At 45.8% G+C, this 283,503-nt stretch overlaps 10 protein-coding genes, 2 long non-coding RNA genes and 1 other non-coding gene across 46 annotated transcripts; 9 read left to right on the top strand and 4 right to left on the bottom strand.

Moving 5' to 3' along the window:
• Nucleotides 1-7,830: 7,830 nt before the first annotated feature.
• SIGLEC10 (sialic acid binding Ig like lectin 10) lies at nucleotides 7,831-16,749 on the top strand. Of its 5 annotated transcripts, none has more exons than XM_064294104.1 (12): nucleotides 7,831-7,932; nucleotides 8,081-8,201; nucleotides 8,284-8,667; nucleotides 8,759-9,040; nucleotides 9,333-9,380; nucleotides 9,528-9,791; nucleotides 9,943-10,089; nucleotides 10,210-10,467; nucleotides 10,624-10,836; nucleotides 11,111-11,201; nucleotides 11,295-11,406; nucleotides 16,029-16,749. In XM_064294104.1, the coding sequence occupies exons 2-12, from the start codon at nucleotides 8,168-8,170 to the stop codon at nucleotides 16,284-16,286; spliced, it is 2,091 nt and encodes a 696-aa protein (XP_064150174.1). In that variant the 5' UTR covers nucleotides 7,831-7,932; nucleotides 8,081-8,167; the 3' UTR covers nucleotides 16,287-16,749. The 5 variants fall into 5 exon arrangements, with proteins under 5 accessions (XP_064150174.1, XP_064150176.1, XP_023399102.2 ...); XM_023543334.2 differs by having other exon boundaries at nucleotides 7,833-7,932; nucleotides 10,552-10,836; XM_064294105.1 differs by having other exon boundaries at nucleotides 7,836-7,932; nucleotides 10,042-10,089; nucleotides 10,552-10,836.
• A 9,149-nt stretch (nucleotides 16,750-25,898) lies between these two features.
• C11H19orf84 (chromosome 11 C19orf84 homolog) lies at nucleotides 25,899-31,361 on the top strand. Its single transcript, XM_003406848.3, has 2 exons — nucleotides 25,899-29,163; nucleotides 30,785-31,361. Exons 1-2 carry the CDS (start codon nucleotides 29,129-29,131, stop codon nucleotides 31,314-31,316), a joined length of 567 nt encoding a protein of 188 aa, XP_003406896.2. The 5' UTR covers nucleotides 25,899-29,128; the 3' UTR covers nucleotides 31,317-31,361.
• A 1,517-nt stretch (nucleotides 31,362-32,878) lies between these two features.
• On the top strand, nucleotides 32,879-37,640 carry LIM2 (lens intrinsic membrane protein 2). Its single transcript, XM_003406847.4, has 4 exons — nucleotides 32,879-33,053; nucleotides 36,448-36,597; nucleotides 37,215-37,349; nucleotides 37,579-37,640. The coding sequence occupies exons 1-4, from the start codon at nucleotides 32,879-32,881 to the stop codon at nucleotides 37,638-37,640; spliced, it is 522 nt and encodes a 173-aa protein (XP_003406895.2).
• A 5,540-nt stretch (nucleotides 37,641-43,180) lies between these two features.
• NKG7 (natural killer cell granule protein 7) lies at nucleotides 43,181-45,363 on the top strand. Of its 2 annotated transcripts, none has more exons than XM_023543333.2 (4): nucleotides 43,181-43,582; nucleotides 44,410-44,559; nucleotides 44,645-44,779; nucleotides 44,896-45,363. In XM_023543333.2, exons 1-4 carry the CDS (start codon nucleotides 43,432-43,434, stop codon nucleotides 44,952-44,954), a joined length of 495 nt encoding a protein of 164 aa, XP_023399101.1. In that variant the 5' UTR covers nucleotides 43,181-43,431; the 3' UTR covers nucleotides 44,955-45,363. The 2 variants fall into 2 exon arrangements, with proteins under 2 accessions (XP_023399101.1, XP_023399100.1); XM_023543332.2 differs by having other exon boundaries at nucleotides 44,407-44,559.
• On the top strand, nucleotides 45,089-50,315 carry CLDND2 (claudin domain containing 2). Of its 5 annotated transcripts, none has more exons than XM_064294125.1 (4): nucleotides 45,089-45,202; nucleotides 48,145-48,326; nucleotides 48,757-48,897; nucleotides 49,269-50,315. In XM_064294125.1, the coding sequence occupies exons 2-4, from the start codon at nucleotides 48,158-48,160 to the stop codon at nucleotides 49,826-49,828; spliced, it is 870 nt and encodes a 289-aa protein (XP_064150195.1). In that variant the 5' UTR covers nucleotides 45,089-45,202; nucleotides 48,145-48,157; the 3' UTR covers nucleotides 49,829-50,315. The 5 variants fall into 5 exon arrangements, with proteins under 5 accessions (XP_064150195.1, XP_064150196.1, XP_064150198.1 ...); XM_064294128.1 differs by lacking the exon at nucleotides 45,089-45,202 and having other exon boundaries at nucleotides 47,104-48,326; nucleotides 49,269-49,388; nucleotides 49,627-50,315; XM_064294126.1 differs by lacking the exon at nucleotides 48,145-48,326 and having other exon boundaries at nucleotides 45,095-45,202.
• A 106-nt stretch (nucleotides 50,316-50,421) lies between these two features.
• ETFB (electron transfer flavoprotein subunit beta) lies at nucleotides 50,422-70,088 on the top strand. The gene is made up of 6 exons (XM_003406845.4): nucleotides 50,422-50,552; nucleotides 60,158-60,316; nucleotides 60,592-60,750; nucleotides 63,264-63,326; nucleotides 68,711-68,869; nucleotides 69,876-70,088. Exons 1-6 carry the CDS (start codon nucleotides 50,496-50,498, stop codon nucleotides 70,044-70,046), a joined length of 768 nt encoding a protein of 255 aa, XP_003406893.1. The 5' UTR covers nucleotides 50,422-50,495; the 3' UTR covers nucleotides 70,047-70,088.
• A 2,781-nt stretch (nucleotides 70,089-72,869) lies between these two features.
• VSIG10L (V-set and immunoglobulin domain containing 10 like) lies at nucleotides 72,870-89,994 on the top strand. The gene is made up of 10 exons (XM_064293168.1): nucleotides 72,870-72,934; nucleotides 76,040-76,929; nucleotides 77,433-77,726; nucleotides 77,826-78,110; nucleotides 79,588-79,842; nucleotides 83,588-83,866; nucleotides 84,240-84,536; nucleotides 87,136-87,249; nucleotides 87,508-87,659; nucleotides 88,285-89,994. Exons 1-10 carry the CDS (start codon nucleotides 72,870-72,872, stop codon nucleotides 88,354-88,356), a joined length of 2,703 nt encoding a protein of 900 aa, XP_064149238.1. The 3' UTR covers nucleotides 88,357-89,994.
• Nucleotides 89,995-91,451: 1,457 nt separating this feature from the next.
• Nucleotides 91,452-100,751, bottom strand: IGLON5 (IgLON family member 5). Its single transcript, XM_023543330.2, has 7 exons — nucleotides 99,703-100,751; nucleotides 98,675-98,907; nucleotides 98,280-98,399; nucleotides 96,466-96,600; nucleotides 96,203-96,323; nucleotides 95,237-95,391; nucleotides 91,452-92,938 (listed from the first exon to the last, which is right to left on the bottom strand). The coding sequence occupies exons 1-7, from the start codon at nucleotides 99,837-99,839 to the stop codon at nucleotides 92,850-92,852; spliced, it is 990 nt and encodes a 329-aa protein (XP_023399098.2). The 5' UTR covers nucleotides 99,840-100,751; the 3' UTR covers nucleotides 91,452-92,849.
• Nucleotides 100,752-107,203: 6,452 nt separating this feature from the next.
• TRNAG-CCC (transfer RNA glycine (anticodon CCC)) lies at nucleotides 107,204-107,274 on the bottom strand. The gene has a single exon. It is a non-coding gene; the product is annotated as a tRNA-Gly (tRNA).
• Nucleotides 107,275-141,811: 34,537 nt separating this feature from the next.
• SIGLECL1 (SIGLEC family like 1) lies at nucleotides 141,812-147,807 on the bottom strand. Of its 2 annotated transcripts, XM_023543328.2 has the most exons (6): nucleotides 147,703-147,807; nucleotides 146,674-146,766; nucleotides 144,890-145,171; nucleotides 144,640-144,745; nucleotides 143,260-143,417; nucleotides 141,812-142,174 (listed from the first exon to the last, which is right to left on the bottom strand). In XM_023543328.2, exons 2-5 carry the CDS (start codon nucleotides 146,696-146,698, stop codon nucleotides 143,273-143,275), a joined length of 558 nt encoding a protein of 185 aa, XP_023399096.1. In that variant the 5' UTR covers nucleotides 146,699-146,766; nucleotides 147,703-147,807; the 3' UTR covers nucleotides 141,812-142,174; nucleotides 143,260-143,272. The 2 variants fall into 2 exon arrangements, with proteins under 2 accessions (XP_023399096.1, XP_023399097.1); XM_023543329.2 differs by lacking the exons at nucleotides 143,260-143,417; nucleotides 147,703-147,807 and having other exon boundaries at nucleotides 146,674-146,774.
• Nucleotides 147,671-256,947, bottom strand: LOC100661519 (myeloid cell surface antigen CD33-like). Of its 15 annotated transcripts, none has more exons than XR_010323377.1 (10): nucleotides 256,768-256,944; nucleotides 255,528-255,700; nucleotides 239,566-239,632; nucleotides 212,788-213,171; nucleotides 212,296-212,574; nucleotides 177,203-177,586; nucleotides 176,711-176,989; nucleotides 170,897-170,993; nucleotides 160,557-160,681; nucleotides 147,760-147,864 (listed from the first exon to the last, which is right to left on the bottom strand). XR_010323377.1 is itself a non-coding variant. In XM_064294108.1 (10 exons), exons 2-10 carry the CDS (start codon nucleotides 255,618-255,620, stop codon nucleotides 167,780-167,782), a joined length of 1,857 nt encoding a protein of 618 aa, XP_064150178.1. In that variant the 5' UTR covers nucleotides 255,621-255,700; nucleotides 256,768-256,942; the 3' UTR covers nucleotides 164,839-167,779. The 15 variants fall into 15 exon arrangements, 12 of the variants coding, with proteins under 12 accessions (XP_064150182.1, XP_064150183.1, XP_064150189.1 ...); XR_010323378.1 differs by having other exon boundaries at nucleotides 147,768-147,879; XR_010323379.1 differs by lacking the exon at nucleotides 147,760-147,864 and adding an exon at nucleotides 155,259-155,367.
• On the top strand, nucleotides 254,927-262,966 carry LOC135227240 (uncharacterized). 3 transcript variants are annotated; one of them, XR_010323384.1, is made up of 4 exons: nucleotides 254,927-255,892; nucleotides 256,068-256,831; nucleotides 257,437-257,484; nucleotides 261,589-262,966. It is a non-coding gene; the product is annotated as an uncharacterized LOC135227240 (long non-coding RNA). The 3 variants fall into 3 exon arrangements; XR_010323383.1 differs by having other exon boundaries at nucleotides 255,480-256,274; nucleotides 256,561-256,831; nucleotides 261,589-262,963; XR_010323382.1 differs by having other exon boundaries at nucleotides 255,486-255,892; nucleotides 256,561-256,831; nucleotides 261,589-262,962.
• Nucleotides 262,967-265,833: 2,867 nt separating this feature from the next.
• On the top strand, nucleotides 265,834-275,033 carry LOC100661236 (uncharacterized). 8 transcript variants are annotated; one of them, XR_010323374.1, is made up of 4 exons: nucleotides 265,834-266,336; nucleotides 267,959-268,054; nucleotides 268,841-271,114; nucleotides 273,258-275,031. It is a non-coding gene; the product is annotated as an uncharacterized LOC100661236 (long non-coding RNA). The 8 variants fall into 8 exon arrangements; XR_010323375.1 differs by having other exon boundaries at nucleotides 265,834-268,975; nucleotides 269,979-271,114; nucleotides 273,258-275,033; XR_010323376.1 differs by having other exon boundaries at nucleotides 265,834-270,110; nucleotides 270,737-271,114; nucleotides 273,258-275,033.
• The last annotated feature ends 8,470 nt before the right edge of the window (nucleotides 275,034-283,503 follow it).

The following is a 283,503-nucleotide window of genomic DNA, read 5'->3' as shown; positions in this document are numbered from 1 at the left end:
GATTTTTTTTTTTCCTGTAAGCCCTGAGGGGTTACCTTTGTTCTTGTTTTCTACCCCAGAGGATTTGTTACTTTTGTCCAGATTGCCTGACATTTTCTGGGTAAGCTGTAAACAACTTAAGGTTTGATATTTTTTTGTCCGGTCTCGGGCTACAGCCTTCCCTGTGATTGATATGCACCTTGCAAGGATTGTTCAATAGACTATGCAAATGAAGTATCTATAACCTACTATGCAAATAAAGTGTCTGTGGCCTACCAAGAGGGAATTGGTCAGTTTTTGGCTCCCCTGCTTGGAGGGCCCATGCCTTGAAATTGACCAAGAGCCAGCCCCACAGAGGTTTTTCAGACAGAAAGAAAAGCAGCAGGAAGGAGCAGAAGGAAGAAAGAAGAGAGAAGGAGCAGAGAGAGAGAGGCAGGAAGGAACCTCCTAAAAGAGCTGTAACACAGGTCAAGGGCTGTAATACCAAAGACGGTGACAGGCCAGGAAGAGAGCTGGAGATGACAGAGCACAGGGCCAAGAGGAGCCTGTCCTCAGGGGGGCTGAGAGGGAGCATACATTGCAGAGAGAAGGGCCTGCTTGCTTGCACCAAAAGGAGCTAAAAGAGCTGTCCTGCACTCAAGAAGGGAGGCTTTGCCTACATGCTTCCTGATCCTAATCCTGAGTTGTAGCCTGTTGATCCTGATCCCAAGTTGTATCCTGGTACTTCCTTAATAAGCCACTTAACTCTTAAGTATGGTCTGTGAGTTCTATGTGGCCATTGCAATGGATTATCAGAATTAGTAAAAAGGTTGGAGAGTGGAGGTGTGTCTCACCTCCACCTTACAGGGATCAGCCTTGGGCTTATCTTGATTCCATTTCCCCTTTGAAGTCAAACAGGTTCTGATGCTACTACTACTCCCATCATTTCACGCTACATAATGCTTAGATTTAGATAACCTGAAGAGAAGGTTTGGAGTAAGAAATAGAGTTGTGCATAAAGCACGTTGAGTTTGAGATGTGCATTATATAATCCTGAGTAGATGTCGAATGGATGGAATGGTCAGCGTTGAAATATAATTTTATGAGTCATGGGCATGATTTTTGTTATAGTTTTGTGATAATTTATTTTTGCTTATTTTTAACTTCTTGTTCTGAAATACTTATAGATTTATAGGAGATAGCAAAGAAATATACAGGGAAGTCTCATGCGCACCCTTGCCTTAGGCTCCCCCAATATTAACATCTTACACAACCATAGCACAATATGAAAATCAAGGAATTGACTTTGGTAGCATGTGCTTTTAAAGACATAGGGACGAAATAAAACATCTAGGGAGAGTGATCATGAAGCATTCAACATTTAGGAGTCAGGGACAGAAGGAGGGGCTATCCAAAAAGAAAAGGAAGTATCTAGAAGGGTAGAAGAGAAAGCAAGGAAGAGGGGTGTCTTCTGTACATTACATACAGCTGAGCTCCAGCGAGAGCCTTCAATATGGTTTGTGCAATATGGCAGCTCTAGGTGACACAGAAGTCAAACTGTGAAGTGCTCGTAGAAGGCATGGGTAATTGAGCATGTCACATGCTGCTGCAAGGGAGGCATAAAAGAGAACAGAAACCGTCTGTTGGTTTTCACAATTTGAAATCTTTGGTGGTCTAGACAAGAGCAAGCTGAGTAATATAATGGGGAAAAAAGTATGATTGGACCAGGATGCGCAGTAAACCAATAAGGGCAGGTCTTTGGAGAAAGGTTCCTGTGAAGAGAAGCACAGAGAAGTCTCAAGGTTATAAGGAAAGAGGAGGAGGGGGCTGATGGTCTCAGAACCACCTCCAGGAACTTCTTGAGAGCTGCTTCTAGAAGGAAAAAGGTCAATCCGCAGGCAGGGTCCCAGAAGGGTCTATTTTCCCACTCCTTTATATCAAGCCCAGCTCTGCTTCAGTTTGGCTGTGGACACAACAGCTGTCAGACCCCAAGCTGTCCTTACCTGGTCCTAGAGTCCATAGCCTCCTCACTCATATGTCTCTGGAATCAGGCCTGAGGTTCAGTGGGAGACCTAGCCCTCATGGTAGCCCACAATCTCAGGTGGGGGTTGAGAGGCCTCCAGCCTGGAGTACCCAGAGTAGTCACAGATTGGCATCGTCTTCCCCAAGACTCTCTCCGTAAGCCATTCCTGGATGTCCATCTGCTGAGGTAAGGATCTCCCAGGCCACCCAAAAACCCAGTGCCTTCAAGTCACACAGCAGGTGTCAAAGACTCCTCTCTTCCTTCTCTGGCTGTCTAGGCAGCATAGAGTAGTGTGGAGAAACCCACAGAAGGACTGAGGCAATCTGTCCTTTTGGGTCCTACCCCAGTTCATCCTATGTTGTTGTTGTTAGTTGCTCCAACATGACCTTATATACGACAGAATGAAATGTTGCCCAATCCCGCACCATCTTCCTGATCATTGGTATGTTTGAGTCCATTGTTAACAGCTCTTGTGTCAATCCATATAATTTAGGGTTTCCCTCAGTTTTCCTGACCCTCTACCAAACATAATGTCCTTTTCTAGTGACTGGTCTTTCTGAATGACATGTCTAAAGTAAGCAAGACCAAGTCTAACCATCCTTGTTTTTGAGGAGCATTCTGGCTGTATTTCTTCTGAGACTGGTTGATTGATTCTTCTGGCAGTCCACGGTATGTTCAATATGCTTCACCAACACCACAACACCGCAATTCAAATGCAAGAAATCAAATAACTGATTGCACTGGAAAATTTGCTGTAAAAGATCTCCTTAAAGTTTTAAAAAGAAGAGATGTCACTTTGATGACTAAGATGCATTTGACCCAAGTCACAGTCTTTTCAATCGCCTCATATTTGTCCCACAGAAATATGAAAATGCTCAAAGGCAGAGGTGGGTGGGGCTGAGGGTGAAGCTTCTGGGCCTCATTTCTTAGCTCACTCAGGACAAGCCCCCACCAGCACCCAGGTGTCTTTTCTTTGACTCTGGTTCCCCCTAGGAGAGATACTTCCTCTGTGAGCTCTGGAGAGTGGGGTGACCTGTCTCAGCTTGAGGGCTCCTGGGAGAAGGAAGCCTGGCTCTCCTAAGAGAAATCCTAAACTAGGCCTTGAGGACTCAGGGCTCAGACTGAAGGGAAGGTGGTGTGAGAGCAAGGATGGGGCTAGGGCAGGGACACCAGAAGGCCACCTCTTCCAGGAGCACTTTCTGACTACCCTGTACCATGAGGAGCTGGGCCCTCATTCCCGGGGCCCCATCACGAAGGTTTGTCCCAGGATCGAGGCATTTATGAGCACATTAGAGCTTTTCTGTTTCCAAGAACCTTCTAGGTCAGACACTGGGTTTGGTTTTTCTCCATGTCCCAAGCATGTGGCCCAGGGCCTGGCACACACGAGGTCCCAGTGCAGGTAGGTGGAGTAAGTAAGCACAGTGTCTTCACTTGACCAAAGTAGAGAGTCATCCCCACAAGGACTGAGAGAGTTTGTCCCACTCACCCATATCCGCCTGTGCCCTAATGCTGCCTAAAATTCCCCCATATGCATTACCTTTGGGAGCTGGTGTTCACATCACAACAGGTGCTGTGCAGACATACATGTGCTATGAGTAAGCGTTGCCCAAATGTATGGCAGGAGCGAAAAGGAATATCAGGAAGGGGGCCAAGACCAGGGGTCTGTGTGCCCACTAGGGAGGGCTAGGATTAAGACCAACGTGGAGTTGCCATATACATTGAATAAAAATATGAGACTTCCAGTTACACTGGCATTTGATAAACAAATAACCTTTTTCAGTACCTTATTCACTTTTAGTTCTTTTTTTTTAATTTTATGGTGTTCAAATTAAAAAAAAAATTGCCATTTTGTCTGTTTTTAATTATATAATTCAGTGACATAAATTACATTCACCATGTTATACGGTCATCACCACTGCCTATTTCCAAAAGTTTTTCATCACCCAAAACACAAACTCAGTCCCCCTAAAGCAATAATTCCCCACTGTCCCCTCCCCCCAGCCCCTGGTACCTGATAATAAACCTTTGTCTCTGTGGATTTATCTGTTCTAGATATTACACATAATTGGGATCATACAATGTTTGTCCTTTTGTGTCTGGCTTGTTCCACTCAGCATAACGTTTTCAAAGTTCATCCATGTAGTAGCATGTGTCAGGACTTCACTTTTCTTTCAACAAATCTTTTCTTTTTTGAATCTCAATAGCATAATTTTTTTTTTTTTGTAATTTAAAAATGATGGTTTACAGAGCAAACTATTTTCTTATTAAATAATTAATATAAATATTGTTTTGTGACACTGGTTGCCAACTCCATGACAAGTCAACATTCCCCTTCCAGGCTTTGGGTTCCCCATTACCAGCTTTCTTGTCGCCTTCTGCAGTCTTGAACTTGCCCCTGGGCTAGTGTGCTCATTTAGTCTTATTTTGTTTTATTGGCCTGTCTAATCTTTGGCTGAAGGGTGAACCTCAGGGGTGACTTCATTACTGAGCTATAGGGGTGTCTGGGGGCCATACTCTCAGGGTTTCTCCAGTCTCTGTTAGACCAGTAAGCCTAGTCTTTTTTGTGTGGGTGTGAGTTAGGGTTTTGTTCTACATTTCTCTCCAGCTCTGTCCAGGGCCCTCTAGTGCGATCCCTGTCAGAGCAGTCAGTGACGATAGCCGGGCACCAACCAATTGTGCTGGACTCAGTCTGGTGGAGGCTGTGGTAGTTGTAGTCCATAGTCCTTTGGACTAATCTTTCCCTTGTGTCTTTGGTTTTCTTCATTCTCCTTTGCTCCTGATGGGGTGAGGCCAGTAGAGTATCTTAGATGGCTGCTCACAAGTTTTTAAGATCCTAGACGCAACTCACCAAAGTAGAATGTAGAACATTTTCTTTATAAACCACGTTAGGTCAGTTGAGCTAGATGTTCCCAGAGACCTTGGTCCCCACAGCCGTCAGCCCAGTAGTTCGGTCCCTCAGAGAGTCTCGATGTGTCTATGGAGCTTCCTTGACCTTGCCTTGGACAAGTTGTGCTGGATTCCCCAGTATTGTGTACTGTCTTACCCTTCACCAAACTTACCACTTACCTATTGTCTATTTGGAAACCCTGGTGGCATAGTGGTTAAGTGCTACGGCTGCTAACCAAAGGGTCAGCAGTTCGAATCCACCAGGCGGTTCTTGGAAACTCTATGGGGCAGTTCTACTCTGTCTTGTAGGGTCATTATGAGTCGGAATTGACTCAATGGCACTGGGTTTGGTTTTTTTTTGGTTTATTGTCTATTTACTGTTTTTGCCTTCTACCCCTCTCCCCCCTCGTAACCATCGAAGATTGTTTCTTTTTGTGTGTAAACCTTTCGTGAGTTTTTATAGTAGTGGTCTCATACAATATTTGTCCTTATTGTGATTGACTTGTTTCGTTCAGCATAATGCCCTCCAGATTCATCTATGTTGTGAGATGCGTCACAGATTCATCATTGTTTTTTATTGTTGCATGGTATTCCATTTTGTGTATGTACCAGTTTGCTTATCCATTCATTTGTTTATGGGCACCTAGGTTGTTTCTATCTTTTTGCTATTGTGAGCAATGCTGCAATGGGTGTGCATATGTCTATTGGTGTGATGGCTCTTATTTCTCTAGGATATATTCCTAGGAGTGGGATTGCTAGATCATGTAGTATTTCTATATTGTTTTCCAAAATGGTTGTACGATTTTGCATTCCCACCAGCAGCGCATAAGAGTTCCAATCTCTCGGAGCCTCTCCAACATTTGTAATTTCCTGTTTTTTTTTTTTTTTTTGATTCGTACCGGTAATATCAGGGTGAAATGGTATCTCACTGCGGTTTTGATTTGCATTTCTCTAATGACTAGTGATCTCAAGCATTTCCTCATGTATCTCTTAGCCGCTTGACTATCTACTTTGGCGAAGAGACCGTTCATATCCTTTGCCCATTTTTTAATTGGATTATTTGTCTTTTTGTTGTACAGGTGTTGGATTTTCCTGTAGATTTTAGAGATTAGAACTTCGTCAGACTTGTCATAGCCAATTTTTTTTCCTAGTGTGTAGGTTCTCTTTTTACTCTTTTGGTGAAGTCTTTTGACGAACACAAGTGTTTAATTTGCAGAAGATCCCAGTTATCTAACTTATCTTCTGGAGTTCTTGTGTTGTTAGTTATGTTTGTATCTTGTTAATGCCACATATTTGGGCCTCTAGCATTCATCCTATTTTTAATTCTATGATCTCCATAGTTTTTGGTTTTATATTTAGGCCTTTGATCCATTTTGAGGTATGACATCCAGTTTTGCCAGCACCATTTGTTAAAAAGGCTGTCTTTTCCCCCCATTTGATGGACTTTGGGCCTTTGTCGAAGATTAGGCAACTATAGGTGGATGGATTTATATGTGGGTTCTCAATTCTGTTCCATTGGTCAATACGTCTGTCATTGTACCAGTACCAGGCTGTTTTGACTACCATAGCTGTATAGTAGGTCCTGAGGCCAGGTAGTGCGAGTCCTTGTACTTTGTTTTTCTTCTTCAGTAGTGCTTTAGTTGCCTGAGGCCTCTCATATAAAGTTAATGATTCATTTTTCCATCTTTTAAAGAATGCTGTTGGTATTTGGATCAGGATTGCATTGTATTTGTAGATTGTTTTTTTTTTTTATGTAGAATTGACATTTTCACAATCTTAAGTCTACCTATCTATGAGCGTGGTATGTTTTTCCATTTATGTAGGTCTCTTTTTGCTTCTTGCAGTAGTATTTTGTAGTTTTCTTTATATAGGTCTTTTACATCCAAAAAAATTTTTTTAGGGGCTATCATAAATGGTATTGTTTTCCTGATTTCCTTTTCATAGTTCTATTTATTGGTGTAGAGGAATCCAACTGATTTCTGTATGCTTATCTTGTATCCTGCTACTTCGTTGAATCTATTCGTTCCAGTAGTTTTCTTCTGAGTCTTTTGGGTTATCTATGTATAGTATCATATCATCATCAAATAGGGACAATTTTACTTCTTCCTTACCAATTTGAATGCCCTTTATTTATTTATTTATTTTCTTGTCTTAGTGCTCTAGCTAGGACTTCCAGCACAATATTAAGTAGGAATGGTGATAAAAGGCATCCTTTCCTTGTGCCTGTTCTCAAGGGGAATGTTTTCAGCCTCTCTCCATCAAGAATGATGTTGGCTGTTGGTTTTGTATAGATGCCCTTTAACAACAAAGAATTCTTTAATATAAGTATGCCAGTTTGCTGTACTGTGGTGGATTGCGTGTTACTGTGATGCTGGCAGCTATGCCACTGGTATTTCAAATAGCAGCAGGGTCACCCATAGTGGACATTTTTCAGTGGAGCTTCCAGACTAAGATAGACTAGGAAGAAAGACCCAGTGGTCTACTTCTGAAAAAAATTAGCCAGTGAAAACCTTAAGAATAGCAGCGAAACGCTGTCTAAAATCGTGCCGGAAGATGAGCCCCTCAGGTTGGAAGGCACTGAAAATACTACTGTGAGTACGGTCTGTGAGTTCTGTGTGGCCATTGCAATGAATTACAGGACCCAGCAGAGAAGCAGAGAGTGCAGGGACAGCTGGTGTCAGAACTGGTAGAAAGGTTGGAGAGCAGAGGTATGCCTGACCTCTACGTTACAGGAATCAGCTTTGGGCTGATGGTGATTCTCTCTCCTCCTGAAGTTAGATGACTTCAAGCACTACTACTCGAACATTACAAGTTTTACTAAAAAGTTATTGTTTCTCTGAAAGTCAACTTCTACTGTATGCCCTGATTTTATTTGGCAACACCAGTCCCTCCAGGAACCCTCCCTCCTGCCTCCTACCCCCACCACCAAGGCCTAGGAAAGGGGAGCTCGCTGAGGACTTTCACTTCTGCTTCTTCAACAACCCAGGGCCCAGTGGGAGAGCCCCCACCTTCACCCCAGCCAGGCCCCATGGCTGACACCTGTCCTCCCCAGCCCTCCCTCAAAGGTGACTTGGGAAGGACCAGCTCAGCAAGCCCAAACCCAGGCTCCCCAGAAAGACTGAGAGCACCAGTGGGCAAGTAGGGTGGGGCATGGGGAAGATATAGAACGTGGGTCCCATGGTCTCAGGACCAGAAGCTCATTTCATGCATCAGTCCCCAGGCGCAGCTTCCGCCTTCGGCTTCCCCTTCTGCCCCAGCCCAGAGCCAGTCCCGGCGCCAGGGAAATGAGCCGGCACCAAGATGCTGCTGCTGCTGCTGCCCATGCTGTTGGGGGGTGAGTGGGCTGAGGACCAGAGAGGTCTGGGGGAGAGGGTGCTAGGGGTGGGGTTGCAGGTCGAGCCTCTGTCTCTCTTCAGGGTCCCTGGCTCTGGGTGTGAGATTCCACCTGGAAGTGCAGAGTTCAGTGACGGTTCAGGAGGGTCTATGCGTCCTTGTGCCCTGCACTGTTCACTACCCCAAGATTGGCTGGACTGACTCTGAACCAGCTCATGGCTACTGGTTCCGGGAAGGGACCAACACTGACACTGGGGCTCTAGTGGCCACAAACAACCCAGATCAAGAGGTCCACAGGGGGACCCAGGGCCGATTTCAGCTCCTCGGGGACCCCCGGACTGGGAGCTGCTCGCTGGTGATCAGAGACGCACAGAGGGAGGACATGGCCACATACTACTTTCGGATGGAGAGAGGAAGTTATGTGAGATATAATTTCAAGGAACACATGCTGTTCCTGGAAGTGACAGGTATGGAACTGGCTGGAGCCAGGCTGGGCTGGGGAGTCACTGTAGAGGAAGGCTGTGGTCTGGGGCTAGGATCCCCCTCTGTCTGTCCCAGGCCTGACACAGAAGCCTGATGTCTACGTCCCTGAGACCCTGGAGCCTGGGCACCTGGTGACACTCCTCTGTGTGTTTCCTGTGAACTCTGAGGGCTGTCCAGCCCCCACTTTCTCCTGGTCAGGGCCGGCCGTCTCCCCCCAAGGAGCTGGACCACGAGCCTCCCTCTTCTCAGCATTCACCCTCACACCAAGACCCCAGGACCACAACACCGAGCTCACCTGCCGAGTGGATTTTGGGAATGGCATGAGCACCATGAAGACCGTCAGACTTAGTGTGGCCCGTGAGTTTGCAGGCAGGACTCTAGGGTGTGGGGACAGGCTAGGCGTAAACGGAGGTGAGAAATCGCTGTGGCAACTAGCCAACCAGAGCTTGGGAGTGTCTGGGGAGGAAAGGTGTCCAGGGAGGCTGTCTTAGCCCTCGGAGGTGACTGGGATGGCTCTGGCCCTCAGGCCACAAATGTGTCTTCTGAACAGGCTGTCCCTAGTCTTCCTGGGGTTCACACTGTCCTTCCCAGGATGCTCTGACTGTGGGGAAAACATTCCCCCCAAAACCAGCTCACAATCTTGTTGCAGACGCCCCGAAGGACCTTGTCATCAGCATTTCCAGGGCTAAAGCGTCAGGTACTGCTGCATGTGTGTGTGGGGAGGGGGGTGGTGGTGGTGGTGATCTGAGTGGGGTTGAGCCAGTCTGTTTTGGGGAACAATAAGGTTTTGGGGGGCCTAGGGAGCTGGTACCCCTTCCTGCAACTCTCCCCCCTCTCTCTCCAGCCCTGGAGCCCCAGGGAAATGTCTCACCTCTGGAAGTCCAGAAAGGCCAGTTGCTGCGGCTGCTCTGTGCTGCTGATGGCCAGCCTCCAGCCGTACTGAGCTGGGTCCTGAATGACAGGGTGCTCTCCTGGTCCCCCCTCTCAGGGTCCAGAGCCCTTGAGTTGGAGCTGCCTCGGGTGGGGCCGGGGGATGCAGGGCGCTACACCTGCCGAGCAGAGAACAGGCTGGGCTCCCAGCAGCGTTCGCTGGACCTCTCTGTGCAGTGTGAGTGTGGGTGGAGCGGGTTTCCAGGAGGGGTAACAGTTTGGGGGTGGGGGCTCTGGGGTCAGGGTTCCATAGGTGGGAGGGGGGCTGTCCCCAGGGTGCTGGCAGCAGGCTTCCTACCTGTCTGAATCCTTGTGTGGTTTGTATCTAGGGCTCAGCCATTCCCTCCCGTCCCCAGCCCTGCAAGGGCCCCCTTTGCCCACAGGGAAGCCTCTGCCCGCCTTGAGCCGGGCCCCTGTCTCCCTTTCAGACCCTCCAGAGAACCTGAGAGTGATGGTGTCCCAAGCAAACAGGACAGGTATGAAGGAGGAACAGAGAACCACACCGTGGGCCTGGGTGTCTGGAACACTGGTGTGAAAGAGGGTCCCTGTACCATCAGCTCTGAGTCTATCCTGCCTCTTTCCTCCCCTCCCCCCAGTTCTGGAAAGCTTCAGGAATGGCATGTCCCTCCCAGTCCTGGAGGGCCAGTCCCTGCGCCTCGCCTGTGTCGCCGACAGCAGCCCCCCAGCTACACTGAGCTGGTTCAGGGGGAGCCACCCCGTGAGCCCCTCACAGCCCTCCGACTCCGGGGTCCTGGAGCTGCCTCGGGTTCAGAAGGAGGACGAAGGGGAAGTCACCTGCCGAGCTCAGAATCGGCTAGGCTCCCCGCGCCTCTCTCTGCACCTCTCGGTGCTCTGTGAGTGTGAGGGCCCCTGGAGGCAGGGATCCCAGGTCCTGGGTGGGATTGGCCGCCGCTGAGCCCTCCCCTCCCTCCGCACAGACGCCCCCCAGGTGCTCCGCCCTTCCTGCTCCTGGGAGGCCGAAGGTCTGCAATGTAACTGCTTCGCCATAGCCCGGCCGGCTCCCTCCCTGCGCTGGTGGATTGGGGACGTGCTGGTGGAGGGGAACAGCAGCAATGCCTCCGTCACGGTCACCTCCAGCTCCGCTGGGCCCTGGGCCAACAGCTCCCTGAGCCTCCGCGGGGGGCTCAGCCCAGGCCTCGGACTCCATTGCGAGGCCCGGAATGACCATGGCGCCTACAGCGTCAGTGTCCTGCAGTTCTCAGGTCTGGGTCGGCTGGGTGTCCAGATTCTGTTGTGTCAGAGGGTGCGGGGTGGGGCTGAAATCAGAGTGATGTGGCTGGAGGATCTGGGCCATGGACCTGTGGATGCAGAAGGAAGAACAAATTGGAAGCCTGACACCTGGGGCGCAGCAGGGTTTCTGAGCAGCAAGATGTTGGGGTTGCAGGCATGGGAGCCAGAAGCCTGAATGCCTAAAGGTGCAAGGGCACGAGGGTCCACAAGGCTGGGAACAGCTAATCTGACCCTTTTGTTGAACAGATAAGGGACCCATTTCAACAGCCTTCTCCAAGGGCGCATTTCTGGGAACTGGCATCACAACCCTCCTTTTCCTCGGCCTCATACTGATTGTGTGAGTTAGGGGGAACAGTGATGGGGTGTGGGATCTGGGGTTGGGGAAAGGGAGGGTGCAAGGGTGCATACCAAGGTGGGTTCATTTCCTTAGCGCGAAGACGTTAAGGAAGAAGTGGACCCAGGCAGGGGCTCTTCTGGCCCGGGCCTCGAGGGGCAGCTCGGTCATGGATTACATCAACGTGAACCCCAAAGCGCCTCCCTTGGTGAGTAGCTGGGCTCTCTGCCACTCCTCTCTCTTCTCTGACTGTGGTATATGCCCTCCCCTGTCCTGCACCCTCCATTGGCTTAGAGACATCAAGGCATCATTTGAACCCTGGCTCTGGCACCTACTGTCTGTGAGACCTTGGACATGTCACTCACCCTCTCTGAGCCTCCACTTCTCCTTCCATCACCTGTGAGAGCTGGTCAGAGGATTAGAATACACAGGTATTTCTCAATATGTAGCAGCTATTCCATTATTCAAGGAACCCTGGTGGCACAGTAGTTAAGTTCTTGGTTGCTAACCCAAAAGTTGGCAGTTTGGACCCACTAGCCATTCCAGGGGAGAAAGATGTAGCAGTGTGCTTCTATAAAGATTACCCATTGACTGGAGAAACCTTGAGAGTATGGCCCCTGGACACCCTACAGCTCAGTAATGAGGTCACTCCTGAGGTTCACCCTTCAGCAAAAGATTGAACAGGCCCATGGAACAAAACGAGACTAAAGGGGCATACCAGCTCTGGGGCTAGGCCTGGAAGGCAGGTAGGAACGGGAAAGCTGGTGATAGGGAACCCAGGGTTGAGACGAGAGTGTTGACAGGTCGCAGAGTTGTTAACCAGTGTCATACAACAACGTGTGTACTATTTGATGAGAAACTGGTTTGTTCTGTAAACGTTCATCTAAAGTACAAAAAAAATTACACATTGCTGTGGAGTCAGTTCCAACTCATAGCAACCCTGTAGGACAGAGTAGAACTGCCCCATAGGGATTCCAAGCCTGTAATCTTTACGGGAGCAGGCTGCCACATCTTTCTCCCTCAGAGTGGCTGGGGACATTCAAACCACTGATTTTTTGGTTAGCAGGGACTCCCAACGCCCCATAAAACAAACAAAGAGACAAAACAAACCCATTGTAGCCGAGTGGATTATGACTCATAGTGACCCTATAGGACAGAGTAGAAATGCCCCGAAGTTGTAATCTTTAGGGAAGCAGACTGCCACATCTTTCTCCCACAGAGCGGCTGATGAGTTCCACCTTTGGTTAGCATCTGAGTGCTTAACTACGGCCTTGAAAGCCCTATGGGGCAGTTCTACTCTGTCCTGTAGGGTCACTATGAGTCAGAATTGACACGATGGCAACGGATTCGGGTTTTGGTCTTCTATTATTCACAGTCACCAATGCTATTACCAAGAATAATCAATTATCTAATAATTATTAACATTATTGGGAGGCAGTCAGTCACAGTATTTAAGGGCTGAGACTCTGAAGTCAGCCTGCCTGGGTTCAAAGCCTGCTTTCATTGCTGTGTGTTCTTGAACAAGTCACTTAACTTCTCTGTGCCTTAATTTCTTTAGCTGTAAAGTGGGAATCAGAGCAGTGCCTACCTCCTAGGATTGTACTAGGCATGAAGTGTGCTCATATTGTATCTGTAAAGCATTTAGAATAGTACCTGGCACCTAGTAAGTGTTCAGGAAGCACTGGCTATATGTTAAAAAAAAAAGAGACAATAAGTATACGTTGACATCTCCAGTATTTACAACTCCCGGCCTCTCAGACTCATATCCAACTGTCTGTGCAGCATTTCTGTGTGGACATCTAATAAACTTGTTGCCATCAAGCCAATTTTGACTCATAGCAACTCCATGCGACAGAGTACAACTGCCCCATAGGGTTTCCAAGGCTGGAATCTTCATGGAAGCAGATCGCCAGGTCTTTTCTCCCGTGGAGTGGCTGGTGGGTTCAAAGGCTGACCTCTCAGTTAGCAGCTGAGCACTTAACCACTGTGGCACCACAGCTCCTTTGGATGTCTAACAGGCATCTCAAACTTCCACTGTCCAAAGCCAAGCTTAAGACTAACTCCAACCCCTTATACTGTCCCCTCCATCTTCCCATCTTAGCAAATACCACCACCACCACCATCTGTCCAGCTGCTCAAGCTAAAGCCTCAGAGTCATCTTTCATTCCTTTCTATCACTCCCCAACCAATCCACCAGCAAATTCCATTCGCTATACCTTCAAGTATAGCCAACGTCAAACTACCTCTCCCCTGTCGCTTCTGCCTCCCTCATCCACGGACCAATATCTTTCACCTGGACACACGACAGTAACCCTCTACGTGGCTTCTCTGCTTCCACTCTTGCTCCTTAAGCCTATTGCCTGTACCTAATACCATTTTAAAACACAAACAGGTACATCCACACCATGGAGTATCACACAGCAATAAAACGAACAAGCTGTTGATACACGCACAAATTGGGCAGACCTCGAGGACAAAAAAAAAAAGTATAAAAAGTCAATTTCGAAAGGTCACCCACTGCATAAGTCCATTTATATAGCATTCTTGAAATGACAAAATTACAGAGATGGGGAACAGGTTAGTGATTGCAAGGGGTTAGGGACGGAGGGGTGATGAGTGGAACTATGAGGGAAACTATGAGTGGGCTGGGACATCACCAGGTGGGTGCAGGGGGTGTGGACCACACTGGCTGACCCTGTCAGACGGATGACACCAAAATGACTGTCTAAAATTGTTGTGCAGTGTTTCCGCAGAAATTTATTATTCTTTATAAAAATATCCCTGTAGTTAGTTATAACAACAAGAACATTTTTTGTAAGCCAGCTTAAACCTGAGCAAACCAAACCCGTTGCTGTGGAGTCGATTCTGACTAATAGGGACCCCAGAGGACAGGGTAGAACTGCCCCATAGGGTTTCCAAGGAGCGGCTGGTGGATTCAAACTGCTGACCTTTTGCCCAGCTCTTAACCACTGCGCCTCTAGGGCTCCAAGCCCAGTTTACATGTATCGATATACCTACAAGGCTAAAACTCTATGCTGTTTGATTTTTGAACCAAAACCCTGGTGGCATAGGGGTTAAGAGCTATGGCTGCTCTTAACCAAAAGATTGGCGGTTTGAATCCACCAGGTGCTCACTGGAAACTCTATGGGGCAGTTCTACTCTGTCCTATAGGGTCACTATGAGTCAGAATTGACTCAACAGTGACAGGTTTGGTTTTTGGTTTAATGCACTCCAGTCAGAGCTGTCATTATTACCCGATTACAATGATGCTTTGAATCAATGTGGTTTCATCTGCACTCGCTAGTTGCCGCCAGTGTTTTTATGGTCTGGTAAGGGAGGAGGTCCATGGGGGGTGGGTAATACCATGAGTTACCACACCAGGGGACACCAACCCTAGTGACACCACTGTGGGTGGGACAGGAGTCCTTGGGTGGTGCAGACGGCTAAGTGCTTGTAAAGATGGCCCAGTAGTAGTGTCAGAACCTGTCTTACTTCAAGGGGGATAATGACCAGGATCAGCCCAAAGCTGATGCCCATGAGGCACAGGTCAGACATGCCTCCACTCTCCAGCCATTTTTACTAATTCTGACACCAGTGCTTCACAACTAGCTGAAAGGTTGGCAGTTCAAACCCACCCAGAGGTGCCTTGGGAGACAGACCTGGCAATCTGCTTCCGAAACATCACAGCCTTGAAAACCCTATGGAGCAGTTCTACTCTAATACACATGGGGGTGCCATGAGTTGGAATCAACTCAATGGCAACTAACAACAACAGCATGGTGGGACAGTTCTGCATCTTGATTGTGCTGGGGTTACGGGCATCCACATGTGTGAGAAAACTGAATATAACTACACACACACATTGTACAAATGTCAACATCCTGTTTTTGATAACGTCCTATAGTTATATAAGATGTTACTACCGGGGGAAGGGCACATGGAACCTCTACTATTTTTGCAACTTCTTGTGAATCTATAATTACTTCAAAATACAAATTAAAAAAAAAAATCAAGGCATGTCACATCCCTGTTCAAAACATCCAGTGTGTGTCCATTGTACTTAGGATAAATCCAAAGCTCTGACGAGGGGCTACGAGGCCTTATGTGATCTGATCCCCGATGACCTCTCTGACCTCATTTTCGACCATTCTTCCCCCATTCCATTAGCCATTGACTGTCTTGCTCTTCCTTGGACACAGGATCACGCTTCTGCTTCATGGTATTTGCATGTTGTTCCCTTCCCCGGGGTTAATCCTCTCTCAAATATGGCATGGCGCCCTCCCTCATTTAATCCATTCTCTCTGCTTAAGCAGCCCCTGGGTGGTGCAAACGGCTAAGCTCTTGACTACCAGCTGTAAGGTTGGTAGTTCAAACCCACTCAGAGGTGCCTCAGAAGAAAGGGCCTGGCAATCTGCTTCTGAAAGTTCACAGCATTGAAAACCCTATGGACCAGTTCTACTCTGCATACATGGGGTCACCATGAGTTGGAATCAACTCAACAACAATTGACAATAATTCTGCTTAAATAGCATCTCCTCAGAGAGATCCTCCCTGATTGCCCTGTTTAAAAATAGTCATCCCACCTGTCCCCTCACTGCCTTCTTAGCCTACTTGGTTTTCTTCACGGCATTTGCCACTACCTGATACTATATTTTGACTTGCTAGTTATCTGTGCTTGCTTGCCACAAGATTGAATGTCAGCTCAGTGGAGGCAGGGACTTTGTTTTTATTCCCCCCTGCATCCTCAGCTCCTAAAACAGAGTCTGGTACATGGTAGGTGCTCAAATATTTGTTGAATGAATGAATGATGGACAATTGTTATCCCTTTAGGCTCGGAATTGGAAGGCCACACCAAACATTCCTTCCCAGCTCCCTCCTTCGGGGGCTAGCGCCCCAGAATCAAAGAACCTCGGTTGCCCGGGATCTAAACCAAGCATTCAAGGCCCAGTATCCGAGAATAACCCAGAGGACTTCCACTATGCTAATCTCAACTTCCAGGGCCTCAGACCATGGGAAACCCAGAAGCCCAAGGACACCCACACTGAGTATGCAGAGATCAGGTTCCACCGAGGGTCTACTGGGCTTTAGGACTGGGAGCTAGGTCACAGAGGAAAGGAGAGAAACAAAAAGGACAAGAAAAATGGATTGCAAAGTCTCTTGTTTTTAATCCCCCAAGGGTGAATCATCTCATCCCAGATTCTAGCATTTGGAATATATCCATCTGGAGTAGCCTTGCTCTGAAAAGCAAGGAAAAGATTTTCCTCGGAAATACCCAGTCATCATCCTAGCTGCTCACTCGCAATCTCATAGATTCTCAAAGGTGGGAGGACCTTTAAAGATGATTAAACCAGGACCCAGCAAACTAGGCCCACAGGCCCAATCTGGCCCACTGCCTGTTTGCCCATCTTTGTACACCCTCAAACTAAGAATGTTTTTTACATTCGAGATGGTTGGGGGGAAAAAAAATCAAAAGAAGAATGTTTCATGACACGTGATTATTTTGTGAAATTTGAATTCCCATGCCTGTAAATAAAGTTTTATTGGAACACAACCATGTTCATTCATTTATATATTGCCTATAGCTCCTTTGGGTCCCTAGGTGATGCAAATGGTGGTTTGCTCTCAAATACTAACCAAAAGATTGGAGGTTCGAACCCACCCAGTGGCATCATGGAATAAAGGCCTGACGATTTGCTTCTGTAAAGATGACAGCCAAGAAAACCCTATGGAGCTCAGATCTACTGTTACACACGTGGTTGTCATGAGTCAGAATTAACTCAATGGCAATGGTTTTTGGCGTTTTTTTTAGTATGGCTGTTTTCATGCTATAATGGCAGAGTTGAGTCATTGGCCTACAAACCCTAAAATATTTACTACCTGGTCCTTTATAGAAAAAGTTTGCTGAGCCTTGAAGGAAACTAAATGAAACTACTTATTTTTACAAAAGAGGAAACAGAAGCAGAGGTCCAGAAACAGCTCAGGAGTCCCCGAATCAAAAACAACTAGATGTGTGACGGACAAGAAGGAAAGTTCCAGGGTAAGGCCTTGCAGAGGCAGAAGACCACATGGGGGTCAGGTGCTAATACATTTGCAGACCCATGAGGCTAAGCCGGGGTCATACGAGTATAAAACCAAAAACAAAGCCCATTGCTCTTGAGCCAATTCTGACTCATAATAAGTCTATGATCCTATAGGAGAGGGAAGAACTGCCCTGCAGGGTTTCCTAGGCTATAATCTTTACAAAAGCAGACCACTGCATCTTTCTCTTGTGGAGACCCTGGTGGGTTCAAATTGCCAACCTTTTGGTTAGCAGCCGAGCGCTTAACCACTACACCACCAGGGCCCCTTCATGGGTATGGGGAAAAGCAAAACAAATGAGGGGGTAGAAGTGGTTTCAAAATCCAAGAACCAACTTACAATGTGCTATGAATAAACTAACTGGTGCAGCCAGAGAGGAAGAGGAACCCATCTCTCAGGGCGGCCCATGTCCCTTCTCTACCTTCCTGCTGACCCCTTCCCCAGAACTTGGGGCCCTAACTGGTCCAAAAAAAGCCCTGCTGGGGGATGATTACCACTTGTCAGGCAGAAAATGGAGAAGCACAGAACAAAAGGAGCTGACCTTTGCATTAAAAAAAAAAAAGGCAATAAATTACACAATTATAAAAAAAAATAGAAGATGGAAAATGTTGAAAACATACAGATAAGGCAGAAAGGTGCCTAGGGTTTTCTCGATTCACGACTATACCTAAGTAACAATAAGGAGAAAGGAGGGGAAGAAAGGGAGTTAATATTTTGTGAACACATACTATAAAGGCAAAACAATACAAAACAAAACCACCAAACCCATTGCTCTCAAGTCAATTCCAACTCATGGCAACTCCATGTATTACAGAGGGTGTTTTTGGCTGTGCTCTTTTACATGGCAGATCACCAGGCCTTTCTTCCACACTGCCACAAGGTAAATTCCAGCTGTCAACCTTTAGGACAATACTCAAGTGCAAATCATTTTCACCACCCAGGGACCTTACTTAATAAAAAAAAAAAAACTCATTGCCGTCAAGTTGATTCCAACTCATAGCAACCCTACTGGACAGAGTAAAACTGCCCCATAGAGTTTCCAAGGAGTGCCTGGCAGACTTGAACTGCCAACCTCTTGGTTAGCAGCCATAGCACTTAACCACTATGCCACCAGGGTTTCCAGGACCTTACTTACCACATACTATATTGTGAGTTTGCCGTGCGACTGATTACTTTCGGGTAATCTAGCCCTGGTCTTATAACTCCCACCCAGGTGATTGGGCAGGACTGTGTGAAAGGGTAATTGTGGCCCACCAAAGGGATTGGTCAGTTTTGCCTTAAAAGAGAGCCAATTCCAGACCAGAGAGGAGAATCCTACCACCACCAAGGAAAAACAGCCACGAGCAGAGAATGCGTCCTTTGGACCCAGGATCCCTGTGCTGAGAAGCTCTTGGAAGCAGGAGACTGAGAAAGACAGCAAGCTGTAACCCTGAAGATAGTAAGAAGCGGTGGCAGGAGAGACCCGGCAGCAGGAGACAGCATGGTGGGTTTCCCAGCCCATGCAGAGAGAAAGCTGAGTGCCTTTGAAGAGAGGCCTAGGGCCAACGAGAGGCGTTTTTGTGAGTACGGTTGGGAAGAGGCTGTCCTGATGGAAAAACTGTACCCTGAGTGTTCCTGATCCTGAATTGTAGTTGTTAGTTCTCTAATAAACCCCCTAATCGGTAGTATGGTCTGTACGTTCTGTGTGGCCACTGCAATGAATCATTGAACCTAGCAGACAAGTAGAAGAGTGCTGTGGGAGGGATGGCTGGTATCAGAATTAGTAAAGATGGCAGAGAGGAGGCTTGTCTGGCCTCCACCTCATGGGAGTCAGCCTTGCACCGTTGATCTTGGTTCTTCTTCTTCCTTGTGGGGTTGGAGGAGGTCACACTGCCCCCAAGGTGTTTTTACAAGAGTTAATTATTTATAGTTATCTTCTTCAATTTGTCCCCAATAATAAGGTAGAGAGTATCTTCATTGTGAAAACATAGGAGACTCAGAGAAGGAATTGCCTTCTTCTAAGGCCACAGGAGCCCTGGTGGCACAGTGGTTAAGTGGTCAGCTGCTAACTGAAAAATATTGGCAGTTCGAATCCACCAGCTGCTCTGCAGGAGAAAGATGTGGCAGTCTGCTTCCGTAAAGACTTCCAGCCTTGGAAATCCTATGTGGAGTTCTACTGTCCTGCAGGGCCACTGTGAGTTGGAATCCACTCAAGGCAGTGGAATTTTTTTTTTTAAGGCCACACAGGGACCAAACAGCGGAGCCAGGGCCCCACCTGTGCCTGTCTGACTCTAAAATCACACCTCCCCCCTACTTCATGATCCCTCCTGCAGGTGCGCTCAGGCGCCTCATCACCACGTTATATTACCCTCCTAAGGCGAAACCCTGGTGGTGTAGTGGTTAAGTGCCACAGCTGCTAACCAAAGGGTCGGCAGCTTGAATCTGCCAGGGGCTCCTTGGAAACTCTATGGGGCAGTTCTACTCTGTCCTATAGGGTCGCTATGAATCGGAATCGACTTGACGGCACTGGGTTTGGTTTTTGGTTAAGGCTTGTTCAGAGGCTGCCACATAAAGAGGTGTGGCAGTTGCAGTGAACGGACAGAGGAAAGGACTTGCATTTGTATCCAGTCTGTCACTTACTACCAGCAGGTTGTTCCTGTTGTTAGTTGCCATCCAGTTGATTCCATTCATGGCCACCCCGTGTGTGCAGAGTAGAACTGCTCTATAGGGTTTTCAAGGCTGTTACTTTTTGGGAGGAGATCACCAGGTCTGTCTCCCAAGGGGCCTCTGAGTGGATTTGAACCGCCAATCTTTCTTCTTGTAGTCAAGCACTTAACTGGTTACACCACCCAGGGCCTCCTTCTGAGCCTCAGTTTCTCCATGTACTAAAAAGATAATATTCTTACCTCAAAGACATGTTGCAATGTTTGAATAAGACAGCATAGATGAAGGCACTTCATAAACTATAAACTGTTGTTGTTCAATAACAGAAATAAATTGTATTAAAAAAAGACTATTAACTGACAAAGCCACGCTTCCAAAGCCTCTTCTTTTGTCTCATTTAAATTTAAACTCGGAGACTATAGCATGAGAAAGTGATATTAATTTGCTTTCAGTAATATGCATTTTGACTGCTGTTAACTCCAATTAAAACAAATATAGAAATGAATTCTGAAAGCAAAAAAAAGAAAAAAAATGTTGTTAAAAAAACTCATTGCCATCGAGTGTGTACGCTGTTTGATGAGAAACTGGTTTGTTCTGTAAACGTTCATCTAAAGTACAAAAAAATTACCCATTGCCGTGGATGGAGTCAACTGCAACTCACAGCAACCCTAAAGGACAGAGTGGAACTGATCAACAGAGTTTCCGAGGAGCGCCTGGTGGATTCAGACTGCTGACATTTTGTCTAGTAGCCGAGCTCTTAACCGCTACACTGCCAGGGTTTCCGTGTTGTTCTTAGGTGCCATCAAGTCGGTTCTGACTCATAATGATTTTGCCCTGTCCTGCACCATCCTCACACTTGGTGTGTTTGAGCCCATTGTTGCAGCCACCCTGTCAATCCATCTCATGGAGGGTTTCCCTCTTTTTCACTGACCCTCTACTACCCAAATAATTAAGCATTATTGTTACAGGGCAGGGCTTCCCAGCTTGGGACTAAGCCCTGCTTAGGTTCTTACCTTCTTCTGACCAAAAATGACCAGGAGAGGCTCAGAGGTTCCACACGAACAAAGATTTACTAGGGAAAGGCTCACGAAGGAGAGATGGAGAGGAGTTTTCACCTACGCTAGCCTCCAGTCTCTCCCTGAACGAAGGATTTCTTAGGGCTTATAAAAAGGCATTATCTTTATTCATTAGATGGGTGGAGATTTTCAGGAGAAAGGGAGGGATTATGAAAATCAAATGCACTTGCAGTTGGAATTCAAGATGGATTTCCTCGCAGCGGTTGCTGGAACTGAGATGGAGTCTATCACAAAGGCTGCTGGGATGTCGAACAGGACTTATTCTGGGATGTTGTGAATGCGTGATGTCTCTGGGTCTTGGTTCCAGTCCCAGCAAGGGATCTTTGTTCATGATTATCTCATGTGGAAGGTCATTCATAGGTTAGCTTGATTTTTACTGCGCATGCTCTGCACCTGGTAAGGGACTTGAAAAACAACTCAGGAGGGTTATCAGTAATTTATAGCTGGTCAAGTATGTAGGGACAGGAAATATGGCCACTTATTTTGTCTAAGCACCTAGTTTGTTAGTCACAAGTAGTCCTTGAGTGCCAGCAGTAAAAGTTATATGGTGGTCTGCACTTAGATTTAGATTCCAAGAATACTGAATCAGAGGTTATTTAATTATAGCTGGTCAAGCACACAGGGCCTTGGAATGTAGCCCCTTATCTCATCTGAGCACCTAGTTTGTTAATCACAAGTAGTTCTCGGGTGCTAGCAGTAAAAGTTATATGGTGGTCTGCACTTAGGTTTAGATACCAAGAATACTCAGTCAGAGGTTATTTAATTATAGCCAGTCCGATCTCTTGCCTGTCTCATTATTATCAGAAGTTGGCAAGTACCCTTCTTTGATTCAGAAGTATAGAGAATGTTATCAAGATCCAAATCTTACGTATTTGATGGCAACTGTAATATTCTAAATTTTCTCTGCTTGTAAATGGTATTAACTGACTAATCCAGTTTAAGTAATCACGGGGCTCCAATATGGAGGGAAAATGCAAACAGCTTTGGAGAATAAGATGGAGAGCAAAGGAGAGGGCTGTGCTAGCAGCTTCCTCTGCCCTTCATCCATAGTCACCCAAGGGGATTGGTTTCGTAGTTACTCAGCCATTTATGACATGGTAGGGAGGTCCTCCCGATACATTTTGCTTCCCAGGTGTGGCAGAGCCTCAAAGTGCTGAAAAAAATAACAAACCAAATGAGATGCAAAAACTGAGGTTGGCCACCATTAAGAAGCCAGTATATGGAGTAATAGAATTACAGAGTCTTGGAGTGGGACCAACCGATCCTACTGTGACCCCAATACTCCCCAGCATGTTTTCTCCTTTGTCAAAATGGGTGACTGAGAGCTCGACATAACTAACAGCCAGGATAAACCTCTAAGTTTTTCCTCCTTCCTCTGCCTGCCTCCTCCTTCATATACCTCTGTTAATGACTTTGTTTTGACCGAATGTTAATGACTTAGTTCTTTGTTTTAAACTGATGCAAATAACCTTTCGTTCTGTCGGGCCACCTGCCACTTACAACGCCCACAGGAAAATCAGAGCCCAGGTATCTGATATGTATATCTTTAGTCTGATAAAGAGTCTTTTGTCACCATCCTGTAATGCATAACTCCTCCTGGCCAGGCCATCTGTGGACTACAAAGACACTTCTAATGCTTGTAAGATTCTATATAAGCTGTAATGTAAAATTGCTCTTTGGGACTCCACAGAGACAGCCTGTGTTGCTGCTGGGTTCCTGGTGATGTATACATCCCCTTACTAAACTTTCTCACTCAGAGTATGTTTCATTGGCTCGACTGCTCCAGGGCACGGACCCTGATCAGGTAACAAACACTACCACCTCATTTTATAGATGGGGCTCAGAGAGGGATAGAGTCTTGCCTAAGGCCCCAAATTGGGTTCAAACTTACACAGACTCCACAACGGATGAGCACTGTGGATTGTTCCATTTCCTTTCACTAGAGTGGGATGGATGCTAGAAGCAACCTGGAGTAAAAGGGGAACTCTACAAGCTACACAAAAGTTGAGTGATTCTGTTCCCTTCCCCCTACCCCAAATCCTGCCATGAGAGGAGTCCTTGAAAGCTTGGTGACTTGGGAAATCACAAGATTGTGTTGCTGGGGCAACAGGTTTGACCAAGGGTCAATAACTTGAAAATATGTGTTAAAGTCCTGACTTCTGCAATAATGACTGGAGACTCTGTGCAGGGGTGGGGTGGTGGGGTAGAGGATGTTGCTCTCTAGTATTCTCTGGAAAAGGCAATGTTGGGTAAATGGAAAAGAGAAAACAAAACAAAAAAACAGAAGTCAGAAGACCCAGTGTCCACTTTCTGTATTGCCAGAAACTGTCTGTAACCAGGTAGTCAGGGACTATTAACTCTGTGAGGAGTCCTGGTGGTACAGTGGTTAAAGTGCTCAGCTGCTAACCAGAGGTTGGCAATTCAAACCCACCAGCCACTCCACTGGGAGAAAGATGTGGCAGTCAGCTTCCATAAAGATTACAGGCTTGGAAACCCTTTGGGGCAGTTCTACTCTGCCCTATAGGGTCGCTATGAGTTGGAATTGACTCGATGGCAAGAGGTTTGGTTTCTTTTTTGCTGTTGTTGTTATTAACTCTGGGAGATATAAAACAGTTTTATTTTTCTAATCACTGCCTTCAATTGTGCTGTTAAAATAGTTCCTCATCCCTTAACATTTGTTTCAGACATTCCATAACTCTCCAGTCAGTTCTGATTATTCAGACTCATCCTGGTCTTAAATCTTAAGCTCAAGCTTAGTTCAGATCCCATCGCCTCCCCTCCCCAACCAGCACAGGTTTGAGCTGAAACTGGCTCCTTGGAGAACAGAGGGGGAGCAGTCGGCCCTGAGACACCTCCTCTCCCTTCTCACTTCAAAGCCTAGTTTCCCAAAGTACAGGGGCGGAGAGGAGGGACAGACACAAAGACAAGTTACTCTTGACACAAGTGGTCCCAGCGCTGTTGTCCGTTGGCTAAAGCTGCCTCTTTGGGTAACACTGGCTGATGCTGTGTAGCAGGTATCCAAACACTGACTCCCTCATGGAGCACAAGTGTGAGGATTTGCCTGGCTAGTGAGACTTTCTCCATGTCTCAGTTTCTTGACAGAAGAGCTCCGGGTTCCCCTCTCCCATACTTCCTCCGACACCACTCTGGCAGACCCCCACGGCCTCCTTTTTTTTAATGCTTTATTTGTATAATTCAGTGACGTTGATTATATTCTTCAAGTTGTACAACCGTTCTCACCCTCCTTTTCTGAGTTGTTCCTTCCCCGTTAGCTCACTGCCCTCTAAATTTCCTACCTAATCTTTTGAGTTGTTGTCAGTTTGATCCCATATAGATAGATCTTAAAAGAGCACAATGCTCAAGGCAGACATTCTTTACCAGCGAAGCTAAACTATTGTTTGGTTTTAAGAAGGCTTCAGGGGATATTTTTGGTTTCAGGGGTTCATCCAGCCTCCATGGCTCCAGAAAATCTGGATCCCATGAGAATTTGAAATTCTGTTCTCTATTTCCCCCTTTTGATCAGGATTTTGCTATAGAATCTTTGATAAAATGTTCAGTAATGGTAACTGGGTACAATCCAGTTCTTCTGGTCTCATGGCAAAGGAGGCAGTTGTTCATGGAGGCAATTAAGCACACATTCCATTTCCCCCTCTTACTCCTGACTCTTCCTCTGTTGCTCTAGGCATGCACCAGGTTTTGATTGTTGGCTTGTGTCTCCCCAACCAGAACTGGAGCTTCCATCCTCATTCCCTGTTCAGACCTGACACCTGGGGGACTCAGCAAACACTTCATGGAGAAAAGCCTTTCTTCTCATCCACCTCAGTCCCATTTGTACTTCTAGACTCGGCTTAAATGGGAACAACCAGAATGCAGTCAAAGAAAATGTTGACATTTATGAAAAATGTAATTAATGTCACTGAACAATTTGTGTAGAAATTGTCAAATGGGAACCTATTTTGCCGTGGAAACTTTCACCAAAAACACAGTAAGATAAAATAATAATAAAAAAAAGACTCAGTTTAGGTGTTGTTCCCTGGGAAATCTTTTTGACCCCGTAGGCCAAGCCAGATGTCCCATCTAGGTTCCCAAGTGCCCAGTGCTGCTTCCACGACAATACCTATCACCCTGCAATATGGCCACTTTTGCCATGTCTGTCTTCATTTTCAATATGGAAGTTTCTCAAGGGTGGAGACTGGATGTTACTCACCTTGGGTCCCCTGTGTCACCCAGACAGGGCCTGGCACACAGGAGACTTTAGTAAATATCTGTCGACTGAATCAAAGAACGGGCCTCCAGGGAATGAGTTGACAGAGACAGATGTCAAAAGAGTCATAGTTTTATTGCAGTTTCAGGGAGGGGTGCTCAAATGGTAGCCTGTCACCATTCTGTTCTGGTCTCATAGTAAAGGGGGCAGTTGTTCATGGAGGCAATTAGCCTCACATTCCATTTCCTCCTTCTATCCCTGACTCTCCTTCTTTCTCTGTTGTTCCGGTTGAATAAAGACCAATTGCTGTACCATTGCTGCCCTTTTGGATGAGGTACACTCTAGATAGCTGATACCCGTCTACCCACACATGCCGGCCATGCCAGACTGTGGCATGCAACCTGCACCTCACTGCCCCCTGCTTTTCCTCTTGAATGTTTCTCTCCCCTGGGCAGGCAGAGGCAGGGCAGAGCAACATGGCTGCTGTCCAAGCAGACAACCAATGGAAAGATGATATGCTAGTTTCTCCCCTTCTTTCAGAAACCCCCAGCCTTTACTAGAAATTTCCTTGGTGCACCCTCCTCCCACACAAAGCGAAAGTCAGGGAAGATAAACCTGGGGAAGATGAATTGTCTCATCAAGGATTCCATGTCAGGCTATTCCACATTGCACACCACTGGGGTGAGAAGAGAGCGTCAGCCTTGTGGGCTTTTAGATTCTGGAATGAGAGCTCCAAATCCAAGGAGAAAAAGTAGAGGCAGGAAGAGAAGACAAATGGTCAGAAAAGAAATTGCAAAGAAGCAACTTAGAGCCACCATTTTACCTTAAATAACAGCTTGTTCCATCTTATTTGAGACAGCTCTCAATACTTTGTGCCCCTGAGAATATCACCAGACAGTCCAACTAGTTCTTCACAGAAATCCCTTCACCTTCCTCAAGGCTCCAAAAGGATATAAAACCAGAGAAAGAATGTAGCCAGAGCAGCTGTGGTGAAACGAGCTCCTTTCCTGTCCTCAGAGGGCCAGGATACTTTGATACTGATGAGGAGTTTGCTTATATATGTAGCCAACCCCACAGAGATTGGCAGACAGAAACAGAAAGAAGGAAGCAGAAAGGAGAAAAGGTAAGAGAGACAAGAAGAGAGAAGCAGAGAGAGAGGAGCCAAGGAACCTCCTAAAAGAATTGTAACACAGGTCAAGGGCTGTAATACCAAAGAAGTACAGCCAGGGTGCTCCTTGGAAGTGAGGATGGCGAGACTACGTCTCACATACTTTGGACATGTTATCAGGAGAGACCAATCCCTGGAGAAGGGCAGCATGCTTGCTAAGGTAGAGGGTCTGCAAAAAAGAGGAAGACCCTCAATATTGTTACTATTACTTCCCTAATGAGCCCCATAACTTTGAGTTTTGTCTGTGAGCTCTGCATCGCCATTGCAATAAGTTACCGAACCCAGCCTAGAAGTAGAGAGTGCTGTGGAAGGGACAGTTGGTGTTAGAATTGGTAGACAGTGGAGAGAGGAGGCATGTCTGACTTCTGCCTCATAGGAATCAGCCTTGGGCTACTGATCTTGATTCTCCTTCCCCTCTGTGAAGTTAGAGGAGGTCAGACAGCTGCCACACAATTTTTACAGCTTCTTTCCTAAAGATTGCTATCGTTGTTGCTAAAAAAAAAAAAAAAAAAAAAGTTGCGGTCGAGTTCGACTCATAGTGACCCTACAGGACAGAGTAGAACTGCCCTATAGTGCTTCCAAGGAGCACCTGGTGGATTCCAACTACCGACCTTTTGGTTTTGCAGCCCTATCTCTTAACCACTACGCCACCAGGTACGGTAAAAACGGCGTGAGGGGATACAAGGGTAGGAGTGTCAGTGAGAAGAGCGCTCCACCCCGTGTATGTAGAAGGGACCTCAGGGTGGAGGGATTGAAAATGTGGGGAAAGCTCAAGGGAGAAAGCTGAGGGCCAGGGCATCCCAAGGGTCTCCTGGAGGGGGAGAGAAATGGGAGTGCTGGAGAACAGCTGTGGGCTGGGGAGGCCCTGAAGGCTGAATTTTGGAACTTCGATGGTCCAAGGTCTGTGGGGGGCAGCGAAAGGGACAGGTAGGTCCTAATGGGGAGGGGATGTGGCAATGGGGCTCCCAGGGACCAAGGAGACCCCCGAACGGATGCCCGCTCAGCCCTGTCCTCTTTCTCCTCTGCAAGCTCCACAGGGCATGTCCAGGTGCGGGCTGGGTCTCCCCAAAGACACCGTTGCCACCCCGAAGGAGCGCAGAACCGCTACACCGCCAGAGGCCGCCGCAAAACGACTGTTAAAGCCCCCAAGAACTCGCCAATCCGGGCGCGGAAAGGAGCTAGCCAATCAGAGAACGAGGGTGAGGCGCAAGCTCAGTCAAAGAGCGAGGGTGCTGGCTTGGGGCCCCGCCTTCCCAGGGCGGGGACTTGGCGTCTCGAACGAATCATCGCCTGAGTTCCCGGGCGAATTGGAAGCCTAGCTGCTAAAGGACATTTCCTTAGCGACACAAGATCCCGCCTCCTGTATCCTAGCATCGGGGAAGGGCCAAGTACGTGGTAAGTGAAGCGTTCCGATACCTGGTTTCCAAGTGGAGTCTGACACTGATTGCCCAGATAGGAAAAGCAATAACAAAACAAAACTAGAACCTATCTCTCACGCCGGAATTGAGCGCTGAGAGCTATCTGGGACATAAATGAAGACTCAGCAGCTTGGTCAAGGTCACACGCTTAAAACAGTAAAGATTGCTGTCGTTGTTAGAAGTCCAGTCAATTAGGACTCATGGCGACCACAGGTGTGCAGCGTTGAACTGCTCCATAGGGTTTTCAAGGCTATGACCTTTCGGAAGCGAATTGCCATGTCTGTCTCCCGAGGTGCCCCTAAATGGATTCAAATACCAACCTTTGAGTTAGTAGTCCAGGTTTTAACCGTTTAGGCCACCCAGGGACTGACTCCCTGTAAAGATCACAGCCAAGAAAACCCTGTAGCAGCTCTGTCTATAATACCTGGGTCACCATGAGTCCGAATCGACGACAGCAACGGGGTTTTGTTTGTTTGTTTTATTCTTATAGGAAATGTGTTATTTATGTACTGCCTGGTTCCCTCACAAGCATGAAAGTTTTATGAGTATAAGGGCTGCATCTACTGAGAACTACGACTGGATCCCCAGTGCCCAGCCAGGCCATAGCAGGCACTGAGTAAATATTACTTAAATAAATGGATGTAAGAATGACTATTACGAGGCTCACAACAAGAAGAATGACAATTGCTGTCAATAAAATACTACCACAACTACCAAGAAAAATAAATAGCTCTCGTTTTATTGAGATTACCTGTAGTCCAGATTTTTGTGCCTTCACACATGCCATATCGTTTAAACCTCACAAGATTCTGGAAGGTAATATTAGCCCAATTTCTCAGATAGGGAAACTGAGGCACAAGACTAGAAGGATCTAAGACCACAAAGAAAGAGTCTAGAATGAAATCCAGACTCTAAAACTCCCAGTCCAGCCACTACCCCTCTGTCCTGGGAGTGTCCAAATGTCCAAGTTTCTTTGCCTAAATGTCCTTGTAACCCTAAAGAAAGATGCTCTGGAGATAAACACGATGAGCCCCCACTGAGGGCACACCAGGAATACAAAGCAAGAGGAAGAAGGGTTTGGCGCCCGGACTCCTGGGTCTGAGGAGGAGGGGCTTTTTCCCCAGAAAAGTGAGTGTGAGGATTTAGATCCCAGGACTCAGGACCGAGGCTGAGATCCCCGCCCCTCCACGTATTTAGGCTCTGCGCACTCCGCAAGCCACGCCCCATTTATAACTCGCGCCAAAGCCCCGCCCACTTTCTTCCCAGACCCCTCCGTCGCCTTCCTGCGCACTTCAGGGTTCTAGGCGAAGGTACTAGAAGAGACTTCGGAGAACCCTGAGAAGATGGAACAGCAAAAGCAAGGGGCTGGGCCCCAGGGGTGAGAGAGAGAAAGACTTCCCGAGAGAGGGGGGAGAGACCCAGAGAGAGGAGGGAACAGAGAAAATCAGGCAGAGGGGAACAGACCCAGAGAAAGGGGTGCAGAGATGGGGTGGGAAGAAGGAAAGACAGAGACCCAGAGAGAGGGAAACAGAGACTCGGGGAGGAGGGGCTGGGAAGACAAAGACCTAGAGAGAGAGAGAGGGACAGAGACCCAGAGACAGCAGGGCAGAAACCCAGGGAGAGAGGGGGCAGAGTCCCAGAGAGGGGGTTGAACAGAGAGAGAGAGAAATTGAGGGAAAAAAATTGCTCAGGTGTCTTCATATGGAAACAAATTCTTAGAGGATCTTAGTGAAATAAGGAGCTGGAACTAGAAACAGATATTTCTCCACCACTGAGAAAGTTCAACAATGAACCAGGAGAACTGAAGATGTCAGGGACGATTCTAGCTCATGGCGATGCGATGTGTGTCAGAGTAGAGCTGTGCTCCGTAGGGTTTTTAGTGGCTGATTTTTTCAGAAGTAAATCACCGGGCCTTTCTTTCGAGGCACCTTTGGGTAGACTTGAACCTCCAACCTTTTCGTTAGTAGCTGAGTGTGTTAACTATTTGCACCACCCAGGGATTCCCAGGAACAGCCATAGGGCTGGAGAAATAATAACAATTGTCCACATTTAAGTGCTTATCAGACTGTGGCCTTTAATATGGATGTGTTTTTGATACTACCCAAAGTCACTTATTTACATAAAAAATTAAGGTTCAGGATATGAGAATGATTTGTCCAAAATCACACTGTAAGTGAGGCAGCCTGGAATTTGAACTGAATTCCTTCTGATGCTGAAATTGTGGCAAAGGTGTTTGCTTCTCTATAAAGAGAGACAGAGGGTAGAAATAGAAGGAGGAAATGCAATGTGAACAACTGCCTCCTTTGCCATGAGACCAGAAGAACTGGATGGTGCCTGGCTACCATTACTGAACATTTTTATCAAAGATTCTATAGCAGAAGCCTGATCAAAAGGGGGGAAATGCAGAACAGAATTCCAAATTCTCATGGGATCCAGATTTTCTGGAGCCACGGAGGCTGGATGAACCACTGAAACTATTGCCCTGAGATAATTTTTAAGCCTTAAACCAAAAATATCCCCTGAAGCCTTCTTAAAACCAAACAATAATTAGCTTAACTAGTAAAGAATGTCTGCCTTAAGCATTGTGCGCTTTTAACATCTCTATCTCTATGGGATCAAATTGGCAACAACAACTCAAAAAATTAGATAGGAAACTTAGGAGGCAGTGAGTTAATGGGGGAGCAACAACTCAGAAAAGAAGAGTGAGAATGGTTGCAGAACTCGAACGTAATCAGTGTCACTGAATTGTACATGTAGAAATTGTTGAATTGGTGTATGCTCTGCTGTGTATATTCTCAGCAACAACAATAAAATTACATAAAGAGAGAGAGAAACAAATAGAAACCTAGAGAGATACAGGGGTCGGGGAGTAAAAGGTGAACACAGAACTAATGTTGGAGAAAGATGGGCTCTTGGGAGATACAGAAGCATCAAGGCAGCATAAGGAAAAAAGTATGGAGATGGTGAGACCCACCCCCCAACCTGTCCTCTTATTCTAGGAACGACCTGTCCCCGCCATCACCTGGGACTGAATCGGTGTCCCCTGCACCCTTTCCAACACTGCCACCCTCACTCCTGGGCGCCCCAGACCCAACCCACCTGGGGCTCCCCGAGAGCCTGGCCTCTGTCACTGTTCCCATCCGGCTGGATGCTCTCTCCTACCTCCTGCACAGTGCCTTGCTGGGGGCCTACACCTTTCAACAGTCCCTGCCCTCCTGCCCCTGCTCCTCTGAGGCCTGCTGCACCCAGCCGGGCCCAGCCAAGAGGACAGCCAGGGGGCGTGGGGGTTGGGAAGTCCAGCGAAGGCCAGGCCGGGGTCAGAGCCAGCAGCAATGGGGACGTGGGAGAGCTGAGCAGCCCAAGAGGAGCTGGGCGCGGGGCTCTGAGGCTGGCCCTAAGACCCCGCTGATGATGCCACCACCACCGCTGCCACCACCACCACCTGCCCAGGATGGGAAGAAGGAAGCCCAAGGTCCAGAGCCACCCCTGGACATGCGACCTGCTGCTGAGGACTGGGAGTCTGAATACTAGGACTTGGAAGGTCCAACACCCCGACCCCTGAGACAGCCTCTCCTGGCCAACCAGCCCTACCAGACATACCCCCAGAAACAGTCTACTCCCACCCACCCACCCCCCATAAAAAACTGTGGCCTCAGGATTGGGTTTTGAGAGTCACCTGGTGACACCTCGACCTGAATTAATATCCCAAGCCAGGAAAAATCCCTGAACCTAGTACTCAAACCCATGCTGTCCTCTTCACTGCCTCAACACCATCCCCTTTCCCAGCTATAACTATGGCTCCAATCTTATCCTCAACCCCAAGGTCACCTGCAACCTCATCCCCAACCGCATCCCCAACTCCATTCCTAACCCCAAAGCCACGCCCACCTACATCTCCAACCCCACTCCCATCCCCAACTGTAACTACAGCTCCAATCTTATCCTCAACCCCAAGGCCAACTCCAACCTCATCCCCACCCGCATCCACAACTCCATTCCTAAACCAGAGGCCATGCCAACCTATCTCTCCACCCCAATCCCATCCCCAGTCTTCATCCCATATCCCCAATCCCACCCATTCCCAGGCCTATCTCTATCTCCAACCTAATTCCTATACCTTAACCCATTCTCATTCCCAACTTTGTTATTCTTGTTCCCTACCTCAGCCCAACTCAATCCTCATCTGTAACTTCATCCTAAACTCTAACCCCCAACTCAGTCCCATCCTGAACCCCAGCCAGCCACAGCCCTCTCTCCATCTTCAACCTCGTTCTTATCCCAGCCCCACCTGTGACATTCCCCAGGACCCCACTCCACAAAGAACCCTGTTGTCCCAATACATATGGTCACTTGCATCCCCCCACTCCATTTCCTGCCCTTTGGGGTGGGGAGCTCTGGGTGAACAATAAATGGATGACTGTCCCCATATCTTGGTGAGTGTGTGTGTTTACACAGCTCAGGCTAACCTGGTGGATGCTATGAGCAAAGCTTGTGAAGGGGTGGTAGGGTGGTGGGAGGGTCACAGAGAGATTCCAGTGGGGCCAGGGGCTGGATCCCTGCTTCAGCGAATTCCATTTGGAGTCTCTGCCACCACTGCACTTCTGCCTGCTGGAAGCTTCTGTGCCACGGGACCATTGTCTGGGGAGGCTTAAGGGATTTGAGGGACCCAGTGGGAACAGAGAGACCAGCAAAGAGAGACCTGGCTCAACTCAGTCTGCAAAGAAGGGCTGTGGCAGACAGAAGGCTCAGGGCAGGCCCTGCCACTCAGGTAGGGACCAGGCATGGGACCTGCAGCCCCCTGACCCCGCAGGCCCAGGAATCCAGACCCCCAGGCCCAACCTTACCCAGGATCCAGGAATCCAGGCCCCTAGGCCCATACTCCCCCAGGACCCAGGAATCCAGGCCCCCAGCTTCTTCCTCTCCCAGGGCCTGGTGCCCCAGCCCCCAGCCTCCTCCTCCCCCAGGGCACAGGAATCCAGACCCCAGTCCCCAGTCCACTCCTCCCCAAGGACACAGGCGTCCAGGCCCCCAGCCCCTTCTTCTACCAGGACCCAGGAGTCCAGCCCCAGCCTCATCTCTCCCCATAGGTTACCATGTACAGCTTCATGGGTGGTGGCCTTTTCTGCGCCTGGGTGGGGACCATCCTTCTGGTGGTGGCCACAGCAACAGACCACTGGATGCAGTACCGGCTGTCGGGGGCCTTCGCACACCAGGGCCTGTGGCGGTATTGCCTGGGCACCAAGTGCTACCTGCAGACAGAAAGCATCGGTGAGGCTCTGGGGCAGGGTCTCCAGGTATACCCCATGCAAGTCAGAGCCTGCTGCTTAGAAGGCCACCTGCTTTCCAGGTGGAGAACCTTGTGGCTCAGAGGGGGAAAGGGTTGCTTTGCAATCCTGGAAGGGGCAGAACGGGGATTTCAGTGCTATTTTCTAGTCCATCACAGGGTGCACTTGTTTAGGGGTGGTTTAGGGGTTAAGTAGAGAGAAGTGGCATTTCTTGGGCACCTAATACGTGTCAAGGGTTGTCCTGAGTGACACAAATGGTTAAGCCCTGGGCTACTAACTAAAAGGTTGGCTGGCAGTTTGAATCCACCGAGAGGCTCCTTGGAAAACAGGCCTAGTGATCTACTTCCAAAAAATCACAGCCTTGAAAACCGTATGGAGCACAGTTCTACTCTGACACACATGGGGTCGTGGTGAGTCCGAATCGACTTGACAGCAACTGGTTTATATTTTTCTTCTCTTAATAGGTGCCAAGTACAGCAGCAGTTGGGCCTGGGGTTGTAGAAATAGCATATTCTAAGTATTTACTATGTATCAAAACTATGTTAGGTACGGGGGTGGGGGAAACAGAAGCAGTATGGACCCTAAATTTGCTAAATTCTTCCACATTTGTCAAAACGACTGGCTTAATGTGTTCACCAGTTATAATTTGCTCACCACAGTTAGAGCAGGGTCCTGAGCTTACTTCCCAAGAGCCAAATATTCAGCAGCAGATGTGTTTTATTGGGTCTTCAAAGTGTTTTTAAAGTTTCTGAATTTGTTGCCAGTGTTTACAAATCTGGAGATTTTACATAAAAACGTGGACTTCCAGCTCTTTTTGAAAAAAATCCAAATCCTGCCCTTCTCCCTTCACCTGTCTTAGTTTTCTAGGACTGCCATAACAAAATACAAAAACGGGGGTGGCTTTAAACAACAGGAATTTATTATCTCACAGTCTGGATGCTGAAAGTCCAAATTCAGGGCGTTGAGAGGACCGTGCTTTCTCCCCATTCGCCCTAGGGGAAGCCTCCTCCAGCTTTGGTATCCCCAGGGGTTCCTCGTTCCTAGGAGTTCCTTGACTTGTAAATGTATCTTCACATGGTGTCTCTCCACTGTGTGTGACTGTCTCCATGTCTATTCTTTGCTTTTATAAGATACCACTCAGAAGGGATTAGGGTGCACCTTACTCTGGTATGACCTTGCTAACTGATAACATCGTCAAGGAAAACTTGATGATGATTACGACTCATAGCGACCCAATAGGACAGAGCAGAACTCATAGCGACCCTATAGGACAGAGTAGAACTGCCCCATAGGGTTTCCAAGGCTGTAATCTTTATGGAAGCAGACTGCCACATCTTTCTTCCGTGGCTTGGCTGGTGGGTTCAAACCACTGACCTTTCGGTTAGCAGCCGAGCACTTTAACCAAGAAAAATCCGATTTTCCCAAATGAGATCACATTCACAGGTACACATTAGGATCTTAACATGTCTTTTGGGGGAGGACACAATTCAACCCACAACACTCCCCATGACCACCTTCCCTCCTGAGAACTGTTAGCTGGATATGCGCAGTGGTTGCCCCCTTCAAATAGGGTGTATCGGTTATTAAGGAGACAGAAACTACATAGTTATTTGAACAGGTAAGGTATTCTATAAAGATGGAGCTAAAACGCAATAATACATTGATAGTTGGCGTGTGGGACATACGTGTCCAGTTTCCTGTAGCCCCCACCTCAGCCTGCTGTCTCCTTCCTCCTCCCACCCATCTCCTTCCCTTAATTGCAGCTGTAACTAGGCCTCATAGGCATTTGAGGTTTCCACTCTTGCGTTAGCATAACCGTAGGAATGAAATAGGCTATTGCATGCCCCATAAGTTCTCCAGACTTTCAAACGCCAAGAGACATCCATGGAGAAATAGCCAGGAAATTTCACTCACTTAGACTCAACGTGAGTCAAAAGATGGCATTTTGCAAACATCCAAAACTTTTTATTGTTCTGGGGCAAGGTCGGAGGTCTGTGCCAAGTATACAGTCGTCCTGGGTGCACCAAGAGATAGGGTAGCCAAGTGGTTAAGAGCAAGGGCTTTTGAACTTAGGTTTCAACCTTTCAGTCCTACTTCTTATTATGGGACCATGGGCAAGTCATTTCACCTCTTTGAGCCTCAGTTTCCTCACCTGAAAAATGGGCATAAAAATAGTGCTTACATTGTAGTGCCCTTGGAAGGAATAAATAGGATCATACATGGTACATAGATTAAAGAAAAGAAACTCAATGCTGTCAAGTTGCTTCTGGCTCATAGCGACCCTATAGGACAGCGTAGAACTGCCCCATAGGGTTTCCAAGGAGCAGCTGGTGGATTTGAACTGCCAACCTTTTGGCTAGCAGCCAAGCTCTTAACCACTGCACCCTCAGGGCTCCAGGGCAGGTAGTTAAAAAAAAAAAAAAAAGGTAGTTGGTAGCCCCTAAATGGAAGATAAGGTGAAGGCTTTTGTTTCCAGGACACCTCCTGAGGGGCCAGCTCAGCGCTAAGCACAAGAGAAGATAGATCCCCTGTGCTCAACAGTCACTCATTCAACATTTGCTTATTGAGCACCTATTATGTGCCAGGCAATAGATGCTGGGGGTTCAGCGGTGAACAACACAGACAAGGCTCTTGTCCTCACAGAGCTGAGAATCTAGTGGGGAAAGACAGGCATTATAAGCAAGTTAAAACTGAATAAACAGGACATTTTCAACTCTGGGTAAACGGTACGAAGGAAATGAAAGTGGGCAGTGTGAGAGAGGATAGTGATTGGCAAGGGGGATGTGGAGAATCTATACTGATTAATTGATTCATTTAACAATAAACATTTCTCGTGGTCTGTGTGTAAACCAGACTTGTGCTAGGAATGTTAGTAACACAGAATTAACCTAGTACCTGCCTTCAGGTTGAAGAGTGGTTGTTGTTAGGCACTGTCCAATCGGTTTTCAATTCATAGCAACTCCATGTGACAGTGTATAACTGTCCCATAGGGGTTTCTAGGCTATAATCTTTATGGGAGCAGATCGCCAGGTCTTTCTCCCGTGGAGCTTCTAGGTGAGTTTGAACTGTCAATCTTTTGGTTAGCAGCCAAGCCACCAGGTTGGAGGGGGAGACAGACAAAGAGAGCCACATCTCAGAGGAAGGGGTGAGGATGATGCCTGAGGGGTGACGGAATGCTTCCTAGCAGAGGGGACTTGGAAGTGGGCCTTGGAGGGTGCGTAGGAGTTTGCCAGGTGAGGTAGAGGGCATTTGCAAGGAGGTGAGGGAGAACCTAGGTCAGGGGTGTGGAGGGGGGTATGCATTTTCACCCCAGAGGTAGCAGCATTCATCACTGAGAGCAGGGTAGGCATGAGGGTGACCATGGTGTGTTCCTGCAGCGTACTGGAATGCCACCCGGGCCTTCATGATCCTGTCTGCCCTGTGTGCCACCTCCGGCATAATCTTGGGCATCCTGGCCTTCGCTCAGCAGCCTACCTTCACCCGCCTTTCCCGGCCCTTCTCCGCTGGCATCATGTTTTTCGCCTCCAGTGAGTGGGTCCACTCTACCCCCACCTCCAAATCCCTGCCCATCTCCAACCCCACTCTCACCTTCTGCTCCTCCTCACTCCCACTTTCAACTCACTCCCACCCTAACCCACCCCCAACTATAACTTCTTATCTATTTCTAACTCCAATCCTACCCCATTCCCACACCAACTCTATTATCTACTCATCGTTACTCCCGCTTTCAGCTTTATCCCATCCTCACCTCTAGCCTTACCCCCAAGACCCTCCCCCTCTCTTCTCTCAATCTCACCCCACCCCCATCTCCAACTCTCCTGACCACCAATCCCAACCCTATCCCCACCCTCCACCCTTCTCTCACCCCCTACTCATCCTCACTCCCAACTTTACCCCCATGCCAATCCCAACCCACCCCTAACTCCATGCCTATTTCTAACTCCAACCCTACTCCATCCCCACCCCAACCCTACTCCCCACTCATTACTTCCACTTTCAACTCCACCCTCATCCTCACCTCTAACCCTGCCCCTACCCCTTTCCACAGCCTCATCCCATCTGTGTTCTCATTTCCAACTCTCTACCCACTTCCAACCCCACCCCACCCCTATTTGCATCCACACTTCCTCCCCTCTTTCCCCAGCCCTTTTTATCCTCTTGGCCTTGGCCATTTACACTGGAGTCACCGTCAGCTTCCTTGGCCGCCGCTTCGGAGACTGGCGCTTTTCCTGGTCTTACATCCTGGGCTGGGTGGCCCTGCTCATGACCTTCTTTGCAGGTACTGGGGCTGGCGGGAGTGGGAAGATCAGTGTCTGGGGAAGGCTGGGAAGCACTTCAGAGGGCAAGATGACAGGGTCTCCCACAAAGCACTGAGCCCAAAGGCAGACTCCAGGACAGAGGAGTCTGTGGAGACTTGGGACACCAAGAGAGAAAGGGGGTGGTGGAATCAGGGTCTCTTGGGGTGGGAGTAGGGGTCAAGGGGTCATTTGGGATCTCTTCTCACACAGGGATTTTCTATATGTGTGCCTACCGGATGCACGAATGCCAGCGCCTGTCCACTCCCCGCTGAACCCAAATGTATCCCCCAACTTAATCTGCAAGTTAAGAGGAGGCCACTGAAGAGGAGGGGGAGGGTCAAGAAGCCTGGATTCCTGGTTCCTAGTTCCTGGGGGGATGATGGGGCTCTGTCCTGTTCTCTGGGTGAGGGCTCCTGACTCCTGGGTCCTAAAGTGAGAGGAGGAAGAATGAGGCCTTGTAGGAGAGAGTTAAGAAGACTCAAGCCCCACCCACCAGGGGGTTGTTAGAGAAATGGAATATCCAATAGAGCAATTTGGGGGGGGGTCTAATAAAAGTGATGCGAAACTACTGAAGTGTGAATCTCTGAGGGATTGAGAGAGGAGAAACAGTGTGAGTGCGGTGGGTGGGTTGAGGTGAGGTACTTATTGCTGCGGCTCCACCTTCTCAGTTCCTGTAGAGATGGGGACGGAGATAAATCACACAGTCCCCGCCCAGGGGTTGCTCAGAGCCTGGTGAAACTTCTGAGAAACTGATGTACACCAAAAACCCATTGCCATCGAGTCGATTCTGCCTCATAGCGACCCTATAGGACAGAGTAGAACTGCCCTACAGGTTTTCCAAGGAGCAGCTGGTGGATTTGAGCTGCCAACCTTTTGGTAAACAGCAAAACTCTTAACCACTGCTCCACCAGGGCTCATTATAGAGGCCTTCTTCCTAGAAATAATATTTACTGGTGCCCCCCCCCAAATTTTTTTTTCTTCTTTAAATAATATATTTATAGCAGCTTACTCTAGTAATAAAATAGCTGTGTGATTTACTCTAATAATGGAAACCCTGGTGGCGCAGTCCTTAAGGGGTACAGCTGCTAGCCAAAAGGCTGGCAGTTCAAACCCACCAGGTGCTCCTTGGAAACTCAATGGGGCAGTTCTACCCTGTTTTATAGGGTCACTATGAGTCAGAATTGACTCAACGGCAAAAGGTTTTTTTGTTTGTTTGTTTTTACTCTAATAATAATGGTTATTGGGGCCTTCTCTGACAATAAATTAGTGAGCCCTGGCAGCGCAGTGGTTAAGAGCTTGGCTGCTAACCCAAAGGTTTGTCAGTTCGAATCCACCAGCTGTTTTTTGGAAACCCTACAGGACAGTTCTACTCTGTCCTATAGGGTCACTATGAGTAGGAATCAACTTGATGGCAACAATTTTTTTTCTTTTAATTTAAATAGAAATATTTAGAGGCTTGTTCATCATATTTTAGGGGCTTACTCTAGCAATGGTAATGATTGCTGCTATAATTATAACCACAGACTCAAATGTTTAACTGCCTGCTCAACACTTCCATTTGAAAAGAATGGGCATCTCAAATTTCTCCTGTCTAAAATCAGCCTCTTGCTCTAGCTCACTCTCCGTATCTGCTCTTCCCACAATCTCCCCCATCTCAGTACTTATTTTACCTTTCTATGCACATGAAACACTTAAGAAACACTTCCAAACCAGGCAATGCTTTCTCGAGCATCACAAAGTAGTGCATGCATCCGTTATTACGAACTATTGTATTTAACTCAAATTTTTAATATAATAGGCTTTATGGCAGTCCATTCTTAAAAGTACAAATTGTCTGTAGATCAGACCTTGTAACCCGTGGGCTGCCTGTAAGTGATGACGCCGTTGTTTTTCCAGCTGCTCCCGCCAAAAACTTTGGGATCATCCTTAGCTCTAGCTCCGTGGGTTGGCAAACCCGGCTCCACCAAGTGCTTGGAGGCACCGTGCTCCTCCAGCAAGCCTCCTGCTCAAAAGCACTCAGCTTTGGCTCCCAGAGCTACAGCTGAGTGCCTTTCGGCAGAGGCTTACAGGCTGACGGAGTGGAGTGCCTTTTTTAAAAGAGCTCTGCTGGAGCAGGGCAGAGGCCCAGGGCCAGAGAGGTGTGCCTGCAGGCATGGCTGAAAAGACGCCGTCCTGATGGAAGGACTGTTTTCTGAGTGTTCCAGAACCTGAATTGTAGCCTGTTACTTCCACAATAAACCCCATATTTGTGAGTATTGTCTGTGAATTCTGTGTGGCCATTTCAGCTGCTAACTGAATGGTTGACAGTTCAAACCCACCTACTGCTCCAAAGGAGAAAGACCTAGTGATCTGCTTCCATAAAGATTGCAGCCTTGAAAACCCTATGAGGCAATTCTACTCTGTCATGTGGGGTTGCCATGAATTGAAAAGCTACTTGATGGCATCTAGCAACAACAAAAACATGGATTGAATTGTGTCCTGCAAAAAAAAAAAATGTTGGAGTCCTGAACCCCCTGGTGGCATAGTGGTTAAGAGCTGTGGCTGCTAACCAAAAGGTCAGTGGTTCAAATCCACCAGGTGTACTTGATGGCAATGGGTTTTTTTTTTTTGTTTTTTTTTTTGTTTTTGACCCCTATACCTGAGGATGTAATCCTATTGAGAGGCAGGATTTTGTTATGTTAATGAGGCTGTATATTTTTTTTTTATAGGTGTAGAATTGTTGCAGGGCAAGGCTTCCCAGCTTGGATCTAAACCCTGCCTAGGTTCTTGCCTTCTACTGACCAAGAATGACCAGGAGAGGCTCAGAGTTTCCACAAGAACAAAGGTTTATTAGCGAAAGAAAGAAAGTGAGAGCTAGCCTCCGGCCTCTCCCCGAACAAAGGATTTCCTAGGGTTTATAAAAGTTTTTAGGTGGGAAAAAGCCATTATATTTATTCATTAGATGGGTGGAGATTTCCAGGAGAGGGGGAGGGATTATGAATATCAAATGTGCACCCAGTTAGAATTCAAGATGGATTTCCTCACAGAGATTGCTGGAACTAAGATGGAGTCTGTCACAAAGGCTGCCAGGATGTCGAACAGGACTTATTCCGGGATGTTGTGCATGTGTGATGCCTCTGGACCTTGGTTCAAGTCCCGGTGAGGGGTCCCTGCTTAGGTTTGTCTCATATGGAAGGTCATTCATAGGCCATGTTGATCTTTACTGCACATGCTCTGTACCTGGTGGGGCCTTGAAAAACAACTCAGGAGGATTATCAGTAATTTGTAACTGGGCAAGCACACAGGACCTTGAAATGTATTCCGTTATCTTGTCCAAGCATCTGGTTTGTTAATCACAAGTAGTTCTCGGGTGCCAGCAGCAAAAGTTATATGGTGGTCTGCACTTAGGTTTAGATTCTAAGAATACTGAGTCAGAGGCTGTTTAATTCAGCCTGCCTGGTCTCTTGCCTGTCTCAGAATGTGTCCTAAATCTAATCACTTCTGAGTGATATAAAGAGTAACTAGCATAGACACAGAGGCAAGCAAGCAGACACAGGGGGAAGATAGCCACTACTGGAAGACAATGGAAGGATTTGTAGCTACAAGGCCCAGAACTCCAAGAATTGCTGGTTACTACAAGTTGAAGTAGACAATAAAGGACCTCTCCTAGAGCCACATGCTAAATCTGGACTTCTAGCCGTCTGAACTGTGAGAAAATAAATTTCTGTCCTTTAAAGCCACCCGTTTGTGGTATTTCTGTTATAGCACCCCCACCCCACAGTCTATGCTCTACACGGCATCCAGATGAAGTCTTGTTAAAACACAGTTCAATACATGTCACTCCTATGCTCTAAGGCCTCCAGTGGTGCCCATTTCAGAGGAAAAGCTAAAGTCCAATGGCCTGCAAGATGTTACATGTTCTGGCCCCCATTTCTTCTCCAATTTTATCCATCCTCACTCACTGCAGTTCAGGGCTCCCCAAGACCACCCTCAGGCTCAAAGATTCACTAGAAAGACTCATAGAGCTCAGAAAAGCTGTTATGCTCCTCGTTATGGTTTATTACGGTGAAAGGCCACATTAAAATCAGCAAAGGGAACAGGCGCACAGGGTGGGAGTTCCCTGGGGTGATGATGCCAGAGGTGTTCTGTGGCAGTTGGGGCTGCTGAGAAGTTCCTGAGCCTGGAAGAGGCTGGGGAGGGCTAGAGAAAGCTGAAAGAGATTTGGGGTGGTTCGGAAAAACTGATAGTGCTTGGACAAGGCTGATAGAGATCTAGGTAAACCAACTACAAAGACGGTATAGGATACTAGGAAAAGCTTTAGAAGGAAACCTGGGGTTTCCATCTGGCAACCACAAGCCAAATCTCATCCAGAAAGTGGTTGGAGATAATGCAGATTTAACTCCACCTTCAAGGCTGTGTTCAGCTGCTTCTGCTTTGGGCTCTTCTTGGGGTCCTTCATCTGTCCATACTTGCTTGAGGTATGTGTGCCAAGGGGCACCAAGAACCTGGGCCTACGGCCAGCCTGTGATGCCTACGTGTACAGAGACCTGCTGGAGCCAGGTACAGGTAATGTGTGTGCATGTGCGTGCACATGTGTGGTGGTGGTGGGCCTTGGGGAGATTAGAAACAGGGTTAGGCTTGGACCTGGAAGTGGAATGAAGGTGAAAATGGAGGGGGTCATTTTGAAGCAGGAGTTATAGGGACTTCGGAGAAGCATGAAGAAGGAGCTGGGTACAGGACTGCAGGTGGAGTTGGGGTTGGAAATGTGGTCGAGAGTGAGGATGGTAACGAGGATGGGGTTTTAAGTTTTGGGACGAGGATGGGCTTGTGTTTGAAGTGGGAGCTGCGATTAAGGATGGGCCTTGTGTCCTGAATGTCCTCCCACCATGCACTCATGGCCCAGACTTCCTGAAGCCTGTCTGGATGCTCCTCATGGGAGCCATGGCTGTTATGGCACTGGTGCTTCTACTGCTCATGATCTCCAGCCACCTCTGAGAGGCTGTTCTCGCATGTTCTCAGAAGTGGCCAGTTAGCTCATTGGTGAGGACCTGGGTGAGGGATGGGGCCTTCAAATTGGAGTCTCTAGTAAAGGAGGGGACGAGGTCTTTTGGGTCAATCTTGGTTCTTCCTCTTGCCAGCTGTTTTAGAACTGCTGACCCAGATCATCTTCATGGCAGAGGTCCTCTCCTGGGCCGTTCCCCACTTCATAGAGGTCAAGTTTGCCTGGGTCTTCTACTTGGGCGGTGACACCTTCACTTTAAACCTGCTCACAGGTGAGGAGTTGACCAAAACCTGATGCCAGTGCGGGAGGGGGAGGCTAGTACTTGGAGGGCCTGGTACCCTGATCCTGGTGATAGTGCCTATGATCATGCTGGAGGCCACACTACAAGCACAGCTTCCTCTGGATTCACTTATCAGATAAGATGTGAGTGTGTCTTCACCTCCATGAATCTTTCAGAACTGTGATTCTCAATCATTTGCCCGCCCTGGGCTTAAGCCCAAACTAGGGAACCAGAACTCTGAGTCTCCAGCCCCCTCTTCCCTCAGACCCAGGAGTTCTGGCCCTGGTTTCCTCCTTTTATGGGGACCCTAGTGTAGGGGCCCCACTCTTCCAGAGTGGAAAGTTGCAGAACACACAGGAAAGCATGACGCAGCCCCAACTGTCCCCTCTGGGCACATCACCCGCCCACTTTACTCATGTCCTGGCCTCATTTACCACCTCTGGGCCCCTAAACCTCTCTCTTATCTCTTCCCGGAAGCCCCCTCTGGTGTTGAGGGCTCCAAGGGGTGGATGGGTGAGTATAGAACCTGAGACAGACAGACAAGTTCTAAACCGCCACCTAACCACTCATCTTTCAACATCCTCAGTGCCCTCCCCCACAGAAGAGTTAGAGATGTGTGAAACCAAGTCAGCCTCCTCTTCGGAGCCCAAGACTCCCAGCCACCCTTATTGTTTGCTAGTTTCTTTTTCTTGAGCTTAGAGGATCCAGGAGTCCAGGCATACAACCTCCTCTCTCAGAGACCCAGGAGTCTGGATCGCTAGCCTCTTTATCCACCAGAACCAGAAACCTGGCATTCACCACCATGGAGCCCTGTCGGTCCCTGGCCCTGTTCGCTGGCTCCCTGGCCCTGGTTTGCATGCTGGTTGCTCTGAGCACAAATTTCTGGATCGTGGCCATAGGATCCACCTCTTCAGCTCACACGGGCCTCTGGCCAAGTGAGGGCTCAGTGGCAGGTAAGGGGGAGTGGGCTCTGTCTTAGTCAGCTAGGGCTACCATAACAAAATACATCAAGGTGGGTAGCTTTGAGGAAACCCCGGTGGTGTAGTGGTTAAGTGCTACGGCTGCTAACCAAAGGGTCAGCAGTTCGAATCCGCCAGGAGCTCCTTGGAAACTCTACGGGGCAGTTCTACTCTGTCCTATATGGTCGCTATGAGTCGGAATCGACTCAACGGCACTGGGTTTGGTTTTTTTTGTTTCGGTGGGTGGCTTTGAAGAACAGTAATGTGTTGTCTCACAGGTCTGGAGACTAGCAGTTGGAATTCAGGGCATCGGCAGGACCACGCTCCCTCCGATGGCTCTAGGGGAAGACCCTTCTAGTCTCTCTCAGCTTCTGGTAGCCCCAGGTGTTCCTTGGCTTGTAGATGTATTTTCATGTGGTGCCTGTCTTCCCCGAGTTGTCTTCCAGTTGATTCCGACTCATGGTGACCCCATGTGCTGCAGAGCAGAACTGTGCTCTTTAGGGTTTTCAATGGCTGTGATCTTTAGGAAACAGATTGCCAGCTTCCAAGGTGCCTCTGGGTGGGTTCGAACCACCAAACTTTTGGTTAGTAGTAGAGCACTTAACCATTTGTGTCACCCAGGGGCTCCATATAACCTCATTAACTTAGCTGATAACATCTTCAAAGAAAGAACCTATTTTCTAAACAAGGTCACGTTTACAGGTACCAGGGGTTAAGACTTCAACATATCTTCTGGAGAGACATAAATCAACCCATAATAGGCTCTCTTGTGGGGAATGGCCAGTTGGGGACAGGCACTCAGAGGTCCCCTCTTCCAGCAGGCTACATCCATGTGACAGAGGGCTTCAGCATCATGGCTGCCTTGTGGGTCCTGGTGTCCATGGTCATCCTGCTCCTGTCCTTCTTCATCCCCTTGCTGTCCGCACCAGGCCACGGCCCCCTTGTCTCTGCCATCACAGCCTTTGCTGCAGGTAAGGACATGGGGCTGGGCTGGGTTTGGGGGTCGGTGGGACCGGTGAGCTCCTGCTGAGCTGTCTCTCTTGTTCTTGTCCCCAGTGCTTTTCATGACAGTGGCCATGGCTGTGTATACCAGTGAGCGCTGGGGCCAGGTTCCAGAACCCCACATCCAGGCCTTCTTCGGCTGGTCCTTCTACCTGGGCTGGGTCTCAGTTCTCTTCTCACTCTGTGCAGGTGAGTGTGACCCTCCACCCCCACCCACCCACGGACAGGAAGCTTGGGAGGGTCTAGCTGGAGGCTCTGAAGGAGCAAGGCAGGGGCAAGTGCTAACCTTCCTCTCACCACTCCAGGTGCCCTGACTCTGGGTGCCCACTGTAGTGCTCGCCAGTCTGGGTATGAAGCTGTGTGAGCAGAAAGGCAAGAACAGCAGGATACGCTTTGGAGCACTGTTTTCCGGAAGGCATCGTGAGGAGCCACAGGCATACCTGACCCTCCGTCCCTCACACCCCTCTAGTCCTTCCCTACCCCTTCATTTCTTCATTTGACAAAAAATTGCTAGGATATGTTCCTTCATTCATTCAACAAAAATTTGCTGGGATCTGGTTATTTGGAGACTCATTCAGCCAAGACATAAGCCAACCATGGACCCACTCCATGGTGAGTGACCCTGGGCACCTAGAGGTGTTAGAGCCCACCCTGCCCACAGGAGGACCAGTATGGACACAGGCATGGCCCAATATCCTTCTCTCCTACTCTCCAGCCCTTTTCCTTCTCCCTTCCTCTCCTGTTTGCCCTTTCTTCTTCTCTTGTCTCTAGTTCCCTCTCCTCTCTGCTCCTGCATGCTTTCAATCTCATTCTTTTTGTGCATTCAATCATTCATTCTTCAGCTGGCATTTCCTGAGAGTGTCCCCTCTCTGCTGGGCCATGCTGGGGATGCAGACATGGGTCAGCCCAGGCTCTGCCCACCAGGGTCTGGCAGTTGGTAGGGGAGGCAGTTACAGACAAAAGCAATGAACACAGGCCAGACAGCAGTCAGACCTCAAGGAGAGCACAGTTTAAGTAAGAGGGATGATGGAGGTGGTATTCAGCAAAGCTTTCTGGGGAGGAAGAATTTAGGAACTTCTTGAGGGCCAAGGAAAAGTAATCCAGGTGGTGTTGTTGTTGGTTGCCATCAAGTTGATTCAAACTCATGGCAACCCCGTATGTGTCAGAGTAGAACTGTCCCCCATAGGGGTTTCAATGGCTGATTTTTCCAAAGTAGATTTCCAGGCCTTTCTTCTGAGGTGCTCTGGGTGGACTTGAACCTCCAATCATTCAGCTAGCAGCAGAGCATAACCATTGCACCATCCAGGGACTGCAGTAATCCAGGTAGATGGGCCCAACGTCCAGTTTTTAGGGGATGAGAATGGTGCTTTGCGGCTGAAATGTAGAATGTGGGGTGGTACAAAATGAGAATGGGGAGGCGGATGGGGGCCAGGGTCTCCAATGCCACATGTGAGTTTCCTCTGAGGCTATGTGGAGCTAGAAGATTGTGAGCAGAGAAGGGACAGTGTTACCTTTGGGTGCCAGAAAGACCCCTCTGGGGACATGTGGTGGAGGCCAGGTTAGGGAGACCTTGGCAATACAATGTGTGGAGTAGAATGAGGCCCACCTGGGGACCAGGGCATGTGATGGAAAGGAGAGAATGAACCAGGCAGATGCAGGGGCAGGAGGAACAGGTCCAAGGGCTTCATGGAGTGAAGGGCAGGGAGAGGGCAAGAATAGTGGGTGTAGCCCAATGAAGTGGGTGGAAGGGCGGGGCCATCCCAGTTTGGTAGAAGATGCTGAGTTCACTTAGGTTGTGGTTGAGCTTGAGGGGTCTGAGAGAGCCAGGAGCAGATGAGGCTGGAGTCTAGGGCTCAGGAGTGAGATCTCCAGGTCTTTCTTCTGAGGCACATCTGGATGGACTTGAACCTCCAACTTTTCAGTTACCCAGCACATTAACTGTTGCACGACCCAGAGACTCCAGTAATCCAGACAGACAGGACAAATGGCTGGAGATGCGGTTTTAGTTGCTGTCAGAACATAAATGGTTCCTGAAACTGCAGGAGTGAGTAAGCTCACCTGGTAAGAAGGTGCAGGATGGAGCCTCAAGGAACAGGAGTATTTAGAAGTGGAGGGGAGGAGGAGCATGTATGAAGGAACTTCGAGGCCACAGACCAGGAGAGTTTGTGTGGTGCCTCCAAAGTCAAAGACAGAGAAGTTTCTAGAAGAAGGAAATGATCTACCATGGCATGCCCCTCAGGCTGCTAGGACAGAGGGAGGGAAACTTTATCCCTTTAAATGGCTGCTGGGGACAAAGGTTCTGGAACTCCTGCTGCCTCACAGAGAGCCAGTCTCCCTCCCCCCACCCCTCTGGGCTTGGTGTCTAAGAAGCCCTGGGGAACCGAGTCTCAGTCACTTAGGTGGGTGGGGTGTGTATGGGGGATGGGGTGCTGGAGGGCCTGAATGGGGATCCCACTGGGGGAGGTCTATGGGACCTAAGTAGTTTCCTAAGCAGAAAGCCTAAGAGAAGGTAGTCTTGGGGGAAGGGAGTCTCTGGTCCCCAGAAAGGGTTGCAGGGAGGGGTCTGGCACATGAGAGGACCTGAGGCAGAGGCGCCAGGGTCGCCAGGAATAAGAATTCAGGTAGGGGCGGATTATTCAATAGGCAAAGTAAGCCAGTGTTTACCTTGCTTATCAGATCATCTGTAGTAATCAGTGTCATATTTTTTCACCACATCAAAGATTCTGCTTCTAGGTATGGCTGGTATCTGTCTCTCTCTCAACTCCACAGCACCCTCCTACAGAATCAAAGCCTTTTTTAAAATTTATAATCCCTGACAGGGACACATTATCCAGTAAGCAAGGTGAACACAGGCTTACCTGTGCTTATTTACTAATCCGTAGGAAAATCTGGTGGTGTAGTGGTTAAGAGCTAGGGCTGCTAATCAAAAGGTGGGCAGTGCAAATCCACCAGGTGTTCCTTGGAAACTCTATAGGACAGTTCTACTCTGTCCTATAGGGTTGCTGTCAATTGGAATGGACTGGACGGCCACGGGTTTGGCTTTTTTAAAAAAAAAAAACAAACATGTTAAATTGTTAACTACAGATTAGTAAATAGGCACAAATAAGCCAGTGTTTACCTTGTTTATTGGGTAACCCGCCCCTAGTTCCAGGCAGGGAGCCTTGCCAGTGCCAGTAGAAGCCCGTGCCGTCGCGTGGATTCCGACTCATAGGGACCCTATAGGGCAGAGTAGAACTGCCCCATAGAGTTTCCAAGGAGTGCCTGGCGGATTTGAACTGCCGACCCTTTGGTTAGCAGCCGTAGCACTTAACCACTACACCACCAGGGTTTCCTTAGGAGCCTTAGGGTTTCCCAGTTAGGAGGACAAAAAGGCTTGAGGGAAGGAGTCTCCAGGTCCCCAAGCAGGGATGCTGGGGGAGGAGTTTGGGGGGATGAAAGGTGTGTCGGGGGAAGGAAGACACTGGGGGAGATGGCCGGGGAGACAGGAGGTCCTGAAGCCAGGGCCTAGAGCAGGAGGGGTGTTGGCCAATGCGACCTATGTGGCCCCCTGGCAGCAGCCTCCCTGGCATGGGGGTGAAGCGGAGTCTTCAGAGCGGAGGTACCGTGCTCAGCTTCTTAGCCAACATCCTCATGGTGCTCTCCACTGTCACCAACTACTGGACCCGCTACCCAGACGGCCACAGCGGCTTGTGGAAGGAGTGTAATAGCGGCGGCTGTTCCACCATCCCATGCCAGAGTGAGGCCCCGCCCGCGCAGGCGTCAGACCAGGCGTCCGACCCTCCCCCTCCCCCAGACATACAGTACCCAACGCAGACCACTGCAGGCGTCCTCTCGTGACACACCCCTCCGGGCACAACAGCTGGACATGTCATGAGAAACCCCACCACCACCACCCCTTCCAACCCAACCTCAGACCCAGCTGCCCCTCCATAATTGAGGCCACCACGAACCACCCTCCCCAACTTCTGAACTTGTTTCCCTATCACATTAACTACCTGTCGCGACATTAACCGCCGGTCATGAGATAACCTTCAGGTCTCCATTCAGATGCCTGACTCCAGGTTGGCAGAGCGGGGCTCCCAGCCCAAGACTGACTGGTGGGTAGGGGTGTGTGGCTGTCGCGACTGGGGAGGTGCCGGCACACTGATGCGGCCCCCTCTTCCTAGCCATGCTGGCGATGACAGGCGCGTGCATGGTGCTGGCTGCGGGTTCTGGCTTCGTGAGCATGGCCATGGGGCTGCGCATTTTGTGCCACCAGGGCGACTCGCTGCGCGGCCAGACGACGAGCGCCATCTTCTTCCTCAGCGGTGAGACTGCAGCCGAGGGTGGGCCTGGGGAAAGTGGGGACAGGGCCGAGGTGGGGGGGTATCAGGAGCTGGGCTGGGAGCCGAGGGGAGGGGCTGAAGCCCGAGAAAATGGGACGGGACCCGAGATGACTTACGGGCTGGGTTCAGAGGGGAGGATGTGGAAGGGGGCAGGGCCAGGAGTGTGGCGGGGAGGAGAGGTGTCGGCTCTGAAGTCTAGGGGTCGGGGCTTGGAACGATGGGCAGGGCTAGGGAGGAGCAGGTTCGGCCAGAAGGCCAGGAGGAGGGGCGGGTCAGAAGAGGGCGGAGACTGGAACGGAGCGGAGGTCTGGGGCGTGGCTTCAGTGCAACCTCTCCCGGGGTGTGGTGGCCAGGGTTGCTGCTGCTGATCGCAATGACAGGCTACACGGTGAAGGATGTGTGGAAGTCGGACGTCTTCTTCTCCTGGTCCTATTTTTCGGGGTGGCTGGCTTTACCCTTTTCTATTCTCGCGGGTAACCGGGACGGTGGGGTAGAGGAGACTGCCCAAAGGACCCTTCACCCAACCACCCACCCATCCAGAGACTCCCTTGCCGTCCTCCCAGAAAATCCCACAGCTATTTACCTGGACCCGCCCCCGACCCCGACCCCAAGACATTCCACCCTCGATTCCCCCAGACCCTCCAGAGATGCCCTCAGAGCCCCAAAACCCCAGGCCCCGGGGCCCACCTTCCTCTGCTCCCCTCCGGCCAGGCTTCTGCTTTCTGCTGGCGGACATGATCGTTCAGAGCACCGACGCCATCAGTGGATTCCCTGTGTGCCTGTGACCGCGGCCTGCCTGGGGCAGAATAAAGTTACAGCTCCCGCCGTAGCGGCTCCGCGCGTCTTTCTGGGGACGTGGGGACACGGACACGGGGGACATGAAAGTGGGGGGACGCAGGACCTGAGAACATGAGTACAGAGGGAACGTGGAGACACGGGGGAACACGGACGTGGAGGCAGGAACACAGTGGGCAAGGGGCATGGGTTTGGAGGGGAAAGGGGACACTTGGGGTCATAAGGGGACACGGGCATATGGGGAGGCTGTGGGGACACGAAGGTCGGGGAGACGCGGATATGATGGGACATAAAGGCATGTGCATGGAGGGATGGGTAGATACGGGCAGGGGGGACATGGAGGCCTGAAGATACAGACACGAGATGGCATGGGAACGCCGGCACTGGGTGGGCATGGGGACACGGATATGGCGACTCGGGGAGCAAGAAAGAAGGAGAAAAACTGGGGGTGGGGGGATAAGGGAGATCCAGTAACATTAGGAAGAGTCTAGGACGACGGAGAGAATTTCCAGTCCTGAAGTGCTGCGCTCGCAGACACGACTTTCACCTAGTTCCCGGCCTCGCCCCCTTCACAAAGCTCTTTCCTTTGGGTCCGCGTCCTATTGGTCCGCATCCACGCCCTCCTCTTCTAGCCTTCTGATTGGTCCTCAGTGGGGGGTGGAGGGCCCCACGGCAGTTGATTGGCTGGCGAAGCGGTGCGCAAGCGTAGAATGGGACGGGGCCGGGGCTTCGGAGCTTTGACTGAGGTTTCGAACTGTTCCAGCCAGCGGCGGTGATACTGGAAGATGGCGGAGCTGCGCGCGCTCGTGGGTGTCAAGAGGGTCATCGACTTCGCCGTGAAGGTGACCGGGCCCCCCTCCCACCTCCCTGAGCCCCGCCGCCGTGTGCGTCTGGGATCGCGATTGCACACTCTCTCGGGGTCTTCTCGTAACCTTTGACCTCTGCCGCTCTTCCCCCACACGTCAGTCTTATCTGGGGGCAAAGGTCAAGGACTGTGAGGTTCTGACATCGATCCCTCTTCACGCAGACCCGGGCCTCTCTGAGATCATGACCCCGTTTCCCCCTTCCTCCCCCTATCCCCCGGTTTCCCCAGTTCTCCAACGATTTATAACTGTATACAGGGCAAGTTGCCTTCCATATTGTCTGGTGGGGAGTCATCGTCCATATTTAACAAGGAGAAACTGAGGCACAGAGAGGTCACTTACCTAGGGACAAGTACAGGCCAGATTCCAATCCAGTTCACTCTGACTCCTCACCCCAACTCGTGCTTTGCACACAAGCCAAGCATTAACCCACTAGGCTGCATTCCCTACAAAATTTACTATTTCGGTCCCCAAAGTGCTCTCTAATGGAGGTCATACAGGGCCCTGTGAGAATCCAGAGGGTATCTTTACCCGACGCAGCCACAGGGTGAGTGAGAAGGCTTGAGCTAGAAAGAGAGAGGAAAAAAAAGTGTTTTTTAGAGATGAAAATTCAATTCAAGGAAGTTGCAGCCAACCTGACCGAGCTGGTTGTTGTTAGCTGCTATTGAGTCAGCCCCTGACTCATGGAGACCCTATGTACGGTGAGATTGGACTGTTGTGATCCATCAGATTTTCAATGGTTGATTTTTGGAAGTAGATCACTAGATCTTTCTTCCTACCCTGTCTTCCTCCGGAAACTCCGCTGAAACCTGTTCAGCATCGTAGCAACATACAAGTTTCACTGACAGATGGGTGGTGGCTGCGCTTGAGGTGCATTGGCTGGGAATCGAACGCGGATCTCCTGCATGGAAGACGAGAATGCTATCACTGAACCACAATGTCCTTTTAATTTCTTCATGGAAGGGATAGGGGGCAGCATCTCTGAAGACCTGGCTTGTCCCCAGAGGGAAGCGTGTGTGGACAGAGGTGAATCAGACACAGTCCCTCACGCTAGTTTCTCTCAATACTTGACCTAAAGCAGGTTGAAAGCGGTGACTGTTTGTCTGTGTCTCTACGCCATCAGACGGGGAGCTCACCTCCATGCCCTCAGCTTCTCTCAGCACAGGGCCTGCATCTTCAAGGCCTCAGAATGGGTAAGACTGTGGCCACGAAGTTGATGCTGATATTGTCCCTACTTATGTGAGGAGTGGGCTGGGAAGGAGGGGACAGGAGACAGACCTAGGCCTGAAACCTTCAGTGCTCATAGCAGCTAATGTTTAGAGGGTCCTTACTAGGTACCTGGGTGTCACAAATGGTTTGCAGTCAACCGTTGGCCTAAAGGTTGGCACTTCGAACTCACCCAGTGGTGCTCCAGAAGAAAGGCCTGATCACCTGCTTCTGTAAAGATTCCACCCTCAACCTTCTGGAGCAGTTCTGCTCTGTAACACGTGGGGTCACCACGAGTAGAAACCGACCGATGGCAACAGGTTTAGTTTTGGTACTGTGTGCCAGGCAGTGTTCTCAGTCCTCTGTAGAGATTAACTTCTCAATATGACAAACAAACAAACAAAAACATTGCCGTCAAGTCAACTCTGACTCCTAGCAACCGCAAGTGTGTCAGAGTAGACCTGTGCTCTGTAGGGTTTTCAGTGGCCGATTTTCTGAAGTAGATTGCCAGGCCTTTCTTCTGAGGTGCCTCTGGGCAGACTCTAACCTCCATCCTTTCTGTTAGCCACGTGTATTAACCATTTGCGCCACTCAGGAACTCCGTCTGGATATTATTAATCCCATTATACAGGTGAGAGAACTGAGGCTAGGGAGACTCTGTTACTTGCCAGATACCCGGGCTAAGGCAGTCAGGATTTAAATCCAGGCAAGTCTGGCTCTAGGGCCTATGCTTTTCACATCTGCACCCTGCTGCCCCTTGGCCTAATGACATCTCTGGCAGCATTGGACAGGATTGCTGTCTCCAGGCTTTTAGAGACACCCTCCTCTTGGGCTGCTGGGACCCGATTGTCCTGGTTTCCTCCTACCTTTTTGTTCCTTGGAGTCCCTCCTTTGGGCCCCCAGAGCCCCTTGTGCCTCCCTTTGCCCGTGTGGAAGCTGCGCTCTCCCTGGGCTGAGATGTCTGTGGTTGTATCCATCTCCTTCATGAGACTGAGGGCAGGCCGGATTTGACTCCACTCTGGGTCCCAGCATAGCCCAGCACAGGGCCTGGCATGTGGGTGCCTCCTGTGTGTTCAAGGAGAGAGCAAAGAGGAAGTGTGAAGGCACCATTGGATCCGCTCCTGCCCTTTCCCAAGTGTTGGTGCTGCGTGCCCCTCTACAGTGTCCCCGGGCTCCTGCTCCTAGATCCTGTCTTTTACCCTGAATGTGCCTGTGAATGGCCTTTTCTGAACAAATAAATGATTCAAGCACTGCCAGCTACTAACCGGGTCAGGTCCTGGGTACAAACACATACCTTCTTCTCAATCCTCTGCCCCATCCCTCCTGGCCTCTGCATCTCACTTCTCTTTCCTCATGGCCCCAGCAGCTCAGGCCTCCTCCTCTCTCACTTGAACCCTCACCCCAGCCACCTCACTGGCCTCCAGTCTCTCATGTCCAATCCATTCCCTACCAGCCTCAGGGGTCTTCTATGCCCAGAGCTGACCCTACCCCCTCCCCTTCTCACAGCACTGCCATGGCTCCCTGGTACCCTCAGGACAAAGTCCCAACCCCTCAGCCTGGTGTTTGAGACCCTTTGTGGTCCTGCCTCCGCCCCTTCTCAGTCAGTCCCCTTTGTCCCTCTTTCACCCTCTGTGCTTCCAGAACACCAACCTGCTTCCTTTCCTGACAGACCAGCCTGTTTCTTTTTTTTTTAATTATGATTATTATGGTGGAAATATATACTTCAAAACATTTGCTAGCACAACAACCTCCACATTTACAATCCAGGGACATTGAGTACATTTTTCATGTTGTGCCACCATTTTGGTATCCTTTTCCAAAATATTCCACCATTATTAACATAAACTTAACGCCTGCCCCTCCCCCCGCCAAACTCTCCTCTTTTCCTTTCCTCCCACCTCTGGTAACCATTAGTAATCATTGTTGTTGTGTGCTGTCGAGTCAATTCTGACTCACAGCGACCCTAGAGGACAGAGTAGAACTGCCCCACAGGGTTTCCTAGGCTGTGATCCTTACAGAAGGTGATCCTCAGGTCTTCTCCGCGGAAGGTGGGTTCAAACTGCTAATCTCTCGGTTAGCAGCTAAGTGCTTAACCATTGTGCCACCAGGGCTCCTTTATAATCTTTGGTTTCTATATATTTGCTTATTTTGTGTAAGTGAGATCAGACAGTATTTGTCCTTTTGCAGCTAATTTATTTCACTCAACATGATGTTTTCAAGGTTCCCCAATGTTGTGGCACGTACCAGGACTTCATTTCTCTTTATGGCTGAGTAGTATTCCATGGTGTGTATAAAACACATTTTGCTTAGCCATTCATCCTTTGATAGACATTTTGGTTGCAGGCGGTTTTTCGCCTTGAACCTTTGCCTAGCCGTGTCTTCTACCTGGGCTCCCTTCCCTGCTCCATGCCCATGCCCCGTTCCTAATTCTCCCCTTATCAAAGTGTATTGATTTCTAGTGAGTCCCCTCCTCCAGGAAGCCCGCTGACTATCAGGCAGGCATGGGGCTTTGGAAACCCCCTGGTTTGCCTCTATGGACCTCCCCACACTGGATTGGGATCCTGTTTACCCAGCTGCCCCCTCCTCAAATGGCAGCACCTTGTGGGGAGGCCCTGGTCTCCCTCACCTCCTTCCAGTCTTTGCTCAGACATCACCTTCTCTGTGAGGTCTTCCTTGTCGCCTACTGCAAATCACAGTCTCTGAGGCCCCGTCCCCCTCTTCGCTTTATTTTCACCACAGTCTTCTGATCTTGTGATGCACTGTGTGATTTGCTTACTTATTGTTTTAGTTTCTGTCTCTCCTTCCAGAACTCGAGCTCTGGGGGTGCAGGGAGCTTGTCTGCTGCGTTCACTACTGTCGTAGACAGTGAGTTGTTGTTTTTGGGTGCCCTTGAGTCAATTCCGACTCATAATGATCCCATGTGAAAGAGTAGAACTGCCCCCATAGTGTTTCCTAGGCTGTAATCTTTACAGGTCTCCAGGTCTTTTCTCTCGGAGCAGGTAGTAGGTTCGAGCCTCCATACTTTTGGTTAGCAGCTGAGCACTTAACCATTGTACCACCAGGGCTCCTTAGACAGTGGGTACCCTACTGGAATGGTTTAGAGTAGTGACTCTGGAGACCAGCTGCCTACGTTCAAATCCTGCCTTTACCACCTCTGCTGTGTGACCTTGGGGTAGTTACATAACCAGTCTGTATTGGTTTCCTGTTGCTGCTGTAACAAGTCCCCACAAACTTGGTGGCTTAAAAAGACACAGCTTTATTCTCTTGTTAGTTCTGGAACTCCATAGTCAGTCTCACTGGGCTAAAGTCATGGGGTTGGCGGGGCTGGTTCTTCCTGGAGGCTTCAGGAGATAATTCATTTCCTGGCCTTTTTTAGCTTCTACAGGCTGCTCACATTCTTTGGTTAGCAGCCCCTTCATCCATCTTAAGGGCCAGAAGTGTAGCATCTTTTTTTTAATAACATTTTATTGTTTTCGGTGAAGGTTTTCACAGCAGTTTAGCTTCCCATTCACCAGTTTCTACACAATTTGTTCAGTGACGTTGGTTACATTCTTCACAATGCATGAACATTCTCCGTATTTCCTTACTGGTCATTCCATTTCCATTCATCTAGTTTCCTTGCCCCCGTCCATTCTTATCTTTGTTTTAAAGTAATTGTGGACCGTTTGGTCTCATATAGGTGATTTTTTAAAGGAAGAGTACTTACAGGCGATATTCTTTATTATTTGAGCCAGTTCGTTATTTAGCTACAAGGTGACCTCAGGGGTTCAAGGTTTGAAGAGTATCTCAGGGCAGCAGTGTAGCATCTTCAAGTCTCTTTCTCTCCGTCCCGCAGCTTCCATTGTCACATCGCCATCTGTCTGACCATGACCCTCCTGCCTTCCTCTTCCCTTATGGGGACCCTTGTGATCATGTTGGGATCACTCAGTAATCCAGAATAATCTCCCCAACTCAAGATCCTTAACTTTGTCACATCTCGAAAGTCTCTTTTGCCATGTGAGGTGACATAGTCACAGGTTCTGGGGATTAGGATGTGGACACCTTTGGGGGCCATTGTTCAGCCTCGCCCATACCCTGAGCCTCATCTCCCTCCTTGGTGTTCGCAAGCCATTGCTGGGATTGCTTGAAGGTCGCTGTCTCCTCCTCTGGCCTCGTCTGTCCTGCTTATTCATGTGCCCTGAGCACTTGTCCAGCGTCTCACTGGGTAGAAAAGACCAGAGGATGGAACCAAACCAGAAAGCCTTGAGCTGTGACAAGGGTTCAGGAAGAGCTGTGAGAAATCATTTTATGAAAACCCCCCTGGAGTGTGTTGTTTTTGTTAGATGTCGTCAAGTCAGTTCCCACTCATAGCAACTTCATGTGACAACAGAGCTGCCCCTTAGTGTTTTCTTGGCTGTAATCTTTACAGAAGCAGATCATCAGGTCTTTCTCCTGTGGAGTCACTGGGTAGGTTCAAACTGCCAACCTTTTGGTTAGCAGCTGAGCACTTAAGCATTGTGCCACCAGAGCTCCTAACAGGTGCTATGGAGTTGATTCTGACTCATAGTGACTCCATGTGACACAGTAGAACTGCCCCATAAGGTTTTTTTTTAAAATGATTTCTTTTTTTGTTGCTGTTGTTGAAAATATATACAGCAGAACGTACAACGATTCAACAGTTTCTACACGTACAATTCAGTGACGCTGATTACGGACATTGATTAGTCTTCAAGTTGTGCAACAATTCTCCAGCCCTCCTTTTCTGAATTGTCCCTACCCCACTAACATTAACTCACTGTCCGTTAAGTTTCCTGTCTATCCTTTCCAGTTGCTGTTGTCAGTTCCATCCCACACAGATAGATAATTCTTTACAAGAGCACAGTGCTCAAGGCTCGGCTGCAATCTTTACAGAAGCAGATCACCAGATCTTTTTCCCATGGAGCTACTGGGTGGGTTCCAACTGCCAACCTTTTGATTAGCAGCCCAGTGCTTAACCGTTTGTGCCTCCAGGACTCCATCGCTGCAGTGTGGTGGGCAACAGACAAAAGGACTGACTTGTTAACTCCGAGGGTAAACTCAGCATGTTATAGAGCCTCGTGGTTCTCAGGATGGAGTGAGCCTGAGCAGCCTGGGATTAGACTCCCAACCCTGCCACTTCTTTGCTGTGTGACCTTGGGTGAGGCACTTGCCCTCTCTGTGCCTCACTTGCCCCATCTGTGAAATGACCATGATCACAGGAGTACTGCCTTCCTAGCTTGCTGTGACTGTTAAATGAGTTGTTGTTAGATGCCATCTAGTCTGACTCATGGTGACCCTGTGTGACAGTAGAACTGCCCTATAGGATTTTCTGGGCTGTAATCTTTTTTTTTTTTTTTTTAATCTTTATGAAGGGAGCCTTGGTGGCACAGTGGTTAAGCTCTCGGCTGCTAACCGAACCCACCAGCTGCTCCACAGGATGTGGCAGTCAGCTTCCATAAAGATTACAGCCTTGGAAACCCTATGGGGCAGTTCTACTCTGTCCTATAGGGTCGGAATCCACTTCTAGGCGACGTTTTTTTTTTTTTTGGCATATTTACGGGAGCAGATTGCCAGGACTTTCTCCCGTGGAGCCCGGGGGGGGGTTCCTAACCGCCAGCCTTTTGGGTGCCAGGCAAGTGCTGAACTGTTGTGACACCAGGGCTCCTAATGAATTACCTAGTGAGTTTAATGCATTACTACATCTAAAGTCCTTAGAACATTGCCTATAAAGCCGTGGCGGTTTTGTTGAGTGTTAGTACATTGAACGTGTAAGAGAAAGCGTGAAAGCTTAATGCTGAGTCATCTACCTAAATTGTATAAAACATCATTATTTAAAAAAAAAAAAAAACCTGTGGCTGATTTTTCATGCCAACCATTATTTCCTGATTTACGTAATTTAACGAAACAGTGTTTCAAACTGGAAATCAGCTCAAGCTTAAACATCTTTCACTGAGAAGACGAGCTGGCACAGTTCCTTGGACCCAGAGGGAGTTCTCCTTTTCTCCTTGGGAGGTGGCATGCAGGAGCGTGCAGGCTCAGAGCCCTTCCCTGATTCACCCTGCATGCAAAGGCATTTGACTGATGGGACAGCTTTCCTGTCTCAACGGGACACACAAGGGAGGGCTTTTGTGTTTTCTTCCCCATGCTGCTTAATAAGTGTTTGGCAAGTGAATGGACGGGGCCAGGTTCTAACACATAACTCTTTTTTTTTTTTTAATTGGGGTGAAAATATACACAACAATACCAATTCAGCAGCATACACGTATAATTCAATGACATGGGTTACATTCTTCAGGCTGTGCAACATTCTTGCTCTCCCAAAGCTAAAACTCTCCCTCCCCCTCCCTCCCACCCCTGATGTTGGTGGTGTGGTATGACCTCTCCACTCATGGCAATGCTATGGGACAGAGTAGAGCTGCCCATAGAATTTACTAGGCTATAAGTGGTTAAGTACACAGCTGCTAACTGAAAGGTAGGCGGTTTGAACCCACCAGCCACTCAATGGGAGAAAAATATGGCAGTTTGCTTTCATAAAGATTACAGCCTTGGAAACTCTACGGGAAGTTCTACTCTGTCCTATACGGTTGCTATGAATCAGAATTGACTCGACAGCAACAGGTTTGGTTTTTGGTTTAATCTTTACTGGAGCAGATCACCAGGTCTTTTCTCCCAAGGAGTAGTTGGTGCGTTTAAACCGCCTGCCTTTTGGTTAGCAGCTTAGTCCTTAACAGTTGTACCACCAGGGCTCCTCTCCCCCTAGGAACCAATAATAATCTTTGGTTTCTATATACAGTGAAACCGTGAGAGCTGGAACTTGACAGGACTGCCTTATTTTTCTGGGTCTTGCAAGTTCTCCACCCTGGAAATGGTGCAGCCTTACCATTTTTCTTTCATTTTAGTGGAAAATATTTGAGTTTTCTTTCTCCGACAGGTTTCATCCTTACACCAGTTCTGGCTTTCGCAGGTTTTACTGTATTTGGTTATTTCATATAAGTGAGATCATACAGTATTTGTCCTTTTGTGACTGACTAATTTCACTCAGCATGATGTTTTCAAGGTTCATCCATGTTGTGGCATACATCAAGACTTCATTTCTCTTTATGGCTGAGTAATATTTCATTGTGTGTATAAACCACATTTTGTTTATCCATTCCTCTGTTGATGGGCATTTCGGTTGTAAAAATGGTGTAGGGGTGTCAGACCTCTAACTTCACTAAGCGGGAGGAGAATCAAGATGAACATCAGCCCAAAGCCGATTCCTATGAGGCTGAGGTCAGACACACCTCCACCTTCCAATCTTTTTACCAGTTCTGACACCAGCTGTCCCTCCTTCAGCACTCTACTTCTCTGCTGCATTTGATAATTTGTTGCATCGGCCACACAGAACTCACAGTTCATACTCACAATTATGGGTTTTATTAGGAAAGTAACGGGTTACAATTCCGGATCAGAAAAAGCAGAGAGCTAGCGAAGGGGAGGGAAACCATCAATGAGATGGATTGGCCCAATGGCTGCAACGGTGGACTCAAACATAACCAAGGATCATGGAGATGGAGCAGGACCAGGCAATATTTCATTCTGTTATGCAAGGTTGCCATGAGTCAGAGGTGACTCAATGACAGCCAGCTACCAACATCTGTAATACACTTAGGGATATCATAAAATGGATTTCTCGCTAGAGACTGGAGGAACCCCTGAGACTCTGGCCCTAAGTCACTCCCAGCCACTCCCGGAAACCATCTTCCAGTCGAGCAGTTGACAGGCCTGTAAAATAAACAATAACACCCAAAAAGGATGGGCTCTGTAGAACAAACAATTGCACAAGACCGAAAGGGCAACATTTGCCCAAAGGTAAACATTAGAAGGCAGGAAGGGGTAGGAAAACCAGAGAAAAGAAAATGGGGAACCCAAGATGGAAACGGGGAAAATGCTGACATGGTGTGGGGATTGCAACCAATGTCATGGAACACTTTGTGTGCTGTTTGTGGAAGGGGAAACTAATTTGCTGTGTAAACTTTCACCTAAACCACAGTAAAATATATATTTTTAAATGTATTTCTCACTGTGGGTTATGGTAAACAAAAATGTGAAAAACGCTCTTTCAGGCTGGAGGAGCAGCGACAGAGTAGGGGCGAGAATGTGAAATGTCCCTGTGCTCAGCAACTGTGTGAAATGAGAGAATGAAAGGGTCGCCCACCCCCTGCCTGCGAATTCTAACCCAACTCTGGCCCTGGAACTTTGTGACCTGGACAGGCTCTGCACCTTTCTGGGCCGCCCCCGACCCTGTCCATGAGGGGTTTGGTGGGCATGGGCCCCAGAGCTCCGTGGGCCAGGTGCTATGCCCCCTGACCTAACTCCCTCCCCTCCTGGCTACTGCACAGATCCGGGTGAAGCCAGACAAGACAGGCGTGGTCACAGATGGAGTGAAGCACGCCATGAACCCCTTCTGTGAGATCGCTGTGGAGGAGGCCGTGCGGCTCAAGGAGAAGAAGCTATTGAAGGAGGTCATTGCTGTCAGCTGCGGGCCCACTCAGTGCCAGGTGCTGGGGTGGGGGGCCTGGGGCGGGGCTGGGGGCCTGGATTTGGGGGTCTGAGGGAGGAGAGGCTGGGGTCCTGGACTCCTGGGTCTGATGGAGTAGAGGGCTGGGGGCCTAGGCTTCTGGGTCTGAGGTAGGAAGAGGGCTGGGACTCCATGGTCTGAGGGGGAGGAGCTGGGGGCCAGGACTGATAGGTATGAGAGAGGAGGGGGCTGAGGTCTAGACTCCTGGGTTCCCCTGGGCATAGAAGCTGAACTGAGCCCCTTCTTCCCTTGTAGGAGACCATCCGCACTGCCCTGGCCATGGGCGCAGACCGAGGCATCCACGTGGAGGTACCGGCTTCAGAGGCTGATCGCCTGGGTCCCCTGCAGGTGGCCCGGGTCCTGGCCAAGCTGGCAGAGAAGGAGAAGGTGAACCTGGTGCTACTGGGCAAGCAGGTAGGTGTGCCCAGCCCCCACTACACAGCCCCTCGCCAACATCTCTGCTTAGGAGGTGGTGGGGCCGGAGGTAACCCTGAAGGGCGTTCAGAATCCAGGCTGACAGCTTGGCATTTTCTGTTTGAACGGGGAGGACACGGTCAGCTCCGAGTATCAGAAAGAGCCCATCGAGGGTCTACTGGGCGAGACTGGAGGAGGCTGGGGCGATGGCCCATGTGAACTAGGAAAAGGGGAGCCAGGGCTGTGGGGACAGAGAGGTAGGGATAGAGCAGAGAGATAGATATGGCAGAGGGAGGGGCTTGAGCCCCGGGAGGTTGGAGGGAGTGCAGGGGAGGGAAGAGGGTGCTGGGAGTTTGACTTGATAACTTCAAGGTGGGAAACCCAGGAAGAGGAGCCCGAGGAAGACATTACGACTTAGTAAGTGTGCCAGCCTGCAGGGACATCTGGGAGAAACAGTGGTGTGGGTTCAAGAGAGAGGCCTGGGCTTGGAACAGAGACCTGAGACTTTTCGGGGGCTCTGGGGATAATGAAGGAGCCCTGGTGACGCAGTGGTTAAGCATCCAGCTGCTAGCAGAAAGGTTGGTAGGTCAAACCTACCCAGTGGCTCTGCAGAAGAAAGATGTGGCAGTCTGCTGCCGTAAAGATTACAGCCTTGGAAACCTACAGGACGGTTTTACTCTGCCCTATAGGGTCGCTATGAGTTGGAATCAACTCGACAGTGGTGGATTTGGTTTGGACTGGGGAGCCATGGAGGGCTGTGAGCAGGGGAGGGACGGGACCAGCTCTGGGGCTGTAAGGGATGGACAGGGAGAGGAGAGACTGGAGGCTGGGAGTTTGGGGTTAAGCAGAGTGAGGTGGGCGAGGCCCCAACTAGAACCCTCCCATGACAGTGGTGCCCCCAGGAGATCTGAGAAACTCTTCCTAGGGGGCAGCCTACTCATCCACCTTCCTGTTTGAGGGCAAACCTCGTGACCCCACCCCGGGGAGGGTGAAGGAGGGTCAACAGCAAAGCTACGGGCAGATGGGAGCAAGAAAGGGAGATCAAGAGGCAGGGAATTAGGGACAGAGGCTGAGGAAGAAGGTCAACGGCTGTGTGGAGCCCCAGAGGGGAGAGCTGAGGAATTCAGGGAGTAAGGTCACCCCAGGGAAGAGGAGGAGGCTGGCGGGCCGAGGTAGGCCATTGGGTGTTTTGTCAATCAGAGTGGAGGACACACTCTGAAAGTTAAACAGTAGAAAGCAGATAACAAGCAGCCACAGAATCAGAGTATAGAGTACACATCAGCAAACTGGGGCAGAGGGCCTAGCTAGAGAACAGGCCAAAAGGCAGGCCTGGTTGAGGTTGTGTGGTCCCTGGGTGACACAAGTGGTTTGCGCTCAACTACTAAGCGAAAAGTTGGCCGTTCAAACCCACCCAGCAATGCTGCAGAAGAAAGGCCTTGCGGTCTGCTTCCATAAAGATTACAGCCAAGAAAACCCTATGGGGCAGTTCTACTCTGTAACACATAGGGTTGCCATGAGTTGCTATTGACTTGTTGATAACGGGGTTAGGGTGGGGCTGTGGGGGCCCAGGCCTCGTGCCCACTCCCCAGGGTCAGGGTGTTGGCAGCACAGTTTATTGAAGCCCCCTGCACTTGCTGGTGGTCTCAGACTTAGAAATCCTGCTTGACCTCGTGGTTAGGGGCAGTTCCAGGGGCTAGGGCCTCCAGCTGAGGGAGATGCTGGGTGAACTGGGACACTGGGACACTGCTGTGGGTGGCAGAATCACAGCTCAAACTGGCTTAAGCCAAAAAGCAAATGTATGAACTCACATAAGGCCGGCTTCAGACATAGCTTGATTCAGGGCCACATGTGAGCCCCAGGTGCTGCTCCTATGTTGGCTTCGCTCTCTTGCATCTCCAGGCTCACATTCTACCTGCTTATCAACCCCAGCAGGAAGAAAATAGCCTCTTTCCCAAGAGCTCCAGCAAAGCTCCTAGGGTTGTCTCTTCATTGGTACAACTTTAATGACACGCCCATGCCTGAACTAATCACTGCAGTTGGGGGTGGAATAGAATGTTTTCATTGGCCCAGATCCTGTTCATCCAACTCCCCCGAGTGCCCAGCTCATGGGAAGCTTCTGTCAATATTTATATAGCGGGCAGAGACTTGGCATTGGGGATGATACCAGGTGCCCACATGTGCTGCTGGACAAATGGCCACTCTTCTCCAGGGCCAAGTGAGGGGATTGTTCCAGAAGAGGAGTCAGCAAACTGTAGCCCACAGCCACTGCTTGTTTTCATAAGTTTTGTTGGAACACAGTCATGCCCATTCATCTATGTATCGTCTGTGGCTGCCTTCCAGCTATAACAGCAGAGTTGAGTAGTTGTGACAGAGACCAAATGACCCTCAGTACCTAAAATATTTGCTGTCTCGCCTGTTATAGAATAAGTTTGCCGAGCAGTGTTCTAGACAAATGCCTGAATGATGTGTGAGAAGCGCCATCATACAGCCTTCTCTTCTCTTTTCCCACTTAGGCCATTGATGATGACTGTAACCAGACGGGGCAGATGACGGCTGGATTTCTGGACTGGCCACAGGTGAGGCTGGAGTGGGGAGCACATAAGACCAGCTTCAGGCAAAAGATAGCCTCTTTCCCAAGCGCCCCAGCAAAGCTCCCGGGGCTGGCTCTTCACTGGTCCACTTTGAGTCACATGTCCACCCCTGAACCAATCACTGTGGTTAGGACATAAAATGTTCTCATTGGGGCCTGTTCTGGGGGAAAAGGACGCTTGCCCTATCCCTGTCCTTCTAAAAGGAGACAGTGAAGCGGGACAGCTACTCCAAGGAGCTGGAAGGAGGAGGTAGGGGAACCCTCAGGGGCTCCCTCTCGCTAGCTCCTCAGCCACGAGGCGTTTGTACTTGCTGTTCCCTCAGCCCAGAACACTGTTCTCCCAAATTGTCTCATGGCTTTTTTGCTCCTTTCCATCAGGTCTCTGCTTAAATGTCACCTCTTCAGAGAGGCCTTCCCTGCCCACACCGTAGGAAATGCTCATCTCTCCTCCCAGATTCCAGGTTCTCCACTCCATGTCTATACTAGCACCATCCGGTAGAAATAATGTAAGCCACATGTGTAATTTAAAATTTTTTAATAGCCACATTAAAAAGGTAAAAAGAAACAGGCAGAATTAATTTTAATAATATATTTAATATATTAACAATATACATTTTAATATATTGAAAAATATTCTTACATACTGTAAGGAGTCCTGGTGGCGCAGTGGTTAAAGCAATCGACTGCTAACTGAAAGGTTGGCAGTTCGAGACCACCAGTGGCTCTGCAGGAGAAAGATGTGGCAGCCTTCTTCCGTAGAAATTTACTGCCTCGGAAACCCTGTGGGGCTGCTATGAGTCAGAATCCTTTTTTTTGGTGTACCAACATATAATCCACTATAAAAAATTGTTGTGATAATTTACATTCTCCTTTTGGTACTAAGTCTTCAAAATCCAGTGTGTATTTTATGTTTACAGCATATCTCAATTTGGATGCTAAATTTTCACGAGAAGGAGTTAATTTAAAGGCCATTAAATTCACGGTTGAAAAAGTAGATTTGTACTCGGGTTGTTCCAAACAAAGTTAAAAGATTTTCAGTAACCAAACTGAGCATCAGGGTTTTTAAAAATAGCTTTATTGAGGTATAACTGGTGTGCAATAACTGCATATATGTTTGAACTGTACAATTTGATCGCTTTTCACACGTGTATACATACTGGAGAAGGACATCATGCTTGGTAAAGTGAGGGTCAGCAAAAAAGAGGAAGACCCTCAATGAGGCTGATGGCCACATTGGTTGCAACAATGGGCTCAGACACAGCAACAGTTGTGAGGATGACATAGGACCAAGCAGTGTTTTGTTCTGTTATATGTAAGGTCGCTATGAGTTGGAACTGACTCGACGGCACCTAACAACATGCATACTTTCGTAAAACCATCACCACAGTCATGATCAGATAGCTCAAGTCTCAGTTTTAAAATCTGAACTTAAATAAAATTAAAAATTCAGTTCCTCTGCCACACTGGCCACGTTTCAAGTGCTTGGTAACCACACTTGGCTAAGAGCCAATTGCCTTCAAGCCGATTCTGACTGATGGATACCCTGTGTGTGTCGGAGTAGGACTGTGCTCCACAGGGTTTTCAATGACTGGAATCTTTTAGAAGTAGACCTCCAGGCCTTTCTTCTGAGGGCCTCTGGATGGACTACAGTCTCCAATCTTTCAGTTAGCAGCCGAGCATGTTAACCATTTGTACCACCCAGTGACTCCCACACCTGACTGTTGTTGTTAGGTGCTACGGAGTTGATTCTGTCTCATAGTGACCTGTGAAAATGGCACAGCAGAGGCGTCTGACCTCCTCTAACTTCACCAGGGGGAAGGAGAATCAAGATCAACAGCCATGGCTGATTCCTATGAGTCGGAGGTCAGGCATGTCTCCTCCCTTCAACCTTTTTTACCAATTCCGACACCAACCGTCCCTCCCACAGCATCCTGTACTTCTCTGCTGGGTTCGGTAGTTTATTGCAATGGCCACATAAAACTCACAGACAATACTCACGATTATGGGGTTTATTAGGGAAGTAACAGGTTACAATTCAGGTTCAGGAATGCTCAGGATACAGCTCTTCCATCAGGATAGCCTCTTCTCAGCTGTGCCCAGAATCACATGTCTCTGGCCCCTTTGCCTCTGCTCGAGCAAGTCTTAACAAAGCTCTTTTAGCTCTGCTGATGAGTGCCCGGAGGCACCCCACTCCGCCAGCAAGCCTCCTGCCCAAAAGCGTTCAGCTTTCTCCATGGGCCGGGAAGCCCACTGTGCCGTTTTCTACTGTCTCCTGCCTCTGCTGCTGCTGTTTTTCTGCCACTGCTTCTCACAGTCTTTCACCACTTCCGGTGTTAACAGCTTTCTCTCTCTGTCTCCTGGATCTTGCATGGTCTCAGTGCAGGGATCCCGGGTCCAAAGGACAAGCTCCACTCCTGGCTCTTCCTTCTTGCTGGCTGTGAGGTCCTCCTTCCCACCTCTGGGATGGCTCATTTTAAGCCTAGTGGGATGGCAAAACTGACCAATCTCCTTGTCAGGGTTCCATACCTTATTTACATGATCCCACCCCCACAAGGGTGCCATGCACCTTACTTACATTATTAGGAAGCTATCCAATCCCCTTAGTGGGCCATAAGCACCTCATTTGCATAGTCCCACCCAATCATTTGGTGGGAGTTACAAAGATTATGGCCAAAAGGGCCATGTTAAGTAATTCACTGTACCACACGACCCCAAGTGACAAAGTAGAACTGCCTCATAGGGTTTTCTAGGCTGTAATCTTTACGGGAGCAGATCGCCAGGTCTTTCTCTGGCAGAGCTGCTGGGTGGGTTCAAACTACCAACCTTCAGTGAGCAGCTGAGCATTTAACCGCTGTGCCACCAGAGCTCCTTTCACACGTGGCTAGTGGCTAATATATAGGACAGCGCAGTTCTGGAGATTTTGTCTTACTCTCTTTTCTTTTCTCCAAAGTATTGTTCACTGTGTAACCAGCTTTTGTAATTGCCCCCCATCTCGCTCTCCAATTAGTGTGTTTTAGTTTATTCATGTGATTTCTTATCTGAAATTATCTCATTTGCTTCAGTGGTTACTGGCTGTCTCCCCCACTAGCAAATATGTGTTTGAAAGCTGGGGCCTTGGCGGTCATGTTCACGGTGTATCCCTAGAGTTGGGCCCACAGGGGCATTTGGGTGAGGCTGTGAATGATGTGACATTCAAACTAAGACCTGAAAGATTTGTCAAATGAATAAGTGAATGAAGAATAACAGGCTGGTTAGACAAAGAGACTGTAGGTCACATCAGTTACCAGGGGGAGGAAATGATCCAGGGTCCATCAAAGACAAAGGGGCTTTGGACAGATAGTGGGCCTGTCTTAGTTACCTAGTGCTGCTGTAACAGAAATACCACAAAGCGGTGGCTTTAACGAACAGAAATTTATTTTCTTACAGTTTAGGAAGCTAGAAGTCTGAATTCAGGGCTCTGGCTCTAGGGGAAGGCTTTCTCTGTCAGCTCTGGAGGAAGGTCCTTGACAATCATGTGGCATGTTTCTTCCCCTCTGCTTGTGCTTGAATTCTTGGTTGCTCGATCTGCTCTTTTTATATCAAAAGAGATTGACTTAAGACACACCCTACACTAATACTTCCTCATTAACATAACAAAGAAAACCCATTCCCAAATGGGATTATAACCACAGATATACTCCTTGCCATAGAGTCGTTTCCCACTCAGAGAGACCCTGTCAGACAGAGTAGAACTGCCCCCATAGGGTTTCTAAGGCTGTAAAGCTTTATGGAAGCAGACTGCCACATCTTTCTCCCGAGGAGCAGCTGGTGAATTCTAACAGCTGGCCTTTTGGTTAGCAGCCGAGAGCTTAATGAGCCATCAGGGCTTCTTAACCACAGGTATAAGGGTTAGGAGTTACAACACATATTTTTGGGGGACACAGTTCAATCCATAACAGGCCCTAAGTGGAGAAGAGGAGGATGTTTCGAGGACAAGGGAAGCACAGGAATTTCTATTGTCAGCCCAGCGGAGGGGTCTCACAGGAGCTCATGGGGATGGGGTGGCAGGTAGGTGAGAGGCCAGAGCCAGACCACCTGTGTACACACTCCAGCTTTCAGGTTTACCAGCTATGGGTGACAGTGGTCACGTTATTCAGTCTCTCTCTGCCTCAGTTTTCCTCATCTGTAAAATGGGGATAATAGCATTTACCTCATAGTGTGGTTGTGAGGATTTGATGATTTAACATGTATAAATTGCTTAGAACCTCATCCAACACTGAATACATACTCACTATTATTATTTATAGTGGGTTCAGTGGTAGAATTCTCACCTTCCTTACAGGAGATCTGGTTCGATTCCCAGCCAGTGCACCTCACGTACAGCCACCACTCATCTGTCAGTCTAGGCTTGGTGTTGCCATGATGCTGAACAGGTTTCATTGGCACTTCCACATTAAGACAGATTAGGAAGAAAGGCCTGGCAATCTACTTCCAAAAAATCAGCCAGTGAAAATCCTGTGGATCACAACAGTCCAATTCCATTGTGCGTGAGGTCACCATGAGCTAGTCAGCACCATGTGCTGACTCAACGGCAGCTAACGATAATTATCATTTAGGGGAAGGAGATCTGACCAGAAGGTTTATAATTTATGCCTTGGCTTCCAGAGAAAATGAAAACACCCTCTGCTAGATTTTTGAAACCCCTTTCTGTGGCTTCCCCCTGTTTTTGTGTGTGTGTGTGTGTAGTTTAAATCTATTATGATTAACTGGAATCTAGATCTTTTTTTTAAAAAAATTATTAAAGTATTTTAATTTTATTTAAATATTTAGATTTAAATAAAATAATTTTATTAAAATAATATTTTATTGTGTTTTTGATGAAAGTTTACATAGCAAATTAGGTTCCCAATTGACAATTTCTACACAGATTGTTCAGTGACATTACTTATATTTTTTATAGTGTGTCTACATTGTCTTTAACTGTGTCTGGTTGTTCTGTTTCCAGTGCTGTAGTTTCCCTGCCCCTTATCTTCTCATCTTTGCTTTAGAGTAATTGTTGACCTTTTGGTCTTGCTGGTTTTTAACTTGAGGTCTATAGGTCACCTTAAAGGACCCTCCCTTTTTATACTTTCCCTCATCTGGTCATGCATTCAGCAATAGGATATAAAGGAGCCCTGGTGGTGCAGTGGTTAAGCGCTTACTTGTTAACTGGAAGGTCAGCAGTTGGAACTCACCAGCTGCTCCATGGGAGAAAGATCTAGTGATCTGCTCCTTTACAGATTACAGTCTGAGGGTCACCATGAGTTGGAATTGACTCAATGGCACCCAACAACAACTGTGCCTGACCTGAGTTAATCTCGCCCACTCTCCTCATATGCTGTCCCTCCCCAGGGCACATTCGCCTCCCAGGTGACATTGGAGGGGGACAAGTTGAAAGTGGAGCGGGAGATTGACGGGGGCCTGGAGACCCTGCGCCTGAAGCTGCCTGCTGTGGTCACTGCTGACTTGCGGCTCAACGAGCCCCGCTACGCCACGCTGCCCAACATCATGGTGTGTACTTGGCAGGGTGGGGGCACTGAAGGCCTGGGGATGGTGAGGGCATCGCAGACCCAGTGCTTCCCTGGTGGTCAGATGGGAGGAGAAGAGGTCCCAGGGAAGATTTTGTCCAAAGGAAGGGGGTCACTTGATCATTTTGGCTGACAAGGCTTACTGGGTCATCTCTGCCAGTAGGAGGTTTTCATGGGGGCTATTTTGGCTAACAAGAAGTGATTACTGGTTATTTAGCCAATAGAAAGGTTGTCTCGACCAATAGAAAGCCTTCACTGGGCAATAGAAAGGGTTCCCCCTTGTCATTCCAGCCAATGGGAAAGTTCATTGGTTAATTTTGGCCAGATAAGAAGGATTCATTAGGTCATCTTGGTTCATTAAGGAGGTAGGAAGGAATTGTTAGGCCCTCTTGGTTAACTAGGAAGAGTTCATGGGTTTTCTGGGCTGGCAGGAAGAATTCACTAATCATCATGGCTAGTAAGATGGAGTCATTGGGTCATCTCAGCCAATAGAGAGGGTTCATTGTGTCATCTAAGCCAACAGGGAGGGTTCATTGGATCATCTCAGCCAATAGGGAAGGATCATTAGGTTATCTTAACCGAGAGGGAGGGTTCAGTGAATCATCTCTACCAATAGGGGATTTATGGGTCATATCAACCAACAGGGAGGGTTCGGTGGGTCCTATCAGCCAAAGGTCCATTGAGTCATTATCACCAAAAGGATAGGTCCATTCCAGCCAGTCAGGAGCTTACCAAGGTGGTTGACTAAAGGAGGACTTTGGTAATGGGAGGGCTTCCCAGGTCATCCCAGCCAACAGAAATTGTCTATACCATGTGTGGCCCTCCAAGAGCCCTCATGTGTCCTGGACAGTGGGTAGGTCCAGAAGGATTCAGCCAGTTGAAATGGTTCTGCAGATGTGGCAGTCATGGGAAGGAGGCTTTAGGTGTTCTGGACAGTGGGTGGGGCAGGGGCTTCAGCAGCTCTGTGAACCGTGGCCTCCCATGTGCAGAAAGCCAAGAAGAAGAAGATTGAGGTGATCAAGGCCGGGGACCTAGGTGTGGACCTGACCTCCAAGCTTTCTGTGATTAGCGTGGAGGACCCCCCCCAGCGCTCAGCTGGGCTGAAGGTGGAGACCACAGAGGACCTGGTGGCCAAGCTGAGAGAGATCGGGCAGATTTGAGCCCCCCTCCCTGAAACTGCAATAAAACTATGACTCTCTTGACATCTGTCTCTGTCAACTCATTCCTTGGAGGCCTGTTTTCTGATTCAGTCAACAAGCATTTAAGAATCTCGTGTGCCAGGCCCTGTGCTGGGTGACGTAGGGGACCCAGGTGAGTCACATCCAGTCTCTGCCCTTGAGAAGCTTCCATATTGAAGAGTGAGACAGACATGGGTAAAGGTGGCCATATTGCAGGGTGATGGATATTGTCATGGAAGCAGCACTGGGCACTTGGGAACCCAGATGGGACACCTTGCTTGACCTATGGTCAAAAAGACTTCCCAGGGGATGACATCTAAACTGAGTTTTTTTTTTTTAAATAATAATATCTTACTGTGTTTTTGGTGAATGTTCATACAGCACATTAGGTTCCCATTTGACAATTTCTACACATTATTCACTGACATTAGTTACATTTTTCACATGTCAACATTCTCTTTAACTTTGTTCTACTTGTTCCCATTTAATCTGAGTCTTGAAAGACAAATGGGACTGAGGTGGGTGAGAAGAAGGGCTTTTATCCATGAAGTGTTTACTGAGGCCACCAGGCATCAGGCCTCAGCAGGGAATGAGGGTGGGAGCTCCGTTCTGGTTGGGGAGACACAAGCAACAATCAAAACCTGGGGTGCATGCCTAGAGGAACAGAGGGAAAGTTAAGAATAAGAAGAGGACATGGAATGTGTGGCTAATTGCCTCCATGAACAACTGCCACCTTTGCCATGAGACCAGAACTGGATGGTGCCCGGCTACCATTACTGAACATTTTTATCAAAGATTCTATAGAAGAATCCTGATCAAAAGGGAGATGCAGAACAGAGTTTCAAATTCTCATAGAATCCAGATTTCCTAGAGCCATGGAGGCTGGGTGAACCCCTGAAACTATTGCCCTGAGATAATCTTTAAACCAAAAATATCCCCTGAAGTCTTGTCAAAACCAAACAATAGTTTAGCTTAACTAATAAAGAACGTTTGCCTTGAGCATTATGCTCTTTTAAGAACTATCTATATAGGACCCAGTTGACAACAGCAAAGATTAGATAGCAACCTTAAGGGGCAGTGAATTTGTTAACGGGGAAGGACAACTCAGAAAAGGAGGGTGAGAATGGTTTTGTGACTGGAAGAATGTAGTCAATGTCACTGAATTGTACATGTAGAAACTCTTGAGTTGGTGTATGTTTTGCTGTGTATATTCTCAACAACAACAACAAAATAAATTACAGTATTAAAAAACAAACAAGACACCTGGTGTAGCATAAAGAGTCCAAGACCTGGAGTCAGACTTACTGGTTCCAAAGCCTCACTGTCATGCCTGCCAGCTATGAGGTCTTGGCCGATTCCTTCATCAGGCAATGTATTAGTCTCCTGTGGCTGCCATAACAAAGTGCCACAAACTGTGTGTCTTAAAACAATAGAAATTTACTCTGTAATAGTTCTGGAGGCTCGAAGTCTGAAATCAGGGTGTTGACAGGGCTGTTCTCTCTCCAAAGGCTCTAGGGGAGGATCCTTCCTTGTTTCTTCCAGCTTCTGGTAGCCCGAGGTATTTCTTGGCTTGTGCCACGTCACTCCAGTCTCTGCCTCCATCTTCACACGGCCATCGTCCCTCTGTCTCTGTCTCTTCTTAGAAGGACACCAGTCATTGGGTTAGCACTCACCCTAGTGACCTCATCTCAACTTGATTACATCTGCAAAGACCCTATTTCCAAACAAAGTCATGTTCACAGGCACCAGGGGTTAGGACTTCAGTATGTCAATCCGTAACAGGCCATTAGAGATAGTAACAGCATAGTGTAGTGGTTAAGGGAATGGGATCTGGGTTCTTGGCTTTGTGAGGACCTTAGACAAGTCACTACTCTCAGCCTAGGTTTCCTCCTGTGTCAGATGAAGTTAGTAATAATATCTGTAGTTTGGTTATCTATTGCAGTGTAATAAACTGCCCCAGAACTTGGTGGCTGTCAGTCAGGGTTCTCTAGAGAAACAACCAGAGAGAGACATTTACTTCAAGGGATTGGCTCACACAATTGTGGGGCTGGCAAGTCCAAAATCCATAGGCCAGGTGGATCCATAGGTCAGGTGACAGGAAGAGTACAGAGTCGAGAGAGAGAGAGAGAGAGAGAGAGAGATCTGCCAAAATATCTATAGTTCAAAGGCAGACAACAGTCTAAGAAGCTCTCCTTTCACCTGATTGATTGATTATTTTACATTGCATTACATTACAGAACAGCAACTAGTCCAGCGTTCAGCAAAACCACTGGGAACCATAGCATAGCCAAGTTGACACATAAAATTGACCAGAGTGGCTTAAAACAATTATTTATTTTGCTCACAAATCTGTAATTTGGCAAGGATTCGGCAGAGATAGCTTGTTTCTCTTCCATGCAACATCAGTTGGGGTGGCTGAAATGGCATCTGCAGTGCAATTGATCACTTTTATATGGCTTTTCTCACCATGGTCTTGTAACTCCCACCAAATGAATGGGTGGTACTATGCAAATAAGGTACTTATGGCCCACCCAGGGGATTGGACAGCTTGCTAATAATGCAAATAAGGTGCACGGCACCTTTGTGGGGATGGGGCGATGTAAATAAGGTGTATGGAACTCTAACAAGAGGATTGGTTAGCTTTGCCATCCTGCTAGGCTTAAAATGAGCCGTCCCAGAGGTGGAAAGTTGGGACCTCACTACCACCAAGAAAGAAGAGCTAGGCGTGGAATGCATGCTTTGTACTTGGGATCCCTGTGCTGAGAACCTCCTAGACCCAGGAGACAGAGAGCTGTAACATCACAGATGGCAAGAGTCAACGAGAAACAGTGGCAGCAGAGACGGCAGAACCAGGAGACTGGCAGGGGACAGTGCGGCAGGCTTCCCAGCCCATGGAGCAAGAAGGCTCAGTGCCTTCGGGCAGGAGGCTTGCTGGCAGAGTGGTGTGCCTCCCGGGCACTTGTTGGTGGAGCTAAAGAGCTTTGTTACACTTGCCCGAGCAGGGCAGAGGCCAGGCCAAGGGACCGAGGGCCAGGGAAAGGCCTGCCTGTGGGCGTGGGCAAAAAGCTGTCCTGACCAAAGAACTATATCCTGAGTCGTTCCTGATCCTGAATTGTAACCTGTTAACTTCCCTAATAAACCCCCTAATCCTGAGTATTGTCTGTGAATTCTGTGTGGCCATTGCAAGCAATTGTCGAACCCAGCAGAGAAGTAGAGGGTGCTGTGGGAGGGACAGCTGGTGTCAGGATTGGTAAAAAGGTTGGAGACAGGAGGTATTTCTGACCTCTGCCTCATAGGAATCAGCCTTGGGTTCACGCTGATGGTGTGATTCTCTACCTTGTGAAGTTAGAGGAGGTCAGATGCCTCCACAAAGGCATTTTTACAGGACTAGAGGATCTACTTCTAAGATGGCTCACTAACGTGGCTGGAAAGCTGGTGCTGGCTGTTGGCTGGGATTCTCAGCCAGGGCTGTTGACCAGGAGCCATGATTCCTCTCTGAGGGCTGCTTGGGCTTCCTCACAGCATGGTGGCTGGATTCCAAGAGGGCATGTTCTATGATACAGGAGGTGGAATACCCCAGTCTCTTAAGGCCTAGATCCAGCAACTGGCACAAGGCCACTTCCACTGTACTCTCTTGGTCAAGCAGTCATGGAGCCCACCGAGATTCAAGGGGAAGGGACATAGACCCCACCTCTCAATGGGAAGAATGCCAAAGAATTTACAGCCATCTTTAAGCTACTGCAACCTGCCCCATAGGGTTCTAAAGGGTTAAATTTTGTAGCAGCCCCAGAACCACCCCGACATACAGAAAATGCTCGATATGTATTATTAGCATAATTAAAAAAATGTTTTTTGTTGTTGTTGAAAATATACACAGCAAAAATACACCAATTCAGCAATTTCTACAGGTATAATTCAGGGACATTGATTACCTTCACTCAACCATTCTCACCCCCCTATTCTGAATTGATCCTCCCGCATTAACATAATCTCACTGCCCGCTAGGTTTCCTACCTATCCTTTCAAGTTGCTGTTGTCAATTTGAGATCCCACCCTGGTGGCATAGTGGTTAAAAGGCTCGGCTGCTAACCAAAAGGTCAGCAGTTTGAATCTACTAGCCATTCCTCAGAAACCCTATAGGGCAGCTCTACCCTGTCCTATAGGGTCGCCAGTAGTTGGAATTGACTTAACAGCAGTGGGTTTGGTTTTGGTTTATAGGTAGTTCTTTAAACGTATTACTAGTAGTAGTGTTTTAAGCATAGGGAAAACTGTGTTGGGAGTCAGCTCAGAGGCCTGGGGGCCTAACAGAGGCTCTAACCCCAGAGTTGGGTGGGAGGGAAAACTTTCTGAAGGAGTGAGCAGTCTGATCATCCTGGGTCAAGTCCAGCTCCTCCCTCTCTGGCTGTGCAACCTCCAACAGGCCCCTAGACCTCTCTGAGCCACAGTCCCCTGGTCTGTCAAATGAGAGTAACAACACTCGACTCATAGGGTGTTTCAGAGGTTTCAGCCAGATCCTGCATGGGACGCATTTAGCATGGTTCATGGTGCATGATAACCTGCAATTATTATTATTGTTCTTAATAGGATGAGATCTGAAGGACAGGTGTGGTTAGCCAGGTTGGAGGAGGGAGGGGAGTGAGCAAGAGCATTCCAGGAAGAGGAAACAGCACCATGTGCAAAGGCTGGGAGGTGATAGATGGGGCAGGTGGTAAGTGGTTTGGAGTGAGTAGGAAGAAGTGGATGGAGTAGGTGAGTCTAGGCAAAATAGGGCCTAGAAGTTCTGCTGAGAAATTTGGACTTTCTCCTGAGGGCACTGGGAGCCATGGGAAGGGTGTGAGCAAAAGAGGGGCAAAGTCATCTCTGGTTGTAGAAAGACCCTCAGGGCCATGTGGGGAACTGGAGGGACTGGAGGCCAGAAAGGAGGCTGGGCAAGGGTTCAGGAGGAGAGGACCAGAGAATGGGGACAGAGAAGGGAAGAGGGCAGGGAGATTCAGGGGGCAGGAGGGACAGACCTTGGAGATTGGAGAATGAGGGGGAGGGAGAGAGTGAGGACAGCTGGCCCAATGACTGCAAAGATGGTGGAGCCAACCTGGAGATGGGAAACCCAGGAGGAGGACTGGGTTAGAGGAAAGATGCTGAGCTTAGGGGGACATGGGGCATATGAGGGGCTTGGGAGGACACAGAAATGCAGATCTGGGATGGAGGAAAGATGTCAGACCTTTAGATGGTGACTTGAGACTCGGTTCTGAGGGTGACAGGGAGCCATGGGAGAGTTTAGAGTGGCAGAGGAGCAGGGTCAGACTTGAGTACGTATCAGAAGCTGTAAGGGGGAATAGGAGGCTAGGGAGGAAGAAGCCTGAGCTGAGACCATCAGAGGTGGGGCTCTCTGAAAGGGCACCTCCTTTTTCTCCAGGAAGTCTTCCCAGCTTTGCCCCACCCTACCACATTTCCAGCTGGCACTCAGTTCCCAAGGAGCCCTGGTGATGCAACAGTTAAGCACTCAACTGCTAACCAAGAAGTTGGCAGTTCGAACCCACCTAGTGGCTCCTCAGGAAAAAGACCTGTCAATCTGCTCCTGTAAAGATTACAGTCAAGAAAACCCTATAGGGCAGTTCTACTCTGTTACACGGGCACCCAACAACAACACTCAATTCTCACCCTCTTCCGCCTAGGGGTAGGGAGTGCAAGGGTCAAGCTCGGACTCCCATCTAATGGGGTCAGCTGATGAAGGCGTGTGGGGTGGGGTGGGAGGCTTAGCCACTGGATCAGGGTGGGATATCCTGGCACCTCTCACTGAGTCTGGCTCCCTTCCCCGCCCAGGAAGCTACCTACCCGTCCTGTTGGACTAGTCCTGTCCGAAAGGGACTGGCGCAGGCCCCGGGACTCGTTCCAGTGTCCTAGCGGGTGCAGCCAGCACCATGGACATCTCTCAGGCTCTGCGGCTCTTCCTGCTCCTGGGTGAGTCCCCTGCCCAGCCCCTTCCCCAGCAGCCCCCTTTCCCACAGCCTCCCCCAACAACCTCCCTTCCTCTCCTCTGCAGCATCCAGAGAAGGGGTCCTCACCCTCAGAGCCTCTGCTGGAGCTCAGCAAACCAATTTCTCCTCTGCCTCAGAGAGCTCTTCACAGGGCCTGGATTCCAAAGTTTCCTCCACCAAAGTCACCAGCTGGAAACTTCCAGATCCATCTCCAGGTTCAAAAACCACTGCTGACACCCCTGATTCCAAATGGTTTACTGAGGCCTTGAGTTCAAAAGATATGTCTGGGTCCCTCTGGGCAAATGTTTCTGCTGAGGGCCCACGTTTGAAAGTCCCTGCCGAGACCCTGGATCCCACCTCACGTGAAATCCCTGGATCCAAAGTTGGGTCCGAAGTTTCTGCCAAAGACCCCAAGCCTTCCTTCCCTGTTAAGACCCCAGCTTCCAATATTTCTGCTCAAGGCCCAGATATGAAAGTCGGTTCAAAACTCTCCCCCGAGGATCTTGAATCCTCTGCCCAGAGCCGGGAATCTGGAGTTTCTGCAGAAGACCACCCAGCCTCAAGCTTCCCCCAGCAGGTACGGGGACACCTAGCGGTGCTGGTGGGTGCTACCATCCAGCTTCCCCTGGCTCCAGCCCCTAACCCCAGGCCCCCTGCACCTCTGGTGGTCTGGCGCCGGGGCTCCACGGTGCTGGTAACCGGAGGCCTGGGGCCAGGAGCTCCGCTGATCAGCCTGGACCCTGCTCACCGACGCCGCCTGAGATTTGACCAGGCCACAGGGGGTCTGGAAGTCTCCTCTGCCCAGCTGGACGATGCCGGGGTCTACACAGCCGAGGTCATACGCGCCGGGGTCTCCCGGCAGATTCGGGAGTTCACAGTGGGCGTGTATGGTAAGTGGGCGCTGAGGTCTGCTCTGCTCTGGGAGACCTTTGGGCAATTCACTGTGCTGTTCTGAGGACGTTTGCATAAAGTCCAAACCGATTGCCTTCCAGTCGATTCCGACTCATAATGACCTGATAGGACAGAGTAGAACTGCCTCATAGGGTTTCCAAGGCTGTAATCTTTACGGGAGCAGACTGCCACATATTCTTCCCACGAAGCTGCTGGTGGGTTCAAACTGTCAACCTTTCAGTTAGCAGCCAAGTACTTTAACCACGGTGCCACCAGGGCTCCCTAAGGCCCCTGAGGAAGGGTGAAAAGGGGATGGTGGGCAAGACATGGGTGCTTGAGGGAAGTTGGGCTTGGGGTCAAGACTCCTGTTAGGGGAGAAGGGACCCGGAGGCCTCAGACTCATGACATCGGTTTTGGGGGCCTGGAGTCCTGGGTCTAAGGGACAAGGGGGCTAGGGGCCGGACTCACGGGCCAGGTCCTGAGCTTGTTCCTCCTCTTCCAGAGCCCCTGCCCCAGCTGTCGGTGCAGCCCCAGGCCCCAGAGACAGAGGAGGGGGCGGCCGAGCTCCGGCTGCGCTGTGTGGGGTGGAGGCCGGGGCGCGGGGAGCTGAGCTGGAGCCGGAACGCAAGGGCCCTCGAGGCGGCGGACCGCGAGGGAGCAGAGCCGCCCCGGATCCGCGCGGAGGGCGACCAGCTGGTCATCGAGCGCCCAGTGCGCAGCGACCATGCCCGGTACACTTGCAGCGTCCGCAGCCCCTTCGGCCACACGGAGGCCGCAGCCAATGTCAGCGTCTTCTGTGAGTGGAGCACCACCTTCGGCTGGGGACAAGGGGGCTGAGGGCTCAGTCTCCGGGGGTCCTGGAGGAGTCCCGAGTGACCCTGCCTCCTCCACCCAGACGGTCCAGACCCGCCGGCCATCACTGTGTCCTCGGACCGCGACGCCTCCCCGGCCCTGTACGTCACCGCAGGCAGCAACGTGACCCTGAGATGCAGCGCCGCCTCGCGGCCGCCCGCCGACATCGCCTGGAGCCTGGCCGACCCGGCCGAGGCCGCTGTGCCAGCCGGCCCGCGCCTCCTGCTGCCCAAGGTCGGGCCGGGCCACGCCGGCGCCTACGCCTGCCTCGCTGCAAACCCGCGCACCGGCCAACGCCGCCGCTCTCTGCTCAACCTCACCGTGGCAGGTGAGCGCGGCCGGGGAGGGGCCAAGCCGGAAGGGCGGGCATCTGGGGAGGGGACGGGGCCAGCAACGGGCCGGGCTACCTGGGGAGGGGGCAGCACAAAGCAGGAGGGAAGGGTGCCAGGGTGAGAGGGCGGGGCCAGCGGGAAAAAGCGGGGCTAACAAGGAGTGGAAACCTGAGGAGGAGCCACCTGAGAGGGAGCAGAGCCAGCAAGGGACGGGGCTTTCAGGGGAGGGGGATACCTGGGGAGGGGAGGGACGAGGCGGGAGGGGAGGGTACCAGGAGAAAGGGCGAGACCAATGAGGGATACCCGGAAAAGGCAAAAGCAAGAGAGAGTGGTGGTGGGTGCCCGGGAGAGAGGTCGGGGCCAATGGGGAATACCTGAAAGAGGGCGGGGTCAGCAAAGCGAGGGACCAGAAAGGGTGCAGGGGTACCCGGAGAGGGGTGGAACGAAGCCGGAGGGAAGGGCGACCGGGAGAGAGGGCGGGACCAACCAGAGGGAGGTGATGTCTCGGAGAGAGAGCCAATACAGCAGGGCGGGGCGGGGATGCCAGACGGAGGGGCGAGGTCATTGAGGACAGATGCAGATTCCCTGAAGGGGCGAGGATGCCCAGGAGAGCAACGGGACCTAGACGCACGATGGGGCAAGGGTGGCTAGGAGGGGGAGCGGGGTCAGCAAAGCGGGCAGAGAGACCCAGGCTCACAAGACCGGGCAAGACCAGCAAGGAGGGCGGGATACCTGGGGAGAGGGGAACAAAACAGGAGGGGAGGGCATACCCGGGGGAGGGGCGGGGGCAGCAAGGAGCAGGGGAGATTCTCTGAAGGGGGTGTATGCCCAGGGTAAGAGGCAGAGTCAACAGGGGTAGGGATACCCTGGAGAGGGGGCGGGTCTAGCACTGAATGGGAGGAGATTCCTGGGCAAGAAGCAATGTCACCAAGTAATCTGCAGAGTTGAATCACAAAGAATGGAAGTCAGAAAGGGAAGGAACTAAGTTGCCTAGGCCAGTAAGTGGAATCAGCAAAAGAAGTTACTGGGAAAGTGGGCAGAGACACAAGAAAAGGGGCGGGGTCATCCTAGAAAGAGGGCGAGACCCGCAGGGGCGGACATGTCTGGGAAAGAGGAGACATCAGCAAAGAAAGGCTACCTGTGGCATAATCAAGGAGGGGGTGGAGTAACCTGGTAAAAGGGATGGAGCCAGAAAGGAAAGGGCTGGGCTGTATTTGGAAGGAAAAGAATCACGGTGCCAAGATGCAGTGCGTAGGTTTCTTTCCTAGAGGCAGTCAGGGTGGCTGCTGGACGCCCCCTTAGGGGTGGAGTTACTGGGCAAAGGAGGTGGGTTCAGCAAGAGAATGTAGCAGGGTCAATGCCTAGAGGGACGGGGCTAGATGAGAAGGGGTGGACTCAATGCACCAAGAGGCGGGGCTAGAAGAGAAAGAGGGGAGAGGCTGTATCCTTTGTCCCTGTCTCTCCCTTCCTCAGATCTACCCCCTGGGTCACCACAGTGCTCAGTCGAAGGAGGACCCGGGGACCGCAGCCTCCGCTTCCGCTGCTCTTGGCCTGGCGGGGTCCCCGCCGCCTCTCTGCAGTTTCAGGGTCTCCCCGAAGGCGTCCGCGCCGGACCGGTGCCCTCTACACTCTTAGCATCAGTTCCTGCCCACCCACGGCTCAGCGGCGTCACTGTTACCTGCGTTGCTCATCACCTGGTGGCCACACGTGCCTGCACCATCACCCCGGGTGAGAAGGGGAGGGGCTTTCTTCTGGTTCCCGAGGAGGGAAGGGATTTTTCCTTTAATCCTTTAAACCTTCATGAAGGGTTCAAAACAAAACAAAACAAAACACCAAATCCCTTGCCCTTCCAGTCGATTCCGACTCATAATAACCCTATAGGATGAGTAGAACTGCGCCATAGTGTTTCCAAGGCTGTAAATCTTTAAGGGAGCAGACTGCCACATCTTCTTCGGTGGAGCAGCTGGTGGGTTCCAACCGCTGACCTTTCAGTTAGCAGCCAAGCGCTTAACTACTGCACCAAAAGGGCTCTCCAAAAAGATTACAGTCTTGAAAATCTTATGGGACAGTTCTACTCTGTCCAATAGGGCTGCAATGAGTCAGAATCAACTTAATGGCAACGGGCTTTGGTTAGTTAAAGGATTTCCTAGGCTGTAATCTTTTCGGCCCCCACGCGTCTGTCAGTTTGTCCTACTGTGGGGGCTTGCATGTTGCTGTGATGCTGGAAGCTATGCCACTGGTATTCAAATACCAGCTGGGTCACCCATGGAGGACAGGTTTCAGCTGAGCTTCCAGACTAAGACAGAGTAGGAAGAACCTGGCAGTCTACCTCTGAAAAGATTTAGCCAGTGAAAACCTTATGAATAACAGCAGAGCACTGCTTGATATACTGCCAGAAGATGAGCCTCTCAGGTTGGAAGGCATTCAAGAGGTGGCTGGGGAAGAACTGCCTTCTCTAAGTAGAGTCAACCTTACTGACGTGGATGGAGTCAAGCTTTTGGGACCTTTGTTTGCTGATATGGCATGACTCAAAATGAGAAGAAACAGCAGCAAACACCCATTAATAATTGGAACCTGGAATGTATGAAATATGAATCTAAGAAAATTGGAAGTCATCAAAAATGAAATGGAATGCATAAACATTGGTATCCTAGGCATTGGTGAGCTGAAATGGACTGGTATTGGCCATTTTGAATTGGACAATCATATGGTCTACTATGCCAGAAATGACAACTTGAAGAGGAATGGCATTGCATTCATCGTCAAAAAGAATGTTTCAAGATCTATCCTGAAGTACAACGCTGTCAGTGATAATAGGCATAGGCCTACAAGGAAGACCAGTTAATGCAGCTATTATTCAAATTTATGCACCAACCACTAAGGCCAAAGATGAAGAAATGGAAGATTTTTACCAACTTCTGCAGTCTCAAATTGATTGAACATGCAATCAAGATGCATTGATAATTACTGGAGATTGGAATTGAAAAGTTGGAAACAAAGGAGAAGGATCAGTAGCTGGAAAATATGGCCTTGGTGATAGAAATGATGCCAGAGATCGCATAATATCAAATCAACTACACGTGTGGGAAGAGATGATGGAAAAGCTCAATATCATCAGTCAGAACAAGGCCAGGGGCCGACTGCAGAACAGACGATCAATTGCTCATATGAAACTGAAGAAAATTAGAACAAGTCGACTAGAGCCAAAGTATACCCTTGAGTATATCCCACCTGAATTTAGAGACCATCTCAAAAATAGATTTGACACATTGAACGCTAATGACTGAAGACCAGACGAGTTGTGGAATGACATCAAGGACATCATACAGGAAGAAAGGAAGAGGTCACTAAAAAGACAGGAAAGAAAGAACAGACGAAAGTGAATATGAGAAGAAACTGTGAAACTTGCTCTTGAAGGTCGAGTAGCTAAAGCGAAAGGAAGAAATGAAGAAGTGAAAGAGTTGAACAGAAGATTTCAAAGGGCGGCTCGAGAAGACAAAGTAAAGAATTATAATGAAATGTGCAAAGACCTGGAGATGGAAAAACAAAAGGGAAGAAGATGCTCTGTATTTCTCAAGCTGAAAAAATTGAAAAAATTCAACCTTCAAGTTGCAATGTTGAAGGATTCCATGGGGAAGATATTAAATGACTCAGGAAGCACCAAAAGAAGATGGAAAGAATACGCAGAGTCACTGTACCAAAAAGAACTGGTCCAAAAGAAGATAGTAGGAATACACAGAGTCACTATACCAAAAAGAATTGGCTGACGTTCAACCATTTCAGGAGGTACCATATGAGCAGGAACCAATGGTACTGAAGGAAGAAGTCCAAGCTGCACTGAAGACATTAGCAAAAAACAAAGTTCCAGGAATTGATGGAATACCAACTGAAGTGTTTCAACAAACGGATGCAGTGCTGGAAGTACTCATCTATGCCAAATTTGGAAGACAGCTACCTGGCCAACCAACTGGAAGAGATCTATATTTATGTCTATTCCCAAGAAAGGTGATCCTACTGAATGAGGAAATTATCGAACAATATCATTAATATCACACGCAAGTAAAATTTCGCCAATGATCACTCAAAAGTAGCTGCAGCAGTATATCGACAGGGAACCGCCAGAAGTTCAAGCCGGATTCCGAAGAGGATGTGGAACCAGCAATATCATTGCTGATGTCACATGGATCCTGGCTGAAAGCAGAGAATACCAGAAAAATGTTTACCTTTGTTTTATTGACTATGCAAAGGCATTCGACTGTGTGGCTCATGACAAATTATGCATAACATTGCGAAGAATGGGAATTCCAGAACACTTGATTGTGTTCATGAGGGACCTGTACATAGATCAAGTGGCAGTTGTTCAGACAGAACAAGGGGATACTGAGTGGTTTAAAGTCAGGAAAAGTGTGTGTGAGGGTTGTATCCTTTCACCATACCTATTCAATCTGAATGCTGAGCAAATAATCAGAGAAGCTGGACTATATGAAGAAGAATGGGCCATCAGGATTGGAGGAAGACTTATTAACAACCTGCGTTATGCAGATGACACAACCTTGCTTGCTGAAAGTGAAGAGGACTTGAAGCACTTACTGATGAAGATCAAAGACCACACCCTTCAGTATGGATTACACCTCAACATAAAGAAAACAAAAATCCTCACTACTGGACCAATAAGCAGCATCATCATAAATGGAGAAAAGATTGACATTGACAAGGATTTAATTTTACTTGGATCCACAATCAATAGCCATGGAAGCAGCAGTCAAGAAATCAAAAGATGCATTGCATTGGGCAAATCGGCTGCAAAAGACCTCTTAAAAGTGTTGAAAAGCAAAAATGTCACCTTGAAGACTAAGGTGTCCCTGACCCAAGCCATGGTGTTTTCAATCACCTCCTATGCATGGGAAAGCTGAATGATGAATAAGGAAGACTGAAGAATTGATACCTTTGAATTGCGATGTTGGTGAAGAATATTAAATATACCATGAATTGCCAGAAGAATGAACAAATCTGTCTTGGAAGAAGTACAACCAGAATGTTCCTTAGAAGCAAGGATGCTGAGACTGTCTCATATACTTTGTATGTGTTGTCAGGAGGGACCAGTTGCTGGAGAAAGACATCATGCAGGGTAAAATGGAGGGTTAGTGAAAAAGAGGAAGATCCTCAATAAGACGAATTGACACAGTGGCTGCAACAATGGGCTTAAACATAACTACTGTGAGGATGGTGCTGGACAGGGCAGTGTTTCTGTTGTACACAGGGTCATTATGAGTCGGAACCGACTCGATGGAACCTAACAACAACAACAACAATCTTTACGGAGGCAGATTGCCAGGTCTTTCTCCCCCGGAGCTGCTGGGTGGGTTTGAACTGCCAGTGTTAGCAGCCAAGTGTTTAACTATCTGCATCACTGGGGCTCCTTTAAATCCAGGGTAAGGGCTTGACTTGCTTACTGATATTTTCCCACCTTCAGAGGCCCCCCGAGAGGTGCTGCTGCATCCGAAGGTGGAAGAGACACGGTCAGGGGAGGCAGAGGTGGTGCTGGAGGCCTCTGGCTGTCACCCACCTTCGCGAGCATCCTGGGCCCGGGAAGGGCGGCCCCTGGCTCTCGGTGGCAGAGGTCGCCTGCGGCTAAGCCAAGATGGACGAAGGCTCCTCATTGGCAACTTCAGCCTGGATTGGGACCTAGGAAATTACTCTGTGTTGTGCAGTGGGGCACTGGGTGCTGGTGGTGACCAGATCACCCTCATTGGTGAGCCCCATTCTTTCCCAGACCCAGGAGTCCAGGCTCCAGCCCTTCTTCCCTCAAACCCCCCACCCTGAGTTCAGGCCACCAGTCCCCTCATCCTGCAGATCCAGGAGTCCAGGGCCACAACCCCTCCTCCCTCAGACCCAGGAGTTGGGGGCTGCAGCCCCTTCTCCCTCAGACCCAGGAGGTCAGGTGTCCAGTCCTTTCCTCTCTCAGACCCAGGAGTTCAGGCCCCAGCCTCCTCCTCCCTCTACACCCAGTAGTCCAGGCCCCCAGCCCCTTCTTTCCTCAGACTCGGGAGTTTAAGCCTCCAGTCCCTTTCCCCCTGCCGCTCAAGGACACAGGAGTCCAGCCCCCAGCCCTTTTCTTCTTCTAGGGCCTTCCATCTCCTCATGGAGGCTGCAGAAAGCCCAAGATGGGGCTGTGCTGACCTGGGACATGGAGCGCGGGGCACTGATCAGTGGCTTTGAGGTCCAGGCTCGGCCACAGGGGTCTGACCTGGGAAGAGCCACCACCTACAAGGACTGGGTGTCCCTGCTCATCCTGGGACCTCAGGAGCGGTCCGCTGTGATGCCCCTCCCCCCTCGGAGCCCTGGGACCTGGGCCTTGCGCATCCTGCCCACCCTGGGGGGCCGGCCGGGGACCCCTTCACAAAGTCGGGTCTACAAGACTGGTGAGTTGGCGCTGTGGGTGATTCTCCTTGGCTTCCTCCTGGCTCTCCAGCAAGTGTTTCTTGGTCTGTTTCGTTGGTTCCTCTTCTCCACAACCTCTAAACACTGGAATGTCTCAGGGCTTGGTCCTCAGACCTCTTCTTTTTTTTTTTTTTTTATTGTACTTTAGATGAAGGTTTACAGAGCAAACTAGCTTCTCATTAAACAATTAATACACCTATTGTTTTATGACATTGGTTGCCAACCCCATGACATGTTAACACTCTTCCTTCTTGACCTTAGGTTCCCCATTACCAGCTTTCCTGTCCGCTCTTGCCTTCTAGTCCTTGCCCCTGGCTGGCGTGCCCCTTTAGTCTCGTTTTGTTTTATGTGCCTGTTTAATCTTTGGCTGAAGAGTGAGCCTCAGGAGTGACTTCATTACAGAGCTAAAAGGTTACCCGAGGGCTGTACTCTCAGGGTTTCTTCAGTCTCTGTCAGACCAGGAAGTGTGGTCTTTTTCTTTTCAACTAGAATTTTGTTCTACGTTTTTTTCCAGCTCTGTCTGGGACCCTCTATTGTGATCCCTGTCTGCACAGTTGGTAGCCAGGCACCATCCAGTTGTGCTGGACTCAGTCTGGTGGAGGCTGTGGTAGTTGTGGTCCGTTAGTTCTTTGAACTCTTTCCCTTGTGTCTTTGGTTTTCTTTATTCTCCCTTGCTACCAATGGGGCGAGACCACTGAAGTATCTTAGATGGCTGCTCACAAGCTTTTAAGACCCCAGACTCTACTCACCAAAGTAGAATGTAGAATATTTTCTTTATAAACTGTTGTCATTGTTGTTAGGTGCCGTCGAGTCGGTTCCTACTCATAGCGACCCTATGCACAACAGTATGAAACGCTGCCTGGTTCTGCACCATCCTCACAATTGTTGCTATGCTTGAACCCATTATTGCAGCCACTGTGTTAATCCATCTTGTTGAGGGTCTTTCTCTTTTCCTCTAACCATCTAGTTTACCAAGCATGATGTCCTTTTCCAGGGACTGATCCCTCCTGATAACATGTCCAAAGTATATGAGACGTAGTCTCACCATTCTTGATTCTAAGGAGCATTCTGGTTGTAATTCTCCCAAGACAGATTTGTTCATTCTTTTGGCAGTTCATAGTATATTCAATATTCTTCTCCAACACCATAATTCCAAGGAGTCAATCCTTCTTCGGTCCTCCTTATTCATCGTGCAGCTTTCCCATGCATAAGAGGCGATTGAAAACACCATGGCTTGGGTCAGGCGCACCTTAGTCTTCAAGGTGACATCTTTGCTCTTCAACACTTTAAGAAGTCCTTTGCAGCAGATTTGCCCAACGCAATGTGTCTTTTGATTTCTTGACTGCTGCTTTCATGGCTGTTGATTGTGGATCCAAGTGAAATGAAATCCTTGACAACTTCAACCTTTCCTCCGTTTATGATGATGTTGCTCATTGGTCCAGTTGTGAGGATTTTTGTTTTCTTTATGTTGAGGTGCAGTCCAACTTTATGTCAGTTGAGCTAACTGGTCCCCAACACCATGTCAGACCGCTTTTCTGTCTGTATTTCTCTTCAGTGTGATCTTGTCAGCTCTCGCGGCTTTGTTGTTGTTAGTTGCTGTCGAGTCGGCTCTGATTGATGGCAACCCCACGTGTACAGAATAGAACTGCTCCATAGTTTTCAAGGCTGTGACCTTTCGGAAGCACATCGCCAGGCCTGTCTTCCAAGGTGCCACTGGGTGGGTTCGAACCACCAACCTTTCAGCTAGTAGTTGAGAGCTTAACTGTTTGCGCCACGCAGGGACTCTGTCATGGCTTTAAACATCATTATTATGCAAATAACTCCTGTCTTAGTTATCTAGTGCTGCTATAACAGAAAGACCACAAGTGGGTGACTTTAAAAAATAGAAATTTATTTTCTTACAGTTCAGGAGGCTACAAGATGAAATTCAGGGCACTGGCTCTAGGGGAAGGCTCTTTTTCTGTCTGGGAAAAGATCTGTTCTCTTTCAGCTTCTGTTTCTTCCCTGATGACCGACTCGTGACATCTGTCTTCCCTCATTTGTGCTCGCTTCTGTAGCTAATCTGCTCTTTTTATATCTCAAAAGTGATTAGGTTTAAGACACCTCTACACTGATGCGGTCTCATCAACATAACAGAGAAAACCCTATTCCCAAATGGGATTACATCCATAGGTATAGGGGTTAGGATTTATAACATGTATTTTGGGGGGACACAATTTAAGCCACAACACTCAGGGACTTTTCCTCACCATCCTTTCCGTATGTTACCTCCCCTCACATATCAAAGCACATTTTTTCCTTCTTACTGCAATCTGTAATTATGTAATTTATTTGTTCATTTACTTGACTTCCCTCCAAGAATTGATCTCCAGAGGGTAGATACCTTGCCTGTTTTGTCCACCATTGGATCCCCAGTACCTAGCAGAGTGCCAGGCACCTGGGGTCCCAGATTCCAGGGTCTGAAGCAAAGAGGGGCAGGAGGTCTGGACCCCTGGGTCCCTGAGGGGCGCGGGAATTACGGGCTTAGAAAACTTGGGTGCAGCCATGGCTCCTTTTCTCTCTTTTCTTTGTCTCTTCTAGGTTCCACCCTGAGCCCTGGGGCCATCGCTGGCATTGTCCTGGGCTCCCTACTGGGCCTGGGGCTCCTGGCAGCGCTTCTTGTCCTGTGCATCTGCTGTCTGTGCCGCTTTCGGGGTGAGTGAGGGACCTGCTGAAGAGGCAGCCTCTACCAGACCACCTGGGAGGGTCACTGAGAAGAGGCCCATCAGAGACCTGGCTGAACCAATCAGTGCAGGCATAGGTCATCTGTTCCACCAACTTCATCTCCATATCAGCCAATCGGAGTCAGGCTCCGTCTCTCAGTCCAGCTTTCCTTGCCATTGGCTGGGGCCCATGGGGGCGTGTTTTAGCATCCAATCATGGATTCCCATTTCTCTTCCTTGTCTTTCTCAGGAAAGACTCCTAAGAAGAAGAAGCTCCCTACCTTGACCCCTGTGGTCATTCTACCAGAGAAGACAATGCAGAATGTGACCCCAGTGCAGACTCCACAGCCTGTGGCCCTCAAAGTTCCCCTGGAGGATCCTAGTCCAGCCAGGACCCACCAAGTGAGTGTGGGTGCCCCAATTTCTTCCCTGAACAGGGATTTTTTTTTTTTTTAAGTCAGGGAAATGAAATGCTCTGAATTCATTCTCCAGTTTTACTTTATGGTTTACGAAGTTGGTGAAACTTTACCCTTTCTACCTACCTACCTACTTTTCTCATTTCCTTCCTTCCTTCCTCCTTTCTTTCCTCTCTCCCCTTTTCCTTCCTTCCTTCCTCTTTCCTTCCCTTCCTCCCTCCCTCACTCCCTCCTTCCCTTTCATTCTCCGTCCTCCCCTCATTCTTCTCCCCTCCCTTCATTTTTGTTTCTAATATAAAAGTTGGACAGGGCTTCCCATCCAACTTTTATATATTAAAAAAAAAGAGTGAATTACAGTTTTCCCCCAAAGAAGGATGGAATTGAACCCTCCCCCCATAAAAATTGGACAAGACTTTCATTCCACTTTCCCCGTAAAAGTTGGGTTGTTGAATGTCTTATCTCCCCCATGAGTGACCAGCCATTTATTTTCACCTTCCAAATGGAGAGAGCCCAGCTAATTTCTGAATGGTGAGCACTGGAGCAAGAAAAGGTTAGGGGAGCCGTGTCACATCCAGGGTGACTCCTGAGTTCCTCCCTTCTCTCTCTTCCAGGCCTCAGGCCCCAGTACAGTCATCTCTCCTCGTGGTTACCCCAGGACTGTGCGGGCAGCCACACAGGTGTGAGCAGGGACAGTGACCTGCACAGCACAGAACATTTTGGGGCAGGACTTCCTGTTTCACTCCCAGCAGTAGGCAGGGCCTTCCTGGCCTGCCATAATGGAAGGTTGTACCCCCCAAATGGGACCTCCTGTCTCCTTGTCTCACCACAGAAGAAGACTCCATTTGTATTTGTGCAACCAAGGGGATGTGACTGCTGGGCTGGGAGAGACTCCTGCTAACAGGGTGGTTTGCACAGCCTCAAAGCAGGCAGGTAGCTCTGGCGCTACAGAAGAAAGACAAGACTTGCTGCATTTCTTAGCGTTGGTGATGAAGCCCAGCCATGTTCTCTGAAAAGTTCTCCCTACACTCACTTTTCCCTCCTTTAGGCCATGCTTCATCCAGCTCCCAGAGCCTTCATCTTAAAACAGATCAAATTCTGTCCCTCCTCTCTTTAAACCCTTCCGTGGTTGCCCATTGTCCATCAGATATTATCCAAACTCCTCACCACGACCTTTCTCTGCCATGGGGCTTGGCCTCTATCAGCCTCTCTGATCCTCCTCTCAGTACTTCCGCCCCTGCTACTCTAGTGTGCGTATGTGTTGGTTGCCATCGAGTCGACTCCAACTCATGGCCACCCCATGTATTACCCAGTAGAACTGCTCCATAGTGTTTTCTTGTCTATAATCTTAACAAAAGCAGATCGCCAGGGCTTTTCTTCCATGGTACTGCTGGATGGGCTCAAACTGCCAACCTTTAGGTTAGTAGTTGAGTGAAAACCATTTGCACCACACAGAAGTTCTGTCCCCAGCCTCTAAATATTGGTCCCAGGGAGTGTCCTCAGACTGTTTACCTACCTGCATTTTTCTTCAATGTGATCTTGTCCACTCTCATGGCTTTAAATACTAACATACACATAACTCCCAAATGTCTTATCCCCACCTGACCTTTCCCCAGAACTCCAGACTTGAAAAGCCAACTCCCTACTTGACACCTTCACTTAGATGTCCAGATGGCATCTCAGACTTAATGTGTTCAAAATGGACCCTTTGATGTTTTTGTTCTGTGAATGTGTGACATTTTATCTTGCCTCGTTGCCAAGTTTTCTAGGGATCCTGGGCCTGGGAGAAGAGAAAGGGTCTTGGAAGGCAGCTTGAGAGGATGAGACCCCATGTGCGGCTCTTCTGGGCCACCTGTCTCTACGTTAGTCTCAGAGAGTCTCTTTTGCACCTGCTACTCTAGAGGACAGAGTCCTTGAGCGGTGCAAATGGTTAACATACTTGGCTGCTAACCAAAAGGTTGGCAGTTCATGTCCACCCAGACACTTGGAAGAAAGGCCTGGCGATCTACTTCTGAAAAATCAGTTATTGAAAACCCTATGGGGCACTTTTGTCCCTGAAATTCACTCCACCTGGAACACTTCTCTTTGCCTTGTGTCATTCACTTCTCAAGTCTAAAGGTAACCATTGCCATCTCAGAAGACCCTTCCCTAACTCCCCCCTTGGTCATGTGTTGGGTCGCTGAATCCCTAAGCCCCCCACTCCTCATGCGTTCCTCTGACTCTGTCTCTAAACTGAGAGTTACTTGAAGGCAAGGCCCGTGTTATTACCCTCAACACTTTACACAGAGCATGACGTGTAGCAGGCGATTGATAAATATTTGTTGACTGACCAAATGATGTGGTGCCAGTGAATGATTGCACTAGCGTGATGTCTTTTTTTTTTTTTCCTCAGCTGGGTTTCTCATTGTGAATTTAGAGAGTGTGTCAATGAGGATGCTTTTAGCTGCAAGTAACAAAATACATGGTAGCAAGAAGGATGGAGGTGAGTGGTTTCAGGAAGGTTCTGCAACTCAGTGACCCCATCAAGGACCTGGGCCCTTTGCATCCTTCTGCTCTGTCACCCTCAGTGGGTTGGCATGTTGTCTTTAGACTTGTTGCATCATGGCAGTGGCAAGATGGCTGCTGTAGCATCAGACATCACATCATCCTTCCACTGTATCATAAGATAAAAGGAAGGGAGCAGGGCTGCCTTCCCACCTCTCTCTTTATCTCTCCTCATCTGTTTTTGTCTTTCTCCCTGTGTGTTTTTGTCTCTGTCTGTCTTCCATATTTCTGCCCGTCCCTGGCTTTCTCTTTCTATGTCTCTCTTTGTCGTCATCTCTCTCTCCAACTCTATCTTCCTCTTTCTCCTTTCTCTCTCTCATCTGTCTTTGTCTCTTTCTGTGTGTCTCTGTACCTCTCTCTCCCTGTCTGTCTCATCCTGATTTTCTGTGTCTCTCCTCATCTCTCTCCCTGTCCCCTTCCCTCAGGAGAAAAACTTTCCTGGGAGCCTACTAGCAAACTCCCCTTTATGTTTCATTGGCCGAAACTGGACACATAGCTGCAAGGCAGGCTGAAAAACCAAGTATCTCAGTTTGTATCATGGGAGGTGAGTTGACCAGCTAAGAAGAAAGAGGAAGCAAATCACTAAAGTGTAGGCAAGCAGTGTCTGCCTCCAGGAAGGAAGGGATGTGAGAGGGATTCTGCTTAAAGTTTGTGGTGGATGCGGGCCTTGGAAATAGAGTCCCTACATCTTTTTGGAAAGGGGAGGGTTCAGGTGCTGAATGTTTGAACTCTGTATCTCTTCTTCTATATCAGTTAGGTTTTTTCTGTTAAATCTCTAGAGACAGATAAGCTAACACAAAGTGGCTTAAAAATGTTGTTAGGTACCATTAAGTCAATTTCAACTCATAGCGACCCCTATGTGACAGTAGAATTGCCCCATAGGGTTTTCTTGGCTGTAATTTCTCCTGTCAGCCTGATTGGGCCCTGTGCCCATCTCTGAACCAACAATCACACTGGGCTGGGCCGAATGGCTTAAGCCAATCAGGGTCTCGCCTCTGGAACTGGGGTCCATTCCAAACCCACCAAAATAGGGGGAAGGAATGATGCTGGGAAGGTACCACCAAATGCCCACTACCCTTTTCTCCCCACTCACCCAAACTCTTAAAGCCATGGATATTTGCAGGCACACACTTTGGAAAAAGGCGTTTATTGGTGTGGTGGTCTCAACACTCCCCATGAATCGGAACACACAGCCCCCAGGGCCCCCCACCCCCCTCCCTCGGGCTTCTCCCCCTCCCCTCCCTGTCCCGCGGACCCTGGGAATGGAAGACAATGTGGGATGGGGCCCACGCCCCTGTCTGAGGTACAGTCACTGCCCCTTGCCTCCCTGCCCCTACTCTGCCCTCTTCCCCACCAAGCTCTGGGTGGTGTGGTTTGGGGTGGGTGTGTATAGAGGGTCTCCCAGGAGTCAGAGCTGGTGATGTGGCATCTTCATTTGGGCTCTGGATGTCCAGGTGATGCCTCTCTGTCCCCTACTTGGTGTGGTATGTACCAGGGTGGAGTATTCCTACAATCAGAACTGGGGCTGCAGCCTCTTGGAGTCCTTTCCTGACAACAGTTGCCCACCCTTGGGGGAAACTACAGCTGGTCACCAGCTTCAGGACAGCTGGAGCCAGGGGGCTATTGCTGGTCACAGTCGCTGGTGTGCGTGTGTGCGTGTGTGCCAGGGTGGTCAGGACAGCCTTTGGGAGGCAAAGTCAGTGGAGAGCTGGGGACTGGTAGGCCAGCAAGCCCACACCTGGGCAGCTGTGGGCCAACTGCAGGAGTTCTGAGGGCACCTGGCTGGCGCTGCACGTGGCCAAGGGGAGGGGTGGGAGAGGCAGGGCAAAGCACTGAGACAGACAGGTGACTACAGCCACTAGCCTGACAGTCAGATGGAAGCACCGATTAGCCCAGGAGGGGGCCAGAAATTCCAGGGTGGGGAGGGGGGACAGGGGAAGCGGGAGGGTCTCAGGCTGCTGAGCTTGTTATGGGACCTCTGGCTACAGGCAGCTGGTGCCAACATGGGGACCTCCCACCTATTCCCAAAGGCTGGATGACAGCTCGACAGGACAGGCGAGTGTAACACCCCCTTCCCACCCCCAACCTGCCCAGGAAACCTTTCAACAGGTGGGGAGTGGGGATTGGTGTCGTGCATATATTGGGGAAGCAGGGAGCCTAGACAACCTCTCTTCACAGCTTCCATTGCAAAGCCCCCATACCTACCTCCAGCAGAGGTGAGAGGCAGCATGTTGGGGACAGTGGCCACGGGGGTGTCAGGGGAAGGAGGCCTGCTGAACCCCCTTCTCTACCACACACATACACACACACACACGCCCACATGCACACTTGTGCGCGAGCGATCCAGTTGACAGCCTGAGCTAAGAGAGGGGTGTGGGGTGGCCAGGGGTGGGTCACAATCGGAAACGTGAACGGGTGGCGAGAATGGCTGTAGAAAGATGCATAATTTTGTGTTCTCCCTCACAGTGATGGGTTCTCTAAAGATCTCTCTTCCTCCTCCTCATCTTCCTCTTCTTCTTTTGTGGCCGAGAGCTCTTCCACCCCCTCGAGACCCATGGCGCTTTCTCCCTCTTCCTCTCTTGCTCTCGGCCTGAAGCCCCCCTGGCATGGGGAGGCCAGCTGCACGGGGTTCCTCCTACATCCTCCACCACAGCCAGCTCAGGGCGGAGAGGAGGGTCAGGGGCCCTGGGGGCCTCGGGGCCGAGTTTTCCAGGGATCCTGGGCCTGGGGGAAGAGAAAGGGTCATGGGAGGAGGCCTGAGAGAAGGAGACTCTGTATATGTCTCTCCCAGGACCCCTGTCTCTGCATCAGTCTCTGAGGGTCTCTTTTGAGCGTATTACTCTGGAGGACAGAGTCCCTGGGCAGTGCAAATGGTAAATGTCCTCGGCTGCTAACCAAAAGGTTGGCAGTTCAAGTCCACCCAGAGGCACCTCAGAAGAAAGGCCTACTGATCTACTTCTGAAGACTCACTTATTGAAAACCCTCTGGAACACAGTTCTACCCTAACACACATGGGGTCGCCATTAGTTGGCGTCAGCTGGTTTCTCTAGCGGACCTGCCTGGGATTCTCACTTGTGTGTCTGCCTTTTCGACTCCTTCTGGGCATGTTTTCAGTCTTAGGAGCTCGCTGAGCAGGTATCTTTCTTGGCCACTCAGTCTCTCTTATCTCCCTGTCTCCTTCACATCTTATCTATGCCCCCCACCACCACGCTGTCTTGGCCTGGAACTCTCTGTGTTTGTCTTTGTGTCTTACAGCTTCTATCTATTCAGCATTTCCACAAGGTGTCTCATACTCCACACGCCCCAAACTGCACTCTTAATTTAATCTTCTCCCCTAAACTGGCTACTCCCTGATACTTCTCCATTTCAAAAAATGTTATCCCTATTCCTCCAGCTGTTCAAGCAAAAATCTTGGAATCACTTTTGACTCACCTTCACGCTTCCCTCACCCCTTCACATCCAGTGCAGCAACTTAGCCCAATGGGCTCTACTCCAAAGCATCTCCCAGATACCGAGTCCTCACCGTACTTCCACTACCACCACCATGGCCCAAGCCACCATCCCTCCTAGCCTGGAGGACCGCAGCAGCTTCTTCCCTTGTCTCCCTGCCTCCACCTTGCCCCCTACAGGCCACTCTTCAAACAGCACCCAATGAGTGGCGCCTGAGTGGCTGAAAAGGTTTGCCATCAGCTAACCTAAAGGCTGGTGGTTGGAACATAGCCAGCCGCACTGTGGAAAGACTCGCAATCCACTTCTGTCAAGATTTCAGGCAAGAAAACCCTATGGAGCACAGTTCTACTCTGTAACACGGGGGGTCGCCATGAGTCGGGATCAACTTGACAGCAACAGGTTTGGTTTGTTTATATGCTCTCTTTAGAAGCATCACTCACTCAGATGCTACTCCCCTGCATAACAGCCTCCAGTGGCCTCACTCTGCAGTAAAGTAAAATTCAAACTCCCCACCATGGATTAAGGAATCCCTGGGTGGTGCAGTTAAGTGCTTGGCTACTAACCAAAAGGTTGGCGATTCAAATCCACCCAGAGGCGAGTCAGAAGAAAGACCTGGAGCTGTATTTCAGAAAGGTCACTGCTATGAAAACCCTACGGAGTGCAGTTCTGCTCTGTAATACACGGGGTTGCCACGAGTCAGGAACGGACTTGATGGCAAATGGTTTTACTGGTCTTATCATGGCTCATGAGCCTGACCTCTACATTCCTCTTTAACCTTATGTCCCACAAGATCTCTCTGCTCTGGTCCTGCTAGCTTCTTCACTGTACCTTTGCATACACGGTTCCCCCTGCCTGCAAAACTCTTTTTCCAGATCTTAGCAGTACTGGTTTCTCCCCATTCAGGTCTCAGTTCAAATGGTGCCCCCTGCAGGAAGCCTTCTCTGATTAGCTTATCTAATGTTGCCACCCCCAATCCTCTCTGATTTATTTTCTTTGTAGTCCTTATTGATATCCAAAAATATTTATGTATCTACGTATTTGCTTGTTAAAGATCCCTGTGTGCTGTAACCAGTTTGCACTCAACTACTAACCTAAAGGTTGACAGTTTGAGCCCACCCAGCTATGCTGAGGAAGAAAGGCCTGACAATCTGCTTTCATAAAAATCACAGCCAAGAAAACTCTATGGAGTTCTACTCTGTAACACATGGGGTCGCAATGGGTTTGGAATGGGTATGTATGTATTTGCTTGTTGTTTATTTATATATATATGTGTCTACTTGCTCATTACTTTTCTATTACTAGAACGTAAGCTCCTTGGGGCTCCCGACCTTCTCTGCTTTATCCTCGGCGGCCAACGCCGGGCTTTTTAGTGGGCGCTCAATATCTGCCGAATGGATCAACCTCTTGCTCAGTCGCGTTGCTTCTGAGTCGCAGGGTCTGTCTCTTTGCCAAGTCCAGCTGTCAGTCTGGAGGGTGGCCCCGGAGTCTCCTCCTCCTCTGGCCCCGCCCCTCCCTCCCTGGCCCCGGCCCCGCCCCCCGCCTCCCACCGCCCGCCAGCGCCCGCGGACGCACGCAGGAGCCGCATGGAGGCGCTGGACGCTCCGAGCCGGTTGGCAGCGCGACACGTGTAGTTGCCGTAATGCCGTGCGCTCACGTTGGCGAATAGAAGCATCGAGCGGGTACGCTCCGTCTGCACCTTCAGGCCCTCGGTGGTGCCGCTGCTCAGCCTGCCGGGAAGTGGGGTCAGGGGCCAGACCGCGTGACCCCGGCCCGGGACCCCCTGGGGCCCAGAGCCCAGTCCTCGGACTCTGGTCTCCAGCCTCTGGGCCCCCAATCCCCGGGGACTCTGGTCTGCAGTCGAGGGACCCCGAACCCCCCGGGGACTCTGGTCTCCAGCCTCGTGGGGGGCCTCTTATTCCCGGGGACTCTGGTCTCCAGCCCCAGGGTTCCCTGATCCCCGGGGAGTCTGGTCTTCAGCCTCGGAGGCCCCCGACTCCCGGGGACTCTGGTCTCCAGCCCCGGGGTTCCCTGATCCCCGGGGACTCTGGTCTCCAGCCCCGGGGGTTCTCTGATCCCCGGGGACGCTGGTCTCCAGCCTCAGGGACCCTGAACCCTGGGACCAACATTTTGCCCCCATCGCAGTGACCATTAGAACCTGGGATTTAGCTACTTATGGATCCCGGACCATTCCCCCCGGAATTTCTCCATGGACCGGCTCCCAAATGCTGATGGACTCCAACCCTAATAAAAAATAGTCCCCGAAATCTCCGCCAGAGCCTCAGCATGGACCCCCGACCACACTCCCCTCCTTGCATAGCCGGCGCAGCACGGTCTCCAGCATTTAGCTTCCTAGGACCAGAGTTTCCAGTACATCCCCACTGTCTCTCCGGGGCCCAGCAGACACTATATCTGAGAATCTAGGTCCCACCGGTTCTTGGGACCCAAGACTCCGCTCCCTCCAGCGACCCAGCTCCCCAGACGAAGGGACCTAGAGCCCTCCTCCTCTGTCCCCACCGCCCGCTCCGGGGCTGTCCTCACAGTCTGTCATCCTTGTACCACTGGAAATCCGCGGGCGGCACCGCCATAGCTTCGCAGCGCAGGAGGGCGGCGCGGCCCAGGGCGGTGCGGGCGCTGGTCACGTCCGTGATGGTCGGAGGATCTGGCGAGGGGCGGGGGTCAGCAATTGCTCCCAGCCCCCTCCGCCCTCAGACCTAAGAGTTCAGGACCCCTAGCCCACTCCTCCCTCTGACTCCTTCTCACCAGGGACCCAGAGTCCGCCCCCTTTCTCGCCTGGGACTCACAGTTGACTGTGACCAGCACGCGGCGGCTGTCGGGCGCGGAGTTAACCCCGTTGTGAGTCACGCACTCGTATTCCCCGGCCTGGCCCCGCTGGATATCAGAAATCTCCAGGATCTCGCCCTCGGAAGTGAAGCCGTCTGTGGTGGGAGGGAGGGGAAGGGGGCGGGGCCGGACACAAACACTTAACACGGGACAACACGGGCACAACACGGACACACATCAGCGGGGCGGGCACCGCAGGGCCTGGAGTGCCCGGTCTAAGGGAGCTGGGGGAGGGGGGCGGGAGAAGAGGGGCGCGGCTTATGGGGGGAGGGAGTGGGGATCTGGGGTTTTTAACTGCAACCCGGTAGGGAGGATCTCAATATCTTGGTCTTAGAAGGATCTAGGAAATACAGATCTAGTGGGGGAGGGTCCCAGAGTTCTGGGATCTAGCTCTTAAAGCTCTTAAAGGATCCAGAAATTCAGGGTCTGGTGATTGGGATCCAAAAAACCAAAAAAACCAAGCCCAGTGCTGTGGAGTCGACTCCGACTCATAGCGACTCAGGGACCCAGATATCTGGGATCTCACGCCAGATCACCGGGCCCAGAAGACCTGAGATCTAGACTGAGACCTGGGACTTAGGGTATCCAGGATTCCAGGGTCTCAAGAGCAGGGTGGTGGTGATCAGATGATTCAGTGGGGAAGGATCCAGGGATCTGAGGTCTATAGTCAGTGGGTTCTGGGGTCTCAGGGAATTCAGGGAACAGGATCTAGTGATTGGCACTATGGGTCTCCAAAGACCTAGTGGGTGAGCATCCAGGAATCTGGGATCTGGTGGTGGAGGTTCATGTAGAAGAGGTTGGTAGGTGATGTCTGGGGATCTGGAGGTCATGTGCTGCCACCTGGACACTATGGGGACAACCAAGAGCTGTGGTCCTTCAACTTGGCCAGCATCAGAATCACCTGGAGGGCTTGTTAAAACAGTGCGGTGGGGTGGGGGGGGTAGTCTTCTGATTCAGTAGGGTCTGGGTGGGGCCCCAAACCATCAAACCAAACCCGTTGCTGTTGAGTCGGTTCTGACTCATAACGACCCTATAGGATAGAGTAGAACTGCCCCATTTAGTTTCCAAGGAGCGCCTGGTGGATTTGAACTGCCAACCTTTTGGTTAGCAGCTGTAGCTCTTAACCACTACATCACCAGGGCTTCCGGGTAGGGCCCAGAAGTGTGCATTTCTAACAGGTTCCCAGGTGATGCTGATGCTGTGGGAGGGCGGACCATACTCTGAGAACCGCTGGACTCTCAGCAGACAAGACATAGGAACGTGGACCAGAGGATCCACTGGGTGTAACCCCACTTGTTGTTAGGTGCTGTCGAGTCAGTTCTGACTCACAGCAACGTTATGTACAACAGAATGAAACACTGAGCAGTCCTGCACCATCCTCACAATCATTACTATGTTTGAGCCCACTGTTGCAGCCACTGTGTCAGTCCATCTTAGGGGTTGAAAAAACGGGAACCTGAGTGGGGGAGAATCCTGTGAGGGTGAGGGGAGAGTCTGGGGATATAGGGGTCAGGGGAAAGGGGCAAGCGGGGATCCAGCACATGACTTGGGGGCAGGTCCCAGGCCTGGGATGGCAGGTGGAACCCGTTGATGAAGGCTCTAAGAATCTGGGGCCTGGGGGATCAGGGTGGGAGGTAGAAATTAAGTCATGATAGGTTAGGGGGCAGAATGAGGGAGAAGAGGGGCTGGGAATGCAGCCCAGGGGTATGGGGAATTGAGGGACCCAGACGGTGGAGTAGGGGAAGGGGCTTTCAGCCGGGGGTGGGGTCCTCACCTCGGAGCTGCCTCCAGGTGACTGTGGGCTCCGGCCTCCCCATGGCCAGACAAAGCAGGTTCACATTGCCCCCCTCATTCACTGTCACAGGTGAGGAGATGTTCACAATGCGGGCCGGGACTGCCGGGCAGGGGAGAGTCAGTGAGGAGCCAGACACCATCCCCCCTCAGACCCACAAGTCTTGGCTCACCCTCCTTCCTCAGACCCAGGAGTCAGGGTCTCCAGCCCTGTCTGTCAGACCCAGGATCCAGACCTCCAGGTCCCTCCCCTCGGACCTAGGAGTCCATGTTACTAGCCCCTCCTCTTGGAGTACAGCCAGTATTCACTGTTTCTATAAGAATTTCCCCCAAGCCCCTCATACCCTTCACCCACCCTGGCCTGGGCCATGTGCTCACCGTGGACGATGAGGTAGACCTGAGTGGTGTACGGCTGGTGGCGGGTCTGGAAGGAGCAGGTGTACAGGCCCTCATCGCCGAGCCCCACCTGGGTGATGAGGATGGAGAACTCCTCGGGCGTGTTGATGAGCAGCCGCACCCGCGGGTCACTGGTCCAGCGGTCGTTGCCCGCATACAGGATGTTAGAGCGGTTCAGCCAGGCCACACGGGTCACATGCTCGTCGATGAAACAGCTGCCCCAGAAGAGGGGGAGAGGAAGGCTCTTCTCCCCGCATCCCTTGGAACCTGGCCTTCCATGTTCCCCAGTCTAGGGTGGGTTGGGGTGGCATGGAGGCCTACTACATCTGAAATTTCCACTGCAGCCCTACGAAGCAGATATTCTAGTGCCCATTTGACAGGTGGGTAAACTATGCCTCAGAGAGGACAAGTTGTGTGCCCCAAGCACCACGATGGAATAATAGCTGATGGTTATTAAATGGCTGTTTGCCACGACTCCAAAAGAGGGGGATAGAAACCCAGAGAGAGGGGTAAAAAAGACCTAGGGAAGGAGGGACTTAGACCCAGAGAGAGGGGGACAGGACCCAGAGAGAGGGGGACAGGACCCAGAGAGAGGGGAATAGAGACCCAGAGAGAGAGGGGGACAGAGACCCGGAGGAAGGAGGGACAGATACCTGGAGTGGGGGGAGAGGCAGAAATCTGGAGGAAATAATCACAATGGAGTAGATACAGTGTGCCAAGTTCTTTGAGCACTGTATGTGTATAAACTCATAAATCCAACAGTCCCCAGGGTGGTTGCTGTTCCTCCGCCCTCTTGACAAATGGGGACACTGAGCCCCAGGGGTAGAGCTGGGTTTGGCGTCACTCCTGACCACCTCTCTCCTGATGAGGAGGTGTCAGGCCAAGTCCTCCCCATGTGGCAGGCTGTCTCTGTAGGTCAGGGTTTCCCCCCTGAATCTCTTTCATAGAGGCAGAAAGTGAGGCTCTGGAAGGTAAAGGGGCAGAATCCGAGTCCCCTGGGTGGGAGGTACCTGAGGGTGGCGTTGTCGCCTTCGCACACGGTGTAGTTGTCCGCGGGAGAGTTGAACTCCAGGCTCTGGGACAGCAGCCCTGCAGAAGGGAGGACGTCACAGAAACTGTACGCAGGTGTGGGTGCATATGCACACATGCACAGGCCTTGCAGACACGCACATTCCTACACCCACTGGCACAGACATCCACTGATGTTTTCCAAGGTGCACACATGGCAGCCGCACTCAGAGCAGACACACCAAACACATGCAACATGGACCCTCCCACAGGCCCACGCTGATGTACTGACATACTCGGGTAGGTAGGCTCCCACAGACACAAAAACATACCTTCAGAGACATACAGACAACAGCCCAATCACAGTACTCAAACACACATATACATACACACAGACAGGTGTACCCTGACATGCACATACACATACACACATAGACATGCAGACACACACATATGCAGACACATATGTACAGATATACACATAGAAACACAGATACACAGATACGAACATACATATGCACACAGACATGTATACACACCTACAGACACACAGACACTTGTATACACAGATACACACAAATGCAAGTTACACATATATGCAGAGATGTGTACACAGATACACACATATACACATTCAGATACAATGTGCTGACACATACACCTGCACACACACACATACACATATGCACACATACACAATGTAACGGTGGCACACACGTACAGATACAGGCACACATACATCTTAATACAGAATCACATAGAATGACATACACATGTAGACCCTGCTGCATGCAGATACCCAACACAGACACGAATATACAGACGTTCAGCCACACACAGACACATGCCCGTAATCACAGAGGCACACAAACACACGGACATATGCCCATATGCACACAGACACACATCTGTCGCAGACACACAAACACCCCCTTATACCTGGTGCACAGACACACACGAGCCTGCGTGCACACACAGACATCTGCACAGACACACACGTGTGCCCACGCTCACCAGGGCACGCACTCACAGGCGCACACCCACACCGCCTGCACACCCACACCGCCTGCATGCTCCAGTGCAGCATGCAGGCCAGCCGCCCCACCCCCACTCATTCATCTCTATGTGGACCATGGCCAGCGGGCTGGACCGTGGCCAGGGAGTGGGGGCTGGGCACGCAACGCAGAAGCGATGGAGACAGCACCAACCAAGCGGGGAGGAAAGGAGGCCGGATGACCTTGGATGTCTGGGGAGAGAGGGAGGGCCTCCGGAACTGGGCTGCCCTTCCCCCTACCCTGGCATGAGGAGCTAATTAATCTGATGAATTAATTGCCCCTGCCGCCCCAATGACTCCCGGGGGACCCTCTCCAGCAGCAGCCCCTCAGTGTGGGGCTGGGAAAGAGCCAGGACAGTGGGCTAGCCAAGCCCTGTGGTTTGGGGCTGGAAGCCGCAGTTCCTCACCCTGGGTTCACCCAGGTCAGGGTCACTTCTGGGCTTTGGAGAGGCCAGGATGGAGGCAGGGGGCTTGCTGTCCCTGAGCCATACACAAGACACTGCTACACACAGCCCTAGTAACAACAGGAGATGATCAGGTGGTGAACATACACACACGCACACACACACAAGGTCACAAGGGCTTAGACAAGACACAGAGAGTTCCTAGGCCAAGTACGACCCTCCTCAGAGGGACCGACATACAGTCATACCATATACGCAGTTCAGGACACACATTCAGCAGAAGGTCAGTTAGACAACAGCTCTCCCCTGGAAGCAGTCGTAGTATCTGTCACACTCAGCCACAAAGAGATAGCTCTAGGCTAAGTAATAGTTACACACTGAGTCACCACCATACGTAGTCGGATCTCACGTGGTTAGAATGACACAAACAGCTCGACGTGCACAGTTGGGAGATCCTTACATGGTTACAGCCCTACCCAGAGGACAGTCACGCACACAGACTGTCCTAATGGGTTCTGTGGGCACTAATAGCCACAGGGCTGTGGCTCCTCCCACTCTGGACGTTGGAAAGTCATGCACAAAACTATGACCTGTGCAATGACACACTTACACCATCACATCCTCTCAAATATAAAGCCCCCTGCCCCCCTGGGCCAGCCCAATTGCACATAGTCACTCTCTCACCCATGATCAGATTGCACATGGTCACTTGGAAGAAAGGCCTGGCAGCCTGCTTCTGAAAGGTCATGGCCTTGGAAATCCTATGGAGCACAGTTCCACTACGCACACACCAGCTTGCCATAAGTCAGGATCAACCTGATGGCAACCACCACCACCACCAACAAATACTCCCCCGCACCCAAACACATACACACCGAGTTGAAAGTCACACATGAGAAAGATACACCTTGGGCCAAAGAATATTCACAGGGGATGTTAACTCCAATTCTGGAACTTAGTCACAGGTGCACACCAAGATTGGATTCCAGGCTGGCCGAAACAGACAGACACACACACCACAACCTTTGTCATGTTCCTGGTCACACATGTCCTAGATCAGGGTTTCTCAACCTGTTCACACTGGGAGCTGGACATTCTTTGTGGTGGGGCCTGTCCTGTGCATTGGAGGAGTTAAGCAGTATCCCTGGCTTCTGCCCAGTAGATGCCAATAGCAGGCCCCTCCCAAGTTGTAACAACCCAAAACGCCTCCAGACATTTCCAGATGGCTCTTGGGTGAGGGGTGAGGGGGGCAAAATAGCCCTGGTTCAGAACTACCCGCCTAAAGGAACCAAGAAGAAAAAAAAGTTGACCCTGACTCATGGTGACCCCATGCATGTCAGAGTAAAACTGCGCTCCATAGGATTTTCAATGGCAGATTTTTTTCGGAAGTAGATCGTAAGGCCTTTCTTCCAAGGCACCTATGGGTGAACTTGAACCTCTAACCTTTCTGTTAGCAGTCAAGCTACGTTTGTACCACCCAGGGACTCCGAGGAGGGGAAGCCCAGCCTGGGGTTGAACAGGGAGCTGTCCAAGGTGCTTCCCAAAGGTTCAGGGAGCCCAGGGCTTCTGGATTCAGCCGCTAAGTCCAACCAGGTGCCACCCTCCCCCAACAAGAGCTGAGCCTGCAAACTAGGGTTCTGGGGTGGGGAGTGAACCCCATACAGGTGGGCAGAATCTTAACCACATGTTCTAGCTAACAGAGACGCTGAGAGACAGAAAGACACACACACACACACCCTCCTTGCTAGAGAAATCATTCCAATACCCAAAGCCGACCCTGACTCTCCTCTGCTCACAATCCTCCCGTGGTTCCCCAGTGCCCCCAGGACCTGGCTTCACTCTCCTCCTCTATCTCCCCTGGAGGATGCATGGCCCAGCTCCACATCCATCCCCTTCTCCCCAACTTTCTGTCCCCACCATTTCCCTGCAAAACTTTTCTTGCTTTGTTGTGTGCTGCCGAGTCGATTCAGACGCATAGTGACCCCATGTGACAGAGTAGAACTGTCCCATAGGGCTTCCTAGGCTGTAATCTTTATGGAAGCAGATTTCCAAGTCTTTTCTCCAGCAGACCTGCTGGTGGGTTCAAACCCCTGACCTTTCAGTTAGCAGCTGAGTGCTTAACCATCGTGTCACCAGGAGGCTCCTTGATAACATCTTTAAAGACACTATTTCCAAACAAAGGCACACTCAAACAGGTATTGGGGGTTGAGACTGCAACAAATCTTTTGGGGGAACACAATTCAATCCATAACAGAGAGCAATGAACAAGTAACTTAGAGTATGTGACAAGCACCACGAAGAAAAATAAAGCAGGGTAAAAAAAAAACCAAAAACCAAACCCAGTGCCATCGAGTCGATTCCGACTCATAGCGACCCTACAAGACAGAGTAGAACTGCCCCATAGAGTTTCCAAGGAGCGCCTGGCGGATTCGAACTGCTGACCCTTTGGTTAGCATCCATAGCACTTAACCACTACGCCACCAGGGTTTCCAAAGCAGGGTAAGGATGATAAAAACCAAAACCAAACCCATTGAGTTGATTCTGCCTCATAGCAACTCCATGTGACAGAGTAGAACTGAGCTCCATACAGTTTTCCTGGCTGTAATCTTTACAGACGGAGAACACGGGATCTTTTTCTGGTGGGTTCAAACTGCTGACCTTTCCATTAGTAGCCAACTGCTTAATCACGGTGCCACCAGTACCCCTTCCTTCTCCCTTTTGAGGGGGCTAATTTAAATGGTGCCTCTCTTAGGAGGCCTTTTTAGCTGCCCAGAGCCAGATGTGACTTTCTGCCTGCTCTCAGGTCACTGTGCACCTGGGATTTGAGTTGTCCGCCTCCCTGTCTGATTCCCCACCTCACCGGAAGCTGCTCCTTCAGAGCAGGACCTGGGTTGGACCATTTCCGTGTCTCCAGCACACCCAGCTTGGGGCCTAGCTCATGGCAGTCCCAGGAGATGTGTGATGAAGGGATCAATGCCTCAGGTGGGCTTTTGATTCCCAGTCTGTGTGTATATGAATTTGCATGTCTTGGGTCTGTGTATCTGTCTTACACAATCCCGACTCCAGCATCAGGTGTCCCCTCTGTGCTGAGTGACCTTGGGCAAGTACTCTCTGTTGCTGTTGGTTGTCATGGAGTTGGCTCCGCTCATGGCGACCTTACGTATAACAGAATGAAACGTTACCTGGCCCTGCCCCATCTTCATGATTGTTGGTAATTTGAGTCCATTGTTGCAGTCACTGTGTATTTTGAGTGACTTCCAACTTAGGGAGATTACTTTCTAGCACTATATTGGATGATAATCTGTTGTGATCTGTAGGGTTTTTATTGGCTAATTTCTGGAAGATTACCATGCCTTTTTTCCTGGTCTTAACCTGAAAGCTCTGCTGAAACCTGTCCACCATGGGTGACCCTCCTGGTATTTGAAATACTGGTGGCATAGCTTCCAGCATCATAGCAACACCCAAGCCACCACTGTATGACAAATTGACAGACAGGTGGTAAGCGGGGGTTTGTGAGGAGGGTAAGGTTAGCCATTATGAGGCCTTTGTTCACTGCTGACCTTTTAGAGTTCTGTGACCTGCTCTGTTCCTGGCACTGGTCCCTCCCTCTACTGCTGCTCTGATCAGCCAGGACTGTGTCCATGTCTGCCTTCCCAACCAGACTAGAGCCCCTCCAAGGCGGGGTCTGGATCTGACCCAACTCCAGAGCTCTGGCATTGCCCAGCTCAGCACTTGGCCTACAGAAGGCCTCAAGAGACGTTTATATATAAACATACAAGCCAGTGCACACGGGCTCCTCTCTCTGGAAATTCTGGAAAACTCTTAAAGTTGCCATGAGGCTCAGTTCGGAGTAGCCTTGCCTGTCCCTCTGGGCCTGGCCTGTGTTCCTCAGACAGTGCCTGGATTGCCTCCATTAGCACCCAGATCACACTGTCGTGACTGTCTATGTCTGTCTCCCCCATCAGACTAGTAATTCCTTGAGGACAGAGCCTGGACCTAACCTATGTCTGTGTCCCCAGAATCTCCAAGCATAGGCTTGGCCCACAAGAGGCCTAAGAAAATATTTGTTGAATGAGTGAATATAAATGACTGCCTGCAACACCCTTCCCCAACTCTTGAACTCCTCTTACTCATTCTTCAGAGTCGGGAAGGGTTTTATGGAGGGAATGGATGGTCACCAGAGACCTCAGAGTAAAACCCTGAAGATACTGGGTTTGGAGATCAAATGTCTATTTCCGGGCTGGGTGAACTTGGGCCAATCTGAGCCTTAGTTTCCTTATCTGTAAAAGGAGAAAAATAATATATTATGCAAGAAAAGTATTTCATTCAGCGCTTGGTATATAGAACCAAAAAACCAGTTGCCACCACATTGACCCCAACTAATGGAGACCCCATGTGTGTCAGAGTAGAATTGTGCTTCATAGGGTTTACAGTGGCTGATTTTTCGCAAGTAGATTGCCAGACCTTTCTTCTAAGGCACCTCTGGGCAGACTCAAACCTCCAACCTTTTGGTTAGCAGCTGAAGGTGTTAACTATTTGCACCAGCCAGGGACTTCTGGCATGCAGAAAGGGCCCCAAAACTGAGCTGTTCCTAACACTGACTTCTTTTGTAAGAAACATCTGTTGCTATTTCTGGTTTGGCATTGGTCTCTCTGCAGTAGATGTTGTGCTCTCGGAGGGCAGGGCCATGTCTAGGTATTTTCGGTTGCTCAACACTCATCAGCCATGCCTGGCTGAATGATTCACGTATAGATGCCCTGCAACCATCCACACTGTGACTACACCAAGGCAGCATAACCATTACAGAGGCACACAGAGGTACACAGAGGGAAGATGGCCATGTGAAGACAAAGGCAGAAATTGGAGTGGTGCATCTACAAGCCAAGGAACGCCAAGAATTGCCAGCAACACCAGAAGCTAAGAGAAAAGCATGGAACAGATTCTCCCCTAGAACTCTGAGAGAGACCTGGGACCTGCTGACACCTTGATTTTGGACCTCTGGCCTCCAGATCTGTGAGAGAATAAATATCTGTTGTGTTGAGCTTCTCTTTTCCACCACAAAAAGAACAGCATAACCAGGTGGCTAAGGGAGGGACACGACACCAGGAAAGACCATTCGTTAGAACATCATGTTTGGTAAATTAGCAGGTCAGTGAAAACAAGGGAAACCCTCAATGATATGGATTGACACAACAGCTGCAACAATGGACTCAAACATACCAAGGATCACAAAGATGAAGCTGGACTGGACAATGTTTCATTCTGTTACACATAATATCACTATGAGTTGGAGTTCACTCAACAGCAACTAGCAACAACAAGGGGGGGGGTGAAGCCAGGTTGCCTGGGTTCCACTGAGTTGTGCAAGTTACTTAAGAGCTCTGTGACTCAGTTTCCCCACCTGTAAATGGGTGTCATCATGATGTTGTGTGCCATCAAGTCAACTCCAACTTATAGTGACCCTATAGGACAGAGCAGAACTGCCCCATAGGGCTTCCTACGCTATAATCTTTCCGGGAGCAGATTGCCAGGTCTTTTCTCCTGTGCAGCTGTCAGGTGGATTTGAACGGTTGACCTTTTGGTTAGCAGTGGAGCACTTAACTGTTGTACCACCAGGGCTCCTTGGGATCATAATGGGGCCCTCCTTCGCTGGCTCAAGGGAAAGATTAAAGAGGTAATCCAAGTAAAGGGTTTACAAGAGCACCTGCTAGTTAAGTGCTTGTAACCAGCCATATATGTGTTGGCTATTAGGACGATTATCCCTGAGGCTCTGGCCAGTACGGGGGATGGTGGGTGGGCAGTGATGAGAGTAGGAATCATACAGGTCCCTGCCCCCCAGGAATTTACAGTACAGACCGTTGTTGTTATCAGCTGCCGAGGAGTCAGCTCCTGACTCCACGGAACTTTCACTGGGTGAGTTTTTGAAGTAGATCGCCAGGCCTGTCTTCCTAGCCTATTTTGGTCTGGAAGCTCTGCTGAAACCTGTTCAGCATCACAGCAACACTCAGGCCTCCACTGACAGACGGGTGGTGGCTGTACATGAGGTGCACTGGCCAGGAATTGAACCCGGGTCTCCTGCATGGGAGGCAAGAATTCTACCACTGAACCACCACTACCCCTACAATAGTTATGTGCTGTTGAGTCGATTTCTACTCAAAGTGACCCTATAGGACAGAGTAGAACTGCCCCAAAGGGTTCTAGGCAGTCATCTTTACGGGAGCAGATCAACAGGTCTTTTCTCCCACAGAGTCGCTGGTGGACTTGAACCACCCACCGTTCGGCTAGACGCTGAGCTTGTGTCACCAGGGCTCCTTACATAATAGACTAGTGGGCCACATAACTGATAAATCAAGGAATGAAAGTTGCAGGTGGGTGAGTTCCCTTAAGAAAGAAAGAGATTCCTAATAAGCTGAGCGACCTTGAGTTGCAGATAAGAACCTCCTTGACACCCGCCTGCCTCTTTAAGGAACTTAGGAAAGCAGGGGCTCTCCAGCCAGGGGAATACTTGGATTCCACAGCCCTAGAAACCATGCCTGGGTGGCACAAACAGTTAAGCGCTTGATTACTAGCCAGAAAGTTAGTGGTTTGAACCCACCCAGAGGTGCCTCAGAAGAAAGGCCTGGCAATCAGCTTCTGAACAGTCAGAGTCTTGAAACCCCCTCTACTCTGCACACATGGAGACACCACGAGTAGGAATCAACTTGAAAGCAATTAACAACAACTAACAAGAAACCACTGGGTGGGCAAACAGTTTGCACTTGACTACTAACCTAAAGGTTGGTGGTTTGAACCTACCTAACCACACTCAGGAAGAAAGGCCTGGCCATCTGCTTCCGTAAAGATTACAGCCAAGAAAGCCCTATGTAGCAGTGCTACTCTGCACACACGGGTTCACCGTGAGTCAGAACAGACTCGACAGCAGAAAGTTTGGTTTGGTTTACAAACCATAGCTGAGGAACTTGAGGTCCAGGGAGTCATCGAGTCAGTGGCAGAAGTGTGGCTCAATCTAGGAAGGGACAGAGGAGACTCCAGCAGGGAGGTGGTGTGTGGCTCTGGAGGGGAGGGGCTGTGAGAAGGGGTTGGGCCTGGTGTAACTGGCACCAAGGATGCCCCCACTCCTCCTCTTCTTGGCTGACCTTGGAAGCCTGGGGGACTTTCAATCACTGTCTCCTGGTTCCGGATGCTGAGCCCTCTCAGTGTATGATGGCCACTACCTCCGCCTGGTCTTCTGCCACGCAGGCCTCCTCTCTGCTGGCTCCCACCCCAGGGCCTTGGCCCTGCTGCTCCCCCAGATCTTTTAAAGCCTGACTTCTTCTCTTCCTTCAGGTCTTAACTCTACGCTCATCTGTTTGGAAGCGGCTTCCTCAACCACCTGAGCTAAAATGGCCAGCTCATCATTTCCTAAACAAACAAAATTCTGACTCATGGCGACCCCACGTGCTGCAGAGTAGAACTGCTCCATCGTGTTTTCTTGGCTGTGATCTTTACAGAAGCCAATCACCAGGCCTTTCTACAGCAGTGAGGCTGGGTGGGTTCGAACCGCCAACCTTTAGGTTAGCAGACAAGCACAAACCATTTACGCCACCTACACCCCTAAATGCAGCCCTGGTGGCACAGTGGTTAAGAGTGTGGCTGCTAACCAAAAGGTCGGCAGTTTGAATCCACCAGCTGCTCCTTAGGAACCCTATGTGGCCATTCTACTCTGTCCTATAGTCACTATGAGTCGGAATTGACTCAATGGCAACAGGTTTGGTTTTTTTTTTTTTAGTTCCCCAAGTAAAGAAGCCTTGGTGGCACAATGGTTAAGTGCTTTGCTGAGAAAAGAAAGGTTGGTAGTTCGAACCTACACAGCAGCTCCGCAGGAAAGACCTGGCTATCTGCTCCCATAAAGATTATAGCCAAGAAAACCCTAAGGGGAAGTTCTACTGTGTCACATGGGGTTACTATGAGTCAGAATAGACTCGACAGCACCTGACAACAACAGTCCCTTAAGTCACTCATATTTTCTTAAGGGCATCATCACCATCTGAAGTAATCTTATTTACCTGTTTATTTTTAGTTTTTGTTTTGTTTTGGTTTTGGACTCTCTTCACCCCACTCCTTGAGGGCAGTGACCGCATCTGGCTTGCTTGTTGCCATGTATATATAAAACAGGCCCCTGAGTGTTTGGGTGGCGTAAATCATTTTCGCTCAACTACTAACCTAAAGGTTGGTAGTTCAAACCCACCCAGTGGTACCACAGAAAAAAGGAAAGGCCTGGCGATCTTCTGTAAAGATTATAGCAAAGAAAACCCTATGGAACAGTCTTATTCTGTAACACCTGATATTGCCATGAGTCAGGATTCACTTGATGGCAATGGGTTTGGTTTTTGGTTTTAGCACTTAAAACAGTGACTATTTGCTCAAAAATATTTATTAAAAGAACCAATGAAACAAAGCCCCAGTCCAAACGAATGAGGAGCTCACAGGTTCTATGGGGAGCTGGTCTGGACAGATCCAGGACTGAAACCTGGGGTTCCTGTCCCCAGATCTGGGTTTGCTCAGGTGGCGCAATGGTTGAGTGCTTGGCTGTTAACTGAAAGGTTGGCAGTTTGAATCCACAGAGAGGTCCTGCAGGAGAGAGACCTGGCAATCTGCTTCTGTAAAGATTACAACCTAGAAAGCCCTATGGGGCACTTCTACTCTATGACATAGGGTCGTCATGAGTTGAAATCAACTGGACGGTACATAACAACATCTCAGCCACAGCGGCTGCCCACGGAGCAAAGGAACTGCCCCCCACCCACTTGTTGCTGTTGAAGCTGCCTATTGATGCTGTTGAACTGTTTTAAAAGATAACAATGTTGCTACTTTTGTAAATGACTATATAGCTGTGAATGTGTGTGTGTGTATGTGCACATAAAGAATTTAGGGAAAAAAATTAAAGGTAGATCAATATCTATAAATGCTAGGGAGAGATTTGTTGTTGTCCTTGCTAGTTGGACTCTGACTCGTGGTAATTCACAACAGAATTGGACCGTTGTGACCCATAGTGTCTTTGTTGGCTGACTTTTGAAAGTAGATTGCCAGGCCTTTCTTCCTAGTCTGTTTTATCTGGGAGCTCCACTAAAGCCTGTTCAGCATCATGGCAAGCCTCCACTGATAGATGACTAGTGGCTGTGCATGAGGGACACTGGCTAGGAATCAAACATGGGTCTCCTGTGTGTAAGGTAAGAATTTTATCACTGAGCCGTAGTTAAGTGGGAAAAACACCAACAAACCAACCAATCCCTTTCGTACGTTGAACTCTGTGAGCATGAGTTTGTACAAGCGAGAGAAAGCTGTGAAACGATGAACCTCAGGTATTGACCCAAGTTCTCTCAAGACAGCGGGCTTGAGGGAGGGTGGGGTGGGGGTGGAAGAATGATGAGGTTTGCTCTTAAATATATTCGTAGTAGACCGATCCACTGGCATGCATTTTTCTCATAATTTGGAAAATATCAAACCAATAAAAGAGGAGATACTATTTTGTGTATCTTGCCATGGGCTTTTTTCAGAAAGCACTAATGTGTGTGGGATGTCTCTCTGTCACCTAGTGCTGTTTCAGCTCACCTCCACCCCACCCCACCCACCCCATCCTTACTTCTCAGATGAGGAACCTAAGGCCTAGAAGTGGGAAAGGTCTTGGTCAAGGTCACAAGGCACCTCCTGGCTCTACTACAGCTCCAGCACAAGGAGTGTGCACAGTGACGATTTCTGGGGTCCTGAAGGATCCTGGGTGGCTCAAATGGTTAAGCACACAGTTACCAACAGAAAGGGTGCAAGTTCGAATCCACCCCCAGGTGCCTCGGAAGCAAGGCCTGGAGATCTGCTTCTGTAAAGATCACAGTCAAGAAAACCCTGTGGGGGTAGTTCTACTTTGTCATGAGTCGGAATTGACTTAAAGGCAACGGGAAGAGCAGAGTGGGAGAATGAGGAGTTACCCTGAGGGCACAGGAAGAGAGAAGGAGAGGAAATGAGGGAGGAAGGGAAGAGGGGAGACAGAAGGGAGGGAAGGAGGTTGGAGGGAAAGAGAGACAAAGGGCACCAGGAGTGGGGTAAGGAGAGAGAGGACGGAGAAGAAAACCAAATCAAACCTGTTGCTGTAGAGTCGATTCCGACTCAGAGACCAGGCAAGGGAAAAAGACAAGAAGAGAGAAATGCTACTTGGGCAGAGAGGAGTGAGAAAGAAAGCATGTTTGAGGGAGCCAGGAAGAGACTGTGGGAGAGACACACACAGGTTGCGCAACAACGGGAAACAGTTTGAGAGGCGGAGAGACAGATGCGAAACTGCTGAGAGCAGCAGGGATGAAGAGACAGAGACCCAGAGACAGAGACAAATGGAACGACGCTGAGGTAGCGTCAGAAAATAACAGGGACAGGGCCTCTGGAAATGACAGAGACAAAAGACACAGAGACAGACATAGAGACAAATGACAGAGACACAGAGAGTGATGCAAACACAAAAAACAGACACAAAGAGAAAAATGCAAAGGCAAACAACAGAAACAGAGAGAGAGATCCAGAGACAAACAACAGAGACACAGTGAGAAAGAAGCAGAGCCAGGCAGTCAGGAAGTCAGACAGTGACTCAGACAGCCCAGGTGGGGAGATGCCCTGGTCCACACTGTAGTCCCTCCACAGCTTCCCCTCCCCCCACACCCCAACCCCCCCCCCCCCGGCTGAGGGCATGAGGGCACCTTCATATGCAGACACGGGTGACCTGGGTGTCTTGGGAGGTGTCTGTGTGACCGCGGGTGTCTGCTGCTGCGGCTTTGGGGCGGTCTCTCTGACTGTGTTTATGTGGCTGTTCCTGATCAGGTCTGTGTGGGTGGAAGGCTGCCTGGGAGGGTGACTATGAGAGTGGGGGGTTCTCTGTGCCAGGCTATCTCTGTGTGTCCCTGACTCTTGGCTCAGGGCAGGGCCTGGGGGACTCCTCCAGACATACTGAGTTCTCCCTTCTCCCTGCCTCCTGACCCTCCAGCCCCTGGCCTCCTGTCTTCTTGTTCTCTCTGCCCTTTTCCTAGGAGGCATCTCCTTGACCGTCTTCTCCCTGGAAGGCCTGGCTAGCTGGAGAAACATAAGTCCAGCTACATATCCTCCCCCTAGAGACTGCCCAATCCACCCCCTGAGCCTCCTGCCCAACTGACCTTTCCATTCTCCCAGCCCAGATCCGTGGCTGACCCCAGCCCCCTCTCCCACCCCCCGTCGACCCCTGCTTTAACCCTTCCCTTCCCTCTTCTACCAGCAGATGCCCTCCCTCCTCCATCTGTCCATCTCTCATCCTCTGTCCAGTCTAGGAACCCTGGTATCCAGCAAGAGCTTCTCACCTCGGAGTTCTCAGCCCAGCACCCCAACTTCCTAGACCCCCAGCTCCATTGCCCCATGTAACTGCAACACCCCTAAATACCAACACTTTCTCCCAAACTAGATGACCCAGGAATTGCAGCCCCTTCCCAGCTGGGAGACCAGAGAGATCCCCCCTCCCACTTTCTTGGCTCAGGGACCTAGGTATCTAGAAGCCCCCTTTTGTCCCCTCCTCTAACTGACCTGGGAAGGTATCCATCCCCTGACCTTTGCCCAGAGACAGATACTACCCCCCGCCCCCAAGACAGGCCCTCCTCTACCCAAGGACCCTTTCCTAGAAGAGATGAATACCCTCGGCTGATACCGATCGTAACCCCCTCCCACCCCAACTCAGCTCAGAGATCCTGCCCGAGGGTAGGGGACTTCTATGTAGGGTCCGACCTGCTCTTTGATCAGGAGCTGCAGACTCCCACCCCCAGGCTGGGACCAGGCGTCCTCTCCCCGGCCGGGAGCCACAGCCCTCCGCCCCTAGGCCCCCGGCTCCGGCCCCGGGACGCAGACCCCTGCTCGAGGGCTCGGATCCAGACATCCGAGGACCCCTTTCCCGGCTGGGGGATGCAGCCCCCGCCCCCAGGGCCCAGACCTCGGCGTCTGGGGGACTTCTCTTCCCGACCGAGGTTGCAGCCCCCCGCCCCCATTCCTCGTCCGGGGACCCTGGAGTCCCGGCCGAGCCCCCCGCCCCCGGCATTGCGGTACCTCGGCTGATGACGGCCAGGCCGGCCAAGGCGGCGGCGGCGAGGAGCCGGAGCCGGGCCCCGGGCGCAGGGGGGGGCATCGCGGCAGCGGCGGCGCGAAGGGGGAGGGGAAAGGGGGGCTGGTCCGGGGCGCGCGAGGCCTGGGGGGAGAGGGGGGAGGGGGAGGGGGACCCCGCCTGCGGCTGCACCGGCCCGGGGGGCGGCGGGGGCGGGGGGAGGGGGCTGGGGGGGCGCGACGAGGCGGCCGGAGCTGCTGCAGACCCGGGGAGGGGGGCGGCGCTGACGGGCAGGGAGACCGGCCAATCAGGGCAGAAAGGGGGCCGGGGAGGCGGGGCCGAGGGGGGGTGCTTGTTGGAGGGAGAGGCCTTTGTTACTGCGGCCCGGCCCCTACCCCCTCCCGCCCGAGGCGTCCCCACATCCTCCCAACCCGATCCCCGAAATCCCGGGTCTGGGACACTTCCTGGAGACCCTCTCCGTTCTCCTTCAGGTCCTTAATCTAGTCCTCCCTCAGAGCTAGGAGTTCAGTCCCCTTGCACTCCCCAACCCTTCTGGGACCCTTGGGACCTCAGCCCCCTCCTCCCTCAGACCCAGGAGTCCAAGTTCCCAGCCCCCTCCTCCCTCAGACCCAGAAGCCCTACCCCCAGCCCCCTCCTCCCCAGGACTCAGGAATCCAGACCCCAGATCCCTCCTCCTGTGGCACAGGGTCCACTCCTCCCTACGTCCATGACTAACTTTTAACACTGTGACTTCTGGGGTGGAATGTCTTTCCTTCTGCCCCAACCCTCATCCCCAAGATAACAGGAGAATAGAGAGGGCCTTGGGACTTGATCTTGGGGCTAGGAGTGGGGAGATGAAGTTAATCAAGGTATTAGGTGCAAACAATTCCAGCTCCCCATTCTTTCATTTACTTGGCTGTGTGACCTTGGACAAGTCACTTGTGTCCCTGGAGCCTCAGAGTCTTCACTTGCAAAATGGAACAGCTTGTATTTCCCAAGGTTATTAGATTTTCTTACTTGAGGACTAATTATCATTTATCTTGAGATTTTTGTCAGTTGCCATTGGGCTGATTGTGACTCACGGTGACCCCATGTGTTACAGAATAGAATTGCCCTATAGGGTTTTGTCAGTTGTAATCTTTACAGAAACAGATTGCCAGACCTTTTCTTCCACAGCACTGCTGGGTAGCTTCAAACCACCAACCTTTAGGTTAGCACTCGAGCCCAAAAGTTTGTGCCACCTAGGGACCTTCCCTAGTTTGTTGAGAATAAATGAGATCCTGGAGGAGCTACTGGCTCCACCCAGCAGTCTAACTACCTGTAGTCAGTTCTCCCTTTCCAGTCCCCCTACCATCCATTCACTAGGTGTAATCCTCGTCCTCCAGCCCACAAGGTGAGGAGTTCCTGTCCCTTCTTCATAGGCCTCTAAGGCAGGAGGATAAGAATTCATGAGTCTACTCCATGTCTAGGAGCCCTGGTGGCTCTTAAGCCCTTGGCAGTTAACCCCACCCAGTGGCTCTGCGTGAGAAAGACCTGGCCATCTACACCAGTAAAGATCATGGCCTAGAAAACCCTATGGGGCAGTTCTACTCCATCACATGGGGTCACTATGAGTCAAAATTGACTTGATGGCACCTAGCAACAACAACTCCATGTTTGGGTCAGTTTGAGGCAGAAGCTTTTGAAGTCTCCCAATAGGGGTTGTTCTACCTCAAAAACATCCATCCTCAATTCATTCTCACCCCACCGTCCCATCCACATCCAGTCTATCTACACATTAGAGATGAGACCTAAATGATAAGAGACATGTGCCTTTTGTTCAAGGTGGAATCTCCAGAGTCCATCACAGTGCCTGGTACATAATGAGGATCCTGGGTGGGGAGATGTGAGGATGCCTCAGCTCTGCCTCCAGAACATTTCTACTCTGTCCACTTCTTCCCACCCTACCACTACCACTCTGGTCTGAGCGATCACCAGCCATCTCTCCAACCACCTCTCCCTTGTAAGACTGCTCTGACTTCAGCCTATTCTTGGTCTCCTGGCCTCCACCTTGGCCTCCACACCTTTGCTTCCACTCTCCGGTCAACAACCACTTAACACATGAACCAGCTGGTGCCACAGCCCCACCTCAACCACTCACTCAGCTCTAGCTGCTCTGGCCTTTTTTCTGTTCTTTGAACAAGCGAAGCTTGTTCCAGCATCAGGGCCTTTGCACTTGCTGTTCCTTCTGCTGGAATCCTCTTCCCACAAGAATAAAAAAAAAAAAAAAAAAAGCCCAAAGCCATAAATATTGAAGAAGCTATCTGCCATACATGTTTCTGAAAATGAACTTGTACCCAGAATATATAAAGAACTCCTACAAATCAACAAAAGGATACAATTTAATTTTAGAAATGGGCTAAAGACTTGGACAAATTGTTCACAAAAAGATATCCAATAAGCACATGAAAAAATACTCAACATCATTAGTCATGGAATGTCAAATCAAAATTACAATGAGATACTCCTACTCACTAGCCAGAATGACTAAAACTAAAAGGACTGACAAAGGCAAGTGTTGACAAGGATGTGGAGCACCTGGAATGCTCATACATTGCTGGTGAGTGTGTAAATGGGTATTGTTGCTTTGTCAAGATCTACTAAAGCTAAATATGCCTTTATCTTATAACAATTTCACTTCTAGAGTGAGAAATCAAAACATATATCCACACAAAGACTTGCATATGAATATTCGTAATAGCCCCAAGCTGAAAATAACCAAATGTCCAACAGCAGATGAATGGATAAATAAATTATGGCGTATTCATACCATGGAATACTATCCAGCAATAAAATGGAATGAACTATTGATATGTGCTAAAACAAGGATGAATCTCACAGATATAATATGGAGTGGAAAATGCCAGGCACAAAAGAATACATGCTGTGCACTGATTCTGTTTATATGTAGTTCAGTAGCAGGCAAAAATAACCTATGGTGATTGAAGTCAGAAAGGCATTTATTCTGATGCAGGGCAGGAGAGACACACAGTGTTGGACATGTTTTACTTCTTGACCTGGATGCTGGTTGCCTGGGAGGATATTTATATTATATTGTATTGCATTATACTGTATTATATTTGGACTACTAACTGAAAAGTTGGTGGTTTGAACTCATCCAGAGGCACTTTGGAACAAAGACCTGGAGATCTGGTTCCAAAAAACCAGCTACTGAAAACCCTACGGAGTGCAGTTCTATCCTGCAACACATGGGGTTGCCATAAGTTGACTCAGTGGCAAATGGTTGTTGTTTTTTTTTTTTGGTATATTCTACTTGTATTTACATATGTATCTACATTTCCCTCAAGCTATAACACTTAAGATATGTGCTGTTTACTATTTATTATACCTCAATAAAAAGGAAATAAATTGTCCAAGTTGACCAATCCCCACCAAATGGTTCGTTTCCCGGGTTTATGCTCTTAAGCCATTATGCTATGTTATCTCTCAGTATTGATTGCTGACCTTTGTTGAGTTTTACTATGCTCTAAGCCATTTCCATATATTAATAAAAGCCCCCCAAAACCAAACCTGTTGCTGTCGAGTCAATTGCGACTCATAGAGACCCTACAGGATGGGGTAGAATTGCCCCATAGGGTTTCCAAGGCTATAAATCTTTATGGAAGTAGACAAGGCTGTAAATCTTTATGGAAGTAGACTGCCACATCTTTCTGCCATGGAGTGGCTGGTGGGTTTGAACTACCGACATCTGGTTAGGAGCCAAGCGTTTAACCACAGTGTCACCAGGGCTCCCTAATTTTATATATATATATATATATATATATATATATATATATATATATATATATATATATATATATTTCATTTAATTCTCAGACAACCAATCCCAAGAGTCCTGAGCCCTGAAGCAGGAGGAGGGTAGGGGTTCAGGCTCCTTGTTCTGAAAGAACTATTATCCTTGTTTTCCAGATTAGGAGACTTAGGCATAGAGTGGAAGTACCCCATCCACAGCAGGTGGGACTCAAGCATAGGCAGCCTGGCTCTCCACACACTGAGCTTCATCTTCACTGTTGGCTTTGGAGAGGCCTCCTTTAAGGACTCCTCCTGCCCCTCAATGGGCAGGGTCCTGGCTTCCTCTCTGGGGCTCCCACAGCCCCTGGGACCTTGATCTCTGGCTGTGATGTAGAACACCCTGCTGTCCGTAACCCAGAGCTGACAGTGGTGTTCTTTCCCTCAAATGCCTTCCATAGCTTCCTAGGTCCCTCAGGATAAAACCCTGGCTCTTCAACCTGGCACCCAAGACCTTCTTAAACTGGACCCAGTTTACCCTTCCTGTTGCCTTTCCTGGTCAGCCTTACCCCATTCTTCATCAGAGTGGACTATTCACTATTCTTTGAAATATTTTAGGCTCACCATATTTTTTTTGTGTGTGTGCTATGGATTAAATTGTGGCCTCCCAAAATATGTGTTGTAAATCCTAACCTCTATGCCTATGGTTATAATTCCATTTGGGAATGGGCTGTCTTTGTTACGTTAATAAGGCAGGATTAGTGTAGGGTGTGTTTTGAGTCAATCTCTTTTGAGATGTAAAAGAGATTAATAAACAAACAAGCCCGTAGGCAGAGATGGGGGAAGATAGATGCCAAGCCACACGGAGATCTCCAAGGAACTAGGAAACTGAAGCCAAAGAGACAAGGGCCTTGCCCCAGAGCCCAGAGAAATAAAACCTTCCCCAGGAGCTGGCACCCTGCATTTGGACTTCTAGCCTCCTAAACTGTGAGAAAATAAATTTCTGTTTGTTAAAGCCATTCACTGGTAGTATTTGTGTTATAGCAGCACTAGATAACTAAGGCACCATGGCTTTGTGCTTTTGTCCAGGCTCTTTCCTCAGCCTGGAGCATCCTTTCCTCCCTTCTATGTCTGCTGAAGGTCCCATTCAAGTACTATATGTATTCATGTACATGTCTGTGTTCTTCTCAACTGATATTGCCTCTTTTAGATTGGACACAATGCATAGATAATAATACTTGGTTGGGGGTCCCTGGGTGGTGCAAATAGTTAAGCACTCAACTACTAGCCAAAAGGTTGGTTGTTCGAACTCATCCAGAGGTGTCCTGGAAGTTTACAGCCTTGAAAACCCTATGAAGCACAGTTCTACTCTGTACACATGGAGTTGCTATGAGTTGAAATTGACTCCACAGCAACTAATAACATTACCTTTGAACCATCCTTTGCTCTGAAAAAATGGAGTGAGACATTTAAATATTTCTCCTTTGTGGTGAGCGGAGTCTCTGGGCGGTGCAAACGGTTAACGCGGCTCTTGGCTGCTAACCAAAAGGTTGGGAGTTCGAGTCCACTCAGAGACACCTTGGAGGAAAGTCCTAGTGATCTCCTTCTGAAAAATCATTGAAACCCCTGTGGAGCACAGTTTTACTCTGACTCACCAGGGGTCACCCAGAGCCGAAATGACTGGATGGCAACTAGTTACCGATTTGGAGGGAGCCTGATGCTCAATTTGGTCAGTAGAGGGCGCTGGAGAGACAGCGAAGGAGGAACAAGGCTTCTCTTCCTGGATTGGGTGCCCTCCGTTGGCTTCTTGCCCCCAACTCACAGCTGTCAGCGGCACGTGTGGGGTATGGTCCGTGGCACTCCCCCACCAAGTTTCAGTAGCGTCCGTGTGAACAGCCTCTCCTGTTTTCAGTGGCTTTTCTGCTGACAGCTTCCCCATGAGTCTCACAGATAGACCAGCTCCAGCGCCTGAGTGTCCAATCGCAAAGGCACATGCTCCCATGGCCCCCTCGCAGTGACCCAGTGGAGACAAGGACAGTGGCAGCCCTGACCACTGTTGATTTTCCAGGCTTAGCAGGATGTGGAAACCCTGGTGGCGTAGTGGTTAAGTGCTACGGCTGCTAACAAAAAGGTCGGCAGTTCGAATCTGTCAGGCGCTCCTTGGAAACTCTATGGGGCAGTTCTACTCTGTCCTATAGGGTCGCTATGAGTCGGAATGGACTCAATGGCAGTGGGTTGGTTAGCAGGATGTGGGGCACACAAAGGATTAACTCTGTGACTGGAACTGAGAGAAGGAACCATTGGGGAATGAGATGGAAGGAGGGGGCTGGACCTGACAAGGCTCCAGATAGGTCCCTTCCTCAGTCTGAATCCTAATCTTCCTGGCTCAGAAATGGGGAGATGCAGTCCTCTTGGGCCTTGTTTTTAGTTGCTGTTGAGTCGATTCTAAATCATGGCAACGCCACGTGTTGCAGAGTAGAACTGCCCTATAGTTTTCAAGGCTGTGAGCTTTTGGAAGCAGACTGCCAGGTCTTTCACCAGTGCAGCCTCTGGGTGGGTCTGAATTGCCAGCCTTTTGGTTAACAGCTGAGTACTTAACCGTGTTGCCACCAGGGCTCCTTCTATTGGGCCTAGCTCCCAGGAAACCGTAATTAGTGGAGCAGATAGGAGAGAGCAGGGGTTAATTGCCTGGACTTTGGAGACAGACACCAGAATCTGACTTTGCTCTCAGACTGTGTGGTCCTGGGAAGGAGCCTCCCCTTTCTGAACTTCAGATTCCTAGTTGGTAGGAAGGGGGCTGAGTCCCTGGGTGTTGCAAACAGCTAAGGGCTCAACTACTACCAGAAAGGTTGGTGGTTCAAACGCACCCAGAGGTGCCTTGGAAGACAGGCCTGGTGATCTGCTTCTGAAAGGTCACAGCCTTGAAAACCCTATCTATGGAGCGGTTCTACTCTACACACATGGGGTCACTAAGAGTTGGAATCGACTTGATGGCAACAACAATTAGAGGACTACGGTAGCTCTTGTTCCGTAAGGTTGAGGTGTGACCTTGACTGCTTTTAATCCATATCCTTTCACTGTTGGAAACCCTGGTGGCACTTGGCTGCTAACCGAAATGTTGGTGGTTTGAACCCACCATCTGTTCCATGGGAGAAAGACGTGGCAGTCTGCTTTTATGTATTACAGCCTTGGAAACCCTATAGGGCAGTTCTAATCTGTCCTGTAGGGTCACTATGAGTGGGAATTGGCTAGACAGCAGTGAGTTCCCTTGTACTGAAATAAGCGATAACTGTGGGCATACAGCTTTCGGTGAGTTCTTGTTAGTCCTTCCAGCAAGTTATCAAACCTGAAGGGGGTCTTAGGAATCCCTGAACTTGAAGTTAGTGTCAGAAGTGAGGGTGGCCTTGTGGACTATACTCTAACTTTACAGTCCCCAGCCCAGGACCAGGTGCATGGATGGCCTCAGGGAATGTTGGTGGCCTGCACGTGTGAGTGAGTCCCTGGAATATTCTTCTCCACCTAGGAAATTCCTCCTCACTCTTCCAGACCCAAGCCTCTTCCCAGTGCCTGGGGATTCTGTTTTCACCTGGGTTATTTGCACTTGCCAAAGTGTTTGTATTTTAAATAATGCCACCTTCTTTTGGCAGAAGGTTGGTTTAAGTTGGTTTAACTCCATATCTAAGTTTCCGATCAGATTTGCAAATGCAAGGTGCACATATGGCTTTTATTTGACTCATGCTGCTTTTTAAAAACATGTTCTGAATTACTAACATATTTGAGTCAAGACATTTTGCACCGAAATCTGGATTTCTGGATTCTCCTGAAAAAAAATCAGAAGACCTGGAACAGTGGACCTGCATCCCGGCTCAGTGGAAAAGGAGTTGGAGCAGAGTTCGCTGCTGTCAGTCGCTCCCTTCAGGTGCGGCACCTGCTCTCAAGCTGGACATGGCCCCCACCAGGCCAACTGCACTCATGTTGTTACCTGCTGTTGTGGAATTTTGAGTTTACAACCTCTGCATTAGAGCCTTACAAGATCAAGAGAAAATGGCAGGGGCAGAGGCAACTGCTCCAAGGACTAAGAGTCCTAGGACTCAGGAATCCTGAGCAAGTGGCCTGAGGTGCTGTGAGCCTTGGTTTCTCTGTTTGCAACCATAGGGATGGGTGAGAGTAGGTCTTGTACTCACAACGCCCCTGCAGAGAGATCCTAGGGGTTTTCTTAGTGTTTAAGCCATTTGCCTTCTGTGGATCTCAGTTTCTCTCTCTGTAAAATGCTGAGGCTGGATTAGATCACTGGTGCCCTCAAGACTGTCTGGCTGCAGAAGGGTCCCTTGTCACTCTGGGTTCTTAGTGCTCCATGCAGCCTCCATGATAGGCCAACTGCTAGTGCTGCCTCCTCCCTTCCATGGGGGATCTGTGCTCTTAAGTGTTGGCCTCCCAGTCAAGACTGTGCATTCTTTGAGGGCAGGGATTAGACGTGTCTGAGAGGGTGTCGCTCATGCTCTGTAGGTCTGTGCAGGTCTGACTGAGCTGGTGGATCTACACGTCTGTGAGCCATGCATTTGTTACAATCTGCCTCCGAGTTTGGGTGTCTACCGTCTTCTTTCTCACTAAAGAGCTGTAGGCTGTGGAAGAACCAGACCCTGCTGTTTTTCTACCTTGGGCAAGCCCCTTCTCCTCTCTGGGCTTCTCAAAAATAGAGGAATCCAACTAACTCCTTTAGGCATCCCTGGGTGGCACAAGCGGTTAAGAGCTAGACTACTAGCAGAAAGGTTGGTGGTTCAACCCACTCAGAGGCCTGGCAATCTACTTCTGAAAGTTTACAGCCTTGAAAACCCTATGGAGCAGCTCTGCTCTGCACACATGGGGTCGGCATGACGCAGCATCAACTCGATGGCCACTAACAACAACAACTAGCTCCTTTTAACCTCCTTTTCTAGGGTATTTTTGGGTGGAGGGGATTCATGCATGTTTACATCCTTTGGGAAAAGGGTCAGTAAAGAAAAGAAATGATTGAACATTTAGGAGACAGAGGGGCTGATTAATGGAGTATGGTTTCTAAGGAGGCAAAATAAATGGATTGCCAAGTAGAGGAGGTGGATCTAACCTTGGACAGGAAGAGAGATGCCTCTTTCTCTTAAAAAGGCAAGGAGGAAATCATCAATGCCAATGGTAATAACTTTGTAGTGTGTGGTTCCTGCTCAGCTAAGGCCCAGCCCTGGCTTTCCATCCCAGCCACATATCAGAATCAGCTGAGGAGCTTGTGGCAAGCACAGGCCAGTGGGACTCTGGCCTTGAGGGTTTGGGTTCAAAGATCTGGGGGTCCCCAGGAATCTCCATTTTTAGTGAGCACCCCTGGTGATGCTGACGGGTAGAGCATGAGCTCTGCTTGTTGAGAGCCTAGACACAGTCAGATTGTCCCAGGGACTTACCTTCCATTTGGGAAGGTGGGGTTTGAGCTTCAGGCTTCTTGAATGTCCTGTCTCCTTTAGCAACTCTGGTTTCTTGAGAATCGAGACTTCTTTGGTCTTGAGAATTTGATTTTCCTCCCACCATTTAAGCATCTTCATTCTAAAGCAATGAGCCCTGCGATTAAGGCTAGGCTCAACTACCCCTTGGTTCCCAGAAGGAGCCCTAGGCTGGGGGTCAGAATACAGAGGTTCCCTTTGTAGGGCCTCCACACCTAGAACAACGTCACTATTTACTCTTTCTCCCCCAGTGACCAAGCACTGATGGGAGGAAACATCACACAGCAATAAGACTTGGCACCATTAACAATTAATCATCTCCAGTATCACCACTGGGCCTTTGCTGCTGCTCATCAGTTATTCTCCTTGTCCTCGAACAGATTCTGTTCATTCTCCTCAATGATTATTCACTCCCACCACCATGACCTCTCTTCTTAAGTCCTCTGCCTCTCCTCCGTGCCCCCACCCATATCACTTTCAGGAGATAACTTTGCTATACTTACTTTGCTGTGAAAAGAAGTCATCGGTGGGAGGTCCTCATCTTTCTGCCCTGCAGCCCACCCACCTCAATCATAAATGCAACCTAAATGTGAAAAAGAAAAAGGCAGAACATCTGCCATTGGATTTTGAGAAATAAGGACAACTGATTGCTTTAGAAGCGTTGTTTCAGAGGTGTAATGCTGGAGAGCAGAATGCGATGGATTGTAAATTGTAAGGGTGATGAGAATTGAGAAGTGAGTGTAAGCTATTTTTTCAAAAGTATTAGATGGCACATAAGGGAGTTTGTAGGGCTGAGATGGGGGAGATTTGTGCACTTTTATATCCTTTACAGAAAAAGCCAGTAAAGAAAGAATGATTGAAAAGTTAGGAAACAGAGGGGATGATTAATGGAGTATGGTTCCTAAGGAGTTGGAGGAGACGGAGTCCCAGGCAAAGGAGGTGGATCTAACTTTGGACAGGAAGACATATGCCTCTTTCTCTAAAAAGGCAAAGAGTAAACCATCAATGCCAAAGTTATTAAACTTTGCACGTGTTGGGAATCACTTTTTTTCACCAAACCCATTGCCATCGATTCTGACTCATAGCAACCCTACAGAACAGACTAGAACTGCTATCAGAGGGTTTCCAAGAAGCAGCAGCTGCTGGATTCAAACTGCCAACCTTTTGGTTAGCAGCCAAACTCTTAACCACTGTGCAAGCAGGGCACCTCTTTGAAGTAGGTAAACTTTATTGCTGAGAGTGAGAAGGGAGCAGATAAAAAAGTTGGAGATAAAATGAGAACTTTTGGACTACTGCCTGAGTGCTGTGCTGGACAAAGATGACATAAGAATTTATGGGCAGCATTGACAGCTCACCCCAAGGATGACATTCTGAAGGGGTAGGGTTCCCTTAGTATTTCTCTTGTACAGACCGTTAGAGGTCTGCTTGCTTGCTTGTCTACCTACATGGAAAATACAAGAGACAGGGTAAGAGAAAAAAAGAAAGTAAAGAAGTCTAACAAACATTAAATAAAAGCCCCATAATGAAAGGGAAGATATAACCAATAAAAAAAAAAAAAATAGATGAAGAAATAATGGTCGATAATTTTCTAGAACTAATAACAGCACCAGACACAGATTAAAGAGGTCAAACAAATAGAAATAGCAAATAAAAAAGAAATCCACACTTAATCACATCAGACTGAAACTATTAGTGCTAATACCTACAAGTCCGGGAGGCTATGGGAGTCTTGAAGAGTCACCCAATCCAGGTGAGAGGCCGGGGAAGGAGCACACGATGCCTGGAGCACATGATATCAGTGCTGTGAGCTGAGTTCCAAATGGTGAGTCAACAACAGCTAGAGTAAGAGAGGGGACAGGGACGGGAGTTGGAGTGTAGAGAAGGAAGGCATCCAAGCGGAAGACACGGTGTCAACAAAGGCGCAGGACAAGAAGCAGTGTGATTGTCAGGAAAACATAAGCAAGTTGGTGTTATGCAAGTTTAAAATGTGAGGCAGGAGCAGAGGAACTGAAACTAGTGAGGTAGAACTGCGGAAATCCCAGAGACAAATACATTTTAAAAGCAGAATCAGGAAAAGACAGATTATTTTCAAAGGAATGACAAATCAGATTTACAGCTGACTTTTCTTCAGTGACAATGGAAGCAAGAAATAGTGGAATGCTATGTTCAAGAAAGAAAATAGCTTCCAACATACTATTCCAAATCCGGCGAAAATACATTTCCATAATGAAGGCAAGAGAAAGTTGTAAATAAAAACCAAGGTTGTTTTCTACGAGGAGACCAACTCTACAGGACTTTCTAGAATATATTTTGGAAAGGAAATGATTATGCATGGAAGGTTTGATATGCAAGAAGGAATAAAAAGTAAAGCCATATGGTAAAAAGGTATGGAAATAAAAATGAGATAAAGAAGATTATTAGAAAATACTGATGTGTCTAAGTAACTCAAGTCAAAAAATATCATGGGGGTTAGAAACATTTTATCTGAATGATAATAGAACATCTCATGTTAAAATTTGTGGTTTGCACCTAAAGTCATGCTTAGAGGGAAATTTATAGCCTTAAGTGAAAATATTGGAAAAGAAGAATGGCTGAAAATTAATGATCTAAGAATCCATAACAAGAAAGTAGACAAAACAAAATAAACTGGAAGAAAGTATGAGGAAGGAAATAAAGAACAGAAATAAAAGTAGTAGGCTTTGAGATAGGCTTGCTGATAAACTTGAGTACTCACATGAAGAGGACGAGGAAGAAGAAGAGCAGTGCTGACGCAATGGCTCCATACACAATGCCCTGGATCAGCCCTTTCATGAACACACTGGAAACTGAATTCTTATCTGGAACCAGAGGAAAGTGAGAGCAGATTTTTTTCCCCTAAGGCTCTGAAGTCTGAGCCACAATTCTGCTTTTTCCTCTGGCCCTGTGTACAATCTCATCCTGGTTCTTATGTACTGTCTTTCTAACCCAGTCACTAGGTCCTCTGTTTACTCACTTGGTATCAGGAAGATGCTTGAAGTGTGGATTCCATATTGATTCTTCCCCTCACAGCGAAGGCTCATGACTATTTCTGGCTTTCCAACTAGGTTGATGGTGCTGTTGGCCCATGGGGCAAATATGGTGGAAGTCACTTGGAGGACATTATCCATGCTGTTCACACCCACAGGAACATCTCCCATCCACCACTGTATGGAGGGTGTAGGGATCCCCTGGAAGGAACAGCTGCACTGCAGTGTCTTCTCAAAGGAACATGAGAAATTGAGCAGCCTGGTGGGTGCTGCAGGGATGGAGGGTCAGGAGTCAGCAAGGCATCCTCACTTCCCTTCTCCACCTCCTCCAGGACCCAGCCTTCTGCTTAATTTATGATTCACAAGGAGCTTTGGAAGGACTTTCCAGAAGCCCAGAGATGCTGGGTGCCACAGACTCATTTCCTCTTATCCTCTCTCCTCACTTGCCTCATACTTGGGCTCAGGTCTTACCTCTGGCCTTTCAGCCCCAGAGGCCATGAGAAGATGCGACTGCTTCCCAGACTTCCTCCCTCTAGGACTCAGGTCTTTCTCTCAGGGCCACCATTTTTCCCAGACTCTGGACCCTTCCCCTGCCCACCAGTACTCACAAACCACCTGGAGACTGACGATGCTACTTCTGGTCAAGTTAGCTAGGGAGAAGCTCAAGTGACATCCGAGGGTGGTTCCATGGTCCTCCAGCTTCGGGGTGAAGTACAGCACTGAGGAGGAGTAGTTGCTGGAGATGGCTGTGTTGGAGAACACGGTGGGCCCTTTCCAGGTGAGGAAGAGGGCTTTGCTTTCTTTGCAGGTGCCTTTGATGGTACAGATCAGGGTTACAGGCTCCCCAGCCATAAGAATCTCTGGAATGTGGAGCTCTGGTTTCTGGGCCAAGTCTGGAGAAGAGAGAGTGAGTGGACCCAAAACTTGATGAGGGACCTCATGGACACTTCACTGCTGTACAAGGTTACAAAGTGCTTTCCCACCCATTAGCTCATTTGGCACCACCAACAACCTTATGGAGCCTGGGATCATTATTGTTGGGTGGCTTTTCGCAAACAGGTTTCATTTGTGTGGAACTTTCAAGGCTGATGGTAAGTGAATTTTCTGAGGATCTGCTTTGCCTACAATCTGTTGCCTGCCCTCTCCCAGGCTAGACTTCCCAGCCCTAGCTCCTACTCTACCTCTCTCCTCCCACTTCCAACTCTCCCCTTAGGCTCTGCCCCTTCTCAGCCCAAGCTATGACCTATTTCCTCCTCCATCGCTTATTGTCTGGGTGCTGGTGGGCAAGTCATTTCTCCTGTCTTGCTGTTTCTAACTGGAAAAATAAAGTTACTAATTGTACCTTTATTGTTGTAAAAATTAAATGACCCAAAGTTTTGTAAAGCCCAGTGCTCAGTGAAGTAAAAGCCAAAAAATTGCTAGAACAATTTCTGAATCTCTTTCATTCCAAACCACTTATTGCATAAGATTGAATGTCACCTGACACAGAGAGTTCGATATTCTCCCTCAGGAAAGCACTCCTTTGTTCTCCTAGATCTGCATAGAATAAGTATGTCATGCTGTCACTTTTGAGTATATCGTGGATCAGCAGGGTACAGTCTCGTTCTTCAAGATTTCCAATAATGTGGAACCTGTCCTTGGTGTTATCATCTATGGTCACATTGGGCTTATTTGTAGCTACGAGAGAGCTGATATTTTTGTTGAGCCAGTAGCCTACAATCATGGAATTGCTTGGGGATCCTTCAGGAAATTCAAACATACAAGGGATTGTAATGCACATTCCCTCTTCCACTGGTATCTTCCTGACTTCCATCAAAACTTGAGAAAGTGACCCTGTGAAGAGAGATTAAAGCTGAAAAACAGACTCTCCTAGTGTCCCCTGGCATCCTGCCTGTGCAGTAAAGGATTAACCTTGCTAAGAAAGGGTTGGTTCTTGTTCAGCTCCTGGGAGATATTTTCTAAAGCCCCTGGAATGCCCTGCCTGATGACAGTGTCTTTGTTTACCTGAAGCCTTGGGTCACATCAGTCTGTACTAACAATGGGATTTATGGTGGGGTCCTTGAGCCTTATGGTATCAGCTTGATCTCTGGAGGGGCTAGAAACTCAGGTCAGCCATGTCTACATGGCCAACTCCCAATATAAACCATGGGCACCAGGGCTCGGGTGAGCCGGTTGGCAATACTCCACGTGGGTTTTCACATATCGTTGCTGGGAGGTTCTGTCCATGACTCCACTGGGAGAGAACAACTGGAAGATCAGGACTGTGGTCTTCTAGACCCTACCCTAGGCACCTCTTCTCTTTGTGACCCTAACACTGCCCGGCATGTTTTCTCCTTTTTCAAAATGGGTGACTGAGAGCTTGACAGAAGCAACACCATGATGAACCTGTAAGTTTTTCTCCTTCCTCTGCCTGCCTCTTCCTTCACGTATCTCTGTTAAAGACTTTGTTTTGACCTAATATGAACGACTTTGTTCTGTGTTTTAATCTGATGCAAATAAGTTTGTTTTGTTCTGTCAGACCACCTGTGACTTACAGCCCCCATAGGAAAATTAGAGCCCAGGTATCTGATATGTATATCTTTACCCTAATAAAGAGATGTCTGGAAGGTATCTTTTGTCACTATCCTGTAATGAATAATTCCTCTTGACCATTCCTCCAGCCAAGTAACTACAAAACAAAACAAAACAAAAAACCCAGTGCCATTGAGTCGATTCCGACCCTATAGGAAAGAGTAGAACTGCCCCATAGAGTTTCCAAGGAGCACCTGGTGCATTTGAACTGCCAAACCTTTGGTTAGCAGCCATAGCACTTCACCACTACACCACCAGGGTTTTCAAGTAACTACAAAGACACTTCTAACCCTTGCAAGATTCTACATAAGCTCTAAGGTAAAATTGCTCTTTGGGATTCTGTAGAGACAGCTGGTGTTGCTGCTGGGTCCCCGGTGATGTATGCCCAGTGCCGTCGAGTCGATTCCGACTCATAGCGACCCTATCACCTTAATAAACTTTCTCACTCTTTCTGACTTGGAGTATGTTTCATTGGCTTGACTGCTGCAGGGCACGGACCCTAATTGGGTAACATCTTTGCTGATTTTAATCTGTATCCTTTCACTGTAATAAACTGTAATTGTGAGTATAATGGCTTTTCTGTGTTCTGTTAATCTTTCCAGTGAATCATTGAACCTGAGGGTGATTTTGGGGGCTCCCAAAAAGCACCACCCCAACCTGGTCTGCTGGTTGTTGTTCTTGTTGTTGGTATTAATGGTATCTTGTGACCCCGGCCATGTCACATCCTCTCTGAATCTCAGTTTCTCAATCACAAAAATGGGTATAATAATACTAATGCTGCAATGTTGTGAGAATTAAGAATAATAACTACAGAGGCACAGGCCCCTGTAATAATTGCAGACTGTAACTTAGCTGTTGGCTCTCAGTGAACAACTATTACTTCCCCTTTCTGAGTGACAGCTCTCTCATGTAAAAAGTGGAGGAATTGGGTGAACTACATGGTTCCTGTGTCCACTTCCAGTAATGATGGTAGTAATAATAACTTGTGTTATAACTAATAATAAATTTAACAGATTTGCCAGTGTCTTCATAGGCATTCACTTAAGCCATTCTCATAATGGTTTTATAATTACCATTATAGGCATATGGGGAAACTGAGGATCCTGGATATTAAGGGTACTACCCCAGGTACCCTGGTGGTGCAACGGTTAAGCACTCAGCTGCTAACCTAAAGGTTGATGGTTAGAACCCACCTAGTGGTTCAGTGGGAGAAAGACCTGATGATCTGCTTCTGTAAATATTACAGCCTAGAAAACCCTAGGGGGCATTTCTACTTTGCCACATGGGATCTCTATGAATGGAAGACCAACTCAACGGAACTCAACAACAACAAGCACCCTAGGTCATAGATCAAGGAGTAACGGCATGAGGGCTGGAACTCAGCTTTCTACACTCTATGCCCAGTACTACAGCCATCACGTCATAGGGGTCTTAACACACTTGGTTCTGGCCACCATGCTGTTTCTCTTCTTTCAGATGCGAAGCAGGAACACCCACCATATGCTGATGATTTTGGAGAGACCAGATGTGGACACAATTATTATTTAAGTCCTAGAAAGGCAGAAAGGGTGTGGCATTAAGGTATAACTGCTGGGCACTCCACTAGAGAAAGTTTTAGTGATTTGGGCAAGTTGCTTAACCTCTTGATCAAACCTCATCTATCAAATGGGGATAATAATTTCTCAGGGAGTTGTTGGGTTGATGAAATGGGACACACGGTGAGCCACAATGTCAGTTACAGAATGCACACACAGAAGATGTCTATTACTTATTATTTATGTGGTACTTCATTCTTTGGAAACCCTGGTGGCGTATTGGTTAAGTGCTACTGCTGCTAACCAAACAGTCTGCAGTTTGAATCTACCAGGTGCTCCTTGGAAACTCTATGGGGCAATTCTACTCTGTCCTATAGGGTCACTATGAGTCAGAATTGACTCGACGGCAACATGTTTGGTTTTTGGTTTTTCATTCATTATGTCCTCACTTCTTCACCTTAACTTAGCCCATATATTGCCCCACACCCACCCCTGGCCCATGCTTGGCTTCCTCAGACCCCTCCCATCCTGCCTTTCATTCTACTTACCCAACCATAGCAGGGGCAGTGCCATCAACAGCGACAGATCTCAGGGACAGGAGAGGACCAGGGCCTATCTTGCTGCTAACTGTGGCCTCAGGTCCATATGACCTGGAGAGCAGGATTTGGAGTGGATGAGGAAAAGGGGAAGCAGTAAGAGGAATGGAGTAGTGGTAGAAGTAAGTTCACTGCTTACTAGGGGCTCTTGTCTCTTCAATCAGTCCTAAGGTCTGTTAACCTCATGAATTAGGACTAGAGCTGTAGAGCTTTAAGTACAGGGCAGCACCCCGGGGACTCTGTGAAGGTGAACACCATATATGCTCTCTTTTATCTTCCAGTCCCCTCCCCCATTTGAAGGGCCTCAGACGCCAGGCTGAGAAGCTTGGACTGTCTCCCGTCAGTGGGGAGCCATGGAAGTGTTCTGAACCACAGTAGAACAAGGTCAGGTTTGCATGTCGGAAGGGTCCCTCTGGGTCTGCACTGAGGAGGGGACAATGGTCCAGGAGAAAGACGATGACGCCTTAGGGCCAGTGGTTATGGAATGGAGATATGGAGAAGAGGGAATATACTTAAGAGATATTAGAGAAATAAAAGACATTTCTATGGTTGGCAGGATAAATTCCAATCTCCTTTGCCTTGGATTTGAGGCTGTCCATGATTTTGCCCTACATTTACCCTGCCTCCGCTCTCCCTTCCTTCTCTATGTGTCTGCCCATTCTTTCATTTCCAAAGGGAAAAATGTGCTCATACATTCCTATCTCTGAATGTTTACTCAGATCACTCCTGTCTTCATGGTACCCTCCTGCAAATTACTCTTTGGCCCATATTCAAATCTTAACTCTTTTTACAAGTCCTCCTGGTAGCCTCTCTGTATCTCCACACCAAAAGAAGCCTCCTTTCTCAGATTCTCTTTAACACCATCATCTGCTCATCTCTTCAAGAGCAATGTCTGTGGCAGACCCTGAGAACCACCTACTTGAAACCCTCTCCCCTGTACCTCCTTATTATTTCAATTTTGTTCAGGTCATCAAGCCTCCAGTTTTGTTTTTTTTTAATCTCTATTTCCATGCCTCCTTTACATTTGGGGTATCTGTGTGAGCCTTTGGAAAGAATGCTTATTCTGCTATTGTTGAACGATTTAATGATGCAATGGCATCCAACAACAACATATGAGACAGCCAGTAAGCCAAGCAGGAAAAAAAAATGCTAAAATATGATTATCAGCAAACAAAAGCCTCTTCAATCTTTTCCCCAATTTTTTTTTTTTTTTTTTTTTTGCCAGCGCAACTGAACTCTGAAGGTCTGTGCTTTGCGTATAATGCTAACTAGTAAAATCCCAGAGCCTGGTTGTTTAAAAAGCAAGTTTTCATAATAAAGAAAATGAGTCTCAAAATGAGTCCAAGGTGATGCCACCCACCCTGCACCCCCCACCCCCACCCCCGGCAGCTAAAAATCAAGATATTGTTCTGTGTTATAAAATGGTTCAAGAAATCTGATTTTATATTGTACAAAACTGAGGCTGTTTATAAGAACATCAGTTATGTTCGCCTCTGCAATACATAGCTTTGTGTGAATATTCATGACTGTTACTCACTTGTTGTTTCCTGTTAATACGCATTTATCCTTGGAAGAACAATTTACGCAAAGAGGTCTTATGAGACTCCAAAGACATTATAAATTGTTCCATGTCTTATGAAAATAATCTCCAAGTGAAACGTAATTCTGATAGGGTGTCTTACTTGATAATTTCTTGCTCCGGTAATGATCACGTTGTAATTGACATCTGTTTTCCCATCTTGTATACTTCTCTGCAGGGCTGCACCACTCTTCTCTTTTTCCACACGTGCAATGCAAAAACAAAACAAAAACAAACAACTTCCCCCCCCCAAAAACCCAAATTTCTACTCTGCTATATTTATTATTGAACAAATATTTTGAGAAACTTTTCTATTTAAAATACTAAACATTAGAGACTGTTAAAGATTTTGGAAGCTTGGCTTTTCTGATACTGGTACCACAACTTTGTCCTTGTTACTTTCTTCTTCGTCGTCCTCCCTGGGATATGAACGTGATACTGTTGGAGAAGAATACTGAATATACTATTGTTACGGATTGAATTGTGTCCCCCCCCCAAAATGTGTGTCAACTTGGCTAGGCCATGATTCCCAGTATTGTGTGATTGTCCACCATTCTGTCATCTGATGTGATTTGCAGTAGATCCTACTACTATGATGTTAACGAGGCAGGGTTAGAGGCAGTTATGCTAATGAGGCAGGACTCAATCTACAAGATTAGGTTGTGTCCTCAGTCAGTCTCTTTTGAGATATAAAAGAGAGAAGCGAGCAGAGAGACAGCGGGACTTCGTGCCACCAAGGCTGAAGAACCAGGAGGGGAGCACGTCCTTTGGGGTCCCTGAGCTGAGCAGTGCCTACACCGGGGGAAGATTGATGACAAGGACCTTCCCCCAGAACTGACACGGAGAGAAAGCCTTCCCCTGGAGCTGGCATCCTGAATTCGGACTTCCAACCTCCTAGACTGTGAGAGAATAAATTTCTTTGTTAAGGCCATCCACTTGTGGTATTTCTGTTATAAGCAGCACTAGATAACTGAGACAGAATGAACTGCCAGAAGAAAGAACAAATTTGCCTCGGAGGAAGTACAGCCAGAATGCTCCTTAAAAGCTAGATGGCCAGACACTGTCTCGCTTACTTTGGACATGTTATTAGGAGGGACCAATTCCTGGAGAAGGATATCATGCTTGGTAAAGTAGAGGGCCAGTGTAAAGGAGGAAGATCTTAAATGGGATGGATTGACACAGTGGCTGCAACAATGGGCTCAAACATAGCTACTATTGTGAGGATGGTGCAGGACCGGGCAACATTTCTTCTGTTATACATAAGGTTGCTATGAACTGGAGCCAACATGACAGCCCCAGGCAACAACCACAACACTGGAAGTAGAGCAGCATCTGTCAACCATGAGATAACCACGAGGATGAAAGCCCAAGACTGAGGATGTTGTTGAACAACAGCACAGAGATCCTGGTTCACTGACGCCTTTGTGGAGCTGCTATACCAGCTCTGCACTGCCTACCTCCATACTTCTTCATTTGGTTAAGTCACTCTAGGTGGGAAAATGATGAAATATCTTACTAGGGAATATACCCAAAAGTAAGCTCCTTGAGGGAATGAAGGCCCCACGTCAAATAGACCTCTGTGTCCTCCCCAGGGCTAAGAAGGGATCTTGTCTGATATATTCACTGAAAAAAATGAACAAGCCCAAGTTTTTCCTTTCCAGAAACTATTTTTCCTGGTTTTTGAAGAGCATGTACCCAGGTCAGGATACCCGAATTTGAGCCCCATCTGTTCTTTGAACCTAATACTGTTTTCTGGATGACCCAGTGGATAGTTCCTATCATGTTACCTTTTGCTGCCTCCACTATGGAGTCCACAAACAATAAATGCTCACTTTCCCAGCCTCCCTTGCAGCTAGGGGTGGCCACGTGATCCAATTCTGATCAATGTGATATAAATGGAAGTCTGAATGGGCTCTGAGATTAAAAAAAAAATCATCCTTAAATTTACTATCTCATTCCTGATATTTGTAATTTGTTTCTTCTCTATTTTTTCCTTGATCAGCTCCCTCAAAGTTTATACATTATATTGAAATTTTATTTCAAAGAAAAAGCTTTTGGTTTCTGTTATCATTCTCTATTGTTTTTCTGTTTTTAACTTCACTGATTTCTGCTTTCTATTATTTATTTTCTTCTGCTTGCTCTGGTCTTAATTTGTTCTTTTTTCTAGGTTCTTAAGTTGGCAGATCGTACCATGGATTTGAGTCCTTTCTTATTTTCTAGTCTACGCATTGCTTTAGTGACATCACACCATTTTTGATACGTTGTGTTTTAAAATACATTCAATTCTAATTCTGTTTGTGATTTTAATTTGGTGATTTTTTTCTATGGCCCATCCATTAGTTGTTTAGAAGTACATTGCTTAATATCCAGATATTTGGTATTTTCTAGCTACCTTTCCGTTATTAATTTCTAGTTTAATTCCACATGGTTAGAGAACATACTGCATATGATTTCAATTCTTTTAAATTTATTATTTGTTTTATGGCCCAGAACACAGTCTATCTATTGCTAAGTGTCCCAGGAGGCCTTGGAGAGAATGTATATTCTACTATTTTTGAATGAGGTTTTCTCTAAAGGTCACTTAGGTCAAGTTCGTTGATAGTGTTCTATATTTGTACTAATTCTTTTCATCTACTTCCTTTCCCAGTTACTGAGAGGGAAGAGTTGATTTGTCTAGTTCTCCTTTCACTTTTATTAGTTTTTTGTCTGTTGGTTTGGTTTTTGCTTTTTGAAATAATTTTTGTTAGAAATTAATTCCCAGAATCCAATCATTTCAGAGAATATAGTGATATTTTTCCTCTTCTGATTCTCTATCCATGCAAGTTAGAATCTGGCTAAATCAGAAGTAAACACCGAAACCAGTTTATTCATGATGAACCTCTCTTTATCTGAAACTTAGTGGCTCTGAGCCACGTATACCTTTGTTCATCTTTTAAAATGGATTTGTTGAGAAAGAACTCACATATCATAAAATTCACCCTTTCAAAGTATACAGTTAAGTGGCTTATAACGTCAGAGAGCTGAGCAACCATCACCACGATCTAATTTTAGACTATTTTCATCACTCCCCAAAGAAACCGCATAGCCATTAGCAGCCTCTTAGTTTTTGCTTTATGTGTTCTAAAGCTTTCTTATTAGAGACAACCATATTTAGGATTATGTCTTCTTGATAAATTGACCTCTTATCAGCTTGTAATGTCCCTGTTTATCCTCAGCAACTTTACTTGTTTTAAAGTCTACTTTGTCTGATTGTAATGTAGCCTGTGCAGTTTTCTTTGGATTTGTTGTTGTTCTGTACCTCGAGTCAATTCCAACTCATAGAGACCGAAAGGACGGAGTAGAACTGCCCCATAAGGTTCCCTAGGCTGTAATCTTTACGGAAGCAGACTGTCACATCTTTCTCCTGAAGAGTCACTGGTGGGTTTGAACGGCTGACCTTTTGGTTGGCTTAGCAGCCAAACGCTTGACCATTTGCGCCACCACGTGACCATTTGCGCCACCACGTCTCCTTTCTTTGGATTAGTATTTGCATTTTATATCTTTTCCTGTTCTTTTACTTTTAACCGACCTAAGGTTTTATATGCAAAATGAGTTTCCTGTAGATATCATATAATTGGAATTTGCTTTTTACCTAATCTGCCAAGCTCTTCCTTGTAATGGGGACATTTGCATTATTTACAGTTAATGTAATTATCAGTATGGTTGGATTTAATTCTACCGTCTTGCTAGCTGTTTCCATTTGTTCCATCTGTTCTTTGTTTCTTTTTTCCTCTTTTCTTGTCTCATTTTGGACTAAAAGAGTGTCTATGATTTTATTTTATTTCCACTATTGGCTTATTAGTTATGCTTTTTAGTTAATCTTAACTGGCTGCTATAGGATTACAAATACTTCATAAAGTTACCACATTCTACCTTCAAATAATATTATACCACTTCACACACAGTGTAAAAGCCTTAAAACATTATACTTCCATTTCATCCCCATTCTTTGAGCAACTGCTGTCGCATACTGTGTGTTCTTTGCATTTTATAAACCCCAAATACCATGTTGGTATTTTTCTTTGAGGTAGTCAGCTATATTTTAAAGCTATTAAACATTTTTTAAAAATTCGATTTTTATATTTATTCTCAATTTTAACATTTCCACTGCTCTCCATTTCTTTGCGGACATCAAAACTTCCCTCTGGAAGACTACTCCTTTTGCCTGAAGAACTTCCTTTATTTCTTGTAGTGCAGGTCTGCTGCCAATGAATTGTTCTTATTTGTGAAAATCTTCATTTCAAATTCATTTTTGAAAGATATTTTTGCTATCTGGAGAGTTCTGGATTGAGATTCCCTCCCACTCCCCTTCAGTAGTGACTTTAAAGATGTCAATTCACTCTCTCCTGGTTTGTGTAAGTTTCTGAAAAGAGATCTGCTTTAGTTTTTATATTTGTTCCTCTTTATGTATACTTCTTTTTTCTTTAGATGTCTTCATGATTTCCCTATATATTTGATTTCTTGATCAGTCACTATTCTTCTCTGAGCCTCAGTTTCCTCATCTGTGAAATGCAGATGTTGATAAATACATCACAGTGTCATTGTGAGGTTTACGATGAGCAATTCCAGAGCAGAGAGATCTTACTACCACCAAGGAGGAAGGGCCAAAAGTGGAGCACATCCTTTGGACCCAGGATCCCTGCACTGAGGAGCTCCTGGAACTAGGAGACCAACAGAAAGAGAGAGAGAGAAAGAGAAAGAGAAGGAGGGTTGTAACACTGAAGAAGGCGAGAAGCAGTGGCAAAGAAGTGGTGGCAGAGAAACGGCAGCAGGAGAGACCAGCAGAAGATGGTGTGGTGGGCTTCCTGGCCCACAGAGAGAGAAGCCTGAGTGCCTTTGGGCAGGAGGCTTGAGGGTGGAGCAGGATGCCTCCGGGCACTTACCAGCAGAACTAAAAGAGCTTTGTACTACTTGTCTGAGCAGGGCAGAGGCCAACGGCCAGGAAGAGACCTGCTTGTCAGCATGGCTGGGAAGAGGCTGTCCTGATGGAAAAACTGTATCCTGAGTGTTTCTGAACCTGAATAAACCCCACAATAGTGAATATTATCTGTGAGTTCTATGTGGCCATTGCAATGAATTATCGAACCCAGCAGAGAAGTAGAGAGTGCTGTGGGAGGGACAGTTGGTATCAAAATTGGTAAAGATGGTGGAGAGAGGAGGCATGTCTAACCTCTGCCTCATTGGAATTAGCCTTGGGCTATTGATCTTGGCCGCCCCCCACCCCGGAAGTTAGAAAAGGTCAGATACCATCCCTGCCACACTATTTTTAGATTCCAACTCTCTTCTTTCATTTGACAAATATTTATTGTACAGTCTCTATGTTCCAAGGAGCCCTGGGGGTACAACGGTTAAGCACTTGGCTGCTAACTGAAAGGTTGGCTGTTCAAACCCACCAGTGGCTCCACCAGTGGCTCTGAAGGAAAAAAGACCTGGTGATCTGTTCCCGTAAAGATGACATTCTAGGAAACTCTATGGGCAGTTCTACTGTGTCCTATAGAGTCACTATGAGTCAGAATCAACTCAATGGCACACAATGACAACATTATATCACCTGCCTGGTGCCCATAAAAAAAAAAATTTTTTTTTTTTTTTTTTTGGTGCCCATAGGCTTATAAATTGTCATTACTGGACTCTCATTCCTTCCCAGTGATATTCCAGTTCAAGAATCAGCCCTCCAGTTTTTCATTCTTGTTTCTGCCTGTCTTAGAGGGCTTCTTCCTTCTCACATCCTGAAGATGTTGCCTAGGGTTCTAGATAGTGAAGCATTTTCTCCCTCACACTTCACATCTGCCCACTCCCCTCTTCCCACTATCAAATTTCCTTCTCCCTTCTCCTCTAATTTACAACCTCAGATCAAAAGGTGGGAAGAGATCTGGGTTGGTTGCACCCAGGGCTTTGCCAGTAACTCCCTGGATAATTCTGGCCAAGCCCTGTCTCCTCTCTGGTTTCCTCATCTGTAAAATGGGAAGGTTTTATTGCCGAGTGTGTAACAGTCCCTCAAACTGTAAAATTTTGATCTCTTCCAAGTCTCATTTCCTTTCCTAGGCCCTGGTGCTTTCAATAGTTGTCTCCCCAGGCATCCCTCTTCTCATCCCGCTTAAAACGACCATTTCCTTTTTCAAATTTACCTCTAGTCTCTGGTTCCCGGAGCTCCAGTCTGAACCTTCATCAGCACGTCTCTGCCTGGCTAGTGACTTGAACACTGAATTTTTGGTGAGTGTATCCCTTAAGTTATTTATTATTAGAAACACTGAAGAACTTACTTTGGGAGGGACACAAATTGACTGGGCTGATATAACGACTCACAGTGCGACCGATTAACTGACTGACACGTGGAATAACTGTGTGCACAATGACTGAGGGACTCACGTGGAAGCATCTGAGGTAGAGGAAGGATAACTGATTAACTGACTCGTAACTTTCCGGTTCTTCAGCCGGCCTGGGAGCCTTGTCAACATCCCACCGCCGGAAGCCACACAGAGAGAGCTTATGCCTTAAAGCCCCGCCCCTGCAGGGGCGACAACGAGCACTTGCTTGTTCTTTTGGAGCCATTCAGGGTCTGACGATGCTCACTGGAGCCCATGGAACCGGAAGGGGCTGGGAAAGAGAATTAGCGGATCACCAGGCCTGAGCCAATCCAGGGCAGCTGTCCTACTGGGCACACTGGCCTGTATCACCCAGCCCTTGGGAAAATCCTTTTCGTGAGCAGGTGGTTGTAGACACCTGCCAGCCCTGGAGCCTCAGGCCAATCAGCTGCTGGGGTACACTTCTTCCTTCAGCCCAATACTTGTGGGCAAGCAGGCAGTGGGAAAGGTTGGAAGCCATTAGCTAGGAACAAAATGCCAAGCGCTGATCCTCAGGGCCAATCAGAAGGCATCCCGAGCACCCCCTTGTTTCCTGTCCTGCAGTTAGGCCCCATCACCAACAAGAGAAACGAGGAAAAATTCATTTTGTTTCATTTCCACGTTAAAACCCATCTCTGACCTATCCCCAAGCCAGTGCTTGCCCTCAATCCCATTCCTCTTCTACATCCCATTTTCTTCTCCTTCCCCAAGCCCATGCCTCTTCCAAAACCTGTCTGCCTCTCCCTCCCCAATAAAGGGTTTGCTTTTTGGTAGAAGCAAACACAAAACCTATTTTAGAGGCTACTAACCTTAACCTTAACTCGGAAACCCTGGTGGCGTAGGTTAAGTGCTACGGCTGCTAACCAAAGGGTCGGCAGTTCAAATCTGCCAGGCGCTCCTTGGAAACTCTATGGTGCAGTTCTACTCTGTCCTATAGGGTCACTGTGAGTGGGAATCGACTCGACGGCACTGAGTTTGATTATGTTTTAATTTTAACTCGGAGCCCTAGTGGTGCAATGGTTAAGCATTTGGTGGCTAACTAAAAGGATGGCAGTTAGAACCCACCAGCCACTCCTTACAAACCCGATGGGGCAGTCCTGCTCTGTCCTACAGGGTCAGTATGAGTCAGAATCTACTCGACCACAACAGGTTTTTTTGTTACTGTTTTACCCTCAGCTCTGAAGTCCTGGTAGTGCAATGGCCAAGTTCTCAGCTGCTAACTGAAAGGTCAGCAATTCGAATTCACTAGTGGCTCTGTGGGAGAAAAGAGCTGGTGAAAAGATTGCAGCCTAGAAAATCTATGCGGCAGTTCTAATCTATCCTATAGGATCGCTTACTATGAGTCTGAAGTGACTCGATGGCACACAACACAACAAAACCTCTGTTGCACAGGATTCTCACAAATAAAGCCTTGCTCAATAGTTCACTTTCCAAAATTCCACAGCTCCAGGAAATAACCCACTTACACTCCTCACTACAGCCCTGGAGGCCCTGCATGGTCTGGCCCCTACCAAACTTGCTCTTCAGTCTCTGGGATCCAGCCACATCGGCCCTCTCAGCTCTGGAACTCACCAAGCCTCCCCCATCTCAGAACCTAGAATCTGCTCTTCTGTCTGGTTAGGTCTCAGTCCTTTAGGTCTCTGAGCAAATATCACTTTCTAAGAGAGACATTCTCTGACTTTTCAAGGGAGATTCCTCTCCTGGCCCCTTGTATGTTCTCATAGTATTCTACCCTTTTTCTTCCCAGTTCTTATCAACATTTTAAACTATAAACTTGTGTTTGTTTCTTTGTTCTCTATATACCTGTGTAGACCATGAACTCCACGGAGGCAGGGCCACCATCTGGCTTTTTTGCTTTGTTATCTGGCACATGGTGGGTGCTCCTATTTTTGTAGAATGTGTGAACTGCATGCAAGAGAAGGGCTTCATACATATGAGGGCTTATATAAACATCTACTCTGAGTACAAGATGACCATCTCATTGGTGCTGAATAGAGAATCCCTGTATTTAACACGAATAGTCCCCCAGGGAAGAGATAACCCTATTTCTACCCTCTGAAAACTACCAGAATCCGGCTCCAGAAGGGAGGCTGCTATCCATTCTGAGGGGAACAATACACAGCCATGGTCCATTCTAATACCAGGACCCATTTCTCATTCTTTGCATGCCTGACTTTCAGCCTGGGCAAGGAATACTGCAATGACCTTCTAACTAGGCTCTCTGCCTCCAGTTTTAGCTCTTCCAAACATATCTTCAATAACTACTCCTATATATATGAGATCACTTCACTTCCTTGTTTCAAACCTTTCAACAGCTTCTCATTCATTAATTGGCAAAAAAGAAAAAAAATTTTTTTAATTGTGCTTTAGATGAAGACTTAGAGAGCAAGTTAGTTTGTCATTAAAGAATCAATACACATATTATTTTGTGACATTGGTTGCCAACCCTGCGACGTGTCAACACTCCTCTTCTTGACCTTGGGTTCCCCATTTCCATTAGTCCAGCTTTCCTATTCCATCTTGCCTTCTCATCCTTGCCCCTGGGCTAGTGTGCTGCCCATTTAGTCTCATACACATGGCTTAGCTATGTGTATTACTGTTTGTTTTATGGGCTTGTCTAATCTTTGGCTGAAGGGTGAACCTCAGGAGTGACCTCGGTACTGAGTTAATAAGGTGTCTGGGGGCCATAATCAGGGTTTCTTCAGTCTCTGTCAGACCAGTAAGTCTGGTCTGTATGAGTTAGAATTTTGTTGTACACTTTTTTCCAGCTGTGTCTGGGACACTCTATTGTGATCCCTGTCAGGGCAATCAGTGATGGTAGCTGGGCACCATCTAGTGCTGGACTCAGTCTGGTGGAGGCTGTGGTAGTTGTGGTCCCTTAACTAGTCTTTTGGACTAATCCTTCCCTTGTGTGTTTGGTTTTCATCGTTGCCCCTTGCTCCAGATGGGGTGGGACCAGTAGAGTATCTTAGATGGCTGTTTACAAGCTTATAAGACCCCAGATGCTATTTACCAAAGTAGGATGTAGAACATTTTCTTTATAAACTATGCTATGCCAATCGAGCTAGATTTCACCCAAGATCATGGTCTCTATATTTGGCAAATATGTTTGAGAACTTATTTTTATGCCAGTGGTTATGAGTATGATGCAGGACTAGGCAACATTTTGTACATAATAAGGTTGCCATGATCGAAGATGGCATTCCATCTACCTATCTATCGATAATTATTTTAGGCACTGTTCTAGTTGCTGTTGATACTAGTAGAAAACAAGACACACACGGTCCTTGTTCTCACAGAAATTACATCTAGGGGAGTCAGGATAAGGTTTTATGAGATAAAGCTGCAATGCTTTATCCTGGTGCTTAAGGTCCACTTTCATTTCTTTTCTCCACTTGCCAAGTTTCTTCTCTGGACACCACTTTTCACTTGCTCATCACTCAGGTACCCTTCAGGTGAGGATACTGAAGTTCAGAGGTGTGCAAAAGACTTGTAAAAACATGCAGTTAGTAGCAGTAAAGTTGGATTCAGTCCATATATGATGACTCCAAAGCTTGGTGCTCTTGTATATGCAGTATATCCCAGGTACTAGTCATACTATAAAAAAAAAAAAAAAAAAAAAAGGGCATACTACAAGGGCTCAAAAATGACTTCCTCATGGGCCTATTTCATAGTCTCATATTTATTTTTCCTTCCTTTGACACCATCCCCGGGGTGAGGGTGGGGTACAGGTTTATTATAGCTAACCCAAATAACAAATCATAGAGTTTGCTTTCAAAGGTCCAAAGACCAGGTCCAACAGTAGCCCATATTCGACGGAGAACCAGTGTGAGGGAGGGGTGGAGGCTGTGAGGGCTTTGTGAGCTGAAGGGGTTTCATGGCTCCAGGTTGGCTATAGACTCCAGGGTTTCTGGGGCTCTAAGAACTTTGTAGACTTCTGTCATTTTGGAGATAATGGGGAGTTGAGGTAAGATGTCTTTTCACAGGCTTTGTCAGCTCCAGTTTATCTTGCTTTTCCTGGAAGTGGGAGATGAGTAAAAAATAAAGAATGTTGGAAGAGGTCTAGAGGTGAGGTATCCAAATCTAAAAAGGACGCCGTTTAAGCACAGAGTTAAGGCACAATGGAGCAGGCATTGGCTTTACTTTTCCCTGCAGTCCCATGGTTTGAGCCTGCACCTCTGTCTTTTCTTGCTGGTCCTCCCTGAGCCCTCCCAACATCGGGAACCACTTAATGGCTCCGAGGACTTCTCTGCAAAGTTTTATCTGACTTCTCCAGGTGGGTTTGATCCCTCCCGCCTCTAGGCAATCATAACTTCTTGGTTCTCTTATTGTGAGGGTATTTTTCTCACCAGCCTGCTTGGTTTCTGAGCGCAGAGCCTAGGTCTTTTCCATTTCTGAGATTCTAGCATTGCCCATCATGAAGATTAGAAAATAATACAAGTACCCTATTTTTACACAGATAACACGTGCCTTCTATGTTTGTTTGCCAATTGCTCCCTCCCCCACTGTGAGGTATTTTCATAATATGCTTTTTTTTTTTTACAGCAACATGTAATATTGGTAGAACTCAGCAGATGTACTGTTAACCCTCAAAGGGACACCAGATCCTAGAGCAGGGTCTGAGGACGGCAATAGGGTACTTCTGGTCCTAGGTAATCTAAGCCCTGCTGAGGATATGGGGTGCAAGGTAAATGAAGGAGTAACCTGGGCTTAGCCTGGTCTTCAGTCACTTTGGGTTGACTTGGGCTTGTGGCATATATAGACTGTGTTGACTGCTGAGACCAAACCCTTCGGTTTCCACTCTGATGCTACTACCACTGTTAGGGGTTCTCACAATCCTCTTCTCAATGGAGACTCAGTGTGCTGGTGTGCGTGTGTAAATTTCTGATTTCTAATAACCTTTTGAGTTAGTTCTATTAATTTCTCCTTCATCCCCTATCTAGGCCTTAGGGTTATCATCTATAAGATGATCTACAAGCACACTCTGGCATTCTAGACATCCTATAGGATTGAGAAGGATAATTCCTTTATCCCTCTTCGCATGAGTCATCTTATTATCTTCCTAACTGACAGACTAGATTCCAGACACAATGGGTGTTTACCAATATCCGGCTGTCAGAAGATGGGGGTGATTATGGATTTTTCTGATTCCTCAGGCTTCAGAGACATCGTGGGTTCTTGGCATGCTCTGACTTCACGGCTCTTTTTCTTTTTGACCTCTGCAATTCTCTTTGCCCATTTCATCCTGATATGCTTCACTCTAAGGAAATGACCCACCTGATCAGTTCTGGCTCTCTGGCTCTCTGCCTCCCTGTACTCCCAAATGAGTTCCAGTCTTTATGAGAAGTTCTGGTTTAGAACCTCCACAACACCAACGGCTAGCTGTGTAATTTAGGGATAGTCACAGAACCTCTCTGGGGATTGGTCTCACATGCTGTAACATTGGAACACCCTGCTTATCAGGTTGTGGGGCTCAGATGAGGTCAGCTATGAAAGTGCTTTGCAGACTATAAAGAGATTATTGTTGGTCCTCAAGTCCAGCTGATTATACTTTGAAAATAGGTCCTCAACTTGCCCTGCCACTTTGCTCCTCTTCTTTCTCTCTTCTGATAGCCAGTCAGTCCCTAAACTCCATTCCTCTGAATGTGCCTCATCACTTGCCCCAGCTCAAGCAGGACTGGCCCTTTCCTGCTTAGACCAAAGCACCAACTTTCTGCCTGGCATCTGGCCTCCAGGCTCTCATTCTCTGGTCTGTGTTTTACTTCAAACTGACAACATTCCTTCCCAGCTTAACCCTTTTCCATAGTTCCCAAATGAAGATGAAGTCCACGCTGTTTGCACTGGCTAGAGGCTCCCCTGCCTGACTCTCCGGCCTGACCTCTGGCAAATCTGCCCTTTCCATTCTAGGCTTCTAGCCAATACTTTTAACCAAGTTTCAAGGGTCTTTATGAAATAACACCAAGGACCTTTTTCAGCCTTGTTTTTAGTCATTATCCATCACTCTCAATGCACCTTTGTTCCAATTACACAAAGACACTAGAAATTCCTCAAATAAATTTCTGGGCTTCTGAATATAGACTTTCAAAGCAAAGAATACTCAGCCTTCCAGGTCCACCTCAGACAGCACTTTGGGGAATGCTTTGCTGACTTCTCCAGGGCTTCCTTTCCCTCCATTGCTGCATGGGCCTGCTTTATGGCTCAGTATAGTCAAAGGCTCCTTGGAAGAAAGGCCTGGCGATCTACTTCTGATCACAGCTATTGAAAACCCTATGGAGTGCAGTTCTACTCTGAAACACGTGGGGTTGCCATGAGTCAGAACTGGCCCAATGGTTAACTGGTTTGTGATGACCATATTTAGTGCCTTCCCTTGCCAGACAATGAGCTCCTTTAGGGCAGGGGTTCTGTGCCACCACCACAACCAGGGCCTGGCAGGCAGGAGACTTTGGAAGAGGCTTGCTGGTGAATTACACCTTGGTACTCACATGAAAGGGATGAGGCAGAAGAAGAGCAGTGTGGTTGCAATGACTCCATACATAACACCCTGCAGCAGCCCTTTCATGAATGTTTGGGGAGCCAAAGAACTCTTTTCTGGAAGTAAAGAAGATGTCAAAAAGGGTTTTCTTCCCAAGACCTTAGAATCAGAGCCAAAACTCTGCTCCCTCCTCTAGCTCCAGTACCATCCCCAAACCCCCTCATCTTTCTTACTCAGGTATCAAGCTCCTCTATTCTCACCTGACATTAGCAGGATGCTCAAAGCGTGGGTTCCATTTTTGTTCTTCCCCTCACAAAGAAGGTTTGTTCCAGTTTCTGGCTCCTTGGTCAGGCTGATGGTGCTGTTGGCCCAGGGGCCAAGCACAGTAGAAGTCACCTGGAGGTGGTCATCCATGCTGTTCACATCCACAGGAACATCTCCCATCCACCACTGCATGGAGGGTGTAGGGATCCCATGGAAGGAACAGCTACACTGCAGCGTCTTCTCCAAGGAACATGAGGAACCGAGCAGCCTGGCAGGTGCTGGGGGAGGAGGGTCAGAAGTCAGCAAGGTACCCTCACTTCTCTTCTCCACCTCCTCCAGGACCCAGCCTTTTCCTTATTCACAATTCACAAGGAGCTTCAGAAAGACTTTCTGGAAGTCCTGAGGGCCTGGGTCTAACAGACCAGTTCTCCTTCATTCTATCTTCTCATCTGTCCTGAACCCCCTACATTGGACCTTCCAAACTGATGGAGAGTGAATTGTCTACATTGCCTATGATGCCTTAATCGCCCCCAAGGCTAGACTTCCCAGTATCAGCCCTTACTCTGTCTCTGTCCTCCCACCCCCAACTCTCCCCTTTAAGCTCTGCCCCTTCTCATCCCAATCTGTGATTAATTTCTCCATCTATTGCTTCCTGACTGTATGCTGCTGGGTAAATCACTTCCTGTCTCATTGCTGTTTCCTAGTCTGGAACAGAGAGACATCCACTGAATCTATCTCATACTATTACTGCTGTAAAAATTATTGCCACCACAAGGAAAGTCACTACCGACTGATCTTTCAGGGGAGGCTTGTGTGTTGCTACAATGCAGAACCGGTTTCAGTGGAGCTTCCAGACTAAGACAGACTAGGAAGAAAAGCTTGGTGATCTACTTCTGAAAAATCAGCCAATGGAAACGCCATGGATCACAACAGTCCAATCCCATCGTGCATTGAGTTGATGTGACTTGGGAGCCAATTTGATGGCAGCTAACAACAAAAATGTCTGTAGTGCTCCTGACACAGTGAATGGCCAGGTATTATTCATTCTATAAATAGATCTCATTCTAGATGTCCTTCTTCTGAATCCTAAGTGGTCTTTGATTGAGCATTCATCTAAAGCAAAGACTACTATGGCATTTTCTTGGTAAGAACTTTGGAAACTGCTTTGGTTTACATAGAACAGGTAAGATATGCTGTCCATTTTGTGACTGTCATGGATTAGTAAGGTCACTTTCTTCAAGGTCCCCCCAATGAGGAACTGGACCTAGTATTTTGTGTATTCTTTCATTGGGGTTATTTGAGGTTACCAGACAAAAGGAATCTTTTTCCCTCGACCAAGAGCCCTTGAGCTTGGACTTTTCAACTGGGTCACTTGGGAGGATGTGGTAATATGCAGGGTATTGTGACTACTGCTGGTCACTTGATTGTCTTTACCATTTGAGAAAGTATGACCGTGGAGAGCAACAGACAGACAGATGCTGAAAAAACTGACTAATCTTAATGCTTCCAGTGTGTGTTATTAATATCTGAAACAGCTCTTTATGTTCTCATATCTTCACACCACCTCCACACATATTCTTCTACTTCCTCCAGACACTTCCAGCTCTGCCAGAATCTGGCACACAGGGCATGTCTCTCCCACATTGGTTATTTGTACCTATGCCCTTACGTTCTCTTTCTTCATACCAACATAGCCCAACCCATCTTCTGTTTACCTCACCCCTGATGCTGGAGCCTTGGTTCCTCAGACTTCTCCAGCACTGCTTCTCATCCCACTTACCCAACTGTGGCAGAGGAAGCACCATCCAAAGCGGCAATGTTCTCAGGAACAGGAGGAGCTCAGGGTTTTTACTATGCTGGTCTGACTCCAGAACTGTGTGTCCAAAATGGATGAGATTATGGGTAACCGAAAGAGGAGGTGGGGCTGGGGAGAGCAGGAAGTATTCTTAGCAAACTTGGGGCTTTTCTCTCTTTATTCATTCTTAAGACCTGTTCATCTTGAGAAGCAGGAATTACATGGTGCAAGATGCTCAAGAGCTTCGAGGGGGACAGGGCAGCAATGCCTGTGATCCTCTGTGAAGCCCCAATGCCATGTCTCCTTTCTTCTCTCTCTCTAGTCTTTTACTCCCAGTCCCTTTCATCTTAGAAGTGCCTCAAGACCCAGGTCATTGGGATTCTCTCTCAAAGCAAACAGGAATCTTTTGTACCATGGAGGGACAGAGTCAGGTCAGGTGTTAGGAAGATCCTGTTGGGGGCCATGTGAAAATGGCCTGGAGTGGGGGGTACTTCAGGCCAGACAGCAAGGGAAGAGACTGGTGTGGTGGTCCGGAAAGGATGATATGCTCAAGTTCGTGCGTGGGTTGTGAGAGATGAAGAGGAGGGGACAGATTTAACAGGTAGTTGGGAAATAAAAATGGACAGGCATTCTTATAGTTGGCATGCAAAATGACACACTTCCTTCCTTTGCAAATGAGGTTCTCCACAATTTTGCCCCACCCTTGCCCTATGTCCCCTGGTACCTTTGCCCAGACTTTTCAGGCCAAAGAGAAAATGTTGCCCTTTCCAAATTTTACTCTAAACATACCTCTCCCTTCACTCAAGTCTCTCCCCTTTACAAAGCATTTCCTTTTACAACTGTCTCCTCTGCCCACATTTAAATTCTACATTGATTTCAAAGCTACATGTAGCCTCTTCTGATTTTTCTGATCATATGACCAGGCCACTGGGGACTGCCCATGAGTCAGTAAAAAAATAAAACAAAGGGGGCAAACGGCATGCAATTTAGCCCACTGAGCTCATTTGCCTTTACCTTGTTCAGAGTGGTAGTCTTCCAAACAGGATGCTGTCCGTTAGCTTGGAACTGCCACCCATAAACCAAGCAGCTCTTTTTTGGTCAAATGATAGCTGTTACTAGGCACTGCCCAAGTGGCAACAGGATCTGGGAGCTCTTCCAGTGGCTCCGAAGTTGGTCCTAGGGAAAAGGAGACTACCCGTTCATGAATATAATGAGTACCTCCTTGCATTCCCTTGGCAGCACGTTCCTGTATAAACCATTTCCATTTTATTATGGAACTCTTCTGGGAGTAGTCTTCCTTAATAGCGTTTTTCCGACATTAAACCAGACATCATGGAATTTCAGGTTTCAGGATTGTTTTACATCCACCAGTCATAGAGGCAGTCTCAATTAAAGGCAAAATCCAGTTAGTTTTCTCTCAAATAGAAAATTTCAGGCCCCAAATCCCAGTGATTGCCTCTGGGTGGGGCTCAATGGATTTTGCCAAATGCTCCACGCTGTTTAAGGACTCCAAGGCTTGTTTCAAATAGTTTTTTTTTTTTTTTTTTGGTTGTAATTTTATTTATTTGAGGAGATATAGCTTCATTAGCAAGATTTTTTTTATTGCAGTTTGGATGGTTTACTGAACAAACTAGCTTCTCATTAAACAATTAGTACACATATTATTTTACGACATTGTTTAACAACCCAACCACATGTCAACACTCTCCCCTTTCAACCTTGGGTTCCCTATTACCAGCTTTCTTGTCCCCTCCTGTCTTCCAGTCCTTGCCACTGGGTTGGTGTGCCCCTTTAGTCTCGTTTTGTTTTATGGACCTGCCTAATCTTTGGCTGAAGGGTGAACTTCAGGAGTAACTTCATCACTGAGCTAAAAGGATGTCTGGGGGCCATACTCCCAGGTTTTCTCCAGTCTCTGTCAGGCTAGTGAGTCTGGTCTTTTTGGGAGTTAGAATCTGTTCTACATTTTTCTCCAGTTCGGTCCGGGACCTCTATTGTGACCCCTGTCAGAGCAGTCAGTGGTGTTATCTGGGCACCACCTAGTTGTGCTGGACACAGTCTGGTGGAGGTCAAGGTAGTGGTGGTTCATTAGTCCTTTGGACTAATCTTTTCCTCATGTCTTTATTTTTCTTCATTCTCCCTTGCTCCCAAAGGGGTGAGACCAGTGCAGTATCTTAGATAGCTGCTCACAGGCTTTTAAGACCCTAGACACTACTCACCAAAGTAGAATGTAGAACATTTTCTTTGTAAACTATATTATGCCAATTGAGCTAGATGTTCCCCGAGACCATGGTCCCCACAGCCCTCAGCTGAGCAATTCGGTCCCTCAGGGAGTTTGAATGTGTCTATAGAGCCTCCAGACCCTGTCCTATACAAGTTGTGCTGGCTTCCCCAGTATTGTGTACTGTCTTACCCTTCACCAAAAATATTATTTATCTCAAATAGTTTTATGGATAAAAGCTAACAATATTCCCAGATGTGGAATATGTGTCCTCCAAAATTCAAATCAACCAACCAGACTCTGGATTTTTAACATGTTTTGTCCATCAGGTAACCTATACTTTTTCAAATTAACAATTTGTGTGGGCTCTGGCAAATTTATTGGTTTTCATTCAGCATGTCCAATCAATATTGGCTGAAGGACAAATTTGCATGCCTTCTGTTTTACAATACTAGGTAGGGAAACCTTTCCCCAATCAGACAAAATGTCCATCAGCATAGTACATTTAGGTAAAGTAGATGAAACCCCTTCACATAAACTTTGTTCTAACATTTCAATTTTCATGTAAACTTTCACATTAATCCCATCAACCACTGCATTCTCATATATTCCCAATCTAACTAAGCCCCCATTAGGATTTCACCAACAGGTTTTGGAATTACAGTGTACATGGTTCCCATGTCAAGAGTCCCAGAAATATCTCCTCTCCACCCCCTGAGCATTTTACCCACTCATGTGCATATAGTCTTGGGTCCCCAGCTGGAGGATGGGACAACAGACCCACACCCTTTTGTCATTCTTTATCTTGGTACATTCACTAATTCACTAAAAAGGCTCACAGAACACAATGAAAGCTGTTATAAACAGAGTTACAGTTTATTACAGCTAAAGGATACAGGTTAAAATCAGCCAAGGGAAAAGGTGGATAGGGCAGAGTCCAGGAAAGTACTAAACACGGAGCTTCCGGTTGCCCTCCTCCTTTGGAATTCTGGAGAACATACTTTCCTAGCAATGATGTGTGACAATATGCATAGAGTACTGCCTACCATGAAAGCTCACCTAAGCCCTGATGTCCAGAGTTTTTATTGGACCTCTGTCACATAGGCATGGTTGAATGTCCATGTCACTAATCTCAGTCTCCAGATCCTCTGGAGGTGGTGTTGATACCACCTGACCTAAAGCCCCACAACAAATCACATTGTTAGACTATCTGTTGTGACCAGTCCCCACCCTAAACCACATTGTTTGACTACCTAATATCACCCAAGACCCCAGACAAACAAAGACTCTAACATCAGGCACGACATTCCAAGGGCTTAGAGATTACCTCTCAGAAGGTGAGGGCAAAGCCCAGATTTGGGAAAGGTTAACTTTCTTACTACATAGATGATACACGCTAAATTCAGTATAGTAGTTATTTCTGTGTTAGAGAGCAGGTGAGGTGCTTGGTCAGAGTGGTACACAAGGGGTAGTGTTTTAAATTTTAAGCTGGATGGTAGTATATGCCCTTGTTAGACCATTTTTATACTTTTTTATATGTCTGAAAAAATTCACAATATTTAAATAAAAATTTCAGCATTTATCATTTATGTAAAAGCTTTTTATATATGTATTATATATAAATGGAGCCTGGTAGTGCAGTGGTTAAGAACTTGGCTGCTAGCCAAAAGACCGGCAGTTCAAATCCACCAGCTGCTCCTTGGAAACCCTATGGGGCAGGTCTACTCTGTCTTATAGGGTTGCTATGAGTTGGAATCAATTCGATGGCAATGGGCTTTTTTTTTTTTTAATTTTATTTTGGTATATATAAATACATATACCTACATATTTATTTATATATAATACAGTCATAAATAGACATATATAAATGAATGGAACAAAGATCCAAAAAGATCCATAACAGCCTATTACCAATATTTACCTATGGGTAGTGCAATGATTAAGGAGCCCAGGTGGTGCAATGGTTAAGCACTCAGCTACTAACCAAAAGGTTGGTGGTTTGAATCCACCAGCTCTTTGGGAGAAAAGACCTGGTGATCTGCCCCCATAAAGATTACACCTTAGGGACCTCTATGGGGCAGTTCTATTCTGTCCTATAGGGTCACCATGAGTCAGAATTGACTCGATGGCACACAACAACGTTAGTGCAATGATTACAGTAAAGAAGAAGTAGGATTTCCAATTTTTATTCTATACACTCTGGTATTATTTGACAGTTATGTCTGTATTCATATACTAACTGATGAATAAATTCTTAATCAGGCCACAATGAAATAAAAAAAAAAACTTTAATATTTATTTTTTATTATATGCCTGGAAATTTCACACACACACACACACACACACACACACACACACACACACACACACACACACATTATGTCACTTAATTCTTCCAAGAACCTAGGAGGCTGAATACACAAACAGACAAGGCCAGGACATATATAACAATAGAACTCTGATGCTCAACCTCTGCAGTAATCAGCTTGGGGAAGCCAAACCACACCTCTGCAGCTTGGCCCAAAATAGTAAGGACTTGTTCAGTGAGTGCTAGCTTCCCTGTTTTTGCCCTTGCTTCCAACTAAGAATCATCCAGAGAAAGTCAAATATGCTCCCCAATCCAATCACATAAGATGCCCCTGCTTCTATTTAGCTCATCTCCAGCTACCACATGATAACAACATACATACAGAGAATATCTGAAGCTCCTTTCCTTTTTTCCACCATAACAGCTTCTCACTCCCGTGCCTACTTTTGAGTCTTTGCCAAATGCAAGCAATGATGGCTCACGCCCTTGCTATTGCAAAACTGAATAAATAGCTTTTGTTTGTTTGCATTTGAGTGGCTATCTTATTATCTAGTGCTACTATAACAGAAATACAACAAGTGGGTGGCTTTAACAAACAAATTTATTTTCCCACAGTTTAGGAGGCTAGAAGTCCAAATTCAGGGTGCCAGCTTCAGAGGGGGCTTTCTCTCTCTGTTGGCTCTGGAGGAAGGTCTTTGTCTCTTCTGAGCGTCTGTCTGCTCTTGGGAATTCTTCACGTGGCTTGGCATCTCTCTTCCCCCATCTCTGCTTGCTAGCTTGCTTGTTTAATCTCTTTTATATAGCAAAAGAGATTGTCTCAAAACACACCCTATACTAATTCTGCCTCATTAACATAATGAAGAAAATTTATTCTCAAATGAGATTATAACCACAGGCATAGAGGTTAGGATTTACAACACATATTTTAGGGGAGCAAAATTCAATCCATAATGATAGTCTTTTTTATTCCCACAATTGCTATGAAATTAGATCTTATTATTTCCTTTTTATAGAGGTGGAAACTGAGGCTCAGAGAAATAAGTGATTTTCCCAGGGTCATTCAGCAAGTGGCAGCCATAGTGGCACAGTGGTTAAGAGGTCAGGGTTACTGACCAAAAGGTCAGCAGTTCGAATCCACCGACCACTCAGTGGAAACCCTATGGGGCAGTTCTACTCTGTTCCATAGGTTGCTAAGGGCCGGAATCAACTCAATGGCAGCGGGTTTGGTTTTTTGGTTTTATTCAGCAGGTGGACTTACAGATACTTTTAAAACTCAGGTTTTTCTTCCTCCAGACCAACTTTCAAAAAAGTAGAAATCGTGAAGCCTATCCACTTTCTCTGGCCACTAGGCAATATGGTAAAGATAAACATTAATATTAAAAGCTTAAACACCCTCCTCCACTCCAAAGGGAAAAATCCTGTCACCTAAAACTTAAAAAACATGTCTCTAAACCAAATAAAATTATGATCAAGAAGAAATCAAGAATCAAAACCTCAGAGTCCTCTTCGACGACTACATGTCTCATAGCCCATCTATCAGGAAATGCTGTTGGAATTATTTTCAAAATACATTCACAATCTGAATACCACTTTTAATCTCCTGCACCGCTACCACCCTGGCCCAAGCCACTATCCTTTCACCCAGATTGCTGCAATAATCTCCTCACTGGTCTTGCTGCTTTAGCTTTGTTACCTTACAGTCTATGCACACAGCAGCCAGAGGGATCCTATCAATAAAGAAATAAGATTCTGCCCTTTCTCTGCTCAAAGCTCTCCAAAGGCACTTGTCTCATCTGGAATAAGAGGTAAAGTTCTGCATGATGTGGTCCTTTCCTTTTATCTCTCAGACATCAACTCCTGCCACTCTACCTAGCTCTTTGGAGCCTCTCTACTTCAAAGAGCTGTCTGCTCATTTTGCCTTGAAAACTGAGGTGTAGGCATGGTCAAGTCCCCTCTGCTCTATGAGTCCACTTCCTCATGAATAAACTATGGAAATAAATCTGCACTGACCACCTTACAGGGTTGGTAAGATATGCATGTAAATAGCTGTAAACTGTACAGAAATGTGAGTTAAAGGCATCTTCAGCTATGACCTGATGGGAACCCTTTGAGAGGACTCCACCCCAACTCTTAATCTCCACATGTCAAAATACATCACCATTTCTCCTTCTTCACAGGTCCGAAAGATGCTGCCCAGGCTCCCAGGTAATGCAATGCTTCTTTTCTTCACACCCCACATCTGCTGTCTTTTTATACTGCCAATTTTTTCCTTCCCCTTCTCTGATTTAAAAGCTCGTGTTGGGTGTTGGGAAACCCTGGTGGTGTAGTGGTTAAGACCTATGGTTGCTAACCAAAAGGTCAGCAGTTCGACTGCACCAGGTGCTCCTTGGAAACTCTATGGGGTAGTTCTACTCGGTCCTATAGGGTCGTTATGAGTCGGAATGGACTCCACGGCAATGGGGTTTTTTTTTTTTTTTTGGTTGGATGTTGGAATAAGCCCTGTCTGGGGTCTGGCGCTGGCTTTGCCAGTAAATCACCAAATGGCTTTATTCAAGTATTTCCCTTTTCTGCTTTCCTTTTGTTTCCTCATCTGTACTATGAGCAGGTTTTATTGCTTGACACACAAATTTCTTCTTGCTCCCCTCAACCAGGCTGTATAAGAGCATTCTTCGGATGTCTCTTCACTCACCCTTTCTTTTCTCCCCCTTACATTTCCTTTTCCTGTTATTTCCCCTTTCAGTTTTACCTTTGTTTCTTCTTCCAAGGGCTTCAGGGTATTCTTTGTCCTCAGCACACCACCATCGGGATATTCCCTTGGAAATTCTCCACCCCACCCCGCCCCCGCGCGGGGCATTAGTGATGCAAAGGTCTCTACCGACTTGCCAAGGGAATGACTGACTTAGGGATGACCCACCTACTTATGCTGACTGAAAACTGATTTTTTAGGGGAACCAACGGCTAACCTTGGAACTGACTGGCTTACACATGGGATAACTGTGTGATTAACGACTGAGTGCCTTATAGGGGGATTAATTTATTAAGAGACAGACTGACTTAGCAGAGGCTAATGAACCGATTAACAGGGGAGGCTACTAAGGGGTGGATTATCTGATTAACTGATTACAAGGGGACTAACCCTTTGACTCCTAAGGGCACCAATCTGATTACCGACAGACCACTTGGTTGTCTTATTGGTACGTTTGTGACCCACTCATTGTCCTTCGGCTGACCAGGTGACTGACTGACAGGCTGATAGAGAGGGGTTCCTGGTGAATTGCTTAGTCCGTGGACTGGTTCTCAGGCAGCATGACCATCTAACTGATGCAGAACTGACCTTCGTTAGACCAAGTGGCACATTGGATCACAGGGCTCGAGGAGGTCTCACAGGCCTGAAAACCTTCACGACTGTCTAACCGACCTCGTGACTGCCTCCCAGCCCGAGGGCACCCTGCCTGATTGAACTGGGAGCCCTGCCTCACTTGAAGCCCAGTTTGGGCGGTAGCAGCAAAATGCCTGTGCCCAACGCTCTGCCAGGGAAGCCAACAGAGCATGCGCCACCTCAGGCGCAGAGAAGCTGGCGACAGTTGCCCCCTGTGCCTCAGGCCGTGGAGTGCCTACGTCGCAGCCAATCAGTGACTGCCCACCTTCTCTTTCACCAATCAAGGGGCTGAAAGTGCACTGACCCCCTCCCTTTCACCCCTCACCACGTGCCCAGGGTTTGAGTCAATCAGGAGTGGTAGGCGGTACCTCGAAAAGCTGGTCTCAGATTGTCTCTTCTGAGAGGCGGTTCTTCACCACTCTAACGAAAACTACTCTACCTTCTTCATCCTGCTTATTCCGTAACTCTTAATTAACCTTGCTTTATTTTTCTTCAAAACACTTATGCTACTTAGTTATCTAGTGCTGCCGTAACAGAAATACCGAAGGTGGGTGACTTTGTCAAACAGAAATTTATTTTCTCACAGTTAGGAGGCTAGAATTCAGGGGGCCGCCCCTAGAGGTAGGTTTTCTTTCTCTGTTGTCTTTGACGGAAGGTCGTTTTCTCTATCTTCTGTTCACTGGCTGCTTGGTGATCTTCATGTGGTGTGGCATCTGTCGTCCCCATCTCTACTTGCTTGCTGCTTGCTTTATCTGTTCTTTTGTTCAGTGAAAACTGTGAGAGCCAGAACATGACAGGACTGTTCAACTCCAGTCTATTTTGGTTGCACTCCAATGCCTTCAAAGAGTTGCTTTGTATATTCTACCCAACTTTTGTAATTCTCCTTGATGGGAGGGTTAATCTGATATGAGCTATTTTATCAAGATTGAAAGCCACCTTCTGGACCTTTTTTTTTTTTTTCAATCCTGTTTCCTCTCACAGTACTTGGCCAAGTCTAGGCATTACATTGGTGGTGGGAGGGCAAGTGGATGGATTAGGGGAGAAGGTGAAAGGAAGTTAGGGGTGGTAGGAGGTCTTCTAGGCCTAATTAGGATGACTACAAGAGGGCAGATATCATGCCTGTTTCACTCACCATTTTAGCACCATTGCCTAGTAAGTATACTGGTAGGCACGTGGGACATACTCAGTCCTGCTGAGTGAATCAATAATTGAAAATGTACCAAAGTCTCCCATTGCTGACTCCATGTAGTTGGCTGTTTGCAGAAGTCCCATTGGGTCATCTGCAAACCCATCACCTCCTCTCCATCTGCACTGTCTATGTCCCAGATCAGGCCCCTCATCTCTCCCCTGCACCACTACCCTGGCTTTATGCTTAGGTGAGTCTTGATAATTGCTTAGGAATTTATATGCAGGAAAGAGAGGGAAAAGCCTTGGCAATGTTGAATTTTACCTGAGCCTTGTGCTACTAGTAAACAGCGAAGGCTGAGAACACCCTTCTGTATTCCAGAAATGACTTACTACAAGAAACTACCCTTTCCCATATGGCTTAGATAAGACTTGCAGATGGCTCCCTTGCTTGCCTATGACAAGACCAGGCATGTTGTTGTTAGGTGCCACCGAGTCGGTTCCGACTCGTAGCGACCCTGTGTACAACAGAATGGAACACTGCCCTATCTGTGCTATCATCACAATCATTGTTATGCTTAAGCCTGTTGTTACAGCCACTGTGTCAGTCCATCTCATTGAGGATCTTCCTCTTTTTCACTGACCCTCTACCTTACCAAGCACGATGTCCTTCTCCAGGGATGGATCCCACCTGACAACATGTCTGAAGTGTGTGAGACGTAGTCTCACCATCCTTGCTTCAAAGGAGCATTCTGGTTGTACATCTTCAAAGACAGATTTGTTCATTCCTTTGGCAGTCTATGGTATATTCAATATTCTTCTCCGACACCACAATTCAAAGGTGTCAGTTCTTTTCTGGTCTTCCTTATTCATTGTCCACCTTTCACATGCATAAGAGGCAATTGAAAACACCATGCTTGGGTCAGGTGCACCTTAGTCTTCAAGGTGACATCTTTGCTTTCCAACACTTTAAAGGGGTCTTTTGCAGCAGATTTGCCCAGTGCAATGTGTCTTTTGATTTCTTGACTGCTGCTTCCATAGGTGTTCATTGTGGATCCAAGTAAAACAAAATCCTTGACAACTTCAATCTTTTCCCTGTTTATCATGATGTTCCTTAATTGTCCAGTTGTGAGGATTTTTGTTTTCTTTATGTTGAAGTGTAATCCATACTGAAGGCTGTGGTCTTTGATCTTCATTAGTAAGTGCTTCAAGTCCTCTTCACCTTCAGCAAGCACGATTGCGTCATCTGCATAATGCAGGTTGTTAATGAGTCTTCCTCCAATCCTGATGCCCCATTCGTCTTCATATGGTCCAGTTTATCAGATTATTTTCTCAGCATACAGATTGAATAGGTATGGTAAAAAGATACAAAACTGACATATACCTTTCCTTACTGTAAACCATGCAGTATCCCCTTGTTCTGTTTGAATGACTGCCTCTTGATCTATGTACAGGTTCCTCATGGGCACAATCTGGAATTCCCATTCTTCACAATGTCATTTACTGTTATGATCCACAGAGTTGAATGCCTTTGCATAGGCAATAAAACACAGGTAAACATCCTTCTGGTATTCTCTGCTTTCAGCCAGGATCCGTCTGACAGCAGCAACAATATCCCTGGTTCCACATCCTCTTCTGAATCCGGCTTGAATTTCTGGCAGTTCCCTGTTGATATACTGCTGCAGCCACTTTTGAATGATCTTCAGCAACATTTTACTTGCATGTGATATTAATGATGTTGTTTGATGATTTCTGCATTTGATGGGATTGCCTTTCTTGGGAATAGGCATAAATATAGATCTCTTCCAGTTGGTTGGCCAGATAGCTGTCTTCCAAATTTCTTGGCATAGATGAGTGAGTACTTCCAGCACTGCATCCGTTTGTTGAAACATCTCAATTGGTATTCCATCAATTCCTGGAGTCTTGTTTTTTGCCAATGCCTTCAGTGCAGCTTGGATTTCTTCCTTCAGTACCATTGGTTCCTGCTCATATGGTACCTCCTGAAATGTTTGAACATCAACCAATTCTTTTTGGTATAGTGATTCTGTGTATTCCATCTTCTTTTGAAGTTTCCTGCGTCATTTAATATTTTCCCTGTAGTATCCTTCAATATTGCAACTCGAAGCTTGAATTTTTTCTTTTATTCTTTGAGCTTGAGAAATACTGAGCATGTTCTTCCCTTTTGGTTTTCCATCTCCAGGTCTTTGCACATTTCATTATAATACTTTGTCTTCTTGAGCCGCCTTTTGAAATCTTCTGTTCAACTCTTTTTCTTCATCATTTCTTCCTTTTGCTTTAGCTTCTCGATGTTCAAGAGCAAGTTTCACAGTCTCTTCTGACATCCATTTTGGTCTATTCTTTCTTTCCCGTCTTTTTAATGACCTCTTCCTTTCTTCATGTATGTCCTTGATGTCATTCCACAACTCGTCTGGTCTTTGGTCATGAGTGTTCAATGTGTCAGATCTATCCTAGAGATGTTCTCTAAATTCAGGAGGGATATAATTGAGGTCATACTTTGGCTCTCGTCGACTTATCCTAATTTTCTTCAGTTTCAACTTGAACTTGCATATGAGCAATTGATGGTCTGTTCCTCAGTTGGCCCCTGGCCTTGTTCTGACTGATAATATTGAGCTTCTGTGTCACCTCTTCCCACAGATGTAGTAGATTTGATTCTTGTCTATTCCATCTGGTGAGGTCCACGTGTATAGTTGCCATTGATGTTGGTGAAAAAAGGTATTTGCAATGAAGAAGTCGTTGGTCTTGCAAAATTCTATCATTCGATCTCCGGCATTGTTCCTGTCACCAAGGGCATATTTTCCATCTACCAATCTTTCTTTGTTTCCAACTTTCACATTCCAATCTCCAGTAATTATCAATGCATCCTGATTGCATATTCTATCAATTTCTGACTGCAGAAGTTGGTAAAAATCTTCTATTTCTTCCTCTTTGGCCTTAGTGATTGGTGTGTAAATTTGAATAATAGCTGTATTAACTGGTCTTCCTTGTAGGTATTATCCTATCACTGACACGGTTGTACTTCAGGATAGATCTTGAAATGTTCTTTTTGACAAAGAATGCAATGCCGTTCCTCTTTAAGTTGTCATTTCTGGCATAGTGGACCATGACTGTCTGATTCAGGATGGCCAATACCAGTCCATTTCAGCTCACTAATGCCTAGGATATCAATGTTTATGTATTCCATTTCATTTTTGGCGACTTCCAATTTTCCTAGATTCATACTTCCTACATTCCATGTTCTGATTATTAATAGATGTTTGCAGCTGTTTCTTCTCATTTTCAGCCATACCACACCAGGAAATGAAGGTACTGAAAGATTGATTTCATCCATGTCATTAAGGATGACTCTACTTTGAGGAGGCAGCTCTTCTCCAGTCATCTTTTGAGTGCCTTCTAACCTGAGGGGCTCATCTTCAAAAGACCAGACATGGACCCTCCAAATTCCCATTCTTTGTCCCAAAAATGACCGGCTGAATTGCTTCTCCTCAAAGGCCAATCTGAACAAAAATGCATGCTAATTTGACCAAATTTTACTTAAACTTCGCTCCTTCCTCCAGTCCTTTGAACTTTGGACCACACTTGAGCATTGGAATGCAGAACGACCCCTCCAAATGGGCCTGTCCTGAGAATCATCTGACCTCAGGGAAAAACACCCTGCCATCCATATTCATCCCATTCCCCCACATCTGATTCTTTATAGCTTTGTTTACCCCTCCTTATAAAAGAAAAGTTCTTTTCTGCCTGTATATCTGTGTCATTCATCTATTTACACAATTTTGCATTCATTAATTTATTTGAGATGCTTGCAGATCTCATGGTTAGAGCATTCTCCCTATTGCAATAGTCCTTTTCCCCTTATTGGAATAATCCTTTTGAATATTTTTGAATAAACTCTCTCCTTACCTAAGTCTATATTTTTAAAAAATTGTTGTTGAATATACACAGCACAACATACACCAATTCAACAATTTCTACATGTACAATTCAGTGACGTTGATCACATTCTTCAAGTTGTGAAACCATACCCACCCTCTTTTTCCTGGATTGTTCCTCCCTCATTGACACAAACTCACTATCCCCTAAGCTTCCTATTTAACCTTTTGAGTTGCTATTGTGAATTTGATCCCATAGAGATGGTTCTTTAAAAGGACCAGTGCTCAAGGTAGGCATTCTTTACTGATTAAGCCATATTGTTGTTTGGTTTAAAGAAGACTTCAGGGGATATTTTTGGTTTAAAGTTTAATGATTATCTCAAGGCAATAGTTTTTGGGGTTCATCTAGCCTCAATGGCTCCCTGAAGTATGGGTTCTATGAGAATTTGAATCTACATTTGTTTTTATTTGACAGTCTGAAGGAGCAAGCCGAGTCTCCCTATGCATCACTTGGAGATAAGACCCTGGCCAGACTTTCCAGGGGGTATAAACTGACCTTGTCCCCTCTTACCCTAAACTGTAGCTACAGCAGATTGTCTACTCTCATCCAAACATCTGCCGGCACTCTCTCACCTCCTTGCTTTGTGTCTGATGTTACCACTACCTGGTACGCTTTTCCTCTCTCATCTCCTTGACCAACTCCTGCTTTCCTCTCAAGGTACAGTTCAAGAGTGACTTATTCTGAGTAGACTGTTCTAATTCCCTGTTTTCCCAGACCCTGGGATATAGTTATCTGTTAATACCCTATGCCCATCTATATAGAGACGTTATCACACTGTGATTTATTTATTTTACTTTTTTTTTGTGGTAAGTATATATGAAGTAGCCTTGGTGGTGCAACGGTTAAGTACTAAGCTGCTAACTGAAAGGTTGGTGGTTTGAACTTACCCAGCAGCTCCATGGGAGAAAGACTTGGTGATCTGCTCCAGTAAAGATTACAGCCTGGAAGCCCTGTGGGGCAGTTCTGCTCTGTCGCATAGGGTCTCTATGAGTCAAGTTCAGCTCGGTGGCACCTAATAACGACAACAAATGTATATGTAACAAGACATATGACATTTCAACAATCTTTACATGTACAGTTCAGCGACATTAATTATATTCCTTCTGTTCAACCATTACCTGTATCCTTTTCCAAATTATACCATCACCCTCAACAGAAGCTCCATACTGTATTTTAGTAAGTTACATACTTCTGTCCCTTCCCCAAACTCAAGCTCATGAATTTGAGCTCTGCCTGAGGGGACAGGAAGTGTATCTTCTTTTTGATGTTCCTAGGGCATAGTATATAGTTGGCCTGAGTAAATGAAGAAATGGGGAGAAAAACCTAGGTGTTTCCCAAGGTTCTGCTTCAGAAATCTGATGCAAAGAAACTGAAATTTACTTGATTGTTTTGAAACTGGCCAGGCGTGAAGTAATGGTGTTTGTGGTGACCTTGAAAAGAAGAACTGAAGAAAAAGTGTCATTCTATTCAGGTATCTGTGTACCACAGAGGAGAGGACTTTAATACAGTGATTCTCAACTGGGCATCTTTGCCCCCTGTCCCTGGGGACATTTGGCCATGTCTAGACATGTTTTGATGGCACTGGGTTAGACACATTTTTAAAGAGCCCTGGTGGAGCAGCCGTTAAGTGCTCTGCTGCTAACGGAAAGGTCAGCGGTCTCTGTGGGAGAAAGATGTGGCAATCTACTTTCCTAAAGATTACAGCCTAGAAACCCCAGGGTGAAGTTCTACTTTGTCCTATAGACATGCTAAAAGTCAGAATGGCCTTGACTGCAACGTGTAGAGACATTTTTGGCTGTCATAGCTGGGGTGGGGGTGTGTGTTACTGGTGTCTAGTGGGTCGTGGCAAGGATGTTGCTAAACATTCTACACTGCAACATGCCCCCTTCCCAAACAAGGAATCATCTAGCCCCAAATGCTCAAATAGCAATAGTGCTGAGGTAAACAAACTCTTCTCTAATCCTAAAAAAAAATTCTTCTCTAATCCTTTTTTTTTTTTGTCTAATCCTACCAGAGGGAAAACGGGAAGAGGAGAGGAATGCACATTCTCTGAGGAAGTGATATTGGAGCTAATTCTCAAAAGATGAGTGTGTACTGCACAGATGGAGGAAGGAGACAATATCACAGTGATATGGAACCATGTGAACAAACCATGGAGAGGCATAAAGGGACCTGATAACTTCAGGAAGCAGCAGATGTGTGACTGAGGGGTGTAAGAGGTGGTGGCTAAGAGAAGGGGATAAGGTAAGTGTTATGGATTAAATTGTGTCCCCCAAAAATATGTGTTGAAATACTGACCATTGTTATTGTTATGAGCTGTCAAATATATTCAGACATGTAGTGACCCCATGTGACAGAGCAGAACTGTCCCTTAGGGTTTTCTTGGCTCTGTCTTTAAGTAGGAGCCCTGGTGGTGCAACAGTTAAATGCTTGGCTGCTATCTGAAAGGTTGGTGGTTCAAACTCACCCAGCAGTTCCTTGGGAGAAAGATGAGGCAATCTGCTCCCATAAAGATCACAACCTAGAAAACCCGATGGAGCAGTTCTACTCTATCACATGGGGTCACTATGAGTTGGAATTGACTCATCGGCACACAATAAAAACAGGTAGTTGTGCAGCCCTGGTGGCATAGTGGTTGAGCACTTGGCTACTCACCGACAGTGGGCGATTCAAACCCACCAGCTGCTCTGTGAGAGAGAGATGTGGCAGTCTGCTTCTGTAAAGATTATAGCCTTGGAAATCCTATGGGGCAGTCCTACTCTGTCCTATAGGGTCGCTATGACTCGGAATCGACTCGATGGCAACAGGTAGTAGTAGTGGTAGCAATCTTTAAGGAAGCAGATCACTGGGTCTTTCTCCGGTAGAGCTGCTGGGTGGGCTTGAACCACCAGCCTTTCAGTTATCAGCTGAACGCTTAACTGTTTCACCATCTTGGCTCCTTACCACTATACCTGTGGATGCAACCCCATTTAGGAACAGATTTTTCTTTTTTATGTTGATGAGGCCGTATCAGTGTAGGCTGAGTAATAAACCAACCACTTTCAGAAATAAAAGAGCAAATTAGGCCCAGAAATGAGGACGCACAGATGGGGGAAGATAGATGCCAGGCCACATGAGGATCGCCAAAGAACAAAGGAACAGTAGCTAAAAGAGACAAGGACTTTTCCCAAGAGCTGACAGAGGCTTCCCCTAGAGCTGGCACCCTGAATTCAAACTTTTAGCCTCCTAAACTATAAGAAAAAAATTTCTGTTCATTAAAGCCACATACTTGTGATATTAGAACCACTAATAGCAGCACTAGATAACAAAGATGGTAGATTAGGGTGAGATCGTGGAGGCCCTTGAATAACTTCCACTGGAGTTGGCACCTCATCTTGAAAGCAAGGGACAGGCATGGGAAGATGTTTAGCAGGGGAGAGTCAGAGTTGGAGGTGAGCATTAGAAAGGTCTTTCTGCTGGTGTTGGTGATGGACTGGGTGAGGCAGGACTGCAGCATGATGTGTGGAAAGAGGCTGGGGGCAAGAGGAGGGGACAAATTAGGGTCTTGGTGACTTTCATGAGACTGGAAAATGAGGGAGAGAAGTGAAATAAAATTGCCCACAAACTCTTGCAATAGACTTTACACTTCTTCTTTGCTAACTTGTGGGTAAGTAGCTTTTCCCATGACCACTGGGAAGCCCATCTGATAGTGGAGAACCTGGTGATAGGAGGTTATAACTTGAAGCCAAAAATTTGTTTAGCTAGTCGAATGCTTATCCTGGTGGCATTTGGCCCTTGGCTGAGTGGCCTTTGACTGGCCTCCCACAGATGACCGTTACTAGGTGCTTCCCATATACTAGGCAGTGTGCTATGCAGTTGACATTCCTTAATTCATTTAATCCTGAAAACACTCCGAGGAGCAAAGTACTGTTATTATCCCCATTTAGTAGATGAGCACATAGAAGCAGCAAGAGGTTAAATGGTGAAGCAGGTATTTGAATCCTGGTGGTCTGACTTAAGAGCTTATTATCTTTTTATTGATGTGAAATTCACAAAATACATAATTAGCCATTTTAAGGTGGACAATTCAATGAACCCCTGAAACTATTGCCTTGAGATAATCTATAAACCTTAAACCAGAAATATCCCCTGAAGTCTTCTTTAAACCAAACAATAGTTTAGCTTAATTAGTAAATAACGTCTACCTTGAGCACTGTATTCTTTTAAAGAATTGTCTGTATGGGATCAAATTGACAACAGCAACTTGAAATGTTAGATAAGAAGCTTAGGGGGCAGTGAGTTTATGGTGGAGAATAATTCAGAAAAGGACAGATGGTTGCGTGACTTGAAGAATATAATCAAAGTCACTGAGTTGTACATGTAGAAATTGTTGAATTGCTGTAATTTTGCTATTTGTATTTCACAAAAAAAATTATTAAAAATTTTGCTGTGTAAACTTTTCACCAAAAACACAATAAAATATTAAAAAAAAATAAATAAAGTGGCCAATTCAGTTACATTCAGTACATTTGCAACATCGTATAACAATGTCTCTATCTAGTTTGAGAACTTCTTCATCACCCCCAAAAGAAATCCCATACCTGTTAAGCAGTCAGTCCCCATTCCAGCCTCCCCCCAGCCTCTGGCAACTACCAATCTGCTTTCTGTCTCCATGAATTTTCTTATTCTGGTTATTTCATATAAATGGGATCGCACAATATATAGCCTCTTATGTCTGGCTTCATTCACTTTTTTTTTTTATGTCTGGCTTCATTCCCTAAGCGTGTTTCCAAGGTTTTTCCATGTAGTAGCATGTTTCAGGACTTCATTCCTTCTTACGCCTGATTAATATTCCCTTGTATGGATATAGGACATTTGTGCATTCATCATCCATTGATGGACATTCGAAGGAGTTTAAAATTTTAACCACCGCCCTCTACCGCCCCCACAGTCTCTAGATCCTGTAACAAATGCTGTGATGGAGTGGCAAACCCAGGTCTGTGGGATCCCAAATGAGGGAGTGCCAGAATCTTCCCATTGGAAGGGATTGAAAAAGGTATCACACTGGAAAGGACCTTGTAGCTGGGCCTTGAGGCACTTCATATTGTGGTCAGAGGATCTGACAGCCCCCAGGGGAGAGGGAACAAGAAAGGGGGAAGTGGAGGTGCAAAGGATTCAGGAAGTGGTTCAAACAGTGGCCTCTCAGAGGAACAGGCAGAGAGAAGCCTGTCCTGATGTATAAATTGGGATCTGAGATACTGGAGGAGGGCAGGGAGGATGTTTTAAAAGACCAGATGAGTGCCAGGCAGAAACTGTGTTCTGGTGGGAGGTTAGAGCCAATCCAGAAGCAGGAGCATGATGCTTTCGCCTTGCCAAGGAATTGGCTATCAGGCACCTGGATGGAGAACCTGGAAGAGAACCAGGCTTGAGGGAAGATGAGGGGTCCAGTTCGGGACATACTGAAAGTGAGGAGCCTGTGGGTCATTCAGGGAGAGAAATCCAGGAGAATGGAGAACCTTGAAGAGAACTAGGCTTGATGGAAAATGAGTAGTCCAGTTTGGGACATAAGGATCCCATGGGTCATCCAGGGAGAGATATTCAGGAGGAATAGTGATTTGTGGCTTAGAAGAGAGGTCTGGGCTGGGAACATGACCTGGGAGGCATCAGCAGAGCCTGGAGGTATTATCCCCACCTGAATCAAGTTCAAGTCATTTCAGAGGAAGGCTGGGCACTGAAAATACAGGGCTGAACATAGCACAGTCTCTGCCCTGGAGGGCTAGACACAGGAATAATCTTTAAAATATTTTATGTAAATTTTGTTAAAGAGTAGCACAGATACAGAAAAGGGCACAAGCTTTTACTCTTGAATGTTTTACTTAAAAACGCTTCACAGAGCGAACACTTCAGAACAACTAGCACTCTGATCCAGAAACAGATCCTTACCAGAGCCCCCAGAAGTCCCCCTCCTGGCCCCATTCCAGTCACTAACCCCATCCAATGGTAACCAGTGCTCTGACTTCTAATATCAAGGATTAATATTGGCTGTTTTAAAACTTTACATCAATGGCATCACATAGTATGTACTCTTTTGTGTCTGGGTTTCTTTCAGGGCTTCATATTGTTTTGGACTGGTTCAGCCATGGCCAATCGTAACAACACAGGGCTTCAAAGCAGTTCAGATCAGTTCAGTCATAGTCAATGGCAACAGGGTCAGAGTATGTGTTGCACAGCAACCAAATCTTTTGACCATCAGATTTTGACCATAGTAGGAGACAGGCAGTGGTGCCCTTCTCAAAGATGGAGGCTGACAGAGCCGCTTTCAATGTGTGTTGCTCTTCACGGTCCTGCCAATAATTCAGTCTCCTGCATCAGACTCCTGGAAGTTTCACCAGGCCTCTGGCATAGTGTGGCAAAATTTCTGGAGCTGATGTGGGAGACTGAATTACTGGCAAGACTGTGGACAGCAACATACATTCAAGGCTATGCAGTCAGCCGCCATCTTTGAGTGGGGTAGCGTTGCCTGTTTCCTATTCAGGTCAAAATCCAACAGGCAGCAGGTTTAGTTGCTATGCAACACAAGAGCTGCCTTTGTTTCTGTGAGCCATAACTGAACCAGTCTGAACAGGTTCAAAGCCCTGATTACTTAACTCAATATCGTGTTTGTAAGATTCATACATGTTGTGTTGAATTGTTATTTTCCTCTTTCATTGACTGAATAATCCATAATTTATTCATCCATCTTGCCATTGATGGGTATTTGCGTAGGTTCCATATTTCAGCTATTAGGATTAGTGCTGCTATGAACTTTCTTGTATATGTTTGGTGAACATTCTTATGCACTTCAGTTGGGTACACACCTAGAAGTGGAACTGGTAACTTGTATGTTCAGCCTTAGTAGAGAATCAGAAACATTTTCCAAAGTGGTTGTACCAATTCCCACTCCCACCAGAAGTATACTAGAGTTCCAGTAGTTCCATATCCACACCAACCCTTGATATTTTTAATGTTATTTTTATTATTTTAGCCAGGCTGGTGGCTGTGTAGTGGTAGGCCATTGCTATTTTTAATATGCTTTTTCTTGACAACTACTGAAGTTGAGCACCTTTCCATATTTTATTGACCATTTGAATATCCTCTTTTTGTACTGAATTGTCTGTGTATTCCTTACCGATTTGTATGATATTTATATATTCTGTATATGAGTCTTTGTTAGATATATGTACTGCAAATATCTTTTCCAACCAGAGAGTTACATTTAAAAAAATATTTACTTTTAAAAACAGCACATGATCTTAAAGATGTTCAAGCAAAATACGAGTGTATAGTATAGTAAAAAGCTGAAAATTTCTTCCACCTTGTTGAGATAAACATGGTTAAGAGTTATACACATGACATATACTTAACAACACAAATTTTGCATTTTCCCACTTGTCAATGTACATAATGAACACCTATATTATGCCTATTTTACAGAGGAGAAAACTGAGGCACAGAGAGGTGAAGTGGCTTCTGATGTAATGCCCTTAATAAGTAGCTGAGCCTATATTTAAGCTCAGGAGTCTCTAACTGTGACCTTCAGCCACTTAGTTATGGATTGAGTCATGTCCTCCAAAAAGATATGTTCAAGTCCTAACCCCCAGTACCTGTGTATATGACCTTATCTGGAAATAGCAAATGCAATTAGTTATCATAAGGTCATACTCGAGTAGAGAGGGCCATAACTCAACATAAGAAGAGAAGAAGAGACAGAGACACAGAGGGAAGATAGCCATGTGAAGATGGTGACTGGAATTATGCTGGTATAAGCCAAGGAATGCCTAGCTCTACCAAAAGCTGGAAGAGACAAAGGAGGATTTTTCTTTAAAGACTTCAGAGAGAGCATGGCCCTGCTAACACTGAATTCAAACTTCCAGCTTTCAGAATTGTTAAATAATTAATTTCTATTGTCTTAAGTCACCTAGTATGTGGTAACTTGTTACGGCAGCCACAGGAAACTAATGCACACTTCAAGTAACTCCACGTTCCATTGGCCAGAGAACTGACTATTCTTCAAGAATCTGTCCCTGAGGCACATTTTCCTCAGAGATGCCTTCACTGGGCCCCAGCCAGAGCTGGGGCTCTGGACGAGTCTTCACTTGCGGATCTTGATCTCTGAGTATTCAGTTGTATTGGTGACCTCCTGCCCCTGAGAGTTCCAGGGCCTCGGTCCTTGGAAGCTGACAGAGGCATAATGAAGCTCCTGCTCGTCACTCAAGGTGGGGGCTGCTGCCTCTGAGCTTGGGTAGTCTGAGGGGCTGCTTGACCAGGATTCATTCAGGTGACCCTGAGTGGGATGACAGAGGGGGTCAGAGCATGCTTTTGGGGTCAAAAGAAGGAAGCAAGTGTCCTCAAGTGAACTTGTGGCTGATGGACATTTACTCATTTATCCATTCCACACATATTTCCTGAGGATTCACTCATTCATTCACACCTTTAACAAATTTTCATCACTGTAATGGCCTGCTGTTTTTGTTAGTTGTCATCGAGTTGATTCTGACTCATGGTGACCCCATGTGTGCAGAGTAGAACTGCTCCATAGGGTTTTTCTTTTCTTATTGTGGTAAAAATATGTACAACAAAACATTTGCCATTTTAACATTTCTTACATTACAATTTAACAACATTAGTTAATTTCATCATGTGAAACCATCACCACAACCCATTTCCATTTTTTTGCTCCATAGGGTATTTAAGGCTTTTGGAAGCAGATCACCATGCCTTCTCCCAAAATGCCTCTAGGTGGGTTTGAACCATCAACCTTTTGGCTAGTAGTGGAGTACTTAATGGTTACTGCCAGTACTTATTACTAAATCCCTGAATTCTTATACTTCCCTCCGTGGATGATATAACTGCTATCTCCATTTTACAGATGTGAAAACAGACTGAGTGAGGTTAAGTAACTCTTCCTAGGTTGTATCCAGGCTTGGGGCACGCCATGATAAACAAATAAGGTAGGTTTCCTGACCTCAGACAATCAGGGCAAGAAGACAGTATCACATTGTCAAAAAAAATAAATATGTAATTGCAAATGGTAATTTGTTGGACAGAAGTAGAATGCTGTGAGTGAGAATCACAGAGTTACGAATTATACTTGCCCTTGTCTACAACGGGCTCATGGTGTGGTGGGGGACAGGCCTGTGATTATGAAATTGTGTGATAAGTCCTAGGAGTCCCCGGGTGGTGCAAACAGTTAATGCATTTAGTTGCTAGCTGTAAGCTTGGAGGTTCGAGTCCACCCAGAAGAAAGGCCCGGCAATCTACTTTCAAAAAAAAACCAGACCCTGAAAATTCTACAAAGCACAGTTCTTCTCTGACACCTATGGGGTCACCATGAGTTAGAGTCAACACCATGGCAACTGGTTGGTTGGTGAATTACTGGCTCTTGGAGATGAGGGAGAGGAAGGCGGGGAGGAAATGTCCCAGGTCACTGGCCTGGGTGACTGCAGTGGGAAACACAGCAGGAAGGACAAATTTTGGGGGAAATTTTGGAGCTCAGTTCTTGACATGCTGAGTTCCTGATATGGTCCTGTGGACCATCCCCAGGGAGATGCCCAGGTGGGACACTGGATGAAAAGATGCCCACATCACTCACTTGGGGGGAGGTACCCAACACAGGATGGACATCATCCATGCTTGCTGCTGCTTCAGCTCTTTTCTTCTTGTAGATCTTCACTCTGAGCAAAGAGAGCAGAGTCTTTCAACCTGCTCTTCCAGCCTGGGTCTCTGTTAGGCACCTAGAAAAGGTGACTGAACCAGGGAAGTGAGGGCTGCTGTCTAGATTCAGACCATGAACAAAACAGATGCACTCTCCTCCTCCACAGCTGGAGCCAGGGGTTGGCAACAGATCCTACCCCTGGCTGAGATGGCAGGAGGCTAAATTCTTTTTTTTCTTCTTTGTCCTTGCCCGAGTATGCACCTCATCACGGAGCCTATCGTTGTTGTTAGCTGCTGTAGAGTTGGCGCCCAACTCTTGTCAACCCTGTGCACAATGGAAGGAATTGCTGCTTGGGCCTGCATCATCCCCATGATTGTGGAGCTGACGGTTGTGTTCCATAGACTTTTTATTGGTTGATTTTCAGGTCACCAGATCTTTCTTCCTAGTCCGTCTTAGTCTGGAATATCCACTGAAACCTGTTCAGCATCATAGCAGCACACAAGCCTCCACTGACAGGTGGGGGCTGTGCATGAGGTGCATTAGTTGGGAATCAAACCCAGATCACCCACGTGGAAGGCATGAATTTTACCACTGAACCACCAATGCCCCCATACTCTTGGAGTCTACCTGTGTGGTGTTTATCTTAGTATTTATCCTCTTCAAGATAAATTTTGAATGGATTCTTAAGGTTTTGAAGCTACAAAATGCCAGTACCTCACTTGAGTTATTTTGGAGTCTAAGATGTAAAATCAGGACATAATCTTTATGAGTGTTGAACGGTAATAATAACAGTAATTGCTTGCACAGTGTTTTAAACATATGAAATAGATAGTATTGTCCCACTTTCACAGGAAGAAAAATGACACCTCTGAAATGTTAAATGACTTGCCCAGAATCATAGAGCTGGTGAACTGTTTAGACAAAATAAGGGCCGTAGTTATCAGAAGCCAGGCATCGTCACCACTGTGGTGGTGGTGGTGTGGAGATGTGTACCTGTGTGTGTGCATGCTAGGCATTAAAAAAATCAGGATGAGCAGGATAGGGGAAATAGATCTCTAATAAAATCAAAGAGGCACTGGTGGCTCACTGGTAGAATTCTCGCCTTCTAAGCTCAACTCCCAGTCAATGCGCCTCAAGTACAGCCACCAACTATCAATGGAAGCTTTGTGTTGCTATGATACTGAACAGGTTTTTCAGTAGAGTTTTCAGATTAAGATGAATTAGAAAGAAAGTCCTGGTGATCTACTTCCTAAAATCAACCAATGAAAACCCTATGGATCACAGTGGTCCAATCCCCAATGCATTACGTAGATGGTGCAGAACGGGGCAGCATCTTGTTCCATTGTACGGTCAAGGACTGCCTCAACGCCAACACCAACAAGGTCAAGGAGGCTAAATTCTTGATGTTACTTAGACTAGCTACACTCTTCCCAAACTTCACCACATTTCCAAGTTCCTACAGCTATGGGCATCAGGTTTTGGAGATCCTTTGAGCTGTGCCTATTACTATGACCACCACTGCAAGCCTTCAACCAAATTGGGGCCAACACTCACGTGAAGAAGATGAGGCAGAAGGAGAGAGTGAGCAGGGCAGTGATGCCGGCTCCCCAGGAGGCACCCTGAGCTATTCCTGACCAGGTCCTTGGTTCCCCTGCAGACAAGTGAGAATTCAAGTGAGCCTCAGTCCTCCTAATCAGGCATCTGAACTTGCAGTCTTTGCAAATCCATGATCCACGTGTGTGCCCACTTCCATCAAGGGCCCCTTTGTCCCCCCCCCACCATATATGACTACAGCCCCCTGTTCCCCCAACTTGCTCTCTAGCCAAAGGACTCAGAACCCTGAACCACAGTCTCTTCTTGCCCTGGGCTCAGACCCGTTTCTCATACTTTCAGTGTCTCCTAGGATCCAGAATCATGTCATCTCCTTCCTTAGGCATCAAATTTCATACCCTCCACCTGATCTGGCAGCAGCAGGAGAGTGACGCTCTGGTTCCCATGGGCATTCTGGGCATCATAGCTGAGCCTGAGGCCAGAGCTGAGCTCTAAGCTGAGGTTCAGTGAGCTGATGGCCTATGTCCCAGCTGAGAAAAATGTGACCGTGAAGGCGGCGTTGCTGCTGTTCCCCTCCACCAGCCTGTCCCCAACCTGCCAGTGTAGGTAAGGGGCTGGCCAGGCTTGGGCAGAGCAGCTGCAGTGCAGAACCTTGGTCTCCCAGGATCAGGAGGGCCTGAGCAGCTGGCAGGGGTGAGAGGGGGTGGTGTAGAAAGAAAAGATTCAGCAGGTTCCTCTCACCTTGCTAGATGTCTTTCCCCCAACTCACTCTTCACAGAGAGGCTCAGAGTGGCTTCCTGGAAGTCCAACAGGTTCTGAGTTTGGCAGATGTGCTTTTCATTGTCCCCCAGCTCCACCCGAGGTGATTACAGGACCCCGGGATTCAAGGGGTGCGAGGAGCTTAGGGTTAGGCTTCCCCATTCCCAACTCAGCCAGGCAGGGGGATTGCTGCTGGAGACACAGGCCAGACACAGGGACTGGCAAGACTGGAAGAAATGAGCCATTGCCCAGGGCTTCAGGTCCTGGAGAGATGGAGAGAAAGCTAAGCCCAGATAGACCCAGCTTAGGGCCTCTGTCTTTTTTTTCCTTCCACCACACATGGATTTGTCTCTTCTCTTCATTTGTTGATGGGTTCGTACTGTCTGGGTTCAGTCCCAAGGGAACAGGGCTAGGAGCAGACTGTCATTTTTCCAAGAGGCCCATGTGCATTTGTCTGACTTCTCTTGGATCCTATACCTCCTGTATTGGCTATCTCTGCCAACTTGGATCCCAGATTTACCTCCAAGAATCTAGCCATTTGGTCTTTCAACAACAGTTCACTGAGGTCTGTTTAATTTAGCTGTGTCTGAGTTGCTCACAGTCTCATGAGTGAGACACTCAAAAGCAGATACTCACAAGGCCAAATGACACCTTTAGTGATGGACTCGCACTGAAAAAAGAAGTCCTGAAAATGGGCAGTTTGTGGAGACTATCAGGGCAGGGAGAGCTTCATGGAGGAGGAAAGGTTTAAGTAGAGCATGAACAACAGATAGGGTGATGTTGGCATGGAAGGACATTATGGGAAAAAGGTACAGGAGGGGGACCTACAGCTGAAAGCTAAAAAGGCCTTGCATGATCATAGTCCTATTAAAAAAAAATAAAATAAAAAATAAACCCTTGCCATCGAGCTGATTCCAACTCATAGAGACCCTATAGAACAGAGTTGAACTGCCCTACAGAGTTTTCAAGGAGGGCCTGGTGGATTCCAAATGTTGATCTTTTGATTAGCAGCCATAGCACTTAACCACTACGCCACCAGGGTTTCCATAGTCCTGTGTAGGGCTTGAGTAAATTGGTATGTTTGGAAGTGCTTAGAGATGAGGTTAAGGAGCCCTGATGGTCAACAGTTAAGCTTTGGCTGCCAACTTAAAGGTCTGCAGTCCAAACCCAGGTAGTGGCTCCATGTGAGAAAAGACCTGGCAACCTGCTTCTGTGAAGATTATAGCTAGAAAACCCTATGGGGCAGTTCTACTCTGTCACATGAGGTTGCTTTGAGTTGAAAATAGACTCGATGGCACCTCACAACAACAGAGATGTTGCTACTAGATGAAATTGTGGCAAAATTTAAAAGTAATGCTAGAGTGAGGAAAGTCAGAGGCATTAAAAAAAGACTGATAAAGGCAACCAGTGGTTTACTCAGAGGTGTATCTAAGGGTATGATCAGTATGGCACATGCCCTGGGTGCCACTTGGGGGGACGCCACCGAGCAGTTCCTATTAACCAAGTATGGCTCAATGCCCTCCTCAAACATGGTAGACAAAAAAGCGTAGTGAGGTGAGGGCAGTTGTTGTTGTTAGGTGCCATTGAGTCGGTTCCGACTCATAGCAACCCTATGCGCAACAGAATGAAACACTGCCCAGTCTTGAGCTATTCTTACAATCGTTATGCTTGAGCTCATCGTTGCAGCCACTGTGTCAATCCACCTCATTGAGGGTCTTCCTCTTTTCCACTGACCCTGTACTTTGCCGAGCAGGATGTCCTTCTCCAGGGACTGATCCCACCTGACCACATGCCCAAAGTATGTAAGACGCAGCCTCTCCATCCTTGCTTCTAAGGAGCATTCTGGTTGTACTTCTTCCAAGAGAGATTTATTCATTCTTTTGCCAGTCCATGGAGTATTCAATATTCTTCGTCAACACCACAATTCAAAGGTGTCAATTCTTCTTCGGTCTTCCTTATTCATTGCCCAGCTTTGACATGCATATGATACGATTGAAAATACCATGGCTTGGGTTAAGTGACTTTAGTCTTCAGGGTGACATCTTAGCTTTTCAACACTTTAAAGAGGTCCTTTGCAGCAAATTTACCCAATGCAATGTGTCATTTGATTTCTTGACTGTTGCTTCCATGGCTGTTGATTGTGGATCCAAGTCAAATGAAATCCTTGACAACTTCAATCTTTTCTCCATTTATCATGATATTGCTCATTGGTCCAGTTGTGAGGATTTTTGTTTTCTTTATGTTGAGATGCAATCCATTCTGAAGGCTGTGGTCTTTGATCTTCATTAGTAAGAGCTTCAAGTCCTTTTCACTTTCAGCAAGTAAGGTTGTGCATCTGCATAATGCAGGTTGTTAATGAGTCTTCCTTCAATCCTGATGCCCCATTCTTCTTCATATAGTTCAGCTTCTCATATTATTTGCTCAGCATACAGATTGAGTAGGTACAGTAAAAAGATACAACCCTGGCACACACATTTCCTGACTTTAAACCAATCAGTATTCCCTTGTTCTTTCCGAACAACTGCCTCTTGGTCTATGTAAAAGTTTCCCATAAGCACAATTAAGTGTTCTGGAATTCCCAATCTGGTGGGGGCAGAGGGAGACACTTTCCTCCAGGCACAAGTCCAAGGAGGCTCCAGTTGAGGCACAGAATGACCTTTTGAGATGCCAAAAATCTGAAAGGTGTCTGACTGAGGCAGCTAGATGAGGGGAGGGAAGGCATTTCTACTGGCACATCACTGCTATCAACGTCTATTGATATTGGGGGGATGTACAATTTAGAGATTGTCCCTGGGCACTCATTACTCTCACTGCCTGTGCTTGCCATAGGTACTATTTTCCTTAGATAGGACTCTGGGTTTACTGCTAGATGTTTAACAGCCATTAAAACAGACAAACAAAAAACACCCCTCTGATTTGTAGCATTTGCCAGTTTCCATGGTGTAAACATTCCCATCATGGCCAATTTCAAGCACTTGATTTGAAATCACTGAACTCAGAGTTGGGAAAAGATGCACAAAATTGGCTCTTGCCAACTGGTGACAGCTGACTCCAGCGCACCACTGAATGCACCTAAATAAAAATAAAACCACTTTTTTTTTTGCCTAGCAAAAAGACCATACACTAAGTCAAAAGGCCACCAACAAGCTGGAAACAAATCTTTTCAATTAACAAACAACTAATTTCCTTAATGTGAAAAGAACTTCTTCAAATCATTAAGAAAATGTCAACAGACTTTTAAAGAATGGTTCTTAAACACAATGAAAGGTACTCAACCTACTCACAAAATGAAAATGCAAATTTAAATTACAATGAATTCACTGATGATATCAGTAAAGTCGAATTATCTTTAAAAGGGAAATAGGCACATTGCTGATGGGAGTGTAAATAGCACGATTTGTCAATATCTGTAGGGATTACAAATATACTCTTTGATCTAAACTTTCTAGCAAATTATTCTATAGATAGACACACACAAATGAGAAATGTTTGTACAAGTTATTCATCACAGTAGAAGATTGGAAACAGTATAATTTTCGACCAATGGAGAATCAATTAAGTAATTTATAGTATATCCATAATTGAAAAGGCACAGAGTCATGATGGACACATTGTGCTGAGTGAAATAAGCCAGTCATAAAAAAATTGTATGATCCCACTAATATGAAACTGACAAACATATAGAGATCTAAGTTAATCGGTGGCTACCTTTTTTTTTTTTTTTACCAGGGGTGAGAGGGAGGGGAAATGGGGAAGTCTTAGCTTGGGGGCACTGAGTCTCTGTTAATGGTGGTGGAATTATTTGGAAACTGATAGTGGTGAGAGTTGCACAACATGAGGAACAAAAAACCAGTATCACCGGATTGTACATAAAAAAATGCTGAATTGGCAAATATTTTGTTATATATATTTTCAGCACAATAAAACATTTTAAGAAAAACCCACACAAAAACCAAACTAAAGGACTGATTAGGGTCCAGCTCCTGAGAGGCATGAGGGCAGGGTTTGGGATGGGAACAGAGCCCTGGCACTAGTGACAGCTAGACGCACTGGGCTTGGCAAGGAGAAGGCCATGGATGGCCTTGGTGATAGCAAGGTCAGGGCTGAGGGGAAGCCAGTTGTAGGCTGATGAGTGAGTGGGGGACTTCCTACCTCTGTTGTCCCCACACCTTAACTGAGACCTACTCCCTTCTGAATTGTGAGACCCCATCTCTGCTCTGAGGGTCAGTGACTTCATGTCCACCACAGCCCCAGAGAGGAGCAGCTCCTCCCTCCCTGTGCCATTCTCCCAGAACACACTGATGGTCATGTTTTGTGGAGCATCTGGACAGACAGAAATTTCAGTGGCAGGAAGATGGGTGTTGGCCCTTGTCTTAGTTATCTAGTGTTATTATGACAGAAATACAGTAAGTGGATGTCTTCGACAAAGAGAAATTTATTTTCTCACAGTCTAGAAGACTAGAAGTCCAAATTTATGGTGCCAGCTCCAGGGGGAGGCTTTCTTTCTCTGTCAGTTCTGGGGGAAAGTTCTTGTCATCAATCTTCCCTTGGTCTAGGAGCTTATCCGCTCAGGAATCTCAGGTCCAAAGGATGCACTAGGTTCCTGGTACTGCTTTCTTGGTTGTATGAGGTCCCTATGTCTCTCTGTTCACTTCTCTCTTTTATATCTCAAAAGAGATTGGTTTAAGACACAACCTAATCTTGTAGATTGAGTCCTGCCTCATTAACACAAGTGCCTCTAATCCTGCCTCATAAACATCTTAGAGGTAGAATTTATGACACATTGGAAAATTACATCAGATGACAAAATGGTGCAGAATCACACAATACTGGGAATCATGGCCTAGCCAAGTTGACACGTACTTTGGGGGGACACAGTTTAATCCATGACAGCCCTTTTCCCTCAGAAACTAGAGAAATAGGAAGGAAGTGCAGCCTAGTGCCCTCTTTCTCACCAGGCCCTTCTTCCAGGACCCAGAACCAAGCATCTCAGGCTCTGCCCCACTTCCCACAACACCCACTGCCCTCAGAGACCCAAGTGTCCCTCCCCAGACTCACAGGACACATTGAGCTGGATGGTACTCTCTGTGGCCACACCTGCTCCAGGGAAGGTCACTCGACAGGTGAGGTTCGTGCCATGGTGATGTGGCTCTGGGGTGAATGTCAGCTCTGAGGAGTTGGGAGTCTTGGAGCCCAGGGATGTGACGGCGACCCCAATCCAGAAGAAGGTGGGAGGCATCCCCCTCTTACAGGCCCATGGCACCTTACAAGTTATATTTGTGGGGTGGCCAGATTCGAGGGTCCCCTGAATGTGGATGTTGGGTGTCTGTGTCAGGGCTGGGGAGAGAGAGAAACCAAGGCCCTGGAATTGGAATCCCTAGGCGTTCCCTAAAGCAGCTTCTGTCTCAGTCAGGCTGACTCATCCCCAGCCAGCCCCAGCATCCTGTTCCCCTCATTCCCTCCCACGATGAGGAGGAGGGGGTCCTACCCCAACCCTGTCCTAGGAACCACCCTCCTCCCCTGTGGCCTCTCCTTGACCCCAATCCTTACCTGTCACATGTACATAGAGCTGGTAATGATTGAAATTATATAACACGTAAGATCCTCTGACGATCCTAAAGAAGTATGATCCCTTGTCTGCCATCCTGGCGTCTCTGATGTCCAGGGAGCAGTTATAATCTCGGGGGTCTCCAACGAGGTGGAATCGGCCCTTGGTCTCCTCTCGCACTTTTCTGCCTGCGTCGTTTGTGGCAACTGGAGCGTCGGAGAAGTAATTGGACTCATTCCGGAACCAGTAGCCTCGAGCTGGGTCAGAGTCAATCCAGCCCCGCCGGGGGTAGAAGACGGAGCAGGGCACGAGGATGCACAGACCCTCTTGCACTGTCACTGACTTGTTCATTTGCAATCGGAATGCATTATCTTGAGCAAGGGACCCTGTAGGAAACAAGAGTCAGCCACAGGTCCAGCCCCAGCACCACTGCCCCATCCCCTTGGCCACTCACCTGTCCACAGCAGGGGCAACAGCAGCAGCAGCATCTTTGGAGTCAGGAGCACGGGGCCCTGGTGTCAGAGGACTGAAAAGAGCCCCAACAGGAAGCTCAGGGACGAGGTCAGAAAAGTGACTAACCACAGAAGTAGAACCTCACACCACATGCTGTCAGAGCCCCGGAGGGAAACCACTTCTTCTTTCTAGATGGAGTCCCAATGGGGTCACACACAGCAGAGGAAGATCCTACCCCCAGCTCCTGGCTCTCTGTCTGTGGGCTTCACCTCACACACCACTGTTCACTCCAGGAAAGCAGGCGCTGGCTGACCAGGCTCTGTGGGTTACAGCTTGTAGATGCTCAGGAGGGCGAGTCCTGCCTGGCGTGCGACTCAGGAGGGGCCTGAGGAAGAACCATGTGGCATGCAAGATGGGGAAGTGTCCCTGGAGTGAGGGAGGTACTGCCAGCTGACTGGCTGACTGACTGACTGACTGAATGAATCCAACAACCACAACATGAGCATCTTCTACTACTTGCTGGGCAACAGAGTCAAAGAGGAGGCTATGACTGTTCTATTCTGCATACATGGAGTCACAATACTGGTCACATTAATCAAAACAAAACAAACCTGTTGTCATCCAGTCGATTCTGACTCACAGCAACCCATGTATTACAGAGTACAACTCCTCCATAGAATTTTCTAGGAATGGAGCCCTGGTGGTGAAATGATTTAGCCCTCAGCTGCAAACTGAAAGGTTGGTGGTTTGAATTCGCCCATTGACTCCTAGAGAGAAACACCTAGCGACCTGCTCCTTTAAAAATTACAGCCAAGAAAATCCTTTGGGGGCAGTTCTACTCTGTCCTGTAGGGTGGCTATGAGTTGGAATTTGTACAACAGAACCCAACAACAATAACAATCTTTACTAAAGCAGGTTGCCAGGCCTTTCTTCCGTGGCGTCTCTGAGTAAGTTCAAACCGCCAATGAATATGTTAATACTCAAGCAAAAAACACTTTTGTCACCCAGGGATCTCACTAGTAACATACCAACCCATTGCCATAGAGTCAGTTCCAACTCATAGCAACCCCATGTGACAGAGAACTGCCACATAGGGTTTCCAAGGCAGTAACCATTTTATGGAAGGAGATCTCTGGGTCCTTTCTCCCATGGAGCTGCTGGTGGGTTTGAACCACTGACCTTTTGGTTAGCAGCTGAGCGATTATCGACTCTGTCACCAGGTCACAGAGAGGAACTATAATACTGAATGTCCCTCAGTCTGTGGGACAATCTAGTGCAGAGATGGAGGTGAGCATTCTCTGCAGACTAAGATGTGGATGTCTTGTTGTGTCTTCAGGGCAGGGCCCAAGTGGCCATTCTAAGTCCTGCCCTCAGAGAGAAGCTCTTGGTGGTAGACACTGCGCCAGGACTTCCTCATCAGGAGGTGGGCTTTGCTGGTGGACCAGTGAGGAGGTCAGGGGTGGGGGCTCTGAAGGCAGATGCTTGGAACTTGAGCCTGGCTCCCTAATCCTCACTGTGCTGTTTTAGGCAGAGAGAGCTTACACTCTGTGGCACAGTGTCCTCAGCCATTTTTTCCTTTAATTATATTTTATTGGTGAAAGTTTACACAGCGAATTAGGTTCCCGTTTGACCGTTTCTGTGGAAATTATTCAGTGACATTAGTTACATTTTTCACAACGTGTCAACATTCTCTTTAATTGTGTTCTGGCTCTTCCATTTCCAGTCCTCTAGTTTCCCTGCCCCCTTATCTTCTCATCTTTGCTTTGGAGTAATTGTTGACCTTTTGGTCTCATATAGGTGGTTTTTTAAGGGAGCACTGAACTCATGGGTAATATAATTTTGTGTACCAACCTGTTATTTTGCTCAAAGGTGACCTCAGGAGGTAGTTTCAGTTCAAGATTTAAAGAATATCTCAGGGCAATAGTCTCAGGGAGTCCTCTAATATCAACTGGTCCAATAAGTGTGGACTTTTAAGATATTGAGTTCTGTTTCGCTTTTTTCTCCCAATCTAGCAGGGTCCATATAGTGCGGCCCTTATCCGAGTAATTGGTCGAGGTAGCCAGGAACCATCTAGTTCTTCCGGTCTCAGGGTAGATGAGGCCATGGCTTGTGTAGGCTGTTAGCCCTGTTGACTAGCTTCTTCTCTGAGACTTTGGTTTCCTTCTTTCTCTTTTGCTCTGATGAGTAAAGACCAAGAGTTGTGTCTTAGATGGCGGCTGGCATTCCTCAGCTGTTAAATGGGACTAGTGATGTCTGTGCTTGTGGGGGTCATCAAAAGTGTTCACCCAAGGAAAAGGCTCAGAGAAGACCTTGTCTGGCCCACAGCAAGCACTTGACAAACCCTAGATGGGTCACTCTGAGATGGCCGGAGGAAAGGGAAGCGTGGCAACCAGAGGAACTTGTGGTTGTTCTGGAGCTGAGGGAGTCATAGAAACTCCCTGACTTGAGGCCGGCACCCACTGACCTACCCGGGTGAGAGAAAGGGCTGTGTGGAAGCAGCTGGGGTCTGAACTGACCAGAGAACGGAAGCTGAGATATCCCTGGACTAGTTTGATACACAGGTTGGCGTTAGTTAAAGTGGGATGTAATGCAACAAGTCCTGACTCAAGTAATCAAGGACAGAGTAGAACTGCCCCACAGGGTTTCCAAGGATCTCCTGGTGGATTCGAACTGCTTACGTTTTGGTTAGCAGCCGTAGCTTTTAACCACTGTGCCACCGGGGTTTCCAGAGTTTGAGGGGAAGAAGTGAAATTAGAAATTAACAGACTAGTTGTGCGATGGTTAAGTGCTCACCTGCTAACTGAAAGGACTGCCGTTCAAACGCAGCTGTGGCTACATGGGAGAAAAGACCTGGCAATCTGCTCCTCTAAAGATTACAATCTAGGAGTCCCTATGGGGCAGCTCTACTCTGTTCTGTGAAGTCACTATAGTCAGAATCGACCCGTCAGCACCCAACAACAACAACAACGTGTAAAGGAATGAATATTTGAATGTTTAAAATTCGTGATATTATGTGATTATCTGAATGTACATCATGAAACTGTTAGAGTGAACATTGATTTTTCCACCTTTTGGAGCCCTGGTGGCACAACAGTTAAATACTCATCTGATAACTGCAAAGGTCTGGTTTGAACCCACCACCAGCTCCATGGAAGAAATACCTGGCGATCAGCTCCTGTGACGATTATAGACTTGGAAACCCTATGGGGCACTTCTACTCTGTCCTATAGGGTCACTATGTGTCAGAATTGACTTGCTGGCACATAACAACAACAACTACTATGACAACTATAGGAGCTGTAGTAGTATAATAGTTAAGTTCTCAAAACAAAAAAACTCTAACCCAAGTCCGACTCATACACTAATCAGAAGATTGGTTGGTGGCTGGTACATACACTCCCAGTGGGACAGCTGAAGAAGGCCTGGCCAAGGGCTCCCATAAAGATTACAGCCAAGAGAACCCTGTAGAGCCGGGCTACTCGGTAACACAAGGGGTAGACTCAATGACACCCAGTAATAGCAACAGGTTAGTTGTTGTTAGGTGCCATTGAGTCAGTTTCAACTCATAGTGACCCTATGTACAAAAGAACGAAACACTGCCCTGACTGGCATCATCCTCACACTCATTGCTGTGTTTCTGCCCAGTGTTGCAGCCACTGTGTCAATCCACCTCATTGATGGTGTTGCTGTTTTTCACTGATCCTCTATTTTACTAAGCATGGTGTTTTTTCCTGGGGCTGATTCCTCCTGATAACATGCCAAAGTATGTGAGATGTAGTCCAGCAATCCTTGCTTCTATGAAGCATTCTGGTTGACCTTCCTCCAAGACAGATTTGTTCATTCTTTCGGCAGTCCATGGTATATTCAATACTCTTCACCAACGCCACAATGCAAAGGCATCAATTCTTCTTCAGTCTTCCTTATTCATTCTCCAGCTTTCACATGCATGAGACGATTGAAAATACCATGGCTTGGGTCAGGCGCACTTAGTCTTCAAGGTGTTATCTTTGCTTTTTAACACTTTGAAGAGGTCTTTTGAAGGAGATTTGCCCAATGCAATTCATCTTTTTATTCCTTTTTTAAACTTTCTCTTTTTTATTTTATTGTACTTTAGATGAAGGTTTACAGAACAAACTAGTTTTTCATTAAAGAGTTAGCACACATATTGTTTAATGATATTGGTTAAAAACATGTCAACACTCTCCCTTCTCGATATTGGGTTCCCTATATATCCTCTCCCGCCTTCTAGTCCTTGCCCCTGTGTTGTCGTGCCTCTTCAGTCTCGTTTTGTTTATGTGCCTGTCTAATCTTTGGCTGAAGGGTGAACCTTGGGAGTGACTTCATCACTGAGCCAAAAGGGTGTCTGGGGGCCATACTCTCAGGGTTTCTCCAGTCTCCGTCAGGCCACCAAGTCTGGACTTTTTTTGTGAGTTAGAATCCTGTTCTAATTTTTCTCCAGTTCTGTTTGGGACCTTCTGTTGTGATCCCTGTCAGAGAAGTCAGTGGTGGTAGCCAGGCACCATCTTGTTGTATTGGACTCAGTCTGGTGGAGGCTGTGGTAGTCCTTTGGACCAATCTTTCCCTTGTATCTTTCGATTTCCTCGTTCTCCTTTGCTCCCAAAGGGGTGAGACCAGTGGAGTACGTTAGATGGCTGCTCACAGGCTTTTAAGACCCCAGACGCTACTCACCAAAGTAGAATATAGAACATTTTCTTTCTAACCATGTCATGCCAATTGAGCTAGATGCTCCCCGAGACCATGGTCCCCACAACCCTCAACCCAGCAATTTGGTCGCTCAGGGAGTTTGGATGTGACTATGGAGCTTCCATGACCTTGCCTTGTACAGGTTGTGCTGGCTCTCTCAGTATTGTGTACTGTCTTACCCTTCACCATGCCCAGTACTCAGTGCCGTTGAGTCAATTCCGCCTCATAGCAACCCTATAGGACAGAGTAGAACTGCCCCATACAGTTTCCAAGGAGTGCCAGGAGGATTTGAACTGCCAATCGTTTGGTTAGCAGCCACCAGGGTTTCCATAGTTACCACTTATCTATTGACTATTTACACTTCCCCTCCCTCGTAACCACCAAAGATTGTTTTTTTTGTGTGCAACCTTTTTCATGAGTTTTTACAGTAGCTATCTCATACATTATTTGTCATTTTGTGGTTGACTTATTACACTCAACATAATTCCCTCCAGATTCATCCATGTTATGAGATGCTTCACAATTCATCATTGTTCTGTATTGTGTAATGCTCCATTGTGTGTATGTACCATAGTTTATCCATCATCTGTTGATGGGCATGTAGGTTGTTTCCATCTTTTTGCTGTTGTGAACATTGGTGCAATAAACATGGGTGTGCATATTTCTATTCGTCTCATGACTCTTACTTCTCTAGGATATATTCCTAGGAGTGGGACTGCTGGATCACGTGACCTTTCTATTTCTAGCTTTCTAAGGAAGCACTATATCATTTTCCAAAATGGTTTTGTCATTTTGCATTCCCGTCAGCAGTGCATAAGAGTTGCAATCTCCCTGCAGCCTCTCCAACATTTGTTAAATCCTGTTTTTTGATTCATGCCAGTAATGCTGGGGTCAGATGCTATCTCATTGTCATTTTGATTTGCATGTCTGTAAAGGCTAGTGATTTTGAGTATTTGCTCATGTGTCTGTTGGGCGCTTGAATGTTTTCTTTGATGAAGTGTCTGTTCAATTCCTTTGCCCATTTTTTAATTGGAATATTTGTCTTTTTATGGTAGAGATGTTGGATTTTCTGTATATTTTAGAGATTAGACATTTGTCTGATATGTAATAGCCACATTTTTTTCCCCATTCTGTAGGTTCTCTATTTACTCTTTTAGTGAAGACTTGATGAACGTAAGTGTTTAATTTTTAGAAGATCCCAGTTATCTAGCTTATCTTCTGGAGTTTGTGTGTTCTTAGTTATGGTTTGTATCCTCTTAATGCCGTGTATTAGGGCTTCTAGCATTGATCTTATTTTTTCTTCCATGAACTCTATAGTTTTTGGCTTTATATTTAGATCTTTGATCCATTTTGAATTAGTTTTTGTATATGGCATGAGGTATGGGTCCTGTTTCATTTTTTTGCAGATGAACATCCAGTTTTGCAAGCACCGTTTGTTAAAAAGACTGTCTTTTTGACATTTGGTGAACTTTGGGGCCTTGTCAAAGATCAGGTGACTGTAGGTGGATGGGTTTACATCTGGGTTCTCAATTCTGTTCCATTGGTCAATGTGTCTTTCCTTGTACAAGTACCAGGCTATTTTTGACTACCATGGCTGTACAGTAGGTTCTGAGGTCAGGTAGTGCGAGTCCTCCTACTTTAGTCTTCTTCTTCAATAGGGCTTTACTTATCCAGGGCTGCTTGCCTTTCTATGTAAAGTTAATGATTAGTTTTTCCATATCTTTAAAGAATGTTGTTGGAATTTGGAATAGGATTGCATTGTATCTGTGAATTGCTTTGTGTAGAACTGTCATTTTCATAATGTTGAGTCTACATATACATGAGCATGGCATGTTTTTCCATTTATGTTTATCTCTTTTGCTTTCTTGAAGTAGTGTTGTGTAGTTTTCTTTGTATAGGGCTTTTAATGCTGGGTTAGATTTATTCCTAAGTATTTTATTTTTGGGGGGGCCATTTATTATTATATATGTTTTCCTGATTTCCTTTTCATCGTTCTCTTTATTGGTGTATAGGAATCAAACTGATTTTTGTATGTTTATCTTGTATCCTGCTAATCTGCTGAATATTTCTATTAGCTCCAGTAGTTTTTTCGTGGAGTCTTTTGGGTTTCCTATGTATCGTATATCATCCACAAATATGAACAATTTAACTTCTTCCTTACCAATTTGCATGCCCTTTATTTCTTTTTCTTGGCATCCTTGCTTGTTCCTGTTCTCGAGGGTAATGTTTTCAGCCTCTCTCCATTAAGAATGCTGTTGACCTGTAGTTTTGCATACATGCCCTTTATTATGTTGAGAAATTTACTTTCTATATCTAATTTATTGAGAGTTTTTATCAGGAATGGGTGTTGGACTTTGTCAAGTGACTTTTCTTTGTCAATTAAAATGTTCATGTGATTCTTTTCTTTCCTTTTATTTATGTGGTGGATTACAGTGATTGATTTTCTAATGTTGAACCATCCTTGCATACCTGGTATGAATCCTATTTGGTTGTGGCGTATTATTTTTTTTGATATGATGCCAGAATTTTGTTGAGAATTTTTGCATCTATATTCATGAGAGATATTTGTCTGTAATTTTCTTTTTTTGTGGTGTCTTTGCCTGGCTTTGGTACTAGGGTTATGCCGGTTTCATGGAATAAATTTGGATGTGTCCTTTCCTTTTCCATGTTCTGAAATAACTTGAGTAGTACTGGTGTAAGCTATTCTCTGAATGTTTTGGTAGAATTCTCCACTGAAGCCATCTGGGCTAGGGCTTTTTGTTGGTTGGAAGTTTTTTTGGTTTTTGTTTTTTTAACCCTTTCGATCTCTTCTCTTATTATAGGTCTGTTCAGATTTTCAATATCATTTTCTGGTAGCTTGGGTATGTTTTTTTGGGGTATGTAGTGTGTTTCTAGAAATTTGTCCATTTCTGATAGGTTTTCAAATTTTTGGAGTATAGTTTTTCATAATACTCTATTATGATCCTTTTTATTTCAGATGAGTCTGTTGTAATGCCCCTGTTTCTTTTCTTATTTGGATTACTTGCATCTTCTTCTGTTTTTCTTTTGTCAGTTTCGCCAGTGGTCTGTCGATCTTGTTGATCCTTTCCAAGAACCAACTTTTGGTTTTGTTGATTCTTTCTATTGTTTTTCTATTCTCTATTACATTTATTTCTGCTGTGATCTTTATTATTTCCTTTCTTCTGGTGGCTGTGGGCTTCTTTTGCTGTTTTCTTTCTATTCTAGTTGGGTAGCTAATGTTTTGACTTTGTTCCTTTCTTCTTTTTTTATGTGTGCATCTATTGCTATAAATTGATCTCTGTGCACCACTGCCTTTGCTGTGTCTCGATGGTTTTGGTACAATGTGTCTTTTATTCTTGTTTGATTCTAGGAATTTTTTAATTCCATCCCTGATTTTTTTCTATTACCCAGAGGTTTTTAAGCAGGGTACATTCAGTTTCTGTGCAATTGGGTTTCATTTTCTTGCTCTTCCTGTTGTTAATTTCTACCTCGATAGTGTTGTGGTCAGAGAAAATACTTTGTATTATCTCAATGTTTTGGCTTTTGTTGAGGGTTGCTCTGTGGCCTAAGATACAGTCTGTTCTAGAGAACATTCCGTGTGCATTGAAAAAGAATGTGTACTTTGCAGGTGTTGGGTGGAGTGTTCTCTATATGCCTATGAGGTCAAGTTGGCTGATTGTGGGCTTTGGATCTTCAGTATCTTTGCTGAGTTTCTTTCTAGGTGTTCTGTCCTTTACCAAGAGTGCTGTGCTGAAGTCTTCAGCTGTTATTGTGGAACTGTCAGTTTCTCTTTTCAGTGGTGGTAGAGTTTGTTTCATGTATTTTGGAGCCCTTTCATTAGGTGCATAGATATTTATTAAGGTTATGTTTTCATGGTGAATTATCTCTTTAGTCATTATATAATGCCCTTCTTTGTGTTTTATGGCTGATTTTGTTTTAAAGCCTATTTTATCTGAGATTAGCATTGCCTCTCCTGCTCTTTTTTGGTTGCTGTTTGCTCGATATATATTTTTTTATCCTTTCATTTTTAATAAATTGACATCTTTTTGTCTATGGTGTGTCTCTTGTGGCCAGCATATTGATGGACCCTGTTTTTTTTTTAATCCATTCTGTCACTCTCTTTATGGGTGCATTTAGGTCATTTACATTCAGTGTCATTATTGATAGGTGTGAGTTTATTGGTGTCATTTTAGAGTGCTTTTTTTTTTTTTTGTGGTGCTGACATTTTCTTTGTTCCACTTAGTCTCCGTTGCAAAATTCCTTTTGTTTGTGAATTTTTAAAATTTCTTTTGTTTTTACCAAGACTTTATGTTTCTCTTCTTTATTTCAGTGAGTAGGTTCATTAACTTTCTTTGTGGTTGTCTTGAAATTTACCCTTATCTGCCCAGGTTTGAATGTGTCTATTATTACCTGGTATCGCCTTGCCTTCCTCTCCTTTAGAAAGCTGTATACCTGCACTATTTATTCCCTCTTTTATTGTTCTGGCGTTCCTGTCACTTACAGATTAACCTCTCTGGTTCCCTATTGTAATTCTTTTGGTTTTGGATAGTCTTTGAGAGTTCATTTCCTAGGATGGTATATGGTTATGTACAATCTTGCATCCGAGATTCAGGCTGCCATCTGATGTTGTTTGTTCCCAGGCTGAAGGACTCTCTTTAATAATTCTTGAAAGTTTGGTTTGGTTTTTACATTTTCCTTTAATTTCTGTTTATCTGGAAATGCCCTAATTTCACCATCATATTTGAATGAGAGTTTTGCATGATATATCATTCTTTGTTGGCAATTTTTTTCTTTCAAGGTTTTATATATATTACCCCATTGCCTTCTTGCCCACATAGTTTCCACCGAATAATCAGAGTTTAGTCTTACTGTTTCTCCTCTATATGTGACTTTTCATTTTTTTGAAGCTGCTCTCAGGATTCGTTGTTTGTCTTTGGTTTTAGTGAGTGTGATTATGATACGCCTTGGTGATTTTCTTTTGGTATCTACCCTATATGGGGTTTGTTGAGCTTCTTAGATGGTCAGCTTTTCATCTTTCATGATATTAGAAAAGTTTTCTGCCAGCAATTCTTTAATGATCCTCTCTGTGTTTTCTTTTTTCTCTGCCTGTTCTGGAACTCTGATCATTTGCAGATTTTTGCTTTTGATTGCATCCCACCTAACCCTCAGGATTTCCTGCTTTTTCTTCTTTCTTTTTTTCTAATTTTTCCTCAAACAGAGTTGTATCCAAGTGTTTGTCTTGAATTTCACTGATCCTGTCTTCCAACGTTTCCAACCTGCTACGACAGCCCTTCTACGACACTGTCCATTTCTGAAATCTTGTTGTTCCTCTTTTTGATTTCTAGTTGTTGTTTTTGTCTGATTTCTAGTTGTGAATTTATTTTGACATTTTGTTCCTGTATTGTTTTCCTGAATTCTTCGATTTTTTGTCTGCCTTTTCCATGAATTTGTATTTTTTCCCTCATTTTTTTCTGCTTTTACTTCAACTCTTGGATAACTTTGTATATTAGAGATTTGAATTCCTTATGGAGAGTCATCTGGTGTTTTATTTTGGACACCTACTGGAACCATCCTGTTCTGTTTTTTCTTTTTTAATATTTTCTGTTGTCTTTAGGACATTCAGTAGTTATTTTCTTCGTTTAGTGAGTATAAATATGTTTCTTTCTACCTGCTTTTTGTTTTATTTGGTTATGCCTGAGCAGACGTACTGTGCATTCTTTGTTGTTTGCTTGTGTGTGGGCACAATACTTTTCACTTCCTTGTCTAATGGGCAGGGCCAGACACTCTGCTATGGTGCTACAGGGCAGGTCCAGCAGAAGGGGAGGGGCTGGGATGAGTTGGTTGTGGCACATACTAGGGTTAACAGGGCAGGCCAGGAATCTGGTAGGCCATGCCTGTGCTGCTCAGGGTTGTGATGTTCAGAGCACAGTGCAGGTAGGCAGAAAAGAAGGGAAAGATTGTGATGTGTGGAACTAAGATGGGTATGAGAAAGAGGAGAGGAGAGAGAAACAGGAGCCAAAAACAAACAAAAAATAAAAAGAGGGCTAAGGTAGCCTGACATTAGAGTGGAGAGATGAGACTCCAAGAAATGGAGAAAAACAGAAAGGGGAAAAAAGGAAAATGGAAGAAGAAAAATAAATAAATAAATAAAAATTAGAAAAAGAAAAGAAAAGCCCCCAGGGTTCCCACCAGTGCAGCTGCCAAGACTAGGTCAGTGGCTCCCAGACAGCGCAGTACAGCCTGGCTAGAAGAGGTAGAGATGTCACACAGTGCAAGGTATTCAGGAGACAGGAAAAGAAGGTAAGTATAGAGAGATGAGAAACTGAGAAATGTAGAAAAACAAGAAGGAAAAAGAAAAAAAAAATGCCCCAGGATCCCACAGACTTGGCGGTACAGCCTAGGGAAGTGGCCCCTAAGATGAGCAGTACAGCCTGGCTAGAGGGGGCTCTCTAGTGCTGAAAAGAAAAAGAAAACAAACAAACAAAGCAAAGCAAAACAAAACAAAACAAAAAAAACCCCAGGGATCTCATCAGCGTTGCCGTGTGGGCCTGGGAGGCATTTACCCAGTCAAAAAGTGCTTCACCGCCTTTCAAGGAGAAGCAAAGATGGCACTCGGATCCAGGAGTTTTATAGAAAGGCGAGGGAGGTGGTGAGACATATGGAAGAAACGAAGAGAAGCAGAAAAAAGGAACACCAGCAGAAACAAATCGCACTCAGAGAGCTGGCTAGTGTGGGCGGGGCAAATCCTGGCCAAGGTGGGAAGCAGAGGAGGCTGAACTGGGGGGAAGGAAATGTAGGGGGTGGAAAACCATATATTGCTGGCTATTGGGTGCTTTGTCTCCTGCTGGGAGCTCCATGAAGCTGCTTTCCCATACTTCTTGTCTGCCAATCTCCGACAGGAGCTCAAGGTGACTGAACCTTTAGCCGATAAGGTACCTGTGCACATCTCTCTCCTTGCTCTCTGTTCTCTGTTAGTTTTTGTATTTCATTCGGTGCTTGACTGAGTTCTTTATCTCTTCATCTGATGCTTAGTGGTCCAGGATTGACGTTTGACTCTGTTTTACCTAGTTTTTCAGGTTTTTCTGTGGAAGGAATGTTTTAGTGCTTCTGTCTATAGTGCCATGTTGGCTCTCCCTCTCTCTTTAGGTTTCTTGACTGCTGCTTTCATGAGTGTTGATTGTGGATCCTAGTAAAATGAAATCCTTGACAACTTCAAACTTTTCTCCCTTTATCATGATGTTGCTTATTGGTCTAGTTGTGAGGATTGTTGTTTTCTTTATGTTGAGGTATAATCCATACTGAAGGCTGTGGTCTTTGATCTTCAGTAGTAAGTGCTTCAAGTCCTCTTCACTTTCATCAAGCAAGGTTGTGTCACCTGCATAATGCAGGTTGTTAATGAGTCTTCCTCCAATTGTGATGCTCCATTCTTCTTCATATAGTCCAGCTTCTTGGATTATTTGCTCAGCATACAGATTGAATAAGTATCCTGAAATGATACAACCCTGACACACACCTTTCCTGATTTTAAACCACTCAGTATCCCCTTGTTCTCTTTGAACAACTGCCTCTTAATCTATGTACAGGTTCCTTACAAGTACAATTAAGCATTCAGGATATTCCCATTCTTCCAAATGTTATCCATAATTTGTTATGATCTGCACAGTTGAATGCCTTCGCATAGTCAATAAAACAGGCAAACATGTTTTTGGTTTTCTCTGCCTTCAGCCAGGATCCATCTGACATCAGCAATAATATTTCTTGTTCCACATCCTCTTCGGAATCTGGCTTGAATTCTTGGTGGTATCCTGTTGATGTAGTGTTGCACCCTGCTTTTGAATGATCTTCAGCAAAATTTTGCTTAGTATGATATTAACGATATTGTTCGGTAATTTCTGCATTTGGTGGCATCACCTTTCTTGGGACTAGGCATAAATATGAATCTCTTCCACTTAGGTGGCCAGGTAGCTGTCTTCCAAATTCCTTTGCATAGATGAGTGAGCACTTCCAGTGCTGCATCCATTTGCTGAAACATCTCAGCTGGTATTCCATCAATTCCTGGAGCCTTGTTTTTTTGCCAATGCCTTCAGTGCAGCTTGGACTTCTTCCTTCAGTACCGTAGATTCCTGATCATATGCTACCTCTGAAATGGTTGAACGTCGACCAAGTCTTTTTGGTATAGTGACTCTGTGTATTCCTTCTTCTTCTTTTGATGCTTCCCGTGTCATTTAATATTTTCGCCGTAGGATCCTTCAGTATTGCAACTCGGAACTTGAATTTTTTCTTCAGTTCTTTGAGCTTTAGAAATGCTGAGTGTGTTCTTCCATTATGGTTTTCTATCTCCAGGTCTTTGCACATTTTGTAATAATACTTTACTTTGTCTTCTCAAGGTACCCTTTGAAATCTTCTGTTCAGCTCTTTTACTTCATCATTTCTTCCTTTTGCTTTAGCTACTTGACACTCAAGAGCAAGCTTCAGTGTGTCTTCTGGCATCCATTTTGGTCTTTCCTTTCTTTCTTGTCTTTTTAACATCCTCTTCCTTTCTTCATGTATGATGCCCTCAATGTCATTCCACAACTCGTCTGGTCTTCAGTGATTAGTGTTCAATGTGTCAAATCTATTCTTGAGATGGTCTCTAAATTCAGCTAGGATATACTCAAGTTCATACTCTGGCTCTTGTGGACTTGGTCTAATTTTCTTCAGCTTCAACTTGAACTTGTATATGAGCAGTTGATAATCTGTTCCACATTCACCCCCTGGCCTTGTTCTGAATGATGATATTGAGATTTTTCATCAAATCTTTCCACAGATGCAGTTGATTTGATTCCTGTGCATTCCATCTGGTCAGATCCACGTGTATAGTCACCATTTACATTGTTGAAAAAGGCATTTGCAATGAAGAACACTTTGGCCTTGCAAAATTCTATCATGAGATATCTGGCATCATTTTTTTCACTAAGACCATGTTTTTCAACTACCAATCCTTCTTTGTTTCCAACTTTCTCATTTTAATCACCAGTAATTATCAATGCATCCTTACTGCACGTTCAATAAGTTTCAGATTGCAGAAGTTGGTAAAAATCTTCAATTTCTTCATCTTTGGTGTTAGTCGCTGCTGCATAAATTTGCATAATAGTAGTATGAACTGGTCTTCCTTGTAGGCATATGGATAGTATCCTACCACTGACAGGGTTATACTTCAGGATCGATCTTGAAATGTTCTTTTTTGATGACGAGTGCAATACCATTCCTCTTCAAGTTGTCATTTCTGGCATAAATATATCAGACTGTGTGTTTGTCCAATTCAAATTGGCCAATACCAGTCCATTTCAGCTCACTAATGCCTAGGATATCGATGTTTATACATTCCATCCATTTTTGATGCTTTCCAATTTCCTTAGATTCATACTTTATACACTCCTCTTTCTGATTATTAGTGGATGTTTGTGGCTGTTTCTTCTCATTTTGAGCCTTGCCATATCAGCAAATGAAGGTCCTGAAAGCTTGACTCCAACCACATCATTAAAGTCATCTCTACTTTGAGAAGGCAGCTGTTCTCCGGTCATATTTTTAGTGCTTTCTTTTTTTTTTTTTTCCAACCCGAGGGGCTCATCTTTCGGCACTACAACAGACAGAGTTTGCTGCTATTCATAAGGTTTTCACTGGCTAATTCTTTTCAGAAATAGACTGCTGGATCCTTCTTCATAGCCTGTTTTAGTCTGGAATCTCAGCCGAAACCTGTCTGCCATGGGTGAACCTGTTGGCATTTAGCATAGCTTCCAGCATCGCAGCAACACACAAGCCCACACAGTATGACACACTGACAGACACAAGGGGGAACAAGTTAGTAGTAGAGTACAAACCACTTGTGTCACCCAGGGAACTTCCAGTAGCACAAATCTCAGGTAAAACTTAACATTGTCACCCTGAAGGTGTGGGAAGAGTCAGAGGCCCTGTCACATCCCAACATGACCAGGCATGACACAGGGGGAAGACAAGGCCGTTGGAGCCCAGAGGAAGAAGTGAGACTCCTGCCTGGAGGCAGGGGCATGTGAGTTGGGGAATGACTGTAACCAAATCCCAAACACATTGCTGTCACATCGAATCCAACTCACAGGAACTCTATAGGACAGAGTAGAACAGCCCCATAGGGTTTCCAAGGCTGTAATCTTTATGGAAGCAGACTGCCACATCTTTCTCCCATGGAGCAGCTGGTGGGTTAGAACTGTTGGCCGTTTGGTTAGCAGCCGAGCATATAATCACTGCACCACCAGAGCTCCTTGAGATGTGACTGTACTGCTCCTTTAAATACCTGGCTTCATGTCACCCTCACAAAAAAACAGAAAGTGTGTGACTGGTTTTTACATTTGACAAAGGAGAAAACTGATGGTCAGAAATATTAGACACTTGTATAAAATACTGCTTCTTAAAAACTGAAACCCACAAATTCTGCCACCCATAGTAATGAACATGTGGGTGAATTTCCTTCCAGTCTTTTCTCTATGGTAATGAACACATAAGGAGCCTTGGTGGCACAGTGGTTAAGCACTCAACTGCTAACCAAAAGGATTGTGGTTTCAACCCACCAGCAGCTCCATGGGAGAAAGACCTGGTGATCTGCTGCACTAAAGAGTGCAGCCTGGGAAACTCTATGGGGCAGTTCTACTCTGTCCCTTAGGATCGATAGGAGTCAGAATTGACTTGAAGCAACACTTTTATTTTATTTTTTAAGCTGTTAGAAAATAAATTTCTTTTTGTTAAAGCCATCAAATCATGGTATTTCTGTTATAGCAGAACTAGATATCTAAGACTTTATGCTTTGGGAATTATCTCACTGATAGTGATGCCATATTCCTTAAAGTGGGCACAAGGCTGTACACAACCTGGACCCTGAGTTCCTCCCTCCCTCATCTCTTCCTTGACCCACTCCACTCCTATCACGTGGCCTTCTTGCTGTTCCTGGATCTTCCTTGAAACTTAGGGTCTTTGCTCCAGGTGCTCCCTCCGCCTGGACAGCTCTTCCCGAGATACCTGCTTTGCTCACTTCCTGGCCTCCTTCAGTCTTTGCTTACATCTCGCCATCTCCCTGAAGCCTACTGTGGTCACCTGTTTTAATATTGGGCATCCTCCCCTCTACCCCCAATAATCCTGATCTCCCTTAACCTGCTCTTCTCATCTCTTTCGAATATGGTATATTCTGAATTTATTTATTAAGATGCTCGGTTGGTTTTCTGTTGTATGTCCCCTTTTGGAAAACAAGGTGGATGGATGGCAACGAGCTCTGATTTGTTCAGTGATATATGTATCTCAAGTGCCCATAACGTGACTAGGCACATTAAAAAAAAAAAAGTTCTAACTCATGATAATCCATGTGTGAAAGTAGAACTGTGTTCCACAGGGTTTTCAATGGTTCTAGCCTTTCAGAAATAAATCACCAGACTTTTCTTCTGAGGCACATCTGGATGTATTCAAACCATCAAACTTTTGGTTACAAGTGGAAACACTTAACTGTTTGTGCCACCCAGAGCCTCCTACAGCTTTAAGATTCTTGTCGGGTAATTCCAATGCCTGATCTATTTTTAGTCTTGGAGTCAGTTGATTGTCTTTTCTCATTCAAGTTGTGATTTTCTTCTTCCGTTTTTTGTTGTCGTTGCCTGGCATGAGTGATTTTCAGTTGTATCCTGGACTTTGTCTATTACGTTAGCAGACTCTGGATTGTATTTCCATCTTTGATTTTAACAGGAAGTCACTCTGTTTAGGTTTACCGTGTAGGTCTTGGTCCAATGACAGTGTTATTTTGGTTTCCCTGATTTATCTCATGTTGTGAGGGCTCCCACCAGTCCCAGCTGATGCTGCCTGAAGTAGCAGAAGGAATTTCCCAGGCTTGGCCACTAGGTGTCTCCTGGTGAAGGAGAGTTGTGGTAGGATCCCCCTCCAGGTGACCCCTGGCTGTTCCAGTGTCTCTGAGCAAGGGAGAAGGGTCCTCAGCCCTGTAGGAACTAATAACTTCCTGGGCTGGGCTCCTTGCTGTACTTGCATCTCTTTGTCCAGTTCTGCCATCCCTTCCTAGTGCCTCTGGACAGGAGAGGAACGTTTTGGACCCACAGGCTTATAGAGGCTTCCTGGAATAAGCCACCTCTGTACCTTTTGTCTCTCTTGCTGATTCTGTCCACCTGCCTCAGTATGTCTTGGTGGATAAGGGGAGTCCCAGGTCCAGTAGGGAAGGAAAGTACTTCCTCTGAGCATTTATTTCCGGCACGGCTCCCAACTGATCCATGCTGAGTTCTCCTGATGTTGCCAGAGGGACTCTGGTTCAATCTAGGAGTGGAGTGAGTTTATTTGGGTGCCCTCTGTTTCTAGGTCAGAAGTTGGGAAACAGTGGGCCTGGTGACCTTCCTCTGCTGGGTAAGGAAATCAAGATGCCCTGCTGTTGTGCTATTCCTCTAGTTCTGGGGTCCAAATCAGCTCACCATCTTCTTACCACTTTCTAGAATTCACCTTTGGTTATCTCCTGCACCATTTCCAGAGTTTATAGAGGTGTTTAGAGGGGGAAACAAAACGAACAACCCAAAAGTAAAAAAAGTAAGAAAACCCATTGCTGCCAATTCGATTCCAATTCATGGTGCCCCCTGGTGCCACGGAGTACTATTCTGCATCATAGGGTTGTTTTTTTTTTGTCTGTAACTGAACAGAAGAAGATCACCAGGTCTTTCTTCCACAGTAGCACTGGTTACGTTTTGTTCCCAAGTTGGTGGCAGCTTCTTCAGGGCTTTTAAGAGCAACAGGGTTCTCTGACTTGGACTCCTGCTAGAGATCCTGTGCAGGAGGGACAGAAAGTGGTCAGAATAGGGCGCTGGGGAGCTTGGAAAAGGCAGAGAGGTCTGTGATGTGAATCCTTCCATCCTTCTCTAAACCTTTCTTAAGGCTCTGTTCATACAGTTATCCAACATATACAGCACTTACTGGTTCTTTTCCAAATGCGATGAGTACTCACACAGCCTATGCAGATAATGCTATTATTTTATCCATTTTACAGACAGGGAAACTAAGTCTTGAAGAGGTTAGGTACTTGCCAAAGGTCACACACATCTTTTAATCATTAATCCAACCCCAGGGCTCCCAGGCCGCAGAGCCCAGAGTTTTACTGAGGCCTCCTACATGCTAGGAATCTGATATACGGGAGGGGACAAAGCCAACCTAGACTCTGTGACTTCTAGTCTGGGAAGGTATGGAGACAGAAACAGACTGTCAAACGAATAAACATTACCTTGCAAATTGCAAAATGCAGGTGAACAGGAGAGAGGTAGAGGGAATAACAGGGGTGTGAATCAGACCTGAGCCTCTCGGAGTTTTGGGTTTTCTATGTGTAGCATCAAAGTCTGCAAATAGGGACAGTTTAACTACTTCATTACCAATTTGGATGTTCTTTATTTCTATTTCTTGCCTTATTGCTGTAACTAGGACTTCCAGCACAATGTTAAATAGGAATGGTGATAAAGGACACACTTTTCTTGCTCCTCTTCTCAAGGGGAATGTTTTCAGCCTCTCTCCGTTAAGAATGATGTTGGCTGTTGGTTTTTGCCTAGATGGCCTTTATTACATTGAGGGATTTCCCTTCTATACCTGTTTTATTGAGAGTTTTTATCAGGAATGGGTGTTGGACCTTGTCTAATGCTTTTTCTGTGTTGATTGAGATGATCATTTAATTCTTTTCTTTCCTTCTATTTATACGATGGATTACACCGATTGATTTTTTAATGTTGAACCATCCTTGCATACCTGGTATGAATCCTGCTTGGTTGTGATTTTTTTTTTTTTATATGATGCTGTAGTCTATTACTTAGAATTTTGTTGAGAGTTTTTGCATCTATATTCATGAGACATATTGGTCTGTAATTCTCTTTTTTTGTGGTGTCTTTGCCTGGTTTGGTATCAGGGTTATGGTGCCTTCATAGAATGAGTTTGGAAGTGTCTCTTCCTTTGCTGTGTTCCGAAGTAGTCTGAGTAGTACCAGTGTAAGTCTTCTCTTAATGTTGGGTAAAATTCCCCACTGAAGCCATCTCGGCCAGGGCTGTTTTTTTTTTTTTGAAGTTTTTTTTTTTTCATTACCTTATAATGTCTTTTGTTTTATGGGCCTGTTCAGTTTTTGAACATCATTTTGTGTTAGTGTGAGTAGGCAGTGTGTTTCTAGAAATTTGTCCATTTCTGATAGGTTTTCAAATTGTTGGAGTATCGTTTTTCATAATACTCTTTTATGATCCTTTTTATTTCAGTTGAGTCTGTTGTAATAAAAAAAAAATTTTTTTTTTAATACCCCCACTTAATTTCTTATTTGGATTATTTGCGTCGTTTCCTGTTTTTCTTTTGTCAGTTTGGCCAGTGGTTTGTCTATTGTTGATCCTTTCAAAGAACCAACTCTTGATTTGTTGATTCTTTCCATTGTTTTCCTATTCTCTATTTCATTTATTTCTGCTGTGATCTTTATTATTTCCTTTCTTCTGGTGGCTGTGGGCTTCTTTTGCTGTTCTCTTCCTATTTGTTTGAGTTGTGTAGATAATGTTTTGATTTTATTCCTTTCTTCTTTTTTGATGTGAGTATCTATTGCTACAAATTGGCCTCTGATGACTGCCTTTGCTGTGTCTCAAAGGTTTTGGTAAGATGTGTTTTCATTCTTGTTTGATTCTAGGAGTTTTCTTATTCCATCTCTGATTTCTTCTATTACCCAGTGTTTCTTAAAAAAAAAAAAAAATTTAAGCAGGGTATTATTCAGCTTCCATGTAGGTGATTTTTTTTTTTTCCTTGCTCTTTCTGTTGTTAATTTCTACCACGATAGTGTTGTGGTCAGAGAAAATACTTTGTATTATCTCAATGTTTCGGATTTTGTTGAGGGTTGCTCTGTGGCCTAAGATGTGTTCTATTCTGGAGAATGTTCTACGTGCATTGGAAAAGAATGTGTACATTGCAGCTGTTGCGTGGAGTGTTCTATATATGTCTATGAGGTCAAGTTGTCTGATTGTGTCCTTTAGCTCTCCTGTATCTTTGTTGAGCTTCTTTCTAGATGTTCTGTCCTTTACCTAGGGTGGTGTGTTGAAGTCTCCTACTATTATTTTGCAACTGTCAGTTTCTCTTTTCAGTGCTGTTAGAGTTTGTTTTATATTTTGGAGCCCTGCCTGCCATTGGGTGCATAGATGTTTGTTTTGGTTTTGCCTTCCTGATGGATTGGCCCTTTAATCATCATATAGTGTTCTTCTTTGTCTTTTATGGTGGATTTTGTTTTAAAGTCTACAATATCTGAGACTGGTAGTGCTACTCCTGCTCTTTTTTTGGTAGCTGTTGGCTTGATATATTTTTTCCATCTTTCGATTTTTAATAAATTTACATCTATTTTCTAAGGTGTGTCTCTCATTGACAGAATAATGGTGGATCTTTTTTTTTTTTTTTCAAATCCAGTCAGTCACTCTCCCTCTTTATGGGGGCATTTAGGCCATTTGCATTTAGTGTAGTTATTGATAGATGTGAGCTTATTGCTGTCATTTTGTATTGCTCTTTTTTTTGTGGTGCTGACGTTTTCTTTGATACTCTTGCTCTCCTGTGTTGAATTTCTTTGTTTGTGGATTTTTTCATTTCTTTTGTTTTTGTAGATTCTGTTTTTACTGAAACTTTGTGTATTTCTTCTTCATTTTGATGAGCAGATTTCTTAACTTTCTTTGTGTTTACCTTGAAATTTATCCCTGTCTTCCCGGGTTTGAACCGGTCTATTATTAGCTGGTATCACTTTGCCTTCCTCAGCATTAGAAAGTTCTGTACCTTCACCGTTTATTCCTTCTTTTACTGTTCAGACGTTGTTGTCATATACAGATTAATCTCTCTGGTACCCTGTTGTAATTCTTTTGGTTTTGGATATTCCTTGAGAGTTTATTTCCTAGGTTGATATCTGGCTGGTATAATCCTGCATCCTAGATTCATGCTGTGGTCTGATGTTGTTTGTTCTCAGGCTGAAGGACTCCCTTTAATAATTCTTGTAAGTTTGGTTTGGATTTTATATATTCCCTTATGTTCTGTTTATCTGGAAATGTCCTAATTTCACCAACATATTTGCAACATCAATCATAATAGAGAGAGGCTGAAAACATTCCCTTTGAGAACAGGAACAAGAAGAGGACGTCCTTTATCGCCACTCCTATTTAACTTTGTGCTGGAAGTCCTAGCTGCAGCAATAAGGCAAGAAATAGAAATAAAGGACATTGAAATTGGTAATGAAGTAGTTAAACTGTCCCTATTTACAGACAATATGATACTATAGTAGAAAACCCAAAACTCCGTGAGAAAACTACTGGAACAAATAGAAATATTCAGCAGAGTAGCAGGATAGAAGATAAACATACAATGATCAGTTGGATTCCTCTACACTTAAGAAGGAGAAAACTGGAAATGAAATCAGGAAAAGAACTTCATTTATAATAGCCCCTAAAAAAATAAAATACTTAGGAATAAATCTAACCAGGGATTAAAAGACCTGTATAAAGAAAACTACAAAACACTACTGCAAGAAACCAAAAGAGGTCTACATAAATGGAAAAACACACCATGCTTATGGATAGGTGAAAATAACAACTCTACCCAAAGCAATTTACAAATACAATGCAATCCAAATACCAACAACATTCTTTAAAGAGACGGGAAAACTAATCATTAACTTTATACGGAAAGGGAAGAAGCCCCGAACAAGTAAAGCACTATTGAAGCAGAAGAATAAAGTAGGAGGGCTTGCACTACCTGACCTTAGAAACTACTATACAGCTACGGTAGTCAGAGCAGCCTGGTACTGGTACAATGACAGATACATTGACCAATGGAACAGAATTGAGAGCCCAGATGTAAATCCATCCACCTATGGTCACCTGATCTTTGACAAGAGCCCAAAGTCCATCACATGGGGAAAAGACAGTCTTTTTAAGAAATGATGCTGGCAAAACTGGATGTTCATCTGCAAAAAAAATGAAACAGGACCCATAGCTCACACCTTACACAAAAACTAATTCAAAATGGATCAAAGGTCTAAATATAAAGCTAAAAACTATTACAGTTCGTAGAAGAAGAAATAGGATCAAAGCTAGAGGCCCTAATACACGTGACTAACGGGGTACAAACTATAACTAACAACACACAAACTCCAGAAGATAAGCTAGATAACTGGGATCTTCTAAAAATTAAACAATTATGCTCACCAAAAGAGTAAAAAGTGAACCTAAAGACTGGGAAAAATTTTTTTGCCATTACAAATCAGACAAAGGTCCAATCTCTAAAATCTACAGGAAAATCCAACACCTATGCCACAAAAAGGCAAATAATCCAATTAAAAAGTAGTCAAAGGAAATGAACAGACACTTCACCAAAGACATTCAAGTGGCCAAGAGACAACATGAGAAAATGCTGGTGATCACTAGGGATTAGAGAAATGCATTTCAAAACCACAGCGAGAGACCATCTCTCCCCTGGCATTCTGGCACAAAGCAAAAAACAGGAAATAACAAAAGTTGGAAAGGCTGCAGGGAGATTGGAACTCTTTTGCACTGCTGGTGGGAATGAAAATTGGTACAACCATTTTGGAAAGCGATATGGCACTTCCTTAGAAAGCTAGTGATAGAAATACCATGTGATCCAGCAATTCCACTCCCAGGAATATATCATAGAGAAATATCACATGAATAGGCACATGCACACCCATGTTCACTGAAGCATTGTTCACAATATCAAAAAGATGGAAACAACCTAGATGCCCATCAGCAGATGAATGGGTAAAAAGCTATAGTACATACACACAATGGAATACTACACAATGATAAAGAACAATGATGAATCCGAGAAGCCTCTCGCAACACGGATGAATATGAAACATTATGCTGAGTGAAATAAGTCCATCACAAAAGGGCAAATATTGTATGTGACCATTACTATAAAAACTCATGAGAAGGTTTGTACACAAAAAGGAACAATCTTTGATGGTTAGGAGGGAGGCGTGGGGGTGGAGCTGGAAAAACACTAAATAGACAATAGATAACTGGTAACTTTGGTGAAGGCAGTATATAATACTGAGGAAGCCAGAACAACTTGTCTAAGGCATGGTCATAGATGCTCCATAGGCACTTCCAAACTCCTTGAGGGACTGAATTACTAGTCTGAGGCCTATGGGGACCATGGTCTAGGGGAACATCTATCTCAATTGGCATAACATAGTTTACAAAGAAAATGTTCTATGTTCTACTTTGGTGAGTAGCATCTGGGGTCTTAAAAGCTTGTGAGTGGCCATCTAAGGTGCTCCACTGGTATCGTCCCATCTGGAGCAAGGGAGAATGAAGAATTGCAAAGACACAAGTAAAAGATTAGTGCAACAGACTAATGGACCATAACTACCACAGCTTCCAGCAGACTGAGTCCAGCACAATTAGGTGGTGTCCAGCTATCACCACTGACTGCTCTGATGGGGATCACAATAGTGGGTCCAGGACAGAGCTGGAGAAAAATGTAGAACAAATTCTAACACACACAAAAAAACAGACTTACTGGTCTGACAGAGACTAGAGAAACTCTGAGAGTATGGCCCCGGACACCCTTTTATCTCAATAATGAAGCCTCTCCTGAGGTTCTCCTTTCAGCCAAAGACTAGAAAAAAGGCTAGACAGGCCCATAAAACAAAACCAGACTAAAGGGGCACACCAACCCAGGGTAAAGGACTAGAAGGCAGGAAGAGAAGGGAAAGCTGGTAACAGGCAACCCAAGGTTGAGTAGGGGAGAGTGTTGACATGTTGTGGGGTTGGTAATGAATATCACAAAATGATCTGTGTACTAATTGTTTAATGAGAAGGTAGTTTGTTCTGTAAACCTTTATCTAAAGTACAATAAAAAAGAATGAAAGAAATACCAGTCCCTGAAAACCTAATGGAGAACAATTCTACTCTGTTGCACATGGGGTTACCAAGAGTTGGAGTCAACTCAACTGCAGCTGGTTAGGTTTTTGTTTGGTTTGGTCCCACTTTGATCTTTCCTTAGCAGAGCAGGCATAGGGATCCTGCCAACATAAAAGTCCTTTCATGCCTCCCTTCCTCTCAAAGGCTTCCAGATTCTTCCACTGACGTGCAAGGCTCCTCATGGTCAACACCATCCTCCTAGGTGCTCTTCCTTCTCTGTCCCCCCTCTGCTTCAAACACTAGCCTCCTTGTCTGCTTCTGCCTCCGGGCAATTGCACTCATGGGTCCTTCTTTTCCGAATCCTTTGCTCTTATGTGAACACAGAGTGGGCTTCATCTTTCCCTCAGGTCTTTGCACAAATGTCACCTTCTCAAACTATCAAACATGGAAATTCACCCCAATTTCTCTTATACGTCTTACCCTGCATTATTTTTCTCCAAGCACCATTCACCACATTCAATTTTATTTATTATCAGTTTCTTTTTATTGCTATCCTCCTTGTCTCTAGAATAACTGCTTTTTGAGGACAAAGATTTTTGGGATCATGTTCTCTGTGGCACCCCTAGCACCTATAACATGCCTGGCACATAGTAGGTGTTCAGTAATACTTGGTGAAGGCACCTATGAATAAATGAATGAATGTCACTCCTCTTCTCAAATCTGTACAGTGAGTGTTACACACATACACAAACACACACACGAACAACTGGTTGACATTTAGGAAACCCTGGTGGCGTAGAGGTTAAGAGCTACGGCTGCTAACCAAAAGATTGGTAGGTTGAATCCACCAGGCGCTCCTTGGAAACCCTATGGGTCAGTTCCACTGTGTCCTATAGGAGATTTAACTCTTAGATTAAAATATGAGAAAGACTTGGAAAAGCAGACTGGGGAAGAAGGGCATCTCAAGAGAAGGAACTTCATATGCAAAGTCACAGTGTCACAAGAGGGCCTGGCCCAGTTGGAGGTGGTAATATGTCGTATGATGTGGAGATGAGATCTGGCTGAAGAGTCCAGCAGGGGCAAGTCCTGCAAGGCCTTAAAGTCCAGGCTGTGGCATTTGCACTTCATTCTCTGGCCATGGAGAGGGAACACTGGTGTTCAAAGTGCGGATGAATTCGGTGATAATTATATCTGGAAGCACAGTCTGGAGGCCTGTGTTGGGAGAGAGATGGGAGATAGGGAGGTGAGGTGTGTTCAGTGATGGACTGAAGAGCTGAGGCTACAGGAATGACCAGGGTAATGGAGGGGAGAAGGTCATCAACATGAGCTGAAGAGGAAGAATGGACAAGGTGAATGAATTGTTAGATCTTGAAAATGGAAGGGTGCATAGAATGGAGAACAACACCCTGGTTTCTTTGTTGAGAGTCTGGAGCCACCTGAGTCACTAGTGAGATGGAACCCAGCAGAAGCAGTGGGTTGTGGAGGAAGATAGGCAGCTCAATGTTGGCCATGCTAGGCAGAACAATCCTGGGGCCTTCCTGGGGGAGGCATCCAGGTGGAACAAAGGGAGGTGAGACTCTCATGTCACTCACCTGAGAGACTAACCCGTGACTGGGTTTGTGTCCTTGATGCCCATGTTCTCCACACTCACTGTTGGTCCATCCATTCTCTTCCTGAGGGATCTTACTCTGAGTGAAGACAGCGGAGAGTCTCTCAGTGTGGCCATACTGAGGGCAATGGGTGGACGGACCCTCTGTTCCCTCTTAAGGAGCTGAACGGTGACTGAGGTGGGACAAGGCAGGACTCCTTCAGAGCCCTTCTGATGAGAGCATGGACTCCCATCTATCCTGGATATTTGAGCCAGTTGAGGACAGACTCCAGGCCTGAGTATGATGGGCACCTGTGGAATTCTTACCACCAACTCATTCCCCTGCTTGTTCTTGAGCCCCTTGACCCACTAGAGTCCCTCCAGTATTGGGGTTCCAGGATTCAGCAACCTGCCCTCTCCATATACCCTTTCCTTCTGGGGGTGGTGCTCACATGGAAAAGGTGAGGCAGATGCAGAGGATCAGGGTCTTGACTGAGGCTGTCAGGATGGCCACAAGAACCATGTCCGCCACACATCCTGGTGTCCCTGTGGGAGAGTGGGAGGGGGCTGAGTCACCTCCCACATCACATTCCTTTCTCCTTCCATTCTCAATAGGACTGGACATTTTTCTCTAGGCCTCTCCTACATCACTGCATGAGGACCACATATGCCCAAGCTTTGCTCTACCCGCATCCTAATGTCCAGCAAGTGGATAGAGGTCTCTGGGTCTGTGGGCACTCAGACCTCACAGCTAAGCCTGATCCCTGAACGGAGGCTCAGGGAGATATTGGCCCATGGCCTGGCAGAGCTGGAGGTGACCATGATGGAGGCATTGTTGCTGTTCCCCTCTACCAGCCCGTCCCCAACTCGCCAGCACGGGGAGTAGGCTGGCGGGGCTCAGGAGGAGCAGCCACAGCACAGGCCCTCTGGCTCCCTGGAACAGGAGGGTCTGAGCAGCTGTGGGGGTTCCATGGAGAGGAAGGAGAAAATTCAGTAGGTGCTCTCCCCTCTCACCTTTCCCTAGGTATGTCCCAACTCACTCAGACCCAGGAGGTTCTGAGCTTGACAGATGTACTTTTCCTTGGTTCTCCAACTCCACTTGAGGCAGTTCTAGGACCCCTGGGTTCAAAGGTTGCCAGGGGCGCAAGGTTAGGCTACCCCATGCCCAGCTCATGCTGGTGAGGGGGTGAGGGTTGCTATTGGTGACACAGACCAGATGCAGTGACTGGCCTTCCAGGACTGGAAGAAATGAGCCATTGCCCAGGGCTTCAACACTAGCTGAGATGGAGAAAAAGCTAAGGCCAGGCCTGGCTTAGGGTCTCTGTCTTTCTTTTCCTTCCATCATATAGATTTGTCTCTTCTGTTCATTAATTGATAGGCTCATACTGTCTGGGTTCAACTCCAAAGGAATAGGGCTAAAAGCAGAATCTGTCATTTTTCCAAGAGTCCATGTGCAGTTGTCTGACTTGTTTGAATGCTATACCTCCTGTATTGGCTATCTGTGCCAACTCGGATCCCATATTTACTTTCAAGAATCTTACTATTTAGTCTTTCAATAGCAGTTCACTGAGGCCTTTTTAATTTAGGTGGTCTGAGGAGCTCACAATCTCATGAGCAATATACTCAAAAACGGATACTTACAAGGCCATATGACACCTTTAGTGATGGACTCAAGTTGAGGGAGTCCTGAGAATGGGGAGCTCACAGAGACTGTCGGGACAAGTAGGGCATCTCAGAGGAGGAAAGGTTTAAGTAGAGAATGCTTGTGATGGTTAATGTCATGTGTCATCTTGTGTTGGCCATGAATCTCAGTATTGTGTAATTATCTTCCATTTTGTGATCTGATGTAAGAGGAATTTCCTCAGGGGTGTGACCAGCATCCAATATATATCAGTGTTCTGGCAAAGCTCACCCTCTCTCAATCATGCATCTCACTCACCATCTTCTGACCTCTGATTCTCGGGAACTGAGGCAGCAGTCTGCTGTCTGACCTGTTGACTGGGTTCATCAGGCCCTGCAACCATATAGGTCAGAAGAAACCTCCAGCCTGACACTTGATCCATGGATTTAGAATTTGACAGTGACCACAATTGCATGAGCCATTCCTTTGAAATCTCTCTCTCTGTATATATATTCCACCACTCTTCTGTCAGTTTGTTACACTGTGGTACCTTGGGTGTTGCTGTGTTGCTGGTAACTATGCCACCAGTATATCAAATACCAGAAGGGTCATCCATGGTGGACAGGTTTCAGTGGAGTTTCTAGACTAAGACAGATTAGGAAGAAGGACCTAGTGATCTACATCCAAAAAAACTGGCCAGTGAAAACCTTATGAATAGCAGAGGAACATTGTCTGATATAGTGCCAAAAGATGAGCCCCTCAGCTTTGAAGGCGCTCCAAATATGACAAAAGAAGAGCTACGTCCCCAAAGTAGAGCCAGCCTTGATGATGTGGCTGGAGTAAAGCTTTCAGAACCTTCATTTGCTGATGTGGCATGACTCAAAATTCGAAGTAACAGCTTGAATAACCATTAATAGTCAGAATGTGGAATGAGTGAAATACGAGTGTAGGAAAATTGGAGCTTGTCAAAAATGAAATGGGATGCATAAAGATCTATATTCTAGTAGGAAGGGCCAAGATGGCTGAGTAGTCAGACACTTCCTGCAGTCCTGAAAAAAACAAATGAATAGATTATATACGACAACCTAGGAGCTCTGAACATCAAAGACAAAGATGAGACTTGGACTGAGTGGCAGGGGGAGGGAGAGATGGTTCAGAAGCTGCGAGGAGTTGCCAGACCTGACCTGGCTGGCACTGGCATCCTGCAGGCTCGGTTGGTTGGCTTGAGCAGTGAGGCAAGCAGTGGCACTCAGGACATGTCTTCCACATCAGGAGAGACCGAGCAGCAGACAGTCTGTTCAAACCTCCAGAACCAGCAAGAAATGGCGTTCAGTCGGTGAAAGATAAGAACATTTCCAGATAAACAGAAGTTCGGGGAATATGCAAAAACCAATCAAAAATTACAAGACATACTAAAGGGAAGTCCTCCAGTTAGAAAATCAATAACATCAGACATAACCCAAGAGTAGAACACAGGACAGAACAACCAGATACCAACACAGACAGGGAAATCACAATGATAAATCAAAGCTAAAATACTCAAACAGGGAAAGAGATTCATTATGTAAAAGATGACAACATTAAAACAAAAAGAGTGACTAAAAAATGTAGTAATAGATCTTTCACATGGAGAGGATGTCAAGGCGATATAAAGAAAAGATTAGTTTAAACTTAGAAAAATAGAGGAAACATTAAGGTAACCTCGAAGGAAACTAACAATGCTGCACATCAAAATATTAAACACGAAAAACATAAAGACTCAGCAAATACAAAAGCCACAACAATGAAAAAGAGGAAAAGACAATATATAAAGAAAAATGACTCAGCACAGAAAATCAAGTGGAAAAAAGAAACCGTCAACAACACAAAAATAAAGACATCAAAATGACTGCATTACACTCATACCTATCAATAATTACCCTAAATGTAAACGGACTAAATGCAACAATATAGAGACAGAGAGTGGCAGAATGAATTAAAAAAACATGATCAGTCTATATGCTGCCTACAAGAGGCACTCCGTAGACTTAGAGACACAAGCAAACTAAAACTCGAAGAACAGAAAAAAATACATCAAGCAAACAACAATCAAAAAAGAGCAGGAGTGGCAATATTAATTTCTGACAAAATAGACTTTAAAGTAAAATCCACCACAAAGGATAAGGAAGGACACTACATAAAAGGTCAATATACCAGAAGGATATAACCGTAATAAATACTTATGCACCCAATGACAATGCTCTAAAATACATAAAACAAACTCTAATGGCATTGACAAGAGAGATAGACAGCTCTACAATAATAGTAGGAGACTTCAACACACCACTTTAGTGAAGGACAGAACCCCAGAAAGAAGCTCAATAAAGACATGGAAGATCTAAATGCCACAAAAACCCCCCTTGACCTCATAGACATATACAGAACACTCCACCCAAAAGCAGCCAAGTATATACTTGGTTTTCCAGTGCCATGGAACATTCTCTAGAATAGGTCACGTATTGGGCCACAAAGCAAGCCTTAACAGAATCCAAAACATCAAAATATTACAAAGCATCTTCTCTGACCATAAAGCCATAAAAGTAGAAATCAATAAAAGAAAAAGCAAGGAAAAAAATCAAACACATGGAAACTGAACTACACCTTGCTCAAAAACTACTGAGTTCTAGAAGAAATTAAGGGCAGAATAAAGAAATTCATAGAATCAAATGAGAATGAAAACACTTCCTACCAGAACCTTTGGGACACAGGTAGAGCAGTGCTCAGAGGTGAATTTATAGAAATAAATGCACACGTCCAAAAAGAAGAAGGGGCCAAAAGCAAAGAATTTTCCCTACAACCCCAACAAATAGAAAAGAGAGGAGCAAAAGAAGTCCTCGGTCACCAGAAGAAAGTAAATAATAAAAATTAGAGTAGAATTAAATGAAATAGAGAACAGAAACAGAATCAAAAGAGTTAACAAGACCAAAAGCTCGTTCTTCGAAAAGATCAACAAAATCAATAAACCATTGGCCAAACTGGCAAAAGAAAAACAGGAGAGGAAGCAAATAACCTAAATAAGAAATGAGATGGACAATATCACAACAGAACCAACTGAAATTAAAAGAATCGTAACAGAATACTATGAAAAAAATTATTCTCTAAGAAATTTGAAAGCCTAGAGGAAATGGGCAAATTTCTAGAAACACATTACCTACTTAAGGTAACACAAACACACATAGAACAACTAAATAAAGCTATAACAAAAGAAGAGATCGAAAGGTAATTAAAAAACTACCAACAACAAAGAAAAAAGCCCTGGCCCTGACAGCTTCAATGGAGAATTCTACCAAACTTTCAAAGAAGAATGAACACGACTACTACTAAAGGTATTTCAGAGCATAGAAATGCATGGAATATACTCCCGAACTCATTCTATGAAGCCAGAGTAACCCCGATATCAAAACGAGGTAAAGAAAACAACAACAACAAAAAGAAAATCACAGACCAATATCCCTCATGAACTTAGATGCAAAAACCCTCAACAAAATTCTAGCCAATAGGATTCAGCAACATATCATAAAAAAAAAAAAAATTCACCATGACCAAGTGGGATTCATACCAGGTATGCAGGGATGATTTAACCTTAGAAAAATAATCAATGTAATCCATCACATTAATAAAACAAAAGAGAACCACAAGATCTTATCAATTGATGCAGAAAAGGCATTTGACAAAGTCCAACACCCATTCATGATAAAAACTGTCAGCAAAATAGGAATAGAAGGAAAATTCCTCAGCATAATAAAGGGCATTTTATATAAACCCGACAGCCAACATCATCCTAAACGGAGAGAGTCTGAAAGCATTTCCCCTGAGAACAGGAACCAGATTAGGATGCCCTCTATCACCACTCTTACTCAATATTGTGTTGGAGGTCCTAGTCAGAAGAACTAGGCTAGAAAAAGAAACAAAGGGCATCAAAATTGGTAAGGAAGAAGTGAAAGTATCTCTATTTGCAGACGATATGATCTTATACACAGAAAACTGTAAAAAATCCTCAAGAAAACTACTGAAACTTATAGAGGAGTTCAGCAGAGTATCAGGATACAAGATAAACATACAGAAAGCAGTTGGATTCCTCTACACCAACAAACAGAATGTCAAAGAGGAAATCACCATATCGTTACCATTTACAACAGCCCCCAAGAAGATAAAATACTTAGGAATAAATCTAACCAGAGACATAAAATACCTATACAAAGAAAACTACAAGACGCTACTGCAAGAAACCAAAAGAGACTTATATAAGTGGAAAAACATACCTTGCTCATGGATAGGAAGACTCAACCTTGTGAAAAGGTCTATTCTACACAAAGCGACCTATAGATACAATGCAATCCCGATCCATATCCCAATGGCATTTTTTAATGAGATGGAGAAACAAATCACCAACTTCATATGGAAAGGGAAGAGACCCCACATAAGTAAGGCGTTACTGAAAAAGAACAAAGTGGGAAGCCTCACTCCACCTGATTTTAGAATGCACTATACTGCAACAGTAGTCAAAACAGCCTAGTGCTGGTACAACAGATACATAGGCCAATGGAACTGAATTGAGAATCCAGATATAAATTCATCTACCTATGAGCACCTGATATTTGACAAAGGCCCAAAGTCCTTTAAGTGGGGAAAAGACAGTCTCTTTAACAAATGGTGCTGGCATAACTGGATATACACCTGCAAAAAAAAAAATGAAACAAGACCCATACCTCACACCATGTACAAAAACTAACTCGAAGTGGATCAGAAACCTAAATATAAAATCTAGAAGGATAAAGATCATGGAAGAAAAAATAGGGGCAATGCTAAGACCTCTAATACATGGCATAAACAGTATACAAGACATTACTAACAATGCACAAACGCCAGAAGACAAACAAGATAACTGGGAGCTCCTAAAAATCAAACACTTATGCTCATCCAAAGACATCACCAAAAGAGTAAAAAGACAACCTATGGACTGGGAAAAATTTTTTAGCTACGACAAATCCAGTCAGTGTCTAATCTCTAAAATCTACAAGATGCTGCAAAACCTCAACGACAACTAGACAAATAACCCAATTAAAAAATGGGCAAAGCATATGAACAGGCACTTCACAGAAGACATCCAGGCAGCTAACACATACATGAGGAAATGCTCATGATCATTAGCCATTAAAGAAATGCAAATCAAAACCACAATGAGATACTATCTTGACCCAACAAGGCGAGTATTAATCCAGAAAACACAAAATACTAAACGTTGGAGAGGTTGTGGAGAGACTAGAACACTTATACACTGCTGGTGGCAATGTAAAATGGTACAACCACTTTGGAAATCGATTTGGCACTTCCTTTAAAAAGCTAGAAATAAAACTACCATACAATCCAGCAATTGCACTCTTTGGAATATATCCTAGAGAAATAAGAGCCCTCACACTAATAGATATCTGCACACCCATGTTCATTGCAGCACTGTTTACAACAGCAAAAAGATGGAAACAACCAAGGTGCCCATCAACTGATGAATGGATAAACAAATTATGGTATAGTCACATAGTAGAATACTATGGAACCATAAAGAACAACAATGAATCCATGAAACATCCCATAACATGGATGAATCTGGAAGGCATTATTCCCAGTGAAATTAGTCAGTCACGAAAGGACAAATTTTGTATGAGACCACTATTATAAGAACTCAAGAAAAAGTTTAAGCGCAGAAAAAAATATTATTTGATGGTTATAAGGGTGGGGAGGGAAGAAGAGGGAAAACTGGATAGCAGACAAGAATTATCTTGGGTGAAGGGAAAGGCAACACACAATGTAGGAGAAGTCAGCACCACTGGACTAAACCAAAGGCTAAAAAGTTTCCTGAACTCAACCAAACACTTCGAGGGACAGTGTAGCAGGGTCAGGGGTCTGGGGACCACGGTTTCAGGGGACATCTAGATCAACTGGCATAACAAAGTTTATTAAGAAAATGTTCTACATCCCATTTTGGTGAGTGTCATCTGGGGTCTTAAAAGCTAGTGAGTGGCCAGCTAAGATGCATCAATTGTTCCCAACCCACGTGCAGCAAAGGAGAATGAAGAACACCAAAGACATCAGGAAAATAGTAGCCCAAGAGGCAAAAGGGGTCACATGAACCAGAGACTCCATTAGCCTGAGACCAGAAGAACTGGATGGCGCCTGGCTACCATCAATGACCGCCCTCACAGGAAACACAACAGAAGGTCCCTGACAGAGCAGGAGAAAAATGGGGTGCAGAACTCAAATTCTGGTCAAAAGACCAGACTCAATGGTCTGACTGAGACTGGAGGAACCCCGGAAGACATGGCCCCCAGACTCTCTGTTAACCCAGAACTACAACCATTCCCGAAGCCAAGTCTTCAGGCAGAGAATAGACTGGACTACAAGATATAAAAGGATATTCGCGAAGAGAGTGCTTCTTAGTTCAAGAAGACACACGAGACTAAATGGGGGCAACCCCTATCCAGAGGCGAGATGAGAAGACAGAAAGGGATGGGAGCTGGTTGAGTGGACCCAGGAAATTTGGGGTGGAAAGGAAGAATGCGTGGTCACATTATAAGGAAGGGAAAAGGGGAAGTCTTAGCTTAGGGGGCACTGAGTCTCTGTTAATGGTGGTGGAATTATTTGGAAATGATAGTGGTGAGAGTTGCACAACGTGAAGAACAAAACCAGTATCATGGGATTGTACAATTGGCAAATGTATTGTTATATATATTTTTACCGCAGTAAAACATTTTAAGAAAAACCAACACAAAGAAAAACCAAACTGAAGGACTAATTAGGGCCCAGATCCGGAGAAGCATGAGGGCAGGGTTTGGGATGGGGACAGAGCCCTGACACTGGTGACAACTATCCATTAGGCTTAGTAAGGAGAAGGTCATGGACAATCTTGGTGATAGCAAGGTCAGGGTGAAGGGAAGCCAGTTGCAGGCTGATGAGTGGAGTGAGGGGTTTCCCACCTCTGCTGTCCCCATACCTGGTCTGAGACCTCCTCCCTCCTGAATTGTGAGACCCCAGGTCTGCTCTGAGGAACAGAGACCTCCCATCCATCACAGCCCCAGAGAGGAGCAGCTGCTCCGTACTTGTGTTATTCTCCCGGAATATGCTGATGGTCAGGTTTTGTGGAGCATCTGGACAGACAGAAATACAGTTATGTGTTGCTTAACGTCCATGTATGTTCTGTGATAAAGAAGTTATATGTTTTGGATGCTGTGTGAACACCATATTACATACAGGCAGTCCCTGGGTTTAGTAACGTCTGACTTATGTACAACCGGTAGTTATGAACCAACCCCCATAAAACCTATCATATTAAAATTTTTATGTATATTCAATGGTTCATAATAATAAATGGGTGTTACTTTGCAACTTTCACGAAAACGTTATTATTATTATTACTGTATTATTATGTTAAAGATGTTTTAGTGTATTGGGAAGTGTTTCTCTAATGGTTTTTAGGCATAGAAAGGTAAACTACACATATTTCTGAACTATATTATAACCTTAGGGGTCCACCGAAGTACATTCAGTTGAAAGCTGCCCGAATGGATGTTATGCATTGCTAGACTGTAACTGTTCTCTTTTCAGTGGCAGGAAGATGGGTGTTGGCCCTTTTCTCACAGAAGCTTGAAAAATAGGAAGGAGGTGGAGTCTAGTGTCCTCTTCCTCACCAGCCCCTTTTCCAGGACCCAGAACCAAGCATCTCAGTCTCTGCCCCACTTCCCTCAACACACACTGCCCTCAGGGACCCAGGTGTCCCTGCCCAGCACTCACGGGACACATTGAGCTGGATGGTACTCTCTGTGGCCACACCTGCTCCAGGGAAGTTCACTCGGCAGGTGAGGTTCGTGCCATGGTGATGTGGCTCTGGGGTGAATGTCAGCTCTGAGGAGTTGGAAGTCTTGGAGCCCAGGGATGTGACGGCGACCCCAATCCAGAAGAAGGTGGGAGGCATCCCCCTCTTACAGGCCCATGGCACCTTACAAGTTATACTTGTGGGGTGGCCAGATTCGAGGGTCCCCTGAATGTGGATGTTGGGTGTCTGTGTCAGGGCTGGGGAGAGAGAGAAACCAAGGCCCTGGAATTGGAATCCCTAGGCGTTCCCTAAAGCAGTTTCTGTCTCAGCCAGGCTGACTCATCCCCAGCCAGCCCCAGCATCCTGTTCCCCTCATTCCCTCCCACGATGAGGAGGAGGGGGTCCTACCCCAACCCTGTCCTAGGAACCACCCTCCTCCCCTGTGGCCTCTCCTTGACCCCAATCCTTACCTGTCACATGCATATAGAGCTGGTTTTGTTTGAAATTATATAACACGTAAGATCCTCTGACGATCCTAAAGAAGTATGATCCCTTGTCTGCCATCCTGGCGTCTCTGATGTCCAGGGAGCAGTTATAATCTCGGGGGTCTCCAACGAGGTGGAATCGGCCCTTGGTCTCCTCTTGCACTTTTCTGCCTGCGTCGTTTGTGGCAACTGGAGCGTCGGAGAGGATATTGGACTCATTCCGGAACCAGTAGCCTTGAGCTGGGTCAGAGTCAATCCAGCCCCGCCGGGGGTAGAAGACGGAGCAGGGCACGAGGATGCACAGACCCTCTTGCACTGTCACTGACTCCTTCATTTGCAATCGGAATGCATTATCTTGAGCAAGGGACCCTGTAGGAAACAAGAGTCAGCCACAGGTCCAGCCCCAGCACCACTGCCCCATCCCCTTGGCCACTCACCTGTCCACAGCAGGGGCAACAGCAGCAGCAGCATCTTTGGAGTCAGGAGCACGGGGCCCTGGTGTCAGAGGACTGAAAAGGAGCCCCAACAGGAAGCTCAGGGACGAGGTCAGAAAAGTGACTAACCACAGAAGTAGAACCTCACACCACATGCTGTCAGAGCCCCGGAGGGAAACCACTTCTACTTTCTAGATGGAGTCCCAATGGGGTCACACACAGCAGAGGAAGATTCTACCCCCAGCTCCTGGCTCTCTGTCTGTGGACTTCACCTCACACACCACTGTTCACTCCAGGAAAGCAGGTGCTGGCTGACCAGGCTCTGTGGGTTACAGCTTGTAGATGCTCAGGAGGGCCAGTCCTGCCAGGCGTGCGACGCAGGAGGGGCCTGAGGAAGAACCATGTGGCATGCAAGATGGGGAAGTGTCCCTGGAATGAGGGAGGTACCGCCGACTGGCTGGCTGACTGACTGACTGAATGAATGAATCCAACAACCACAACATGAGCATCTTCTACTACTTGCTGGGCAACAGAGTCAAAGAGGAGGCTATGACCGTTCTATTCTGCATACATGGAGTCACAATACTGGTCACATTAATCAAAACAAAACAAACCTGTTGTCATCCAGTCGATTCTGACTCACAGCAACCCATGTGTTACAGAGTACAACTCCTCCATAGAATTTTCTAGGAATGGAGCCCTGGTGGTGAAATGATTTAGCCCCCAGCTGCGAACCGAAAGGTTGGTGGTTTGAATTCATCCATCGACTCCTAGGGAGAAACACCTAGCGACCTGCTCCTTTAAAGATTACAGCCAAGAAATCCTTTGGGGCAGTTCTACTCTGTCCTATAGGGTGGCTATGAGTTGGAATTTACACAACAGAACCCAACAACAATAACAATTTTTACTAGAGCAGATTGCCGGACCTTTCTTCCATGGCGTCTCTGAGTGAGTTTGAACTACCAACGAATACGTTAATACTCAAGCAAAAACCACTTCGTTACCCAGGCATCTCACTGGTAACATACGAACCCATTGCCATAGAGTCAGTTCTAATACATAGGAACTCCATGTGACAGAGTAGAACTGCCACATAGGGTTTCCAAGGTAGTAACCATTTTACGGAAGGAGATCTCTGGGTCCTTTCTCCCATGGAGCTGCTGGTGGGTTTGAACCACTGACCTTTTGGTTAGCAGCTGAGCGATTATCGACTCTGTCACCAGGTCACAGAGAGGAACTATAATACTGAATGTCCCTCAGTCTGTGGGACAATCTAGTGCAGAGATGGAGGTGAGCATTCTCGCAGACTAAGATGTGGGCGTCTTGCTATGTCCCCAGGGCAGGTCCCAAGTGGCCATTCTAAGTCCTGCCCTCAGAGAGAAACTCTTGGTGGTAGACACTGCGCTGGAACTTCCTCATCAGGAGGTGGGCTTTGCTGGTGGACCAGTGAGGAGGTCAGGGGTGGGGGCTCTGAAGGCAGGTTGCTGGAACTTGAGCCTGACTCCCTAATGTTCACTGAGCTGTTTTAGGCAGAGAGGGGCTTACACTCTGTGGCACAGTGTCCTCAGCCATTTTTTTTTAATTATATTTTATTGGTGAAAGTTTACATAGCAAATTAGGTTCCCATCTGACAGTTTCTATACAAATTATTCAGTGACAGTAGTTATATTTTTCACAACATGTCGACATTCTCTTTGGGTTCTGGCTCTTCCATTTCCAGTCCTCTAGTTTCCCTGCCGCCTTATCTTCTCATCTTTGCTTTGGAGTAATCGTTGACCTTTTGGTCTCATATAGGTGGTTTTTTAAGGGAGCACTGAATTCATGGGTAATATAGTTTTGTGTACCAACCTGTTATTCGGCTCAAAGGTGACCTCAGGAGATGGCTTCAGTTCAAGATTCAAAGAATATCTCAGGGTGATAGTCTCAGGGAGTCCCCCAGTCTCAACTGGTGGAGTAAGGGTGGGCTTTTAAGAAATTGAGTTCTGTTTCACTTTTTTCTCCCTATCTAGCAGGGTCCATCTAGTGTGGCCCTTAACGAAGCAGTTGGTCCAGGTAGCCAGGAACCATCTAGTTCTTCTAGTCTCAGGGTATATAAGGCAGTGGCTTGGGTAGGCTGTTGGAAACTCTGGTGGTGTAGTGGTTAAGTGCTACGGCTGCTAACCAAAAAATTGGCAGTTCGAATCTGTCAGGAGCTCCTTGGAAGCTCTAGGGGCAGTTCTACTCTGCCCTATAGGGGTGCTATAAGTCGGAATCAACTCGACGGCGGTGGGTTTTTGATGGTTTGTGTAGGCTGTTAGCCCTGTTGACTAGCTTCTTCTCTGAGACTTTGGTTTCCTTCTTTCTCTTTTGCTCTGATGAGTAAAGAACAAGAGTTGTATCTTAGATGGCGGCTCACATTCCTCAGCTGTTAAATGGGACTAGTGATGTCTGTGCTTGTGGGGGTCATCAAAAGTGTTCACCCAAGGAAAAAGCTCAGAGAAGACCTTGTCTGGCCCACAGTGGGCACTTGACAAACCCTAGATGGGGTCACTCTGAGATGGCCGGAGGAAAGGGAAGCGTGGCAACCAGAGGAACTTGCGGTTGTTCTGGAGCTGAGGGAGTCATAGAAACTCCCTGACTTGAGGCCGGCACCCACTAACCTACCGGGGTGAGAGAAAGGGCTGTGTGGAAGCAGCTGGGGTCTGAACTGACCAGAGAACGGAAGCTGAGATATCCCTGGACTAGTTTGATACACAGGTTGGCGTTAGTTAAAGTGGGATGTAATGCAACAACTCCTGACTCGAGGAATCAAGGACAGAGTAGAACTGCCCCACAGGGTTTCCAAGGATCTCCTGGTAGATTCGAACTGCTGATATTTGGTTAGCAGCCGTAGCTTTTAACCACTGTGCCACCGGGGTTTCCAGAGTTTGAGGCAGAGGAAGTGAAATTAGAAATTAACAGGCTAGTTGTGCAATGGTTAAGTGCTCACCTGCTAACTGAAAGGACTGCCGTTCAAATGCAGCAGTGGCTACATGGGAGAAAAGACCTGGCAATCTGCTCCTCTAAAGATTACAACCTAGGAGTCCTTATGGGGCAGTTCTACTCTGTTCTGTGAGGTCACTATAGTCAGAATCGACCTGACAGCACCCAACAACAACAACAACATGTAAAGGAATGGAATGAATATGAAAATTTGGATGTTTAAAATTCATGATAATATGTGTGATTATCTGAATGTACATCATGAAACTGTTACTTAGAGTGCACACCGATTTTTCAAACTTTTGGAGCCCTGGTGGCACAACAGTTAAATGCTCAGCTGATAAGTGCAAAGGTCTGGTTCAATCCCACCTGCAGCTCCATGGAAGAAATACCTGGATATCAGCTCCTGTGAAGATTATAGACTTGGAAACCCTATGGCACAGTTCTACTCTGCTTATAGGGTCTCTATGAGTCAGAATTGACTTGATGGCACACAACAACAATAACTCCTGCGACAACTATAGGAGCTGTAGTAGTACAATAGTTAAGCTCTCAAACCAAGAAAACGAAAAAACACAAACCTGATTCCAACTCATACACCAATCAAAAGATTGGTGGCTTGAACACTCCCAATGGAACAGTTGAAGAAGGCCTGGCCACGTGCTCTCACCAAGATTACAGCCAAGAGATCCCTATAGAGCCGGGGTACTCTGTAACACAAGGGGTCGACTCAATGACACCTAATAACAACAACAGGTTAGTTGTTGTTATTAGGTGCCATTGAGTCAGTTTCAACTCATAGTGACCGTACGTGCAACAGAACGAAACGCTACCTGTTCTGCACCCCACCTTCACAATTCTTGCTGTGCGTGAGCCCAGTGTTGCAGCCATTGTGTCGCTCCATCTCATTGGTGGTCTTGCTCTTTTTCACTGATCCTCTACTTTACCAAGTATGCTGTTTTTCTCCTGGGACTGATCCCTCCTGATAACATGCCAAAGTATGTGAGACATAGTCTTAACAACCCTTGCTTCTAAGGAGCATTCTGGCTGAACTTCTTCCAAGGCATTTTTGTTCATCCTTTCGGCAGTCCATAGTATATTCAGTATTCTTCACCAGCATCACAATTTAAAGGCATCAATTCTTCGGTCTTCCTTATTCATTTTCCAGCTTTCACTTGCATGAGGTGATTGAAAATACCGTGGCTTGGGTCAGGCGAACTTAGTCTTCGAGGTGTTATCTTTGCTTTTTAACACTTTGAAGAGGTCTTTTGAAGCAGATTTGCCCAACACAATTCACCTTTTTATTCCTTTTTTTAAATTTTCTCTCTTCTATTTTATTGTACTTTAGATGAAGGTTTACAGAACAAACTAATTTCTCATTAAACAGTTACTACACGTATTGTTTTATGGCATTGGTTAACAACCCCATGACATGTCAACACTGTTACTTCTCAATATTGGGTTCCCTATTACCAGCTTTCCTGTCCCCTCCTGCCTTCTAGTCCTTGACCCTGGGCTGTTGCACCCCTTTAGTCTTTTTTTTTTTTTATGGGCCCGTCTAATCTTTGGCTGAAGGGTGAACCTTAGGAGTGACTTCATCACTGAGCCAAAAGGGTGTCTGGGGGCCGTACTCTCAGGGTTTCTCCAGTCTCTGTCAGGCCACCAAGTCTGGACTTCTTTTGTGAGTTAGAATTCTGTTCTAATCTTTCTCCAGCTCTGTCTGTGACCCTCTGTTGCAATCCCTGTCAGAGCAGCCAGTGGTGGTAGCCAGGAACCATCTTGTTGTATTGGACTCAGTCTGGTGGAGGCTGTGGTAGATGTGATCCATTAGTCCTTTGGACCAATCTTTCCCTTGTATCTTTAGTTTTCTTCACTCTCCCTTGCTCCCAAAGGGGTGAGACTAGTGGAATATCTTAGATGGCCGCTCACATGCTTTTAAGACCCCAGACGCTACTCACCAAAGTAATGTAGAACACTTCCTTTCTAAACCATGTTATGCCAATTGAGCTAGATATTCCACAAGACCATGGACCCCACAGCCCTCAGTCCAACTATTCGGTCCCTGAGGGAGTTAGAATGAGTCTATGGAGCTTCCATGACGTTGCCTTGGGCAAACTGTGTTGGCTTCCCCAGTGTTGTGTACTATATTACCCTTCACCATGGTAACCACTTACCTGTTGTCTATTTAGTGTTTTTCCATCCCCCCTTCCCTCCCTCGTAACTATTAAAGATTGTTTCTTTTTGTGTGTAAACCTTTTCATGAGTTTTTAGAGTTGTGGTCTCATACAATATTTGTCCATTTGTGATTGACTTATTTCACTCAGCATGATGCCCTCCAGATTCATCCATGTTATGAGATGCTTCACAGGTTCATCATTGCTCTTTATTGTTGAGTAAAGTGCTCCATTGTATGTATGTACCATAGTTTGTTTATCCATCATCTGTTGATGGGCATCTAGGTTGTTTCCATCTTTTTGCTTTTGTAAACAATGCTGCAATAAACATGAGTGTGCATATGTCTATTCCTGTGATGACTCTTATTTCTCTAGTATATATTCCCAGGAGTGGGATTGCTGGATCATATGACATTTCTATTTCTAGCTTTCTAAGGTAGTGCTATATTGTTTTCCAAAAATGGTTTTATCATTATGCATTCCCACCAGCAGTGCTTAGGGGCTCCAATCTCCCTGCAGCCTCTCCAACATTTGTTATTTCCTGTTTTATTGATTTGTGCAAGTAATGCTGGGGTGAGATTGTATCTCATTGTGGTTTTGATTTGCATTTCTCTAATGGCATTTCCTCATGTGTCTGTTGGCCTCTTGAATGTCTTCTTTGGTGAAGTGTCCATTTTCTCTGTCCATTTTTTAATTGGATTGTTTGTCTTTTTGTTGTAGAGGTGTCGGATTTTCTTGTAGATTTTAGAGATTAGATCTTTGTCTGATTTGTAATAGCCAATTTTTTCCCCCAGTCTGAAGGTTCTCCTTTTACTCCTTTAGTGAAGTCTTTTGATGAGCATAAGTGTTTAATTTTTAGAAGATCCTAGTTATCTAGTTTATCTTCTGAAATTTTTGTGTTCTTAGTTATGGTTTGTATCCTGTTAATGCCGTGTATTAGGGCTTCTAGCGTTGATCCTATTTTTTCTTCTATGAACTCTATAGTTTTTGGCTTTATATTTAGGTCTTTGATCCATTTTGAATTAGTTTTTGTATATGGTTTGAGGTATGGACCCTGTGTTTCATTTTTTTGCAGATGGACATCCAGTTTTGCCAGCATCATTTGTTAAAAAGACTGTCTTTTCAACATTTGGTGAACTTTGGGGCCTTGTCAAAGATCAGGTGACCATAGGTGGAAGGATTTACATCTGGGTTCTCAATTCTGTTCCATTGGTCAATGTATCTGTCATTGTACCAGCACCAGGCTGTTTTGACTACCACAGCTGTAGTAGGTTCTGAGGTCAGGTAGTGCAAGTCCTCCTACTTTATTCTTCTTCAGTGGGGCTTTACTTATCCAGGACTTCTTCTCTTTCCATATAAAGTTAATGATTAGTTTTCCATCTCTTTAAAGAATGTTGTTGGAAATTGGATCAGGATTGCATTGTATTTGTAAATTGCTTTAAGTAGAATCGTCATTTTCACAATGTTGAGTCTACATATCTATGAGCATGGCATGTTTCTCCATTTATGTAGATCTCTTTTGCTTTCTTGAAGTAGTGTTGTGTAGTTTTGTTTGTACAGGTCTTTTAATCCCTGGTTAGATTTCTTCCTAAGTATTTTATTTTTTTAGGGGCTATTATACATGGTATTGTTTTCCTGATTTCCTTTTCATTGTTCTCTTTATTGCTGTATAGAAATCCAACTGATTTTTGTGTGTTTATCTTGTATCCTGCTAATATGCTGAATATTTCTATTAGCTCCAGTAGTTTTCTCTTGGAGTCTTTTGGGTTTTCTATGCATAGTATCATATCATCCGCAAATAGGGACAGTTTAACGTCTTCGTTACCAATTTGGATGCCCTTTATTTCTTTTTCTTGCCTCATTGCCCTAGCTAGGACTTTCAGCACAATGTTAAAGAGGAGTGGTGGTAAAGGGCATCCTTGTCTTGTTCCTGTTCTCAAGGGTAATATTTTCAGCCTCTCTCCATTAAGAATGATGTTGGCTGTTGGTTTTGCATAGGTGCCCTTTATTATGTTGAGAAATTTCCCTTCTATGTCTGTTTTATTGTGAATTTTTATCAGGAATGGGTGCTGGACTGCGTCAAATGCCGTTTTTCTGCTTTTTTTTTTTTGAGATGATCATGTGATACTTTCCTTTTATTTATGTGATGGATTACGTTGATTGATTTTGTAATGTTGAACCACCCTTGCATATCTAGTATGAACCCTACTTGGTTGTGATTTTTTTTCTTTTAAATATGATGCTGAATTCTATTGGCCAGAATTTTTTAAAAGAATTTTTGCATCTATATTCTATGAAAAATATTGGTCTGTGATTTTCTTTTTTTGTGGTGTCTTTGCCTGATTTTAGTACCAGGGTTATGCTGGCTTCATAGAATGAATTTGGAAGTGTTACTTCCTTTTCTGTGTTTTGAAATAATTTGAGTAGTACTGGCATAAACTCTTCTCTGAATGTTTGGTAAAATTCTCCAGTGAAGCCATCTGGGCCAGGGCTTTTTATTGGTTGGAAGTTTTTAAAATTACCTTTCAATCTCTTTTCTTGTTATGGGTCTGTTCGTATTTTCAACATCATTTTGTGTTAGTTTGGGTAGGTAGTGTGTTTCTAGAAATTTATCCATTTCTGATAGGTTTTCAAGTTTGTTGGAATATAGTTTTTCATAATACTCTATTATGATCCTTTTTATTTCAGTTGAGTCTGTTGTAATGTCCCCTATTTCTTTTCTTATTTGGGTTATTTGCATCTTCTCCTGTTTTTCTTTTGTCAGTTTGGCCAGTGTTTTGTCAATTTTGTTGATCCTTTCAAAGAACCTGCGTTTGCTTTTGTTGATTGTTGTTTTTCTATTCTCTCTCATTTACTTCTGCTCTAGTCTTTATTATCTCCTTTCTTCTTGTCGCTGTGGGCTTCTTTTGCTGTTCTCTTTCTATCCTAGTTGTATAGTTCGTGTTTTGATTTTGTCCCTTTCTTCCTTTTCGATGTGTGCATCTATTGCTATAAACTGACCTCTGAGCACTGCCTTTGCTGTGTCCCAAAAGTTTTGGTATGATGTGTTTTTATTCTCTTTTGATTCTAGGATTTTTTTTATTCCATCTCTGATTTTTTCTATTACCCAGTGGTTTTTAAGCAGGATGTAATTCAGTCTCCATGCAATTGGTTTTTTTTCCCCTTGTTTTTACTGTTGTAATTTCTACCTTGATAGTGTTGTGGTCAGAGAAAATACTTTGTATTATCTCAATATTCTGGATTGTTTTGAGGGTTGCTCTGTGGCCAAAGATACAGTCTATTCTGGAGAACATTCCATGTGCTTTGGAAAAGAATGTGTACTTTGCAGTTGTTGGGTCAAGTGTTCTATCTATGTGTATGAGGTCAAGTTGGCTCATTGTAGCCTTTGGATCTTCTGTATCTTTGTTGAGTTTCTTTCTAGATGTTCTGTCCTTTACTGAGAGTGGTGTGTTGAAGTCTTGTACTATTGTTGTGGAACTGTCGGTTTCTCTTTTCAGTGCTGTTAGAGCTTGTTTTATATTTTGGAGCCCGTTATTGGGTGCATAGATATTTATTATGGTTGTGTCTTCACGGTGAATTATCTCTTTAGTCATTATATAATGCCCTTCTTTGCACTTTATGGTGGATTTTGTTTTAAAGTCTGTTTTATCTGAGATTAGTATTGCCCCTCCTGCTTGTTTTTGGTAGCTGTTTGCTTGATATATTTTTTCCCATCCTTTGATTTTTAATAAATTGACATCTTTGTTTCTAAGGTGTGTCTCTTGTAGATGGCATATTGATGGATCTTGTTTTTTAAATCAATTCTGTCACTCTCTGTCTCTTTATGGTGCATTTATGTCATTTACATTCAGTGTTATTATTGATAGGCATGAGTTTATTGCTATCATTTTGTAGTGCCTTTTTTTTGTGGTGCTCAGATTTTCTTTGTTCCTTTTACTCTCCTGTGCTGAATTCTTTTTGTGTGTGGATTTTTGTTTTTTTCATTTCTTTTGTTTTTGCCAAGACTTTATGTTTCTCTTCTTTACTTTGGTGAGTAGGTTCATTAACTTTCTTTGTGGTTGTCTTGAAATTTACCCTTATCTGCCCAGGTTTGAACGTGTCTATTGTTACCTGGTATCATCTTGCCTTCCTCTCCCTTAGAAAGCTGTATACCTACACTATTTATTCCCTTTTTATTGTTCTGGCGTTGTTGTCACTTACAGATTAACCTCTCTGGTTCCCTATTGTAATTCTTTTGGTTTTGGATAGTCCTTGAGAGTTCATTTCCCAGGATGGTATATGGTTATGTACAATCTTGCATCCTAGATTCAGGCTGCCTTCTGATGTTGTTTGTTCCCAGGCTGAAGGACTCTCTTTAATAATTCTTGAAAGTTTGGTTTGGTTTTTACATATTCCTTTAATTTCTGTTTATCTGGAAATGCCCTAATTTCACCATCATATTTAAATGAGAGTTTTGCATGATATATCATTCTTTGTTGGCAATTTTTTTCTTTCAAGGTTTTATATATATTACCCCATTGCCTTCCTGCCTATATGGTTTCCGCCAAATAATCAGAGTTTAGTCTTATTGTTTCTCCTCTATATGTGACTTTTCATTTTTTTGAAGCTGCTCTCAGGACTCGTTGTTTGTCTTTGGTTTTAGTGAGTGTGATTATGATATACCTTGGTGATTTTCTTTTGGTATCTACCCTATATGGGGTTTGTTGAGCTTCTTAGATGGTCAGCTTTTCATCTTTCATGATATTAGAAAAGTTTTCTGCCAGCAATTCTTTAATGATCCTCTCTGTGTTTTCTTTTTCTCTTCTGGAATTCTGATCATTTGCAGATTTTTGCTTTTGATTGCAACCCACCTAATTCTCAGGGTTTCCTGCTTTTTCTTCATTCTTTTATTCTAATTTTTCCTCAAACAGAGTTGTATCCAAGTGTTTGTCTTGAATTTCACTGATCCTGTCTTCCAACGTTTCCAACCTGCTACGACAGCCCTTCTACGACACTGTCCATTTCTGAAATCTTGTTGTTCCTCTTTTTGATTTCTAATTGTTGTTTTTGTCCGATTTCTAGTTATGAATTTATTTTGACATTTTGTTCCTGTATTATTTTCCTGAATTCTTCCATTTTTTGTCTGTACTTTCCACAAATTCGTCTGCCTTTTCCATGAATTTGTCTATTTTTTCCTCCTTTTGCTTCATCTCTTGGATTGTTCTGTGTATTAAAGATTTGAATTCCTTATAAGGTAGTTCTAGTGCTTTTTCTTCTACTGGAAAGTCATCTAGTGTTTTATTTTGGACACCTACTGAAACCATCCTGTTCTGTTTTTTATATGTTTTGATATTTTCTGCTGTCTTTGGGACATTCAGTAGTTATTTCTTTAATGATTGTAGACTTGTTTCTTTCTCCCTGCTCTTTTGTTTCCTTGGTTATGTCTGAGCAGGTGGTCTGTGCATTCTTTGTTGTTTGCTCATCTGTGGGCACAATACTTTTCACTTCCTTGTCCAATGGGCAGGACCTGTCACTCTGCTATGGTGCAGCAGTGCAGATCTATATGATGGGGGGGGCTGGGATGGGTTGTTTGTGGCACATACTAGGGTCAATGAGGTGGGCCGGGAACGCTGTAGGCTCTGCCTATGCTGCTGAGATGTGCGATGCTCAGAGCAAAGTGCAGGTAGGCAGGAAGGAAGGGAAAAATTCTGACGTGTGGAACTAAGACTGGTGTCAGAAAGAGGAGAGGTGACAGAAATGGGAGCCAAAAACAAACAGACAATAAAAAGAGTGCTAAGGGAGCTTGCCATTGGAGTGGAGAGATGAGACTCTGAGAAATGAAGAAAAAAAAAAGAAAAATGGAAGAAGAAAAACAAATAAATACAAATTAGAAAAGAAAGAAAGGCCCCCAGGGACGCCACCACTGCAGCTATGAAGACTAGGGCAGTGGCTCCCAGGTCGTGCAGTACAGCCCGGCTAGAAGGGGTAGAGATGTCACACAGTGCAAGGTATTCAGGAGACAGGAAAGGAAGGTAAGTACAGAGAGATGAAAAACCAAGAAGTGTAGAAAGACAAAAAAGAAAAGAGAGAGAGAGAGAGAAAAGAAATGCCTCCAGGATCCTACCTACACAGCTGCACAGACTGGGGAAGGGGCCCCCAAGATAAGCAGTACAGCCTGGTAAGAAGGGGCTGTCTATTCCTGAAAAGAAAAAGAAAACAAACAAATAAAACAGAACAAAGGAAAAAACAAACAAACATAAAAGTTCCAGGGACCTCACCAGCTTGACAGTGTGGGCTGGGGAGCTGCGCTTCACAGTGTCTCAAGGAAAGACAGCACTCGGATCCAGGTGTTTTAGAGAAAGGAGTGGGAGGTGGTGAGTGTCTTCCAGCAACAAACAAATGGCACTCAAGGAGCCGGCTAGAGTGGGCAGGGAGAAACCTGGCCAAGCAGAAAGCAGAAGTGGCTGAGCTGGGGGGAAGAAAAGTGGGGGGTGGGAAATCCAATCTTTATGCTGAGCAAATAATTGGAGAAGCTGGACTATATACAGATTGAATAACTATCCTGAAATGATACAACCCTGACACACACTTTTCCTGATTTTAAACCACGCAGTATCTCCTTGTTCTGTTTCAACGACTGCCTCTTAATCCATGTACAGGCTCCTCACGAGTACAATTAATTGTTCTGGAATTCCCATTCTTAGAAATTTTGTCCATAATTTGTTATGATCCACACAGTCGAGTGCCTTTGCATAGTCAATAAAACACAGATAAACATCTTTCTGGTTTTCCGTTTTCAGCCAGGACCCATCTGACATCAGCAATGCTATCTCTTGCTCCACATCCTCTTCTGAATCCAGCTTGAATTCTCGGTAGTTTCCTGTCCATGTACTGCTGCAGCCTGCTTTTGAATGATCTTCAGCAAAATTTTGGTTGCATGTGATATTAACAGCATTGTTTCATATTTTCTGCCTTCAGTGGGATCACCTTTCTTGGGAACAGGCATAAATATGAATCTCTTCCAGTCGGTTGGCCAGGTAGCTGTCTTCCAAATTCCTTGGCATAGATGAGTGAGCGCTTCCAGTTCTGCATCCATTTGTTGAAACATCTCAGCTGATATTCCATCAATTCCCGGAGCCTTGTTTTTTTGCCAATGCCTTCAGTGCAGCTTGGCCTTCTTCCTTCAGCACCATCGAATCCTGATCATGTGTTACCTCCTGAAATGCTTGAACACAGACCAATTCTTTTTGGTATAACGACTCTGTGTATTCCTTCCATCCTCTTTGATGTTTCCTGTGTCATTTAATATTTTCCCCGTAGGATCCTTCAACATTGCAACTCGAAGCTTGATTTTTTTTCTTCAGTTTTTGAGCTTGAGGAATGCTGAGTGTATTCTTCCATTTTGGTTTTCTATCTTCCAGGTCTTTGCACATTTCATTATAATTCTTTACTTTGACTTCTCAAGCTGCCCTTTGAAATCTTCTGTTCAGCTGTTTTACTTCATCATTTCTTCCTTTTGCTTTAGCTACTCAACATTCAAGAGCAAGTTTCAGTGTGTCTTCTGGCATCCATTTTGGTCTTTTTTTCTTTCTTGTCTTTTAAACAACCTCTTCCTTTCTTCCTGTATGATGCCCTGGATGTCATTCTACAACTCTTCTGGTCTTCAGTCATTAGTGTTCAATGTGTCGAATCTATACCTGAGTTGGTCTCTAAATTCAGGTAGGATATACTCAAGGTCATGCTTTGGCTCTTGTGGACTTGATCTAATTTTCTTCAGCTTCAACTTGAACTTGCATAAGAGCAATTGGTAGTCTGTTCCACAGTCACCTCCTGGCCTTGTTCTGAATGATGATATTAAGCTTTTTCATCAGATCTTTCCACAGAAGTAGTTGATTTGATTCCTGTGTTTCCCGCCTGGCAAGATCCATATGTATAGTTGCCATTTATGTTGTTGAAAAAAGGTATTTGCAAAGAAGTCTTTGGCCTTGCAAAATTCTATCATGAGATATATGGCATCATTTTTTTCAGTAAGGCCATATTTTCCAACTACCAATCCTTCTTTGTTTTTGACTTTCTCATTTTAATCACCAGTAATTATCAATGCATCCTTACTGCATGTTCAATCAATTCAGATTGCAGAAGTTGGTAAAAATCTTCAATTTCTTCATATTTGGCCTTAGTAGTTGGTGCACAAATTTGCATAATAATAGTATTAACTGGTCTTTCTCGTAGGCGTATAGATATTGGCCTATCACTGACGGGGTTATACTTCAGGATCAATCTCGAAATGTTCTTGTTTTGACGGTGAATGCAGTCCCATTCCTCTTCAAGTTGTCATTTCTGACATAGTAGACCATATGATTGTCTGATTCGAAATGGCCAATACCAGTCCATTTGAGCTCTCTAATGCCTAGGATATCAATGTTTATGCATTCCATTTCATTTTTGTTGTTTTCCAATTTTCTTAGATTCATATTTTGTACTTTCCTAGCTCCAATTATTAATGGATGTTTGCAGTTCTTTCTTCTCATTTTGAGCCCCGCCACCTCAGCAAATGAAGGTCCCGAAAACTCGACTCCATCCACATGATTAAGGTCAGCTCTACTTTGAGGAGGCGGCTTTTCCTCAGTTGTCTTTTGAGTGCCTTACAACCTGAGGGGCTCATCTTCCGGCAGTACAACAGACAATGTTCTGCTGCTATTCATAAGGTTTTCACTGGCTAATTCTTTTCAGAAATAGACAGCCAGATCCTTTTTTTTTTGTTTCATTTTTATTGTGCTTTAAGTAAAAGTTTACAAATCAAGTCAGTCTCTCATACAAAAATTTATATACACCTTGCTCTATACTCCTAGTTGCTCTCCCCCTAATGAGACAGCACACTCCTTCTCTCCACCCTCTATTTTTGTGTCCATTAAGCCAGCTCCTGACTCCCTTTGCCTTCTCATCTCTCCTCTAGGCAGGAGCTGCCCACATAGTCTCATGTGTCTACTTGATCCAAAAATCTCACTCCTCACCAGTATCATCTTCTATCCTATCGTCCAGTCCAATCCCTGTCTGAAGAGCTGGCTTTGGGAATGGTTCCTGTCTTGGGCTAACAAAAGGTCTGGGGACCATGACCTCCGGGGTCCTTCTAGTCTCAGTCAGACCATTAAGTCTGGTCTTTTTACGAGAATTTAGGGTCTGCATCCTACTGTTCTCCTGCTCCCTCAGGAGTTCTCTGCTGTGTTCCCTGTCAGGGCAGTCATCAGCTGTAGCTGGACATCATCTAGTTCTTTTTGTCTCAGGCTGATGTAGTCTCTGGTTTATGTGGCTCTTTCTGTCTCTTGGGCTCATAATTACCTTGTGTCTTTGGTATTCTTCATTCTCCTTTGCTCCAGGTGGGTTGAGATCAATTGATGCATCTTAGACGGCCGCTTGCTAGCGTTCAAGACCCCAGACTCACTCTCCAAAGTGGGATGCAGAATATTTTCTTAATAGATTTTATTATGCCAATTGACCTAGATGTCTCCTGAAACCATGGTTCCCAAACCCGGCCTTGCTATTCTGGCCTTCAAAGTGTTCAGTTTATTCAGGAAACTTCTTTATTTTTGGTTTAGTCCAGTTGTGCTGACCTCTCCTATATTGTGTGCTGCCTTTCCCTTCACCTAAAATAGTTCTTGTCTACTATCTAATTAGTGAATACCCCTTTTCCTCCCTCCCTCCCAACTCTCGTAACCATCAAAGGATGTGTTCTTCTCTGTTTAAACTATTTCTTGAGTTCTTATAATAGTGGTCTCATACAATATTTGTCCTTTTGCAACTGACTAATTTCACTCAGTGTAATGCCTTCCAGATTCCTCCATGTTATGAAATGTTTCATGGATTCATCATTGTTCTTTATTGATGCACAGTATTCCATTATGTGAATATACCATAATTTATTTGCCCATTTATCCCTTGACAGGCATCTTAGCTGCTTCCATCTTTTTGCTATTGTAAACAGTGCTGCAATGAACACGGATGTGCATATATCTGTTTGTGTAAAGGCTCTTTTTTCTCTAGGATATATTCCAAGGAGTGGGATTGCTGGATCATATGGTAGTTCTACTTCTTACTTTTTAAAGGAGTGCCAAATCAATTTCCAAAGTGGTTGTACCATTTTACATTGCCACCAGCAGTGTGTAAGTGTTCCAGTCTCTCCACAACCTCTCCAATATTTATTATTTTGTGTTTCTTGGATTAATGCCAGCCTTGCTGGAGTGAGATGGAGTCTCAGTGTGGTTTTGATTTGCATTTCTCTAATGGCTAATGATCATGAGTATTTCTTCACGTATCTGTTAGCTATCCGAATGTCTTCTTTAGTGAAGTGCCTGTTCATATCCTTTGCCCATTTTTTAATTAGGTTATTTGTCCTTTTGTTGATGAGTTTTTGCAGTATCATGTAGATTTTAGAGATCAGGCGCTGATCAGAAATGTCATAGCTAAAATTTTTTCCCAGTCTGTAGGTAGTCTTTTTACTCTTTTGGTGAAACCTTTGGATGAGCATAGGTGTTTGATCTTTAGGAGCTCCCAGTTATCTAGTTTCTCTTCTGGTGTTTGTGCATTGCCAGTAATGTTTTGTACACTGTTTATGCCATGAATTAGGGCTCCTAGCATTGTTCCTATTTTTTCTTCTATGATCTTTATCATTTTAGATTTTATATTTACATCTTTGATCTATTTTGAGTTAGTTTTTGTGCATGGTGGGAAGTATGGGTCTTGTCTCATTTTTTTGCAGATGGATATCCAGTTTTGCCACAGACCCTTCTTCATAGCCCGTTTTAGTCTGGAATCTCAGCTAAAACCTCTCTGCCATGGGTGACCCTGCTGATATTTGAATACCGTTGGCATAGATTCCAGCATCACAGCATCATGCAAGCCCCCACAGTATGACAAACTGACAGACATATGGGAGAACAAGTTAGTAGTAGAGCACAAAGCATTTGTGCCACCCAGGGAACCTCCAGTAGCACAAGTCTTAGGTAAAGGTTAACATTGTCACCCTGGAGGGGTGGGAAGAGTCAGAGACCCCGTCACATCCCAGCATGACCAGGCCTGACACGGGGGAAGACAAGGCTGTTGGAGCCCAGAGGAAGAAGTGAGACTCCTGCCTGGAGGCAGAGGCATGTGAATTGGGGATTGACTGTAACCATATCCCAAACACATTGCTGTCGAATTGATTCCAACTCATAGGAAAGTATAGGATGGAGTACAACAGCCCCATATGGTTTCCAAGGCTGTAATCTTTATGGAAGCAGACTGGCACATCTTTCTGCCATGGAGCGGCTGGTGGATTAGAACTGTCAACCATTTGGTTAGCAGCTGGGCATGTAACCATTGAACCACCAGAGCTCCTTGGGACATGACTGTACTGCTTCTTCAAATACCTGGCTTCATTCCACGCTCACAGAAAAACAGTGTGTGACTGGTATTCACATTTGGCAAAGGAGAAAACTGAGGGTCAGAAATATTAGACACTTGTATAAAATACTGCTGCTTAAATTGAAACCCACAAATCCTGCCACCCATAGTAATGAACATGTGGGCGAATTTCCTTCCAGTCTTTTTCCTGTGGTAATGAACACATAAGGAGCCCTGGTGGCACAGTAGTTAAGTCTCAGCTGCTAACTAACCAAAAGGACTGTGGTCCCAACCCACTAGCGGCTCCATGGGAGAAAGACCTGGTGATCTGCATCTCTAAAGACTGTAGCCTGGGAAACCCCATGGGGCAGTTCTACTCTGTCCCATAGGGTCCATATGAGTCAGAATTGACTTGAAGCAACACTTTTATTTTATATTTTAAGCTGTTAGAAAATAAATTCCTGTTTGTTCAATAAAGCCACCAACTCGTGGTATTTCTGTTACAGCAGCACTAGATAACTAGGACATTATGCTTTGGGTATTATCTCACTGACAATGATGCCGTGCTCCTTAAAGTGGGCACGAGGCTCTGCACAACCTGGTCCCTGAGTTCCTTCCTCCCTCATCATTCTTCCTTCATCCAATCCACTCCTATCACGTGACCTTCTTGCTGTTCCTGGATCTTCCTTGGAAACTTAGGGTCTTTGCTCAGACAGCTCTTCCTAAGATAACTGTTTTGCTTACTCCCTGGTCTCCTTAAGTCTTTGCTTACATCTCACCATCTCCATGAAGCCTACTCTGGTCACACTTGTTAATACTGGGCATGCTCCCCTCCACCCCCAGTAGGCCCGATTTCCCTTAATCTGCTCTTTCTTTTTATCACTTTTGAAAACGTTATATTCTGAATTTATTTATTACAATGCTTGGTTGTTTTTCTGTAGTATGTCTCCCCCTCTTGGAAAATAAGCTGGGTTGGTAGCACTGAGCTCTGTTTTGTTCAGTGACGTATGTATTCCAAGTGCTGGTAACACTGCTGGCTCATTAAAAACGAAACAAAAGAAACACAAGACCAAACCAGTTCTGACTCACGGCGGCCCATTTGTGTCAGAGCAGAACTGTGCTCCATAGTGTTTGCAATGGGCTATGACCTCTCAGAAGGAGATCACCAAGCCTTTCTTCTAAGGCACTTCTGGGTGGATTCAAACTACAAACCTCTTGGTTACAAGCTGAAGTGTTTAACTGTTTGTGCCACCTGGGGCCTACTACAGCTTTAAAATCCTTGTCAGATAATTTCAACATCCTGTTTATTTTAGTCTTGATGTCAGTTGATTGTCTTTCCTCATTCAAGTTGTGATTTTCTTGCTTGGTTTTTTGTTTGTTTGGCACGAGTGATTTTCAATTGTACCTGGATATTTTGTCTGTTATATTAGGAGACTCTAGGTCCTACTCCCATCTTTTATTTTAGTAGGCAGTCACTCTGTTTACATTTAACATGTAGGTCTTGGTCCAATCGCAGTGTTATTTTGGTTTTCTTGGTTTATCTGACGTTTCTGGGGCTTCCACAAGTCCCAGGCTGTGCTGCCTGAGGAAGCAGAAGGAATTTCCCAGGCCTGACCACTAGGTGTCTCCTGGTGAGGGAGAGTCTTGGTAGGATCCCCCTACTGGTGACTCCTGGCTGTTCCAGTGTCTCTGAGCAAGGGAGGAGAGTCCTGAGCCCTGTGGGAATGAAAAACTTCCTGGGCTGGGCTCCTGGTTGTACTTGGATCTTTTCCTCCAGTTCTGCCCTCCATCCCTAGTATCTCTAGACAGGAGAGGAGTGTTTTTATACCCACAGGGACAAAGAGGCTTCCTGAACTAAGCCACTTCTGTACCTTTGTCCCTCTTGCTGGTTCTGCCCACCTGCCCCAGTATCTCTTGGTGGAAAACGGAAGTTTCAGTCCAGTGAGGAAGGAAGGTACTTCCTCTAGCACCTTATTTCTGGCGTAGCTCCCAAATGATCCATGTTGAATTCCTCTGATGTTGCTAGAGGGGCTCTTGTTCAATCTGGGCGAGGAGTGAGCTCATTCGTGTGCTTTCTGTTCCTAGGTCAGGAGTTGGGAAACAGTGGGTCTGGTGGCCTTCCTCTGCTGGGTAGGGGAGTCAAGATCCCCTGCTGTTGTGCTGTTCCTCCACTCCTGGGGTCCCAAACAAGCTCATTATTTTCTTACCACTTTCCAGAATTCTCCTTCAGTGGTCTCTTACACTATTTCCAGGGTTCGTAATTGTGTTTAGAAGGGAAAACAAATAAAAAACAACTCCTGCCCAAAAAAAACCCTTTGCTACTGATTCGATTCTGACTCATGGGAACGAGTGCTACAGAGTAGACCTGTATACCATAGTGTTTTCTTGGCTGTAACTTGATGGAAGCAGATCATCAGGTCTTTCTTCCATGGTACTACTGGGTGAGTTTGAACCATCAACTTTTAAGTTAGCTGCTGTTGTTGTGAGTTGTTGCCAAGTCAATTCTTACTCATTGTGACACCATGTATGCAGAGGGTTGTCAAGGTTGTGACCTTTCAGGGGCAGATAGCTAGGCTGTCTCCCAAGTGAGTTTATACCACCAACCTTACAGCTAGTAGTCAGGCACTTAAGAGTTGTGCCACCCAGGGCCCTAGGTTTGTTTACTGGGGTGGAGCAGTAGCCTGTAATGGAATTTTAATTATCAATTTTTAATGTTTTCATTAGTAGGTTTGATTCTTATCGCCCAGCCCGCCATTACTAGAAAACAGAAGCCTGTTTCAAATATTCATTATTATATTCCTCCAGGGGTATGGGGAGTGGGTTTAGGTATCGGAGGACTTTTACACCACACCAGAAACTTCAATTTCTTTATTTCAGGGGAACTTTCTGAAGGCATGTCATCATGGCTTATATCTATTGTGGTTTGGAGGCTAGAGGTGAATTTTTTTTTTAATTGTACTTTAGATGAAAGTTTACAGGGCAAATTAGTTTCTCATTAAACAATTAATATACATATTGTTTTGTGATATTGCTTGCCAACCTCACAACATGTCAACAGTCTCCCCTTCTCAACCCTGAGTTCCCTCGTTACCAGCTTTCCTGTCTCTTCCTGCCTTTTCTTCCTTGCTTCTGAGCTGGTGTGCCCATTTAGTCTCGTTTTGTTTTATGGGCCTGCCTAATCTTTGGCTGAAGGGTGAACCTCAGAAGCGACTTCATTACTGAGCTGAAAGGGTACCCAGGGAGGTACCATACTCTCGGGGTTTCTCCCGTCTCAGTCAGGCCAGTAAGTCTGATCTTTTTCATGAGTTAGAATTTTGTTCTACATTTTTCTCCAGCTCTGTCTGGGACCCTGTATTGTGATCCCTTTCAGGGCAGTTGGTGATGGTAGCCAGACACCATCTAGTTGTGCTAGACTCAGTCTGGTGGAGATTGTGGTAATTGTGGTCCATTATTCCTTTGGACTAATATTTCCGTTACGTCTTTTGTTTTTGTCATTCTCCTTGCTCTAGACGGGGTGGGACCAGTGGAGTATATTAGATAGCCACTCGGAAGCTTTTAAGACCCCAGACGCTAATCAGCTACTGGTGAATTTTTTGCTATTTGCTTAAATTGCTTTTTTTCTTAAAGCTTTTCTTTAGTGCGGTGAAAAAATGCACACCAAAACTTTCTCCAATACAGTTACCAAATTTACAATTCAATGACGTTGATTACATTTTTCACGTTTTACCACCATTGTCTCTGTTCTTTTCCAAAATATCCAATCGCCAGTAGCATAAATTCATTGCTCCCTAAACAAAAATTTCCCCTTTCACCCTCCCTCTTAACATCCGGTAACCACTGACAAGCTTTGGTTTCTATATATTTGTTTATTTCATATAAGTGAGATCATACTGTATTTGTCCTATCGTGACTGACTTATTTCACTCAGCATAATGTTTTCAAGGTTCATCCATGTTGTGACATGCATCAAGACTTCATTTCTCTTTATGGCTGCATAATATTCCATTGTGTGTATATACCACCTTTTGTTAACCCATTATAAACTATTTTTATTATTTTGATAATAATAATATAGAAGGAAGATTGGGAGTTCTTGCTTCCCTCCACCAGACATCTATTTTTGAGCTAATTTTGAAAGAAAAGCTTTAGCCAGATGATGACATGGTGATGGGCATTCCTGGAGGAAGGACACTGATGCACGCAAACAACGGGGAATGCATTAGAATGGGGTACTTGGAGAATGGCTTGAGGGGTTAATGGGTTAAAATCTGACAGGTGAGATTCTGAATGACCTAGAATGAGCATCAGCAAACTAAGGCATGGGTTGTCTATTTTTGTAAATAAAGTCTTGTTGAAAATAACTACATTAATTTGCAGACTGTCTATGGCTGCTTTTGCACTACAATGCATTTTGAATAGTTTCAACAGAGACTATACCCATTGCGGTCGAGTTTATTCTGTCTCAGAGTGACCTTACAGTACAGAGTAGAACTGCCCTATAGGGTTTCCAAGGAGCAACTGGTGGGTTCAAACTGCCAATCTTTTGGTTAGCAGCTGAATTCCTACTTAACCACTGCTGTGCTTTCGGAGTCTCTTCTGACATCCATTTTGGTCTTTTCTTTCTTTCCTGTCTTTGCTTTCTTCATGTATAATGCCCTTGATGCCATGCCACAACTCCTGTGGTTTTCAGTCATTAGTGTTCAGTGTGTCAAATCTGTTCTTGAGATGGTCTCTAAATTCAGGTGGGATATACTCAAGGTCATATTTTGGCTCTCGTGGACTTGTTCTACTTTTCTTCAGCTTCAACTTGAACTTGCATATGAGCGATTGATAGTCTGTTCCACAGTCGGCCCCTGGCCTTGTTCTGACTGATGATATTGAATTTTTCTATTGTCTCTTTCCACAGAGGTAGTGGATTTGATTTCACGTGTACGGTTGCCATTTATGTTGTTGAAAAAAGGTATCTTCGATGAATAAATCGTTGGTCCTGCAAAATCCTATCATGTGATCTCTGGCATGGTTTCTATCACCAAGGCCATATTTTCCAACTACTAATCCTTCTTCTTTGTTTCCAGCTTTCTCATTTTGATCACCAGTAATTATCAATGCATCTTGATTGCATGTTTGATCAATTTCAGAATTCAGAAGTTGGTAAAAATCTTCGATTTCTTCATCTTTGGCCTTAGTGGTTGGTGTATAAATTTGAATAATAGTCATGTTAATTGGTCTTCCTTGCGATTTTGTGGATATTAGCCTATCATGGACAGCGTTGTACTTCTGGATAGAACTTGAAATGTTCTTTTTGATTATGAACATGATGCCATTCCTCTTCATATGGTTGTCTGATTCAAAATGGCCAATACCAGCCCATTTGAGCTCACAAATGCCTAGGGTATTGATGTTTATGCATTCCATTTCATTCCCTTGTCACTACTCCGCACAAAACACATAAGTGATGACAGTGGTCTGAAAGATCCTGCAATATTTGCAGTCTCCATGCGTCTCAAATCTCATTTCCTACCTGCCATTAACCACTGCTCTGACCCATGCATAACTCTCCTTCAGCCACACTGTCCTTATCCAATATGTCAGATATGCCCCAGCCTCAGAGCCTCAGCACTTGCTGCTCCCTCTGCTTAGAGTCCTTAATGATGTCTTCTGTTCTCACACCACGCTCTTTCGCTTCCCTCAGAAGCTTGTTCAAAGTTCATTGTTCACCCCCCAGGACCGTTCCTTCCCATTCTGCCATTTCATTTCTCTCCATAGCATATACATTTCCTGTATATTTTCACTATTTATTTGTTCATTATTTATATCACCTTCCCATTAAATGTAAGCCTTTGACAGCAGGGATATTTTACATTTGTCCACAGATACAATGCAAGCACTAGAATAATGTTTAGCAAATGGGAGCTGATAGATATTTATAAAGGGCTGGATGAATGCATGGGAGATTGCTGGCCCTGTACTCAAAACTTTACAGTGTTGCCACTTTACTGCTGTTAGCTGACACTGAGTTGGCACCCAACTCATGGCAACTCCATGCACAATGGAACAAAATGTTAACTGCCCTTGCAACATCCTATGATTGGTTTCAGATCAGACCACTGTGATCCATAGGGTTTTCATTGGCTGATTTTCAGGTGTAGCTCACCAGGCCTTTCTTCCTTGTCCAATTTAGCCTGGAAGCTCTGTTGAAAACTGTTCAGCATCATGTTGTTGCTGCTAAGTGCTGTCAAGTCTATTTAGACTCATAGCAACCCCAATGTAACAGAGTATAACTGCTCTATAGGGTTTTTCTAGGCTGTAATCTTTCTAGAAGCAGATCACCAAGTCTTTCTACCTAGGAACTGCTGGGTATGTTCAAATTGCCAACCTTTCAGTTAGCAGCCGAGCACTTATCCACTGCAGCAACATGTAAATTACTACTGAGAAATAGGTGGTGGCTGTAAATAAGGTGTATTACCTGCTGAGAATCAAACCTAGATCTCCCTTATGGAAAATGAGAATTTTTACCATTAAACCACCAATACTCTGCTGTTCACATTAGTCAGAATTAAAAAATATAAATGAAAGCCATAACTCAAAAGATGAGCAGCAGTTGGGAAGGTTGATACATGCACTTGAGGGACAATTTTGATAAGAGAAGCTTGCTCTGCTTGGGGAGAGTGAGAAGGCCAGTATGGGTGGAACATAGCATTGATGATGTCCCTGGTATGAATTATTAAACCAGGAGGGAAGTAGAGAATTCTGTGGGAGCAATGGCTGGTGTCAGAATTGGTAAAGATGGTGGAGAGAGGAGGCATGTCTGTCCTCTGCCTTGTAGGAATCAGCTTTGGGCTGTTTATCTTCATTCTCTATCCCCCTTCTGAAGTTAGAGGAAGTCCCCCATTCAATTTTTACACTTTTCCCCTGGAGCTGGCACCCTGAATTAGAACTTCTAACCTCCTAAACTGTGAGAGAATAAATTTCTGTTTGTTAAAGCCATCCGCTGGTGGTATTTCCATTACAGCAGCACTAGATAACTAAGACAAAGGCCATGGTGCAATCTCAGCTCTGTAGAGGGACTGCTGTCAGTAACACAGAGCAGTCGCAGGGTCTGGCCCTTCAGGATCGGAAGGGATGAGGCATTTCCCAGAATCTCGGGAGTTTTGAGGACAGAGATGGAGGGGACCAGATAGAGAAATGCAGAGAGAGAGAAATGGAAAGAAAGAGCCCAAGTGAAGAAGAGAGAGTGAGTGAGAGACAGAGAGAATGGAGAGAGAACAGTGGAATGCTGAAAGACATTATCCTCCTTCCCAAGACCTAAGGATATCTGAGTCTCTCTGCTTGGTCTCCATTGGTCCCAACACTCAGGGCTCAAAGCTGGTTCTTTGTGCCTCCAGAAGGGACAGGAAGTGGCAGGTCCTCAGATCCTCAAATCAGAATCAGAGATTTCTCCTGGACCCTGCCCAGTCTGCTAGCCTTGCGTCCTGAGAGCCCAAAACCTGGGACCAGGGACCTTGGCCCTCAACACTGTCCTGAGGGCCTTGCCCCTCAACACTGTCATAAGCAGTGGGTGCCTTCCCTGCCCTCATACACCTCACTGTCCAGTGAGAGGACCAGATGCCATTGTCAACGGGAAAGGGGCAATGGATGGAGTGCTGGGCTCCAGAGAGAGGCCACGACTGAGGGCTGAGTGTCCCCAGTAAAAATACCCAAAGAGGTTCAGAAACTGGAAGAAAATAAAGGGCAACTTTGGGATGGGCAAGGAGGAATCTGTTGGTACTCTGCAAAGTGCCAATTTGGGATTTGGGGGGAAGAGGCTAGAAGGGGCTTCTTATGTCTGATCCTAGCATCCACCTCCTACCTTTTAGCTTCAACAGCCCAGCTCTGACCCAAACTGGCAGAGACTCTCCTCCAGTCACAGCCCCCTGGAGGAGAGGCTCTTTCTACCTCTGCTATTTCCTAGGAAGATGCTGATTGGCAGGTTTTGCGGAGCATCTGGGATAGGAAGAGAGGATTTCCCTCTTCAGTGATCAAGGGGAGGTAAGTGCAATCATTTTCTCCCCAGAAGTCACAGAAGTAGAGGAGGAGTAGGGTCCATGTTTCCAGGACAAAAGTATGAAGTGTCTCCAACCCCAACCCTCCTGTCTCCAAGACCTCTGGGACCTGGGAATCCTAGTCCAGGACTCACAGAACATGTTGAGTTGGGTGGTTCTCTCCATGGTTGCTCCACATTCTCATAAACAATCAGGGTTAAAAACAATTTTTTTTTGTTTTGTTTGTATTTTTTTTTAGCCACTCTAATAAGTGTAGCTGTTTCACATCTGGTTTTAATTTGCATTTCTTTAATGGAAAATGAGAGGAGCCCTGCTGGAGCAGTGGTTGAGTTATCAGTTGCTAATCGAAATTTTGGCCGTTTGAAATCACCAGCTTCTCTGTGGAAGAAAAATGTGGCAGCCTGTTTCCGAAAAGGTTTACAGCATTGGAAACCCTATGGGGCAGTTCTATCCTGTCCTACGGGGCTGCTGTGAGTTGGAATTGACTCGTCAGAAACGGGTTAATGGGAAATGATGTTGAGCATATTTTAATGTGCTTATTTGCCATCTGTTTATCTTCTTTGGTGAAGTATATGATCAAATATTTTGCCTATATTTTTAGCTAGGTTTTTTTTTTTTTTAAGAGTCCGTTATGTAATCTGGATATAAGACGGTAGTCAGATATATGATTTGCAGATATTTTCTCCCATTCTTTAACTTTTCTCTTTACTCTGTAACAGCTTCCTTTACAGAACAGTAGGCTCCCACGTCCCCAGAACAAAAGATGACCCTCTCATGTGTCAGAATTGCCTCTTAGGGTTTCCAAAGAGTGGCTAGTGGATTTGAACTGGTGACCTTTTGGTTAGCAGCCAAGCTCTTAACCACTGTGCCACAAGGACACATAGGGTGCAGTAAAAAGAAGTGGCAGGGACCCAATCAGACCCATATCTCCTCTCCAGGAGACCCTGGTATTTTGGAGAAATAGGCACAGACCCTCCCACAGTACAGGGACGTCCATGGGATTAAGGTTAGAGACCAATATGCCTGGGAGGGAGCTAGCAAAGTTTCCACTGAGCTCTTCCATCTACAGAGCATTTCTCTGTTCCCCTTTACAGTGCAACTTCTAAAAGTTTGGTAGTGCTCACTCTCCCCATTCCGCTTCTCCAGTTTTCTTCTGAACTTGTCCAGTCTTGTCTTTATCCCTGTCTTAGGCCGGTTCTCCAGAAAAGCAAAACCAGTAAAGCGTATGTCATGGATTGAATTATATCCCCACAAAAAAGTGTATATCATTTGGGCTGGGCCATGATTCCTGGTATTGTGTGATTTTCCTATCTGTTGTAAATCCTGCCTCTATGATGTTAATGAGGGAGGATGGGTGGCAGTTGTGTTAGTGAGGCAGAGCTCAACCTACGGGGTGGATTGTGTCTTGAGGCAATCTCTTGAGATAGAAAAGCAAGAAGCAAGCAGTGAAACAGAGGGACCTCATACCACCAAGAAAGCAATTCTGTGAGCAGAGTGCACCTTTGGATCTGGGGTTCCTTACGAAGAAGCTCCAAGTCTGGGGAAACATTGATGAGAAGGCTGACACAGACAGAAAGCCTTCCGCTGGAGTTGCCCTGAATTTGGACTTTTAGCCTACTTTACTATGAGAAAATGAACTTCTCTTTGTTAAAGCCATCCACTTGTGGTATTTCTGTTATAGCAGCATTAGATAACTAAAAAAAAACTAAAAAGTTTTTTTTTTTTTTGCGTTAGATAACTAAGGCAGCATATAAATATAGAGAGAGACAAATTTATATCAAGGAGATGGCTCACATGGTTGTAGAGACTGGAAAGTCCCAAGTCCGTGGGTCAGGCTGGAGGCTTTTCCTGATTCACATACCTGAAAAAAAAAAAAAGCTGGCAAACCCAAGATTGGTGGTCAGACCGCAGACCTCTGGCTCACAGGCTGTGGGGAACGACGAATCTCAAGATCAGTAGGCAAGATGGCACATAAGCTGCTTGCTCAAGTCCCAAGAAACAGAGGTCAGATAAACAGGAGCCAGCTGCAGGATCCAGAGCAAGGAAAAGCCCAAGAGACTTGCCAGAAAGTCCATCTACCTTAGATGAAGGCCACAAATCCATTGAAACTCCTTTTAATCTGATTGGCTACTCACAGCAGATTCCATCATGGAGGTGATATATCAGATCTCATCATGTAAGGGATTACATCATTATATGACTGCCAAACTACATCATAACTGTCAAATCACTGAGAATTATGGCCCGGCCAAGTTGACACACAACCTTAATGATCACGGTCCACCCCTTGTCAACTTGGCACCTTTATAAAAAACTGAAAACCAAGCCCGTTGCCCTCGAGTCTATTCCGACTTTTAGCAACTCTATAGGCCAGAGCAAAACTACCCTACAGAGTTTCCAAGGGCTGGATTTGAACTGCTAAACTTTTGGCTTAACCACTTAACCACTATGCCACCAGCATTTTCTGGCACCTGTATACATCTCCTTAAACCATACACAAGCTCTATATAAAGCGATTATGAAGTCATACTTGTGCCTAACAAGATACAACTAACACATATACAATCAAAAATGCACTACTCTGTTTACGTCTCATATTTTATAAGTGATAAAAACAAAAATATTTGATGAACACCTAAAACAAAGAAATGTTCATAAAAATTACAGTCCTTGTTTCCACCACTGGTCATGTGGTCATAATTGGTATTTAGAACTACCTTCTTCTACAACTCATCCTGTATTCCCTTTGTCCTCAGCAAGCACCTCAGCTGGTTGTGGTTCTTTGCCTGGTGGGGCAACCGAAATCTTCATTCCTGAAGAGTCAAGGCCATTAGTAGTCATGTTGGAAGTGGGTTGCTGTAGTTTTCCATTGACTTTAATCACAGAGCATGGTAGTACTAAGATACACCCTAAGGGATCTACCGCATTCAGGACGTACTCTTCTTTACCTCCTTTATGTAACATCAATCTGATTTCCTCTTCATAATCAGGATCAATCACACCAGCCAATATTGTAACTCCCTTCTTTGCCCATTGATCCAGAGAGGCATAAGGAATCCAAAGTGGCCAGTTGGCATTCTTAACTTCCAGTTCAATGAAATCAGTGATGTGTCTCCAGGTGGGAGCATTCTTCTCTTTGGAAACAAGACCTCTAGACCTACAGAGCATAGAGTTGTGGGGACAGGAAGCAAAAATTTTGAGAGTGGATCACTAGAGGTAATAGTGAGTGGTGCTGCTCCCATTTCCATCCGTTGATTCCTGGACCCATGAATCCTGGCTATGGGAGAAACAGCACAATATATTTGAAGCTGGTTTAGAGCATATACAGCCTCCTGGAGAACATTGCACTCTGCAAGGGATTGCCACCAAGGTGGCACCATAATTGTGTCTTTAGAAGGTCATTTCATCATTCTACCAAGACAGCTGCTTCAAGATTTTAGGGAACATGGAAAGACCAGTGAATTCCATGACCATGGGCCCATTGCCTCACTTCATTTCCTGTGAAGTGAGTCCCTTGATCCAAGGTGATGCTGTGTGGGATACCATGACGGTGGATAAGGCATTCCCTAAGTTCACGGATGGTAGTTATGGCAAAAGAATTGCGTGCAGGGAAGGCAAGTCTGTATCCAGAGTAAGTGTCTATCCCAGTAAGGATGAAAAGCTGCCCTTTCCATGATGGAAGTGGTCCAATGTAATCAACCTGCTATCAGGTTGCTGGCTGATCACCTTGAGGAATGGTGCCATATCGGGGGCTCAGTGTTGGTCTCTGTTCTAGCAGATTGAGCACTCAACAGTGTCTGTAGTTGGCCTTGGTGAGTGTAAGGCCATGTTACTGGGCCCATGAATAACTTCCATCCTTGCCACCATAACCACTTTGTTCATGAGCCGATCTGACAATGACAGGAATGGCTGAGGAAAGAATATGACTGATTTCCACAGAACACGTCATCCTATCCACTTGATTTTTCAAGTCTTCCTCTGCTGAGGTCATCCTTTGGTGAGCATTCACATAGATACAAATATCTTCACTTCTTTGGCCCATTCAGAGAAGTTTATCCACATACTTCTTTCCCATATCGCCTTGTCATCAATTTTCCAGTCACGTTTCTTCCAAGTCTCTGACCATTCAGGAAACCTATTGGCCATTGCCCATGAATCAGTACACAATCGCACATGTGACCATTACTCCTTCCAAAAAAAGTGAACAACCAGATGTACTGCTTGAAGTTCTGCCTATTGGGAGGATTTCCCTTCACTACCGTCCTTCAGGGAGATCCCAGAAAGGGGGTGCAGTGCTGCCTCTGTCCACCATAGAGTGGTGACTGCATATCTCACAGAAGTGTAGAAGAAGGTAACCAAAGGCTTAGGGAAACTGGCATGTTAGAGTGGATTTATTACGTTAGACCCACAGACCCGCATATGGAATGCTCAAAAGACACACCTTTTACCTCAATGGTGAGGAACAAATTTGTGAAGGGAGCCCCAGCATCCCTGAAGACTGCTGTGATTTCCATTTTATGTAAGTCAGATTTGACAGCGGTAACTGCCCTGAATGAATCAAGATACATAACTACAATTGGACTGATTGCATCCCTTAATGGTAGCAGCTGAGGAGTAGGCACCTTGAAGTACCAAGGTGGGTCTGGTACTTCAACTTGATTTAGTGTAGGTCACTGCTTAATTCATGCTTCAGCGAACTAATTAAATAAACTATTAGGTCTTTTACAAACCTCTCAAGCTGAAACATTGAGTGAAGGATTTGTATTTAGTATGCCCATATCAATAAACTCTGACTGATCCAACTTTATGTTCCTTGTGCCATTATCCCCCACCCTTAATAGCATTCCCACATATGTTCACCAGGTTTCTGTTTGTACATCTTAGAAAAATCAAGCAGTTCTTTTGGAATGTGTGTACCTCCTCCTGGGTCACACTTTGTATTTTACCTTTTGAGGCTCTTAAGTCTATTTATAAGTCTAGAAGCAAAAATGGGTGGTATGTGTGGGTCATGGGACCATTCAGCAATGTCTTGTATGGCATCTACCTCAGGCAATGCTCCAGGTGACATCTCAGACAAAGACCCTTCAGAGACAGTTGGGGTAATCTCATCAAATAGGGTGGAAGGAATAATGGTTTCCCTGGGGAAGGTGGTTTAGCAGACAAAGATGCACTAATGTTTCTGATGTGAGTGTGAAGGTTAGTTCTGTCGTCAGGAATAATTCAATGGAATTTAGGGGCTCCATGCTCCCAGCTTCCTGATTATCTGCCAGTTCGTCCTCATACCAAGTTTTGGGATCCCATTTCTTCCCAATCAATGCCCTCGCTTTAGTTTCAGACACCATTCAAGGTTTAGGAATTTAATTGGTGTAGTAATTCAGCTACTCTTACAATAAGACTCTGAGCTTGTTTTTCAGCAATATCAGCCGTGTTACTACAAGAAGTTAGGTTTTCTTTCAGGGCACAAGGGGACAATTTGAGGTCTTTTATGCAGCACTCAGTCTGTGACTCTGAAGCCCTGAGTTCATTTCTTTCTTTCACCACTTTTTCTAGTAAAAGTAGGACCAACCAACCAGCTTCTCTATACTTCTTCTTTTGGTAAAATTGTTTAAAAGTATCAAACATACAATCACCCAGTGCTTTGCTTGTCACTAATACGTGACCTATTGGTGGTGATATTTTGCATATTAACATCGATCCCTCATTCCATGGATTAGCAGTGCCCTCTTTACTACTTGAGGCAGTGTCTTCAGCACCTTTAAGACTAGCCAAACTTGAGAACTAATTTAGAAAACATCGTTATGATTTTGTTTCTCTAGAACCACTCCTGGTACCAAATGTCTTAGCCTGGGTTCTCTATAGAAGAAAACTAGTGAAGCATAGATATATATATGTAGATTTATCTCAAGGAAATGGCTCCTGTGGTTGTGGAGGCTGCCAAGTCCCAAAGTCTGTGGGCCAGGTATCAGCCAGAGGCTTCTTCTGACTCAGAGGCTGACAAATTCAGAAGCGGCAGGTCAGACAGCAGTCTGCTGGCTCACAAGGCTGTGGAGTTGTCAAATCCCAAAGTCAGCAGGTCAGGCAACAGTCTGGTGGCTCACAGGGCTGCATAACTGGCAAATCCTAAAGTCAGTAGGTCAGATGATACAATGCTGGCTCAAATTCCAAGACCTGGAGGTCAGAGGATGATGAGCCAGAAACAGGATCCAAAGCAGGCAAGTGAGCATTGTCAGGATGTACATATATATATATATATTGGATGCAGGCCACACCTTTCCCATTACTACGGATTGGCTGATAACAACAGATCACATCATAGAGGTGATTACATTATATCACAAAATGGAAAGTAATTACATCCCATCACATGATGGAAGGTAATTACATCCCATCACAAGATGGAGGATAATTACATAATACTGAGAATCATGGCCTAGCCAAGTTGACATATAACATTAACTATCAAAATGTCTGTTAAGTCTCATTGGTTTATAGTGTTATTTAGGTCCTCTGTTTCCTTGTTGATCTTCTTTCTAGATGTTCTGTCCAGTATTGATAGTAGTGTATTGAATTCTCCAACTAATATTGTAGTAATATCTATTTCTCCCTTCAATTCTGTCAGTGTTTGCTTTATATATGTAGGTGCCCTGATGTTGGGTCCATATGTATTTATGACTGTTAAATCTTCTTGATTAATTATTATCACTACATAACGTCCATCTTTATCTCTTCTGACAAATTTCATCTTACAGTCTACTTTGTCTGGTGTTAAGATTGCTACTGCAGCTTTCTTTTGGTTATTATTTACATAGAATATTTTGTTCCATCTGTCTTAGTCATCTAGTGCTGCTATAACAGAAATGCCACAATCGCATAGCTTTAACAAAGAGAAGTTACTCTCTCACAGTCTAGTAGGCTAAAAGTCTGAATTCAGAGTATCAGCTCCAGGGGAAGGCTTTCTGTCTGTGTCGGCTCTGGAGGAAGTTCTTTGTGATGCATCAGTCTTCTGTTGGTCTGGGAGCATCTCAGCACAGGAACCTCAGGTCCAAAGAATGTGCTGTGCTCCTGGCATGCTTTCTTGGTGGTATGAGATTCCCAACTCTCTGCTTGATTCTCTTTCCTTTTAATTGTCTTAGTCATCTAGTGCTGCTATAACAGAAATACCACAAGTGGCTGGCTTTAACAAAGAGAAGTTTATTCTCTCACAGTAAAGTAGGCTAGAAGCCCAAATTCAGGGCATCAGCTCCAGGGGAAGGCTTTCTCTCTCTGTCAGCTCTAGAGGAAGGTCTTCGTGATGCATCAGGCTTCCCTTGGTCTGGGAGCACCTCAGCACAGGAACCTCAGGTCCAAAGGACACTCTCTGCTCCTGGCACTGCTTTCTTGGTGGTATGAGGTCCCAACTCTCAGCTTGCTTCCCTTTCCTCTTGAGAGATAAAAGGTGGTGCAGGCCACACCCCAGGGAAAATCCCTTTACATTGGATCAGGAAGGTGACCTGAATAAGGGTGGCATTACAATCCCACCCTAATTCTCTTAACATAAAATTACAATCACAAGATAGAGGACAACCACAGATGCTGGGAATACTGAGAATCATGACCTAACCAAGTTGATACACACATTTTTGGGGAACATAATTCAACACACGACACCATCCTTTCACTTTCAAACTACTTTGCGCCCTTGGGTTTAAGGTGTGTCTGTTATAAGCAGAGTATAGTTGGACAATTTTCTTTTTAATGCGTTCTACCACTCTCTGCATTTTGATAGCTCATTTTGTCCATTTACATTCACTGTAATTACTGATAAGTGACTTACTTCCACCATTTTGTTACTTGTTTTTTATGTGTCTTAAGATCTTCTTTGCCTTTGTCCTTTAGTACTTCTTGCATTTGTTTTTTGTTTTCTTTCATAGATTTATTTTTAGAGCAGTCTTAGGTTTATAGAAAAAAAATTTTTTTTATTGCACTTTGGATGAAGTTTTACAGAACAGACTAGTTTCTCATTAAACAGTACACATATTGTTTTATCACATTGGTTAACAACCCTACGACATGTCAACACTCTCCCTTCTCGGCCTCAGGTTCCCAATTAGCAGCTTTCCTGTCTCCTCTTGCCTTCTAGTCCTTGCCTCTGGGCTGGTGTGCTCCTTTAGTCTTGTTTTGTTTTATGGGACTGTCTAATCTTTGGCTGAAAGGTGAAGCTCAAGAGTGACTTCATTACTGAGCTAAAAGGGTGTCTGGGGGCCTTACTTTCAGAGTTTCTCCAGTCTCTGTCAGGCCAGTAAGTCTAGCCATTTTTTATGAGTTAGAATTTGGTTCTACATTTTTCTCCAGCTCTGTCTGGGATTCTCTATTGTGATCCTTGTCACAGCAGTCAATGGTGGTAGCCAGGTACCATCTAGTTGCACTGGACTCAGTCTGGTAGAGGTCATGGTAGTTGTGGTCCATTAGTCCTTTGGACTAATCTTTCCGTTGTGTTTTTAGTTTTCTTCATTTTCCCTTGCTCCAGAGGGATGAGACCATTGGAGTATCTTAGATGGCTGCTCACAGGCTTCTAAGACCCCAGACACTACTCACCAAAATAGAACGTACAACATTTTCTTTGTAAACTATGTTAATGCCAGTTAAGCTAGATGTTCCCCAAGACCATGGTCCCCACAGCCCTCAGCTGAGTAATTCAGTCCTTCAGGGAGTTTGGATGTGTCTATGGAGCTTCCATGACCTTGCCTTGTACAAGCTGTGCTGGCTTTCCCAGTGTATGCTATCTTACCCTTCGCCAAAGTTACCCGTTATCTATTGTCTATTTAGTGTTTTTCCATCCCCACTCCTCCCCTCCCTCATAACATTCAAAGATTGTTTCTTTCTGTGTGTAAACCTTTTCATGAGATTTTACAGTAGTGGCCTCACACAATATTTGCCCTTTCATGTTGACTTATTTCATTCAGCATAATGCCCTCCAGATTCATCAATGTTGTGAGGTGCTTTGCAGATTCAGCATTGTTCTTTATTGTTGCATAGTACTCCACTGTGTGTGTGTGTACCATAGCTTGTTTATTCATTCATCTGTTGATGGGCATCTAGGTTGTTTCCATCTTTTGCTATTGTAAACAATGCTGCAGTGAACATAGTTGTGCGTATGTCTATTCGTGTGATGACTCTTATTTCTCTAGGATACATTCCTAGGAGTGGGATTGCTGGATTATATGGTATTTCTATTTCTAGTTTTTAAGGAGGTGCCATATTGTTTTCCAAAATGGTTGTAACATTTTGCATTCCTGCCAGCAGTGCATAAGAGTTCCAATCTTTCCACAGCCATTTCCTGTTTTTTTGATTCGTGCTAGTAACGTTGGGTGAGTTGGTATCTCATTGTGGCTTTAATATACATTTCTCTAATGGCTAGTGATTGCGAGCATTTTCCTCATGTGTCTGTTAGCCGGTTGAATGTCTTCTTTGGTGAAGTGTCTGTTCATTTCCTTTGCTCATTTTTTAATTGAATTATTTGTCTCATTTGTTGTAGAGGTGTTGGATTTTCTTATAGATTTTAGAGATCAGACCTTTGTTGGATTTGTCAGCGCCAAAAAGTTTTTCCAGTCAGTAGGTTCTCTTTTATTGTACTTTAGATGAAAGCTTACAGAACAAACTAATTTCTCATTAAACAGTTAGTACATGTATTGTTTTATGACATCAGTTAACAACCTCACGAAAAGTCAACACTCTCCCTTCTCAACTTTGGGGTCCCTATTACCAGCTTCCCTCTTCCCTCCTGCCTTTTAGTCCTTGCTCTGAGCTGGTGTGCCCCTTTAGTCTTGTTTTGTTTTATGGGCCTGTCCGATCTTTGACTGAAGAGTGAACCTCAGGAGTGACATCATTACTGAGCTGAAAGGGTGTCCAGGGCCATACTCTCAGGATTTCTCCAGACTCTGTCAGGCCAATAAGTCTGGTCTTTCTTTTTGAGTTAGAATTTTGTTCTACATTTTTCTCCAGCTCTGTCTGGGACCCTCTATTGTGATCCTGATCACAGCAGTCAGTGGTGGTAGCCAGGTACCACCTAGTTGTACTGGACTCAGCTTGGAGGAGGCTGTGGTAGATGTGGTACATTTATTTGTAAACTGTATTATGCTAATTGAGCTAGATGTTCCCCGAGGCCATGGACCCCACAGCCCTCAGCCCAGCTATTCGATCCCTCAGGGAGTTTGTACCTGTCTATCGAGTTTTCATGACCTTGCCTTGTACAAGTTGTGCTGGCTTCCCCAATATTGTGTACTGTGTTACCCTTCTTGATGAAGTCTTTTGATGAGCATTAAGTGCTTAATTTTTAGAAGATCCCAGTTATCTAGCTTATCTTCTAGAGTTTGTATGTTCTTAGTTATGGTTGGTAAACTGTTAATGCTGTGTATTAGGGCTTCTAGCATTGATCCTATTTTTTCTTCTATGATCTTTATAGTTTTTGGCTTTATATTTAGGCCTTTGATCCATTTTGAATTAATTTTTGTATATGGTGTGAGGAATTGGTCCTGTTTCATTTTTCTGCAGATGAACATTCAGTTTTGTCAGCACCATTTGTTAAAAAGACTGTCATTTCCCCATTTGATGGACTTTGGGCCCTTGGCAAAGATCAGGTGATCATAGGTGGATGGACTTACATCTGGATCCTCAATTCTGTTCCATTGGTCAATGTACCTGCCATTGAACCAGTACCAGGCTGTTTTCACTACTGCAGCTGTATAGTAAGTTCTGAGGTCAGGGAGGGCAAGTTCTCCCACTTTATTCCTCTTCAATAGTGTTTTACTTATATGGAGCTTCTTCCCTTTCAATATAAAGTTAATGATTCGCTTTTCTGTCTAATTCAAGAATGTTGTTGGTATTTGGATTGGGATCATATTGTATTTGTAAATTGCTTTGGGTAGAGTTGTCATTTTCACAATGCTGAATCTACCTATCCATGAACATGGTATGTTTTTCCATTTACGTAGATCTCTTTTGTATTCTTCCAATAGTGTTTTGTAGTTTTCTTTGTATAGGCCTTTCACAACCCTGGTTAGATTTATTCCTAAGTATTTTATTTTTTTAGGGACTATTATAAATGGTCCCCCATGTGTCTGTCAGTTTGTCTTACTGTGGGGGCTTGTGTGTTGCTGTGATGCTGGAAGCTATGCCACCGGTATTCAGATACCAGCAGGGTCACCCATGCAGGACAGGTTTCAGCTGAGCTTCCAGAATAAGACAGACTAGGAAGAAGGACCTGGCAGTCTACTTCTGAAAAGCATTAGCCAGTGAAACCCTTATGAGTAGCAGCAGAACATTGTCTGATATAGTGCTGGAAGATGAGCCCCCCAGGTTGGAAGGCACTCAAAAGATGACTGGGGAAGAGCTGCCTCCTCAAAGTAGAGTCGACCTTAATGACGTGGATGGAGTAAAGCTTTCGGGACCTTCATTTGCTCATGTGGCATGACTCAAAATGAGAAGAAACAGCTGCAAACATCCATTAATAATCAGAACCCGGAATGTAAGAAGTATGAATCTAGGAAAATTGGAAATTGTCAAAAATGAAACGGAACGCATAAACATCGATATCCTAGGCATTAGTGAGCTGAAATGGACTGGTATTGGCCGTTTTGAATCCGACAATTATATAGTCTACTATGCTGGGAATGACAACTTGAAGAGGAATGGTGGTGCATTCATCGTCAAAAAGAACATTTCAAGATTTATCCTGAAGTACAACCCTGTCAGTGATAGGATAATATCCATACACATACAGGGAAGACCAGTTAATACGACTATTATTCAAATTTACACACCAACCACTAGGGCCAAAGATGAAGAAATAGAAGATTTTTATCAGCTGCTGCAGTCTGAAATTGATCGAACATGCAATCAAGATGCATTGATAATTACCGGCGATTGGAACGGAAAAGTAGGAAACAAAGAATAAGAATCAGTAGTTGGAAAATATGGCCTTGGCGATAGAAACAATGCTGGAGATCGAATGATCGAATTTTGCAAGACCAATGACTTCTTTGTTGCAAATACCTTCTTTCACCAACATAAACGGCGACTATACATGGACCTCCCCAGATGGAACACACAGAAATCAAATTGACTACATCTGTGGAAAGAGACGATGGAAAAGCTCAATATCATCAGTCAGAACAAGGCCAGGGGTCGACTGTGGAACAGACCATCAATTGCTCATATGCAAGTTCAAGCTGAACTGAAGAAAATCAGAGCAAGTCCACGATAGCCAAAATATGACCTTGAGTATATCCCACCTGAGTTTAGAGACCATCTCAAGAATAGATTTGACGCATTGAACACTAGTGACCGAAAACCAGATGAGTTGTGGAATGATATCAAGAACATCATCCAGGAAAGAAAGAAAAGACCAAGATGGATGTCAGAGGAGACTCTGAAACTTGCTCTTGAGCGTTGAGCAGCTAAAGCAAAAGAAGAATTCAAGAAGTAAAAGAACTGAATAGAAGATTTCAAAGGGCCTCTCGAGAAGACAAAGTATTGTACTGACATGTGCAAAGAGCTGGAGAGTGAAAACCAAAAGGTAAAAACACGCTCAGTGTTTCTCAAGCTGAAAGAACTGAAGAAAAAATTCAAGCCCCGAGTTGCAATAGTGAAGGATTCCATGGGGAAAATATGAAATGATGCAGGAAGCATCAAAAGAAGATGGAAGGAATACCCAGAGTCATCATACCAAAAAGAATTAGTCGATATTCAACCATTTCAAGAGGTGGCATATGATCAGGAACCGATGGTACTGAAGGAAGAAGTCCAAGCTGCTCTGAAGACATTGGCAAAAAACAAGGCTTCGGGAATCGATGGAATATCAATCGAGATGTTTCAACAAACAGATGCAGCACTGGAGGTGCTCACTCATCTATGCCAAGAAATATGGAAGACAGCTTCCTGGCCAACCGATTGGAAGAAATCCATATTTATGCCTATTCCCAAGAAAGGTGATCCAACTGAATGTGGAAATTATAGAACAATATCATTAATATCACACGCAAGCAAAATTCTGCTGAAGATCATTCAAAAACAGTTGCAGCAATATATTGACAGGGAACTGCCAGAAATTCAGGCTGATTCCAGGAGAGGACGTGGAACCAGGGATATCATTGCTGATGTCAGATGGATTCTGGCTGAAAGCAGAGAATACCAGAAGGATGTTTACCTGTGTTTTATTGATTATGCAAAGGCATTTGACTTTGAGGATCATAACAAACTATGGATAACACTGCGAAGAATGGGAATTCCAGAACCCTTAATTGTGCTCATGAGGAACCTTTACATAGATCAAGAGGCAGTTGTTCGGACAGAACAAGGGGATACTGATTGGTTTAAAGTCAGGAAAGGTGTGCGTCAGGGTTATATTCTTTCACCATACCTATTTAATCTGTATGCTGAACAAATGATCCGAGAAGCTGGACTATATGAAGAAGAACGGGGCATCAGGATTGGAGGAAGACTCATTAACAACCTGCATTATGCAGATGACACAACCTTGCTTGCCGAAAGTGAAGAAGACTTGAGGCACTTACTAATGAAGATCAAAGACCACAGCCTTCAGTATGGATTCCACCTCAACATAAAGAAAACAAAAATCCTCACAACTGGACCAATGAGCAACATCATGATAAACGGAGAAAAGATTGAAGTTGTCAAGGATTTCATTTGACTTGGATCCACAATCAACAGCCATGGAAGCAGCAGTCAAGAAATCAAAAGATGCATTGCATTGGGCAAACCTGCTGCAAAGGACTTCTTCAAAGTGTTGAAGAGCAAAGATGTCACCCTGAAGACTAAGGTGCACCTGACCCAAGCCATGGTATTTTCAATCGCAACATATGCATGTGAAAGCTGGAGTATGAATAAGGAAGATCGAAGAAGAGTTGATGCCTTTGAATTGTGGTGTTGGCGAAGAATATTGACTATACCATGGACTGCCAAAAGAACAAACAAATCTGTCTTGGAAGAAGTACAACCAGAATGCTCCTTAGAAGCAAGGATGGTGCGACTGCATCTTACATACTTTGGACATGTTGTCAGGAAAGATCAGTCCCTGGAGAATGACATCATGCTTGGCAGAGTACAGGGTCAGTGGAAAAGAGGAAGACCCTCAACAAGGTGGATTGGACACGGTGGCTGCAACAACGAGTTCAAGCATAACAACGATTGTAAGGATGGCGCAGTGTTTCCTTCTGTTTTGCATAGGGTTGCTATGAGTAGGAGCCGACTCGACGGCACCTAACAACAACAACAGTTATAAATGGAAGCTTTTTCCTGATTTTCTTTTCACCATTCTCTTTATTGGTATATAGGAATCCAGTGAATTTTTGTATGTTTATCTTGTATCCTGCTAATCTGCTGAATATTTCTTAGTTCTGTAATTTTCTGATGGAATCTTTTGGATTTTTCTGTATAGTATCATATCATCTGCAAATAGGAACAGTTTTACTTCTTCATTACCAATTTGGATGCCCTGTATTTCTTTTTCTTGCCTTATTGCTGTAGCTAGGACTTTCAAAAAAAAAAAAAAAAGTAGGACTTCCAGCACAATGTTAAGTAGGAGTGATGATAAAGGACATCCTTGTCTTGTTTCTGTTCTCAGTGGGAATATTTTCAGCCACTCTCCATTGAGAATGATGTTGGCTGTTGGTTTTGTATAGACACCCTTTATTATGTTGAGAAATTTCTTTTCTATGCCTATTTTATTGAGAGTTTTTATCAAGAATAGGTGTTGTACTTTGTCTAATGCCTTTTCTGTGTTGATTGAGATGATCATGTGATCCTTTTCTTTCATTTATGTGGTGGATTACATTAGTTTATTTTCTAATGTTGAACCATCCTTGCATACCTGGGATGAATCCTACTTGGTTGTGTGTATTATTTTTTTGATGTGCTGCTGAATTATATTGACTAGAACTTTGTTGAGAATTTTTGCATCTATATTCATGAGAGATATTGGTCTGTAATTGTCTTTTTTGTTGTGTCTTTGCCTGGTTTTGGTATCAGGGTTATGGTGGCTTCATAGAATGAATTAGGAAGTATTGCTTCCTTTTCTAAGTTCTGAAATAATTTGAGTAATACTGGTGTAAGCTCTTCTCTGAATGTTTGGTAGAATTCTTCAGTGAAGCCACCTGGGCCAGGGATTTTTTTGTTGGGAGTTTTATTATTATTATTACCTTTTCAACCTCTTCTGTTGTTATGAGTCTGTTCAGATTTTCAACATCATTTTGTGTTTGTTTGGGTAGGTAGTGTGTTTCTAGAAATTTGTCCAGTTCCAATAGGTTTTCAAATTTGTTGGAGAGTAGTTTTTCATAATTCTCTGTTGTGATCCTTTTTATTTCAGTTGGGTTGGTAGTAATGTCTCCCATTTCATTTTTTATTTGGGCTATTTGTGTCCTCTCCTGTTTTGTTTTGTCAATTTGGTTAATGGTTTGTCGATTTTGTTGACCCTTTCAAAGAATCAACTTTCGGTTTTGTTGATTCTTTCTATTTTTTTTTAATTCTCTATTCAGTTTATTTCTACTATGATCTTTATTATTTCCATTCTTCTGGTGGCTGTGGGCTTCTTTTGCAGTTCTCTATTTGTTTGAGCTGTGTAGTCAATGTTTTGATTTTGTCCCTTTCTTCTTTTTTGATGTGTGCACTTATTGCTATAAATTAACCTCTGAGCACTGCCTTTGCTGTGTCCCAAAAGTTTTGATATGATGACTTTTCATTCTCGTTTGATTCTAGGAATTTTTTTATTCCATCTCTGATTTCTTCTATACCAAGTGATTTTTATGCAGGGTATTATTCAGTATCCATGTAATTGATTTTTTATTTCCTTGCTCTTCCTATTGTTAATTTCCACTTTGATGGCCTTGTGGTCAGAGAAGATACTTTGTATAATATCAATGTTTTGGATTTTGTTGAGGGTGGCTCTGTGGCCTAAGATGTGGTCTATTCTGGAGAATGTTCCATGTGTACTTTGCAGCTGTTGGGTGCAGTGTTCTCTATATGTCTATGAGGTCAAATTGGCTGATTGCACCCTTTAGATCTTCTGTATCTTTGTTGAGTTTCTTTCTCGATGTTCTGTCCTTTACCAACGGTGGTGTGTTGAAGTCTCCTACTATTATTGTGGAACTGTCAGTTTCTCTTTTAAGTGCTGTTAGAGTTTGTTTTATGTATTTTGGAGCCTTGTCATTGGGTGTGTAGATATTTATTATGATTATGTCTTCATAATGGATTGTCCCTTTAATCTTTATATAGCGACCTTCTCTGTCTTTTTGATGACTTTAGTTTTAAAGTCTATTTTATCTGAGATTAGCACTGCCACTCCTCCTGTTTTTTTTGTGCTTTAAGTGAAAGTTTACAAATCAAGTCAGACTCTCGTACAAAAATTTATAAACACCTTGCTATTTACTCCTAATTGCCCTAATTGCTCTCCCTCTAATGAAACAGCACTCTCCTTCCCTCCGCTCTCCCTTTTTGTGTCCATTTGGCCAGCTTCTGACCCCCTCTGCCCTCTCATCTCCCCTGCAGACAGGAGATGCCAACATAGTCTCATGTGTCTACTTGAACCAAAAAGCTCATTCTTCACCAGTATCATTATCTATCCTGTAGTCCAGTCCAATCCCTGTCTTAAGAGTTGGCTTTGGGAATGGTTCCTGTCTTGGGCTAACAGAAGGTCTGAGGACAATGACCTCTGGGGTCATTCTAGTCTCAGACAGACCATTAAGTCTGGTCTTTTTATGAGAATCTGGGGTCTGCATCCCACTGCTCTCCTGCTCCCTCACGGATTCTCTGTTGTGTTCCCTGTAAGGGCAGTCATCAGTTGTAGTCGGGCTAGTCTCAGGCTAATGTAACCTCTGGTTCATATGGACTTTTCTGTCTCTTGGGCTCATAATTACCTTGTATCTTCGGTGTTCTACATTCTCCTTTGTTCCAAATAGGTTGAGACCAATTGATGCGTCTTAGATGGCCACTTGTTAGTGTTTAAGACCCAGACGCCACTCTCCAAAGTGGGATGCAGAATGTTTTCTTAATAGATTTTATTATGCCAATTGACTTAGATATCCCCTGAAACCATGGTCCCCAAACCCCTACAACTGCTACACTGGCCTTTGAAGCATTCATTTTATTCAGGAAACTTCTTTGCTTTTGATTTAGTCCAGTTGTGCTGACCTCTCCTGTATTGTGTGTTGTCTTTCCCTTCACCTAAAATAGTTCTTATCCGCTATCTACTTAGTGTGGTTGTTGGGTGCTGTTGAGTAAATTCCAACTTATTGCGACCATATAGGACAAAGTAGAACTGCCCCAAAGGGTTTATTGGGTGTAATCTTTACAGGAGCAGATTGCCAGGTCTTTCTCCCTGGGAGTTGCTGGGTAGATTTGAACCACCTTTTGGTTTACAGCGGAACGCTTAACCTTTGCACCACCAGGGTTCCATTCATAAAGATTATAGCCAAGAAAATCCTATGTATTAGTTGTACACTGTAACACATGGGATTGCCATGAGTTGGGACTGGACAATAACAGATTTGTTTTATTTAATGTGACCAATATTGTGACTCCATGTATGCAGAATAGAACGGTCATAGCCTCCTCTTTGACTCCATTACCCAGCAAGGAGTAGAAGATGCTCATGATGTGGTTGTTGGATTCATTCATTCAGTTCAGTGCACCTTCCTCACTCCAGGGACACTTCACCCTGTTTAATGCCATGTGGTTCTCCCTCCGACCCCTTCTGAGTCCCATACCTGGCAGGACTGGCTCTCCTGAGCATCTAGAAGCTGTGATCCACAGAGCTTGGACAGGCAGCATCTGTTTTCCTGATGTGGACAGTGGTGCATGAGGGGAAGCCCACAGACAGAGAGCCAGGAGCTGGAGACGGAATCTTCCTCAGCTGTGTGTGACCCCACTGGGACTCCACCTAGAAAGCAGAAACAGTTTCCCTCCAGGGCTCTGACAGCATGTGGTATGAGGTTCTTCTTCTGTGGTTAGTCACTTTTCTGACCTCATCCCTGAGCTTCCTATTGGGGCTCCTTCACAGTCCTCTGACACCAGGGCCCTGTGCGCCTAACTCCAAAGATGCTGCTGCTGCTGTTGCCCTTGCTGTGGGCAGGTGAGTGGCCAAGGGGATGGGGCAGTGGTGCTGGGGCTGGAGCTGCGGCTGACCCTTGTATCCTACAGGGTCCCTCGCTCAAGATTTGAGATTCCTGTTGTGAATGAAAGAGGGAGTAACAATGCAGGAGGGTCTGTGCATCCTCGTGCCCTGCTCTGTCTTTTACCCCAAGTAGGGCTGGACTGACCCTGTTTATGGCTACTGGTTCCAGAATGAGGACAATTATGTCTCCAATGCTCCAGCAGCCACTAATGACCCAGCTAGAAAAGTGCGGGAGGAGGCCAAGAACCAATTCCACCTCATTGGAGACCCACAGGATTATAACCGTTCCCTGGATATCAGAGATGCCAGGATGGTGGACACAGGATCATATGTCTTTAAGGTCATCAGAGGACGTTATGTGAAATACAGTTTCAAATATAATCAGCTCTATGTGCATGTGACCAGTAAGGATTGGGGTCAGGGAAAGGCTACAGGGGAAGGTCATGGCCCCCAGGACAGGAGAGGGGTGGAACCCCTCGATCTTCATCCTGGGAGAGACTGAGGGGAACAGGACACCGGCGCTGGCTGGGGAGAAGCAAGCCATCTTGAGACAGAGGTTGCTTTCAGGGGCCACTGAGGATCCCCATCTCCGTGGTCTCGATACCTATCTCTCTCTTTCTCCCCAGCCCTGACACAGACATCCACATCCAGGGAATCCTCAAGTCAGGCCACCCCACGAACATAACTTGTAAGGTGCCGTGGGCCTGTAAGAGGGGGACGCCCCTCACCTTCTCCTGGATTGGGGTTGCCCTCAAAACCCTGGGCTCCAAGACTCCCCACTCCTCGGAGCTCACCCTCACCCCAGAGCCACGTCACCGCGGTACCAACCTTACCTGCTGAGCGACTTTCCCTGGAGCAGGTGCGGCCACGGAGAGTACCACCAGCTCAATGTGTCCTGTGAGTGCTGGGCAGGGACACCTAGGTCCCTGAGGGTCGTGGGTGTTGGGAGAAGTGGGGCAGAGCCTGGGGTACTGGGTGCTGGTCCTGAAAGAAGGGGCTGGTGAGGAAAGAGACATTAGACTCCACCTCCTTCCTATTTCTCAAGATTCTGTGAGAAAAGGGCCAACACCCATGTTTCTGCCACTGAAAAGAAAACAATTAAAGTCATGAAATGCATAACATCCATTCGGAAAACTTTCAACTTCATGTACGTCCATGGTCCTCTAAGGTTATAATATCGTTCAGAAATACATGTAGTGTGCCTTTCTATGCATAAAAAACATTAAAGAAACACTTCCCAATACACTAAAATATCTTTAACATAGTAATACAGTAATAATAATAATAATGTTTTGATGCAAGTTGCAAAGTAACACCATTTATTACTATGAACCATTAAATATACCTCAAATTTTTAATATGATAGACTTTATGTACAACTACAGGTTGTACTTAAGTCTGAAGTTAGTAAACCCAGGGACTGCCTGTATATAATATAACATCTTTATCACAGAACATATGTGGACGTTAAGCAACACATAACTGTGTTTCTGTCTGTCCAGATGCTCCACAGAACCTGACTATCAGTGTGTTCCAGGAGAATAACACAGGTAGGGAGCAGCTGCTCCTCTCTGGAGCTGTGGTGAACGGGAGGTCTGGGGTCTCACAATTCAGGAGGGAGGAGGCCTCAGACCAGGTGTGGGGACAGCAGAGGTGGGAAACCCCTCACTCACTCATGACCCTACAACTGGCCTCCCTTCACCCTGACCTTGCTATCACCAAGATCATCCATGACCTTCTCATTGCTAAGCCCCATGGGTACAGCTGTCTCCAGTTCAGGGCTACATTCCCATCCTAAACCCTGCCCTCATGCCTCTCAGGATCTGGACCCTAATTAGTCCTTCAATTTGGTTTTTGTTTGTGTTGGTTTTTCTTAAAATGTTTTACTGCGGTAAAAATATATATAACAATACATTTGCCAATTCATCACGTTTTATGTACAATCCCATGGTACTGGTTTTGTTTTTCATGTTGTGCAACTCTCACCTCTATCATTTCCAAATAATTCCACCACCACTAACAGAGACTCAGTGCCCCCTAAGCTAAGACTTCCCCTTTTCCCCTCCTTATAATGTGACCACACATTCTTCCTTTCCACCCCAAATACCCTGCGTCCACTAAATCAGCTCCTATCCCTTTCTGCCTTCTCATCTCGACCTCAGACAGGAGTTGCCCCCATTTAGTCTCGTGTATCTTCTTGAACTAAGAAGCACTCTCTTCACAATATCATTTTATGTCTTATAGTCCATTCTGTTATTTGCCTGAAGAGTTGGCTTCGGGAATGGTTTTAGTTCTGGTTAACAGAGAGTCTGGGGGCCAAGTCTTCTGGGGTTCCTCCAGTCTCAGTCAGACCATTGAGTCTGGTCTTTTTACCAGAATTTCAGTTCTGCACCCCACTTTTCTCCTGCTAAGTCAGAGACTCTCTGTTGTGTTCTCTGTAAGGGTGGTCATTGGTGGTAGCCAGGCACCATCTAGTTCTTCTGGTCTCAGGCTGATGAAGTCCCTGATTTATGTGTTCCCTTTTGCCTCTTGGGCTAATATTTTCCTTGTGTCTTTTGTGTTCTTCATTCTCCTTTGCTCCACGTGGGTTGGGAACAATTGATGCATCTTAGCTGGCCATTTGTTAACTTTTAAGACCCCGGAAGCCTCTCGCCAAAGTAGGATCCAGAACATTTTCTTAATAAACTTTGTTATGCCAATTGACCTAGATATCCCCTGAAACCATGGTCCCCAGACCCCTGCCTCTGCTACACTGTCACTCGAAGTGTTTGGTTGAGTTCAGGGAACTTTTTAGCTTTTGGTTTAGTCCAGTGGTGCTGACTTTCCCTACATTGTGTGTTGCCCTTCTCTTCACCTAAGATAATTCATGTCTACTATCCAGTTTGTGAATTCCCCTCTCCCTCCCTCCCCACCCTCACATCATCAAAAATGTTTTCTTCTGTGTTTAAACCTTTCCTTGAGTTCTTATAATAGTGGTCTCATACAATATTTGTCCTTTTGTGACTGACTTATTTCACTCTTCATAATACCATCCAGATTCATCCATGTTATGAGATGTTTCATGGATTCATTGTTGTTCTTTATGGTTGCATAGTATTCTACTATGTGAATATACCATAATTTGTTCATCCATTCATCAGTTGATGGGCGCCTTGGTTGTTTCCATCTTTTTGCTGTTGTAAACAGTGCTGCAATGAACATGGGTGTGCAGATATCTATTAGTGTGAGGGCTCTTATTTCTCTAGGATATATTCCAAAGAGTGCAATTGCTGGATTGTATGGTAGTTTTGTTTCTAGCTTTTTAAGGAAGTGCCAAATTGATTTCCAAAGTGGTTGTACCATTTTACACTGCCACCAGCAGTGTATTAGTGTTCCAGTCTCTCCACAACCTCTCCAATATTTAGTATTTTGTGTTTTTTGGATTAATGCTCGCCTCGTTGGGTTGAGATAGTATCTCATTGTGGTTTTGATTTGCATTTCTTTAATGGCTAATGATTGTGAGCATTTCCTCATGTATCTGTTAGCCGCTTGAATGTCTTCTTTAGTGAAGTGCCTGTTCATATGCTTTGCCCATTTTTTAACTGGGTTATTTGTCTAGTTGTTGTTGAGGTTTTGCAGCATCTTGTAGATTTTAGAGATTAGATGCTGATTGGATTTGTCGTAGCAAGAAAGTTTTTCCCAGTCCGTAGGTTGCCTTTTTACTCTTTTGGTAAAGTCTTTGGAAGAGCATAAGTGTTTGATTTTTAGGAGCTCCCAGTTATCTTGTTTCTCTTCTGATGTTTGTCCATTGTTACTAATGTCTTATATAGTTTATGCCATGTATTAGAGCTCCTAGAGTTGCCCCTATTTTTTCTTCAATGGTCTTTATCCTTTTAGATTTCATATTTAGGTCTTTAATCCACTTTGAGTTAGTTTTTGTGCATGGTGTGAGGTATGGGTCTTGTTTCATTTTTTTTTGCAGATGGATATCCAGTTATGCCAGCACCATTTGTTAAAGAGACTGTCTTTTCCCCACTTAAAGGACTTTGGGCCTTTGTCAAATATCAGATACTCATAGGTAGATGAATTTACGTCTGGATTCTCAATTCTGTTCCATTGGTCTATGTATCTGTTGTGCCAGTACCAGGCTGTTTTGATGACTGTTGTGGTATAGTAGGTGGTAAAATCAGGTAGTGTGAGGCCTCCCACTTTGCTCTTTTTCAGTAATGCTTTACTTACCTGTGGCCTCTTCCCTTGCCATATGAATTTGGTGATTTGTTTCTCCATCTCATTAAAAAATGGCATTGGAATTTGGATCGGGATTGCATTGGGTAGAATAGAGATTTTCACAAGGTTGAGTCTTCCTATTCAGGAGCATCGTATGTTTTTCCACTTATGTAGGTCTCTTTTGGTTTCTTGCAGCAGTGTCATGTAGTTTTCTTCATACAGGTATTTTACATCTCTGGTTAGATTTATTCCTATGTATTTTATCTTCTTGGGGGCTGTTGTAAATGGTAATAATTTGGTAGTTTCCTCTTTGACAGAGCTCTCCTAGGGTAGGTCTAGCATTGTCTTTATTCTAGGTTAATTTAGTTTTACTTGTATGCCATGGTCCTTTTGGAATTTTTACTGAATACCCCACATATTCAAGGAGGCATCTTCACTGTGGCTGAAAGGAATATACAAAATTCCCAACTGTTTGTGAGCTCTGGGAATTTTTTTCTTATGGCTCTCAGCTTATCGTTCTCTCTGTGGAAATTGTTCTTGTCTGGCCTTTGAAGTTTCACCCCATGCACCTGGAGATTTGTGTCTTGTCAGATGCAAGCGAACTTCTATGAAGATCTTTAAATTGTTTCTGGCATTACCCCAAACAAGTTTCAACAAATTTCAGAATATTTAAATCAAACCAAGTATCTTCTCTGGCCATAAAGGAATGAAATTAGAGATAAATAACAGAAGGAAAATAGGAAAATTTACAAATATGTGGCAATAAAGCAACATACTCCTAAATATCCAATGAGTCTGTCTTAGTTATCTAGTGCAGCTGTAACAGAAATACCACAAGTGCATGACTTTATCAAACAAAAGTTTATTCTCTCACAGATTAGGAGGCTAGAAGTTTGAATTCAGGGAGCCAACTCTCTCAGGAAAGGCTTTCTCTCTCTGTTGGTTCTGGGGGAAGTTCTTAATCATCAATATTTCCCTGGCCTAGGAGTTTCTCAGCACAGGGACCACAGGTCCAAAAGATATACTCTTCTGTGGCTCTGCTTTCTTGGTGTTACGAAGTCCCCTTATCTCTCTGCTTGCTTCTTTATTTCGTAAGTCAAAAGAGATTGATTCAAGATGCAACCTAATCTTGTAGACTGAGCCTTGCATCACTAACATAACTGTCTGTAATCCTGCCTCAATAACATCACAGAGCAAGGATTTTCAAAACATAGGAAAATCACATCAGATGAGAAAATGGTGGACAATCACACAATACCAGGAATCATGGCCTAGCCAATTTGACACACATTTCTAGGGGACACAATTCAATTCATGACAGGGTCAAAGGAGAAATCACAGGGGAAATCAGAAAATTTATTGAGATCAATAAAAATGAAGACACAATATAAAAAAACTTATGGGATTCAGTGAAAGCAGTACTTACAACGATTTTTTTTTTTTTTCAGAAGTAGACCACCAGGTCTATTTTCTAGCCTGTCTTCGTCTGAAAGCTCTGCTGAAACTTTTCTACTACGGGTGATCCTGCTGATATTTGAATTCTGGTGGCACAGCTTCCAGCATCACAGCAACACTCAAGCCACCACAGTATGACAAACTGACAGATGTGTGGTGGAAGCACCTCTGGGGAGTTTCAAGTCATCAACCTTTTGGGTAACAGTTGAGCACTTAACCACTTGCACCACCCTGGGACAAATAAAATGACAGGCCATCAAAATGTTTAAGTAAAAGAGTGACTAAGTGTGATTTATATTTAAAAAAGAAAAAAAAAAAAACTAGCTGATGTATTGAGAAGGCACTTTGGAAGGGGCCAAAGTAGAAGCAGAAAGACTAATCGGTAGGTTATCACCATCACATAGATGAGTGATGATTAGGGCTTGGACCAGGGCAGTGACTCTCCATTGGGGGTGATTTTGCTACCTAATTGACAATGCCTGGAGACATTTTGGTTGTCACATCTGTCACATTTGGTCGACATCTGGTGGGTAGAGGCCAGAGATACTGCTAAAAATTGTATCCTGTTCCTGTTGCCGTGGAGTTGATCCCGATTCATTGCAAGCTTATAGGACAGAGTAGAACTGCCCCACAGGGTTTCCAAGGCTGTAAGCTTTGTGGAAGTATACTGCCATGTCTTTCTCCTGTGGAGCAGCTGATGGGTTCAAACTGCAGACCTTTAGTTAGTAGCCGAGCACTTCACCACTGGACCACCAGGGCTCCTTGAAAATCTTATAATGCACAGAATGCATGTCAATAGTGCTGAGGCTGAGAAATCCTGAACAAGGCAATGGCAGTGGGGATGAGGGTAAGTGAATACATTTTTTAAATACCTTAAAATTTGAACTGATAGCTCTCATGGCTAGTTTGGATATGGAGATAAGGCCAAGGAAGAAATCAGAATAAAGCTAAGATGTGGATAGATGTTATATCACATGGCGCTGAGCTTTAGAAAACTGGTGAAGGAGATGGTTTGAGGTGACAAATCAGGAGTTCTTCAAGATCATGTAAAGTTTGAGATGTCCATTCTATATCGCTAAGTAGATGTCAAATAAATGGGGAATTTCCAGGGTTAAAATACAATTTTATGAGTAGTCAGCATGACTTTTCTTTTCTTATTGTATTTTAGATGAAGGTTTACAGAACCAAACTAGTTTCTCATTAAACAGTTAGTACACATATTGTTTTATGACATTGGTTAACAACCTCACGACATGTCAACACTTTCCCTTCTCAATCTTGGGTTCTCTATTACCAGCTTTCTTGTCCCTTCTGGTCCTTCCCCAGGGCTGGTGTGCCTGTTTCGTCTCATTTTGTTTTATGGGCCTGTCTACTCTTTGGCTGAAGGCTGAACCTCAGGAGTGACTTCATTACTGAGCTGAAAGGGTGTCCAGGGCCATACTCTCAGGGTTTCTCCAGACTCTGTCAGGCCAGCAAGTCTGGTCTTTCTTTTTAAGTTAGAATTTTGTTCTACATTTTTCTCCAGCTCTGTCTGGGACCCTCTACTGTGAACCCCATCATAGCAGTCAGTGGTGGTAGCTGAGTACCATCTAGTTGTACTGGGCTCAGTCTGGTGGAGACTGTGGTAGATGTGGCCCATTAATCCTTTGAACTAATCTTTCCCTTGTATCTTTAGTTTTCTTCATTCTTCCTCAGCATGATTTTTATTTTCTTTGAGATCATTTATTTTTATTTTTCAACTTTATTCTAGCTCATGGAAAGCCCATGCATTGCAGAGTAGGACTGTGCTTCACAGGGCTTTCAATGGCTGATTTTTTTTTTTTTTTCCATTAGATCATGAGGTCCTTCTTTTGAGGCACTTCTGGGTGGTCTGGAATCACCAACCTTTTGGTTAGCACCTGAGCATGTTAACCACTTGCACCACCTAGGGACTCCAGTTAGCCTCATTTGTTGTTGACGTTATTATTTGCCGTCAAATTGACTCCAACTCATGGCGACCCTCTGTGTGTCAGAGCAGAACAATGCTCCATAAGTTGTTTGTTTTTTTTTTTTAATTTTTATTGTGCTTTAAGTGAAAGTTTACAAACCAAGTCAGTCTCTCGTACAAAAACTTACATAAGCCTTGCTATATACTCCTAGTTGCTCTCCCTCTAATGAGGCAGCACACTCCTTCCCTTCAGTCTCTATTTTTGTGTCCATTTGGTCAGCTTCTGACCCCCTCTGCCCTCTTCCATACGTTTTTTAATGGCTGATTTTTCAGATGTAGAATGCCAGGCTTTTCTTCTGAGGCACCTCTGGATGGGTTCAAACCTCCAATTTTTCCAGTTAGTAGCTGACTGCTTAACCATTTGCACCCACCACCCAGTGAACTTTGATTAGCCCCATAATCCAACCAAACCAAACTCATTGCTATCGAGTCAATTCCGACTCATAGCTACCCTATAGGACACAGTAGAACTGCCCCATAGGGTTTCCAAGCTGATTATATTTATGGAAGCAGACTGTCACATCTTTCTCCCAAGGGGCGGCTGGTGGATTTGAACTGCTGGCCTTTCACTTAGCAGCTGAGCACTTAACCATTGTGCCACCAAACCAAAACCCGGTGCCGTCGAGTCAGTTCCAACTCATAGTGACCCTATAGGACAGAGTGGAACTGCCCCATAGAGTTTCCAAGGAGCACCTGGCGGATTCGAACTGCCAACTCTTTGGTTAGCAGCCTTAGCACTTAACCACTACGCCACCAGGTTTCCACTGTGCCACTAAGAAAAAAAAAAAAAATTTTTTTTTTTTTGCCACTAAGGACTCCTTAATTAGCCCCATGGAGAAAACCCAATCAAACCCACTGTCATCGAGTCAATTTCAACCCATAGTGACCTCATGAGGTTTCCAAGGCTGTAAATCTCTACAGAAGCAGACTGCCATATCTTTCTCCTGCAGAGCTGTTGGTGGTTTTGAACCGATGACCTTTTGGTTAGTGGTCCATCGCTTCAACCACTGCACCACCAGGGGTCCTTTTAATTAGCCCCATCAAACCTAAAAAAATAAAAATAAAAACCAAACCTGATGCCATGGAGTTGATTGCCACTCACAGTGGCCCTACAGGAAAGAGAAGAGCTGTCCCATAGAATTTCCAAAGAGCAGCTGGTGGATTCAAACTGCTGACCTTTCGGTTAGCAGCCAAGCTCTTAACTACCCACTGTGCCAAATGAAAATGCTCAAATGCAGAGGTGGGTGGGGCTGGATCTCAGCTTCTGGGCCTCAGTCCTCAGCTCACTCAGGGTGAGCCCCCACCAGGACCCAGATGTCCTTTCCCTGACTCTGGTTCCTCTCTGGAGAGGCATTTCCTCTCTGAACTCTGGAGAATGGAGTCTGTGATGTGCCTCATCTTGAGGGCTGCTAAGAGAAGGAAGCCTGGCTCTTCACCCCGAGGCCCTGGCTAGGCTGTGAGAACCCAGGGCTGAGTAAAGGGATAATTTTTTCAGTACTTTGTTTTATTAATTTCAACTTAACAATTTTTAGTGCGGCAAAATGTCTTGTTGTTAGGTGGCATCTAGTTGGCTCTGATTCATTGTGACCCTAAGCACAACAGAATGAAACGTGGCCAGGTCCTGTACCATCCTTGCAATCATCACTATGTTTGAGCCCGTTGTTGCAGCCACCATCTCACTGAGGGATTGGTCCCTCCTTATAACCTGTCCAAAGCAAATGAGATGAAGTCTCGCCATCCTTGCTTCTAAGGAGCATTCTGGCTGTACTCTTTCTGAGACAGATTTGTTCATTTTTCTGGCAGTCTACAGTATATTCAGTATTCTTTTCCAACGCTATAATTCAAATATCTCAATTCTTTTTTCCATTTTTAAGTGTACAATTCAGTGACGTTAATTACATTTACCATGTTGTACAACCATTACTACTACCTATTTTAGAAAGTTTTTCATCACCCTAAACACAAACTCAGTACCTATTAAGCAATAACTCCCCACTGCTTCCTTCCTGCAGCCTCTTGGTGACCAATAATAAAAGTTCTCCATGCATCTGCCTGTTCTAGATATTTCATGTAAGTAGGATACTACAATATTTGTCCTTTTGTGTCTGACTTATTGCACTTAGCATAGTGTTTTCAAGGTTCATCCATATACCAGAACTTCATTTCTCTTTAAGAAATAATTTTTTTTTTTTAGTGTAAGTATGCTCCATGCAATATTTGGGATATACTTATACTACAAATATATTTAGCGTTTATCTGAAGTCATCTTCTAACTGGACATCCTGCATTTTATCTGGCAAGACCAGCCCCTCTAGGAATGCTTCCTCTCCTGTGGCCCCGCTTCTACCCCCACCACAGCCTAGGAAAAGGGGAACTCACTGAAGACTTTCACTTCTGCTTCTTCAATAGCCCGGGGCCCAGTGGGAGAGCCCCCATCTTCACGCCAGCCAGGCCCCATGGCTGACACCTGTCCTCCCAGCCCTCCCCAAAAGGTGACTTGGGAAGGACCAACTCAGCAAGCCCAAGCTCAGACTCCCCAGGAAGACTGAGAGCACCAGTGGGCAAGGCAGGGTAGAGCATGGAGAGGACACAGAACTTGAGTCTCAGGACTAGGAGCTCATTTCACGCATCAGTCCCCAGGCACAGCTTCCGCCCTTGGCTCCCCCTTCTGCCCCGACCCAGAGCCAGTCCTGGCATCAGGGAAATGAACTGGCTCCAAGATGCTGCTATTGCTGCTGCCCATGCTGTTCAGAGGTGAGTGGGCTGAGGACCAGAGAGATCTGGGGAAGAGGGTGCTAGGGCTGAAGTTGCAGGTCGAAACTCTGTCTCCCCTCAGGGTCCCTGACATGTGGATGGAGATTCCAGCTGGAAGTGCAGAGTTCAGTGATGGTTCAGGAGGGTCTGTGCATCCTTGTGCCCTGCAATGTTAGCTACCCCGAGGTTGGCTGGACTGACTCTGACCCAGCTCATGGCTATTGGTTCCAGAAAGGGACTGACACTAATGTTGGGGCTCCAGTGACCTCAAACAACCCTGATCAAGAGGTCCGCAGGGACACCCAGGGCCGATTCCAGCTCCTCGGGGACTCCCAGAAAGGGAGCTGCTCCCTGGTGATCCGAGATGCACAGAGGGAGGACACAGCCACATACTTCTTTCGGGTGCAGAGAGGAAGTTATGTGAAATTTAATGTCACAGAATACACACTGTCCCTGGAAGTGGCAGGTACGGACGGAGCTGACTTGAGCTGGAGTGGGCTGCATAGAGACTGTGGGGAATAGCTACTGCCTGGGTTAGGATCTCCCTCTCTCCACCCCAGGCCTGACACAGAAGCCTAATGTCTATGTCCCTGAGAACCTGGAGCCAGGGTGCCCAGCAACACTGTTCTGTGTGTTTCCCGGGGACTTTGAGGGCTGTATGGCCTCCAGGTTCTCCTGGATGGGGGCGGCTGTCACCCCCCAAGGAGATGGACCACAAGCTTTCCTCTTCTCGGCTCTCACTCTCATACTGAGACCTCAGGATCACGACAGTGAGCTTACCTGTCGAGTGGACTTTTCCAGAAATGCTGTGAACACCTCAAGAACCATCCGATTGAGTGTGGGTCATGGGTTTGGGGGCAAGACTCTGGGATATGGGGACAGGTCAGGCATACAGGGAGGTGAGAAATGGCCATGGCAACCGTCAGGCTGGAGCTTGGGAGGGTTCCTAGGAGAAAAGGCAGGTCCTATGAAGACTGAACATCTATGGCTCCCAGAGCCTTCTGTTCACTGGCTGGACTTTAAGGTGTGGGTGAGGTGAGGCCTGAGCGTAGGTGGTCCCCATGCAGTGACACAGGAGAGACCTGGAGAACAAACGTCCATCCTATTGAGAGCTGAAGGACACAGGAGTGTGGTGTGGGAGGTGACTCAGTCCTACTCCTCTTCCCCACAGGGACACCAGGGCCCATGGCAGATGTGGTTCTGGTGGCCATCATGGTAGTTGTGCTCAAGGCACTGATCCTCTGCCTCTACCTCACCTTAACCATGTGAGCACCACCCAAGGAGGAAAGGAGATACAGAGAGGGCAGAGGGCAGGTTGCTGAATCCCAGAGCCCCAGTTCAGGAGGGACATCAATGGGCCAAGGGGCGCAAGACCAAGTGGGAGGATGAATTGGTGGTGACAGTTACACAGGAGCCCATCAAGTCAAGCCTGGGGCCTGTCCCTACTAGGCCCAATTGTCCAGGATGAATGAGAGTCCCTGTTCTCATCAGAAGTTCTCTAGGGAAGTCCTGCCCTGTCCCACCTAAGTCACCCTCCAGGCCCTTAAGAAGGAACAGAGGGTCCGTCTACCCCCTGCCCCCAATCTGGCCAGACTGAGAGGCTCTTTGCTGTCTTCACTCAGAGTGAGATGCAGCAGGAAGAGAATGGCTGGGCCACCGGTGGGCTTGGAGGACACAGGAGCCAAGGATGCAAATATGTACATGGGTTAGTTTCTCAGGTGAGTGACATGAGTGCCTCACCTCCCATCATCCCACTTGGATACCTTCTCCAGAAAGGCCCCCATGACTGCTCCACCCAGCATGGCCAACTTTGAGCTGCCCATCTTTCTCCACAACCCACTGTTTCTGTTGGATCCTGTTTCACTAATGATTCAGCCAACTCCAATCTGTCAAGCTGAAACCAGGGTATCATTCTCCACTCTGTCCTCTCTTCCATCTCCAAGATCTAATAATTCAGTAACCTTGTCCTTACCTCCTCTTCAGTTCATGTTGATACCCTTCTTTTCTCTATCCTGACCCTGGTCATTCCTGCGGCCTCAGCTCTTCCCTCCATCACTGGTCCCACTTCATCTCCTTGCCTCCCATCTCTCTTCCAACACAGGCCTCCAGACTGTGCTTCCAGATACAATTATCATCCAAATCCTCCATAGTTTGAATAACGATGTGTCCTCTTCATGATCAAAGACTGAGATGTAAATCCCCAGCTTGGACTTCAGGGCCTCACATGACCTGACCCTGCTGGACCCTCCAGCCAGATTCCTCCCACCCCCAACATCACACAAGGTCCACCACACCCAATCCAGCCAAATCCTCTTGTGACACCGAGACTTTGCATATGAAGTTCCTTCTCCTGAAATGCCCTTCCATCCCCATTCTGCTTTCCCTGGTCTTTCTCACCTTTTAATCTGAGTATTAAATGTCAACCAGTTGTGTGTGTGTGTGTGTGTAAAACACTCACTGTATGAATTTTAGAAGAAAAGTGTCATTTGTTCTTTTATTCATAGACACCTTCACCAAGTATTACTGAACATCTACTATATGCTGAACACTGTTGTAAGTCCTAGGGGTGCCTTGGAGAACATGACCTCAAAAATCTCAGTTCTCAAAGACCAGTCATTCTGGAGACGAGAAGAATAGAAGTAAGAAACCAATAATAAAAATTAGAGTGTGGTGATTGGTGGTATATGCTTAGAGAAAAATAATGATGGGAAAGAAGTAAGACATATCGGGGTAGATTTCCACATTCAATAGCAAGAGGCAGTGACATCTGAGCAAGGACTTAAGGCCAGAGAGGAAGCCTGTTCTGTGTTCATCTAAGAGCAGGAACAGAGAAAAGAGGGAACCATGAGTGCAATGGCCCAGAAGCAGAGAAAGGCTCAGTGTGCTATGGAAACAACAAGGAGGTCAGAGTTTGAAACAGAGGGAAGTAGAAGAAGAAGGAGAGCCTGGGAGCATGGTGCAGAACGTAAGAGGCCTTGTAGGCCACTAGAAGAATCCGTACACTTTTGAAGGAAGCGGAGACAGGACTGCACTTTCATTTTAGCAGAATCCTCATAGTTGCTCTGTAAGAAAAGGCAACATCTCTGACCTCACGGTTCCTCCAGTACTGGTTCTCTCCAACTCTTTTGTTTCCTCACCCCCTAGAGTCAAAATGTTATCCATTGTTCTGATCTCCCTCTCCTATTATTTTTTCCATTCTTTTCAATACCAAGCCTTGGGAAAAATCAATAAATGCTCAAGGCCTGTTGAATGATAGATAGAAGAATATGGAAGTTAGTTGGGTAATTAGCTTTGGCACACAGGGAGAAATCTAAAGTTTTCAGTTGTGTGAGGATATGTTCTCAGATTTCTAAAAAAATATTCTGTAGCCTTGGAGGATTGAAAGATGAGTGACAGTGTAGAGAGACAATGGGTCCAGAGTTTTAATTGTGTTTCTATCGAGAGAATGCTTGAAGGGGTTGGAGTAAGGTGGAGAATTTGAGAAGAGTCACTCTGTGGGTGCTGCTGACTGCTGAGTTGGGTTACCTCAGGAAGAAGAAGGGAGGGTCAGGCAGGAGGACTGCATGGTGAGAGCAGCACAAGACTGGGTCAGGAATGCTGAGACCAAGGTGGATTCTCCATCCACCCAACTGACTAGAGCAGGTGGGGCTTGTGGGAAATGCAGGGAGAGGCTGTCCTGCCCACAAGCCCCACACAGGCACAGGAGACACCAAAAACATCACACCCAGATTTGGAACTGGAATCCCAGCCTCTGTTCCAATTTTAATGGCTCAGGTAAGAGTTTCCAATGCCTTTGTTTTTTTACCGTGTACCAGGACTGAGCTAGGGCTGGGGTCAGAGAGGTTTCAGTTTCCGGGCGGCCCCAGTTCCCTAATTCCTCCTGCCCTGTGTGAGAGGCCCCAAGGAAACTCATGTACCAAGAGAAAGTTCCTAACTCTAAGTTTCTTAGAAGGGAAGTTTTATGGGGCTGGTGAATAGAGGAGGAAAGGGTCACCCTGCTGTGGGTGTAACACTTGGTAGTAGGTGGGATTTCCTGGTGAAGGGACAAGTTTGGGGCAGAAAACTACTCAGGCCCAAATTAGGCCTCAGTGGATGGTGATGGTGGCGAAAGGGCCAGGACAGAGGAGGTTCCATTTATAAAAAGAAGACATTGTTTCTGAATGTGATAGGAATAGATTTACCAGGAAAAGATCCCCAGTTAAAGGCAACCCCTATTTTCATCTAGGGGGTGAGGAAGAAAGGAAGCCAACAGAGGCCTTGGGATAAGAGGAGAGGGGCTACCTCAGGGGCTAGTACAGAAGTCACCCAAGATCACACCTGGGATCTCCCCTCCTCCAGGACTGGGCCTTGCCTCCCTCTTCCCCAGTTCTGACCTAGACACTGACATCCACATCTTGTAGACTCCGGAGTCTGGCTCCCAGGGAAACTGACCTGCACCATGCTCAGGGCCTGAGTGGGAAAGACCCTCACCGTTTCCTGGAAATGGACCATCCCTTTCTCCCTTGGCCCTGGACACATCGCTTCTTGATATTTAGCCCTTATCTGCAGCTCCAGCACCACAACACCAACTTCACCGATCCTAGAGCTCCTGTGACCACAAGAGAAACAGTGCTGGGTCATGAAACCTGGACTCCTGAGACATAGGCCATTGAGGGAGAAGTAATTTGTGCTTGGGACCTGGAGACCTGGCTGGGAAAGTCTTAGCCCTACTTCTCTGACTCAGAGGGAGGTACTCCCTGAGCACTCCTGAAGATGGAAATATTGACTTCCTGTCCCAGGTATGCCATAAAATCAGGCCATTTGCCATCTAGGAAAGTGGCCCAGGTAGAAGAGAACACCTCTGGGGCTGGGATGAGATTGGAATCTGTCAAGGGGTGAGCTGAGAACTGAGCTGTCACATGCCAAAGTGGTTGATTAAGACACCAAGCCAAAATGAAAGTAATATTCAAGGTTGTAATCACAAATCACGAATATAAGCAAGAGACTAACCCAGAGAAAGCACCAGTTCCCCCACATTTCTATTTTTTCCCACAGAACCACGACAGGCGAGGGTCAGGTGAATCAGCATAGACGTGGAGGATTGTTTCACTGTGGAGGGTTCCCCCCAAAAAAGGTTCCTGCAGTTTTATGGACCCAGAGACTGGGGTGACAGTGAGGCAGAAAGGTTGGGAGTGGAAAGTTTCCACTTCCATCCACTGATAAGGAGATCTTTACAGAGGTGCTTGAGAAAGGCCTCTGCCAAAGACCCCTGATAAAGAGGCCTCCAATGGAGGTGCCCGGGCTGTGAGTCCCTGGGTGGTGCAAATGGTCAAGTGCTTAGATGCTAACCAAAAGGCAGACAGTTCAAGTCCACCCAGAGGCACCTCAGAAGAAAAGCCTGGCGATCTACTTCTAAAAAAACCAGCCATTCAAAACCCTATGGAGATCAGTTCTACTCTGACACACATGGAGTCACCATGAGTCAGAGCTGACTTGGTGGCAACTGGTTGGTTGGTTAGTATTACAAATTCAGTTGTGTCCCCCCAAAATATGTGTTGTAAATCCTAGCCTCTATACCTGTGGTTGGAGCCCTGGGGGTGCAGTGGTTAAGAACTTGACTGCTAACCAAAAGCTCAGCAGTTCAAATCCACCAGCCACTCCTTGGAAACCCTATGGGACAGCTCTACTCTGTCCTATAAGGTCGCTATGGAAGCAACTTGACAACAATGAGCTTTGTTTGTTTGTTTAAATACTTTTGGTTATAATCCCATTCGAGAATGGGTTTTCTTCATTATATTAATGAGGCAGTATTAGTGTAGGGTGTGTCTTAAATCAATGTCTTTGAGATATAAAAATAGAAAATTAAACAATTAAACAAGGAAGCACAGTTGGGGGAAGATAAATGCCATGCCACATGAAGCTCACCAAGGTGCCAAGGAAGAGAAGCTGAAGAGACAAGGACCTTCCCCCACTGCCAACGGAGATAGAAAGCTTTCCCATAGAGCTGGTGCCCTGAATTCAGACTTCTAGCCTCCTAACTGTGAGAAAATTAATTTCTCTTTGTTGAGGCCATCCACTGTGGTATTTCAATTACAGCAGCACTGGATAACTAAGACAGTGTGGCTGTGAATGCAGATATGTGAAAGAGTACAGCTGGCCAGGGGGGTCTGAGTCTTTAACTGCAACTCTATTCAGAGACTGCAATGCACTGGCTATAGACCAAGTCTGGTGTGGGGAGGGCAGCTTCCCTCCATGAGGCACACCGGGTAAAGCCTCTGTAATTTCTTGTGGCTGGGCCTGAAAACAATCACACACATGTTTTTGGCTAGGATCCAGGCTCCTTAGAGTCTCTGCCAGTACAGTGGTGAGCTGGTGTCTCTGAGCTCTAATACTGGGGGGCCAAGGTTAGTCATGAGAAGCCCCATCAGTCCTCAGTCCCAACAGTCAGATTTCTTCCCACACTTACTTCCTGCTTGTATTGTGCACAACTTGTTGCCAAACCCAAAGGCTGCTTTTCAATTGCACTTCCTGCAACCACTCTGAAGCATTTTTTACTGTTGACCATTCACCAGCCTTGACAACTTTCCCCACTGCCCTTGCCTATGGTGGCCTCATTCTCGCCTCTACTTACCGAACTCTAAGAGGATAGGAGTTGGGTATCATTTGGCTTCCTCAGCAGTGCTAAGTAAACTTTGTTTTTTGAATGGGTCTCTTATGGGTTGAATTATATTGCCTAAAAATATATGCTTAAGTCTTAACACCTGGTGCCTGTGAACATGAGCTTGTTTGGAAATAGGGGCTTTGAAGATGTTACCAGTGAAGTTAACACGAGGTTATAGTGGAATAAAGTGGGTCCTAATCCAAAAAAAGGATTCCCTGGGTGGTGCAAATTGCTAAGTGTTCAGGTATTAACCAAAAGGTTGGTGGTTCGAATCCCTCCAGAGATACCTTGGGAGAAAGCCCCAGCGACCTACTTCTGAAAGATCACAGCTACTGAAAACCCTAGAGAGTGCAGTTCTACTCTGAAACACATGGCATCACCATGAGTCAGAAATGACTTGAAGAAAAATGGTAATTCAATATGGGTAGTGTCATATAAAAGAGAAGAAGCACAGAGTGAAGAGCACTGTTATGAATTGAATTGTATCCTCCAAAAATGTGTATCAACTTGGCCAGGCAATGATTTCCAGTATTGTGTGGTTGTCCACCATTTTGTGATCTGATGTGATTATCCTATCTGTTGTAAACCCTAACCTCTATAATGTTAATGAGGCAGGTTTAGAAGTAGCTATGTCAATGAAGTAGGACTCAATGTACAAGATTTGGTTGAATCTTCAGTCAATCTCTTTTGAGATATAAAAGAAAGAAGTGAGCAGAGAGGAGAGGAACCTCATACCACCAAGAAAGAAGAGCCAGGAGAACAGCATGTCCTTTAGACCCAAGGTCCCTGGGCTGAGAAAATCCTATACCCAAGGGAAGATTGATGATAAGGACCTTCCTCCAGATTTGGCAGGTACAGAAAGGCTTCCCCTAGAGCTGGAACCCTGAATTTGGACTTCTAGTGTCCTAAACTCTGAGGGAATAAACTTCTGTTTGTTAATGCCATCCACTTGTGGTATTTCTGTTATAGCAGCACTAGATAATTAAGACAAATACCATGTGATCTAGCAGCTGCAAGCCAAGGAGTGAGCGTCTGAAGCTAACAGAAGCTAGAAGAGACAAAAAAGGACCTTCCTCTAGAGCCTTTGGAGAGAACATGGTTCTGGGACACCCTGAATTTGTACTTCTAACCTCGAGAACTGTGAGAGAGTAAATACCTGTTCTTACAGACCACTCAATTTGTGATACTTGGTTATGGCAGCCCTAGGAAATGAATACACCAGAGAATCACCCTTCTCTGATTTCCTCCCTCCCAGGCGGCCCAGTCCCTCTAGTCATCTGCTCTCCTGGCCTGAGGCCCAGATCTAGTTTCTGTCTACTCAGGCCCCTCTGCACAGCTGAGTTGTTCCTAAACCCAAAACCCAATCCACATGCAGCACCATGGACAGCGCTATCCCTGGTATCTGGGATTGACCAAGGGCCAAAATGTGCCTAGGTCTGATAGCCTGCCCCCTGCGGGCTGATACTAATGAGAGAATTGGAAGACACTTGGGGACAGAATATGGAAACACCTTCTAGTGTGAGCCTGCTCTTCTCAGTCTCCCCTTGTTACCCCAGGAGACAGGGCCTATATTCCATCAGAGAGGGCCTCTTCACGCAAACTTGGTTTTTTGACTCTCAGGGCCTGCTCTGCCTCCAGTTGCTGCAGGAAACCCTAATGTCTGGAAAACACTCTATTTCCCCCTCCTCCACCTCCTACAGGTACAAGGTCCCACTTCCCCAATATGTTGATCTCTCTGTTTCCTTTCTGTCTCTCTTCTCAAAGCCTTCAGAAGTAACACAGCTGACACCCTGATATGAACTTCTGGCCTCCAGAACTGTGAGACAATCCACTTCTAATCTTTAAAGTCACTGAATTTGTGGCTTTCTGTTATGACATCCCTGGGAAAATAGGGCAACCATTGTTGAAGAAAGAAGCTGGGACATAAACCATAAATTTAAATCCAGAAAGGGTCTCCAGTTCTCTCACCACCTTACAGTCACCACCACTTTCAGGGTGGGGCAGGCTAATCAGATGGTGCCAGGAGAATCTAGATCATCCCTTCAGCCCAGAGATGCTCCTCTTGCTATTGCCCACCTGTGAAGCTGACAGGGGTCTGAGGAAGAGGGGGCTGGGTGGGGCTGCAGCCAAAGTTTCTGTCTCCCTCAGTGGTCCCTGGAGGATTGTGTGGGGCAAATCTGTGCATCCTTCAGTCAGTGATGGCAAAAGAGGGTCTATTCATCTTATACCTGCCCTTTCTCCAGCCCAATCCCCATGTTTTACTGACTAACTTTAACTCACCTACACTTTCAGATCCTGGAGGTGGTCAAGAGACACTATAATCCCCTGTGACCACAAAGAGATCGTGTCAAATCTGAAAGAGTGAAATCTCCTGAAATGTAAACATCAGCTATCACTTGTTTTATTTATAATAGCTTATTAGTATTACAAAGGTCCCTGGATGGTGAAGTGGCTTGTGCTTGACTACTAACCTAAAGGTTGGTAGTTTGAACCCACCCAGCAGCACCACGGGAGAAAAGCCTGTCATCTGCTTCCATAAAGATGACAAGCAACAAAGCCCAATGGAGTGATTCTACTCTGTAACACCTGGGGTCGCCACAAGTTAGAACTGACTTTATAGGAATAGGTTATTATTATTACAGAGGCAGTACCCATGCATTGTGTAAATATAGAAAATGAGGGCCAACAACAACAAAACATATTCTCACCACTCAAAGAGCTCTGCTTTAATGCCTTAATGAATATCCTTTCAGGTCTTTATATATATACATATATACATGTAGACTTTTTTAGGAGTCCCTGTGTGGTTGTGCGTGTGTGTGTGTGTGGCACAAACAGTTAAGTGTTCAACTACTAGCTGAAAGGTTGGTTGTTCGAACCCACTCAGAGGTACCCCAGAAGACATCTCCTATGACCTGCTTCTGAAAAGCCATGGCACTGAAAGCTATGGAACAGTTCTACCTTCACACATGTGGTCGCCATAAGTCAGAATTGATATGAGAGCCACTAACAAGAATACAGACTTTAAAAAAATGGGATCATCCTGCACATACGCTTTTGTAACCTGCTTTTATTTAGTTAATGTTCCTGAACTTTTCATCTTAGTAAACTTTCCTCTCATCTCATCTTCTGTCCGTATTCAAATATATTCATTTTTTTTCCAGTTAATGCCCAAATGCCATTTATGGCATCTGTCCAAACTAATAAGGAATCTAGGACCATACATTGTGCTGAGTTATTAACTTCATTGTCTTTTTAACACACTTTTGACTTAAAAATCAAAGAAACCTGGAAGAGCTGACCTGGGGATGATTCAGCTCCCTTACGATTCTAGGACCCACAATTGTTCCCTCTGAGCCTCAGATTTTTCATGATTGGGAAATGTGGCATATTCCTTTTGGATGGAGAAATATTATGTGAAATATGGTTTCAAATATATGACGTTGTCTCTGAATATGATTAGTAGTGAGGAGCCCCAGGAAAAATCCCCAGAGATAGGATGTATTGGTTTCCTAGGGCTGCCACAACAAAGTTCAAGAAACTGGGTGGCTTAAAACAACCGAAATGTGTTGTCTCAAAGTTCCTGAGTCTAGAAGCCTAAAATCAGGGCATTGGCCATTTTGATTCCTTCTGAGGTTCTGAAGAAGAATCTGTTCCATGCCTGTTTCCTAGATTCTGGTGACAACTGGCTATCTTTGGTGTGTCTTGGCTCATAGACATATCACTTCAGTCTCTGCCTCCATCTTCACATAGTCATCTTCCCTCTGTGTCTTGTCTCCTCTTTTATACAGACACTACTCTTATTGGATTTGGACCCACCCTGCTTCAAAATGGCCTCATGTGAACTTAATTGATAACATCTTCAAAGACCTTATTTCCAAATGAGGCCATGTTCTAAGGTACCAGGGGTTAGGACTGCAACATATCTTTTTGACGGAAACAATTCAGTCCATAACAAGTCCCTAGTTTGTGAATGAATGAATGAATGAAATCTGTGTATCATTGCTTACCTTACCTCATCTGACCCCTTTTCCTTTTCCTATGCCTCTGATACTCAGAAAGGACATCAGGAGTCCTGTTCCCGGCAGGCTGACCTTCACCAGAGACCTGAGGCTGTGACTCCCAGGGGTCTGACCAGGTGATACCTGCTTCCCCAGAACAGACCCTTGTGCACAAGACCAGGAGGCACGATTTGGGAGCTCTGTCTTCCCCTCCCTGTCTCAGGTCCAGTGAATCACTGTTCTTGTCCATCCTTCCTCTTTCAGCACAGCTCATGTTGTGCCCTTCTCCTCTCCATCCTGACTTTGGTCATTCCGGTGGCCTCATCTCTTCCCTACATCACTGGTCCCACCTCATCTCCCGACGCCCCATCTCTTTCGCAACACAGGGCTCCAAATTGTGCTTGCATCCAGTTCCTCTACAGTTTCACCAGTAATGTTCCCTCTACACAGCCAGAGAATGAGGTGCAAACCCCACAGCCTGGACTTCAAGGCCTTGCATGGCCGGCCCCTGCTGGAAGCTCCCGACACATTTCTTCCACCTACTCCAGCATCACACATCATCTCACCACATCCAACCCAGCCAAGACTCCTTGTGACTTCATGACTTTGCATGTAGATTTCCTTCTCCCAAAATGCCCTTCCATCCCCATTCTGCTTTCCCAAGCCTCTCTCATCTTTTAATCTCGGTCTTAAATATCAACCAGTTGGGTGTGTGTCTCTGTGTGTGTAATACTCACTGTGTGGGTTTGAGAAGAGGAGTGACATTCATTCATTTATTCACAGACACCATCACCAAGTATTACTGAACATCACTATGTGCTGAGCACTGTTGTATGTGCTAAGGGCAACACACAGAACATGACCCAAAAATATTTTTTTCTTGAGGAGCTATCATTCTAGAAACAAGAAGAATAGAAATAAAAAGAAACAGATATTAAATAAAATTGAGTGTGCTGGATGGTCCTTGGAGAAAAACAATGCAGGGAAAAAAGTATAAGACAAATTGGGGTGGATTTCCACATTCGATGGTGTGAGGAGGTGATGTTTGTGCAAAGACCTGAGGCCAGAGAGGAAGCCCAGTCTGTGCTCACCTAAGAGCAAAAGATCCCAGAAGAGAGAAAAGAGGGAACCCTGGAAGCAATGGCCCCGAGGCAGAGGGAGGTCTGGTGTGCTGTGGAAATGATAAGGAGGCTAGTGTTTGGAGCAGAGGGAGGCAGAGGAGGGACAAGCACCTGGGAGGATGGTACAGACCTTGAGGTGCCTTGCAGGTCAATGGAAGAATCTAAAAACCTTTGAGAGGATGGGAGACATGATAGGACTTTCATGTTGGCAGGATCCCCATGGCTGCTGTGTTAAGGAAAGACCAAAGTGGGACCAAACCAAAAAAAATTTAACCAGTTGCGGTTGAGTTGACTCCAACTCATAGTGACCTCACGTGTGACAGAGCAGAATTGTGCTCCATTAGGTTTTCAGTGGCTGATATTTCAAAAGTAGATAGCCAGGTCTTTGTTTCAAGGAGCTTCTGGGTGCATCCCAACCTCCAACCTTTTGGTCAGCTGCCAAACTCTTAACCATTTGTACCATCCAGGGACTCCTGGAGTGTGAGCAGGACAACAAAAAAGAGATTGGCAAGGTGCTACCGCATGCTCGAGGCAGGATCCTGGAGATTAGGGTTTGAACCTGGGAGATAATGCTGGTGGTGATGATACACGTTCGGATGTACTTTGAAGATCAAGCTAGCATGATTTTCTAATGCATGTGAGGACTGAGGGAAAGAGAAGAGCAAGGATGACACCAAAATGTTCTCTGAGAAACTGAAAGAAAGAAGGTATGTTACGTAGAGGAATCCAAGAGCAGCATTTTGTTAATTCCAAGGGGCTGCTTGATCTCCCAGTGGGATGTCAGGTGGATGTTGGATTTAAATGCCTGAAGGTCAAGAGAGGAGTTCAGGCTGGTGATGTTAATATGCATAAATAGATGTAAAAATGTGGAAACAGGTAGTCGTGATTGTCGTACAACATGATGAGCATAATTAATGTCACTGAATTACACATGTAAAAAATGTTCAAATGGCAACCGTTTTACTATATATGCATACCTACCACAATAAACACGCATGCGATGTTGAGCCAAAAAAGCATGTTGAAAAGTAAAACACAAATAACGTGTATAACTAGTATGACGTGCGGACGACAGATGAGATGAAAAGGGGCTGACTGTACAGCCAGAATAGAGGGGCCCAGGATGGTGCCAATGAGGAAGAATCAGCAAAGTGTGCTGTCCAGGGTGCCAGTGAGGCAGATGCTTCAGAAGAGAGTGAGCACTGTATCAGGTGGATCTGGTAGAGTGAGGGCTGAGAAATGGCCATTTAAATCTAGAAACACTTTGTCATGGTGATCTTGACAACTGTGGCTTTGGTGGACTGGTTGGAAGGTGGTGCAGACATGACTGGAGAAGTTCAGAAGAGAACTGGAGGATTGGCTTGGGAGAGTGAGAATAAGCAACACTTTGAGGAATTGTGCTGTAAAAAGGGTACAGAGAAATGGGCCATATCTGGAGGAGCTCAGTGGAAACTTCGCCAGCTCCCTCCCAGGCATGTTGGTCTCTCCCCTTAATCCCATGGATGTCCCAGTACTGTGGGGCCCTGTGCCCATTTCCCCAAATCACCAGGATCTCCTGGAGAGAAGAAGTGGATCTGATTGGGTTCCTGTTATTCCTTTTTACTATATCCTGTTCAGTTCCATCATAGAATAGTTCACAGTTAGGTATTTGTCTATTTTTTATTTGTTTTCTTCTTCTTGTATTAGGAATTAAGCTGGATGAGGTCAGGGCTCACGTCTACTTTGTGCACCACTCTGTGTCCAGTGCTACCCCAGGGCCTGGCCCTTACGAGGCTGTCTGTAAGGTATAGGGCTTTCTTCCTCCAAGACGCAATAATGGATCCTGAATCTATAATTTCTGCATATGTGAACTTGGCAAATTACCTGATACCTCTCTGCCTTAATTTCCTTTTCCATAAAATGGAGAAAGTAATAGTATCTTTATCACAGGATTATTGAAAAGAAGCAATGAGATTAGGCATCACCTGTATTGGTTTCCACTTGCTGGTGTAACAAAAGACCACAAACTTAGTGGCTTAACACAATACAAAATTAGTATTTTGCAGTTCTGGATTTCAGAAGTCTGAAATGGGTGTTACTGGGCAAAAATCAAACTGTCAGCAGGGCTGCATTCCTCTCGGTGCTCTTGCTTTTTCAGGTCTTGGAAGGCACCTGTATTCCATGGCTCCTGGTCCCCTCCCATCTTCAAAGACAGCAATCACATCACTCCTACCTCTGCTTCCATCTTCACAGCTCCTTCTGTGACCCATATGATCCTGCCTCCCTCATTCACTTATAGGACCCTTGTGATTACACTGGATTCACCCAGTTAATCCTGGATAATCTCCGATCTCGAGATCCTTAACTTAATCACGTCTATAAAGCTCTTTTTGTCATGTGAGGTAACATATTCACAGGTTGTGAAGATGAGGAAGTAGACATCTTTGTGGGCCATTATTCTGCCTATCATGTCACCCAATAAGTGTTAAGTATTATCATTACTAAATATTTATGGAAATGAATCAACAAAGAAAGAATAAATGAGACTAAGGAAATGGAAAGAAATGAGTGGATCAGTGGATAAGGACACTGCCGAGCTCCCATCCTGGATCCACTGTGGTGATCTGACCCCCTTTCTCCCTGCAATCTGGTTCACTGGCAGGTGTCCTGGCCAGACGAGAAGATGTCCACTCCTTCCTGCTTGAATGAAGCTACGGGGAAGAGGCAAAAAAAGCCAACCGTTGGAGGCTCCAGTGATACAATCCCAGGCTTGGATGGTTGGATTGATTGCTAGTTGCACTGGCTGGTTTGGAACGAGTGAGAAAACTGGACGTGTCCTGAACTCTCAGGGGAGAAGAAGGAAGGTCACTGCCACAGGATAGTGTTTTTAGTAGGCAGCTGCCCCTGTGTTCCTAAGGACAATGAGCAAACAGTGGATTGTGGTGGAGGAGCTGGAGAAGGAAGAATCCTCTCAGTTCCATCTCTGCATTCTCTGGAGGTGCTGTCTGAGCTCCTGCCCATGGATTTACTGCACCTGGAATATGGGTTCCACACTTGCTCCCTCTTTATTTTCCTTGCTCTACTCTTCCACGTGCTGACAAGCAAGAGGGCCATCTTATGTTTTTGGAGCATGGGAGCCTGCAGTTCTGTAAACGATGCTGTTTAGGGAGAAAAGAGAAATGTCAAAGACTGGGAGAAAATATCTCCAAAACATATATCTGACTAATGTTTTGTGTGCATATTATACAGAGGACTCTCAAAACAAAACAAGAAAACCTAGTTAAAAAATATAGACAAAATATTTGCTCATATACTTCACCAAAGAATGTGACCAGATTGCAAATAAGCACATTAAAATATATTCAAAATAATTTCCCATTAACTTGTTGCTGACCAGTTAATTCTGACTTGTAGCAACACTATGGGACAGAATAGAACTTCCCCATAAGTTTCAAAGGCTGGAAATCCTTAGGGAAGGAGATTCCTACATCTTTCTCCCTTGGAGAGGCTGATGTTTCAAACTGCCAAACTTTCGATTAGCACCCGAATGCTTAACCACTGCTCATTAGGGCTCCACTCATTTCCCTTTAGGGAACTGCAAATTTAACCCAGGTATGAGACAACTACACACTTATTGGAATGGCTAAAAATCAATGCAAACAAAACAAAATAATCCCCTGATTCAGCTCTTTTCAGGGCACCAAGAGCTTCCCCCTTGTCCTTCTCCCAGTTTCTGAATCTCTTTGGGTCATTTTTACTGTGCACACTCAGCCCTCAGTCCTGACCTCTCTCTAGAGCCCAGCACTCCCTCCATTGTCTGTTTCCCGTTGACAATGGCACCTGGTCCTCTCACTGGACAGTGAGGTCCATGAAGGCAGGGAAGATACCCGCTACTCATGACACTGTTGAGGCGTAGATCCCTCATGACACCGTTAAAGGGTGAGGTCGCTGGCTCCGGGTTTTGGGCTCCCAGGAGGCAGGGCCAGCAGGCTGGGCAGGGCCAGGAGAGCTGTCTGGGTCTGACTTGAAAATCTGGACATCCCAAATGCTGTCTAGCAACGTCAAGGGAACTCAACGTGGATCAATTTGGAGCCATGGCAGAAATAAGGCGCCAGAGGAAGCACTTTCTTTCCCCACTGGACCTGGGACTCCCCTTTTCCACCAAGAGATACTGGGGCAGGTGGGCAGAACCAGCAAGAAGGACAAAGGTACAAAGGTGGCTTCTTCCAGGAAGTCTCTGTCTCTGTGGGTCTAAAACATTCCTCTCCTCTCCAGAGGCACTAGAAAGGAAGGGGAGAACTGGAGAAAGAGATCCAAGTACAGCCAGGAGCCCAGCCCAGGAAGCTCTTAGCTCCTATAGGGCTCAGGACCCTCCTCCCTTGCTCAGAGACACTGCAACAGCCAGGGCTCACCAGGAGGGGGATCCTACCACGACTCTCCCTCACCAGGAGACACCTAGTGGTCAGGCCTGGGAAATTCCTTCTGCTACCTCAGGCAGCATCAGCTGGGACTGGTGGGACCCCTGCAACATCAGCTAAACCACAGAAACCAAAATAACACTGCCATTGGACCAAGACCTACAAGCTAAACCTAAACAAAGTGACTGCTTGCTAAAATAAAAGGTGGAAGTAGGACCCAGAGTGTCCTAACATAATAGACAAAATCCAGGATACAATTGAAAATCACTCATGCCAGACAAAAACAACAAAGAAGCAAAGAAGAAAAGCACAACTTAAATGAGAAAAGGCAATCAACCGACACAAAGACTAAAATAAATCAGACGTTGGAATTACTTGACAAGAATTTTAAAGCTGTGGGAAGTCCTGGGTGGCACAAACAGTTAAGCCTTTTAGCTTGTAACCATAAGGTTGGTGGTTGAATCCACCCAGAAGTACTTCAGAAGAAAACGTGGTGATCTATTTCTGAAAGGTCATAACCATTGAAATCGCTGTGGAGCACAGTTCTCTCTCACATGTGGATCATCATGAGTTAGAACTCTGTGTGTGTGTGTGTGTGTGTGTGTGTGTGTTTAATGTGCCTAGCAGTGTTACAGGCACTTGGGATACATACATCACTGACCAAAAGAGAGCTCAGTGTCATCCATCCAGTTTATTTTCCAGCGGGGGAGACATACTACAGACAAGCAACCAAGCATCACACTAATTAAGCTCAGGATATAACATTTTCAAAGGTGATGAAAAGAAAGAGCAGATTAAGGGAAATCAGGACTATGGTGGGCAGAGGGGAGAATCCCCAATATTAACAAGTGTGACCAGAGTAGGCTTCATGGGGATGGTGAGATGTAAGCAACCACCTAAGGAGGCCAGGGAGTGAGCAAAGCCGGTATCTCGGGAAGAGCAGCCTAGGGAGAGGGAGCATCTGGAGCAAAGACTCTAAGTTGCAAGGAAGATTCAGGAAAAACAAGA

The sequence above is a fragment of the Loxodonta africana genome, chromosome 11 (genome assembly GCF_030014295.1).
Source record: "Loxodonta africana isolate mLoxAfr1 chromosome 11, mLoxAfr1.hap2, whole genome shotgun sequence".
NCBI lineage: Eukaryota > Metazoa > Chordata > Mammalia > Proboscidea > Elephantidae > Loxodonta > Loxodonta africana.
The sequence above is the reverse complement of the archived record's forward strand: the minus strand, read 5'-3'. Positions and strand labels throughout refer to the sequence as shown.

Bases quoted from the DNA above. Each gene is read 5' to 3' on its own strand.
- IGLON5 (XM_023543330.2), bottom strand. From the start codon at position 99,839: ATGTGTGCATATGCACCCACACCTGCGTACAGTTTCTGTGACGTCCTC. The intron at 98,400-98,674 runs GTGAGCACATGG...CCTGCCCGGCAG, and splicing joins GGTCTACCTCATCGTCCACG to TCCCGGCCCGCATTGTGAAC. The intron at 92,939-95,236 runs GTGCGTCCGCGG...CTCTTCCCCCAG, and splicing joins CGCCTCCATGCGGCTCCTGC to GCCCAGGATCCCTGGAAAAC.
- CLDND2 (XM_064294124.1), top strand. From the start codon at position 48,119: ATGCGACCTATGTGGCCCCCTGGCAGCAGCCTCCCTGGCATGGGGGTG. The intron at 48,327-48,756 runs GTGAGGCCCCGC...CCCTCTTCCTAG, and splicing joins TTCCACCATCCCATGCCAGA to CCATGCTGGCGATGACAGGC. The intron at 48,898-49,268 runs GTGAGACTGCAG...TGTGGTGGCCAG, and splicing joins CGCCATCTTCTTCCTCAGCG to GGTTGCTGCTGCTGATCGCA.
- C11H19orf84 (XM_003406848.3), top strand. From the start codon at position 29,129: ATGGAACAGCAAAAGCAAGGGGCTGGGCCCCAGGG. The intron at 29,164-30,784 runs GTGAGAGAGAGA...CTCTTATTCTAG, and splicing joins CAAGGGGCTGGGCCCCAGGG to GAACGACCTGTCCCCGCCAT.
- NKG7 (XM_023543332.2), top strand. From the start codon at position 43,432: ATGGAGCCCTGTCGGTCCCTGGCCCTGTTCGCTGGCTCCCTGGCCCTG. The intron at 44,560-44,644 runs GTAAGGACATGG...TCTTGTCCCCAG, and splicing joins CATCACAGCCTTTGCTGCAG to TGCTTTTCATGACAGTGGCC. The intron at 44,780-44,895 runs GTGAGTGTGACC...TCACCACTCCAG, and splicing joins TCTCTTCTCACTCTGTGCAG to GTGCCCTGACTCTGGGTGCC.
- LOC100661519 (XM_064294108.1), bottom strand. From the start codon at position 255,620: ATGCACCACTGTCCACATCAGGAAAACAGATGCTGCCTGTCCAAGCTC. The intron at 239,633-255,527 runs GTATGGGACTCA...TTTTTTTTTCAG, and splicing joins AGGAGAGCCAGTCCTGCCAG to GTATGTGAATCAGGAAAAGC. The intron at 177,587-212,295 runs GTGAGTGCTGGG...TGTTTCCTACAG, and splicing joins CATCCAGCTCAATGTGTCCC to GGTCCCTTGCTCAAGATAAT.
- ETFB (XM_003406845.4), top strand. From the start codon at position 50,496: ATGGCGGAGCTGCGCGCGCTCGTGGGTGTCAAGAGGGTCATCGACTTC. The intron at 50,553-60,157 runs GTGACCGGGCCC...GCTACTGCACAG, and splicing joins TCATCGACTTCGCCGTGAAG to ATCCGGGTGAAGCCAGACAA. The intron at 63,327-68,710 runs GTGAGGCTGGAG...GTCCCTCCCCAG, and splicing joins GATTTCTGGACTGGCCACAG to GGCACATTCGCCTCCCAGGT.
- VSIG10L (XM_064293168.1), top strand. From the start codon at position 72,870: ATGGCAAGAGTCAACGAGAAACAGTGGCAGCAGAGACGGCAGAACCAG. The intron at 77,727-77,825 runs GTGAGTGGAGCA...TCCTCCACCCAG, and splicing joins AGCCAATGTCAGCGTCTTCT to ACGGTCCAGACCCGCCGGCC. The intron at 87,250-87,507 runs GTGAGTGAGGGA...TGTCTTTCTCAG, and splicing joins CTGTCTGTGCCGCTTTCGGG to GAAAGACTCCTAAGAAGAAG.
- SIGLECL1 (XM_023543328.2), bottom strand. From the start codon at position 146,698: ATGGTGCTTCCTCTGCCACAGTTGG. The intron at 145,172-146,673 runs GTAAGTGGGATG...CTCCTCCCCCAG, and splicing joins GCTTCCTCTGCCACAGTTGG to CACCTGCCAGGCTGCTCGGT. The intron at 143,418-144,639 runs GTGAGTACCAAG...TCATTTCCTTAG, and splicing joins TTCTGCCTCATCCCTTTCAT to AGTGAAGCATATCAGGATGA.
- SIGLEC10 (XM_023543334.2), top strand. From the start codon at position 8,168: ATGCTGCTGCTGCTGCTGCCCATGCTGTTGGGGG. The intron at 8,202-8,283 runs GTGAGTGGGCTG...GTCTCTCTTCAG, and splicing joins GCTGCCCATGCTGTTGGGGG to GGTCCCTGGCTCTGGGTGTG. The intron at 10,837-11,110 runs GTCTGGGTCGGC...TTTGTTGAACAG, and splicing joins CAGTGTCCTGCAGTTCTCAG to ATAAGGGACCCATTTCAACA.
- LIM2 (XM_003406847.4), top strand. From the start codon at position 32,879: ATGTACAGCTTCATGGGTGGTGGCCTTTTCTGCGCCTGGGTGGGGACC. The intron at 33,054-36,447 runs GTGAGGCTCTGG...GTGTTCCTGCAG, and splicing joins CCTGCAGACAGAAAGCATCG to CGTACTGGAATGCCACCCGG. The intron at 36,598-37,214 runs GTGAGTGGGTCC...CTCTTTCCCCAG, and splicing joins CATCATGTTTTTCGCCTCCA to CCCTTTTTATCCTCTTGGCC.